Genomic DNA, 288,358 nt, shown 5'->3' with positions numbered 1-288,358 from the left:
ATACATTCTCACAAAATGTGGAGATATGCCATATCCATTCATCAAATAAACATAGTCTTAAGGGCAGCAGTCCTTGTCAAATCACTTTAGGGAAGATCAGAGGAGAATTCCAAAGTTGTGAATACAGACAAGTGAAATAAAAGAGTTTGGTGTTAAGGATACCACTGAGACTAAAAACTGTGAGTTCTTAGTGCCATTGATCCAACCCCTTATATGTCTTTCCCCACCAGACTAAGTAATTTTGCAGTGTTTTGGATCTATAGGGAGAGTTTCCTTGAAAGACAAAGGAAATTTTTGATGAAATCAGTTTAAAAAAAAATTCAAACTGAACATGCAATCCTATAGGGGAAACAAAGGAAGGAGCCCAGTTAGAAGGTTTGTAAAAGGGAATAAAATGACAGAGTGGAGGAATAAGAGTCTTGAGGTCAGAGTCATGGCTATGCACGTTAGAGCAGGTCAACTCTTGACATGAGACGTATTCAGCATGAACAACTAGTCTACAGTTCCTGAGAAGTAAGGGAGACGTGGAGGATATGAGATGAGATATCTCAAATCTCATAGTCCTTAATAGTGATTAAGGAAGAAAATGCTAATGAATGAGACTCGTAGAATTTACATCAAATGTCATTTCTTGCCTTCTCTAGCATATGCAAAATCCCATATTTTTGACGGCCCAATGTTTGTAAAGTTAGCAATGTTATCATTGTATTTCTACACATTGGTTTTCCTTATCACAGCAAAAATACTCTACAAAGCAGAAGCTGAAAAAAATGAGGAAAACAAATCCCAGCTCATTTCTTGTAATGAAAAGAGAAAATCTGAAATAGCAAAGAGCAGAATCATTGTCACAAATGGAACCATACTATAATTTTTGGAGCTTTAGTTTCTCATTTCATGATACATGCCCACACACATGGAAATACAAGTCAATTTCTTCAGTTAGAAAAAAGCTATTTTGACATTTTCCTTTCTTTTTATTCCCCCAAGTACACCACTGAGATAAAAACAGAATTAAAACTATTTCCCACGATCCAGTTTAAGTTTAACATATAGCCAGATATATCCAGGGATAAAACAGTGAGAGCATTTAGTGATAGAGATAGAGTTAGTGATCCCTTAAGAATTTAAATTCCATCTCTTATCAATTGTGATTTAGCTACACAGCTTTGTTTGAAGATCTCCAGTCCAACTGTGAGGTAAGTCACTTGGTTTATAACAGGCCTTTTCAAATGGAACATTTCTTCTGGTTCATCAATACTGCGGCTCTATCACAAGATAGCTAGCCATGTTCTTTCACCTTCTGAAACCTTTAGGGGTTTCAATACTTATTTTTAAGCTGGAGATTTCTTTACCTGAAAACAATGACTCAAAAAAAAACAAAAAGAAAGAAAGAACTGGAGTGCACTCACATGTATCATGGCAAAAAATAAGAAGATACCAATGAAGCAGCTTGCAAATATGAGCCAACAGAAATTATAAACTCAGAAACTCTTAGTAGTAAACCACAAATACTCCTCATTCAGGAAAATACATTTCATTAAATCCAAGAAAAATTTCATCGCATGTTAACTCCAGTGCCTACAAGAGTGCTTGGTTCATAATAGCTGTTTGATAAAGATTGCTGACTGACAAAATGAATTAATGAATGATTGAAAAATAATGCATATAACATTTAATTTGCTGTACTCAAAACATGTGGGGCTATGAGGTGCTAGATGATTATTTGTGATCTTGTCCAAAATAGTAACTTAGTAGAAGAAACAAGGTGAAACTCAAAATACTCAATCATGTTTCAACTTATATGCCTTTTTGAAAAACTTTTTCTTTTGAAATAATTATAGACTCATATGCAATTATAAGGGTGCTTCCCAGGTGGTGCTAGTGGTAAAGAACCCATCTGCCAATGCAGGAGACATAAGAGACATGGGTTCAATCCCTGGGTCAGGAAGATCTCCTGAAAGAGGGCATGGCAACCCACCCGAGTAGTCTTGCCTGGGAAATCCCATGGACTGAAGAACCTGGCAGACTACAGTCCATGGGATCACAGAGTTGTACATAACTGAAGCAACTTAGCACCCATGTATGCACATGCAGTTTTAAGAAAAAATACAGAGATTCTGTGGACTTTTTTCTAGTGTCCTCCAAAGGTAACTATAGCTATACTGGAGCTGTATTGTATAACTATAGCACAATATCATACCCAGGAAAGTTACAGTGATATAATCCTCAATCTTATAAGTAAACGCACTCATAAGATATTAAGATTTGCATATATGTGTGTATTTAGTTCTATGCAATTTGATCATATATGTAGATTCATATGATCCAATTATCTAATTGGATTTCTTATTATTTTTAATTTTATTTCAAGGATTTTCTTCCAGAAAGTAGGTGAAGAGGGCTTAAGAGGAAGAGAAATGACTGACATCGGGGAAGCTAGAACAGAATCTGGGTATGCAAGTAAACATATTCAATAAAAGACAAAGTCTTTTACATTATAAATTGAGAAAGGTACAAACAAGAAGATGAGATCTGCTGGAGTTACATAATAAATTAGTGAAGGACTTGAAGGAATAAGGTAAATGGCAGAATGCAATAGGATAATCCTGCAACCCACTCCAGTACTCTTGCCTGGAAAATCCCATGGACGGAGAAGCCTGGCAGGCTATAGTCCATGGGGTCGCAAAGAGTCGGACATGACTGAGTGACTTCACTTCATTTCACTTCTTCTTCAAAGGAAATCCTAAAGGATCTTCTTCCCTGTAGCTCAGATGGTAAGAATCTGCCTGCAATGGAGGAGACCCGGGTTCAATCCCTGGGTCAAAAGATCCTCTGGAGAAGGCAATGGCAATCCATTCCAGTATTTTTGCCTGGAGAATCCCACGGACAGAGGAGACTAGAGGGCCACAGTCCATGGGGTCACAAAGAGTCAGACACGACTGAGCAACAAACACTATTATTACCACTAAAGGAAACCAACCCCCAATATTCATTGGAAGGACTGACGCTGAAGCTCCAATATTTTGGCCACCTGATACAAGGAGTCAACTCATTGGAAAAGATCTTGAGGCTGAGAAGGATTGAGGGCAGGAGGAAAGGGGGCAACAGAGGATGAGATGGTTGGATGGCATCACCACCTCAGTGGACATGAGTTTGAGCAAACTCTGGGAGATAGTGGAGGACAGGGAAGCCTGGAGTGCTGCAGTCCATGGGGTCACAAAGAGTCAGACACAGCTTAGTGACTGAATGACAACAAGAAGCACTGGAAATCTGCTTACAGGAAAAAGGTAGAGCAGATTGGTCAACATGGGAAAATATCCAATGAAAGAAAGCTATGTATTTTTTTTTCTGTAATATACACATGTAAATTTAAATTTCTATTTTCCAAGGTTATGATCTTCCTTTCACCTAATGGTTCCTACTAATTTCACACCATATTTATTAGTAAAGATCTGGTTAGCAAAACCATTGGATAAATAGTTAAGCATAGCATTTTAGAAACAATGCAAGATATGAGCTATGTTTTTAAGGTTTTTTTCACAGCCACACATCCACAAACTTGGAATGACATCTACTCTTTCAGGTAGAAAAATAAACATGTTATGTCAATGTCCCATTGACAAGTCTTACTAATATTTCTTTCCTTTATTTTCACATGCTTGAGAGATAATAAGACAACTGCTATCACCCATAAAAAGGGTGCAAGAACTGGAAAAGTGGTGTATTTACAGAAAAACACTCTAAAATATACTTGTTCCTCATACTAAATTTTAAACTGAATAGTACTGAAGCCTCTTGAAATCTCAGCAAAAATAAACATTTGTCCTTTTCATTTATATTTTTCTTCTTCATGAAGTTATAGATTTATTTCTAAAGATCTGTTTATATTGTTCATCACTTCAATTAAAGCTCTGAAACCATGCCACTGCTTAGAGTTTTTGCAATCCTCAGGCATTGTAACTTCCTTTTTTAATATTGCTTGCTTGCTGTATAAGAATTTCTGATATCCCTTCCAGGAAATCTACTGAATTTCTGCCTACCTATCATTCTCCATGGTATCTGATATAAAGAATTTATTAACATTTTATCCATTTCTTCATTCTTTTCTTTAACGAATATCTTTCCCTTTTTAAATAGCTCTGTCACATCTGTACTTCTGATCTCCAACCATATTTATAATTAACTATTCACATTCTTGAGGGATTAGGCATACAAATTCTTTGGACTCTAGTAAACAGTACTCTCTTTATATTTCTAACTGGGCTATGAATAAAGAATTCTTATAAAAATAAGATTTAGCCCTGGATTCAGAAGAAACTAAGATAGACAAAAGTCATTTCAAGAGTGGTCCCTCCAGAAAACAGCATATTGGTGTCTTCTTGATAACTTTGACTCTCCTGATTCTACACACAAAGGAGTCCCACCTATGCATGCATTCAGTTCAGTTCAGTTCAGTTCAGTCGCTCAGTCGTGTCTGACTCTTTGCGACCCCATGAATCGCAGCACGCCAGGCCTCCCTGTCCATCACCAGCTCCTGGAGTTCACTCAGACTCACATCCATCGAGTCGGAGATGCTAACAAGCCATCTCATCCTCTGTCTCCCCCTTCTCCTCCTGCCTTCAATCCCTCCCAGCATTGAGTCTTTTCCAATGAGTCAACTCTTCGCATCAGGTGGCCAAAGTACTGGAGTTTCAGCTTTAGCATCATTCCTTCCAAAGAACACCCAGAACCGATCTCCTTCAGAATGGACTGGTTGGATCTCCTTGCAGTCCAAGGGACTCTCAAGAGTCTTCTCCAACACCACAGTTCAAAAGCATCAATTCTTTGGTGCTCAGCCTTCTTCACAGTCCAACTCTCATATCCATACATGACCACTGGAAAAACCATAGCCTTGACTAGACGGACCTTTGTTGGCAAAGTAATGTCTCTGCTTTTGAATATGCTATCTAGGTTGGTCATAACTTTCCTTCCAAGGAGTAAACATCTTTTAATTTCATGGCTGCAATCATATATAAAACCTGTATATGTTAACAGTTTTCAACATAAAGCAGAAAGGGAGGAAAACTGGCACTAAAAGATGCCATTCAGATAATGTAGGAAAATACAAAGTGAATCACAAACAATTTATTTTACAAGTACATTGGACAAGTAACTAATCTGAGGATTCAAGACACTTGAACATAGGATAAAATGACTTATGGCAGAATTATTTCAGTACATTAAACACTAAAACAGTGTGATTGAACATAGGAGGAAGTGACAAAATTTTATACATCCTTTCCCTCCTTTTATTAAACCCATGAAACAAGATTAGAAAAAAACTTTAAATGTTACCCACTAGCCTGGAAAAGTAGTAAGAATGTTTTCTAAAACTCAGAGCAGTAAAGAGGGGAAAAGATTTTAATAAATGGATATCAGGGACGTCCCTGGTGGCACAGTGGCTGAGAATCCACATGACAGTGTAGGAGACCCAACTTCCGCCCCTGGTCTGGGAAGGTTCCACGTGCCTTGGAGCAACTGAGCCCTGCGCCACAACTGCTGGGCCCGCACCCTAGAGCCTGTGAGCGGCAACTGCTGAGCCCACGTGCTGCACCTACTGAAGCGCGTGCACCTGGAGCCTGTGTCTGCAGAGAGAAGCCACTTCAGTGAGAATCCCACACACTGCAGTGAAGAGTAGCTCACCACAAACACAGAAAGCCTGCACAGACAGCCATGAACACCCAGCACAGCCAGAAATAAATAAGTATTGAGTAATTTTTAAATGTTTGCAAAATTAAGAATAAAAGATATCAGAACCTCAGTCGTATTCTTTATGTGTTTAAATCTAATTTACACTAAACAGAAAATTTATTATGAAGCCTGGTCCAAAATCAGAGGAACTCATGGGAATCTAATGTAGGTAAGTTTAAATCTACCCCTTAGAAATGCTTCCCCAGACCCAAGTATACTGCCCACGGAATCAACTGGAGCTGAGGATGTGGCTGACTGTTACATGCCTGCATTCTAGGAAAATGTGGGAGAGCATCAGTAGGCTCGGCAAGAGGGAAATTTTGCATCCAAAGAACAAAAAGTCATTTTTGAAAATCAGAAAGAATCTTCAAATAATTACATTTAAAATACTTTGCAAAATAAAGGAATAGAAACAATGTTTTCTGCATAGAAGAGTACAAAAGACTATTTGAAAATGACTAAAATGGAATATTTGGCAAGAGAAATACAATGACCGTAGAACGAGATGGATTTGAATTCACTTATATGTGAGTTTTTTCAATGATATATGCAGTTGGTTGGATGTGCTGCAGATGCAGAACCCTGGATACAGAGGAACTGGGGATAAGATGGGTTAATTATAAGCTATAATGTGAATTTTCAACTGCTTCAAGGGTCATCCCCTCAAGCCCCACATTGTTTAAGTGTCAACTGTTTATTTTGTGTGTTAGGACTCCTCCAGACCACTCTTAGGTTTGATGTGTCACTTGAAGAACTCATAGAACTCAGAAAAGCTGCTATATTCATAGTTATAGGTTGTTGTTTTTTTTTAATTGCAAAAGGAAACAGATTAAAATCAGTAAGGCACCAAGGGTGAAGTCCAGGAGACACCAGACTCAAGCCTCCAGATGTCCTCTTCCAGCAGAGTCCCACAGATTCACTTAATTATACCAACAGTGACATGAGATGACATACCTGAAGCTCCCCTGAGCCTCGTGTTCAAGATTTTTATTGGGTATCAATCATGTAGGCAATTGCAGGACTTAGCTTCTCAGACTCCAGTTCCACAGAGGAAAAAAAAAAAAACTGAGAATATGATTTACCAAAAATTATATTCATTAGCATAAACTATCAGTTAAATTGGTACTATGTGGCCAAAGACCACAAAAGTGCTCTTATCAGAAAGAATATTCCAAGACTCAAAGAGCTCAACTTCCAGGAGCTGTCCAAGAGCCAGTTCTGAAGTCAGGCCTTTCTTGGGAATGTGGAGGGTTTGAGCAACTCACACCTGAAGAGTTAACCTAAACACATTTATAAATTGAAACAAAAAATATCATTGAGTGAGTGGAGCACAAGAATAGACACAAGGAAAACAGAAGTGAAAAAAAGTCAAAGACTGATCCAAGGACATTTCCCAGAATTCAATATATAGAGACATAAAGGATGGACTGGGACAGTCCAGGGGCCCAGCAGGAAGAGTTAATGAAGGAGGAAAAAGAATTAGAGAAAGGTGCTCATGGTCCAGAGAGATGGAGAAGAATGAATCCCAACTTGAAGAAGTTCACCAAGTCATGAGCAGGATAAGAAAAACAAGTACATACCCAGACCTATCAAAATGCATAAGCAAAATATCAAATAATTAATTTTTAATTTACCAAAGAGGTTCATTATTACAGAAAATAAGATAATTAGATAACATATTTTGCATTAGTGGATGTCAGCAAAGGATAGAATTTTAAAGAAGCAGCTATTTTCCCTCAGTGTATACTATTGTATTATGCTGGCATTCATTGTTGGTAGCTTTTATGAATTTTCCAGTCTGAAAAATGTATTTATCCAATCAGTGGCTCAATCTCCTCATTTATGAAATTGATTAAAAATTATAATGCTTACTTTGTAAAATAAAATCCAGACATTTTCAAATATACATAGATGAAGAGTTTATGATTTGGTAGGCCTTTGTTAAAAAACATACTTAAACAGGTGATTCAACAAGAAATAAGTTGAAACAAGAAAAAAAGAATGGAAGAAATAAAGACATGCTAAAGCTTGTTGGTACATATAAATAAGTATGTGCCATAAAATATGTTCATGATGAAATGGAGAGGCAATATTTTTTAAAAGTTGAAATTAAAATACAAGACAACAATAACACGAGATAAATCACAGTTAAATTTTTCTAAGAACCTTGTACTATATAGGTATTCTATAGGAGAGAGGCATAAAGATACTGAACAACAGCGAAAATCTTTCAGCTGAATATGCAAGTTAAAATTTAAGATAAACCATCATTTTAAAAGTTGAGTAAAATAAGTAGTCTCTCAGAAGACAAAAGAAAGAAATCTTGTCAAAATAGAAAAGCAAGAAAAGGATAAAGTTGGTGTGGGGGGTGGGGGGGCAGGAAAGGAGGAAAGGAATCATTATACAATTGTATACTTCAATAATTATACCTAAAATACAAATTAAGTTATAACAATGATCCAAATATGACAATAATTACAAAAATATAAATGCATTAAATCTTCCCTAAAAGGCAGAATATCATAATTGAATACAAGTAAAATCCAGTTATATTCTGTTTAAAAGTAAGTTTACACATCCCAGTTTGCTCAGAACCATCATGGATTTCACCTAGCTGTCCCAGCTTAATTATTAATAGCATCCTTCCTTTGTGGCTCAGCTGGTACAGAATCCATCTGCAATGCAGAAGACCTGGGTTTGATCCCTGGGTTAGGAAGATCCCCTGGAGAAGGGAAAGGCCACCCACTCCAGTATTCTGGCCTAGAGAATTCCATGGACTATATAGTCCATAGGGTTGCAAAGAGTCAGACAGGACTGAGTGACTTTCACTTTCACATACTCTCAAAAATTCTGGTTTGAATAATATATAACACACTAAAAGCAACATTATACAAGTAAACTGAAAACAAATGGATGAAAATATAGACTGAACAAAATATTTACCAAAAGAATGTTGGTATAGAAATATAAAGAACAAATAAAAGGGAATTTAAGATAAAAGTCATTAATAATGACAGAGTGGAATCTCATAAAACTAGAAGGAATAATCCACTAAGGAGATTGTGTGTGTGTGGGTGCGTGCTCAGTCGTGGGTTGCCACTTCCTACTCCACTAAGGAAATTAATCAATCATTAATTGGTAAGCCTTCCACAATATCGTCCTAAAATATATAAAGCAAAAACAATGACATAAATACCCATGTAACAGTAGACCATAAAGTCTGTGCTCCCCAATTTTACTACCTTGAGGCTGTCTCTTCCAAGTTCCACTTGTCTGTGTCAAGAGCTGAAGAAATCAGTACATTGACATTCCTGTAATCTATTCACGGTTGAGATGCTCTATTAGACAAATCCTGAAGAATTAGTATCGCATTGTTAATGCACCTTGCCCAATATGTAATACATCCTCCTAAAAAATGGATTGAAGAGAAAAACCAAATAAAAACTGTGAAATATTTAAACTGGATAACAATAGAAATGATGTTCTGAGACTTCAGTGATGGAACTAATGTAGTAACTTGAATGTTATTTCCTAGAATGCCTTTCTTGAAAAAGTAAAATTTTAAATAAAGGAATTACACATAAAAAAAAGAAGATAGAAAATGGAAATAAAGAAAGAAGCCAATAATAAAGATGAGAATAGAAACTAAGTATTAAAAAAAAGTAAAGCAAAAAGAAAAGTAATGATTACAAAAAAAAATCTAGTCTTTGAAATAATAATAGATTACAAAAACATGTAAAAGACTAATCTAGAAGTGGGACATACAGATATATACACATATACACACATGCATGCATTTTTTCATATGTACTAAGGGTTGTGTGTGTGTGCGCATGCACGTGCGTGTGTATTAAGGATATTTACCTTTAAAGGTGAAGGCTTGAAAAACTGTGGTAGAGTGGTAGGATGAAATAATACACATAAGCTTGAAAAAATGGACTCAATCTGTAAATATTCTGAGTAAACCTTCGTAACATAGGAGAATGGAAAGAGCAAATTGCAGAATGTTATCTCCAGAATGCTATTAGTTAAGTAAATATAAAAATCACATGAAGCTCTCATGTATGGATGTGAGAGTTGGACTATAAAGAAAGCTGAGCACCAAAGAATTGATGCTTTTGAACTGTGGTGTTGGAGAAGACTTTTGAGAGTCCCTTGGACTGCGAGATCAAACCAGTCAATCCTAAAGGAAATCTGTCCTGAATATTCATTGCAAGGACTGATCCTGAAGTTGAAACTCCAATACTTTGGCCACCTGATGCGAAGAATTGACTCATTGGAAAAGACCCTGATGCTGGGAAACATTGAAGGCAGTAGGCGAAGGGGATGACAGAGAATGAGATGGTTGGATGGCATCATCGACTTGATGGACATGAGTTTGAGCAAGCTCTGGGTGTTGGTGATGGACAGGAAAGCCTGGCATGCTGCAGTCCATGGGGTTGCAAAGAGTCAGACATGACTGAGCGACTGAACTGAACTGATATATGTTATAAAAGTATAACCATACATTTTGACTACACGTCTAATTTATAATAATACTTTTCCCATAGAGAAAGAAGATAAGAGAAAAGAAAAGAGGATTTCAGAGAGAAAAAAAGAGCTTGAACTTATTTGTAATGTTCTGTTTCTTTTGTTTTAAAAATCTGAAGCAACTATGAAAATTTTTGTTTTTTTTTTTCGAGTTATGACTGGTGGCTCAGTTTGTAAAGTATGAATATTCCTCTCTAGATTCAAATGTTTCTTCATCAGCTGTTCTGGCCCAAAGGTTATCATCAGAAATTTGGGATTGAGATATATTCTGAGGTCAATTTGGTGATCCAGAGTATATCCAATGTTCCCTACACTAGCTTTATGGGTTGTCATGAATCTCCTACAACAGTGGTTCTTAATCCTATTATAGCCAACATTCCACCATCTTCTAAACAAATAATTGTAGAATATCTATCCTAAAATAAGATAAATAGTACAGTATGACTTCATCCAGTTTTTAAAAATCATTGTATACCTAACTATAAACTGAAGAAGAAATAAAAATAACTTATTTAAAATAAAACAATATATACTTAAATATGCAAATGCCCAGATACTATTACATTTGAGATTATAATGAAATATTCAGTTACTTAAGCCTATAAAGTTATCAAGTAGATGGACACAAAAGCAGACCAATATATGTGTGTTACATAATACAGCCTAATACCATAAACAGTGCAATTTTCTAAGATAATTAGCATCTCTTGATAATAAGGTATTTGACAATCTTCCCTCAACTTATATAGCAATGGCAACAGAAGACTTGATAAAATAAGGATTTCTTGCTCTCACTCCTGAGTTTTTGATTCAATAGGTCTGGAGTGGGATACAAAAATCTGAATTTAAAACAATTTCTCAGATGATGATGATGGAGGTTGAACTTTGAGAACAATAACTTAGAAAATTTTAAACATGCTTTTTACATACATGAGTGCTTTACAGAATATATGAAGACCTGTGTCACCACTTTTTGTTTGGCATGACTGCCCCATTATTGCAGGAGACATACACTCTCTGGTGGAATGCACTAAATGTCACGGTAGTTCACCTTCTTGCATGGTAACTCAGTTCTAAGCACAAGTGTTTTAAAAGTAGGGCTAAGGTATCATTCTTTTACAACCTGAGTCAGAAACTGGCACTTCCATTGTACTGCTATTCATGGAGTCAAAGACACTCCTCAGATTCAAAAGAAGATATAGACCCCCATCTGACAATGAAAACAGCAAAACATAAATAGTATACATCCTTAATTTATCATGATCTACCTTTTTATTACAAAATTTGCATTTCTCCCACATCCAAAATCAATTCCTACTTCTCTCAAAACTCTCACCCCTCAAGGCCTAAAGATTTTGTCATCTCCTTCAAGCCCAGGTGCAGATAAGTTTCCAGGTACAGTTTCTCAAGTGCCATTCTTCTCTGTGAATATGTGCCCCTCAGACACCCCCATACACTGTTGGGACTGAGATAACTTTAGAGGATATTGCCATTCAAATAGAAGAAATGGGAGGCACACAGCAGGCTTTGGTCTGTAGAAATTCTGAAATCCAGTGGGCATTTGTTGCTACTGAATTGTGCCCCCTCCTATGCCCCATTCATAGGTTGAAGACCTAACTCTTAATGCAATGGAATTTGGAGATGGAGCCTTTGGGAGATAACCCAGCTATAAGGCCAGAGCTCTCATGACGGGATTCGATATAATTGACATTTTCTCTTTCTCTCTCTCTGTGTCATGTGAAATCACAATGGCCCTCTGTCAGTCAAGAAGCACCCTCTCACCAGGAGCTGAATCTGCCCATACCTTGGACTTGACCTTGAACTGTGAGAAAATTCTATTGATTAAGCCACTCAATTTATGATATTCTGTTATGGAAGCCCAAGGAGAGTGAGACACTATTCCTTGATTGGAGTCCGCCCTGCTTCCAGGTAGACTGTCTGCAGCTCTTGGTCCACTTTTTGGGCTCTTTATTCCAGTCACTCTTCCTTTTCCATAAAAAATAACATATGTTTACAGCCAGATAACCTATGTTTCCAGCTAGGTTTGGGGTCTAAAGACCTCTGTCCAGTTTGCATTGTTCTGTTTCTTCAAGTTGATGGTACTTCTTTTAAAACATTATAGGTTTCCATAACTGAAGAAGACACATACCTCAATGCTCATCACAGGACTATTTACAATAGCTAGGACATGGAAGCAACCTAGATGTCCATTGAAAGATGAATAGATAAAGAAGTTGTGATACATAAGGTGGCCCTTGGGGTAAAGAATCTGTCTGCCAATGTGGGAGATTCAGGTTCAATCCCTGGATTAGAAAGAGTCCCCTGAAGGAGGAAATGGCAACGCACTCCAGTATTCTTGCCTGCAAAAGTCCATGGACAGAGGAGCCTGGTGGGATACCATGGGACCTCAGAGAGTTGGACCCAACCAAGTATAGCACATATGATGGAATATTACTCAGCCATAAAAAGGAACATATTTCAGTCAGTTCTAATGAGGTGAATGAATCTATGATACAGAGTGAAGTAAGTCAAAAAGAGAAAAACAAGTATCAGACATTAACACATATATGCAATCTAGAAAGATGGTACTGATGAACCTTTTTGCAGGGCAGTAATGGAGATGCTGGAGAAGGCAATGGCACCCCACTCCAGTACTCTTGCCTGGAAAATCCCATGGATGGAGGAGCCTGGTAGGCTGTAGTCCATGGGGTCGCTAAGAGTCGGACACGACTGAGCGACTTCACTTTCACTTTTCACTTCCATGCATTGGAGAAGGAAATGGCAACCCACTCCAGTGTTCTTGCCTGGAGAATCCCAGGGACAGGAGAGCCTGGTGGGCTTCCGTCTATGGGGTTGCACAGAGTCGGACACGACTGAAGCGACTTAGCAGCAGCAGCAGCAATGGGGATGCAGATATAGAGAACAGACTTGTAGACGAAGGGGAGGTGAGATGACCTTAGAAAGTAACACTGAAACATATCCATTACCATATAAAATAGATAGCCAATGGGAATTTGCTATCTGACACAGGGAGCTCAAACCCGTGCTCTGTGACAACCTAGAGGGGTGGGATGGGGTGGGAAGTGGGAGGGAGGTCCAAGAGAGAGGGGACATATGTATGAGTGATTCATGTTGATGTACGGCAGAAACCAACACAATATTGTAAAGCAATTATCAGTTTATAATCAACTCCATTAAACAAAAGTCACACCCACATTTCTTTCTAAGACAAGCCATTTTTACTTATTTCTATGAAAGCATTGTGGGGAAATGCACTTAATATCCTTAAACATATTGTTGTCTAGTTGAAAAGATATAAGAAGCCACCTACATCCTGGTTTAATCCTTGCCTTAAAGGAATTTCTTTGACTTTTGCTTAAAGGAACTGGAATGAAAAACATCCCCTTACCCAGCAAATCCTGAATTCTTCATATTTTCTCTAAATTTTGCTTAAAACTTACACACTTCTATGTAGCTGAGCCCATCTCTCTTTCCTATTTTAGCATAACCAGCTAAAGTATTCAAGTTGGTGTTTTTCAGATTCCACTTAAAAACTTTATCTGATACACCCATTTATTTGATATGCTTTCTATTTTCCACATGAATGTAGGTAACAGCTTCACTTCCTGCCCCTACATAACAGAATCTTTAGCCTCTAGTAACATTCTTTTTCATTTCTTTCAGACTGCCCCTTCAACAGTCTCCTAAAGGCCCTTCCAGCTTCAACTAATAGCTTCCTTGAGGCCCATGCAGCTTCTAGAGGCATGTGAGTGAGACAGGTGCTACTTCCCCCACATCTTGCAGGAAGCCTTAGCAAGGAGAGCTAGAATGCTGAGCTCATCCAGGCACCTCTTCTTCTTATATTCTGTGTCTTCCCACCTAGTTTCTCATGAAGTTGAAGCAGACTTCTTGTATGTTGGATGAGGGCTTCACATTCTGTGAAATTTATGTTGAGAAAACTTGCAGTTTCAACTTAACTTCAGGAGAGCTGTTATTCCCAAGAACCTGTTCAGTTTCAGTGAAGGAGCCGTTTTCTCTGGGGAAGTGACCACATTCACAAACAGTTTCTTGATCATGCTAGGAACACCTCTGTGGGCTGGGACTTTACAAGACTACCAAGTGCTCTTTTTCTTGGGATTAATTTCAACTGTTTTTGAGGTGTTGCAAGGAAATCAACAAGGGCCCCTATTTTGGCCAAAAAATGGATTTCTGGCTTGTCTCAGGGAATTCCCAAAGTGAGTTTACTATTTACAAATGGGGAGTCTAGACTTACAAATCTTTTAGATTTCTTCTAGAAGAGATAGGAACAGGCTCCTCTGGGCTCCATGTGGGCTGGTCAGCTACAAACTTCTTTATGGAGGCTACACTTAAATATCCTTATCACTGTGCTCAGCTGGAGCTGCCTGGGCAGTGTTAGGACAGAAGAAAATAATTAAAAGGCTCAGGATTCATACAAAAAGGTGCCAAGGACTAAACCTGTGGAGCCAAGCTAATGCTGTGGCCCAAGGCTGGAGGTAAGAGGCCAGCTGTGACCTATGGGTGCAAAACATCTGCAGAGGAAGGACTCTGTGGTATTCTCTGTTCAGTCTTTCAAACCTCCTACTGGCACACAGACTTTCTAAACTACAAAGCATGACCACAGACATTTGTATAAAGCCAGAATCTTCAGAACTGGAGGCCCTCCTTAATACAGTAACCTTTATAAATTGCCTGTGACTAAACCCTTCCTTCCTTAGCAATAGGCTGGAAGGATTTTCTAAGCCTCTTGCCTGTATGTGAGTAAGTTCTTTCAATTCGGGGTTTTCACCTCTCCCATGTTTAGAATTTCTTCGCTCTATTGTTTCCAGTGAGTCATGAATAAATACTGAGGTCAGTTTCAGGGGCTTGGGTCATGAAGTTAAATGCTGTCAACTTCACAATTTCCACTATATGTTAGTGAACAGTAAGCACTACATACATGTTTCTGAGTTGCTTATCCATCTAGGATTCTAAGCTACTTTGTAGATTGATTTCTCCTTTTTGAAACTTACTAACTTCACATTGGGACCCTGGTTAATACATTTCAAACCAGCTCAAACCTATGTAACCTCCCTGTATTCCTGATTTAGGAAAATGAGACACACAGCAATAACCCAAAGTATTGTTAATATGTTGTCCATTTGTGTCAGAGCTTTTTTTACATTGAGAAGAATTCAGCTGAATCACTCATGTGGTCTACAAAAACAAACACAGGAAAACTATTGCTGATTTTAAAGTCGTTAGAAAGACAGAGAAGTTTCTTTTTTCTTTCAACAATGAAAAAACCATTGGTTTCCTTTCATAAATGCTTAATCATGTTCCAAGCAATTCCAAGTATGAGTTTATCACTGATGAATACAAACTACAATGGCTAATTTTCTTAGATTTGTTTGGGTCTTATAAACTAGTCATAGATTCATTGCATGAAAAGTGGAATGTTAACTTATTTCTACTTTTTTTGGGTAAAAGATCACATGAATTTTTTTAGGCCAAACCCCAATGAGGCATTTTCCAGAAAGTCACAAACTATAATTGCAATTTTATAACACATGGGAATTTTATCTGTGCCAATTGGAACTTGGAAAGAAACAGTATAGAATTACTTGTCTCTTTGTGTAGTTCACACTAAATGCTCCTCAAAGACTAAGCCAATGTGCAGTGTGTGTTGTACAGTAACATCTACAGTGAGAATGGGGGAAGAAAAGCTGAGCTGGTCAAATGCAATGTCCTCTTTCGTGAGGTCAGCCAATAGGAATTGTAACAGCTAATATCCTAGACAGTGGGAATGCAGTAAAGGATTTTTTCCCTTCTTTCCCAAGAGAAAAAGTAAATATCAAGGCAGTCATTTTGAAATCCAGAAAAGTCACAGCTGGAAACCCAAAATAAACCATCTTCAACTCTCAGTTTCTATCATTTGATCTATTATCTTCTTGAGAGTCCAGCTAAAGTAGGGATATTAACTTTAAAGGAGTTTCATCCTAATGTCTATTAGGGGATCTCAATTAGAGGTAACTTGCTATTTCGATTAAGGTTTCTGTACACCTTTAAAGTTTAATACCACTTGCCACTATTTAATATAAATGATTCCTATCCTTTTACATTCTCTGTCAGCAACCTGCCTTTTATCATCTTCTTCATCAAGTCACATAAGCCTTTATGAAATCTAACCTGGATACTTTCCTGAATCACAGACAGCACTCCCTTACACATCTTTACATATGTGTCAGTTTCCATCCTTCCAACTTTAAAAGGTTCCATGCCAACTCTCATCCTCTTGCCTTATGAAGTGGGGATGGGGCGTAGGATTCTTCAAAATCATTGCACAACCTACTTCTTTCCACACTGCATCTACTTCCCTTGATGCCTTATTTCTATTTGGAAGCAAAAGGACAGCAAAACAAAACAAAAATGAGGCACCAAAGGATGGCTATGTCCAGCCTTTTATATTACTACTGGCTTCAGAGTAACTGATTGTGCATTTTATCCGTATAGATCTTGGCCATAATCTGTATCCAGTCAGCCTGACCTCACTGTGAAATAGACAAACCAAAGAGCAAATGGCAAAACCAAAGCTTGTCCACCGTCCATCTCACACCTGTTCCCAGCAACATCTGGAAATCCACTCTAGCATATTCTGTAAATTCTGTTAGGTTAACATTTGTTAAAAATCTTTCTCTTCCAAAGTATGGATGAAAGCTTATAAACTCATTTTAATAGAATATTCTCTCCCTAATAATTTGTACACAATTATATGGCACTTTCCATGTAACTTGACACTGTACTAATATCTCAAACACATTTGACCCTCAGTAGATCCCTGTGTGGCCGGTATGATTATCTCCTCATATTATGGTATTGATGGGGAAACAGAGAGACATACAGGCTAAGTAAAGTCCCTGAGGTTACAAAAGCAGTCAACAGCAAGCAGGCCATGGGTCTGAACTCAGAAAGTTGATATCATGGTCTTAACTACTTTGTGCTCCCTATCTGGCCGCCAGAGGTCAGCTTCCTGAAGGAATCAAGATTGACTGAGGTGTGCAGTGCCAAGGGAAGCAGGGAAGACTCCTGGAGATCCCCATCAGGTTTACAGCACGTGGCTTCCACACAAAAGAACACTGGCAACAGAGGTGAGATCTCAAATACTCCTTGACTCAGGAATTTCCTGAAGCATAGTTCTTCTGAGGCTTGTTGAAAGAAACATAAAACATTTCTGGGGGAAAAAAAAAAGGATTTAAAGGCATTACAGGATACTCAGAGTTTAGAAGACTACAGCTGTACATATACTATTTCTCTGCTGCTCAAGTTAATTCCCCCAAACATGTATAAAGCATCTATGATTCATAAGACCCTAGACTAACAGAGCAATGCAAAGATGAATTCTGTTTGTTGGCTGGAATGAATGAACCTAACCCTAACTTAGCTTGTAAAGTAATGGTTCTTGAACTTGTCCACATATTAAAATCACTTGGGAAGTTCCAATTAAAAATCCAATAGGAAAAATTCCCAAGACTCCAGACCAGTAAATTCAGAATCTCTAGGGTGGGATAAAAGCATGAAGTTTTTTTTAAAGCTCCTCAGTTATTCCAGTGTGAAACCAAGGTGGACAATACTGAGGAACCACTGCTTTAGGGTATCCTCTTAGCCTACCTGCCCTTAGCCAAAGGATCTCTCTTGTCATTGCATTTCCTTAAAAGAGAGATAAAAGGCTATAGTTTCCTAATCGCATTTTCTTTAACCTATTTAGTGCCTTTATCTGGAGCACTTATTTGCTTCAAATTCAACAGTGGCATCAGGTGGAGTGGTATGCTGTAGCGGTGGTCACTGCTTCTTGCTTTTCCATTTTGGACTATGGAAGATTCTGTGGGCAGTTAGATGGGAGGCAATGCAATGTCATGAAAAAGGTCTGAGCTCTAAAGATCCTGGCTTACATCTCAGTTCTTCTATTCTGTGTTATGACCTTCAGTGCGTCGCTTAACTCTTAAGTCTTGGTTTCCCTTGTAAAATAATGACAGTAGCATCTGCTTGTGAAAACTAAACCAAATAACTAATGTAAAGTGCCCGCTATAAAGTATGTGCTCAATGAACAGCATCTTCTCCTCTGCTACAATTATCTTCCTAAATAAAATAAACTCTGTCCCTTTCAGATGCCTTCTTTGCTAGATTCTTTCAGAGCTTCCACGCTATGTGATGAAGCCAAGGGGCTATCCTCCCCCATCCAGACATTTCCTTTAGCAGCAATTTCCCACACTAGCCTGCTGAAGTCACATCTTGGCTTCATCCTAACAGTTTTCAATTCTTCAGATTCTTTGTCTCTTTCATTTTTTTTTTTCCCATATCCTCAGACTTCCACTTTAAAAGTGGTCTCTGCTCTCAAGATCTTCCCATATATCCTTCCTGTTAGCTTTCTCCTCCCTGTGATGAATCCCACTTTACCCTCTCCCCATGCTTTTAGATACATAAAATAGACACTAAAACTCTTTTTATTCCAGCTTTTTACCTTGGCTTTTACTTTTAAGATTAAAGCTATAAACCCAATGAATATTTCATGTGGTACATTTCTCAGCCTTCATTTGCTGAGGTAGATGTAATAACCAGCAAAAAAGCTGTAATAAAATAAACTCAATAAAGATCATCAGACAGACTATAGTACAAGACCCAAATTTATGGCTTTTTGATGAGTCAAATGTTCTAGGAGAAAATTTGCAAGTTCTCTTTTTTATCTCACTTTCTTTTAATCTCTTTTCTCAGTGCTGTTTAGCATTATCCTTTGCAACTCACCTCTACCAATTTCCTTTTTAAATCCATGATGAGCACTTTTTATTCCCTGTTGTAAGTACCTTGCTTTCACTTTTATCAACTGTGAAATGGACGGGAAAGCCATGATCTATTAATACTGTTTGCCTGTTGGATATCTCTGAATATCACAACCCTGGTCCCATTTTATGCTCCAGATCTGCTTTCTTCTCGTTTCTCATCTTTCCCACAAGTCTAGTCTAAAGATAGATGGCTGTGTTCTATGCCTGCTTTCAGTACATAGAGCAGAGTCTTCTGCGGGAAGTCCGAGTTAATCTGATGCCTTCCTCTTTCCACCAACCCACTCATTGACTAAGGAGATGCCAAACATGGATGTGTGAAGTGCCATGAGTGACAGACAGCTATGAGCTCATATTGACTATTTTAAAGAAAGCAACATCATCAGCCTTCCTAATTCTAGTTGGTTTATGAATCTTCTCATTTCTAATCTAACCATTTTTTCCTACTTTCCGAATTTTTTAATGTAATTTGCCACCTTCCTCTGACCACATATATATGTCTATACCTTTTATGTACTGTTGTTTCTGCTAAATTAGCTTTTCATCAAGGCTATGGGGTAACATCTTCAATTCTGTTTGTCATAAATAAAATCTTTAAGGGTTTTATTTGGAAATGATTATCTTTAAAGAATCTTTAAGGTCTTACTTATCCATACTCTCACTTAATAACTCAATATCTTCCAAATTTTGCTCGCTGCTTTATGGTCTTTTCCTCTTCCTTTGGAGATTATATATGACCTAAACACAGATTCTCTTTAAGGTAATGCCTATGGCCCACTCAAAGCTGTGAGTCTTTCAAATAGGTACCATCTGTCAATATTTTTTAAGCTATTACAGACTATAAATCCTTAAGCTTTTAAAGACTGTAAAATCCAGAGATTTACTTACCCAAGGTTACTTGTTGTCTCCAAAAGATTTTTTTAAATGCACAGTTCCTAAAATACCTATGACTAAATATATTCTCTATATCTATATGACAACAAAATTGTGGGTTACAGAGAAGAAAAATAAAAGGCCGCCGAATAAAAAATCTCAAAATAGTCAAGGAAAAAATTCCAGTTGGGAAATTATAGCATCAAGTAATTGAATGTAGAAAAAATGCCACCTTTTTAATTTATCCTAAATACTGTATTATCAGCACAGAGCATATACATAATAGAATCTACAAAAATAAGTAGTAACTTGTTGAATTTAGACAATGATATCTTAGCCTACATGGGTATTAGACAAAAAGGCCATAGTCTAATCAGTTAGTCTATGGTATTAATATGAATATAGAGTCATAGAATTGCTTACAAGTAATATTTTTTTAAAATACATTTGAAATCATCAAACTCAGTCACTAAAAGACTTAAATAAACAAGAGATCCCTTTCTCCTAAAGAAATTTTAGGAGATTAAAAAAAAAAATAGTTTCTGGCTTGAAAAATGTAGTCCCACTCTATAGTCCCACTCTAGAGCCCACCCCATCCTCCCCATCCCACAAAGCCTTGTTTGAAAATTTCTTATCTAGGTCAATATGGTTATCTATAATTGAGGACACTAAGACCTAGATAGACTAAATATCTTGCCAAAGAACACCAACCTCATTAGCAATACAGCATAAACAAGAACTGAAGGCTCCCAATTTTACATTTCAAAAAAACAAGCAGAGAAGGCCCATCATGTCCACATATGTCCTGTGTTTTGGGTACTCTTGCATTTATATTTTTTAATTCATCATTAACAAATGGATTATACAACAGCTTATAATGCTAACTCTGATTTTCACGTGGTATATGAGAACCTGTGACTACAGCTATGACAACCAGGACAGAATTATGTAAATACTTGCTATGCTGCCATTCAGCTGTGTTTAAATTTAGGCAAGCTTTAATGAGTTTGAGTAAGAAATATTTTCATATATATTCTATACCGATCACTGACCTACAGTTATGACTCAGCCAGGGACATAAATCAGCCAACAAATAAACAAAGTTCTACAAACTGGATTTTTCTTGGGAGTGAGATGTTAACACAAAGCCTCAGGGAAGAATTAATTGACAAATCATGTTTATAAAAGACTATGAAAACTTTTGCATATTATTTATTCCTAATGATTAAAAGTAATCTAACTAATGAGGCCCACTGAATTCAGAACATATAATTCTTAGAATCAATATGCATTTTCTCAGTCAGCCTGAGCCATAATAAAACACCGTAACAGGGTGGTTTAAATAACAGAAATGTGTTTTCTTACAGTTCTAGAGGCTTATTGTTGTTGTTCAGTCACTCAGTCATGTCTGACTCTTTGTGACCCCATGCACTGCAGCACACCAGGCTTCCCTGTTCATCACCATCTCCCAGAGCTTGCTCAAACTCATGTCCATTGAGTCAGTGATGCCACCCAACCATCTCATCCACTGTCATTCCCTTCTCCTCCTGCCTTCTCTCTTTCCCCAAATCAGGGTCATTTTCAATGAGTTGGCTCTTCATATCAGGTGGCCAAAATATTGGAGCTTCAGCATCAGTTCTTCCAATGAATACTCAGGGTTGCTTTTCTTTAGGATTGACTGGTTTGATCTTCTTGCAGTCCAAGGGACTCTCAAGAGTCTTCTCCAACAACACAGTTCAAAAGCATCAGTTCTTTGGCACTCAGCCTTCCTTATGGTCCACATCCATGATGACTACTGGAAAAACCATAGCTTTGACTATAAGAACCTTTGTTGGCAAAGTAATGTCTTGGCTTTTTAATATGCTGTCTAGGTTTGCAATAGCTTTTCTTCCAAGGAGCAAACATCTTTTAATTTCATGGCTGCAGTCACCATCAGCAGTGATTTTGAGCCCAGGAATACAAAGTCTCACTGTTTCCATTGTTTCTCCATCTGTTTGCCATAAAGTGACTGTGTGGATCACAATAAACTGTGGAAAATTCTGAAAGAGATGGGAATACCAGACCACCTGACCTGCCTCTTGAGAAACCTATATGCAGCTCAGGAAGCAACAGTTAGAACTGGACATGGAACAAAAGACTGGTTCCAAATAGGAAAAGGGGTACATCAAGGCTGTATATTGTCACCCTGCTTATTTAACTTATATGCAGAGTACATCATGAGAAACGCTGGGCTGGAAGAAGCACAAGGTGGAATCAAGATTGCTTGGAGAAATATCAATAACCTCAGATATGCAGCTGACACCACCCTTATGGCAGAAAGTGAAGAGGAACTAAAAAGCCTCTTGATGAAAGTGAAAGAGGAGAGTGAAAAAGTTGACTTAAAGCTCAACATTCAGAAAACGAAGATCATGGCATCTGGTCCCATCACTTCATCAGAAATAGATGGGGAAACAGTGGAAACAGTGTCAGACTTTATTTTTCTGGGCTCCAAAATCACTGCAGATGGTGATTGCAGCCATGAAATTAAAAGACCCTTACTCCTTGGAAGGAAAGTTATGACCAACCTAGATAGCATATTCAAAAGCAGAGACATTACTTGCCAGCAAAGGTCCATCTAGTCAAGATTATGGTTTTTCCAGTAGTCATGTATGGATGTGAGAGTTGGACTGTGAAGAAAGCTGAGCGCTGAAGAATTGATGCTTTTGGACTGTGGTGTTGGAGAAGACTCTTGAGAGTCCCTTGGACTGCAAGGACATCCAACCAGTCCATTCTGAAGGAGATCAGCCCTGGGTGTTCTTTGGAAGGAATGATGCTAAAGCTGAAACTCCAGTACTTTGGCCACCTCATGCGAAGAGCTGACTCATTGGAGAAGACTCTGATGCTGGGAGGGATTAGGGGCAGGAGGAGAAGGGGACGACAGAGGATGAGATGGCTGGATGGCATCACCGACTCGATGGATGTGAGTTTGAGTGGACTCCGGGAGTTGGTGATGGACAGGGAGGCCTGGCGTGCTGCAATTCATGGGGTCTCAGAGTCAGACAGGACTGAGCAACTGAACTGAACTGAACTGAACTGATGGGACTGGATGCCATGATCTTAGTTTTTTGAATGTTGAGTTTTAATCCAACTTTTTCACTTTCCTCTTTCATTTTCATAAAGAGACTCTTCAGTTCCTGTTTACTTTCTGCCATAAAGGTGGTGTCATCTGCATATCTGAGGTTACTGATATTTCTCCCAGCAATCTTGATTCCAGTTTGTGCTTCATCCATCCCAGCATTTCTCATGATGTACTCTGCATAAGTTAAATAGACAGGGTGACAATATATAGCCTTGCTGCTGCTGCTGCTAAATTGCGTCAGTCGTGTCCGACTTTGTGCAACCCCATAGATGGCAGCCCACCAGGCTCCTCTGTCCCTGGGATTCTCCAGGCAAGAATACTGGAGTGAGTTGCCATTTCCTTCTCCAATGCATGAAAGTGAAAAGTGAAAGTGAAGTCACTCAGTCGTGTCTGACTCTTCGCGACCCCATGGACTGTAACCCACCAGGCTCCTCCATCCATAGGATTCTCCAGGCAAGAGTACTGAAGTGGGTTGCCATTGCCTTCTCCATATAGCCTTGACGTACTCCTTTCCCAATTTGGAACCAGTCTGTTGTTCTACATCCAGTTCTAACTGTTGCTTCTTAACCTGCATACAGGTTTCTTAGGAGGCCGGTAAGGTGGTCTGTTATTCCTATCTCTTTAAAAATTTTCCACAATTTGTTGTGATCCACACAGTCAAAAGCTTTAGCATAATCAATGAAGCAGAAGTAGATGTTTTTCTGGAATTCTTTTGCTTTATCTATGATCCATCAGATGTTAGCAATTTGATCTCTGGTTCCTCTGCCTTTTGTAAATCCAGCTTGTACATGTGGAAGTTCTTAGTTCATATACTGTTGAAACCTAGCTTGGAGGATTTTGAGCATGACCTTGCTAACACATGAAATGAATGCAATTGTGCAGTAGCTTAAACATTCTTTGACATTGCCCTTCTTTGAGACTGAAATTAAAACTGACCTTTTCCAGTCCTGTGGCCACACCTAAGTTTTCCAAATTTGCTGGAATATTGAGTGAGGCACTTTAACATCATCATCTTTTAGGATCTGAAGTAACTCATCTGGGATTCCATCACCTCCACAAGCTTTGTTCTAGAGGCTGGAGCCTGGAGATCGAAAATCAGTATGCCAGCAGAGCTGGGTTTAGGTGAAAATTTTCTCCCTGACTTTGCAGACACTGCTTTTCCACTGTGTCCTCACATGGCAGAGACAAAACTCTCTGGTGTCTCTTCTTAAAAGGATGCTCCACCCTTATGACCTCATTTATCCTTAATTCCTTTCACAAAGGAATTATCTCCAAATACAATCACATTGTGTATTATGGCCTCAACATATAAAGTTGAGGGAGACAAAATTTAGCTTCCAGTATGTGTAATTCTTATTTAATATAAAACTTAGAATACATATCATAACATGGGCCTTTGATATTTATAGCATATAAAATATTTTCTGTATTGCACAATTATATTGAAATCCATATTGCCTCTAGGTTTAGACTATGTATAATACAGAGGAAAAACTACTTTTCAAACATCATGTAGTAATAAAATATTTAGTACATATAAATTTTCCAGATAAGTAAAAATTACCATTATAAGCAATGAATCCTTTATTTTACAATAATTTCATGGAATCATTTGCAGCATGTTCACAAGTCTCCCTCTTATAGACAGCTTATTTTAAAAACAATTCAAAAATATTCTCTTGACCATGCAAGGTCATCATTTAGAGGATCAAGCTTAATACTCTAATAGTGAAGAATACAAGATGTGAAAAAATGTTTCCCTCTACCATGAGACCCCAGATTTAACATCTCCATACATGAAAATAAAACAAAGCCAGATAATCTCAAATATCTAAGATAACAGACCTTCTTTTAGACTGTTTTACACTTCTACTTATTGGATAAACTGGCATATTAAATTGCAAAGCTTCTTTTTGCGTTTAATTCTGAATTAATACGGGATGAATGGCACCCCACTCCAATACTCTTGCCTGGAAAATCCCATGGACGGAGGAGCCTGGTGGGCTGCAGTCCATGGGGTTGCTAGGAGTCAGACACAACTGAGCAAATTCACTTTCATGCAGTGGAGAAGGAAATGGCAGCCCACTCCAGTGTTCTTGCCTGGAGAATCCCAGGGATGGGGGAGCCTGGTGGGCTGCCGTCTCTGGGGTCGCACAGAGTCGGACACGACTGAAGCGACTTAGCAGCAGCAGCAGCAGCAAGGGCCTAAAATTTTATCCCTGGGTAAATATCAACTCTGTAACTTTTACATTTGTTGTTACAAGTCTCATTTATGCGTGTGTGCATGTGTGTGTTTGTTTGTCTTAAGGATCAACGTTATCAAAAATCCAGTGATATGTGAAGACTCATTGTTTGAAAGAAAGTTACATTTAATTTAAGTATCCTATGATTCAGGCTTTTCACTAAATGTAGTTATAAGCATAAGTTTGGATTAATTTAGTATTAAATGAATGGGAAATATTATACTGGCATGATGATTGCTCCTGAAATATAATCATGTAAATATTTCTCAGCTCCACTGGGAGTAGCCTAAGTACTATTTTTAATGTATGTACTTCCTTTTCTCATACACTCTCCACATTTAAATAATTTAAACTAAATAAAAACAAATGTTTTTGTATAGTCACAAGAATTTAACACAGATTTTTCATTATAATAATACCATTTTATATATTTTCAATCTTTATTTCATTTCCACTGGCTGACTCATAATTTTGCTAACAATTTTTATAGTTATTTTGATAGGTTTTTATTACTATTAGTGAAACTAAGCCCTAAATTGTATTTTGTACATACAATTTCATTTCTTTAACAGCATTCAAATATATGTTAAACATATAGCATGTCTCTGCACATTTTAGTGTTTTAGAACATATCTGTTCTCTTTCAAAATTCAAAACATACAATTCCAGGGAGACATAAAAGTTATTGGTTATTAATATTAATGAAGAGATCACTTCTAGATGAGAATGTATATTTTTTAAGAGGAGTTTTGCAAATATTCTACATTGAGATATGACTAAAATTTATGATTTATTTTACTTAAATTACACTAGTGATTCATTAAATATTACTCTTGTTGAATAGAATCTGGCCTTAGTTTTCTCTCTGCCAACCTAAACCTGGTAGATCAGGCATTTGCATTTCAAGAAAATCACTAAGTAAGCCATTACATAAACTTCCTAGATAGTAATTTAAATAATAAGATAGTTCTTTTAAGAGCACTTCATTGTCAAAAACAATGTGGTATAGTAGAAAGTTTAAACTTAGTCTCAGATGTTTTGTTGCAAAGGAATTTGTGAATAGGTATCAAGAAACTATTTGTATCTTTAGTACTAATAGTACTAAAAATACTGTTAGTATTTTTCTCTTGGGGACCTATCATTAAATAGGAAAATGTTAATTGATATTGAAACTATGAACAAAGATAGGCATTGGAGCATTATTTGTTACAAACATCTGCAAAAATTCATTTATATGACAGAATATTATGTTTCCTAAAGACGTGGTATGGTGTCTAAAACTAAGACCCCATAATGTATACTGTACTGACAGCTAGTGAAATCTGGAGGGCCTTGAAAAGCCTAGTTCCCCTCCACATTCTGTTCCCATATAAGGTATTCTTAGCCAAGCAACCCTCTCTGTCAAGAGGGACAGGTATAGTTCCTGCTTATCGCTGAGTCATGGGTTTCAGTTCACTGACAGTCCACAGAATTATTCAAATGAGCCAGTCACATCCTCCTGTAGGAACTAGAGGGCACCCCACACTTTTGATACCACAAAGCCTGCCTCCCACAGTTCCTGGTTGCTCTTTCTGTTCTCCAGTGAAACCCTCACCTGGCCCTGCATGTTGCAGTGCCCTCCTCCCTGGGGTTGTGAGGGGTAATGACTAGGAGGAGCTTGTAATGAATAAACTGCTATCATCCTCATTGGTCTAGTGCTGGGTGTCCTGTGTTCAGCCATCCCCTTTGCTTAGGGTAGGAATCCCTTCCTTGCCAATAGTGTAAATAGGAAGTGATTAAAACATTATGTACATAAAGAATTTGTAATTACATGAGAAAAAGAACATGTTATAATAATACATGGGAATGCAAACTAAATATGCACACAAAAGACATACTTCATTTTAAAAAATATTTTTAAATGACTGGAAGGAAACAACAAATATATTTATAGTGATTTCCTTTTCTTTCCATAGTGGAATTCTGTATTTTTCCTTCTTTCCTACTTGCTGTATTTATCAATTATTTAAAGTTTAATATACAAGAACATTTTAAAATAAGAAGCCCTATTTTGCCCTAGCTAAAACACTTGAACAAACTCTCTCCATTCCTCATTTATCCCCCAAAGGGGTATAATAGTACCTTCGGAGTCATTGCTAGACTTGATCCAGAGTATTTTGAGACTATCTTATAAATTCTAATAGGTTGTACAACGGAAGGCATTTTTGTTGTTAGTTATTACAGTAATAAGCCAAATTCCTTCCATTGACACAGAGTTAACTAACTGCACAGAGACAATTTCCTGTCTTCAGGCTCTGCTAGCTCCACAAAAATTCTCACAGTTAATCAGTAAGCTGACTTAAGCATTTCACTTTTCTCCCCACTCCTCAGTATTATACTTTGGAGATCCAGGGCTCCCAGATTGCTCTCAGAGGAACCACGAAGAACCTCATTCCATGATGTGGCTTTGCCATTCTCCATTCCTCTTCCCATCTCTGGTCAAAATAGATTGAATTGTATTCAAAATTCTCTAGTCTCTCCTTTCTGCTTTTCATGATATTCAAAAAACCATCTAAAACATCTCCATAATGGGTTAAAATCTGTCAATGACTTATCTATCTGGGTAAGGTGTTTATATTTCAACAACACCTTCTTATAGTCTTAACCCAAAGAAAGAAGTAACTCAAATGGAAGTCATTTATTTTACTCTAAAATTATCATTATATCCCTGTTTACACAATGAATGATAGAGATTCATGGCACTAAAGTTGATCAACGGGGCAAGTAATTAAAGGTAGGAGGAACCTCCTAACTAGCCTCTGCCCAACATATTGCAAAGTTCCTTAAGAAAAAAATCAGGATGAAAGTGTGAAGAAAATGATGTTTCCAGAATTGGCTCCATAACCTGCCTGAGACACTGTGAAGAAAGGAATTAAAGTGGCCAAACTTCTAAAATGATTACTTTAGTTTCCATTTTCCAAGTAAGTTTAGGAAAACATGCTGGGGAAGCAAGCTTATAAAAAAAGCACTATGTGAATTTAGTCACATACAGAAATGTGTCCTTAGAAATGAATGTCATTTATATTCTCATTTTCACTTTACTTGTTATTCCTTCATCCTGATGGATGTCAATGAAGCTGCAATTGCTTCAGAACTTGAGCATGCCCTGTGATTACATACTCCAGGCTCGACAGCCTAAGCCCTAAACAGCTCTTTCTCGTTCCATCAGCAACACTATTTCTCCCTTTGTGCCTGGAATCCAGGTGCTTGTATTCTCCTATAATTATTACTTGACATTTGGAATGGGCTGAGGGTTTGAGCTATTTTTTTTTTTTAACTACTGATCATCAAAAGGCTGCATCAATGATAATTTTAAACATCTTAGGAGGCCGGTTCCCATCTAAACTGCTTGATCATATGTAATTATAGGTTAATACTCTTACGAAAGGCCTCAGCAGCTACCATTCGAGGCATTCACAGATGTAGCTGATGCATCATACAGGACCGTCAGCGTAGCCCTGGAAAAGCCAGCCTAATGATGATCGATGGTGGTCTGGAACACAGCTTGAGTGATAATAAAGTGCCAAGTGAAAGTAAATGAGCTGAGGAAAAAACAAACAGAAAACTTCTGAGACCTATTTTGAGGTAAGCTTTACCAACTGAGCTATCAGGGAAGCCCTGGTGATGGACTGGGAAGCCTGACATGCTGCAGTCCATGGGGTCGCAAAGCACTGGACATGACTGAGTGACTGAAAAGAACTGAATCATTAAATGAACTCTTCATTCATTTGAAAATACAAAAAATAAAAAGGCATATCAGAACTGAGGGAAATACACACAGGCCATCAGATGTGACCTCTTTCCGATTTTCTCTCATGAACGGATGTTTGCTTTCACCACAGGCTGCAAATTACTTTCCTTTCTGTCTGTCTGTCTTTATAGCTGTGCACTGGGGATAATCTCTTTCCCACAAGAATGCTACCAATTATAACTTATATAGGCAAAGAGGTCAGTGGCTATTTTTAAGGGTAATTTGACTGATTTTCTTTCGTAAAAGATTAAGGAATGTATCTTAAAATGCACAGAAGCAATTCTGGAAGACATGCAAATGTTTAACTCTTTGACTTAAGAAGTCTTCTCAGGGCCCACCTCGAGATGTCCTGCACAAACTGGTTAGCACGGGAGCAGGCAGTCCTCCAAACTCTTCACTGTTTGGTTCAAAGCAGAAAACGTACAAGTTAACCTTCCATGAAAAAGGCTTTCTAGAGTCAAGCATCCCTAATATTAATAACATAAAGCTTCATTTGCAGATGCTTTGGGCAGAATTATAATAGGCACCCTTGAGTAGGACTTTCAATTAAAGATAGAAGCTTAGGATGAAGGAAAGAGTCCCTTGTAAGGAAAAGGACTGGGGGCCAAGGAGGTGAAAGAGATTTACTATATCATTTACTTTGCAGAAGTATCAATATCTTTTGCAAAATTCAGAAATACACATTAAACCACACATACAAAATATACAAAAAAAATACAAAAATATTTTTGACATTAATTCAACAGATAGTTCCTCATCATTAAGATCATTCACTTCAACATTTAATTAGAGACGCATGTTAGAATTCAGCTCTGGGCACAATTTTATTAAGGGAGAAGAACAATTACACTTTCCCAGTCTCAGGAACTGGGACTAATGTTAAAATTTTATCACAGCTAAAAAATCAGGCTACTGACTCATACATTAAACAAACCAACCAATACATCTGAGCAATTCTTTCCTTGTAATTTTCTTAGACTTGCCACAGCAATGAGATTTGGTTTTGCTTCCTTAGCTATGTGTAGGTACATCTAGCTAAAGATTAAATATTCTTATAAAAATCATCAGTACTGCCATATATTTTTGAGACAGACAAGCCTCAGAGAAACTTTAGGTCTCAGTGAACATGAATTTACTAGTCTCCAATAAGTTGAAACCAAAGTCTAGAGGAGGAGTAGCTCTCAGTGGAACTACATGAAAATCTGAGTATTTATGTGTCTTTATGGTATTGGAGAAGACGCTTGAGAGTCCCTTGGAGTGCAAGGAGATCCAACCAGCCAATCCTAAAGGAAATCAGTCCTGAATATTCATTGGAAGGACTGATATTGAAGCTGAAACTCCAATACTTTGGCCACCTAATGGGAAGAACTGACTCATTGGAAAAGACCTTGATGCTGGGAAAGATTGAGGGTGGGAAAAGAAGGGGACAACAGAGGATGACATGGTTGGATGGCATCACTGACTCGATGGGAATGAGTCTGAACAAGCTCCAGGAGTTGGTGATGGACAGGGAAACCTGGCGTACTGCAGTCCATGGGGTTGCAAAGAGTTGGACACAACTGAGCGACTGAATTGAATTGACTGAAAGTCTAGAGGAGGAGAAGCTCTCAGTGGAACTACATGAAAATTTGAGTATTAATAAAAAATCCCAAAGTTCACACAGATTTCAAATCATACGGAAATCCTACATTTTTCTCACACCTCTGTACTTCTGTTTGTCTTTCAGACTGAACATGGAAGTGCTCAAATACCAAAGGCATTACTCTTTTATGCTATTTATGGTCTGATCAGGGCAGGAAGCATCACAAATCTCATGAGGATTCCCTCCCTTGTGATATTTTCAGCATCATGTTTCATGCTTTTAGAGGTCTGCATAGTTTAGAGGGCTTTCTCAGAAGCAAAAGAGCCTGAATCTTTTTCCAATGGAAGTCCATAGTCATCACAGTTGTATTCTCTAGTTGTTGTAAGAGCTAGGAAAAATGTTTCCCAGAAAGATATCTCTTGACCTATAAACTGCATGCAAGTGTGCTTATTCACTCAGTTGCATCCAACTCTTTGTGACCCCATGGACTGCAGCCTGCTAGGCTCCTCACCATGGATTCTCCAGGCAAGAACACTGGAGTGGGTTGCCACGCATCTTCCAGGGAATCTTCCCGGGATGGAACCTGTATCTCTTTTGTCTCCTGCATTGGCAGGTAGGTTCTTTACCATTAGTGCCACCTAAACTAGAATCCATAAAAAGCAAGAGGTTCCTATATGCACACATATATGTGTGTGTGTGTGTGTGTGTGGTGTGGTTTAATCTAAATCTTCCTCAAAATAATCACATGAGCCCAAGGACCCAAGTTAGATATAGAACATACAATGTAGTCATCCCTATTGCTATTTGACTAGTAGCAAGTTTCTTTGATTCCATCAAAAACACCAAATCATAAAGCTTCCCCTAAAAGGAGCCTATGGAAGAGTCAGTCAGTTCAGTTCAGTCGCTCAGTCATGTCCGACTCTTTGTGACCCCATAGACTGCAGCACACCAGGCATCCCCTGTCCATCACCAACTCCCGGAGTTTACTCAAACTCATGTCCATTGAGTCAGTGATGCCATCCAACCATCTCATCCTCTGTGATGGATAAGGAAAAGTAGAACCATGTTTCACCACCAGAAATCACAATGGCACAACAACCACCCAGCAAAAGGATAATAAGTTACAGTAATTCTAACCAAGACCACTGCTACTGTCTATCCCCCTCTGGAGAGGTGTAACTGAAAAGGCACCTCTACCAGAGAAGACACATCACAAAAAGGGTGCCTTTCCTACCAGTAAAGGCAATTGCATCCCTGGGCACATGACATGGGGGCTGCAGCACAGGCTGCAGAATTCTTCCCCCACCTCCCTCTCTGACACAACCTTTGCACCCAAATGCACAAACATGAAGCAGGCTCCATTTTGAATACACAGCCCTGAATACTGTCATGGTTCACAGGCTCAAAGCCTGAAACAAATCAGCAGGTGCTGGATTTAAACACTGCTCTCATTTACGTCTTCCGTTTTATGTTCACTGGGACAACAGGAACTCTAAAGGCATCTCCTATTAGTAAGATCTGCATTCTCATTCTTCTGAGGTAGGAAGCAATAGAAAGGAGAAAAGAGTAGGAAAGGAACAGAAGAACACTTGTGTTTGTGCAGGATGAGTTAAGACTACATGAATTCTGGGGAGCAAATGGTACTTCTTCAGGCAGGTTGAATTTCATAAACTATATACAAGGCTTGACAAGTGTTCAACACCAAAATCTCTTTCACAAAGTGGTCTAGTGCTTGTCAAAAAAAAGACAAAAATACATTTGTTACATATATTATTGATGACGGAATCATACTGAATTATGGAAGAATTTCATATTGCTATAGCCCCGCAAGAGTTATCATGTTTGTTCCGTTCTCTGTTCTAATTCAGGTAGTTGACTGGTAGATAGACAACTACTGAACTGAAAGAAAAGTAAATAATTGTTTCAGTTCAGTTCAGTTCAGTCAGTTTTCGCTCAGTCATGTCTGAATGTTTGCGACCCCATGGACTACAGCACACCAGGCCTCCCTGTCCATCAGCAACTCCGGAGTTTACTCAAACTCATGTCCATTGAGTGGGTGATGCCATCCAGCCATCTCAGCCTCTGTCGTCCCCTTCTCCTCCCACCTTCAATCTTTCCCAGCATTAGGGTCTTTTCAAATAAGTCAGCTCTTTGCATCAGGTGGCCAAAGTACTAGAGTTTCAACTTCAGCATCAGTCCTTCCAATGAATATTCAGGACTGATTTCCTTTAGGATGGACTGGTTGAATCTCCTTGCAGTCCAAGGGACTCTCCAGAGTCCTCTCCAACACCACAGTTCAAAAGCATCAATTCTTTGGCACTCAGCTTTCTTTATAGAAATAATTGTGCCAAACCTCTCCAAAACAGGTTGAAAGACAACGTGGTGCACTAGGTTGGAGAATACATTATTTTGTGACCAGAATGCAAATTTAAAAGTTTCAAGGCAACTCCTCTCATATGATGTTCTTAGTCTGCCCACAGGCTGGGCCACTGCCACTCATGTTTAGAGGGGAAGCACTGCCTAGCACACTCAAGCTACAAGGCTCACTTGGTTTCAAGAGCACCTAATTTATAAATTCAGTGAATAGAATTATGTTTGCACTTCTAGTTCCATTCTTTATTCAATGTATATTTGTATTTGGCCTTGCTATATCCTAGGTACCAGAGTAAATGCTGCTGAGTAAAATGTAGAAGAAGATACATTCCCTATAGAGTTTACTAGTAACTCTGATAATGATGTAATAAATGTTACAGGATGCTTGAGTGGCACAAGAAATGAATCCCAGTCTTGAGGCATTGGGGGAGGTTGCCCAGAGGATGTGACATCTAAAGAAAATCTGAAGAAAGCATGCAGATTGACCAGATAAGACGTGAGAAGAAGGCAAGGTAGGAGGGTTTCAGGAAACTAAACATTTCAAAGTGGTTGAAGTATAAAGAGATGAAGCTGACAGATAAGCACAGCCAGATCAAGACTAATACTACATATTTGATGTTTGGGCTTTATTCTAAGGACAATTGGAACAATTGACAGTATTAATTAAAGAGAAAGAGATAATCTCCCTTTGCACTTTGGCAAGATTATTCTTAAAAAGATAGGAAAAAATTAACAGGGATGCTGGCAGATGAAGAGAAACTTTGTATATTCAAACAGGAAGCAGTGGCATGAAAGCTACTGAACAAAGTCTGTGATCTAGAGCAAAGTGGTGAAAGAGGGGGATGGAGATAAATAGGAGATTTGGGAGATAAATAGGAGATCTGGGAGTGTCACAAAGAGTCTGACACTACTAAGCGACAGAACTGAACCGAAGGAGATACTTAGGAGGTTAGGACATGAATTGATCATTGACTTTGATACAGTGTGTGGGGTCAGAATTCAAGATAATGATACTTTTTGGCTTAGGCAAGTGTGTGGAAAATGGCACAAGGTAATGAGCATAATTTTGGACACATTTTGAAGTCACTGTGAGACAGCAGAGAGGGGCTGTTTGACGGCAGGTTAAATAGGGACTTCCCCTGCTCCTCTTCTCCCCTCAGCCCAAGTCTAAACTGATCACCCTCTGTTAGCGTTTGACTCTAAGTATTTGGCATAAATGAAAAGTGAAAGAAGAGAATGAGCTAATATACTTAACTACAGTGCAATGTATTCAGTTTTTCTCTCACCATCTTTCATGCCTCATCCAGGAAGAGGGCTTAGCTACACAGAACCAGGAAAAAAGAGAGTTAAACACTGGCTCAGGAAAAGCATCTGCTCTAACAGGAGCCCTTTTATTATGCAAGGTGAAAAACTGTGCAAAGAAACATCTTTATTATTTATATGTGAAAGTGATATTGAAATTGTAGGTGGCATATTATACAGCATTCTAGTGGCTGGTTATGGAGTGCTGTTTCACCGCATGTAATTTTCAAAAGTTCTGAGAATTATGTTTCTGGCCATTTCACCGCAGAAAGTTAATTCTGAGCCTTGTGGCTCACTACTTGAGAACTTCTTCTGAATGGGTTGACATTAACCCACTAATGACTTTTTAAAGGGGGAAGAGGTTAAACAGTTATGAATTCCCTCACAATGAAACCAAGCAGTTCACACTTGTACACAAGGATCGCATGATGCATTTTTAAAATAATTCCTCCAAATCAAGAGAGTAGTAATGTCTTCCTCATCTTTGCCTGTCAATAGTGCCTTATCAAATAAAGGAAGTGACATTTAATTTAGCATAACTTAGCTTCTTCTGAAACCATGGGCCTTATCATAATTAACATTTTGTTTTTACAGTGTGTGCAAACCACTGGTTTACTAGTCCTGTCTAGAATTTCGTCTTGGACTATCTAGTTATTCCCTGACTTCCAGAAATCTGTTTTTCCCAATAGAAGATGCTGGTAATTCGGCATCCTTTTCTCTCTCAGGTACCCTCAACTGAGTCAGAAGGCTGGAAACCCCGGGAACTATTTCCCAGAACCACTACCAGCAGCTTCCACTCTAGACATGGCAGGTGAAATTTACAAGGGAAAAAAGGCAAAAGCCTTATTTTTGGTCCTCTGGAGGCTAGCATAGAAGGCCCTGGACTTCAGTAGACATGAAGTTATAGCAGCCGTTGCATATTCCCCTGAAAAGCACCTTTCTTAGTGCCTGAAGAAGCTGTGATTACTGTCAGGCATTCAATTTCCTAACTCCCCAAAAGCAGCAAACCCTAGTTCCCAGAGGTAAGCTTTTCTTCTGCTTTTACAGAAGTCTTATAAGCACCTAATTTCTGTCTCGGGTTTTTTAATGTCTAAAATACACAAAGTGGCTTCTGTTTTCCCAACTGATAAATTTCCCTTGAAGAAGAAAAAGTACTACATGGTACCTAAAAGCACTGGTTTCTCTTTTTTTAGGTTTTTTCCATCAGAAACTTTATTTTGCAGTGATTCAAATAATCTTTATCTCCTGTATTCCTACATTAAGCCTAAGGCTAGAAATACATCTGACATGGAAAAGGCACTTAGTACTGGTCAAGAGTGGATGGGAATAGCTATTTATACAAGAAAGGGGAGGAAATGTCACAAACTAATTTTATTAGCAGTAATGGTGGTGATTCTTAGTCTTTCAAAAGCAAAAAGAAATGCAACATTTCATTTTTCTCAAAGCATGGACATTTTTGACGCAGACATAGATGAACTACTACCAGATTCTTCTTAAAATCCCAAATTCACCCAGAGAATTGTTAGCTGAACATTTCTGTGTCAGTCCAATGAAAGTAACATTCTTCTCTGGAGTATTAGACTTATGTCTTCATTCAGTACATGAAAAAATTAAAATGAGAAGTTACCGGGGAAACAAGGCAGACAAAATGACGATTCTCTGCTCTTTAATTTTACTTTCCATTCTCATATTCCTATTTTAAAAAGCAAAACATAAGGGAGATTTTGTGTTAAAGAGAAACTGCAAAATATGAAGACAAATGTCTAACTAAGATAACAGAGCAAAATCACTTATTAAAAAAAAGACCATGGTATGTTCTGTGGTTTGGGTTAACTGCTGTTAATTTCCTCCCTAACCATCATTTTCTACTGATTTTCTTGCACATTCTGTAAAGAAAATTTTTGTTAAGAAGAGAAAATGAATACTAAGAATCACAGACACTAAGAAGTAAACTTTAATTCTTTCTTGAATTAAATGAAAAATAATCTAGTGTTTAGATTTGCTTACTTATTTTAAAATAAAAGTTGCAGTTGTTGAATTTTATGTTTGTTGGGCTAAGAAGCTTGATATCTTTGTGAGTCCATTATTCCTAAAATAGGCATGTGGAAGAATCTCATGTATTCAACTTAGAACAGATATTTATTGCCTACCTACAAGATTTAAGTTATGGTGATAGTTTCTGGGTTGGATATAATTATGACTAAGCCATGGTTTTTGCCCTCAAAGAGCTCAGAGTTCATCAATCTGCACAACAGATCTTACTATCCCATGGCTCCTATGCCTTTTCTTCAGCAGCAAGGAAGGAAAATAAAGCTTAAGGGTGAGAAATTTTCTGGCCTAAAGTCACATATATGTAAAGAAAGGGAATAAAAAAAGCACTTATCTCTTCAAAGCTTTAGTTTTCTGTGGGAAACCTTCCAGCAGCAAAAATAACTGATGGAGGTAGTTAGCAAAACACTGGACATCCTGTCAGATCTTCCTTGTTGGCAAAGTTCACTACAAACCTCACAAGAATGCATGTTATTTATTCAAGAGATGTCTGGAGTTTCCCCAGGAGTCACTGATGGACTGGTCTGAAATGTCCACTTCCTCCTGCCACACTAGCCAGAAGCAGATGGCCTATTCTTCCCACACTTAGTTCAGCTGCAAGGACACAGAAGCCAAGGACTTTGGCCTTAGGATGGATGAGTAATTCCAGGACGGAACGCTGCATTTATTTCTATTTTCACATTCTAGTTAATCTACTACTGTCATGTCCATTTAAGCTCTGGGAACTGTGGGGTTAAAGTAGCAACTTGTACTGCTCCTAGGGGTTTCTCCAAGGTTCCCAAGCACCTCCATGAAAAGCTGATGGAAAATCCAAATTTATCTAGGTCAAAGGAGGACCCCAACTCCACCTTGCAAATATTGCCTTTCAATGGGAGTTCACCTATGTGTCAATTTAAAGCTGCTTGCCCAACATTTCCTACCCCCTTTCCTGCTATGTTTATAGTATTTACTGTTATGTAACTGACTATAAAATGTCCTTCTTCTTTATTAACTGCTTCTCTCCACTGGCATGTAAGTGGCAATTCTGTGTCTATTTTGCTCATTGCTATATCCCCAACCCTAGACTACTGCCTGGACTATGAGAGTGCTCTATCAATATTTGTTCAATGACTTATAAATAATCTCTACCGCACATCACTGTGGACATATAACGTATGGTCCATGAACCTTGCTTTGTTCTGTCCATACTCAGTCGTGTCTTACTCTTTGCAACACTTTGGACTGTAGCCCACCAGGCTCCTCTGTCCATGGGACTCTTTCGACAAGAATACTGGAGTGGGTTGCTATTTCCTCCTCCAGGGGATCTTCCCAATTTAGGGATCAAACCCACATCTCTACATCTCCTGCAATGCAATACGCATTGTATGCATATTTTTTACCGCTGAGCCATCACAGGAGCCCCATGAACCTGGTAAAGACTAAGTAACACTGTGGACCCGTTTCAGGAGCAAATCTGTTTGAGGTAGTGGTCTGATATAAATAATCACATGACCTATAGACTCCGACTATTGAGTTCAAGTTCCAGCTCTACTACTACTTCCTATGTTATCTTCTACACCTGTATTTTCTTTCTGTGAATGAGGATGATGATGTCATCAGTGACTCTGCTGTAGGGCTGTCATGAAGATTAAATGAAATATACATTGTGTGGGGGGCAGTATTGCTACGATTTCTGCTTATTTCCACTTAATGCAGTCTGAGTGTCTTGCCAGGCTATATTTAGGATAGCTCCTTTCATTCTGTAGCGCAACTATTTTACTAGGGAATCTGTCAATTGTCACAGTGCGTGACAACTGCCAGACTGACACTCACAGTGACCGAGCAGGAGGCTTCTTTCATGATGTCTTTATAACTCCAAAAAAGACTATACTCTTTTTCTACTAATCACCTCTCCTAAGCCATCTCCCCCAGCCCATATGTCCAGAGTTATAGAATCTCATAGACAAAAGAAATTTATTTTAGATTTCATCAAGGTCTCTGTCTCACCTATCACTGTTCTCAGTCCCACCTTCAAACTGGATCCCTTCCAGAATCTTCCTGGCAAAGTGGTCATGCAGTCTCTTCATCCTCTCTTGCTTTACACGGCTCTACAAAGGAGTGCATCTCATATTTTCACACTCTGTGTTATTAGAAAGCCCTTACTCACTCTGAAATTAAATCTAGCTGCTGGCTTAGTTCCAACTTCCAAAGTTACCCGGAGTAAGATAGTCCAGAAGCATCTCTTCCCTGATGACACAGCAATGAAATAGTTCTAGTCTTTGTGATCATTCCTCATATGGCAAAGTTTCTAGATCCTTCTTCATCCTGCCCCCTCCCCTTTAATTTTTTTTTTTACATCAACAATGATCCATTGAATTATGATCCCCATGACTTGCCTCTAAATTTTAAATATAACATGTCTTATACTGGGCCCTGGGATTTGATCATTCGAATCAAAAATCAGGATTTGGAAATTCAACTTCTTTAAAGGCTACAGAGGCTTATACAGACAATTTTAGAAATTATGTCATACTGTTGGCTCGAAGTGAGGTTGTGGTCAAGTAAAATCCCTATGTCTGTTCCATGTGAGTTGCTATCAGGTCAGATTTTCTGGCTTTTTGAAGAAACTTGGGTCAGTGCTCTGTTTTCTACAGATGCTCCAGAGATGTGTGGACTCACAAATGATTTTTTCTCTTAGCAGACTGGCACTAAGCTCCAGCTGCAAGATCCTTCTTAAGAAGCCCAGCCACAGGTTTGATGTCAGGAAGAGACAAAGAACTCATTAATAAGTTCTCATGACCAAAAGGTGATTTGAGGAACCCTTGTAACCCTGTTTATTTAACTTATATGCAGAGTACATCATGAGAAACACTGGACTGGAAGAAACACAAGCTGGAATCAAGATTGCCAGGAGAAATATCAATAACCTCAGATATGCAGATGACACCACCCTTAGGGCAGAAAGTGAAGAGGAACTCAAAAGCCTCTTGATGAAAGTGAAAGAGGAGAGTTAAAAAGTTGGCTTAAAGCTCAACATTCAGAAAATGAAGTTCACGGCATCCGGTCCCACCACTTCATGGGAAATAGATGGGGAAACAGTGGAAACAGTGTCAGACTTTATTTTTCTGGGCTCCAAGGTCACTACTGATGGTGACTGCAGCCATGAAATTAAAAGACACTTACTCCTTGGAAGGAAAGTTATGACCAACCTAGATAGCATATTCAAAAGCAGAGACATTCCTTTGCCAACAAAGGTCTGTCTAGTCAAGGCTATGGTTTTTCCTGTGGTCATGTATGGATGTGAGAGTTGGACTGTGAAGAAGGCTGAGTGCCGAAGAATTGATGCTTTTGAACTGTGGTGTTGGAGAAGACTCTTGAGAGTCCCTTGGACTGCAAGGAGATCCAAGCAGTCCATTCTGAAGGAGATCAGCCCTGGGATTTCTTTGGAAGGAATGATGCTAAAGCTGAAACTCCAGTACATTGGCCACCTCATGCGAAGAATTGATTCATTGGAAAAGACCCTGATGCTGGGAGGGATTGGGGGCAGGAGGAGAAGGGGATGACAGGATGAGATGGCTGGATGGCATCACTGACTCGATGGACGTGAGTCTCAGTGCACTCCAGGAGTTGGTGATGGACAGGGAGGCCTGGCGTGCTGCAATTCATGGGGTCGCAAAGAGTCGGACACGACTGAGCAACTGACCTGATCTGATCTGATCTGATCATATAGAAATCGGAGAAGGCAATGGCACCCCACTCCAGTACTCTTGCCTGGCAAATCCCATGGACAGAAGAGCTTGGAAGGCTGCAGTCCATGGGGTCGCTGAGGGTCAGACACAACTGAGCGACTTCACTTTCACTTTTCACTTTCATGCATTGGAGAAGGAAATGGCAACCCACTCCAGTGTTACTGCCTGGAGAATCCCAGGGACGGGGGAGCTGGTGGGCTGACGTCTATGGGGTCACATAGAGTCGGACATGACTGAAGCGACTTAGCAGCAGCAGCAGCATATAGAAATATGAAGTTCAAAACTGGTTCTGTCTAGCTATGCTTATCCTCAAATCCATGTATGTACTTTAGGAAATCAAGGATCTTCCTCAAAGGCATACAAAATTTAGTGCTAATATGCATTCATGAATTTTTCTAGGGAGAGTATCTATAGGTTTTATGAGTCATATATAGGAGCTCATAACCAAAAAAGAGATTAAGAACCTCTATTAGCCCCATTATTTTAGAAAGGGCATTTTTGAGCCCTGGAGGTATTTACAAAATTACTCAGGGTCACAGAGCTAATCGTTAGTAGAGACTGAACTATAATCAAGATCCTTCAAATCCCAGCCCAAGCAATTTACTACCTTAACAACTGTTGCTCTACAAGAGGGCAAATTTTGTGTGTCTTAGTTTTATTCTCATGCTGGTTTGAGTTTTTAAGTAATATATTAAGTTCCATTGTAAACCTCATGTTTCTATTATCCACTACTGATTTCAACAGTCATCTATCTGCTTAGTATGAGACAAGTACTAAATACAGTTATTCTGATGCCAGTGAAGTCAATATAAGGCTCTTTTATATTATGATTTATCTACACTGAATCTAAAATCTGGAATTTTATGATCATGCATATAATAGGAGGTTCCTCATAGTACAGTTTTCTCAGTGGTCAGATAGATGTATGTTCAACACACTGCTGACCACTCCTAGTTGACAAAACGAGGGCAGTGGAGGAGCCTCTGCATCAGAGATGAGGTGTTATTGGGAGAGAAGCAGCAAGGGCATGAGGACCTGTGGATGGAGCAAATAACCCTCATCAGGCTTAAATCATCCCCCTTTAAATGATGCAAATTTGATTGAAACCGACAGAGTTAAAGGATCTACTCCTAAACAAATCAATCTAAAAATCTTCAGGTAAAGTGCTTAATTTCCTAATGAATATGTTTATTCCAATGTTCAATTAAAATACACATACGCCAAAATGTCTTGAGCATACATTGGTAGTACTATTTTCACTTATTCTGGACAAAAATGAGTCTTAATCTAACAACAAAGGACAAGATGGTTGGATGGCATCACCAACTCAACAGACATGAGTTTGAGCAAGCTCTGTGAGATGGTGAAGGAAAGGGAAGCCTGGCGTGCTGCAGTCTGCTTGGTCCAAACCGTTGGACACCCCTGAGCGATCAACAACAATCTAACACAGGAATCAAAATATCTGAGATTTTAGAGAGTCATCTTTTTAAAGCACTTCCTCTGATAAAGTTTCTATGGCTAATATGTGAAAGCATGTTACATTTGATGCTTAGCTGAACAGGACTCTTCAAGAGTTTTAATAATAATATGGTGACTACTTTCAATAAATTGTTGACCTTGTTTTATTTCTCTTTGTGAGACTTAAGAACAAGGTGTGTTTTTTTTTAATGAAGAATAATAACTTTAGCCTTCCTGGATACTCATCAACAACTCTCCACGCCTCTATATAATATTTTTTTGTTCTCAATGGCAAGGCCCTGGACCCACTAGGCCTTTAATAAATATTTGAAAACATATTTAGAAATGATTAATGTTTCTTTTTTTCCCATATTTTCTCTAGCAAACAGATCCATTAAGTTTTGGCAGATGAACTGGGTGAAATCCAGAGATCAATGTAAAGAACAACTAAGATTATGACTTCTTTTTCACTTAAGATAGAAAAGTAAAACACAGAATTGAAATATTTTCTCTTTCATTCATGGAATGAGTCAGGATTCTGAGGGTCCCAGACACAGCAGTACACTGATGGAGACAAGATGTAGCTGACTGAAAACACCAAAGATTTCAATCCTACCCAATATCAGTCCATACAGACACATGCGTCTTCTGTGGGGGAAAGTCTCTTGTCCCTAAGAAAAATCACTGTAAATCAAAGCCTTAAACTAGGAGGACAGAGGCTGATACTATAGTATGCAGCAGTGAGACAGAAAGGAACAGAATAAAGGTGGGGTGTGTATAACAAATAAATACACAGTCTGAAACATTTTTAGACTTTAATGTAAGTCAGTGGAGCTCATCATCAACCTGCATAATATGAATAGCCAAATATTACAAAAGGGTAAGTAGAAAGTTTTAAAAATTAGTGCTTCTTCAGGGTAGAAGCGTGAACAAAATGTCTTATGGACATGTATGTTTGGGGCAGAGGAGTAGTTTATCAGATGAAAATGGAATGGAAAGGCTAGAGAAAAAAGTATGGGTAGGCAACAGCCATTTTTTAAAAAATATTTCCTTATGCTGTGCTGAGTCTTCACTTCCACAAGGGCTTCTGTCTAGTTGCAGAGAGCAGAGGTCACTCTGTAGTTGTGGTGCGTGGGTTTCTCATTGCAGTGGCTTCTTTTGTTGCAGAGCATGGGCTCTGGGGCTCATGGGCTTCATCAGATGTGGCACGTGGGCTCAGTAGCTGCAGCTCCCAGGTTCTAAAGAGCAGGCTCAGTAACTGTGGCTCACGGGCTTAGTTAGTTGCTCCACAACATGCAGGATCTTCCCTGATCAAAGACTGAACCCATGTCTCTTTCATTGGCAGGTGGATTCTTTACCACTGAGCCACCAGGGCAGCCCGGCAACTGCCATTTAAAGAACTGGCTTAGTGTGACGGTTAATTTTATTTGTCCACCTGTCCACACTGTCCAAATATTTGGTTAAGCATTATTCTAGGTGTGTCTGAAGGTGTTTCTGGATGAGGTTAGCATCTGAATTGGTAGACTGAGCAAAGAGGTTGCCCTCTCCAAGGTGGACGGGCCCAATCCTATCCATTCTAGACCTCAATGCAACAAAAAAGGAGTAAGGAAGAGTTCACTCTCTCTCTGCTTCACTGTCTTTCAGCTGAGACCTCAGTCTTCTCCTGCCCCCGGACTGGAAATTATACCATCAGCTCTTCTGCTTCTCAGCCCTTTGGACTGGGACTGGAATGGCTTGACTGAATTGACTCTCCTGGGTCTGGTCTGCTCTTCTCAGCCTCCATAATGGTGTGAACCACCAACCCCACAATAAATCTATACATCTGTATCTGTATCCATATATACAAATAGAAATGTTTGTATACATATATATACTTATTATAGTTACATAATATACATAAATACATGTATAATTATAATACACTAAAATTTATTTATTAATATATATATTATGTGTTTGGATATGCATGTGTGTGAATATATGTGTGTGTGTGTGTGTTCAGTTCAGTTCAGTTCAGTCCCTCAGTCATGTCCGACTCTTTGCAACCCCATGAATCGCAGCACTCCAGGCCTCCCTGTCCATCACCAACTCCCGGAGTTCACTCAAACTCATGTCCATCGAGTCGGTGATGCCATCCAGCCATCTCATCCTCTGTTGTCCCCTTCTCCTCCTGCCCCCAATCCCTCCCAGCATCAGGGTCTTTTCCAATGAGTCAACTCTTCGCATGAGGTGGCCAAAGTATTGGAGCTTCAACTTCAACATCAGTCCTTCCAATGAACACCCAGGACTGATCTCCTTTAGAATGGACTGGTTGGATCTCCTTGCAGTCCAAGGGACTCCCGAGAGTCTTCTCCAACACCACAGTTCAAAAGCACCAATTCTTTGGCACTCAGCATTCTTCACAGTCCAACTCTCACATCCATACACGACCACTGGAAAAACCATAGCCTTGACTAGACAGACTTTTGTTTGCAAAGTAATGTCTCTGCTTTTGAATATGCTATCTAGGTTGGTCATAACTTTCCTTCCAAGGAGTAAGCGTCTTTTAATATATGTGTGTATGTGTATCTATATATGAATATACTACTTTTCTGGAGAATCCTAAAATGCAAAGGGAGTAAATGGAGAGATAAAGAGGTGATCCAGGATAGATAATATGAAATATAAAGGATGGGGAACACATGTATACCTGTGGTGGATTCATTTTGATATTTGGCAAAACGAATACAATTATGTAAAGTTTAAAAATAAAATAAAATTTAAAAAAAATGAAATATAAGAGATAGGGAACCTGTTAGCATAAAAGCTAGTACCCAAGAACTGGATCACAGACACCTCATCAAACCAATGAGCTGGTACACCTGAACTCACAGGAGTGTAACCCTGCTGCTGCTGCTGCTGCTAAGTCTCTTCAGTCGCATCTGACTCTGTGCGACCCCATAGACGGCAACCCACCAGGCTCCCCCGTACCCAGGATTCTCCAGGCAAGGACACTGGAGTGGGTTGCCATTGCCTTCTCCAATGCATGAAAGTGAAAAGTGAAAGTGAAGTCGCTCAGTCGTGTCCAACTCTTCCTGACCCCATGGACTGCAGCCTACCAGGCTCCTCCGCCCATGGGACTTTCCAAGCAAGAGTACCGGAGTGGGTTGCCATTGCCTTCTCCGGGAGTGTAACCCTACTCAAACCAAAATCCATGTGGTCCAGGCCAAGAGAAATGTCTTTAAAATCATGAGTAAAATGGGAATTCCAATATTTACTTTCAGCTCTCAAAATCATTTAAAGAGATGCTAGTTCACTGCACATTCACAACAGATATTATTAAATGCCTGGTCCTCAACTTTCTTTAGTCCCCAGAGACTCCTAGCTGCTTCACATCCTTCCCAGACAAATTTCAATGTATCTTACTATCTGATTACCAATGAACAGCATCTTCACTCGTAAAATAGTCACCCAGTTTGTTCAACACTAGAGGTTATCTTTCTTAGAAGAATATACTGATTTTTATTTGTTCTTTCTCTCCTCAAGGCCAGTTGGGTATGGAGGAGGGAGGGTGTTATGAGTCTCCTAATCCTTATGAATGTCTCGATTACTGGTTTTGACAAAGGTTGTAGCAGGGGCTTGAAGAAGTTAGGACCTATTCCTTCTGAGAAACCCAAGAAACCCTCATCAATAAGGGTCCATTTAGCTCTAATATTTAAAGTGTGCATAGCAGGTGATGAATTAACTCATCTCCAGTGCATCTGGAATGGTACCAACTACTCTCATCCTTCGGACAATTGAGAAACTGTCACTCAAATCATTTTCTGTACAGCTTAATTCTCTTATGGAACTGGTAGAGAAAGACCACTTTAGAAAGTAGATTAAGGTCAAAAGCAGTAGCTTTCCTACAATATCCATATCGTCAGGAGCTATGATTATCAGATTCTCAGGGTCCTGAGTGCCCAGCACAGTGCAAAGGACTCAGTAAAGATTTACTAAACTGAGGAATGAATGAGTCAGCACCGGTGGATTTATCCAGATAAACCCAAGCCCCGAAAGCCAGGGTTCTGAAATAAAATAGAACAGCAGAGAGCACGTGAAAAGGATTCATTTGTACTTTGAGTCTTGAAGTTTATTAGTGACACTTTGCTTGCATTAAACTGTAGTTATGTTGTACTCCATCATTTCCTCTCCCTGTAGAAAAGTTTAACTGTGCACCTGGAAAGTCTGAGCTGGAACACCATGTATCATATCAGACAAGGGACACTTCCCAGAGAACAAAAGAAAACCCCAAAGCCAGTAGTTTGCTTTTCACATACACTTGCCTTATTTTTGACCTGGACCCCGACATATTGCAGGGGAGCAAGGCTGAGGCTTGGTCTTACGATACTTCTAAACCACTCACTGTTTGCTGTATAAACCCCAGCCACCAACTTCTTCTAGCAAAACTTCCTGTTGATTCATTCATCAGATAAAGTTTGATAAGAGCAAGGTGGGGAGTCAGGGTGGGCCTTGTTCTGCTTAACACCTCTAATAGATAGGGGTCGTTTTCATACAGCAAACAGCATTGTGTAAAACAAACCACAATAGAACTATCAAAGAAGTGGCTGTATGTAAGAACCTTTGTATGTTACAAAATTCTCTCGCCATATTTTTGAGTCAAGGCAACTAATATATCCTTCCTTCTCCCTTTACTACTCTTTTCCAACTAGACTGTGGATTCCTGAACCTTCAAGACAACACTGATCTGCAAGAGGTGGCACACCTGGGTTCTTGATCAGATTCAGCATCAGTAATTACGGAAACAGAACATTAAATACAAGGAAGGGCATAAACAATAGGATTCTGGAAGGCAGCCAGCCCCTCAACCTTGAATTGGTGCTTATCACAGCATCACTCTCATAGCTGGACACGGAGGGAGGACCAAAGGCCCCAGCAGTCCAGCAGGGTCTGCAGGCAGCTGCTATTCTATCCGTTCAAGGAGGGCAATGCGTTCAGACTTTCTGGAAAGTTCCAATTCTGTGTGGGGGGAAAAAAAAAAAAATATATATATATATATATATGCTGCTGCTAAGTCACTTCAGTTATGTCCGACTCTGTTCGACCCCATAAACGGCAGCCCATCAGGCTCCCCCATCCCTGGGATTCTCCAGGCAAGAACACTGGAGTGGGTTGCCATTTCCTTTTCCAATGCATCAAAGTGAAAAGTGAAAGTGAAGTCGCTCAGTCGTGTCCGACCCTCAGCAACCCCATGGACTGCAGCCTACCAGGCTCCTCCGTCCATGGGATTTTCTAGGCAAGAGTACTGGAGTGGGGTGCCATTGCCTTCTCCGAGATATATAGATATAGATATAGATAGATAGATAGATAGATAGATATGTTGGTCTTTTCAAGTAGAATAGACTACAGCAACAAATGAGTCCCAGCTGTTTAAAATTAGACTGCTACAGGGAATTCCATATAAAAATGCTCCATAGGACTGTAGTATTTTCACCAAATTAGGACTTGAATGATTCATTCACTGAAGCTACTGGCCTCTACATATAGACGCCTAAGATAGTTTTAAAAAGTGTTCATACATATGTTGGTTGTAACCATGATATTTCCACCATCTAAAATGGTTACATTACTTACTTTAAAAAAAAAAAATGGAGGTATAGTTGCTCTACAATGTTGTGTTAGTCTCTGTTGTGCAATGAAGTGAATCGGCCATATATATATACATATATCCCCTCCCTCTTGAACTTCCTTCCCCCCATCCCAGCCCTAGGTCACCACTGAGCACCAAGCTGAGCTCCCTGTGCTCTATAGCAGCTTTCCACTGTTTCACACATGGTAGTGTACAGATGTCAATCCTAATCTCCCAATTCATCCCCCCATCCTCTTCACTCTGTGTCTACATGCCCGTTCTCTACATCTGCATCTCTGCTCCTGCCCTAGAAATAGTTTCATCTGTACCATTTTCTAGCTTCCACATATATATTTGCTAATAAATGATATTTGTTTTTCTCTTTCTGACTTAACTTCCCTCCATATATGACAGACTCTAGGTCCATCCACATTTCCACAAATGTTTTTTAAAAACAAAATGCTTCACCACCCACAAGACACTGACCACATACCCTGACTTACAGGAAAGCAAAAGAGTTCAAGCTGAAAGAATTCTGTACCCGCCACAGGAAACCTGGGTGATGATCTTGGTTTTACGACTTGTCAACCACATGAACCTGAGCCACTGTCTTCATCTCGCTTGTCCAACTGTAAAACTGAGATGATGTGTACATTGATGGAACATCATGGTTGCTAGAAGTCCAGCCTAGCTCTCAAATGGATAATTCCATGACTTTTCTGGTATGGATTATATTTTTAATATACATCTTTAAATCAAACATGGGCTTGTAAATCAGTAGGAGTTTTCTCCAGGATGTGCCTTTTACTTCTTCCCAGACCTTCTCCATGCCTCCTTAACATGATAAAGATCCTAACGTGACCAGAGCCTTTCTGGTTTCTCTTTCCCTGATCTTAAGAGTCTCCTCTCATGGCAATACTGGTCCCTTCATTTCATTTCATTATATGAGACAGCAGTTCAGCTTATGATAATTCAAATTAACTCAGAGGATAATTCAAGCAAATTATTTTTGTCGGTTCTAATTATTTGTCAGATATTATATGAAATTATGCAAATTATTTATTAAATACTTGTACTTAGATACTCAGTTCATAAAATCTCCATAAAAAACGTATAATGCATTTGGTCCCTCCTAAGCAGAGAGCGAAAGTGAAAGTAACGGTCACTCAGTCGTGTCTGACTCTTTGTGACCCCATGGACTTTACAGTCTGTGGAATTCTCCAGGCCAGAATACTGGAATGGGTAGGTAGCCTTTCCCTTCTCCAGGGCATCTTCCCAACCCAGGGATCGAACCCAGGTCTCCTGCATTGCAGGCAGATTCTTTATCAGCTAAGCGACAAGGGAAGCCCAAGAATAGTGGAATGGGTAGCCTATTCCTTCTCCAGCGGATCTTCCAGACCCAGGAATCGAACCAGGGTCTCCTGAATTGTAGGCGAATTCTTTACCAACTGAGCTATTAGGGAATCCTGAGAGACTAAAACATATTTCTTCTTCAAAAGATTCCATGTCAAATGACTTGGGACTGCACAACTTTGACACCCAGGATGAATCTAGAAACCACAAATATGTTCTTATAATTCTTTTCACCCTGTTTATCCTTTAAAAAAAAAAAAAAAGCCCTCCATCATCTAAGCATCTTTCTTAAGGAGAAACAAACAGAAAGCATATGGGTACACACTGACCAAAAAGGGTGCTGGGTATTTCAGGCCAAATGGCAAGGCTGATACATCTTCCTAGAACATCTATTTTAAGATTTTTAAAGTATATATGATATTTAAAAATAAAGCAGGAGACCTAAAATAATTTTCAAATTTCCTATTTACCAGTGGAGAATATGCTCCCCAAATCCAACTTCCCTACAGATTGAAGATATTCATCTTACTCCTCTGCCATTTAGGGATACAGCAATGGACACTTCAGATGAATAGTCTTAAGATGATATGAAAGGGTTTCTTCTTTGAAATACAAAAAGAACCTATGGAATAGAAAATATACATATCTATTTTCCTCAACTATATAAATAACTTAACATTCAAGTTTCTGTCTGAGTATATACTTTGAGGTTCTTTGAGATTTCTTTGCCATAAATCTTTTTGCTGCCTACTCACTTGTGCTGTTTCTCACCCTTTGACACCCTCCCCAGTGTACCATCTCAGCGTTTCATATATAGGGGTATCCTGATCCTGGACAGAGCTTAAAAGTTCCTCATCCACTCTTCTCCATCTTTCCCAAATCAGTCATCTTTATCTTGTGGAAAATGCTACCAAAGTTTTGCTCTGCATGATCAGCAACATCAATAAACCCTATTTATAAAATGTACCTTTTACTTTAGGTTTAACGTTTAACTTTGTGAAAATGAAATAGGAGGAAATTTCAAAACTTTTTCTAGTTGTAACAATAGAAAAGAAAATATATCTCTCGCTTTCTCACACACACACATACACACACACTTTCTCATACAAGATAATTCTTAGAACTAACAAAAATAATCCTGAGGTAGATAGTTTCTGAATGTACTGGAGGAAGAAGATAAACATCACACTAGGAATTTGGCCCCTACCTACTGGCTGAAAGTGAAAAGTGAAAGCATTAGTTGTTCAGTCCTGTCCAACTCTTTGCAACCCCATGGACGGTAGCCCGCCAGGCTCCTCTGTCCATGAGATTCTCCAGGCAAGAACACTGGACTGGGTTGCCATTTCCTTCTTCAGGGGATCTTCCCAACCCAGGGATTGAACCCAGGTCTCCCACGTTGCAGGCAGATTCTTTACCACCTGAGCCAGCAGGGAATCCCCACCTCACTGGCTATGTTTCATTATAAAAGAACTAGGTTTCTATAAAAAATGTTTTGATCACAGAATGCTGGAAAAGTTCTGGTTTCCTTTTCACTCATCTGTCTTCCATATCAATAAAGCGTGGGTCATAGACTTTACATGGCCTGTTTTCTGGAAAACAACTCTGGCACACGAAGCTTGGAGAAGAAAACAGGAGACCAGAGAACAGAGCCAGCTTCACTGAGTCAGAGGCTGAAGAAGGGACTGTGGGAAAAAGAGCTGGCCCCCAGGGCCTTTGAATGCAGCCACTCTTCCAAGCCTCTCGTTTATCCTGCAGGAAGGAAGGGGCTGAGCCCTGCTGCCACCAGAGAAGATGAATCAGGATCCCTTTGGGCAGGAACAGCCACATCCCCCGCCTCCGCTTGCCAAAGACAAAGGATAGATTTCAAAGGGTTAGATATGGCAAGTCACCAACCAATCAATCCACATGTTGCTTTTTACAGGGAAAATAATTTAATTTTTTAATAAAAAATAGCACATTTATCATACAAAACTCTGCCACTACATAAAAACACAAGGAAGAAAGAATGAGAAAAATCACCTGAAATAGGCATACAATTTCTTAATAATCTACTGCGTGCCCAGCATTTTGTACAATCCTGCTAAAGGTAGTGAATACACATAAAATACTTTCAAGGAGTTTATAATCTGGTGGAACCCTGGTGTTTGAGGCAGTCTCAAACTGGATGACAAAGGAGACCGCTAGATTTCCATACTTAAGCCCTCAGAGTATTTGTCCAGTCAACAGGGGGTTGGCAGAATGCCGCTGCGGAGAGGGCCCTTGGGGCAGCTCCTCTTACTCCTCTCAAGAGAACAAAGACTTGTAAAGACCACCTTGGGGATAGAGGGCACACGAGGCCCTCTCCCACCTACCTATTTTAAAGACATTAAGACACACTGAGGAAGTACTGACACTGAGTTCAAATAACGACTCTGCCATGCATGGTGGTGGTGGTTTAATCACTCAGTTGTGTCCAACTCTTACGACCCCATGGACTGTAGCCCGCCCAGGCTCCTCTGTCTATGGGATTTCCCAGGCAAGCATACTGGAGTGGGTTGCCATTTCCTTCTCCAGGATTGCCATGCATAGGAGGTGACTTTAAACAAATCTGTGAAAGTGTCTGATTACTTAAAACAAGCCTAATGATGTCCACTTCACAGGATTGTTATACACTAACTCATCCAATCCTCACAAAAACTCTATGAGGTTTATTATCATGATTCTACGTATAAGGAAACCAAGGCACAGAAAAATCTGTGTAACTGACCCAAGGCTACGTACATAGTTAGTGGTGGACCCAGGATCTGAACCCAGGCAGCCAAGTACTTAGTCACTACTGCCTCTGCCTTTTACTGAATTTAGTAAAAAAGTCCAATCACTGCCATTTGAATTAGAGTGTGGTGAAGACAGAGGAATGAATTTTTACAGCCTAGGGACATAGCATCAAAGAACAGGCTTAAAAAAATTTTAAACAGAGTAATAATAACAATGGGCTTCTCAGGTGGCCCTATTGGTAAAGAACCCACCTGCCAATGCAAGAAACGTTAACAGACTCGTGTTCAATCCCTGGGTCAGAAAGATTCCCTGGAGAAGGGCATGGCAACCCACTCCAGTATTCTTTCCTGGAGAATCGCATGGACAGGTGAGCCCCACGGGCGAGCTACAGTCCATACGGTCACAAAGAGTCAGACACGACTGAAGTGACTTAACACATACACAATAATAATAGCACATGTGCTTATCAAGTAAAAAGCAATATAACCAAGGAATTGGGAGGAAGGCACGTGTGTGTGTGTGTGTGTGTGTGTGTGGATAAATGATCTCATTTAATCCTCACCATTTGTCAGTTATGGCATCACTCTACAAATGTGACAACCGGGGCCATGAGGGTTTCAGCAAGTTTCTGAAGTCATAAAGCTAAAATGCCACAACACTCAAGTTAGCACTGAGGTCTATGTGACCAGGCTCTCAGCTCTTGGCATGAATTTGTTGAGTCAAAATGGTGTCAGGTCCTGTGAAAATGAGAATAAATACAGAAAAGAGATGAAAAATCACAGATCATCTCCACTACAGTGGGCAATAATGACTGATAGTGACATGGGATGCCTGGGTGCTGATCCTAAGTCAGCCATTAACGAACCATGTGGTGATGAGCAAATCACTCTGCACCTGTCCTTTGGGTTTTACATCTAGCAAACGACTAGGGTGTAATAGGTTTCTGGTCCTTAATCTCTTGGTGATCATAAACCACCCTCATGAATTCAACAAACTCTCCCTCCGGAAAAAAATGCATACATGAACTTAATACACCAACCTCTACATTCAATTCAGCAGTGACATCATGTATTATGTACTAGTTGCTAGGCTTTCCCGCTGAAATATAATATCCATGAGGGCAAGGGACTTATTAGTCTCTTTCACATATATATCCCCAGTTATCATAACAATACTGGGCATATTATAAGCTCCCCAAAACTATCAATTAAATGAATAACTAGATTAGGGCTACTGATCTCCTTAATGTCAATTCACATTAACTCCAGCTTAAGAAAACATGAGTTAAATTAAATCCAAGGTCCTCTTTCCTTCTGAAAGATCTAAGACTGAATCATATGAAACTGCTTATTCTCTACTTCTTCTGATCCAAAAATGGCAATTTCATGTGCTTCGAGCTAATACATTAATTTACAATTTCCCTGACTTGCCTGATGGTGATGCTGTCCATGTGCCCTTTGATACCTGGTGCTAATCTTCTACTACTAATTATGTTTATCTGTGACGGCTGTTACTCGCCTTGCACTGACCACAGGATGAAACCCAGGCAAGCAGATCAACATAGAGTATTTCCCGCTTCTTGTAAATTGCCCATGAACGCAAACAGAGCATACTTCTGCTTAAAGTACAATTCAGTTGTAGTTTCTCCTTAAATTACATAATTTGAAATTTATCAGCACTTACATAATTCCAAATGCATCTTTAGTGAGGTAACAACTAAGTAGGTTAAAACTGGATTTAATATAAATAAGGCAGACTTCTGGAATAATTAAAACAAGAAAATTGTGTTCAACCATAAGCTAAGTTTTTAAAACGCATGCCAAGTATAAACTCTGGGTTGGTTAAAATGTAATGTAGCTATTCCATTGTGTGACTTCTGTATTTGATCATAAAATACTGTGCTTTGCATTTATTCAGCATTCCAGGTATCCTATAACATCCAGTATCCACTACTGAAGATTGGGCACTATGAAATTTTAAAGGTCTCTAGTGACACTTAGTTGTAGAAGGCTTTTGATATGAAAAATTTAAAAGAAGATTGCTTAAACAAATAGAATACACTTTTATGAGTTAATGTAGTTTACTCTGACAATGTTTCTGAAATAGGCTGCAGAATATGTTGCCTAATTAAGTCTTACCAACTATTTAACACCAATGGCAATCACATTTTATTTTGATTTGTGAAAAAAACAAAATGACAATATATGGTAGTTCTGTGTGTGTTAAGACCACTCATGCCTCTTCTTGACCATAAAGATTTAATGAGCAGTGTTTCAATGAGACCTCAACCAGCTTCTAGCTAAACTGGCTTTTCTCTTCTTTAAAGAATGTTTCCATTCAAATGGGTTGAGGTCAGGTCAGGTAAAATTCAAATTAAAAGAATAAACCAAAGAAATTTCCTGCCAAAAAGGTGAAAGCTAAGAGAAGCTGAGTGTGTGGCAATGCCTGCCAAGTAACAGAAGAGAAATGTGGTAGGGTTATTATAACGTTTAGCATAAATTCCCCTAAAGAATTCCTACTGTCTGTTATATTCATTAAGAAATCCAAAGTGGGGGGGAGTAAAAGGTGTTTTTGTTTTACTTTATTGGCTACATTTTTAAAATATTTGACTTGCCCATTGCTGATTGGAGGTGTCCCAAAAAAAATGATAGAAATGAATAAAAAAATGAATATCTGAATCTTAATGTAATCCAAATTCCAGAATGGGGTGTGTGTGTGTGTGTATGTTTGTACATGTGTGTGTGTGTGTGTGTGTGTGTGTGTGGAGGGGGTACTAAACTAAAAGCAGCAAACACTGTAGGCAGAAAAATAAAAATTAAATATATTTATTCTTCAACTGAAGTAGTAAGTAGCAAACTTATCACTATTATGAAGAGGTACTAATAAAACGAAACAGAAAAACAGAAAGATTAGATTATCTAAGCCAGAATTACCAAACTTTGTATTCTCCCCTATCATTCAGTCATAGGGAAGCAAATAAAGTTATTTTCTAGAAAACACATCTTATCATCATACCACATATCTCTTCAGGTTACTTCTTTCAGAAAGCAAAATTATCACCCAATAGACTGAAGCACTCATGTTCCAGAACTTTTACAGGGAATTACATGTTTGTGGGGGAGATGTAAATCAGATCTACTTATAAACTACACTTGTAAAAAAACAATAGTAGAGAAAACTATTGGATAGAATGAAGTTTGAGAATTCTCTGTTAATTTTAATTTATTAATTCTATATTTACCCCCTTTTGTCACTAATAAGGTAATTACTAAACCCGATAAGAGGAAATGTAAACATTATGTTCAGAGTTTAAAGCTATATTTCCCCCAAAGAAATGCTTTTCCTAGAAGTAAGTAGAGTTCATATTGTAAAATTATTAACCTACTTTTATGGGTATGTGTTACCAAGTGTTTTGAAAACCAGTGGCCCAGAACTACTTTTTAACCTCTTCTCCTACCTTTCTCTGAACTCCTTAAAGTCATTAAAAATTCTGGAAAAATACAATGAAATTATTTTCTTTCTGAGCATACTGATATTAAAATAAGTTTAAAAGTAAAAAGAAGAAATAAGAGGAAAAAGAGAAAACTAAAAGAGAAAAATGTTTGTTTTCCCTTCATGGACAGGGCCGCCAGCACCACGCAAGTTCTGCTTTTGTGAGGTCTTGTGTGAGAAAGGAAAGTGTGAGAGAATCCAGCATTTGCAAAGTCAGAAGCCAGAGCCAGGGCCCATCTGGGACAGTGATGTCCCTTCTCATTATCTTATCTTTCAGTCTGAAAGGAAGCAGAAACAAGGCCAGGGTCCCTGCCTAATCAGTAGCCAGAAAACCAGATGTAAAGGAAAAAGACACATTTACCCTGAAGGAAGATTTTTTTTTTTTAGATATTACATTGAGAAAAAGGTTATTGATCAGAGCACTTACTTACATCTTTTTTTTAAAAAGTTCTCAAAAATATCAAAGAAAACAAGAGAGAGAAAAGAGGATACTAAAACATAAAAAATAATCATCATAAGCAAAAAATTAAAAATTAGGTATGCTTATCTCTCAGTTGAGCAAATGTATAGTGAAATTACAAATAGGTCCTGAATAAAATGGGAAAGAAAACACAGAAATTTTTTAAAAAGCACATTAAGTCTTTTCCTCACAGTCAGATAGGAAAAGCAGGAAACTGTAAAGTCTGAAAACAGCACAACAGCAAAGCAATCTTCCACTTGAAATTGCAAAACTCCATCAGAACTTACACTAGGAGGAGGCCCTCGATAGCTGCCTGCAATTGTTCCAGGCTCAGGTTGCCAGGACTCATGGGATAAGTTTGCTTCTTACCCCCAGATCCTGATAGCCAAGGTAAGCAATACCACACTTTTGCATTTGCCCAAAGAGTGAGCAAAAGAACCACTAATGGGAGCTCTCTGATCTAGAATCTCTCATGGAGCTTGTTAGGAATTCTGATTCCCATAATTCCTCACCAGGGTTTGCTTTCTCATTATCTGAGAATGAGGAAAAGGGATCCACACTTTTATTAATAACTAGTGTCTACAGTGATTCCAAAGCACATGACCCTTGAATCTCACCTTAAGAAGCACTACATTAGAAACTGCTATTAAAAATCCCTCTGCTCACGTGCTATGTAAGTAAGTCATGTTGGTGAACACAAGACATCTTCGTGGCTCCCTCAAAAAACGCCATCAGAACAAATCTAGTTGCTCTCATATTTGGGTATAAGATGAAATCCAAAGTGTTTTCCAGCAACTTGTACAATTATGAGCAGGCCTACTATTAAACCCAGAAATTTTGCTAAATTCGTCAGATTATGTCTTCTTAGATACAAAGGCAGCTGTGCTTTGTAAGCCATTTCTTAAGATTCTTTAAAAAGAATCTATTTACATATTAAAGTATATTTTAGAGGGGAAATATATGCTGCTTGTCCACGTCAACAGATAGGGTTTTAAGTACAATTATTGACTTAATTTGAACAGAAATTTTTACAAATAGGACTCTTTGAAGGTATCACCAAATATTTAAGATCACAAAGAAAAATTGAACACACCTATATTTCATTTCTAGTAATGTTCACCTTTCTAAAATTTCTTACTGCTCTATGACCCCAGACTTGACAAGTAAAACTCCCCTGCAGCACACAATATTGCCAACATGTATTTATATTTACAAAATTATTAGTACATTATCGACTGCAGATCAAATGGAAAATCATCTTGCTTTACTGACTTAAAAGTGGCTTGGAATAGAATATCCCTTTCCAAAAGGGACTTCAGGAGTTACTTTGCTTCCCCAGCAACATTAGGGTATATTATTTTGCCTCAGACTAATCTACCTTTTGAGGCTTCCCTGGTGGCTCAGACAGTAAAGAATCCACCTGCAATGTGGGAGACCTGGGTTCAAACCCTGGGTTGGAAAGATGCCCTGGAGGAGGGCATGGCAACCCACTCCAGAGTTCTTTCCTGGAGAATCCCTATGGACAGAGGAGCCTGGCAGGTTACGGTCCATGGGGTCACAAAGAGTGGGACACGACTGAGTAACTAAGCACAATCTTCCTTTTTAAGCATCAAAATTACTCTATCATTACGCTTCTATGTTTTCTTCAAATGTGGAATGTTACAGGGTTTTGTTGTTGTTGTTGTTGAAGTATAGTTGAGGAACAGTATTATGTTGTTTTTGGGTGTATAACATCATGCTTTAACATTTAAATGCATTAGGAAATGGTCACCCCAGTAATTCTAATCACCACCTGTCCTCATACAAAGTTATTACAGTATTATTGACCATATTCCTTTTTTCCATTGTTTTTTAGTATTCTATGATTCATTGAGAAATCAATGACATATATTTTCTTTAAAATAAGATAGAAAGCATTAACAGCCTTAAAGTCTTTGTTTTTTATGACCACAATGACCTAGTCAAGCATTTCAGTCTTAGTCTAATAGAAGATGTGCTGCATTTTTTTTTTATGTTGTTGTTGGAGCCATGAACTGAGTTAATCCCTTTTGTGGGAGACCGAGGCTTATATTTTTAAGTTATTCTTTATGCTCCATAAAATCATTTTTCCTGTCTTCTTTTTCCAGTCCAGAGTAACTACAGCAACTGTTTGGCCTAAATATTTTGAGACAGTCCTAATATTAAATCTTTTTCCTGTTGTCAGACTCTGTATCATAATGTCAAGCCACCCACGACAAATTTTTCTTTGGAAAATATGATTGCAAAATCAACACATACCTTAAAATACTTGAGCATCTCAGAAGGACCCTCTGCACCCCTTAGCCCCTCTCCTACTCTTGATATCTATTAGGATGGTGGCTAGCTGAGGATGGCATTGATCTTAACCCTCAAGGCCTTGGGATGCTTTTGGTCTATAAATTATATCATCTGTTTCCTGCTCTGGCAGGAAATAGACTGTGCTTTAGTTTCAAAGATCTCTTGGATATGTGCCTACTGCCACTCTCCTGGTAATTTTTCTAACTGCAACCTTATCTTGACCTTTAGTTTTATTTATTCTCTGGCCCTTCTTACTCAGCAACAATCTCCTGCTTTTGATCATGAGTTTCATCTATCCCTAGCACACTGGCTCTGCTGGTCCAACCTTTTAAGTCTTACATACCATACAGCATCCTTATCTATGACAGTCCAACTCTACCATCTGCTTTCAAATTCTGCTCCCAAACCTTCTCATGCCTCTCTTCTCAGCTCCATAATATCCATTCCCTTCCTCATGGCTCTTGTTCTAAACTTTAGTTTTCTTTTCTCAGCCACTTTCCTAGAATTTGCCTGATAAATTTCTGACCACTGAAGCTAGTAACAGAAGCAGAGATCCACTGTACCAATAAAAATACATGTAACCCTGGAAGAATACTGAGATCAAATTTTGAGAGAAGTTAAGAGTTAAGCTTCCAAAAAAAATTAAAGCTATACATATAAACAATTAAATTGAGCTTTTTTGTACACAAACCAGTTTAATTATTCTGATATATTCTTTGGTAAAAATAAATACCAAGTTAGTAAAAAAAAAACTAAAAATAAAATTAGTAAATAACTAAAAGTAAAATTAGTTATTCACCAACTTGAGGGATTTTTAAACCCATGTTTTACAGTTTATTTGATCAGAACAGACACACATGTTTGTACATTTGTCCTAGTCTCAAAAATATGTAGACAGCATAACCACGAGTCTGATACAAGGGTATTTTTAAACTATTAAATGTTAGACAATGAATTACTCAGTCAGTAATAATAAACCAGGTACTTTCCAACTTTTCTAGTTATAAATACATTCCTATATACATATCCTGTTTATTTTATTACTGTTTCATTCCCTAACAATATCTAGCCTGACTTTTAATTCATGCTAAAAACACTAATTTCAACACCCATTACTTTGCATACCAGCGTGGTTTTCTATAAGCTGTCTGCCCAAACACAGAGTGACTGTGGAAGTGAAGATGCCATTTTCAATGAGATAAACACTCATAACAATGAGGAAGCAAATGCACTCAGGAAAAAATGAGGAGATAGAATCAATCACCCTGCCTTACTAGTAGTCTGCTGAATACACTGATCTCATATGAAATACATGTTTCTGGACTTTACCTTTCTCTGGAGAGCTAGAAATATTTTAGGGGGAGTTACCAGGCAATGGCACCCCACTCCAGTACTTTTGCCTGGAAAATCTCATGGATGGAGGAGCCTGGTAGGCTGCAGTCCATGGGGTCGCAAAGAGTCGGACACGACTGAGCGACTTCACTTTCACTTTTTACTTTGATGCATTGAAGAAGGAAATGGCAACCCACTCCAGTGTTCTTGCCTGGAGAATCCCCGAGACAGGGGAGCCTGGTGGGCTGCCGTCTATGGAGTCACACAGAGTCGGACACGACTGAAGTTACTTAGCAGCACCATATAAGTGGTGGTTGAAGGCACGGGGTTTGATAATATTTTAAGAGACACACACATTATGGGGCATTAAAAGACAAATCCATGTTGGATTAGTAGACCATATATATATGTGGAACAGGCAGGGTCTTTAATGTTTTTCACAAAATCACAGCTAACTCTTGAAATCAAAAAGCCTGTCTCTAGTGCGCACGCACACACACACACACACACACAAATTGCACTATCCGCCTAAATTACTTATACACATAAAAAAAAAAAGTATGGCAGACTTCCTAAAGACTACAAGACTATTGAAGAAAGGGGCAAAGTGAAGCCATCATAAATATGGGTGGAGTTAGGAGTAAGCACTTAAAACCACTGTGGTGAAATTTTTGAACAACATAAGAACCAAAAATAAATATTCTTAAATTTTATGGATTTTTTTTTAATGTGCTGTGTGGGTACCACATATACATACACAAGACTATACAACTATGTTCTTAGCTCTACCCAGAAATTTAATGGCCTTAGCCTAAGGTAAAATTGCAATGTGGTTAAAACATGACCCTGGTACTTTAGAAAAATGGAATTTAAACTATTTGGACGTCATTTAATGACTCAATGAACATGAATCTGAGCAAACTCCGGGAGATAGTGAAGGGCAGGGAAGCCTGGCGTGCTACAGTCCATGGCGTGGGTCACAAAGACTCGGACATGACTTGGCAACTGAACAACACAATTAATTTTACAGATGAGGATACTAAGAATCAGTAAGAGGAAAAAATAGCACATCAACTATACCTCAGTTTAAAACAAAAAACCCACACAATACCTCAAGTCTCTCACACAGACAACTGCTTCCTCAATCCGTGTGACACTTTCTTTCTGATGACAGAAAGCAGCAGGCTTTTGAGACTCTCAGCAGGGTGAAGGCCACATCTGTGTGTGATTTGCATATGCTCCTCCAGCCTGGCGTGCTGGCTAATTTTAAAGTCTGGACTTGGTTTTCTAACGACAGAATGCCAAAGACTGACATATTTCTCATAAATGTAGCATCATCTGCCATTTATTGAGGGTTCAATGTGCCAGGCATGGTGCTAGGCACTCCATTCGCATCAGCTCATGTCATCCTTACAGCAGTCCTGCATTGGATAGTGTTACCCCATTTTACAAGTGAGGACAATGAAGCTGAGAAAGTAAATATTATGCCACAGATATTGTACTGAGTGATAATAAAATCAAGACTGAAACCCAGGCCCACCTGATTACCACACCTTTTCTGTGCTTCTTCCATCACTGGGTTCTATTATGGAGCCCAGGTAAAACAGAGGGGAGACAGAAGGCAAAGAAAGTCAGAGTCAGTCACAACCACTGCTCTAAGAGGAAAGCTGTAGGAGTCAGCCTGGCACTGCTACAAGGCTTGTTTTCAGTCAGGAGAATGGCAGGCAATGATGTTCCAGCACTAATAAATGCTCACTTGATGGGAAACAGAGGGAGACATTACCACAAGACATTACAATAATCACCTAGTTCCATCTTACCAGAGTAGACTTCAGGGGCCGTCTCCTTCAACTTGATGGGTGGAACAAGATAGCCTGCTAAAAATTCTAGTGATCTTAAAAAAGAATAAATATCAACTTGGGATATTGCCTTAGCAAAATGATATATCCTAATTTGAGTATTAAATCCAGTCCAACATGGGTAACAAATTCTCAAACCCCACAAGATTAGGAAATGCTATCCACAAGCCAATGGGGACAGCTGGAAAGAAATACTTTGGGCCTGAGCAACTTCTTTGATATGCCCTGATTTCCAGGAGCCTTGAGAAATGGATTCTACCTTAATAAATACCAGGTGTCAATTTAACACGGATTCTGGAAAGTAATTAAGGCCAGGCAGAATCAGATCCAAGGAGTTATTTTAGTTTCAGTAGGAGTTATAAATTTTAGTTTGCCAATATTCAAAAATATACCCTGGAATATGGTCAAGGAAAGAGATGATGTTTGCCCTTCAGCCTTTCCACTAAAGTTCAAGCATGCAAATCCCTATGAAAGCGTCGTGCCAGCTGACATGCTAGGTTCTGTCATTCCCTGACTTAAAACCCTTCAATAGTCACCCATGCATTTAGAATCAAATCCAAACTCTGAATGCAGATTTTACAACTCTCCCTTATTGCCTCCTCTTTATTTTTAGACATCCACTCATTCTACTGTCCAGTTATAGTCAATTTCTTTTCAAATTCTGTCTCTTCTCCAAACCTTGGCTCATGCTACCTCTCCTGCTGGAACATTCCTGGCTGCAATAGTCCCCTCTTGCCATTAGCTATTACCCATACAGCCACTGATGGCTGGCTGAGTCCCACTCATCCTTCACTCCAACATCACTTTCTCCAGGAGCTCTCACTGACTCCCTACTTTCCTCTATACTTATCATAGTTCATCATAATTTCTTGTTATATGGTTTCTTTGCCAGCTGGACTGTAAGTTCCATGATGGAAAAGACATGCTGCCAGCTAGCAAATATTTGTCAAGTGTCCACTCTCTGTGAGACATTGGAGATAGTGTGGTCCTCTAGACATATAAGATCCTATGTCTGTCTCACCCACTGTTACATCCTAACATGAAGCAGAAGCTTTTCCTCTCAGGTAAGATGTATTTATGATATAGGTTGCTTGTAGGTATATCATGGATCTTTTCATTACCTGAATATATATGAGGCAGGGCAATTTCTAGATGATAGAATCTTACTCTCCTGGAGAATGGAATCAGAGTGATCCAGAGGGGAGCCATTAGAGACAGCTCCTGCCTGGACTAAATAAGACAGTGTCAATGGTTGAATACTTTAGGGGATCTTTGGAACACTATTTGACAAGCCCTATTCCACAATCAAGAAAGACACTGTACTCCTAGAGCCAACGTGTCTTGAAATACTCTGAGCATGAATACTGGTCATCTTGATAGTATTTATTTTCCATTAATACTGAAATTATTAGCTGGCAGTGTCACAAAGCTACTTTGCTGTTGGAGAGCTAATTTACTTATAGAACTCCTGATATGTGATATATATGGCAAAAGATCCATAAAATTACAAAAATAAAGCAATCTGGGTATATCATTATTGAAGGCTGCTGGAAGTTCAATAAACTTCCAGAAAGTTTAAATTTTGCTGGAGTCCCAATTTAGATTCCATTTCTCAGTTCTTATAGCATCTGGACTGAGGGCAGCATCTCATTTAATTATTCAAAAGTATTGCTATGTAAACTCAAGCCATTGGTGAGAATGAACTCAGATAATAAATTAATCCTTCAGCATTCTGGACTCTGAAAGTTCTTTTTCTCGCTAGTATAATCTGTTCTGCTTTATCAATTCAGAAACTGTTTCATTTGTCATAGATGTACTGAGGTGAGGGAAGTTATTAGCATGTAGACTACTGATTCTCTAATTTCCTGTTACAGTAAATGCAATTCATGCTTGTAAGAATCTTCACTCATTGAACAGATTATACCATTTTACATTTGCCCCTGAATCTAAGAACCACTTGTAAAATGGAAGAGGTTGGAAGAGAGGAAGAGAAGCTGAAGAAAGAAAATTGTAAAGTATTGTATCACATGCTTGAAATGAGAATGCATGAGCCTACACTGCAGGGTGGGGTGGGGTTCTTGGAGAGACTGCCTCTTGGTCTTGAGTCCACCAGAGAGAAATGAATGATTTATTACGAGAGGAATTGTGGACTTCTGATTATGCATGTTAAGTTTATCTTCTTTTCCAAATCTTTTTTAAAATTACAGTGTAAGAAAAAAGTATTGATGCTTCTAAGTAGATTCAGGCCTGGTTACTGACTGAATAAAGTAGAGGAAATGACAATCTTAGTATCTGCATGTGAAAACCCCTCCCCCATCCAAATGAGTCATTTCACTCAGCGGAACCTTGAAGGGCTCAGGGTTAGGGCCACTGACATCAGGGCAGGCAAAGCTTTGGGGAGATACCACATTGAAAACAGGGGGATTCTTCAAAGTCTACACACTAAACAGAGGGATCTTTCAAAAAGGCAATTATTAATCATAGGTAAAGACAAAAGTTGTCTGAGAAAGGAACTCAGCATAGCAAAGATTATTATTTACATAAACATAATGTTGACATGCCTAAATAACAAAGATGTACCTTAGAACTCTAAGGGGAGGCTGATGAGATGGTATGTTGGAATGTTGGTGATGACAGGCGGTGTGCTGGGAAGGACAAAATTTTAACTATGATATGACAACAGGAACTCAGTAAATCATATCTAAAATGGATATCAAGAAATATCAGAAATATCATTTGTAAATATGGAGGAAGCAGCAGGAGGAAAATTTCTAAGAGTTGAAAGTTGTTGCCTCTGAGGTGTAGATTAAAGAAGAGACAGTTTTTCAACAAGAAAGCTTCTATGATTTCACTTATTATATGCATGTATTACTTGTATAAATTTTTTTTTAACAAGAGAAGGGCCTTTGGGTTGCTGGGATAATAGGAATATTAGCCTGAAAGAAACCTTGATTCAATAATTTTACGTACACAGGGTATCAGGACCTCCTTGGTATGTATATAGTAGATATATAATCATGACTGAATTGGTGCATCATTAACCACTATAATCATTTTACAGTAAAAAGGAGATGGCACAAAAATTTAGGCCACAAAATGTCATACTTTGATTCTTTTGTAAACCTCAATATAGTACCGAAGTTTCCTTCCAAGGATCGTTTGTGTCTTGTGGACTTCTATATTTCCAATACCTAGCTGCGGTCCATGGAGTTGTGAAGAGCTGGACACATCTGAGCAACTGAACTGAACTGAGCACAGTGTCTGGTTAACATGGACCCCTTAGAAGTAGCTGTTGAAGAAAATGTACAGAGGTTTCAGCAGAGGTAGTTAATAATAAACCACTGCTGAATTAACTGAAGGGGGTGGAAGAGAAGAGAGGAAGGCAATTCTAAGGAAGACAACTTGGAAAAGGCCACATACAACTGGGAGCCATGCCAAATTTTCTCCCATTTAAGGAATCAAAATCAGAGTGAGATCAAGGTCAAACCACTAATAAGGGAGATAAGTAAAATAAGTTTAAGGTGGTATACTTGTGAATTTCATTTGCTTGGTAAGCACTTTGTGTATGAAGCAGGTGGAGCTTATGAACAAATAGGGCCATTCCATATCCCATACATGCCATATTGGTTGATATTTTTAAATGTAGAAAAACAGTATTCAACATTCAACTTGGATGGTTAATAAAATGTTAAAAAACCTATGTCACCAGTGTTTTATAGTTTTCTATATATAGGTCTTTAGTTTCTTTAGGTAGATATATTCCTAAGTATTTTATTCTTTCCGTTGCAATGGTGAATGGAATTGTTTCCTTAATTTCTCTTTCTGTTTTCTCATTATTAGTGTATAGGAATGCAAGGGATTTCTGTGTGTTGAAAGACCTATATATAGAAAACTATAAAACACTGGTGAAAGAAATCAAAGAGGACACTAATAGATGGAGAAATATACCGTGTTCATGGATTGGAAGAATCAATATAGTGAAAATGAGTATACTACCCAAAGCAATTTATAGATTCAATGCAATCCCTATCAAGTTACCAATGGTATTCTTCACAGAGCTAGAACAAATAATTTCCCAATTTGTATGGAAATACAAAAAACCTCGAATAGCCAAAGCGATCTTGAGAAAGAAGAATGGAACTGGAGGAATCAACCTACCTGACTTCAGGCTCTACTACAAAGCCACAGTTATCAAGACAGTATGGTACTGGCACAAAGACAGAAATATAGATCAATGGAACAAAATAGAAAGCCCAGAGATAAATCCACACACATATGGACACCTTATCTTTGACAAAGGAGGCAAGAATATACAATGGATTAAAGACAATCTCTTTAACAAGTGGTGCTGGGAAATCTGGTCAACCACTTGTACAAGAATGAAACTAGAACACTTTCTAACACCATACACAAAAATAAACTCAAAACGGATTAAAGATCTCAACGTAAGACCAGAAACTATAAAACTCCTAGAGGAGAACACAGGCAAAACACTCTCTGACATACATCACAGCAGGATCCTCTATGACCCACCTCTCAGAATATTGGAAATAAAAGCAAAAATAAACAAATGGACCTAATTAACCTTAAAAGCTTCTGCACATCAAAGGAAACTATTAGCAAGGTGAAAAGACAGCCTTCAGAATGGGAGAAGATAATAGCAAATGAAGCAACTGACAAACAACTAATCTCAAAAATATACAAGCAACTCCTACAGCTCAACTCCAGAAAAATAAATGACCCAATCAAAAAATAGGCCAAAGAACTAAATAGACATTTCTCCAAAGAAGACATACAGATGGCTAACAAACACATGAAAAGATGCTCAACATCACTCATTATCAGAGAAATGCAAATCAAAACCACTATGAGGTACCATTTCACTCCAGTCAGAATGGCTGCAATCCAAAACTCTACAAGCAATACATGCTGGAGAGGGTGTGGAGAAAAGGGAACCCTCTTACACTGTTGGTGGGAATGCAAACTAGTATAGCCACTATGGAGAACAGTGTGGAGATTCCTTAAAAAACTGAAAATAGAACTGCCTTATGATCCAGCAATCCCACTGCTGGGCATACACACTGAGGAAACCAGAAGGGAAAGAGACACGTGTACCCCAATGTTCATTGCAGCACTGTTTATAATAGCCAGGACATGGAAGCAACCTAGATGTCCATCAGCAGATGAATGGATAAGAAAGCAGTGGTACATATACACAATGGAGTACTACTCAGCCATTAAAAAGAACACATTTGAATCAGTTCTAATGAGATGGGTGAAACTGGAGCCTATTATACAGAGTGAAGTAAGCCAGAAAGAAAAACACCAATACAGTATACTAATGCATATATATGGAATTTAGAAAGATGGTAACAATAACCCTGTATACGAGACAGCAAAAGAGACACTGATGTATAGAACAGTCTTATGGACTCTGTGGGAGAGGGAGAGGGTGGGAAGATTTGGGAGAATGGCATTGAAACATGTGTAACATCATGTATGAAATGAGTTGCCAGTCCAGGTTCGATGCACAATACTGGATGCTTGGGGCTGGTGCACTGGGACGACCCAGAAGGATGGTGTGGGGAGGGAGGAGGGAGGAGGGTTCAAGATGGGGAGCACATGTCTCCCTGTGGCAGATTCGTTTTGATGTTTGGCAAAACTAATACAGTGTTTGAGGTTTAAAAATTAAAAAAAATAAAAAAAAAGCCTATGTCATTTACATGACACAGTCAATCACATTCAAAATATGACTTTGAAAAAAGAGAGGTTATGTAAGTAGAAAAACAACTTTTATGTTTAAGATCATGTATTAGTTTGCTGCTGCTGCTGCTACTTCTGCTAAGTTGCTTCAGTCGTGTCCGATTCTGTGCGACCCCATAGACAGCAGCCCACCAAGCTCCCCCGTCCCTGGGATTCTCCAGGCAAGAACACTGAAGTGGGTTGCCATTTCCTTCTCTAATGCATGAAAGTGAAGTCGCTCAGTCGTGTCCGACTCTTTGAGACCCCCTGGACCGCAGCCCACCAGGCTCCTCCATCCATGGGATTTTCCAGGCAAGAGTACTGGATTGGGGTGCCATTGCCTAGCATTAGTTTGCTAGGGTTGCTATAACAAACTGAAAAACTTGTGGTTTAAAAAACAAAATTTATTGTCCCTGTTTGGAGGCTAGAAGCCTGAGATCAGGGTCTTGGCAGGGCTTGGTTCCTTCTGAGGACAGGAAGGAAGCCTCTTCCAGGCCTCTCCTCTGGCTGTTGGGTGTTCCTTGGTTTGTAGATGCATCATCCTAATCTCTGCATTTACATTTGCATGACATTCTTTCTGTGTGAGTGTATGTGTCCAAATTTACCCTTTTATAAGGATACCAGTCATACTCAGTTGCCTGGTGGCTCAGATGGTAAAGAATCTGACGGTAATGCAGGAGAGCTGGGTTCAATCCCTGGTTCAGGAAGATGCCCTGGAGAAGGGAATGGCAACCCACTCCAGTATTCTTGCCTGGAGAAGCCCATAGACAGAGGAGCCTGGTGGGCTACAGTCCATGGGGTTGCAAAGAGCTGGACATGACTAAACAACGGACACTTTCACTTTCATACTCCAGGATGACTTCACATTAATTATATCTGCAACAGCCCTATCTCCAAATAAGGTCACTTTCTGAGGTACTGGGGTTAGGACTTCAACATATGATTTGAGGGGACACAATCTATAGGCTTCTGTAGTCTAGGTTTTCTAGAATAATAATCTTTTTTCTCCCAAGTACTTTGATTCTAAGTACAGCTTTTGTACATTTCACTATGCCTCCCAAAATCTACCTAACAAACAAGCAGACTATACAGAAGGGTGGGTGGCTGGATAAATGGATGGACCTGACTGTGACTGTTAGGCCAGGGTGAGCCCAGAAGATGATCTGGGTCCTTGAGGACCAAAACTATTAATAATAGACCAAGTGTCTCTTCTTGATGAAAGCACTAAAAACTAGGGCGAAAAGGAGAAATTTAGAATTGTGGATTGGGAACCAACAGCAGAAGATCCAGCTTACACAATCAAAGATCACAAAGCCAAAAAGGAGGGCCAACAACTGGCAGGTGGGACAAAATTAAAAACCCTAAGCACTTAAGAGCCAAAGAGAAGAGAACAGAACACAACAGAATGAGCAGTCAAGTTGAAGAAACACCTTAGAGTCAGGCCATTACCTGTGATTGTTCTTTATGTGCCCTTTGTGACATGAGGAATGGGAACTTAGGTAGATTTGCAAGGCCAGGACCAAAGGCCATAATACTAATAATAATTTTTCTATCTAACAATGAAATTTATGATTTTCATATCAATTTCATATTTATAAAGCTTAATGTAAAACTGTATCTGAACTTCGCCTTCAGTGATTAAAAATAAGGAAGAGAGAACCACAATTTTTATATTCTGTGCCCCAGAAAACTCTTGTATGGCTTCAAGTAGTGGGAATCACTTAAGGTCAGAGAAGCCAGAGCTAAAGGAATCATGACCATTACTACCAATATCTCTTAAATCACACCACAATCTAAACTACATGTAATCCTGGCCCACATGAACACCAGGCTATTACAGAATTATGAAGCAGAAATGAAAAGTTATATCTGTATGAAGGTTGCACTTCAAAGTCACCCCCTGAAGAAACTGTTTTACTTCACAATAGTTTAATATAATTGCAGAGGTCCTAGTTTGGAACTTACATCAGAACCAGTATTCCAGGGGTGAATCTTATTCTAGGAAGTACTCAGGATATGCCAGAAATGTCACTTACTTTATTTTCTTAAATTTAATTAAAGATCACTCACCTAGAGCCAGACATCCTGGAATGTGAAGTCATGCAGGCCTTAGGAAGCATCACTATGAACAAAACTAGTGGAGGTGATGGAATTCCAGTTGAGCTATTTCAAACCCTGAAAGATGATGCTGTGAAAGTGATGCACTCAATATGCCAGCAAATTTGGAAAATTCAGCAGTGGCCACAAGACTGGAAAAGTCAGTTTTCATTCCAATACCAAAGAAAGGCAATGCCAAAGAATACTCAAACTATACACAATTGCACTCATCTCACACGCTAGTGAAGTCATGCTCGAAATTCTCCAAGCCAGGCTTCAGCAATACATGAACTGTGAACTTCCAGATGTTCAAGCTGGTTTTAGAAAAGGCAGGGGAACCAGAGATCAAATTGCCAACATCCAATGGATCATGGAAAAAGCAAGAGAGTTCCAGAAAAACATCTATTTCTGCTTTATTGACTATGCCAAAGCCTTTGACTGTGTGGATCACAATAAACTGTGGAAAAGTCTGAAAGAGATGGGAATCCCAGACCACCTGACCTGCCTCTTGAGAAACCTGTATCCAGGTCAGGAAGCAACAGTTAGAACTGGACATGGAACAACAGACTGGTTCCAAATAGGAAAAGGAGGACATCAAGGCTATATATTGTCACCCTGCTTATTTAACTTATATGCAGAGTACATCATGAGAAATGCTGGGCTGGATGAAGCACAAGCTGGAATCAAGATTGCTTGGAGAAATATCAATAACCTCAGATACGCAGATGACACCACCCTTATGGCAGAAAGTGAAGAAGAACTAAAGAGCCTCTTGATTAAAGTGAAAGAGGACAGTGAAAAAGTTGGCTTAAAGCTCAACATTCAGAAAACGAAGATCATGGCATCAGGTTCCATCACTTCATGGCATATAGATGGGGAAACAGTGGAAACAGTGTCAGACTTTATTTTTGGGGGGCTCCAAAATCACTGCAGATGGTGATTGCAGCCATGAAATTAAAAGATGCTTACTCCTTGGAAGGAAAGTTATGACCAACCTAGACAGCATATTGAGAAGCAGAGACATTACTTTGCCAACAAAGGTCCCTCTAGTCAAGGCCAGTAGTCATGCATGGATGTGAGAGTTGGACTGTGAAGAAAGCTGAGTGCCGAAGAATTGATGCTTTTGAACTGTGGTATTGGAGAAGACTCTTGAGAGTCCCTTGGACTGCATGAAGATCCAACCAGTCCATCCTAAAGGAGATCAGTCCTGGGTGTTCATTGGAAGGACTGATGTTGAAGCTGAAACTCCAATACTTTGGCCACCTGATGCAAAGAGCTGACTCATTTGAAAAGACCCTGATGCTGGGAAAGATTGAGGGCAGGAGGAGAAGGGGACAACAGAGGATGAGATGGTTGGATGGCATCACTGACTCAATGGACATGGGTTTGGGTGGACTCCGGGAGTTGGTGATGGACAGGGAGGCCTGGCATGCTGCGGTTCATGGGGTCGCAAAGAGTCAGACACGACTGAGCGACTGAACTGAACTGAACTCAGAATACCTCAAAAGAGGTTTCTTCCTATACCATTCCCTTGTACCCACCACAGTCATATGCAGAACTTACAAATGCTACATAGTACAAATATTTGTAGGCTTTCTCAGATTTGGGGGACACACAGGTAACCCTAATATTGTCTCAGTCCAAGTCCTCGTTCATGGTTAAACCTCTGTGCTTTCACTGGGCATAGGATCTTGACCAAGGCTGGAACTGTCAATACCCAAGACCCAGTCTCCATGTGAAACTATGCCTTCTGTTATCAAGAAGGACTTGGCAACCATCTGCATCACTTTTAGAAGAATAAATCATGGGTCCCAACCCCCAGAAAAATCTGAATATTTTCATCCATTCTGCAGTCTGGCTTTACTTCTTGCATTGAGTCTCTCTAGTTCTTCCATGTGCCTTTCCATTACCAGTGAAAGTGAAAGTCGCTCAGTTGTGTCCAGCTCTTTGTGACCCCATGGACTACACAGTCCATGGAATTCTCCATGCCAGAATACTGGAGTGGGCAGCCTTTCCCTTCTCCAGGGGATCTTCCAGGGACTGAACCCAGGTCTCCCGCATTGCAGGCAGATTCTTCACCAGCTGAGCCACAAGGGAAACCCATTACATTCCATTACTGCTGCTAAGTTGCTTCAGTCGTGTCTGACTCTGTGTGACCCCAGAGACGGCAGCCCACCTGTCCCTGGGATTCTGCAGGCAAGAACACTGGAGTGGGTTGCCATTTCGTTCTCCAATGCATGAAAGTGAAAAGTGAAAGTGAAGTTGCTCAGTCATGTCCGACTCTTAGTGACCCCATGGACTGCAGCCTACCAGGCTCCTCTGTCCATGTGATTTTCCAGGCATGAGTACTGGAATGGGGTGCCATTGCCTTCTCCAAAATTCCATTACTAGTACTCTTCATTAAGTAGCCCATTCTTCCAAAAGACAAATATGACAAAGTTAGAAAGAGAGTTTCTGTACAGGAAACCCTGTTCAGTGAAAAAACAAAAAGCCTCCCTAAGACAAAAGAACAAAAAGAGCCTATCTACTCTCTAGGAACTGGGAAGGAAAAAATATCCCTAGAATTAAGCACAAGTTAATATCTCAATATATTATCACTATAATTTCCAAATTCCATTTAAAAAGTAACATTTTTATATTATAATTACATTCAATTCTTTTAATAAAGTAGTAAGGATCATCAGAATGCCACCATGAGAGCATTCCTTGAGTGCAAATGCAAAACAAGAGATTCAATAAATTATCTGAACAATAGCAATATTTCTCAAGAATGACTTATCATTGAATATTATCATTGAATTTAATTCTCAAGTTATTTATCATGGATTATCACTGAATTTAATTCTCAAAAGTGATATTTTAAGAGATGCCTGCTGGTTCAATAAAAAGTCAATTTCAAGTAGCTGACATTGTCATTAATTTATTTATTCATTAATTACTTAAGTCATTTCAATCAAAATCATAAGTAGAATTCCTTTCCCTATCTCTTGGTTTTTATCTGAAATTTCCTTTTCCTTTCAGCATTTCACTGCTCAGTCCCTCAATGCCTGTATTTCTTCTATCACTACTTCTAGATGCCAAGACTGATTACTACAAGGAATGAATAATTACTACATTCCCAGAACAAGCAGTAGCAGATTCCAAAGCTGGCCATATGAGCAATGATAGAGGAATTATAGAAAAAGAAACTATGAAACATTGCTTAAAGTGTTCAACAGCCTATATTGAAGACTTTATATTGTTAAGATGGCAATCCTTCCCAAATTTATCTATAAATTCAATACAATCTGTATCAAAATTCCAACTGCTTTTTTTTTTTTTGCATAAGTAAGCAAGCTGATCCTACAATTAATATGAAAATACAAGGGATCCTAAATAGCCAAATCAATCTGGAAAAAAAAAAAAACATAAATAGAGGATTTTTGAGAAATTTTCTGATTTCTAAATTATAGTAATCAAGAGGCAGTATAAAGCTACAGTAATCAAGATAGCATGGTACTGGCATAAGGGGGGTGGGTGGCGTATAGACCAATGGAACAGAATTAAGTGCTCAAAATAAATCCATATATGTATGTTCAATTGACTTTCAATAGGAATGCCAGAGCCATTCAAAGGGAAAAAAATCATCTTTCCAAAAATACAGCTAGGAAATCTGGATATTCACATTTGAACAAATGAAGTTGGAACCCTATTCACATCACATACAAAAATTAATTCAAAATCAATCATAGGCCTAATCATGAGTTAAAACTATAGAACTCTTAGAATAAAACACAGATGTAAATCTACATGACCTCAGATTAGCAGTTTCTTAAATATAACACCAAAAATGCAACAACCAAATTAAAATAGAAAAATCAGCCTTCAACAAAATTATAAATTTTTGTGCTTCAAAAGACACTATCAAGAAAGTAAGAAGACAACTCATAGAATGGGGAAAATAATTGAAAATTATATATAAATGATATGGGTCTAGTATCCAGAATATATAAAGAATTCTTAGAATTCAATAGTAAAATGACCGCCCAATATAAAAAAGGGCAAAAGATTTAAACAGACATTTCTCAGAAGAAGATATTCAAGTGACCAATAAGCACAAGTTGTTCACTATCATTAGTCATTCAGAAAATGCAAATTAAAACCACAGTGAGACACTATTTACATCCACTCAGTTCAGTTCAGTCGCTCAGTCGTGTCTGACTCTTTGCAACCCCATGGACCACAGCACGCCAGGCTTCCCTGTCCATCACCAACTCCCAGAGCTTGTTCAAACTCATGTCCATCGAGTCAGCGATGCCATCCAGCCATCTTATCCTCTGTTGGCCCCTTCTCCTCCTGCCTTCTGCCTCCTCACACCCACTAGGATGGTTATAATCAAAACAGAAAATAAGAGTAATTAACCTCTTCAGGAGTTTATCGAGATCTTAAGGTGTCCAAGTTAACACAGAGTCAGAGAATAACAAATGGTTGCAGGATCCCTGGATCACCCTTAGGCATGAAGAAAATGCTGGGACATCTTGAGGTCAGGACTTTATGCCCAGACATGTAAATGCAGATCATGCATTCTGTTAGCCTGTCTGCGGTTGCTACAGGTCCCAGAAGTGGGTTCTAAAGAAACATTCAATACCAGATCACTAGGATGGAAGCATGAGTCAAAACCCAAAGTACAACTTTTTTTTCTTAATTTATTGGAATATAGCTGCTTTACAACTTTGTTAGTTTCTGCTGTACAGTAAAGTGAATCAGCTACAAGTTCTATCTTTAACCTAGTTTAGAAAAGGGGGAGGGGAGTGGATTTGGACTGTATAGAAACAGTCTTGGCTCTGTATGGACCAGGCTCAATGTACTTAATATCTGGACTGTGCTCAATGTACTTAATGTCAGTGTGAAGAAGTAGATTAATATCAATGTAGAATCCATTCTAGAATCAGTTTTATGTGCTACAATATTTTAAAATATATAGGATCAGAAAATCATAGAAGGTTTATTTAACATTTCCTTATCATTCTCTTGTTTATTCCAGAAATGTCTGATATAGTTGCTTGGCTATTTTTGCTCTCATTACAATATTTATTTCATCAATTAGATGTTCATTACTTTCCATTCTCTGAAAGGCACTAGTGTAGCGTGTGCTCTTATGCTCTGACCTTTGAAATAATTCATAATTAGACTAGTGAATGCTGTTCCCTCATTCTCCAACCTCAAAGCTAGCAAGTAGCTGCAAGAATAGTCTGTGACCTATAAGAAAGAATGCTAAAAAGCTTATAATTATTAGAGAACGGTACTGTTTTCTGCAGAGCAACTAAACACTGGATGTCTTGTTCTTGAGAAAGTAAATAATTGAAATAAAAAATGATTTCTCTATAATTTTCACTACAACTCGTATTAGAGTTATTCTTTAATTCAATCAGAAAAATAGTTCATCATTTTTCTTATTTAATATATCCCTACTATCTGCCAGACAATCTGACTAAGAGAGATTCAGAAATGAGTAAGCATTTCACATCTTAGGGCTGAAGACAGTTGTTGCTGTTCAGTAGCTCAGTCATGTCCTACTCTTCGCGACCCCATGGACTGCAGCATGCCAGGCTTCCCTGTCATTCACTCTCTCTCTGATTTTGCTCAAACTCATGTCCACTGAGTCAGTGATGTCATGCAACCATCTCATCTTCTGTTGCCTTCTTCTGCTCTTGCCCTCAATCTTCCCCAGCATCTGGGTTTTTTCCCAAAGAAGACAGACATATGAACAAATTGAAATCCACTGTGATGACTGTAACAGAACCATGCATACAATACCAGAGAAAGGGGTGTTTAATTCTGTAGAAATAGCAAGAAAATCTCTTCCTCTACATCAATTTTCTTAATTACAGGCTTGAATAGTACCACGATTTTGACGGAAATTCTATCACAAATGCAATTTTCCATTTATCCCATGAGCATCTGATCAATGCCTATCTCCTCCATTAATATTTGGACACGGAGCATGTCTGTTCTTGCCCACTTTAAAGTCTCAACATACAGAATAACATCTGTAAAAATCTATACTATCTATTAGTATCTCTTAAATACTGTTGAATATACATAGGGAAATATTCATAAAGAAATACATTAGGATACCTTACTTAGCTCTTGATAGAAGGTTAGGAGTTTGCCAGGGGAACTAGGCAAAAACAGGAGGGTATAGCAGACAAAGGACATAGCCCAGAGTGCAAAGAGGTGAAGGCACTTGTGCTTGATACTGGGGTAAAAAATCTGAGATGGGGTTTGGAAGAGCGTGTGATAGAGGGCAAAAAAATAAGGAGTGTGCAGAACATGAACATGTCAGGCTAAACAATTTTAGCTTTTATCTCACAGGTATGAGACTGATCATCAAAGCATTTAGGCAAGTGAGAAAGTGAGAAACATGACTGGATTTTCCTTTACATCTTAAAAGGCCGATTTATACAATTCTATGTTTATTAGGATTTTTAGGTTGCAAAGTTCCCTTGGGTTACACTGAGTTTATTATAAGAATAAGCAGGAAAGCAGAGGAACGTTCTGCCAACAACTAAACAGATAATACGGAAAAATACTGGATGTCTTCTTTGACTTTGGGAAGAGCAATTTCATCAGTGCTGTGTATGCAGATACCTGATTCCAAGTGGAGGACTTAACTGGTGAGGAAGAAATAGAGAAGCTAAAAATGGACTAGTTTTTCAAGAAGTTTGGAAAGAGAAGGAGGCTTCCAGGCTAACATGATGCTGAGAATTTATGCTTCAAAAAAACTTTCTTTCCAACAAATAGCAATGAAGGATAAAACATTAAACACAAAACACAACTGGGCTCCTATGTAAGATAACTATCTATGCGGATGTGAAGTAGAACAGAAACATACAGTGGTGAGTGGAAGCTGAAGTCAATTTTCTGTGTTTTGTAGTTGTGACAAATAAAGTAGCAATGCTGGGCCAGAGCGCATTAAAAGTAGTCCTCTGATCATGGAGGAGGACTTCAGTTTCACTTTCTACTTAGAACCATGGATTTGGTGAACCTCCTCCACTTGCAAAAAGAAGTAAGAGGAAATCTAAGATCTGTCAGTTTGCTGGTGAAAGCTAAGAATATGTAGACATTGTGGGTTCAAGAAGGCATTGTGGGGAAAAAAAAAAACAGTTTCATTTTCTAGAAGCTGTAACTTCAAAGTGTGTTTGTAAAATCTAGCCCTATATTGAAGACACAAAAGGAACAGAGGGAACTACAAAACCTAGAACAAGAGGGATAACCATGTGTGTGTGCATGGGCCAGGGTGGGAGAGCACATGTATGTGTATGAGAGGGATGAGTGTGTGTGTGACAAAGATGGGATGGGAGAGACAAGAGACAGAGAGAGAAATAAACTAGTATACAAAAATTTCAAAATATACAAAGAAAATCTGATACTAAAAATGATCAGTAATTAAAACATGATCTTATACTAAAAAACAAAATCAATAACTCATTAGTAGAGCTCTTCTACATGATATTTATAAAACAGCCTGATAAAGACACTCTTAAAGTATCAAGGATGTCAAAGAAATAACTGAAGAAATAATTTCAATTTAAATAGAACAGAAAAATAATTGAACAAAAACAAACATAACAGAAAAATCAGAGGTAGATAGATAGATAGAAATACCAACTATAAATCTTGGAAATAACCGACTGAGTCACACACATACACACTTGAAAACATACTTGTGCTCACACTTACACATTAATCATATAGTTCTTATTCAAAACATATTTTAGCTGACAGACAAGTGAATCTGGAAGAAGGGCAAAAAATATTTAAAAACTGATATGAAATGTGTTAATCAAATTAATTCACAAAATCACTGCAGATGGTGACTGCAGCCATGAAATTAAAAGACGTTTACTCCTTGGAAGGAAAGTTATGACCAACCTAGACAGCATATTCAAAAGCAGAGACATTACTTTGCCAACAAAAGTTCATCTAGTCAAGGCTATGGTTTTTCCTGTGGTCATGTATGGATGTGAGAGTTGGACTGTGAAGAAGGCTGAGCACCGAAGAATTGATGCTTTTGAACTGTGGTGTTGGAGAAGACTCTTGAGAGTCCCTTGGACTGCAAGGAGATCCAACCAGTCCATTCTGAAGGAGATCAGCCCTGGAATTTCTTTGGAAGGAATGATGCTGAAGCTGAAACTCCAGTACTTTGGCCACCTCATGCGAAGAGTTGACTCATTGGAAAAGACTCTGATGCTGGGAGGGATTGGGGGCAGGAGGAGAAGGGGACGACAGAGGATGAGATGGCTGGATGGCATCACTGACTCGATGGATGTGAGTCTGAGTGAACTCCGGGAGTTGGTGATTGACAGGGAGGCCTGGCATGCTGTGATTCATGGGGTCGCAAAGAGTCGGACACGACTAAGCAACTGATCTGATCTGATCTGATCTGATTGTCTAAGAAAAAAATGTTTAATATTTTTTAAAAAGCATAAAATTCCAAGCAAAAATAATGAGGTGGAGGAATGTTTAATGAATCAATAAAACTTGTGAGAAAGTTTATCATGATTGAGAGAGGATGTAAATATCACACAGCAATAAAGTTCATGTGTTTTTTTATATTTAAATAAGCATCCTTAAATTGTAAGTGTAAGTACTAAAAGAAAAAAAAAATGGATATTCAATCTTGAGCCAGAAGAGATTAGCTAAGATGGACCATTACCACCCATCAGCAAGGTTTCTCAAGGTCAAAGTGGTGGTTGGATCATCTTAAACAAAACACTGGACTTCCCAGGTGGCACTAGTGATAAAGAACGCACCTGCCAATGCAGGAGACGTAAGAGATGCAGGTTCAGCCCCTGGGTCAGGAAGATCCCCTGGAGGAGGGCATGGCAACACATTCCAGTATTCTTGCCTGCAGAATCCCATGGACAGAGGAGCCTGGCAGGCTACAGTCTTTAGGGTCAAAAAAGTTGGCCATGACTGAAGCAACTTAGCACACATGCATACATGGGTTACCCAAAAGGTGATTTGAGTAAATGCTTTTGTCCAAATATAACCAAGCTTCAAGGCAGTGAATTTCCATCTTCACTAGTGAATATATCCCTGGAACTTGACTGTTACTGTAAGTGCTAGAGTAGAATCTTTTTACAGAGCTTTTTGAAGGAGATAGGGATTCCCCTCCAGCCCCAAACTTCACAGCTCCTTGGGATGAGCTCTTCAGTTTTCTTTTAAAGCCATCTATCGGTGTCCATGACAGCCCATAGAACACTAGATCAGATGGGACAACATCTGCCACTGCACTAAGAACAACTGTTTCCTCCTATTCACCTGAAAGTCCATTTTCTCAGTGGAGTCAGGTCAAAATGGGTCTTTCCACAACCTTCCTATCCCCAGACCGTCACATACACTTTCGCTTTTTCCCCTTACTGAAGTCAACCCCATGATTCCAGAGTGACTTTCTGTGCCTGCCTGTGCTGTGGAGGAGGGTCATTCTGAGTGCTGCAGAGGAGAGAGGAGCATAGGAGGCCCATAGCCAGGCTCAGGGAACATCTCCCCGATGGCACTGCTGGGCCCCACCGGTCCCAGGCACTGTCAGGAGACTTAGAACATGGTGACAAAGGCGTGGGCTCCCTAAGGCACAGGGCCCTGTTTTCCCAGGTCTAAGGCATGCAGTGAAGACCCTGCTACAAGAATCATATTTAGGAATGAATTTGATCCAAGTTCTGGATTCCAGTTGGATTGAGGCCTCAGGTTGCCATGGCAAGAGTAGATCTGTTCTTCCCTGAGCCTCAGAAGATTAGAGATGATAAACAAAGCTGAAGGTTGGTTATCAAAAAAGAAAGAGGACATTTCTCCATCAAACTCATTGTTCTTATTTTGCATCATCAAAGATGCTGAGCATTTCAGTATTCATGTCCAAGACTCTACTCCACATAAAATAAGTATTACCACCTCAATTGCTGCTATTTGGCTAACTTGCCTTCAAGAATTTACAGGAAGATTTAATTAAGAAGGCTTGACAAGGCAATGTATTTCTGAGAAGTTGTAGCATTCTACAAATGCTGACATGAAGTCAAATGCCAATGGTTTTATCCTCAAATGAACTGTAATAACTTCCCTGAAATGTACTCTTTGGAATTTGCAATTGTTATAAAATGGAATTTATAATTAAAGGAAGAAACTAACACAGTGTACTAGACTAGAATGGAAGTCTGGAAACTCCAACTTATTTTTAAGTATAAATAAACACAAAGAAGGGAATAGAAAAGAACTAACATTATCCTAAAGTCTGCTGAGAACTTTTATAGATCAGATAGTGTATTAGACAATTATACTTTCAGGATTTAAGTTAGAACTCACAATGGCATAATGAATATTCATTAAGCAGGTAGGAGATTTCAGTATAAAAGGTATAGCAGCACTGTTCACCAGTGAATGGATTTATTCAAAGGGGAAATAGGGATAAGTAACAGCTTCCCAGGTGGCTCAGTGGTAAAGAATCCGCCTGCAATGCAGGTGACTTGGGTTCGATCCCTGGGTCAGGAAGATCCCCTGGAGAAGGAAATGGCAACCCACTTCAGTATTCTTGCCTGGGAAATCCCATGGACAGAGGAATCTAGTGGCCTACAGTCCACTGGGTCACAAAGAGTCAGACACAACTTAGTGACTAAACAACAAAACAATAACAGCAACAAGTTCTTTCAACAGCCTATGGCCAGACATTGGAAGACATATCCAGCTATTTATTTATAATCACACCCCAGAGACAACTACAGCAAGTCCCGTATATACAAACCTTCAGGTTGAGAAATTTCATAACTGGGAACATGCATTCACATATCCAGTCATATAAGTTAGTTCATGTGTTTGGCATACATTGTATATGCATGCACCCCAAGTGGTTGCGGTTTTGTGTACTTTACTGTATAGTGCTGTATAGAGTACAGTAGTACAGTACCTTTATTTTAAGCCCAGAATGTCTGGAAGCAAGCTTAAAAGCAGTGGTACAGAGCTGATTGTGTTAATTGGAAGCGTAGGCTAACTTTGTTGGACTTACAAACAAATCAGACTTACAAACACCCTCTCAGAACAGAACTCATTCATACATAGGGGACTTGGTGCATAACTCTTCCAGATACCCTGTCAGATTGTCCACTTTTGCAGTAGCTTCTATTTGCTCTTCTACTATGATGATTCAAATACACATTTCCCATTTCTATGCCTCCTTTATTATAATCTAAATAACATTTATATATGGGTTTTAAATTGAAAATCGAGGGGAAAAATTAGAGAAATTATAATGTATTAAAAAAGAAATGGCATCAAAATCAGAAAATTCCATGTGATTCTGCTTCTAGGCATTATTTCTGATAAATCAAGCTTCAGTTTGGGCTTCCCCGGTGGTGCAGTGGTAAAGAATCCATCTGCTAATGCAGGAGATGCAAGAGACATGGGTTCAATCCCTGGGTCAGGAAGATGCCCTGAAGTAGGAAATGGCAACCCACTCTAGTATTCCTGCCTGGACTATTCCAAGGACAGAGGAGCCTGGTGGGCTACAGTCCATGGGGTGGCAAAGAGTCAGACATGACTGAGCCACTGAGCACGCACACACGCTTCATTTTACAAAACTAAAAAATGAGTATATTACTCTTTACCATGAAGAGCTGTTATATATGTTAGGCACAACTTTGTTTAATTTTTGCAGTGTACTTGGTATAAGGCAAGATCACAGTGTACGGTATCACTTATTTTGGGGGGATCTTGTATTCTTGGCCAAACATCATCTAATACAAGGGCTGAAAGTACATGCCTCTATTACTTGCCAACTTTTGGGCCTGTGTCGGCCCATCAATGGTAGCCAGAATAGTACAGTCCTGAGATACACTGCAATAACAATGACTATCTAGCTGCACTACTCAACAAAGTTCCAGAAGGTTTCAGATGTTATCCTAAAGTGAGTTGGCACGAGCTTGTAGTTTTGCCAGTTCACTGTAGCATCTTCAAAAGGACAACTGGTGGCCGGCTTGGCAGGCTACGGTTATTCCTTTGTAAAGAGTCTCGAAAGTATATATGGCCCATAGTTAGCATAATATAATTCACAATTAAATGTTTTACTGTAAATCTTCCAACACTGTCCTTTCTCTTTTGAAAAGAATACATTAGTGGACTAAGTCCCATGAATGAAGAATACCCCTTGCCAAGTTTGACGCCCACTCCAAACTGGCAAATCTGAGCTTTGAATGCTAACTATATGTGGGATTTTGTTATCATTTACCCGTGACCAAACCTAACTTCCTATTTTGAAGGGGAAATTAATATTAACCCTCATTTGAAAGTCCCCAAAGATTTTTCAGACACCACAAGTCATCCTCAAATCAAAAGTTGGAAGAACAAGTATAAATAAACCAAAACATGTGGGATTAATTTCCTTTAAAGAGTACATTAATTTTTTTAAGTTCAGGCAAAAGTCATTTGAAAAATTCTAACAGTTGTACCAAGCCAAAGACATGTGTCCTCATGGGACTATGGTGAGAGGGTCTTGATTTCTAGTATGCACACACTTACACAATATTGTAATTGTACTTATTGCCTTTAAAAGATGCATTAAGGAATGAAGGTAATTGGAAAGCCCTTAGAAATCTAGTGTATACAGTCATCAATACAAGAAAAAATATTTCCAAGTCGGTTAGGAAGGGGGATTCGCCTAGGGTGAAACCGAGGTTATCTGAATGCGATAGTGACTTCCAACTTCTCACTTCCTCTCGTCTGTAATCAGTAATAAGATAAGAGATATTTTCTAGAGCTATAGCCTGCAATAGAGCCACCTGCAATAATGTACATGTTCCCCATTCTGTGATCTTCAATATAGTAGTCACTTGTCAGTCAATTCAGTCACTCAGTCGTGTCGGACTCTTTGCGACCTCAAGGTAGCACACCAGCCTTCCCTGCCCATCATCAACTTCCGGAGCTTACTCAAACTCGTATCCATCAAGTCAGTGATGTCATCCAACCATCTCATCCTCTGTCATCCCCTTCTCCTCCTACCTTCAATCTTTCCCAGCATCAGGGTCTTTTCAAATGAGTCAGTTCTTCCCATCAGGTGGCCAAAGTATTGGAGCTTCAGCTTCGGCATCAGTCCTTCCAATGAATAGGCAAGACTGATTTCCTTTAGGATGGACTGGTTGGATCTCCTTGCAGTCCAAGGGACTCTCAAGAGTCTTCTCCAACACCACAGTTCAAAAGCATCAATTCTTCAGTGCTAAGCCTTCTTCACAGTCCAACTCTCACATCCATATGTCACTACTGGAAAAACCATAGCTTTGACTAGATGGACCTTTGCTGACAAAGTAATGTCTCTGCTTTTAATATGCTGTCTAGGTTGATCCTAGCTTTTCTTCCAAAGAGCAAGTGTCTTTTAATTTCATGGCTGCAAGCACCATCTGCAGTGATTTTTGGTGCCCAAGAAAATAAAGTCTGCCACTGTTTCCATTGTTTCCCCATCTATTTGCCATGAAGGGATGGGACCAGATGCCATGATCTTCGTTTTCTGAATGTTGAGTTTTAAGCCAACTTTTTCATTCTCCTCTTTCACTTTCATTAAGATGCTCTTTAGTTCTTCTTCACTTTATACCATCCAAGGATGGCGTCATCTGCATATATGAGGTTATTGATATTTCTCCCAGCAATCTTGATTCCAGCTTGTGCTTCTTCAAGCCCAGCGTTTCTCATGATGGACTGTGCATAGAAGTTAAATAAGCGGGGTGACAATATACAGCCTTGATGTACTCCTTTTCCTATTTGGAACCAGTCTGTTGTTCCATGTCCAGTTCTAACTGTTGCTTCCTGACCTGCATATAGATTTCTCAAGAGGCAGGTCAGGTGGTCTGGTATTCCCATCTCTTGAAGAATTTTCCACAGTTTATTGTGATCCACACGGTCAAAGGCTTTGGCATAGTCAATAAAGCAGAAATAGATGTTTTTCTGGAACTCTCTTCCTTTTTCAATGGTCCAGCATATGTTGCTCATTAATGTAACTTTATTATGATGAGAACTTTCTTCTGTTTTGTTCATTTTGTTCATTGTATCCCTGGAACACAGAGATTTCCTAATAGAGTAGCCACTGGAATAAATTAATAAAATGAATTAATGAAGCTTTCCAGATGAAGATTTGATTAAACAGAGATTTGATAAACCATTAAAGTTTACTGCTGAGGAAAAAACATGTTCATGCATTTAAACTGTTTCACTTGTCCTCAAAAGTCTGTTTTTCCCATTTCAATTAACAGAAAGTGGCCCACAGCTATATTTCATTTTTAAGAGAATTTCTCTCCAACTGAATGTGCATGGATCTGGCTTGGCCACACTTGAAAAGTAGTGATGCATGGAATGTTATAGCTGGAGGAAGCCTTAGGGAACCTATTCCAGTGGTCCTAAACTATGTTCCCATAGTTTAGGGACCATAGTTAGGGACCAAGCTTTTCCACCATAAAGATGAATAATATAGTATTTTTTCCAATTTGCAGAAGTATTAGTCACTTAGCTGTGTCCAAGTCTTTGCAACCCCATGGGCTGTGACCCATCAGGCTCTTCCATCTGTGGAATTCTCCAGGCAAGAATACTGGAGTAGGTAGTCATTCCCTTCTCCAGGATGTCTTCCCAAGCCAAGGATGGAACCTGGGTCTCCTTCATTGCATGCAGATTCTTTACCATCTGAACCACCAAAGAAGGCCTTAGGGAACCTAAGCTATGTCCTAAACTATGTTCCCATAATGGGTAGGCCAAGCTTTCCCATCATAAAATTGAATAATGAAGTATTTTTTTCCAATTTGCAGAAACAAAAAATTAACAGAAATATTTTCTCAATTAATTTTTATCTCATAAATTTCTTTTTAAGATACTTTCACTGCAGTCACTTATCACCTAACAAACTAAGAGACATTCAAAATCAATAATCTAGAAGCAGATGAACACAGAAAAACTCAGACATACTCATTGCAACAACTTGATTTATCATGTACACATGGAAATGGCTTTGATTATATTTGGCCTCTATTTAATCATATTTTCTACAATTTTTCCTAGTTTGTCTGAAAATTAAAGATCACATATACATGGTACTCAACTAAAAATGTGTATCTGGAAAACGGAACTCCAACTGCAAGTTTGAATGTCAAACAAGTTTGAAAACTTCTGACCTGATCAGCCCCTTAATTCCACAGATTCAGTAACTTACATCCAAGATAAATGACTTGTCCAAAGTCACATAAAAGGACTCCCTTAATTGTGTCTGACTCTTTGCGACCCCATGAACTATACAGTCCATGGAATTCTCCAGGCCACAATACTGGAGTACTCTGGGTATACTGGGTAGCCTTTTCCTTCTCCAGGGGATCATCCCAAATCAGGGATCAAACCCAGGTCTCCCACAGTAGGTAGATTTTTTACCAACTGAGCCACAAAGGAAGCCCAAAGTCACATAGTTACTAGCAAAAATAGATACTTGAAAATCTTTTCTATTTTCCTCCTTTTCCCTTATTTCCCTTATTTCAATTCGAAAGATTCAGTCCATTCTAAAAGTTCTCAACACTTATTTCATTATGTGGGAAACATTTACTCAAAAATCTGTCTGTTGAGTAGGGTGGAGCTTTCCTTGTATTCAACTCCCTTTCCAAACAATCCCATTTTTCTAATCATTACATAATAAAAATTTTCTTTAAAAGATAGAAAGCTACAAAACTACTCAAAAAGTATTTTTTGCTTAGTCACTAAGTTGTACCTGACTTTTTTGACCCCATAGACTGTAGCCCCCTAGGCTCCTTTGTCCATGGGATTTTCCAAGTAAGAGTACAGGAGAGGGTCAACATTTCCTTCTCCAGGGGATCTTCTGACCCAGGGATCGAACCTTCATCTTCACTGCAGGCAGCCTTTACTGCTGAGCCACCAGGTATTCCTGATGGTTCAAATAGATATTCCTTGAAGCCCCCAAAAAGCCGCCAAATAGGTATTCCTTGAAGCCCCCAAAAAGCCGCCAAATAAGTATTCCTTGAAGAATTTCCATTGAAGAATTGAAAGAGAGGGGGGAAAATGCCAATGTATAAGAATGAGATTATTTCTAATTTTTAAACTTCCTAAATTTCTGCCCTCATTTAAAGCTCCAGAAGACATCACTTCATTAAGCTGATATTCTTGAGTGACAATTATCAGGATCTAAGAATTGATGCTTTTGAACTGTGGTGTTGGAGAAGACTCTTGAGAGTCACTTGGACTGCAAGGAGATCCAACCAGTCCATTCTGAAGGAGATCAGCCCTGGGATTTCTTTGGAGGGAATGATACTGAAGCTGAAACTCCAGTACTTTGGCCACCTCATGCAAAGAGCTGACTCATTGGAAAAGACCCTGATGCTGGGAGGGATTGGGGGCAGGAGGAGAAGGGGACGACAGAGGATGAGATGGCTGGATGGCATCACTGACTCGATGGGCGTGAGTCTGAATGAACTCCGGGAGTTGGTGAGGGACAGGGAGGCCTGGCGTGCTGCGATTCATGGGGTCGCAAAGAGTCGGACATGACTGAGCGACTGAAATGAACTGAACTGAACTGAACTGAAGTAGTTACTAATCACTTTATACAAGGCCTAGAGCCCCCTGTTCACCCCAATTCCCTCCTTTTTCACACCAAGTGTCAGTTCTGTATTATTCAATTTGATCTGCATTTTTATTATTTCTCTGTCCTCATGTCACCATCAAAATTGAGGGGAAAAAATAAACTGAGATGGTAATGAAACCAAGAAAAAAATAACACTCACGTTTATTTTGTGGAAATGAAGAACACTCCTATCTGTTTCGATATGCAAATGATGTGTCTCTCTATGAAAACAACTTAAGATGGATTTTTTTCATACTCCGTGGCATGGCCTTATTTGTGTTTGTGATTTCTGTCTTACAGTCATGGTTACTAACTCACTTGACAGATAGTAATTAAAAGCCACTAGCTTCCTGTTTGCTTTTTCTTCTGAAGAATATTTATTATTGTGACTGCTACCCCATAGTAGACATGTGTGTCATGCCTAATGTCTCAAAAACTTCCTTGTTCACCATCTACTCACCTCACAAACACACAAACACCCATAAACTACATGCTCTGTGAAATAGCTCCAAGCTGTCCACTGCAGAAGAGTAATCATTCTTCGTGACATTCCTGGGTACTTAACCCAAGGCACTGCAGCTTAGATTAGCCTGTGAGCCATTAAATGGCCTGGTTTTCACTAAAGCAACCAGACTTTCTTCCTTTTGAATTTTTGGTTTTATAAGATTTTCATTTATAAAATTTTAATTTTTAGTTTTATGAGATTGTCTGGATAATAAGAACAAAAGAGACAGCCCAGAGAGAAGCAGAGAAGCAGGATGAGACCGTGTCAGCTGTAAAAAAAAAAGGGATTAGTGATCCTTAATGCTGCCTCTGTGGCCAAGTTATTGTTCCCTTTCAAAAGATATTCAATTACATTGCTATAATTTTAAAAAAAGGCTTTTTTTACTTATTTTCCATTTTAGGAATATATAAGGGAACGGTCTTATGCTGAGAAGCTCCTTGGGTCAATGGCCCCTAATTCCATATGTTTTTCTATTGTAGGTTTTTGTTGTTGTTTAGTGCTAAGTTGTGTCCAACTCTTTGCAACCACATGGACTATAGCCTGTCAGAGCCCTCTGTCCATGGGATTTCCCAGGGAAGAATGTGCCCAGAAATCCCCAAGTGTGCACTGCATGAATCTTTTATTGATAACATTGGTAAAATATAACCCAATAAATAGGCAAAGATGCCAAAGTAATCCAAACATAGTTTAATCAATTTATTATATATATATATATATATATATATATATATATATATTTTTTTAATACCAACTGCTACTAACTGATCAATTTTGGTTAAGTAACGAGAATGAAGTGTTGGCATTTAAGAAAAGCCCAAAGAACATTTTTCAGGGTCATCCTAATTCTTAATTTGGGTTAACAACATCAATGGTGATTTTCAGATATATTTTGGTAGTTTATGCTAGATGTTAGCCCAGTTTGGTCACAGAGCTGAAGATTTCATTAGTTTTAAGATTTATATACACATCTCCAGAATTCTAGTGTTCATGGGTTAACTTGCTGAGAAAAATTGACTTACAGTTTCATTGGTTTATTTGTATATTGAGGAATGCAGGTATATCAGATTTGTGATTATCTAGAAAAATCTTGAGGTTTATCTTCCAAGGATTTCTGCCAAATCTTAAATTGTGTTTCATATTTCTTGTAACTTGAGAATTTCCTCTGAAATTGGGCCTTCATTTATACCAACATGTTTGTAAATATGGGCAATCTGACTCTTACAAGCTCAGGGCAGATCAGAAAAAGGAAATGAATCTCCAGTTACTTAATTCACAAGTCTGGTTTGAATCAGAATATTTCACTTCTTTAAAGAAAGAAGAGCTGTCCAAACCTAGTTTGGCTTTTCCTTAAATCATATTCAGTCTGTGGTGTTATCTCCTAATATCAGTAAGGAAACACCATACCATGATCCCTCTGACAAAGTTGATTCTTGTAGATCTCCCTAACTCCAAACATTCCTTGATAGCGACATGCAGTTTTCATTCTCTCCAACATGCTTTCACCTTCCATTCAGCTGACAGCACAAAAATTAGCAAATTTACCATATTTTGCTGGCAATTTCTGCATACATTAGAAAGGTCTTGTCATGAATATAAAAACAATTTAAAGTGTTGATAACTTTGTCATCTCATGAAACGAACCCAACTTGGAATACTTGCCTGATGAATTTGGATAGTGAGCAGGCACTTTTCACATTCCTTTGGAACATGAATAAACTGTTGAAAGCTTTTCTGGTCCTTTTCATCACAGTGCTCCATCCAAAGGAAGTACAAATAATTTTCCAAAGTTTGATCAAACCTCTCACCCATTTTTTTCTGGCAAAAATTTATTTCATTATCATGTTCTTAAAATATTGTGAAAAATTTCAAGGCAGTCTGCACTGGGAGTCGGGTGGTCACAGTTGATCTGCCCAGGACTATTTCTTTCCAGCCTATTATCTCTCCTCAGCTCCTGTGGAATAGTTTCTTGCAGGCTGCCATTCTTATGTACCACAATATAGTGTCATCAACCTATCTCACCCAAAATAGAAGCAACAGACAAAAGTGATACCTGATATGCAAATAATTTCCTATAATCTACACAAAGCCAGTTCCTAAAATTCTAGACAACATAAACAAATATTTATTAGTACTTGTCCCATAATCTCTATTTGACTTATGACTGAAGTGAGAGTTGGCAGAAACATTATTTTAAAATCAGCTCAGCTGGTTTGTTGCTTTTTGTATTTTCTCTGAATTGTCAATAGGACATGGGTCCTATCCAAAACTATATTATAATGTGGAAATTTATTTCCTATGTTGGATCCTAACTTAATCTCTCTTTTTTTCTGTCTCTAGCTTAAGTCATAATATTTAATTCTTATTTTGTGAGTTTCTTTACTATTTTATCTTATGGTCCTCACTGTTCTTGGGTTCTCCTAACAACCAGGCTCAAGTCAAGGTGGTATAGTTTTTAATTCCTAGAACTCATGGTCATTTCTAGAGACTCTATTGAGATGACAGTGCTGGAAATGGATCCTAAGGATGGTTAAGATTCTAATGGCCTAAGATGGAGTGAATGTTGGTTGAATTTTCTGTTTTTTCAAGATCTCCCAAGTCTGAAGTGTTCCTGGGTTGCCAGGAAATGACCTTATCACCTGTAAGGTGTACTTTGTAAACTATAGAGCAGACATCTGACCAGTTTCCTGGTAGGGATTTGTAGGCATTAATTCTACATATGAAGTGTAATCTTTATTCATTAATGATAGGCTTATTATACCTGATTAAATGAGACTATGCACTCATTTCAGTTCAGTTCAGTCACTCAGTCATGTCTGACTCTTTGAGACCCCATGAATCACAGCACGCCAGACCTCCCTGTCCATCACCAACTCCCGGAGTTCACCCACACTCATGTGCATTGAGTTGGTGATGCCATCCAGCCATCTCATCCTCTGTCGTCCCCTTCTCCTCCTGCCCCCAGTCCCTCCCAGCATCAGGGTCTTTTCCAGTGAGTCAACTCTTCGCATGACGTGGCCAAAGTACTGGAGTTTCAGCTTCAGTATCAGTCCTTCCAGTGAACACCCAGGACTGGTCTCCTTTACGATGGACTGGTTGGATCTCCTTGCAGTCCAAGGGACTCTCAAGAGTCTTCTCCAACACCACAGTTCAAAAGCATCAATTCTTCGGTGCTCAGCTTTCTTCACAGTCCAACTCTCACATCCATACATGACCACAGGAAAAACCATAGCCTTGACTAGACGGACCTTTGTTGGCAAAGTAATGTCTCTGCTTTTCAATATGCTATCTAGGTTGGTCATAACTTTCCTTCCAAGGAGTAAGCATCTTTTAATCTCATGGCTGCAATCACCATCTGCAGTGATTTTGGAGCCCCAAAAAATAAAGTCTGACACTGTTTCCACCGTTTCCCCATGTATTTCCCATGAAGTGATGGGACCAGATGCCATGATCTTCATTTTCTGAATGTTGAGTTTTAAGCCAACGTTTTCACTCTCCTCTTTCACTTTCATCAAGAGGCTTTTTAGTTCCTCTTCACTTTCTGCCATAAGGGTGGTGTCATCTGTATATCTGAGGTTATTGATATTTCTCCCAGCAATCTTGATTCCAGCTTGTGCTTCTTCAAGCCCAGCGTTTCTCATGATGGACTGTGCATAGAAGTTAAATAAGCAGGGTGACAATATACAGCCTTGATGTACTCCTTTTCCTATTTGGAACCAGTCTGTTGTTCCATGTCCAGTTCTAACTGTTGCTTCCTGACCTGCATATAGATTTCTCAAGAGGCAGGTCAGGTGGTCTGGTATTCCCATCTCTTGAAGAATTTTCCACAGTTTATTGTGATCCACACGGTCAAAGGCTTTGGCATACAAGCTAATACAAAAATAGCAATACAAACAATTTGGTCGTATAATATTTATTCAATTATATCCTGAAAGAAAGGAGAATTATTATACCTATACATTGTTACTAATGTAACACGCTTCCCTGGTGGCTCAGATGGTAAAGAATCTGCCTGCAATGTGGGAGACCCAAGTGTGATTCCTGAGTCAGGAAGATTCCCTGGAGAAGGAAATGGCAACTCGCTCCAATATTCTTGCCTGGGAAATCCAATGGAAAGAGGAGCCTGGCGGGCTACAGTCCATGGGTCAAAACGGACAGGACTGAGTGACTAACACTTTCACACATTGTTACTAACATGGCAGAAAAATAGAAAAAAGAGTAGAAGTCTTTATTTCTGATTCTGAAGGTCAGAGAGAAGAAGAAAGCATTGAAAGAATGTTCTACTAAGTTAATGATTAAAGAAAGATTAAGTATAAAGAAAAAGGATGTTAAACTCTGGTCTTATCTTTCCTCAACGTTTACAGATCGGCTTCTCAGGTCTCAGCTTTTATGTGTCAGCTTAGAGTTATAAGCTTCTGAGAAACTTTCACCCACCTGGACTGGATAAACGTCCACCACATGTGCTTTTATTGCAGTTTACCTCTGATTAGGTCTATTAAAATATTGTTTTTAACAACAAAAATTGGCAGTTATTTAAGTGACCAACAGAAGCCGACATAGTAAATCTATAATATGTAATAAAATATAATAAAAATGATGATGTCAATGTATAATCAATGGCATAAAATATATTCATAATAAATATATTCACCATATATTTACATGGTGAAATTACATAATGCAAAAATTGATTATAAAAACATAGCATGCATAGAGTAATCGCATTTAATAAATATCCTTGTATTCATATATGTATCAAAATAAGTTCTAAAAGCCCTAAATGTTACTAATGAGTTATCACTTGATAGCAAGACTATGTATTTTTTACTTATTGTCTAATTTGTATTTGTATAGCCTTCTTTTTCATGAGGGGAGCAATGAAGATCATTAAAGTACACATTTCCTGAGCAAAGAATTGGTAATTTAAAAAACAAAACATTACTTACTCAACAAAAGCACACAAACATGCTTTACTATCCATCACTCTAGATGTAGCACAGAGTTCTAGAATGGAATATTACAAGATTTTTTTTTCTGCTTAAGATAACAAAAAGTCTTTCCCTTTCCTTTCTTCTGGAGTAAGCTACCTTAAAGACAATTCTCATAAACAGACATTTTAAATTGAACCCAGGAGACCTGGTTTTTATTCCTGAATCGGGAAGATCCCATGCAGAAGGGAATGGCTACCCACTCCAGTATTCTTGCCTGGAGAATTCCACGGACAGAGGAACCTGCAGGGTTACAGTCCATGGATTGGCAAAGAATCAGACACGACTGAGCAACTAACACTTTCAAAATGAACCCACAAGTTCTGAAAATATTAATAACTCTGAACTCCATTTCTAAAGGCCAGACTTATTTTTCTGAATACTTCACATTAGTGTTCTGGATTCTGTCTGGAGGTGCTAAATTCAACTTTACTTGCTTGATTTTTCTGTAACCTCAGTTTATGTATCTCAAACAAGAAATCAGAAACCAGTTGACTCATAGATTTTCTTGTGTATGTGTATGCTCACTACACCACAGACTGTAGCCTGCCAAGCTCTTGCATCATCTTATGCATTGGCAGGCAGGTTCTTTACCACTGTGCCACCTGGGAAGCCCCATAGATTTTCTTACTTGAGTCTTATGCATTCCATTCAATGACCAAGTTTGTTTATGTGATTTTATTTTGTCTAATTATAAGGAGCCAGTTAGACACAACTCTGAGATGGAAAATGTATCCTAATAAGCCTTGGGGCTCACACTGAGATTTATCCGAAAGATAAAGAAATCACAAGATGGAAGAGAAACTGGTATTTTTACAACTGTAAGCTAACATTCTTCCAAAATAATCAATTGTGAAAGGAAGGACTCAGAATGTATACAACTAGATTGTCACCCATTCCTGTGGTTTAAATATTTAATTTTTAGACACACATACCTATTTTGATTTTTTTTATGTTACTTTCTATAATGTAGAATATAGTGCTAAATTCTGAATAAAATGATGCTACTACACCAACAAATAGCCCACGCTACTTGTCCAAACTGGGATTTCCAGGGGGCTCAATGATAGAGAATCCACCTGCCAATGCAGGATATCCCTGGGTCAGGAAGATCCCTGGAGGAGGAAGTGGTAACCCATTCCAGTATTCTTGCCTAGGACATCCCAGTGACAGAGGCACCCAGTGGGTTACAGTCCCATGGGGTCAAAAAGAGTCAGATGCAACTGAGCATACATGCACTTGGCCAAAATAACCTTTTGTTAATCATCTGCATCTTCATGCCCAGTGAGTGGAGACATGAGAAATAAAGGGGAATTGCTGTTTAATTTTCCTATTCTTCTCATGTTCTTCTTCTTTTTACAACTTCAATGTATACATGTCATGGTTCACTCTTACTTTACATTGATCTCTGCAACAGCTCACCTGCAATGCAGCTTGCTCCTGGATTTATTTTTCCAATGTCACTTTCATTCCATATTTACACACATTCATCAGTCTTCTTGGCCAAAGGTGAACACATTGAATTTAAAGTTTACTTTTGTTTCTTCATACAAATCTAGGTTTGCTGCTGCTGCTGCTAAGTCGCTTCAGTCGTGTCCAACTCTGTGCGACCCCATAGATGGCAGCCCACCAGGCCCCGCCGTCCCTGGGATTCTCCAGGCAAGAACACTGGAGTGGGTTGCCGTTTCCTCCTTCAATGCATGAAAGTGAAAAGTGAAAGTGAAGTCGCTCAGTCGTGTCTGACTCCTAGTGACCCCATGGACTGCAGCCCACCAGGCTCCTCCATCCATGGGATTTTCCAGGCAAGAGTACTGGAGTGGGGTGCCATTGCATCACGTGAATTTCACATAGCTGGCTTCTTGTCATTCAAAAGACAGATCAAATATCATTGCCTCAGACAGGTCTTTTCTGACTATTCAAATGAAGTAGTCATCAGTCATTCTAATTATCTGTGTAATATTTACTCCTATGTGACACACACTTGCTCATTTATTCACTTACTGTTTATTGTTTATATCCTCCCAACAAATGATATGCTTCATGAGGGCAGGGGCCATGTCTACCCTATTTTCTACCTGAGAATGGCTTGGGGTTTCATAGGTGTTCAATGAGTTCTAAAGATAAAATGAATAAGCAAATAAATGAATATGTGTACAAACCCTCTTACCTAAGAGCAACAGTCACTTAACTAAAGAAAAATAGTCCTCAATGAATATAGCACATAAAATTGAATAATCTTAAGTTTGTATCCAATCTTGTCCCTCAGTTACTGACTCGATCAAGGCCAATAAGAAAACAGATATAATTAATCACTCTTATTAACTCATGGTTCAAAAAACAAAACTCCATTGTAACACACATGTAATACAGAAGATAAAATTATGAATAGCATTATTTTATTTATCCAAAAATAAAATTAAATAAATTATTGATAACAATATAAAGTAACTTAAGGAAGCTATTAGATTAAAATCTATCATTGCACTCCCACAAAGTCATCAACATTCTAAAGAAGTTCCTCTATTAAATGACAACTCATTCTAGCAAAAATTATGTTAGGAGGCAATGTTTAAGTGAGGCATCATGGATCTTAATTGTGAATTATAGAAAGTGATTAAATATGCACCTAAACTATGAACACAGACTTTTAAGAATAAAGCTATTCTTGGCGTGTATGAAATATTAATCTCTATGATTGAATAGTTTCACAACAAAACCTTACATTGCTCTTCTTATTTGACATCAGTACATTCTATCTAGTGAAGGTCATTTGATTTCCTGTAAATGGAGCTCTGTAGAGTAATCCAAATAATAAGCCGCGCATTCAGTGACTGCCAGTTAGTCAGTGTCACACTGCATTTCAACAAAAGCCATTACATCCTGTGTGACAGGAAAATGGGTGGAGGACCTTGTATATCCAACTTCCAGAAACCCTTGTTTACAAGGCTGATTTTTTTTCTGTTGGCTGTCCAAAACTTTTTCAGCAGGTCATGGCTTTTTTTCTAGGAAAGTTATCTTTATAAAACACATTGATGATTCTTTCCTTTTGTATATAACAAAATACCTAAAACATACACACACATACAGGCATGAAGACTCATTCAATTAAAAGTTATGAACTAGAGAAAAAACTGATACTAAGTAATACATATAGTGGCTTATAATATTTGGCATATAGTAGACATTACTTTGCCAACAAAGGTCCGTCTAGTCAAGGCTATGGTTTTTCCAGTGGTCATGTATGGATGTGAGAGTTGGACTGTGAAGAAGGCTGAGCGCCGAAGAATTGATGCTTTTGAACTGTGGTGTTGGAGAAGACTCTTGAGAGTCCCTTGGACTGCAAGGACATCCAACCAGTCCATTCTAAAGGAGATCAGTCCTGAGTGTTCTTTGGAAGGAATGATGCTAAAGCTGAAACTCCAGTACTTTGTCTACCTCATACGAAGAGTTGACTCACTGGAAAAGACTCTGATGCTGGGAGGGATTGGGGGCAGGAGGAGAAGGGGACGACAGAGGATGAGATGGCTGGATGGCATCACTGACTCGATGGACGTGAGTTTAGGTGAACTCCGGGAGTTGGTGATGGACAGGGAGGCCTGGCGTGCTGCAATTCATGGGGTCGCAAAGAGTCGGACACGACTGAGCGACTGAACTGAAGGCACTTCGTGGAGTACTATTAAACCACTGAATCAAGAAATAAAAGCACAGACTTCCCATATACTCTCTGCTGTTTAAATTCTAAAGACTTCTTGTACATTCTTGAATAACAAGTATCTTTTTAACAGAAGTGCTTACTGATAGCCATATTTAAAGAATAGATATATGTGTGTGTATGTATGTGTGTGTGAGTATAAATATATGAGTAAATTATATATATATATATATATATATACATATAAAAGCAAAGAAGCCCTTCTACCCCTAGCTGTTCTCTGACCCTCTGACCTATTCTGTGTTCCTCCCCTAGTAGTTCAGCTCTTTATCAACTTCATCCAAATGAAATGACAGCACTAATTTGTCTTCTCAATGCCCTCTAGATTTTTCAAAATTGAAACAAAAGCTCCAGATTCCTACTCTTGCATGGGAACATTTCATAACCCACCTTGTTCGATTACTTAGAAAACATACTTATTGTTCCTTACTTGTGCTCTCACAGCGAGCTGTGGGACATTTAGGCAGCACTGATCTCCATCGACCTCCTTGATCTGTCTTCTCACCAACCAGACCTCCCCTTGCTGCTGCTGCTGCTGCATCGCTTCAGTCGTGTCCGACTCTGTGTGACCCCATAGACGGCAGCCCACCAGACTCCCCCGTCCCTGGGATTCTCCAGGCAAGAACACTGGAGTGGGTTGCCATTTCCTTCTCCAATGCAGGAAAGTGAAAAGTGAAAGTGAAGTCGCTCAGTCATGTCCGACTTTTAGCGACCCCATGGACTGCAGCCTACCAGGCTCCTCCGTCCATGGGATTTTCCAGGCAAGAGTACTGGAGTGAGGTGCCATTGCCTTCTCCACCCCTTACTGCAAATGTCCCCATTCCTACCCCTACTCCAGCACTTAAAAGAGGGCCTCATAGTATGTGATGATAAATGAACCAATAACAATTTGGATTTAAACAAGAGGGTTTCAGGTGATATTTTCTGATCCTCTCCTATACAAATCTTGACAGACAAGATAATTAGGGGTACACTGAGCCATCAAGTGTACCAAAATCTCAAGGGAAGATCATTAAACAGCAGAACAATCCACTATCCTTATTTTATTTGTAGGTTTCAATTTTTCTCTTTAAGCATTCTCTTACTGTATTTTTTCAACTTTAACACTATATTTTTTTGACATAAGAGGAAAACCATAGAGGGACACACTATAGTATTAATAATAGCAATCACAGTACCAGTCATAATTTTCTCTATATTTTGAAAGTATTTAATTCCTAGAAAAAGTGAATCTCACTGGACTAATAGTGTCACTCAGTCAGATGTAGCAGTTAATTCCCATGCCTTGGCCATGATTTTCTCCCTGACGTCCTAGAGACATGAATTTAAGTAAACTTTAAACATGAGCAAATAAGATTCATTAATAATGTTCAATAATATTTAATTATCTTCATATTGGGTTTCCCTTGTAGCTCAGTTGGTAAGAAATCTGCCTGCAGTGCAGGAGACCCGGGTTCGATTCCTGGGTCGGGAAGATCCCCTGGAGAAGGAAATGGCAACCCACTCCAGTATTCTTGCCTGGAGAATCCCATGGATAGAGGAACCTGGCAGGCTACGGTCCATGGTGTTGCAAAGAGTCAGACATGACTGAGTAACTAAACCACCACCAGCACCATCTTCATATTAGTCCATGTTTACATGATACCAAACAGATGCATTTTAAGGGCCATTCCAGTGGTTTTTGGCGAGAGTTTTCTTTCCTAAAATGAGAACCAGTTGTTGTTGTCATTGTTGTTGCTGTTTAGTCACTAAGTCGTGTCCAACTCTTGTGACCTCATGGACTGCAACCAGCCAGGCTCCTCAGGCAGATTCTTTATCACTGAGCTACCAGGGAAGCCCAAAAATGAGAACCAGAGCTATATGCAGAGGTAACACAGGACACTTATTTCAAATATACTTTTTCACCATACTGGAGATTGTATATGCTCTGAAGCTCTAGTGTTAATTAAGGTTGAACAATAAATTTGGTTTCAAAAGATTTACACTTTCTATAAAACATAACATGTCAGAGTTTTAGACAAGGGCCCTCCTGGGCTGGTGAACTTTTGTCTGACTGGAATATGCATGCCAGCACTTTGAGCACAGCCAGAGTCCCTGGGGACTGCTATCAGTCTCAAGGTTTGAGCCAATATGATCATCAAAGTCCTGATCTAATTAAGGTCAGCTGACAGAGATGTAGCCAGCCAGAGCACATCAATATCCAGCTCCATACAAGAACCCTCAGGAACTCTCCTCCAAGATTATGACCCAAGTTTGATTCGTCCTCATAAATTAACTCAGGACATGGAGAGCCTAAAATCAGAAAGACTTGTTAGAAAACTCTCATCACCCCAATTACCATCACCAATGATATGGAGTCTAGGGGTTGAGAGCAGGGACAGAGGGAGGTCTTGTTTGCTTAAGTCGGGTGGTCCCACGGAGAGAGCAGCATCCTTGCCTTTGGGGAAGGAATGTTCAGTTATGTGAGTACTCTCAAAGCACTGAGAGTTCAATTCACCTGGCAGTTTGGGCAGTCAGACTAAGAAAATGAAACACTGGAGATGAAGACTGGTTATTTACCATTTGCTCCCATCATTTCCCAGATACATTCTCTGCTGTTTCCTTCTCTGCTCTGTTTTCCAGGGACACTGACCCCTATAGATGGCATCTCCAAGGTCCCCTTGCCCTCTGAGGATTAGACAATAGGAGCCTTTGGCAGGATACTGGAGGGGAGAAAAATGAAGATGCTTCTTTGTGCCCATCCTGGCTCCTTCTCACCCTGTTTTATCTCCATCTCCACCCCACTCCAGGCTGCCTCCTTCTATTCTCACTGGTAATGCCATCTCCTTTATTTATACCTAGGAGTGGGAATAATTTGTAATCAGACATGCTTTGCTGGTTTTCCTCAGCCCTAACTACATATTTCTGCAAACGTTATTGAATTCTGCCTATTTATTGAATTCTATTTGAACTCCTAGCCGGTTGTAGCTTCCGTTATCTGATATATACACACATATGTTTATTTCTGTGACCAGAAAGACCTCATTCCCAGTGAAGGATCTTTGATTTCTACAGAAAAGAACCACAAATTGCAGAAAACTTTCCTTTAAGGAAATGAGAAAGGGAAGGAAGGGATAGAAAAGGAAAGAAAGGAAATTTCTTCATCTTAGTAACTTTCTTTTTACTTCTTAATGTTCGATAAGTAATAAATAGATTAGGTAAGTAACAAATAAGGCAGACATGCTTTCGCATCAAAGGAATTCTAATTCTCAAATTCTTCCTTTAGATTTTTTAAGATAAAAAAACTCTTTCTTAATTTAGCAAATTAATATCAAAGGACAAACTTCAATAGATTTTCTTCCAAATCAAAAGTTAGGAACCTGCCCAAATATAAGGTTATTTAAAAGCTGTGCACCTGTTTAGGTGAAACATGTGTTAAGGTACTTCAACCACCTGGATTACCCAAAAGATGGAGTAATATATTTTGCACACATGCAGGCATCAGTTTTTAACAATATCATAAAATTAAAAAACAACCCGGACAAGTACTTAAGAAATGTTAATATTAAAAAAAAAAAAATCACCAAGGTCTTTGTTGAAACTCTTCTTTATTGCCATTGGAAACCATACAATGTCAAGATTTATTTCCTAACTGAATATATTCTAAGATTTGCTTTATTTTATAAAAGCTTTTGAAAAAAATAATCACTTCCCACATTACCAGTGAGAGCTGAAAACATCATCACTGCTGCTATTGTCATTTCTTGAGGCTTTCAAATGCCACTTTTCATTCCAAAAGCTTATAATCTGATGTGCACAATGAACAGGAAACAGATGTGTCCTAGAGATTCACTCTAAATTTTGTGTGTATTTACTACAGACAAAAATTAAAACACCAATTTAACATAAAATAAATTTTCTAAAAAATTCTCTTTAAAATGTTCCCAAATTGTGAGTACACAGAATTTAAAAAAAAAAAAAAAAAAAAAAAAAAAAACCACACATCAGAGTTAGTGGTGTTAGTTCAGTCTTCGCATGTCCACTTATTGCGTGGCTCCAAATTTCTGAAAACTAAATTAGATACCCAGCCAGTCTTCCTAATGGGGAAATTGTGAAACTCAAGTATAAGGCTAAAAGGGAAAAAAAAATATAACAATAAATGGAACAATTCTCACTAATTATAAAACCGTACAAATAATAATTATTAAGATTTCCTTCTGTGAATGTTTATGAAGTGTCATAACTCCTCTTAAATTTCAAAGGAAACTAAATCTTTGCAAACAGTGATGAAAGACAGTATCACTTAGAAGTCTGTGAAGCTGAAATGTAAAGGCAATAAAGAAGCAAAAGCATAAAACATAGTGAAGAGCCGCATATATGTTTAAGTAAGTGAGCATTCTTAACCTTAGCTTGGGTTTCCGCAGTATCATATTTTGGATGATGTACTGGGGTGTGTGTTTGTATCTGTGTGTGTGTTTACACACATGTGCATGGTTATATGTGTGTTTTACATGTTAGGACACAATCATTCTTACTTAATTTACTGATTATTAGTTTTTGACTGGAGAATAGTCAAGCATTCTTTTAAACGGTAAGAAAATCTTGAGATCTTCCCCTAGATACAGTCATTTCAAGTCTATTTCATTTTATCAACTTTGAATTCTATTTAATTGCTTTTAAATAAGGGTTGAAAATTTCTTTTTGGGGGGGGGTTTTGTTTTTTGTTTTTTATTTTATTTTTAAACTTTACATAACTGTATTAGTTTTGCCAAATATCAAAATGAATCCGCCACAGGTATACATGTGTTCCCCATCCTGAACCCTCCTCCCTCCTCCCTCCCCATTCCATCCCTCTGGGTCGTCCCAGTACACCAGCCCCAGTTTCTTAAAATAAGCAACTGGAGTCATTTATAGACCACTAGAAGTGAAAGCTGAGTGCCAAAGAATTGATGCTTTTGAACTGTGGTGTTGGAGAAGACTCTTGAAAGTCCCTTGGACTGCAAGGAGATAAAACCAGTCCATCCTAAAGGAAATCAGTCCTGAATATTCATTGGAAGGACTGATGCTGAAGCTGAAACTGCAATACTCTGGCCACCTCATGCAAAGAACTGACTCATTTGAAAGGACCCTGATGCTGGGAAAGATTGAAGGCAGGATGAGAAGGGGATGACAGAGGATGAGATGGTTGGATAGCATCATCGACTTGATGGACATGAGTTTGAGCAAGCTCTGGGTGTTGGTGATGGACAGGGAAGCCTGGCATGCTGCAGCTCATGGGGTCGCAAAGAGTCGGACACAACTGAGCAACTGAACTGAGAAGTTGCTTATTTGTTGGAATTTTATTTCCAGTATTTCTTCCTATTTTCAAGTTTAGGACAACTTACTTCATTGAGATAGTTATAAACACAGATTCAGTGGCAGGGCTGAGAGTAAATGGACAGCATTTGCCTGTAATGTCCACTTGGCCCATGGTTTCATTTGATATCAAGAGCATTTTTCACTGAATACACCCTATACATTTTGTTTTCTAATTCATGCAAGTACCTTAATATTCTGTGGTCAACAGAGATGTTCTGAATGAGTTTTATATTGCCTCTCACTTGGTTCTAATTATTACTATTGAATCAGTGACTCACCCAAATAAGAAACCAATCACTGTCATTTAAACAAACATCATTTATTTCGAAGAAGTCTGGTGGTTTGCTTTTTCTGTTTTGCAGTCATTGCTAGTATAGTACTTCACGTGGTTCTCTAGAATTCTTACATGTATCAGGTTGAGTACTGAAAAAGAACATATTTTTCACTTGTTCTGCATCTATATGTATAGCAGCCACATCACTACAGAATATTTTGGACTACAGTTTACAATCAAGTTTTCAGCTCTAAAATCTCTGCTGCTGCTAAGTCGCTTCAGTCTTGTCCAACTCTGTGCGACCCCATAGACAGCAGCCCACCAGACTCCCCCGTCCCTGGGATTCTCCAGGAAGAACAATGGAGTGGGTTGCCATTTCCTTCTCTAGTGCGTGAAAGTGAAAAGTGAAAGTGAAGTCGCTCAGTTGTGTCCAACTCTTCGCGACCCCATGGACTGCAGCCTACCAGGCTCCTCCATCCATGGGATTTTCCAGGCAAGAACACTGGAGTGGGGGTGCCATTGCCTTCTCCCTAAAATCTCTACACTTTACCAAAAATCGTAATGGGCAGCAACTGTGAATCACTGATTATCCCTAATACCTCAGTGTAGACATTTGGCCTAATTAGTTTTATCAAACCATGTTTCATTAATCCTACCACTATGAGTGTAGACTAGGCCTCTGGGTATCTACTCATCCACTGTGATAATTGGCAAGGTATTATTTTTTAACAGCTTTTTTGAGATAACATAAAATGAACCCGTCTTAAGTGTTCAATTCCAATGGTTCCTAATATATTCCGAGTTGTGCAACCATCCCTACTACCTAGTTTTAGAATATTTTTATCATCTTAAAAAAAGAATTCCCTTAGTTATTAGCAGTCATTCCTGATGCCTTTCATCCTCCAGTCCCTGGAAATCACTTTGTTTCTTTATGGATTTGTCTACTCTGGACAATTCATATAAATGGAATCACATAGTACATGGCCTTTCATGTCTGGCTTCTTTCACTGAGCATGTTTTCAAGGTTCTTTCATGTTGAAGCATATACTAGTATTTTATTCCTTTTATGACTTAGCAATGTCACAGTATATGGATATACCACATTTTATTTATCCGTTTATCAGCTAATAGACATTTGGGTTATTACCACTGTTTGGTTATTCTGAATAATACTATTATGAACACTTGTGTTTTAAGTTTTTGTGGGGATATGTTTTCAATTATCTTGGATATTTCTAAACTGTACCATTGTGCAATCTATGAGTGCTAATTTTTCCACATTTTTGCCAGCCCCATTACTATCATAGCCATCCTAGTGGGTGTGAAGTACTCTTTAATTGTAGTTTTGATGTGAATTTGCCAATAACAAATGATATTTAGCATCTTTTCATGTACTAATTGGTTATGTTTATCTCTTCTTTATAGAAATTTGTATTTATAGCTTTTGTCCATTTTTAAATTGGGTTATTTGCTGTTGTTTTATTAATTTTTGAGTTGTAAGAGTTTCTTTTTTTTTTTTTTTTTTCAGAGGGATGGTACAGGGAGGGAGGTGGGAGGGGGGTTCAGGATGGGGAACACATGTACACCCATGGCGGATTCATGTTGATGTATGGTAAAACCAATACAATATTGTAAAGTAATTAGTCTCCAATTAAAATAAATAAATTTAAATTTAAAAAAATAAATAAATAAAAACTGATTTAAAAAAAAGAGTTTCTTATGTATTCTGGGTGGTGGTGGTGGTGGTTTTAGTTGCTAATTCATGTCCCACTCTTGCAACGCTATGGACTATGGCCCGCCAGGCTCCTCTGTCCATGCGGTTTCCCAGGCAAGAATACTGGAGTGGGTTGCCATTTCTTCCTCCAGGGCATCTTCCCAACCCAGGGATCAAATTCACATCTCCTGCATTGCAGGCCAACTCTTCACCACTGATCCACCAGAGAAGCATGTGTTCCAGGTATTAGACCCTTTTCAGATTTCTGATTTTCAAATATTTTTTCTTTTTACATTCTTGATGGTGTCATTTGAAATACTAAAGTTTTACATTTTAATGAAGTCCAATTTATGTTTTTTTCTTTTATTACTTGTACTATTGGTACAATATCCAAGAAACCTTTGCCTAATTCAAGGTCATTAAGATTTGCTACTACATTTCTATGAAGTATTTTACAGTTTTATCTTTTACATTTAGGTTTCTGACCCATTTTGAGTTAATTTTGTGTATGGTATAAAGAAACTTCCTTTATTCCCCTATTACTGTCTCCTGTTTTGTTAAATAGCTATTTTTATTGTATACCATAGTAATTCCCCTGTTATTTCTTATATATATTTTTAGTTGTTTTCTTCATGTTATTTTGGGGATTAATTTCAATTAGCATCCTAACTTAAAACAATCTGCTACTGCTAAGTCACTTCAGTCATGTCCCATAGACGGCAGCCCACCAGGCTCCCCCGTCCCTGGAATTCTCCAGGCAAGAACACTGGAGTGGGTTGCCATTTCCTTCTCCAACGCGTGAAAGAGAAAAGTGAAAGGGAAGTCGCTCAGTCGTGTCTGACTCTTCACGACCCCGTGGACTGCAGCCCACCAGGCTCCTCCATCCATGGGATTCTCCAAGCAAGAGTACTGGAGTGGGTTGCCATTGCCTTCTCCAAACAATCTAGTTCGGGTTAATTTCAATAGTATACAAAAACTTTATCCCAATATAGCTCCATTCCCTCCCCTTTTGTACTACTATTATTATACAAATTATGTCTTATTAATTATAAGCTCACCAACACAGTTTTTATAATTATTATTCTACAGAGTTACTTTTAAATATAATAAAAGATAAGAAACCAAATACATTTGTATTCTCTCTCACAGTTACAAAGATAATCACCTTTACAGGTGTTCTTTATTCCTTCATGTGAATTTGAATTACTGTCTACTGTCTTCATGTAAAATGAAGGACTCCTTTAGTATTTCTCATCAGGCAGGTCTGCTAGCAATCACATATCTCAGTATTTCTATACTGGGGAATATCTAAATTTCTTTCTCTTTTTTGAGGATAGTTTTGCTGGACATGGCTAATAGTCTTTCAGAAATTTGAAAATGTCACCCTACTCTATTCTGGCCTTTATGATTTCTGAAGAGAAGTTAGTAATCTTATTAAGAATCCCTTGTATATTATGAGTGGGGCTTCACTGGTAGTACAGTGGTAAGGAATCCACCTGCCAGAGCTAGAGATGCGGGTTTTATCCCTGGGTCAGGAAGACCCCCTAGAGAAGGAAATGGCAACCCACTCCAGTATTCTTATACGATGAGTACTTTTATCTTACTGCTTTCATTATTCTCTTTTTCTTTGGCATTGAACACTTTGACTAATGAATCCAGGTGTAGATCTCCTTAGATGTTTTTTTCCTTCTTTGACTCATTAAACTCTCTGAATGTAAATATTAATATTTTTCACCAAATACAGAAAGTTTTCAGGTATTATTTCTTCAAATATGCTTTCTGGCCTCTTCTTGCTCTTTTCTAAGACTTCTATCATGAGACGCTGGCACACTTGACAGAGTCTCACAAGTTTCTGAGACACTATTTGTTTTTCTTTATTTTGTATTCGTGGTTGTTCTGTCCCTCCAACTGGATAATCTCTTTAACGTCACTCACTCTTTCTTCTGCCAGTTCAAATCTGCTATTAAGCACTTTCAGTGACTTCTATTTCAGCTATTATACTTATCACCTTCATAATTCTTAATTTTTAATAATATCTATCCTCTATTGATTACCTATATTGAATGAGAAATCATTCTCATACTTTCACTTAATTCTTTAGATATAGTTCATTTGATTCTTTCAGTACATTTTATAGCTGATTTGAAGTTTTTTTTTCCTAGTAAGTCCAACATTTAGGATTCCTAAGGGATGGCTTCTATTGCTGGGGTTTTTTTTTTATTTCCTGTATTTATGTGTCTTTTTTGGTTGAAATCAGACATTTAAAATATTATAATACAGTGATTCTGAAAACTGGGTGACTTTCTAGGGTATGTTACTGTTGCTGCTGCTTCTGCGTGTGTTTGTTGAGTTACTTTCCCAGACTAACTCTGTAAAGTTTGTTTTTTATGGCTACTGAAGTCTTTGCTTGGTTAGCTTAAAGTCACTTGCTTTAAATTTAATGATTACATGGAGATTTCTGTTTAATACCTTGAAACATCCAGTCTCCTACCTTTGCTGAAGGGCTCTCTCTGCGTGTTAGGGTGAGTCTTCAGAACTCTACCATGCAGTCCACGATTCAGCCTTAGCCTTAACTTCCTGACCACACAGATGCAAAGTCAGCCAGAGATGGAGAGAGGAGTCTTCTCAGGTCTTTCCAGAGCATGTACATTCTCAGAAGTATGTAGAACTTTTTCAGACTTCCCTATGAACATCTTATTCTCTGGTTTTTTCTTTTGCGTTTTCATCAGCCTCTTGTTAGCCTAACTGGTGTTACTGCTTCAGACCTCTGTAGTGTAAAATGATGGCCAATGAAATTTTTTTTAAAAATGCCCCTGGAATAGGGTTACTTTCACAGATCTAGCTCTGAATCAGGCCAAATAAAGACAAATTTTGAAAATGAAACTTCTCAGGAAACTGCCATTCAGGTCAAATAGTAATGATTCTCTTAAGTTAGGAATTCTGGGGAGGTCCAAACCTATTTTGCCACATACAGTGACTCCTAGATTGCCAATTTTCAGTTACTCTAGCTGTGAGGCCATTTGTTTTCAGGGTACCACAGAGACGGGAGGAAGGGGATGGAAATAGGGAAAATTAACACACCACAGAGTGGTGTGGTGTTTTTTGAAGGTTCTGTTGTTTTTTGAAGTCTGCTGTTTTTTGAAGGTTCTGTTGTTTTTCTTAATTTTTTTTTTAAATTTACAACTCTTTAACTGCAGAATGCTGAATAAGTTTATTTTTACAATTTTTACCAGTGTTCTCATGACCTTTATGGAGGAGCAGAATTTTGGAGATACTCTATAACTCCAGAAATACTTCCCCCCCCTTGTTTGTTTTAATGTTGCACACATACACACTTCACATGAAATGAATTTTTCATTAAGACATTTTCATGGAATAAAAATATGACTTTTACTCAGAAGAATTAACTTTGATCAACACAAAGTAGAAAATTCTGATTCACTTTCCCTAACTTCTAGTAAAATAAAATAATCTCAAAACTAAGTATTATAGAAACGATAAGGAAAATCTAAATACTGTTACTTTAGGTAGACTGAATTTATATCAAAAGATTTTATTCTTCTGTATTCCTAGCAGAGTGGTTATTGTAAAAATAAATTATAAGATCATAAGAGATTAACATTCTTTGTAGTTATTCTAGGCCTAGTTCTCCCACTTCAGGAGTCACCAATTTTCTGCATTCTTATATCCTTTATAACTCTTTTCTCATCCAAGGAGTTGAACAACCTTCTGTAGTTCTTCTGCAAAGGAAAGCCCATTCTGTTGGTCATATATTCTCCTATTTCTCTCTTCCCCTCTGCAAGCATTAAATTTTAAAAAATCTTAAAAAGTCATTCCCAGGGAAAAAACAAAAGAAGAAAACATTGAATTACTTCTCTGTATTTGAGGGCTTGAGAGAGAAATTTAGTCTCATAAAAATAATCTCCTTTTTTATACACCTTTTTCTGTGACTATGAAATTCTTTCCTGCAATATACAGATATAATTGTTTTAGTAACATTATCATTTCTTTACTACCTTTACTAATACACTTAATATTAGTTACTTGTCCTATTACATTTTATGGCTCAGATATACTTAGCCATAACTCCATAGTAGGTACTTTAAACTCTTCGCCTGTGCCTTTGTAGCACATTTGGGCACACATGAAAGAAAAGCCAGGGCAGATCCTGGTACTTATGGCCTTTGTTTTAAATTTTCTTAGCCATCCGGTTCCAAACTTGCTCCACAATGAGGCTGTCTTCATTGCCTGCTCACACTTGGCTGTTCCTTCTTGCTTTACACTGGCAACTTCAGTGGCTTTTAACTCCCAATCTCAGGCTCCATCCTCTTGGCTTCACAGTTTCCTTTCCTGGAGAGCAATCAGCTGCTCATGGCTATCTTTCATGAAAAGTCCCACATCTCCTCTTGCAGTGCAGGCCTTTAAAAGCAGTCCTCACCCCGAGAACAAAATCTTGAATGATTAGGAGTTCATGGCTGCCTTCATTCCATCCGTCTACATTGGGACCAAAATAAAATGGCCAATACTGGTATTATATCTTTCCTAATGCTTAAATTCCTAATATATGGTGCCAATTGGAGTGTTTAAAACCTCTTTTAGGCGTCATGATAAGTAGCTTCATTTTTCATCAACTTCAAACTTTAAAATAAATACCAAACATTCTTGGCTTTCCATGTTTTGTTCAACCAATGTCCAATCTTCCACCTTTATCCTAGGAGTGCATGTAACTGTATTTATTGATAATATATAAAAATAAATTTCCTTAAAGAAGACATTGCATAAAAATTCTGGGGAAAAATTTCCACAGTGTGCTTCATGGCTTTAATATATTTCATCTGCTCTAATATATTTCAAAATTAGATCACATCAAGCCACCTTAGAAAACGCATAAGAGAAGAAAACAAAAACAGTAAAAACCATGTTTGAATGGTCACTCAGAACCATGAAAATATTCTCTGCTTACAAGAAATCCAAATTCCTTGGCCTCCTTCCAAGATTCTTTCACATCTGGTCACAACTTCACTTGCCTTTCCTAACTTCTATTTCATTGTATTCATCCATTTCATGTTGCCTGTGTCTAGAATGCCCATCTCCTTTTCTCCATCTATGAAACTTCTGCCCACTTCCTGCAAGGCTAAATTCCAGTGCCACCATCTCTTAGAAACTCTTTTTCTTCCTGTTGAAAATACCTTCCATTCGAGGGTTCATCAGATGCAATAGAAATATCACTCTATGCATATATTTAGACAACTTGTGAATTTTCTTGAGGACAGGGCCAGGCACTTCAACATCTCTGAATCTGCAGGACTTAAAAGACTTGCTGCTGCACAGAAGTAATTTCATAAATGTTTGAATGAATGAATTACATGGGGGCAGATGTCTGCAGGTAATAAAAATGACTATCTTGATAATAGATTATGGTCTAGTAAAAAATGAGAAATAGCCACATAATTTGTAAAATAATCTACTGGTTATTATTTTAGAGCAAAATAATAGACTTTCTTTCTCTTAATGTATTTACATAGATACAGATATATGGGGCTTCCCAGGTGGCACAGTGGTAAAGAATCTGCTTGCCAGTGCAAGAGATGCAAGAGACACAGGTTTGATCCCTGGGTCAGGAAGATACCCTGGAGAAGGGAATGGTTACCCACTCCAGTATTCTTGCCTGGAAAATTCCATGGACAGAGGAGCCTGGCGGGCTATAGTCCATGGAGTATCCAAGAGTTGGACACAACTGACCATACACACTTCAGCATAGATATAGATATCTACTGACCAGTCCTATTATAAGAAATACCTATGTTCTTAGTTTGGCTACTAACTAATAATTTATTTGCTACAATCCTGGGATTTTAGAGCCCATTTACTTGATTTAACTTTTTAGAAATTGGTTAAAGGAAAATAATTAAATCAAGTTGTTCAAATAATTCTAGAATTGCCTAATACCTTAAAATATAATCAACTCACATTTCAAATTCAGGGATCCAGCAACATAGCTAAAATGTTACTGCTCATGAGTGGTGGTTATACTGAGTCAGAGAGTGCCACAAATTAAATATTCTTGCCAGGGCACCACCCTGGTCCTCACTCCCTCCACTGTAGTCTTACTGTCTCTCTCATGTTGAACTCTGCCAAGTTTTAGAGAAGTTTACTCAGTGTTAAGAACTGTCCCTACCAGGATTCTAAAGTCAGATCTTTTTTCATAAGTACCCATTGCCCAAATGTCTTTGGACCAGGTTTCTGGCACAGACTTATCCAGGAAATAGAGCGGGAGGAACACCTTTTTTTATTTTAAGTGAAAAAACATTCACACAAGAACATTACACAATAACAAGACCAAAAAAGGTTGGCTGGTGGTGAAGTTCAAGTCCCACATCATTGTCATCATAAACATGACTTTATTTTGGTCATGGAAGAAGTATCATGGGTTCTTAAGTCAAGGTAGCAACAATGAATATGATAATTTCACAAAACTGCTTAATTTAACAAGCTTAAAATGAAACATACCAATGTTAGAATTGAGGACAAAACTGCTTATTTTCTGTTCCTAGTTACAAGTGAAAGAAGTTAATGGACAGCAGATTTTCAATAGAAAAACAACTGTTCTACCCATTTTTGCCTCAGCAGAACATAACTCTGGAGTCTGATACATAGCAGGAACTCAAAATTTATTGAACTAGATTAAGCTGCCTATATGGGTTAGCCCCGTCAATTAGTATCTCTGTTTTGGACTGCATTATTCTAAACACATACATAGTAAAATTTTTAAATCTGAATCATCATGAAATCTTTATAAAAACAAACACCTACCCCTAAATCCTCAAAGAGGGAGAATGAAAGCATGTTTGAAGCTACTTTAAAATGTATTTGAAACCTCTAACTTTTCGAAACACATTATTTTGTAATTTTCCTATAAAAATGTTACTTTAACATGTAATACTTTAAAAGTTATTTATTATTGAGTAAAATCGACACTACCCTCATACCCAGAGGGGGATAACTTTTTTATGTTGTGGCCTTGAGAATCCATGATCTTACTACCAAAGAACCCTGGCATACACCAGGAGCAGAACTCTAGATTCGCTTTTATTCCTAACCCCTTAGTGAAATTTTTCTTCTCTTGTTAAAAATTTTTTTGACAGCTAGCTAATTTGAAAAGCAAATCCTTGCTAATGCCATAAAGGGCTCTGATGTCTTAATGTATGCCCATTTTACAGGTTTTACAATTTTTATATTTTCAAGATAATTTCCTCATCCAAAAGTAAATGTTCTAAAGGTGAAGATTTTAGAAACAATAATAGGAGTTGATGGTAATGTTTTAGCCAAACACTAAAGTTCCCTTCTGATGCCCATCTAATGACATCACTTCCTATAGGGCCCACCACACAGAGGCCCTGACCTATGTTTCCAATGTCTATCTAATACTAATTCTTGTATCACTGAGAAGAATGATTTATTTCTATTACACATTTACTTTAAAACTAGGCATTGTGCTAAATGCTTTGTAGGCATGTCTCATTTAATCTTCACAACAGTCTTCAAGGATAAGCAATATTTTCATCCCCATTTTCCTTCTGAGAAAACTGAGCCTTAGAGAAATCAAATAATTCTTCCTGTGTCATACAGCTCCCAGATGGTAATTCCAGGACTTGAATCCATGCAGTCTTAACTCCAGAACCTACAGTATTCTTACCCATATGTTAGATAAGCTCCAAGGAGAATACTTTGAAATGAAGTATCTTTCTTTTTTTGAGAGTATTAGTTGGCAACCCCAATTACTTTTGCTTCATTTCACAGACTCTACTTTCCAAATTCTTAATCAGTTCAGCCTCTAACTTTGTAGTGTATTTTTAATTTTCACCAATATTTTCAAACTCTAAGAGATCTGATCAGATTGTCTCACTTAAAATAGAAAAGTATACAACATAAAGTATAGAGTTTAACATTGAGAAAAGTGAAAGTGTTAGTCACTCAGTGTGTCTAATTCTTTGTGACCCCATGAATTTGTAGTCTGCCAGGCTCCTCTTTACATGAAATTCTCTAGGCAAGAATACTAGAGTGGGTAGCCATTCCCTTCTCCAGAGAATCTTCCTGACCCAGAGATCAAACCCAGGTCTCCTGCATTGTAGGCAGATTCTTTACCTTCTGAGTCCCCAGGGAAGAGTTTATTTAACATTAGCCATCAAGTAACCTCATATAATTACTAGTTTGTGACCACTACTTTTATCTTCTCTAAGCCTCAGTTCACTCAGTGGCATGTCTTTCTATTAGGATAAAACTGGTTAAGAAAGTAGCTTTTCTGACATCGATTTTTGTTTAGAAGTATTGAAATTTAGAAAATAATACTTATTCTAAATTAACGTCTCCAGCAATAGCTGTTTTCTCACTCTCTGCATCTGCATTAACCTGACATGAAGAAGACTGATAAACACAGCTACAAGGTTCATAACACATATGAAAATTAACTTCAAAAACCACAGCACTGGTAGTGCTGTTTATCTCCATTATTCTGTAAATCCTAGAGGAGATTTTTTAAATATTTACATTCAAAGTATTTATTAACAACCCTCCCCCCAAAAGAAAGGTAAAGGTCTCAGTAACTATAGGCTCAGTTATAATTTTAGAATTTCTCTTTTCATTTTTTTTATAATTGAATATATTGCAATTTTCTACAATTCCATACACGTACATGCATGTGTATATATGTGTTTGTATACCTATATGCACACATACACACAAATATTTTGTTGCTGTTCAATCACTAAATCATGCCTGACTCTTTGAAACCTCTTGGACTGTAGCACGCTAGGCTCCTCTATCCTCCACTATCTCTCATAGTTTGCTCAAATTCACATCCATTGAGTCGGTGATAAAATCTAACCATCCCATCCTCTGCTGCCCCCTTCTCCTTTTGTCTTAAATCTTTCCCAGCATCAGGGTCTTTTCCAATGAGTCAGCTCTTTGCATCAGGTGGCCAAAGTATTGGAGCTTCAGTTTCAGCAACAGTCCTTCCAATAAATATTCAGAGTTGATTTCCTTTAGGATTGACTGGTTTGATCTTCTTGCAGTCCAGGGGGCTCTCAAGAATCTTCTCCAGCCCCACACTTTGAAAGCATCAATTCTATGGAGCGCAGCCTTCTTTATGATCCAACTCTCACATCTGTACATGACGACTGGAAAAATCATAGCTTTGATTATATGGACCACATATACTATTATCTGTTTTTGAAAACTGAGCAATTATGAAAAATATTTTTGGGAAAATATTCATTATGATTTTTTAACATCTAAGTGAAACTGAAAGTGTCAGTCGCTTAGTCATCTCCAATGGTTTGCGGCCCTATGAACTGTAGCCCACCAGGCTCCTCTGTCCATGGAATTCTCCAGGCAAGAATACTGGAATGGGCTGCGATTCCCTTCTCCAGGGATCTTCCCAACCCAGGGATCAAACCTGGGTCTCCCACATTGCAGGCAGATTCTTTACTGTCTGAGCCACAGGGAAGCCTTAAAGTCTAAGCAGAAATCAATTAACTAGAATTTACCGATTATAGTGCAAATCCCTTTGGGTCATGATGAGAAGCATAAGATGCAGGTGAAACTACAGAGAGGTGAGATATACACAGGAAAGGCATTCTGTGGCAGAACTTTTCCAGAAAGAGGAAGGAAGTAGGTTGATAATATCAAGTTAACAAAAATGAGAGATTGGAAAGTCAAAGTGTGATATTGAGAGCATTGAATGCAGGCAAAGTAGCTTCCCAGGTGGTGCTAGTGGTAAGGACCCGCCTACCAATGCAGGAGACTTAAGAGAGTTGAGTTTGATCCCTGGGTCTGGAAGATCCCCGGGTCTGGAAGATCCCCTGGAAAACGCATGACAACCCACTCCAGCATTCTTGCCTGGAGAATCCCACAGACAGAGAAGTCTGGCAGGCTATAGTCCATAGGGTTGCAAAGAATTGGACATGACTGAAGCTACTTAGCAGGCTTGCATGCAAAGGAGCCCAAGCACTGCCTAGTAGGTTTAACTATGGCCCAACAAAATGTAATTTTTTACAGACTTACAGGATTTTTAAACATACTAAGGAGTGAATCACTTCACATTCATAAATTAGAAAAGGAATCCTTTGGCTGATAGGTCCCTTTCTGAGATGTGATGGACATCAACATCTCACCTCTACCCACCCAATTTTTTATCTTCATTAAACTTCTTAAATCTCATCTTCTCCAACATTTACCCTAGCGATCTTCTATTTGGCAGTCTATTGGATCATCCTTGTGGCTTTCTCCCTGCCCTTCCTTGGATTCTCTGTACTGTGTCACCTGTACTGTATTCCAGGCAATGAGTCCTCCTTTGGGTGGCACTCTTGTCCTGCCTAACTCCAGTCCTGCTAGACAGAAATATTCAATTAGTAGTTAAATTGAATCCAGTCCAGTAGAGTTGCATATAATTGAGTCCCTCTACAAAGGTCCGTCCGGAGAAGGCAATGGCAACCCTCTCCAGTACTCTTGCCTGGAAAATCCCATGGACGGAGGGGCCTGGTGGGCTGCAGTCCATGGAGTCGCTAGGAATTGGACATGACTGAGCGACTTCACTTTATTTTTTCACTTTTATGCATTGGAGAAGGAAATGGCAACCCACTCCAGTGTTCTTGCATGGAGAATCCCAGGGACGAGGAAGCCTGGTGGGCTGCCGTCTATGGGGTCGCACAGAGTTGGACATGGAGACACGACTGAAGAGACTTAGCAGCAGCAGCAGCAACAAAGGTCCATCTAGTCAAGGCTATGGTTTTTCCTGTGGTCATGTATGGATGTGAGAGTTGGACTGTGAAGAAGGCTGAGCACCGAAGAATTGATGCTTTTGAACTGTGGTGTTGGAGAAGACTCTTGAGAGTCCCTTGGACTGCAAGGAGATCCAACCAGTCCATCCTGAAGATCAGCCCTGGGATTTCTTTGGAAGGAATGATGCTAAAGCTGAAACTCCAGTACTTTGGCCACCTCATGCGAAGAGTTGACTCATTGGAAAAGACTCTGATGCTGGGAAGGATTGTAGGCAGGAGGAGAAGGGGACGACAGAGGATGAGACGTCTGGATGGCATCACTGACTCGATGGACGTGAGTCTGAGTGAACCCCGGGAGTTGGTGATGGACAGGGAGGCCTGGCATGCTGTGATTCATGGGGTTGCAAAGAGTCGGACATGACTGAGCAACTGAACTGAACTGAACTGAACCACCTGTAAGGGGCTTCCCAGGTAGGTCAGTGGTAAAGAATCCACCTGCCAATGCAGGAGATGGGAGTTTGATCCCTGGGTCAAGAAGATCCTCTGGAGGAGGAAATGGCAATGTACTTCAGTATTCTTGCCTGGAAAATTCCATGAACAGAAGAACTTGTCGGGTTACAGTCCTTGGGGTCACAGAGTCAGAAACGACTGAGCCACTGAGAGTGTGTGCGCGCACACACACACACACACTACACCTGTAAATACAAGTCTACTCATCCATTACTTCCCCTTCTTTGAAATTCCCAAAACCATTAAAACATAGCTGATTTAAATACAGCAAGTATTTGGTGAAGTTACCATGTAGATGTGGCTCTTGACTTAAAGGATGTAACACTCGACAAGAGAAGCACTGCAAACTCCTAAGTGGAGTAAATAACAGGCACCCAAATTAATTCATTCTTATTTATTAAAGTCTGTAGCAACAAGAAATAAAACAGTGCCCTAAATTCTTTCTTAGGTTCAATTTTCAGTGTACAAACATCCTAATTGAGATTAAATAGCCCACACACATTCCATTGCTAACGAGACTGTTTTCCTCCCTTCCTTCCCCTCTAGATTCCCTCTTGCATTTTCTCTTTCCCTTTTTCTCCCAGTCTTAGCTCTCCTTTCCTCTAGCTATCACAATTTGCCCAAAGAAAAGCCTTCCTGTGACCACGAATCAACAGAAAGGAAGCAAACCCTGATTATGGAAAGCCAAGCCCTCAGAGGGGCGTGTCGGGGTAGACGCCCCCACCCACTTTGAGTGCAAAAGGGCTGGACAGCGAAGTTCAAGTGCCCACAGGAAAGGCGCGCGGCAACCAAATTCGCTCACTTTCACAGACCGACTGATCTCTTCTGCGCAATCGGACCTCAGGAAAGCCGCCCCCCTCCCCTTACTGGCCGAGGAGCGCCGGCACTTGGAAAGCGCCTGGGTGCCCAGACCCCGGGAGAAGCGAGGGGTGCGAAGGCGGAGCCACTGGGCTAACGACACCCCCTCAAGGTCCGGCCCTCGCCCGCGTTCCTACCACCTTAGGGAGTTGGCGCCGGGAGCGGGATCACCCTCTCAATGAAAGGCAGATGTCCCTTTAAGGTTTGCTTCGCAGCTCGTGGACTTTAGCCTAAACAAGGACCCGCGAAGCTGGCTTTATTTGTCCATGTCTCAGACAGAGCCTGGGAGGCTGCCAGTGGGATTTCAGAGCACGAAGAGGGGGGGCGATGTGGCAATTCTGCGAGGCGAGTAGCGTGAACCGAACTTAGAGGCACTGGTGGAAAACACAGGAAATCGCCCCGCGGCTCCCCGGGCGCCGGGGCCGACCGGTCAGCGACTGAGACCCCCGGCGGCGAGCAACGCGGGTCCTGCGCGCGGTTCCGCCGAGTCCTCGCCTCCGATCCCGCGCGTCCCCTGGGCACTGCGCCCACTCCAGTCATGGACCCCCGGCGCCGCGCCAGCCCAGGGGTCGCTGTCGCCTACTGCTGGCTCCTCTCCGGTGAGTGACCCTGCTTTTCTCCGAGCATCTCCTGAGCGCGGGACTCCGGGAGGGAGGCGCGCAGAGCTTCGGCCCGGAGTGGAGAAGGGAGCGCGGATCCACTTTCGGGCGCTCCAGATAGTCCGGGCAGGTTGGAGCTCTGAAAGCAGTTTTCTGCGTTGGGTTTTCGGTGTGAATTACTTTTGAAGTTGTTCCAAAACCCTCCGCCTCAATGATGGGGGGAGAGGTGCTGAAAACTTTACAAGGTGGAAGTGACTTTTCAAATTAAAGTTGTTTTTGACAATATGCATGGTATTTTAGGACTTTGCTTATGGCTTCTACTTTCCTTTTTCGTGTCTGTGTGTAGAGTTTCTACTTTCAGGTTGCTCAAGAGTGGACATTATTCATTTTCTTGCTGTTATGTACTCAAGATAGTTTCTGCTACAGAGGAGGAAAGATAAGAATGCAAGGCAAAGTTGTCTCTTGTGCTGAAATGATGTTTCTGTGTTAGCACCCAGGAAAAGGAACATATTGAAATTGAGGAAGTAGTGAACATTTACTTTGAGAATTAGTAGAATAATTTTTAAAATACAAAGTAAAGTATTGTTACTCGTGCATAAATAGGTATCTTTTGGGAGAGACTTAAGCACAGTGGAGATGAAAGCTTGTGCTCAATTTGGGGGGGGGGGAGGTTGAATCAAAGCATTTTCTAAGATTTTCCAAATCATTAACCAATAGTTAGATCTTTTCTACCAGTTACTGACTGAGCAGGAAAAGTTGCAAGGGTGAAAGAAAGAGAAGGCAGATGGCTGAAGCTTTGTGTGAAAAGGGCCAATAATCCAAATAGTGTCAATTTCTGAACAGCTTTACAGTCAGTGAATAGCTGACTGTGTAAGCCACCGTCACTATCCTTTACACGTGTTTGAGCTATGTGTGCATGCATGTTAAATCATGTCCAATTCTAGCCAACGCTATGGACTGTAGCCTGCCAGGCTCCTCTGTCCATGGGATTTTCCAAGAATACTGGAGTGGGTTACCATACTCTCCTCCAGGGGATCTTCCCGACCCAGGGATCCATCCCAAGTCTCACTGTCTCCTGCATTGGTGGGTGGGTTCTTTACCACTAGCGCCACCAGGGAAGCCCATTTGACCTATGATTCCTCTCCAACTCAATTTTTTTGGAGGCTATTTGCATCTTGTTGTTGTTGTTGTGCAAAATTTGAATGTTTTACTAAGTATTCAGGTTGTACCTTTCTCATTTTACTGAATAAGCAGTCACTAATTTAGAAATGGGTTTCCCTGGTAGCTCATTTGGTAAAGAATCTGCCTGCAACGCAGGAGACCCCTGTTCAATTCCTGGGTCTGAAAGTTCCCCTGGAGAAGGGATAGGGTACCCACTCCAGTATTCCTGGATTTCCCTGGTGGCTCAGACAATAAAGAATCCATCTGCAATGGGGGAGACCTGGGTTCAATCTGGAGAATTCCATGGACAGAGGACCCTGGCAAGTACAGTCCCTGGGGTCACAAAGAGATAGACACAACTGAGCGACTTTCAATGTAGAAATAATCAAACGAGGTTTGCAAATCCTCTGAAAAGAATGAAATGCAAAAAAAAATTGAAGTAAACAAATTACAATTTCATATATGTGTGTGTGTGTGTATATATATATATTCAACTACTTTATTTCCTTATGCATAAAACAGCCGTAAGTTGTATACTGTTAGTTTTTTGCAACTGTTGGAGATAATGCATGCATATGTGCTAAGTCACTTCAGTAGCATCCAACTCTTTGTGACCCTACGGACTGTAAGCCCACCAGGCTCCTCTGCCCATGGAATTGCCCAGGCAGGAACACTAGAGTGGGTTGCCATTTCCTTCAGGGGATCTTCTGACCCAGTGACAGAACCTGGGTCTCCTGCATTGGCAGGCAGATTGTTCACCACTGAGCCAACTGGGAAGCCTTCTTATGTGTTATATTTATGCCCATGTCACAGCATAACAGAAGGATCTAAAATTTGATGTCTTCTTTTCCTTTGTTGGTTATCCTGTCAGTCATCATGTCGTCAGCTTCCTTACAAACTTCTCATCAATCCATGGAGTCCATAATCTGGGGTCTTATCACCATACCCACCCATGCACAGCACTGTAGAACTCCTCCTCTTGTCTTCAGTCCGAACTTAACCTCTAATTAATCTTCCTAATACATAGTTTTTTATCATACCTTAGTCTTTAGCCAAAAACCTTTGGTGGCTCTATGTTATCCATAAGATAAAATCCACGATTCTCCACCAACCTTTCGGGGCTGCCCTAATCCAGTACCCTCTGTCGCCTACTGTGCCTCTTAGCAGTTTCTTATTGCTGTCATGACAAATTGCCCCAGATTTACTGGCTTAAAACAAAACAAATTTACCACTCATAGCTCTATGGGTCAGAAGTCTCACTGGGCTAAAATCAAGATGTTGGCAGGGCTGCCTTTTTTCTGGAGGTTTTAGGGGAGAATCCATTTCCTTGCCTTTTCCAGATTATAAAGGCAATCTGCATTCCTTGGCTTGTAGCTTCATCCTCCATCTTCAAAGCCAGTAAAGTAGCATCTTCAGATCTTTCCTGTGACTGCTTCTTCATCACATCTCCATCTCTGATGCTGACCCTATTTCCTTCCTCATATAAAAAATGCTAATTATGCTGGGCTCCCCTGAATAATCCAGGATAATCTCCCCAGCTCAAGATTCTTAATTTAATCATACATACCAAATCCTTTTTGCCATATATAGTGATACATTTGCAAGTTCCAGGGATTAGGAAATGAAGATATATGAAAGACCATTATCTGCCTACCAAAACCTCTGAAGATAAACTGTCAGTCATGACAGCGAGTCACATTTCCTTATTTCCCCCATTAGTCCTCATGCTTATTTTGCTACCGTGCATATGATACTACTTTATGCATCTAGAAAAGCATTCCACCCTTCTTTCTTACTACCCACTGCCCTCTAAACAAACTCTCCAGTCTTCAAAGCTGGGTTTACATGACAACAACCATCTCTCTAATAAACCATCTCAGTAAACTTCCCATTATATTTAGGACTATCTTGTATTAACTTTTCTCAACATTTAAACATGATTCATCAGGAAAGATGCCCTTCTCTATGTCTACAGTCTTTATCGTTACTTTAAATATGTCCAAGTCCCAGCAAAAGAACTAGTGGCACATATAAAGGATTTAGCTGAAGAAAACTGACTTAAGTCAAGGGACTGTTTGCAGAAACATAGAAAGGAATTGACAAAAGTTGATGGAGCACGTAGAACAAGCAGGAACAAGTAGGAAGAAAGCACCTGAAGCAACATGAGATGAAAAGCCACTGCAGTTCCTAGGCCTGACGGGGTAGCAACGTCAGCTGTGAACTCTGGCTATGGGAGGGGGACCACTGGACAGGAGCTGTGGCCGTAAGAAGCAGAATGCAGCTAGTGCCAAAGCTGAAGCCTAGCAGGGAGAAAACAGGGGAAACGAACACCCTGCCTTTTCCTCCTACCCCCTAATGGCTTGCCCAGCTCTCCCACTGGTCATGTGCAAATGGCAAAATTCAAACTCCCAGGGGACAAAGATCAAGACAATAACAGAGAAGAACTAGCACAACTTATTGCTGAAAGGCACATATTTTTTGAGAATGTATTAGATATGAGGCCCTGTGCCAAGAATTTTGCACATATTACATTTTAGTCTCAAAAAGGGGAAATTCTGGAACTATTATTCATATTTTACAGATGAAGAAACTGAGAGACTAATTTGACTAAAGTCACACAGTTAATAAATGGCAAACCCTATACTCTATTCAGATCTCTCATGTTCTCGAAATAATGTACCATTTTGGAAATAGACCATGATGCTGGGAAATAATGAAGGCAAAAGGAGAAGGGGGGACAGAGGATGAGATGGTTAGATAGCATCACCAACTCAGTGCCCATGAATCCGAGCAAACTCGAGGAGATAGGGAACGACAGGGGAGCCTGGCGTGCTGCAGTCCATGGAGTCACAGAGTCGGACATGACTTTGGGACTGAATAACAACAACAATTGTCTGTCTAAATATAAATCCATTTCCCTCTTGCTCAACCCTCTAAATGTTAAATCCAAGTCTAATTGTCTAAAAGACTTTGATAAGGATCTGATTAATGATGAAATGGGTCTGTTTTCTATGACTTTTAGGTATATAGTGAAATTAGATGATGTCCCTTACTACATTAATTATAACTCAAATAAGACTCATTATAACTCAAAATAACTCAAATTATAACTCAAAAAATTATAATCTCCGGTTATTAAAAAATACAAATACAGAATTATCCCTAATTGAGTTGTGTATCTCTCCTCCCTAGAAACATTTCAGCTAGACTACAAGCAGAAGTCTTCTTTTATGACTTTTTTCACAGGCAAGATTTCCTATTTTAAAAGAAGTCCAGTGAGCTCATGGCTGGATATGGAAGGAAGTCAGCCACTTACTTATAACAAAGAAATGACCTCCAATGACATACAGTGGATTGTCAGGAGCTGCTGAAAACAGCAAAAATATTTAAGTCATTATGAAGCCTGTAAAGTCAGCAATAAATTCAGAGGACTTTTGTTCATTTGTTTAATAAATGGGCAGTAATGGTAGCAATAAAATATACATGCCAAACTAGTTTGCCTACTTTTCTTCCCTGCTCTCATGCTGTTATTTTGATGCATGAGCTCGAGGGCCACAACGTGTAACTGTTGATCTTACTTCCTTAGATGGAGGCTCCTCTGCCTGGGTTCCAACACCTCAACCTAACAAACATCCCATTAGATGTAAAACTTGCTGAATTTTAATATGCCCCTTAACTAATTTATAAAATAAAGGAGCTCATGTTTTAAATATATTCAGAAAACTAGGCATCAAAATGCTATTCTTTACCTACACTGCTCTTCTGTTATATGAAATACAATATAGTGTATTTGAATTTTTGTTAAGAAATTGAGATGAAACATATTTGGAATCGTTGTCACAATGCTAAAGTCAGAATACACTGCCAATTCCAAGTGGTCCCTGACTGGAGAACTGTATTTGCTCTCAAAGCAAGTACAGTAGAGTATCACAGATGTAAATGAGCTGAATATATTCCTGTCTTTATGATTATTGAGCTTCTTTCAGCTCCTCCATTGTGCCAGTTCCTCTGAAATCTCCAGGTCTTTGCATAAGCTGTTACAGTGCTGCTGCTGCTAAGTCACTTCAGTCGTGTCCGACTCTGTGTGACCCTATAGACGGCAACCCACCAGGCTCTGCCGTCCCTGGGATTCTCCAGGCAAGAGTACTGGAGTTGGGTGCCACTGCCTTCTCCGTTACAGTGCTACAGATCCTCAAGTCCCCATGTGAATGTCATTTATGGAAATGAAGCCACTGGAGTAGACTGAACCCCCCTCCCCCAGATACGTGTATGACTCTAGCACCTTTGCTTCTATAATACACAGCATATTAAAATTAAACATCAAGTTGTCTGTTTTCCCAGATTAGTGTATGTTCTGTTGAGAATAGGGTCTTTGTTTATTATCTCTACCATCTATGAATAATAGGTACTTGAAAATTTGCTATTGAATGAGTCACAAAAGAACAGACTACAAACAAACTCATAAAATAATAAAGGAGTCAAGTTATCTCTTTTAGTTATATCAGGAATAGTCTATCTATTTCTATCTATCCATATTTATATCTAGTTGAATGGAAATCACCATTAAGTGACTGATGCACCAGTATGTTAGGTACTGTTAAGAAAGAAAAGTACTGCCAATCCAATTATAATTGCTGAACCTACAGATGCCTCCTAGTTTCAGGTCAGTTCAGTTCAGTTCAGTCGCTCAGTCGTGTCCAACTCTTTGCGACCCCATGAATCGAAGCACGCCAGGCCTCCCTGTCCATCACCAACTCCCGGAGTTCACCCACACTCACGTCCATCAAGTCAGTGATGCCATCCAGCCATCTCATCCTCTGTCGTCCCCTTCGCCTCCTGCCCCCAATCCCTCCCAGCATCAGAGTCTTTTCCAATGAGTCAACTCTTCGCATGAGGTGGCCAAAGTACTGGAGTTTCAGCTTTAGCATCATTCCTTCCAAAGAAATCCCAGGGCTGATCTCCTTCAGAATGGACTGGTTGGATCTCCTTGCAGTCCAAGGGACTCTCAAGAGTCTTCTCCAACACCACAGTTCAAAAGCATCGATTCTCCTAGTTTCAAGTGATGTTAAAATGCTGAAATATATACATCTGAAAATTATAATAACATGCAGTATATCTACATGCAATTTTCTATCACATTTTTAAAAACTGCATCATAAGATTCCAAACACACGCCTAGATACAAAGATATGAACATTGTCCTCCTTTTAGTTCTCTTCCAGGGCCAAGTTTGATTCAAAGAATAATCGCTCCTCTGACACCAGCAACCTCACCAGATCCCAATAACAGAGCTTCCTCTGAATACTCTACCTTTAAGAGGAAGCTTAGGGAGAAAAGTGACAATGAAATAATTCAAAAATGTTCCAGGTCACAGGATCGATAACTCTAGTTTTGGCAGGCTTTAATATCTCTAATATTCTTTCATATCAGTGGTTAGTACCAGGACCAAGTATATTTGACGGGACCTAATTTTTTATCAAATGTCTTTTCTAACTTAAAAGGAAAATTAAAAAGTCAACTAAATCTTAAAAGGCAATTAAAATATATGCACTGGTTGGAATTAAGAATTCACTTTATGTGCAAAAACATTAATATTGCTTTATAAAAATAGTAGAGCTCTATAAACAAAATAAGTGAGAAATCTTTGAAAAATCATTATAATTCAGATAGTAAAAGCAGTGAAGACTTATTTTTTGGTATGAACTATCTGAGATCTGCTGAAATAAATGAAAATTCTTAAATTTGAATAGGATACCTAAATCAATCATATTAGAATCTCAAATGATTAAGATGAATGGTCTGCATATTTTATTATAAATCCTATACTCTTAGTACAACTTACAAATATGCTTTTCAAAATTTTCTTTTTAACTATATACTTTTAGTTTGCCAAGTACTACAGTTTGAAAATTCAAAGGTATTGACCAGTTCCTAAAATTACATATTTTATTGTAATATTTTAATAAAATAATCCTATATTATATAGAGATTCATACAAATAGGAATATACCCTCCCACACACTTTTGTTGATAAGATTATTTATTTAGTAGGAGGCTTTATATTGTTTTGTGACAATTGCAAGTATTTTTAATCACAGGAAATTTAGATAGTGAGTACAGCAAGTTCCTTAAAGCAAAACAAAACACTTTCCCCTTTTCACTTTTACCATTTTACTTGAATTAGCTGAATAATCCTCCCAGTCAACCACTAACTTTGCTTATGGACGTCACATAGACATCTTTGTACAATCTAAGCTTAGCACATTCTCTCTTAAATAACTGTTGCAATCATCACTAGAAATTTATAATAAGAGTGCTGGTTGTTTATTCTGTAAAGATCATTTTCCAAACCAAGTGCAATAACACCAATTGTCATCATACAATATTTTAAAACATTTTAAGACCTTTATCTCACTAAGATACATTTAAAATTAATCATTTTCTTATCCATGCATAGATAGCTTAAAAAAATGAAATAGGTTTACAAAAATTTATCTTAAGAGAAATCTTCCTTTCAAATTATTAGTAACATTATAAAACAGAATGTGATTTCATAATTTTAAGATGTCAATGATAGACAAGTTAAAAACTCTGAATTAAAGTAGCGCTAATAACCACTCATTCTTTCATATAATTATGATAATGTACCAGTTGTGCTGGGTTCCAGGGACACATGAAAAGCGATACAAAGGAACACAATAAAAAGTAGTGTCTTCCCTTAAGAAGCTCAGAGTTTGAAAGAAGTAATAGACAAGCAAAAAAGTAATAATGGGAAAAGCCCCCAAAGCAGAAAAAGGAAAATATTAGTTTTGTGTTGTTGGAAAGTAAGCTTTGCAAAAAATCTAAGATGGATACAAGAAAATGTATACAGCCTCTACTATTTAAAGGTCACTGTATTAGGTACACCCACTCCAGTGTTCTTGCCTGGAGAATCCCAGGGACGGCGGAGCCTGGTGGGCTGCCGTCTATGGGGTCGCACAGAGTCGGACACGGCTGAAGCCACTTAGCAGCAGCAGCAGCAGTGCTAAGTACAGGATCTTCAAACAAGGCAGCCCATTAGCCCTGCTGCTATCACACAAATCATTTCTAATGTTATTATTATAATAGGAAGGATTGTAATCAGTTCATCATGAGGTACATGAGCCAGCTCATGCAGTAGGAGTAACCTAAGGTCTCCCTGGAAAGGAGGTAGTAAGTAGTATACATAAATGCACCCAACAGATCATCTATCATTCAACTCTACTGAACCTGTTATTTTTCAAGGCTGAATAATTGTGATCATGTTAAAGTGAGCCCCTGCTCCTTGCTTTGTCTGATCCAAATCTCTAATTTCAAGCCAGGTATTCTTAGAGATTTACAACAATACCTTACATGTCTATGAAAGTGAAAGTGAAGTCACTCAGTCGTGTCCAACTCTTTGCCACCCCGTGGACTGTAGCCCACCAGGCTCCTCCGTCCATGGGATTCTCCAGGCAAGAATACTGGAGTGGGTTGCCATCTCTTTCTCCAGGGGATCTTCCTGACCCAGGGATCGAACCCAGGTCTCCTGCATTGCAGGCAGACGCTTTACCCTCTGAGCCACCAGGGAAGCCAGTTTCACAATTTTCAAAGTATCATAATCTCATTAAAACCTTCTAAGGGATAGTGAATGAAAGAGGCAGACAATCTTATTTATAATTTACAGTGAAAAATTTTAGGTTTATAGAGGTTGGGAACTTAACTAAAGTTGCTAAAATTGAGCTAGAAAAGACCATAACTCAGGTCTGCTAAGTCTTGACATGTAAACATTCAAATTAGTATTGGTCTTTTACCACTAAAATCGGCCTTAGAAGAATCAGATTCAAAACTGAAAATAAATGTGTCAAGGTGAGATTATGGGTAGTGTTTTAATTTTTTAAAAATACCATTGCAGAATAGGTTTTACAATTAAAACAATTTTGATTACTGAATTCAATTTCCTCAATTCCTAAGTAAAAGAACTTCAGTTTCAAAGAGATTAAGTGGTGCCAGAAATTATAGTAAAAACAATTGACAGTGTAAGAATTACAATCCAGGATATTTGACTTCTAGCCCAACTGAGACACTGGAAGTATATCAAAAACAACAAATTGAAAGCTTTTGGAAGCAACAACACTGACTTCTCTTTTTTCTGGAGAGATTAATATAAATAAAAGTTTACAGGAAAATAGATATAATTAAAGTTACTGATACAAAGATTTCTATCTTCAAAGAGCCAATAAATAAGTATAAAATTAGGATTTAAAGCAACAGTTAAATTTTGGTTTTTTCCCTCATGATTTTGCTTATTTAAAGACTGAAAATACTCTATACTGCTATATGTTATATAACTACTGTAACCGTAGAAGTCTGAAAATAAAGGGAATTACTTTGCAAACCAGGTGAGCTATAGTTAATAACATCAATGTCTTAAGAAGTATCTGTAATAATGTTAAATATAGTTGCTACATTTTTTATCTGATCCACTCAGCTCATCATCCATATATGAGTGCCTACTAGGTGCAAGGGGACTTTTCATGGGACAGTGGAGGGATGCAAGGATGAACCCATCCAGATTTCAGTAAGAAAGAAATGTACCCAACTAATAGCATGCATGGTTTCAACTTGAAGGTAACATTTAAGCTCAATGATAAGTAAGCGTAAATGGATTTATGGAAGTAGGGGTGAGAGAAAGTGACATTTTAAAAAGATAAGAGCTAAGGCAGCAAAGTAGAAAGTTGCCAGGATGTACAGGGAACAAAGACTGCTCCCACTGAGGAATTTAGGGGGCTGAAGGGGATACAGGGAAATAAAATTTGTAAAGTCATGTCTTGGAAGCCTTGAATTTCATGGAATTTGGATTTTAACAGAGAATGAGAACCCCCAAATAACTCAGAACTGTGATGACTGACCTAGAAAGACTAAGTTAAAACACAAAATCTGGGAGAAAAACATCTGACCATTGAACAACAAGCTCAAATTACTAAAAAAATAATTCTGTTATGGACATTTCAGATCAAAAAACATTTCTGTGAAAGTTTTGTAGTATGTTCAATCTCTGAAGCACATTTATATTTTAAAAGACAACCCAAAGCAGTGTGTCTCATAATTTAAAAAAAAAAGAAGAATCACAGAATCAACAGTCAACAGAGGTTTACCATTAATTTGCAATGTAGAAATACATATTTATTTTTCTAAGGTAGGATATTTGATCTTTCTCAAGAATTACAATGGTGACCAAGGCCGAGCAGAAGGAAAATTATGTTGAAAAGAATATAAGGACTTTTTTGTTTTAGTAATAAAAGAGCAAGGAAGGAATCTTCCTTTCAATGCCCCAGGTTGACTTCTAAGCTGTGAGTCTTAGTTTAACTGATAAAGGTGAGAATTAAGAGGAAATAACAGGAGAGGATGAGATGGTTAGATAGCATCAGTGACTTAATGAACATAAATTTGAGCAAACTCCAGGAGATAGTGGATGAGAGGGAAGCCTGGTGTGCTGCAGTCCATGGGGTCCCAAAGAGTCGGACATGACTGAGCGACTAAACAACTACACATAACCTTCGGAGTTTAAGGGATGATTTCAAGTGTCCATAAATTTAGATTTGTGTTGGTGGAATGAGTGTGGAATTAAGCAGGCTTGGATTTGAATACTGGTTATGTGACCTTGAATACATCCCTTAACCTCTCTAATTCATTTTCTTCATTTATGTATGAGAATAACAAATATTTACCTTATAGGTAAGAACTGGAAAAAGCATAGGAAGTACCTGGTGAATATTCAAGAAGTGATAGCTCTTCACTAAAAACCTAACATGTATTAAGGACCCTGTGTACCTATCACTGTGGTTTTTGATCCTTGGCAGATTTTCAAGAGGGGGAATGATTATACTTAAAAAGGTGACCAAGGAGCATATCAAAGCATCTCTTCCTCCTTCTTTACCCACCACCTCTCTCTCTCTCTCTCTCTCACACACACACACACACACACACACACACACTACTAGTTAAGAATTCTTCAAGCTTAACAAGCACCTTTTAAAAAGATCCATGTCTGTTGGAGACAAAAGCCATACTCACTTTAGTGTAATCAGTTCTTTGTTCAATGTAAAGTTCTTGAGTTCTGGAAGAAGAAGGCAGTCTCAGGAACTTTGGGAGGGCACTCAGTATGATAGAAGGTGGCAAAAGAAGGAGGTACAGAAAGGGCAAGGGAGAGGAGATGCCACCAAAAAAAAAAAAAAACTGTTCTAATTTGCACTAGAGTTTTGGAGGGGACCTTTGTGTTCCCCCCAGACAACCTTTGAAGAAGTTAATTGAGATTTGGGTATCAAGATCTGTGCCAAAGTCATATTACACCCCTTCATCCCAGTCTTACATTTTAGGGTGGTTAAGTTTCCCTTCCAATGCCCTACCCAATAACATAGGAAGGCCAATGGGGAAGATTTGTGCCCTCTGCCCTCCAAGCCATCTTAACTCTCAAAACTTTGGTGGGTTTTTTTCGATTCACTGGTCCTTTTAAGAGGCAGTTCCCACCTTTCAAATTCTCCCCGCCTCTCCTTCATCCCAAAATGTTAAGTGACTTAAGGATTTTTTTTCAAATGAATTCTGCAGCTGTTCAGTCAGGGTAAATCAGTCCTTCCTCCACTTCCCCAGTCCTGGGGTCTCAGCTCAGCTCTGACAATGAAGATCCGGTCCTAAACTGTTGAGACCCAACCCCTACCGTAAACATTTCACAGGCTGCTGAGCAGCGGAAAGCTGAGACTGCCAACCTTGGCTTCTGGGGTTCTCAGGACATCAGATCAAAGCAACTGAGAGGTCCATCCAGGGGTAAATTCCACAGATGGTTTCTTCTCTCTCTGGGATCAGTGTTTTAACATCTGGGTTAATCAGATCGTGCACACTTGGTCAACTGAGAGCAGAAAGCAGCTGGGCACGTTACTCAGTGCAGATGCCCCGTGACCAGACGTTCTTAAGAAACAGCTTCTGGACTGAGCAGCTCCAAAAAGCGTGCACCGTCTGACTGGGGATGAGGCAGGAGCAAGGCGGGGCGTAGTTTGGCCCTTGGTGCCAAGTCTGCACTTTTCAGAGCCCTTTTACTTTTCCATAAGTTATTACTTTTCCGTAACTAGAATTATCCATAGGGAGAAGGTGTAGCACACAGCTTTATATATATATATATATATTTGCACTCACAACTCCCCAGATTCTTCACAAACAGGGGTGGAAGAAAAAACTTAGGAAGTCCAAGTTCAGCACTAATACCAAAGACTCGCCACCAAAGACTCCGTGTGCTTTCCTTAGGTGGTTTATTCTTCGGAAAACACCTCCGGGCTTAACGCGTTTGCGCACGCGCAAGCTGCGGCCCCGCCTCCTCCTTGGGGACGTAAGCCGTGCGCCGGGAGGCAGGACGCGGGCTGCGCATGCGCCCTCGTTGCATCAGCCTTGGTCTGTACAGCAGCAGGAACCGCGGAGAGAAAGGTGCTCGCAGCGGTGTCTCTCGAGCCGATTTTGCGCGGCGCGCCTCGAGACTACGAAAAGGAAGGGCTAGAGTAAGTGCCCCACCCCACGGCCGCTAGAGTCGGATATAACGTGTTTCCTTCTCGCGAGGCAGGTGCCGGTAGGAACCGGGCCCCGCCCCCTTCCCGGCCTAGAATTTCTTTCTCTTCCCGACTCCTTTTTCCGTGGGGACCCCCTCGGTTCCTCTTGTTTTGGCAGTGAGCCCCCGCCAGGGTCATGAAGCTCGTGAGGAAGGACATTGAGAAAGACAATGCGGGCCAGGTGACCCTGGTTCCCGAGGAACCCGAGGACATGTGGCACACCTACAATCTAGTGCAGGTGGGCGACAGTTTGCGCGCTTCCACCATCCGCAAGGTGCAGACCGAGTCCTCCACCGGCAGCGTGGGAAGCAACCGGGTCCGCACGACCCTCACTCTCTGCGTGGAGGCCATCGACTTCGACTCCCAAGCCTGCCAGCTGCGGGTCAAGGGGACCAACATCCAGGAGAATGAGTATGTCAAGATGGGGGCTTACCACACCATCGAGCTGGAGCCCAACCGCCAGTTCACCCTGGCCAAAAAACAGTGGGACAGTGTGGTTCTGGAGCGCATCGAGCAAGCCTGTGACCCAGCCTGGAGCGCCGATGTGGCGGCTGTGGTTATGCAGGAAGGCCTCGCCCACATCTGCTTAGTCACTCCCAGCATGACCCTCACTCGGGCCAAGGTGGAAGTGAACATCCCTCGGAAACGGAAAGGCAACTGCTCGCAGCACGACCGGGCCTTGGAGCGGTTCTATGAACAGGTGGTCCAGGCCATCCAGCGCCACATACACTTCGATGTTGTAAAGTGCGTCCTAGTGGCCAGCCCAGGATTTGTGAGGGAGCAGTTCTGCGACTACATGTTTCAACAGGCAGTGAAGACCGACAACAAAGTGCTCCTGGAAAACCGGTCCAAATTCCTTCAGGTAAAACAGTCTTACCCAGGGATAATTAAACATGGGCAGAGGGGTTTGCTTAAACTACTCCTAAAGTTTTAGAACTCAGAATAGTACAAGAGGAAAAAAGGTTTAACTTGGCTGGGATTGTGAATTGGATAACGCGGTGAAAAGAAACCTGTTAAACAGCTAGAGATTTTATGTAATAAACTTGGTTTAAATTCTTAAACATATAAAACCTTAGTAGTGTTTTTGGCTTGAGGTCATTGTGGGCAGTTTAACGGATATCCTAAGAGATTCTTTTGTCTAACTTTTATAATTGTGATTCTAGGTACATGCCTCCTCTGGACACAAGTACTCCCTGAAAGAGGCTCTTTGTGACCCTACAGTAGCTAGCCGCCTTTCAGACACGAAAGCCGCTGGGGAAGTAAAGGCCTTGGATGATTTCTATAAAATGTTGCAACACGAACCGGACCGAGCATTTTATGGACTCAAGCAGGTGGAGAAGGCCAATGAGGCCATGGCAATTGACACATTGCTCATCAGCGATGAGCTCTTCAGGCACCAGGATGTAGCCACACGCAGCCGGTATGTGCGGCTGGTGGACAGCGTGAAAGAGAACGCAGGCACCGTTAGGATATTCTCTAGCCTTCACGTGTCTGGGGAACAGCTCAGCCAGTTGACTGGAATAGCTGCCATCCTCCGCTTCCCTGTCCCTGAACTCTCTGACCAAGAGAATGATTCCAGTTCTGAAGAAGATGAATGATTGCAACTAACAATTGAGACAACCTGTTTCTCACTCCTTCACTGTTACATTTTCTCAGCATCCTGTGAAGAAAGCTGCAAAAATGGCACTTTGTGGTTCTCACAGGGGTTTTTCATGTATTTGGTCACTCTAGGTGATTTGTGGTTGGCAGGACATGTTTTCAAGCTGAACAATAAAAGGAAATAATCTCCATATATTATTAATTGGGATAATTTTATTTTGGAATTATGAGTTATTCACAGCTCTTAGAAACAATTTGTATATTTAAAAAGAATGCCTATATATTCTTTGGGATGGAACATAAAAATCCCATACAGCATGCTTTGAAGTAGTTTTCCTTAGGAAAAGCTTTTTAATATCTCATTATCTTCAGTTTACATTGTTTAATTTGGCACGGTGTATTCTTACACTTTGTTATATGATCCTTTTTCTTGCCGTTTCCTGCATATTCCAATTTTTCTTAATTTTTAAATTTATTTGCTATTTTAAATGATTGCTTAGTAATTAGAAGACTTCCCTGAGGCTAAAGTTAAAATCTGTTTTTCTTAAGAAACTTGTTAAACCAACCTTGTTAAAAGTAATAAGCTGCGTTTTTCTTGCTAGTTTAAAATAAACCATATTTACTTTAGAGGAGCACCTAATTAGTTACTTTTAGGTTGTAGAGCTTTGATCTAAAGATTCTCAGGATAGTCTACTCATGGTGCTTTTATTTTTAAAATGAGGCTAAGTATGGGATTTGCTTATTAAGAGCTAATTAGTGGCAAACCTAGATATAGTGCACAGTCTGTACTTAAGTTTTTGCTCTCCCACACTATTTATGTATTTGGGAGGTTATCATAGTTACAGTTAATGCTACCATGAATTTGTATGTGCATTTACATTGTTAATGGAGGGGTGAGAAAGCCTGTTCAGAAAGTTTGTCACATCATTGTGCTTAGTTGCTCAGTCGTGTCCAACTCTGCAACCTCATGGACTATAGCCCACCAGGCTCCTCTGTCCATGGGGATTCTCCAGGCCAGAATACTGGAGTGGGTTGCCATGCCCCCCTCCAGGGATCCTCCCAACCCAGGGATCAAACCCAGGTCTCCCACATTGCAGGCGGATTCTTTACTGTCTGAGCCACCAGGGAAGCCCGTCACATCATTAGTAAATGGTAGTTGATTTGTACTCCAGCTCTTTACTGTAATTAGGGACTTTATGCATTTGCATAAACCTGAGAGTTTAAAATATTTTCCATTATTTTTTGTGTGCAATTTAAGAATTAAGGAGGGGTCCTTGAAATATAATCACATCTTAACATTTTTCACATCTCAATTTAGTAATATAATAGGAAAGGCCTACGAACAAAGAGTGGTAAGTCAGTCAGTCTGTAACTCCGGGGTCAGTGGTGCCTGCTTCAAATAAGGACACTAAGTTAAATTTATTTGTCCTTTCTGCCTTTTGAGCCTTTCTGCTGGTGTGCCAAGTTTGTATACTGTTTATAAAAAACTTCCTAACTAATCTGAACCTTTTTACCTATAGTTAGCGGTGATTGTTGTTCAGTTGCTAAGTGGTGTCCAACTCTTGTGACCCCATAGACTGTAGCCCACCAGGCTCCTCTGTCCATGGAATTTCCAAGGGAAAAATACTAGAGTGGGTTGCGTTTTCCTTTTCCAGGAGATCCTCTCAACCCAGGGATCAAACTCAGGTCTCCTGCGTTGGCAGGTGGATTCTTTACCACTGAGCCACCATAGAAGCCTGTAGTTTGGGATAGACACCTCCATATACTTTAAAATCACATTTTAAAATATCTACTTCCTAATCAAAGTGATTTAAATTGTCATTTCATTATAATTTTATGGATATTTATGTTATTAATAATTTGGTAGGAGTGTAAATATGAAGTCACTAAGATTCTTAATATTAGAACTTTATTGATAATGCATTGTTTTTTCAGTCAGAAATTGGAGATTTGGGGCCTCTTGCTCAATGGCACCCCACTCCAGTACTCTTGCCTGGAAAAATCCCATGAGCAGAGGAACCCGGTAGGCTGCAGTCCATGGGGTCACTAAGAGTCGGACACGACTGAGCAACTTCACTTGCACTTTTCACTTTCATGCATTGAAGAAGGAAATGGCAACCCACTCCAGTGTTCTTGCCTGGAGAATCCCAGGGACGGGGGAGCCTGGTGGGCTGCCGTCTATGGGGTCGCACAGAGTCGGACACGACTAAAGTGACTTGGCAGCAGCAGAAGCAACTTAGCAGCAGCAGCTCATTATCTATCTAGTACAGGTTAGTCCTAGCTGTTAACCATGGTGATAGAAACCAGGGGAAAGAAAACCTAACAGTAAATCTAACCAATACGTTTTAGAATGTTAAATTCTCAAATTTAGCTTCATCTTAGCTTAAGTAAGTGAGTGAAGTCATTCAGTTGTTTCCTACTCTTTCTGACCCCATGGGTGTAGTCTGCCAGGCTCCTCCATCTGTGGGATTCTCCAGGCAAGAATACTAAAGTGGGTTGCCATTTCCTTTTCCAGAGGATCTTCCTGACCAGGGATCTTTGCAGGCAGACTCTTTACAATGTGAGCCACCAGGGAAGCCCAGGTGGGCTTGGGAACTCATCTTAGCTTGGAAACTGTAAAAACTCAATACCCAGACTGGACCCCAGACTAAATAACTTTGCAGTCCTAGAAATGATAGAGTATTTTTTTAATCATTGTTAAAGCTCCCAGGTGATTTCCAATAGATAACAAGGCTGAGACCCTGGATTCAGGCTTTGCTGTTCAAAAGTGTGGTTTCCATGAACCAGCAGCATCTTCTGAGAGCTTGTTAGAAACTAGAATCCAGGACTCTGCCCTAGACCTGTTGAATTGCAGCCTGTATATTAGCATCTCCAGTTGATTGTCATGTGTAATAAAAACTGATAAAACATTTAGGCAGTGGCTTATTGTCCTTGTGCCAGTTAATCTCTGCCTAGGGTTGCCAGCCATAGAGAAAAAGATTTGAGTTTTAAGATCTTATGGGAAAACTAACTACCAATATTCAATTAAATTATCTATAAAACTAAATGAAAGCCTGTTTCTATGTCTAATTAAAGTATCTTTAAGAATTTGTATTTTTTAAAGTTAAATGTTTTACCATTATCAAGTATATATCTTCCTAGATACATAGGTGTAAATATCAAAATAGTGATAAGAACATAATAAATTGGTTCAAATATTTTTTACTGTTCTCTAAAAAACAAAATGAACCATAGGTTTTTGGAAAGCATATACAGTAGTTTAATTCCAATTGCTATTCATTAATAAGGAATGACTGTGGTAACAAATGAAAACACTGTCAATAATATACCTCAAATTAATACAGCGTTGTACTATAAGGCTCCGTTTATCCCCAGGTGCTTGTTGTAAATAGATTGCTACCCTTGCTAGGCTCAATAAATGAGAAGTTTGCAGTTTGTTTTCTTTCGTTGCAGATAATGATGCAAAGCAAATTATACTTTGCTATTCCTGATCTCCTGTTTATGTTAAATATTTTGTTAATTTTCTGTCTGTATTTCACTTTCGTTACTCCCTTATATTCAAGTTGAATTATTTTTCTCCCAGGTGCCACTAGAATAGCTTTGTGAGGCTAATTTTCTGTTATGTCTGCTTATTTTCAGTCACTAATTGATGACACTTTTTAATCCTTTTGACCAGATCTCTCAGCCTCACATATTCTTTAAGAGAAGTGATTCATAATTTCTGCAATTCCTATATACTTGAACTGAAATTCTCTGTGTTGCTAAAAAAAAAAAGTCCACAGATGAAATGGTGTATATGATAATTCCCCTGGAGTAAAAGCTCTTCTTTGGGAAAGTATTATTTCACTTTCAAATCGGATGGTTTTCCAAGCAAATAATACTGGCAACTTGTGTTCAGTATCAAAATATGTTGAATTACATGTTGAAAACAGGTTTCTAAGGTGTTTCTTAGGATTCGAGGAGAGAGAAATCCTTTTGCTTGTGCCTAGAGCTGAGATATGGGGCAACCATACTTACATTACACTACTTTTTAAAGGCAGTACATTTAATTTTATCCGTTTTTTTAGTGCCTGTGTGGATCAAGTACTGAGCTGCATTTAGGAAAGAAACAAATCACTGTTATAAAAGTAACTTGTAGAATGTTTAAGAGACACACTGTTGTAAGAGGTGGCTTCTAGGAGGAACTTTACAGAGCCAGCATATTTGCTTAAAATAATAAACCTGGAAAGATCAGGAAGAGGAGGCAGGCAGGGCAAATGTAATAGTCACCTTTGACACCCCTCTCCCCATACCATGATAAAGGGTAGGTTTGACGGTTAGAAACCACTGAAAAGTTTAAACAGGATGGCGTGACAAAACTTTGCATTTCACAAATATCACTGATGACATCAAGCATGGGTTGGAGGTGGCAAGATTGGAGGCAAGGGGACAGGTTAAGAGAACACTTACTAGAAAAATTTAACAGGAAAATGATGGCTAAACAAGGCAGTACAATGACTAGAAGTCATGAGGAGATACTAAGAGCATCAATGGGACGTGAAGATTGTTCAGAGTTATGGAAGGAGTCGAGTCTAGGTGTAAATCTCAGGTGTTTTTTTTTTTTCTTTTTTGAATGGTGGAAGAAATGATGGCATAATTCAAACACAGGAAAACCAGGAAGAGAAGCAGTAAGTTCAGTTTGGAATCTGGTTTGAAGTGCCTATGGGACTCTTGGAATGCTTTTCTACCACATCGCTCTGTGCTTGCTTACTCACTCGCTTCAGGTTTTTGTACAAATGTCACCTTAGTGACAAAAAAGAAAAAGTAGCCTACCTTCTCAAAGTTTCCCTTATCCTTCCTTGCCTTAAGTTTTCTCTGTAATGCTTGAATTCACTTAGTTGCTTTGCTTATCATCTATCTAGGATATAAGCTCTAGGAGGACAGAGATTATTGTCTGTTAGGTTCATTGCTATATCCCCAATGCTGAGAACAAACCCTGACAAAGTAGATGCTCAAAAAAAAAAATTGAATGACTGAGTGAGTCAATCTCCAGAAGAAGGTTTCTTAGGCGATTGTGCATACAACTCTGAAGTTCAGGATAAAGTATTTGACTGTGGATAATAATACAAAAAATGTCAGCGTATAAGCAGACCTGAAATCATGGACCAAAAAAAGAAAACTAACCTAGGAAGTTTTAGTGAAACTAGAAATAAAAAAGGACCAAGCATCCAAGCATAGGGAAAGAGCAATATTTAATCTCTTTAAATGCTACCTGACTCTGTTATCTATATTATAATAAAGCACAGGTATTTATAGATTTCAACAATTAATATGCAAGGACATTATTTTTTCTTTTACACATCTCTCTAGTGTACTAGAGATATACATGTAGAATAGCTAAAGTGTTGATTTCATAGAAAGCTGAATTTTTCTAAGTTTTTAAGAAAAATTTCTAAGTTGGAGAGCAAAAGCCAAATTAATTTTACATATGTATTTTTTATTGGAGTATAATTGCTTAACAATGTTGTGTTAGTTTCTGCTGTACAACAAACTGAATCAACTGTGTGTATACATATATTCCCTCCTCCTTAGACCTCCCTCCCACCCCACCCATCTGTGTGTGTGTTAGTCGCTCAGTTGTGCCAAACTCTTTGTGACCCCATGGACTGCAGCCCACCAGGCTCCTCTGTCCATGGGATTTTCCAGGCAAAGATACTGGAGTGGTTTGCCATGTCCTTCTCCAGGGGATCTTCCCAACCCAGGGATCAAACCTGGGTCTCCTGCACTGCAGGCAGATTCTTCACCAACTGAGCTACCGGGGAAGCCCCACCCATCTAGCTCATCAAATTAGTGTATGAAAAGTTTGTTTTTAAAAAAGAAATGTTAGAAGGTGATGATTGAATTTATTAAGGGATTTTTTATTTTTTTTTTTTTCTGGATTCCCAGAGTACAGGAATTATGAGCAAGCTCTGTTTCCTTCAGGCCGAAAGGTTGCTGCTACAGGGCCCTTGTTGTTTAGTCACTAAGTGGTGTCTGACTCTTTGCAACCCTTTGGACTGCAGCACACCAGGCTTCCCTGCCCTTCACCATCGTCTGGAGTTTGCGTATCTTTGATTTCCCTCACCACTTCCTCTTTATTCCCTGAAGAACCACAAGTGTCAGAATTGGGGCATAAATTTTGCAAAGTTTTTTTTATATCTGTTTTAAAAGTTGATCGGCCCATAATTTTGTTGATACACATTTTTCAGTAAATGAGCTCCAAATTAGTGAAAAGAATTTAAAATGGGATGTAAAAAGCAATTAAAAAAAAATAAATTTCAGATAAGGTTTTTAAAGCCCTAAATAGTTTTCTTTAAATTAATGTCAGCATATTTAAACTTCGTGCTATAATTCAGTTTATATAATTTAAGAGATTTAGTTGTTTAGAAAAGTGCTATTCAAGATTTTCTTAATGTGTTATGTGTTTTACTGATGAATATTCAGTGTAGAAGTTCAGTATAAAAGTATTACAGAAAAGTCAAAATGATTTCTGATGGAGTTGAGATACAAATATAATATTTTTGTGTATCAAGGATGCCTTACTTAGAAAAAATTCAAAGTCAGCAATGCATCTCATTAAGACATTGGAGAACAGAATCTCTAGTAATGGTCTAGATCAACTGGAGTTACTTAACGTTACCAAGTAGCAGGTAAACTTAACTAGAAATAAAAAAGAAATTGGCTAAGTTCAGGAAGGAGATAGTTAAATTAGAAAGACTATGAAAAAGTATTGGCAAAAGATATTTGTTAAGCTGAAGTGGAAAAGATAAAATCTCATTCATCGTATTTCTTTATATGGCAAGAATTCTTCCTTTTTAGGGAATATGTGTTCTTTGTAGATTTCCCAATTATACTAATTGAAAGATAGCCCATTTATTTTGCAGTATTTAATTTCTCTATCTTAAGAAACATGTTAGTATATTCTGTTGTAGTAAATAACACTGACAATGAAACTGGAATATGGTGACTTCATTTAAATTTAGGAGAAGAGAATGTGTTTCCTCAAGGAGAATCCACTTTTGTTTGCAACTCTTTAGTTGCATACAAATTTGACACTAACACTTTTACTTCTGACAGGGACTATTTTAATTCTATCACAATTGACGTCAATGTAGGAATTTTCTAGATGCCAGTTGCTTAAGATCATGACATTTATGATAAATTGTAGGGATTTGGATTCCCTGTCTTCTTTCAAGTTTCCTTTCCTTCACCCCTTAACATTTCCCACATTTTTTAGAATGCCTATTTTTTCTATAACGTAGGAGCTATAGAGGACTAAGAGCTCATTTCAATTTAGGCTGCCACATTTGGTTTGAAAACACCCAGTACTGAGGCAAGGCAGTGTCTACCAGACAGCAAATACAGGAGAACAATGTCTTTGCGGCCACATTGCCTGACCATGCACGGGGTTGGTGGCATTGTTGCAACTCCAAGAATGGACAACCTGTTAAAAGTCACCATGTGCTTATTAAAGCCCAGACCTATGGGAAGTGCTTTAATAGGAATTATTTAGATCTTTGAAGATAACTGGGAGAAAGGCTTTGTCATTACTATTTTCAAATAAGAAAACTGAAGTTGTTGTTCAGTCACTAAGTTGTGTCTGACTCTGCAACCCCATGGACTGCAGCACGCCAGGCCTCCCTCTTCTTCATTATCTCCCAGAGTTTACTCAAATTTATTTCCCTTGAGTCGGTGATACCATCCAACCATCTCATCCTCTGTTGCCCTGAAGTTAAAAGAGGTTAAATAATTTGTCCAAAATCACATAGCCAGCAGCTGTGGTAAGGTGCCCAGTAAAGCAACTCCCTAAAAAAATATAAGAATGGTAGTCCATTCCTCAGTTTTCTGTTTGAAGTAGGTCAAATGTACCTAGAAATACAAAGAAAGAAAAATAATAGCACTAAATTTTATAATTGGTCAGAGTTTGTACAATCATTTTGTATGTTTTTTATTTACCACTTATTTTTCATCTCGTGAAAAGTCAGAACTCAATCATATGGCATTCTAATCTGGAATATAATTGAGGATTAGAAAGTATACAGAAACTGTTGCAAGTTTACATGTTAAACCAAGCCTCACAAACTCAGCATCTGTGTATTATTTCACACTTAGTTGTAGCAAGCTTCTTTTTTAAACAGTGTTAAGCATACTATGTTAATATGTATGCATTATTCTAACATAGTAGCACCTTAAGTAGCCGAAATTATGCTACTCTTGCATATGTAAAGATGAATTAAGAAATGTGTCCATGCCTTTAATCAGCAAGTTAGATATCAAGGAAAAATGACCACAAGTGGCCAAACTGACAGGGAGGTGACTGCGGTGAGAAATGACAGTTCAGGTGGATTCCGGATTGCCATCAAAAGAAAAAATCCAGGGCTTAGAGGTTTTCACAGGGGCCTGAGGACATTACTGTGTTATAATAATTATTGTACATATTGAGGAAAGGATTAAATTCTATTCAGTGCATTACATCCAGAAGTCAAGGAAATATAATGTCTTTCAAAATTGTTGTCCTCCAAAATCATTAAAAGATAGTCAAAAAAATCTTCATCCATCTGCCATACTTAGATCACATTTCCAGATAGCCAGAGTTTTACCATAATAGTCTTAATGAGAAAACTTAAATAATTGTTGAAAGATGAATACTTGTTAAGGAAAAAAATTCCAATAGGTTTTAGTTGTAAAATTTATTCAGAGGTAGGAAGTTCTCTGAGTTCAAGTCTAAGTTCCAGAAGTTTTATGTCTGGAATTTTTCATCAAGTCCTAGTGTAAACATCAAGTAGAACTTTTTGTTTGAAACCAGTGTGAAAAATTGCTCTGTGGATATAAAACATTTTAATCTGGTGCTTCAACTGATTGATCCCATGACCATAATTAAGATTTTTTTCTTCTTCTCCAAGTATATTGTTGACAACTGTAGAAGCACTTTGTTTTTGTTTTTTTTTTGGGGGGGGGTGGGGGGTGGGGGGGATGAAATAGAGAAGAGGAAGATTGAAAATACATTGCAGTGCATGACTCTGAATCATTTTGAATCATAAAAGGTTAATCAATGCTGTATGGAAACTTTTATATCATCTGATCTACCTCATTTCATGATAGTGATGTAAACTGAGACAGCTGAGGCCTAAAGAGGGTTAGTAACTTGCTCAAATTCCCACAGACAAGAGTTTTTCATAGAGTCTACATTCCTGTTTGATCCATCCTGTTCCAATCTCTTACTCATTTTCTTGTCATCAGTGTATATTGGGAGGAAGTTGGGCTAAGTGAACAAAGAACAATATGGGATTCTAAAATGCCTTAAACCCTCCTTTATCAGAATTCTTCATCTTGAGGCAAGACAGTTTCTCAGCAGCATCACTGAGACTCAAAGCCAGCTTTGAAGTCAGTTAGTCCGTTCTTTGAATGTTCATCTTCTGCTAGAGAAAGACTCAGCCTCGTGCCTTGATTCTTCTGAGAACCAGTTCATGCAGAAGAATGGGCTCTTCCGATTGGTTGTCAGTTCATTCTTCTGACAGCCACTTGCTAAGTATTAACACCTACTGTGTGCCAGCCCCTAAGGTCATGAGGTGAATAGAGAGGATCATAGTTCCTTCCTTTCTGGGGACAACCCAGTCCAGGATTGGGACAGACTGAAAGAAACTAGAACCTTTTGTTTGAAACCAATGAGAAAAATTGCTCTGTGGATATAAAACATTTTAATCTTGTTTCAACTCGTTGATCCTATGAGCATAATTTAGAGGAGTTTTTTTGTTTTTGTTTTTGTTTTGCTAGCACTGCAATAGGTACAGGAATCAGAACTGTGCGGGAATCTGGGAACTCAGTGCTGTTAATTCAGCCTGTCTTCACTGAGGAGGTGCTCTCGGAGCTTAAATTGCTAGATTCCAGAAGCTCACAGTGATCTTGCATTAGTCTCTAGAGAAATGAGGCAAAGAGAACTGAACGCATTCCTCTCACATTTACTTGGTAAAATGTTTTTCTTCTAAATAGTGGTCCTCTGTAATCTCTAAGCTCTCTAGATGTTAAATATTTACAGTAAAGAGTCAACAAACCTGACAAGAGACATCATGGAGCAAAAAGGTTATGTTGCCTCCTGCTCTTGAAGCAAAAAAGGCATCAGTAGAATCAGAAACAGACAGGACCATGACTGAAAAGAACAGAAAGATTCCAGAACCTTTGTATTGTCCATATTTTTGTTATCTCCTCTTTCTCTCTCATCACTTAATAGTTAAACCAAAAAAGAGAGTTCGCTGCTTTTTGCAGGACAGCAAGGAAGTGGACAGTGAGCGGAGGGAGCAGGACATGATGTCCTACTCCATAGCCATTCTTGGAAAAGAGGATGTCCAGGGTAGAGTGGGTGGTGGTGACCACCTCAGGGAAAGGGAAACAGGCTTCTGGGCCTGCGGTCAAGTGGGAAGCAATAGAGAGCTGACTTGGGCCTGAAGAAAGCCCTGAGGCTGAACAGCAGGAAGACCTGGGGTCTTTCCTATCTCTGTATTCACCATTTTATCCTTGACAAAAAATTCAGGAAAATAACTTTCATAAATAATAACAACTTCTCTCTGAAGGAGTACATTTTACTAAATGGTCATCGTGGATCGGGTTGTGATGGAAGGAAATTTTCTGCAGAAAGGAGAAAAGAACAAAATATATTTTATGAGGAGGAATGAACTCCAGGAATAGTCCTCTGACCCTTTGTGTCTCAGCGATATTCTCAGCCTGGGTGAGAGGAAATGGAACAGAGTGCGGAATGTGGGGAAGTGGGAAGAGCTGAGACACAATTCATTCTCTGCCTCATTAAATCGAGTCATGTATCTTTAAGAAATGAGTCTGTTATCACTATAGGAAATGTCTCACTCTGGGCCTAACTCCTTGCCTAGAACTTAATAAGTGTTAGAATTTTTCCTGCCTTTCTGGGAATCATTTTCACCCTTATCTCGGACTCTCTCTGGGTCACAGTAAAATATAGTGGGGAATGGTATGAGTTCACAGGAAATGTGGAGAAAGATCTGGCCTTTTTATAATAATTTGTTGTAGATGTTAAAGCTCTTGGATTTGCATTTGATGCATGGGTTCACATATATCCTTCTAAATGAATTAGAAACTTTAATTGTCAGAATCAAGAAAGTCAGACAACCAGATTTTATACTTGAGAGTATAAAAAGGATTTTGCTCACCAAAAAGGGCAACATAATTGTCACACTATTTGCTTTAGTTGTATATCAGCATTTGCAAAAACACTGCCTTTCTGAATAACTGTGAATCACAGAAGAAGGCATCTATGCTGTTCTCAGAGGACTCTCGCTGTGGTGGGGCAGACATGAGAACTGGCCTGTGAATCAGATCGGAATGTACCCAGGCCCAACCAGTTGGTTGTGTGACTTGAAATCATTTCATCCTTTTGAACCTCCGTATCTTCATCAGTAGATTGAACAAAGATGTGTGGCACTTGATTTCCTAACCCCCTTTGTAGATCCCTGACTTTACTTGGTGCAGTAGCAGTAATTGTTATTTTTAAAAGTCGTATCTTTCTAGCAAAATAAATCTTCAGTGACTCTCAGGTTTAAAAAGAATCTATTTTGCACCATATTCCACAAGCTGCCAAATTTGGGGTTTGGCTGACTGCTAAAGAGAGCAGCCTGCTAGAAGGAGCAAATTCCAGAGCAGAGGGTCATTTTTTAGAATGCTTTGCCAAATACTCCCATATTTTCAAAGTTGTTGGGGGCCTTAAAACTCGAGCATTAGGAGAGAAACAATTGTTTAAAACACTCGGTGGATAGGTACACAAAAATGTTGAACTTTACAAATATTTTTGAATAGTTCACTACATTCCAATGACATGCCAAGTTGCACAGTCCCGCCACTTCCCTCCTTGTTATTTTTCCTCCCCTATCTACTTTGCTTGCTGTCCCAAAGAACTAGGTAATGAGAAAACACAGGCAGGTCTTTATTTTTCCTGGAATGTTTTTTCAGTTTGGCAAGTGGTTCTCAAACCAAGCAGCACAATAAAATCAACTAGGGAGTTTTCAAATCACATGATGACTGGGCCCAGGTAATTAAGTCAGAATATTTGAGGAAAGGAATCCAAGCATCTGTACATTTCAAAAAAAGCTCCCCAGGTCTTTCTTACGTGCAACCAGGTTGTCTTGGCCCTATACTAGGCCAGCTGGCCTTAAAGTGTTCTATGGCCGCAGTACCAGTCAGCATCTGGCCAGAAAAAGAGATGGAGCTTAAGAAATTGCAAAATTGTAGATCACCACTACTGAAAAGACAACTTTAAAAAGTTGATGAGGGGAGTATATTTCTTTACTGCCTCATTGTGGGGTTTGACTATTCCTTTAGGTATAATATTTTGACTTGCTATAATAAATTCACCATTAGGACTGAAGGCGAATAATTTGTGAATATGAATATGTACACATATTGCTCGATATAGTGAAGGGGGTTAAAAAAAAAAAAAAAAGCTCCTTAGAGGATGGAGCTTATAAATCTTGGGATTCAAGAATTATGTACGACAGAACAAGACAGCGAAATCATATATTGTACAGAGAGTGAAAACTAAAATCATTGGCAACAGGAAGATAGCACAACTGTTTATAACCTGAAAAAATGGTATGTGAGTCTGGGTCATCTTCTGAATGTCTTTCACTCAGTCAACAGGCAGCAGTGAACATTAGCTCTTAGCTAGAAAATCTTAGCTCTACCATAGATGGACTCTGTGACCTTGGGCAAATCATGTTACCTTTATAATCCTCAAATTCAGATTTATGAGCTTTAATCTGTTAAAGTGGAAAAAATGCTAAAATGTTCCTCATAGAGTTGCAAAGAATAAATAACATGATTTAAGCAAAATGCCTGGAAATTAATACGAGCTCTATTTAACTGAATTCTATTCTTCCTTCTTATTGCATCTTCTGGCCATATATACCACTAGGGCACCAGATCAGCCATGGGAATATGAGGCAAAAGAAATGCCTGAAGCTTCTTCGTACCATAAATCTCTACCATCTGTCAAAGATGGTGCTATCACCAGAAAAAGTAGACCCACTCTGTTCAGTTACCCTCAGCAAGAGACAGGCTAGCCAGATCATTCTCAGTCTTTATAATATTTTTATTTATTTTATATTAGGATACATAATGCATGTCTCACATCACTGCACAGAGGATAGAGGTGAGAACTGTACTTTTGTAACTGATACAATAAGAGGAACATAGAAAAGCGCTTTTCAGCATGTGCCAGGAAGAGCAACCCCTTCAAGGATACCACTGTGTGCACACACAGAACCGTAACCACCCATCTAAGGGGTCCTCACTCTGTGTACTGAGCCACAAAAACTCCTGCAGCCCTGCAGTGCTGAGATTGGATTTATATCAGCCATGACCCACCATTAAACTTCGAATCAAGTAAGTGAAATGAAAGTCACTCAGTTGTGTCTGACTCTTTGTGACCCCATCAACTATATAGTCCATGGAATTCTCCAGGCCAGAATACTAGAGTGGGTAGCCTTTCTCTTCTCCAGGCGATCTTCCCAACCCAGGGATTGAACCCAGGTCTCCTGCATTGCAAGTGGATTCTTTACCAACTGAGCTATCAGGGAAGCCTAGCCAATCAAGTAAAATTAATGTTAATTCTTAGGTTGAACGGTAGGTGTTGTCTTTCCTTCCATTTAGTCACCTTAATTCCTGTGGTACCTGTTAATGATTATTTGAATATCATTATTCCACTGCTCAGCTTTCTTTGGCTGGCTGTTTCAGCTGAATGTAAGTCATAAACAAACTGCAATTCTCTTGCTATTTCTATGTCATTTGCAAACAACAGAAAGCAACTCTGGTAATATAAGCAACAAAGAAATATTTTAAAAGATGAGGTCTCAGATAGGAAGAAAAAGAGGAAGACATAGTCAAATCACTATAGTCAAATACAGAAATATCTGTGTAGGGCAAAGCAGTTGATGGAATTGCCACCCCCAGACAGCCACCACCAATCCACTGAATGTAAAACTCAATCAGATATACATATGGCTGATTCATGTTGCTGTACAGCAGAAACTAATATAACATTGTAAATCAATTATACTCCAATTTTTAGAAAACAACTCAAACAGAGCTTCTGAGAATACTCTTTATGTGCAGGAACATCAGATTAGCCATCCAGAGCTCATAGGTTCACCTTCTGTGGATGAGGAGGCAAAATGAAGTACTAGTCCATGCTCCTATCTTCGTCTCCCCTGTATCCTGAAATTCCACACCTTCCCCAAGAAGGAAGTGTGGATGCTGGAGAGTAAAAACAAAAGAAAATAGCCACTAAACATTCTAGAACAGTAGGAATATGAGAATTAACATTTACTAAGTCCCAGGCAAGGCAGCCTCTACACCGTGTTAGGGGCACGGGCCTGCAGCCAGACTGTCATTGTTCAGACCCCAACTCAGCCACCTGCTGGAAGGAGCTGGGGTGGTGCTGAGCCTGGAACCTTTGTCAGTCTGACTGTAGGGCCTGTTGTCCCAACACTGGTTCATCCAATCCAGTATGTTTTGACTCTTACATTCTTCATCACAGCAGAGATGCTAATTAGTTAGGGAAACCTTTAGGAAGCCTGCATCCCTTTCAGGCTTCATATCTTCTTAGGGAAAAATAAATTACCTAACCATAGTCCATTCTGAAGGAGATCAGCCCTGGGATTTCTTTGGAAGGAATGATACTAAAGCTGAAACTCCAGTACTTTGGCCACCTCATGCAAAGAGTTGACTCATTGGAGAAGACTCTGATGCTGGGAGGGATTGGGGGCAAGAGGAGAAGGGGATGACAGAGGATGAGATGGCTGGATGGCATCACTGACTCGATGGACGTGAGTCTGAGTGAACTCCGGGAGTTGGTCATGGACAGGGAGGCCTGGCGTGCTGCGATTCATGGGGTCGCAAAGAGTCGGACACGACTGAGCGACTGATCTGATCTGATCTGATCTGAACCATAGTTATGGTACATATATATAATGGACTATCCAGTTCAGTTCAGTTTAGTTGCTCAGTTGTGTCCGACTCTTTGTGACCCCATGAATCACAGCATGTCAGGCCTCCCTGTCCATCACCAACTCCCGGAGTTCACTCAGACGCACGTCCATCGAGTCAGTGATGCCATCCAGCCTTCTCATCCTCTGTTGTCCCCTTCTCCTCCTGCCCCCAATCCCTCCCAGCATCAGAGTCTTTTCCAATGTATACACAGCCATAAAAAGGAGTGAATTTGAGTCGGTTCTAGTGAGGTAGATGAACCTAGAGCCTATTATACAAAGTAAAGTAACTCAGAAAAAGAAAAATAAATATTGTATATTAACACATATATATGAAATCTAGAAAAATGGTGCTGATGAACCTATTTGCAGGGCAGGAATAGAGACACAGTCATAGAGAGCAGCCTTGTAGACACAGCGGGGATGGAGAGGGTGGGACAAATTGAGAGAGTAGCTTTGAAACATGCATTACCATATGTGAAATAGATAGCTAGTGGGAAGTTGCTAAATAGCAGAGGAGGCTCAGTTTGGTGCTCTGTGACAACCTAGAGGGGTGGGGGGGGGTGGCAGTGGTAGGAGGGAGGTTCAAGGGTGAGGAGATATAAGTATACTTACGGCTAATGTACGTTGTTGTATGGCAGAAACCAACACAACACTGTAAAGCAATTATCCTCCTATTAAAAATAAATTTAAAATTCTTTTTTTTAAACTAGTTGAATACTTGGCACATTTTTTTTCTTTTATGTAACTACTTCCATTAAATCTTGACTTCTGTTTGCTCTTGGGCTCCTGATTTGGGGATGGGATGTCTCATTCACCTAAGAACTTAAGAACCAGTTCTATTGTTAGATTTTAAATGGTGGCTTGTTGAAGTAGTCCAGGGATCACTAAATTTTTAGACTGGGAAATTCTGAGCAGGAGATTCAGCATTGGTCCTGAAGAACAATGGGAGTTCAGGAGACTCAGGGAGCACCTGGCTTCTACAGTCACAATCTTCTTGAGGTCACCCTGGGCCTCTTGAGTCTCTTATCGCTGCCTCTCTCCAGCTGACATTTGGCCGTGGAAGGAAATGGAAGTCAGGAGAGAGGAAGATGATGCTGTACCTCCTTACTCCAAACACACACTTGTCCTTATTTCAACACTGTTTTCCGATCCAGCTGTCAAACTTCAAGCATGAAAAAGGAGGAACTAGCAAACATAACCGGATTTCCTCTTGGACACCAAATGCTAGGGGCTTACCGCGTTGGGCAGTGGTAGAGAATCTGCCTGCCAATACAGGAGATGCAGGTTAAATCCCTGGGTCAGGAAGATCCCCCAGAAGAGGATATGGTAACCCACTGTAGTATTCTTGCCTGGGACATATCATCAATAGAGGAGCCTAGAGGACTACAGTCCATGGGGTCACAAAGAATTGGCTATGACTGAGCAATTGAGCATGTGCCAAATGCAAAGCAGAGGAGGTTACAAAAATTCTAAAGAACAAAACTCACCAGAGTTTTTACTCTCCTGTGGTTAAACCTCAATTTAGAGGTGTGCATGCATGCATGCTCAGTTGATAAGTCAAGTCCAATTCTTTTTAACCCCATGGACTGTAGCCTACTAGGCTCCCCTGTCCATGGGATTTTTCAGGCAAGAATAATGGAATGGGTTGCCATTTCCTCCTCCAGGGGATCTTCCTGACCCAGGGACTTAACCTGCATCTCCTGCATTGGCAGGAGGATTCTTTACCACTGAGCTACCTGGTGAGCCAATGTTAAAATATAAAACATATAGCAAGTGCTTTTCTTCCTAACGTTGTCAGATTTAGGGGCTGGGAGGAATAGTGAACATGACAGACTTATTCTAAATGACTATTCATGGCTTACCTGAAATTCAAATTTAACTGCCTGTCTAGCAACCCTTTTCTCCTTCTTCCCTCAATCTTTCCCAGCATCAGAGTTTTTTTCCGATGAGTTGGCTGTTTACATCAGGTGACCAAAATACTATAAGAGGTGTCCAAAGATTCAGACAACTAGCAACCCCACACCCCCATGTTCATCTCTTCAGTACCACTGGCCGTGATTGGCTTCGGTCAGAGAGATCTTTGCTGAGTGGAGATTGGGAGGAGCACGGGTGGGTGTATTGCTGTCCAGGTCTGGGTTTGGCTCTAGTTTTAGAGCCTTTGTTGGAAGAATGGAGAAGGGCTGATCTCGTCTGTGTTTGAAAAACGTTGACCTAAACCTTTCAATAATAGCACTGAATGTAAATAAATGTCTACTTAACTATCATCTCTTCCAGATGATTCTCATATCCTAAAATAATAAGGGCATCACCTTTCTCAATTCTCAAGTCACCTGAGACTGTTACTCCAGGGAGGTACCTAATTACAAGATGTCTTTACAGTAGTGGTAGTTATGTTTATGATGCAATTTGATACTGTGAGGTTTTCTTACAAAATTCAATTGGTCATTACAAGTAGGTTTATAATCTTGATAAATTAAGATTAATTTAAAATGTATCACCAAAAGTAAGTCACAAAAACTCCATAAAGGCAGGAACAACATACAACAGGAAGACAGTGTTAGGTGATAGTTAAGGATAAAAGCAATGGAATTGTACCTCCTGGGTTTAGTGTCTCCAAAAGAACATTTCAGTGATGACTTCCATTTCCTCACTGATAAACTAAATGCCAACCCAATAGGATTTTTTTTTAATTGAGATTTTGACACTTTTTATAATTCTTGATCCAGAATAAATGCTCAAGACATTTTACCTGCTTTAGATTCTATTGAAAATGCTTATCCTTGGGACTCCAAAAATATCCATGAACAATGAGCACATTTTCAGTTCTGAAAAGAAACCCATGTGCCCACAAAAGCAAAAACAAGTCCTTGTTTTCAAATGAAGACGATTTATTTATAGGAAAGATGATTAGTAAGGATGGCTTATCGACTGAGCGACTTCACTTTCACTTTTCACTTTCATACATTGGAGAAGGAAATGGCACCTCACTCCAGTACTCTTGCCTGGAAAATCCCAGAGACGGAGGAGCCTGGTGGGCTGCAGTTCATGGGGTAGCTAAAAGTCGGGCACGACTGAGCGACTTCACTTTCACTTTTCACTTTCATACATTGGAGAAGGAAATGGCAACCCACTCCAGTATTCTTGCCTGGAGAATCCCAGGGATGGAGGAGCCTGGTGGGCTGCCGTCTATGGGGTCACACAGAGTCGGACACGACTGAAGCGACTTAGCAGCAGCAGCAGCAGCATAGACAGTTGAACATATTTGCTATTCATAGCAGGATCTTAAACCATGAAGTTAGTGTTTATTTCTATTAATATAAAAGAATCATTCCTAAGTCATGGCATAAAGTTTTCATCTCCAGCCCACCCCATAAACACACTGGAAACTGCCATTCCTTGGGAGGGATAGAGAAACTGGGGGCTGTTGAAGGCACTGTTTTGTGAATTAGATGGGCAGGGCTCACTTGTAGGCTGAAATAAGAGTTGACCTTTCCCTGGTGGCTCAGATGGTAAAGAATCCACCTGCAATGCAGGAGTTGTTGTTCAGTCACTCAGTCATGTCCAACTCTTTGCGACCCCATGGACTACAGCATTTCCAGGCTTCTCTGTCCTTCACCATCTCCTGGAGCTTGCTCAAATTCTTGTCCATTATGCAATGCAAGAGACCTGGGTTCTATCCCTGTGTCAGGAAGATCCCCTGGAGAAGGGAATGGCAACTCACTCCAGTATTCTTGCCTGGGAAATCCTATGGACAGAGGAGCCTGGCAGACTATAGTCTATGGGCTTGCAAAGAGTTGGACACGACTGAGTGACTAAGCACATTGCACACCATCACCTGCCCGGCCATCTGTCTGACACCAGGGTCCACCTTGCAGAGGAAGGACTCTGAAGCCAGTCCCAGGAGGACTCTGAAGCCACTCCCAGAGAACTGGCCAAGCTTTTTCCAGTCTCCTCATTTCTGGAAAGTGGTGTGTTTATTCCCTCCCAGGCCTTTTCACTTTTATTCTGAATTACAGGAAAAATAATAATAGTAAAAATCTGTCTGTATTATGACTGGCTAAACAGATGGGGATTTTCTTCGAAGTAATATTTTCAAGGAGTGTCACCTAGCAGCTGGATTCCTTTGCCTGGACAGAACTTGCTCCCTAAAAGCAAAAAGAAATGGAAGCACTTGGGGTGGTAAACTTGTGTCAGTTTGGAATCAGTTTGGAACAGTTTCAGTTCAGTTCAGTTTAAAACCTCTCAAATCCAGCACATTCTAAAGCTTTAAATGCTATCCACTAAGAAATTATATCTGAGGAATTTTTCCATTAAACATTTAGTCTGGTTCAAACCTAATAAGATGCTAATCTTTTCAAAACTTGTTTTCCCTTATTTGGCTTTCTTGTTTTTTGTAAAAAGTCAGTAAGAGTTTAATATACCAGAACTGTTGAATACACGGGGTGGAGTAGAACGTACCCTAGGCTTGGTTTCCGGAGAACTAGGTCCAAACCTGGATTCCATAACTAAGTAATTTTACAAACTTGGGCATCACTAAGCCATTGTGAACCTCTCTATAAAGTGAAGATAATGCCACCTGGAAATGTGCTATGTGCTTAGTCGCTCAGTCATGTCCAACTCTTTGCAGCCCCATGGACAGAGGAGCCTGACAGGCTACAGTCCATGGAGATCGTGTACTAAATTATGGAGCTTTTATGTAAGTACTCAGCTCATGTAGTAGGTGTTCAATAAATATTAACATCTGTGGCCACAGAGGGGATCTGGTCACAAGCTTCATTAGAGCTTCTTCTTGCATTAAATGTGAAATGAATTTTACTCATAGAAACTAAAATAGCTTGAGAAGACAGACATCATTCTAGGGTAAGCAGCAGAAATACAGAACTGTAGAATTGTGCTTTAATTCACTGAAGATTAAAAACGATGCAAAATCAGAATAGCATTTATTTCATCTGCCAGAATCTTACCCTATTTCTTTCCTTTTATTTGTTTAAGCATAGGAGATTAGGATGGTACAGACATTTGAAGATCTAAACTATTTGTAAATATGTGTCTTTGCATATGCACATTATAACATATATATTTTTAAAAGTTGTTCCAACTGTATTTGTGGCAGAGGTCAGCAACTTTTTTTTTCTGTAAGGAGACAGAGATAGTACAGTTTTATTCTTTGCAGTCCTCACAGTCTCCTGAGTGAGAGACTAATTCTTTTTTTAAATTTAATTTATTTTTTAATTGAAGGATAATTGCTTTACAGAATTTTGTTGTTTTCTGTCAGAGTAAGGGACTGATTCTTAATCAGAATTACTTAATTCTGCCACTTTAGTGCAATTTTAGCCATAGAAAATAGTAAACTAAAGAACATGACTGAGTTCCAATAAAACTTTATTTACAAAAACTAACGGTGGGGGAAATTTGGCCCGTAGGACAATTTGCTGATATTTGGCCTGGAGCATGATATAAAGTCCATTTACAAATTAGGCATAATTAAGATAACTTATCCAAGGAGAAAATGTGTATGACTATATATATATATATATATTCATATTAATATGTTATTAATTCACTAGTTATATAACATTAACCTTAGTATATTTATTTTGCTAAATTTATTCCTTTAAAAGAGCATCATGGCTGGCTGAGTTTTAAGAAATAGTGTGGTTCTTAAAGTAGATTCAGTTGAGAAACTGGTATGTTATCACATTGGAATCAGTTTGCATTTCACCATTGCTTTCTGAAGTGCTAACTGGAGCCATGTTGCACAATAGGCTTTACTATTTTCCTGTGGTAGACACATTTCAAAGTTGGACTCAAACCCATTACACAAATGTCCAGGACAGGATTTCCTTCTCCTGCACAAGAATATCTTGTGAATTTCCTGAGTAGTATATTCAAGCATAGCTTACCTGACAGCATCAGAGCCATTGTGTTCTAAGGAATTTCCTGCCGAGATTAAACTGGTTAGGCTGAGATCTGTGTTTTATAACTATATCCCATATTAACCTTTAACAATACCTTTCAAGAATGTTTGTGCGTGATTCCTTTATCCAGGAAAAGATTGAAAGTAAGGAAATACCTAGACCATCAGAGAACTTTGAGAATTAGAGAAGGCTATCACATTATCCCCTTTGGGCCATAATAATGAGAAGCCAATTCAATCTTCAGGGCCTTAACGATCATCCAGGACTAACATGCACATCGGAAAAGGAGCCAATCTCTCACCATTTAGAGATTCTAATTTTATAAATTCTAATTCTTTTGTATTTTGAGACTATGAATCAGAAGCTTTATCTAAAAGTAACAAGGTAAATACAGTTAGCTGTCAAAAGACCCCAAAATATCAGTGTCTTAACACTGATTTTCTTGCACATTTCTCAGTCCAGTGTGGGTGCAGTGACCCCACCGCACCTTGTACTGTGCCCTGGGGAGTACATCCCTCTAAGATCACGGCAGAAAGAAAGACAAAGGTGTTGCTAGGAAACAGCACACCTGCTCTTCACTGCCTTGGCTGGAAGTAACACATTATCACGTCTTATTATCATTGACCAGAACCAGCCCACATGACTTCCACCTCACTGCAAGGAGCACTAGGAAACAGGGAGATGCACATGGATATTTGGTGATAAATAGTGAGGCTTGACACAGAATAACATTTTTAAAATTTGGCTCTTGTGCTGAGTTGAAAAATCAGTCAGATAAGGACTAATAAGAAACTTTATTATCTCACATTTACTTAGTTGGTTTTGACAAGGCATAAGCTGATAGAATGTTTGCTACATTCTCTGCTTGCTTTTCTACTTTTAAATAGTCTGTGGTGTTTACAATTCTCTACCCCTTAACTTAGTGGACAAATAAAACCCTTGTCTAATTATGTGATCCTTAATATCTGTGTTATTAAATTGATACTTATCTATTTCTTTGTAGTGATAGCCTACCTTCTAAGTCTGTGTGTGTGTGTGTGTGTGTGTATCTTACTTCTCCAGTTATAATCAGTACAGGAACACAGTATCAATGTGTACTCAATAAATGTTGGTTTATTAATATATTAAGGTAATTTTGCATACACCAGTGAATATGGAGACATATTCAGTACACTTTGGTATCATCAAGAGCATGAAGATTAAGAGTGACTGCCTGTAGTTTTCATTTCTAGACAGCTTAGGGAGTTTTGTTTCTCAAAGTATATCCACTGAACAGGAAAGTCTATTGTGGAGTCCAAGAGTCTATAGTAGTTAAAAAATGCTTTTAGGCTGCTTTCCCCCTCATTCTCAGTGAAAATGGTCCTTTTGAAATGCATTAGAAAGATTATTCTATTTGGGTGCTTGTTGCTGTAAGCAAATTAGCTTATACATAATTGATAAATGAAGCAATGATGTCATTCAAACATGTCACTCTAACGCAGTTTTCCCCAGCACCTTAATGGTTATGCCACCAAGTACCAGCACCTGAATGCCAGTTACACTAAGAGCTGGACACAGCGCACATGGGCTAACACAATATGGACACAGTGCTCGTTCTCCTCACATGCTTTCTCTTGGCTTAGTTTTACCATATGTATGATTTCTTGGAAAAATTTATTACCTGGCTCGCCCCACACTAAGTTCATTTTCCCTTTGTTGCCATAACTCTGCAGCTTCAACATTTTCTTACTCCCCTCCATGAAAGACCTATATGTAGCGTAGTATTTATTTGTTAGGAATTTAGCATGTCTTTAGAATTTTGTGCTATAATTTTTATTTGAGTTGCTATCGGTTTTGTTTGTGCTTTGGCCAAAAAATCATGTAGGTTTTGAGTAAGCTATCCAAAATCTATTTTTACTGCAAGCTGTCTTATTTTTACATTTGACTTTGTAGAACACATGACGTTGCTGTAGGAATGACTATGTTACATTATAGTAGAACACAGGCCTGTGTTCTTACAACTTCAACTGCATATATTTTGTAGAATAAACTATGTCAATAACAAAATTGGCACTGAACCTATTTGAGAATTTTCCCTTGGAGACAGTTTTCTGACCTTTTATCCTTTATGTATGAAACTGCTCTAGCATTCCCAAATGGAGTTCATGCAGAGAATCTCACTTCAATCTCAGAGCAATACCACTGGATCACTGTGAATGTTTCTACCTGAAGTCTTGGAAATTGAGGCTGAGAGATGTTCTACCTAAGGGAGATTAGTGATATAGTTCTCATTATAATTAGATGTTCTACTCAAGTAACTATATTTTGAGCATCTATTTTATGCAAGGCCCTGGAGATAGAGATAAATAAGATGAAACCCAGCCCTCCTCTAGCCCACTTCCTCCCATTGATGTGGGCACCCTTTTCAGCTTGGGCTGGGTGGGGACCAGAGAACTGCCTCTATCCAAGAGAGGCAATGGCTTTGCTACTTTCTTAGCAGAGCTGACAACTGAGTACCCTGTCAGCTCTGTGCAAGGCGTAGGACACTTGCGTGGCTCCCGGCTAAGGGGCCTTCGCCTGTTGCCAACTGGAAGCCTGTCGCTTGACTCTATTTCCTCACCAGTCCCTGTTCTAGCCTCTACCCTTGACTTTAACCTATCCGGTGGAAACAACTCCAAGACTGCAGAAGTCCTGTTCCCTCTTATCTTTCTGCCTTGTATGACCAATAACTTCATCCACAGGTGCATAGTGAAGATGGATAATCATTGCTTCATGTTCCTCATCTGAGGCAGTTGACAGGGAATTCAACTAAGGGCAGGAAATTGTTTACTCCTCTGGGTCCCATCAGTAAACTAGCCATGGTTTCCTAATCAAGGGATTTAAACTGCTTGGGCCTCAGTATCTTCATCATTTAAGGATACTTTCTAATGACATAGCCTACATGAGGCCTTTTCCAACTGTAGCCTTCTGAGACTCCTCAAGGACACATTTGGGTATTTTCAGTGTGTGCTCAGAGGAGGGCTCCAAGGAACCAGGTACACAGAGCTTTATGGAGAGAGAGGACTTGCTGGTGCCCTGACTTTCCTGAGATGGTTCTGTATCTTAGACAAGCCTCAGAGCTATTTATAGAGTGAATGATCACCATGGTGGCACCTGATATGTACGGAATATTTAAACATTTTAAGTGATTTTCCTGGTGACTTAGACAGCAAAGAATCTGCCTGCAATCCAGAAGACCAGGGTCCGTTCCCTGGGTTGGGAAGATTCCCTGGAGAAGGAAATGGTTACCCACTCCATTATTCTTGCCTGAAGAATTCCATGGGCAGAGGAGCCTGGCAGGCTACAGTCCATGGGATCACAAAGAATTGGACACAACTGAGCAACTAATACTCTCAAATAATCATGGATTTTTAAAAACCCATTATAGAAAGAATGGAGCTGTTTAAGATACAGAGACAGTAATAAAGAAGATAACTATGTTTGAAGGCAATTCAAATTATTTTTAATGAATAAAATATTGGAGAAGATAATCATTTTCAAAATTAATGAAAAAGGCTCTACAATATTCATATTACTATCAGTTTCATTACTTGATTTGTTGTGTTGTTTAGTCACTAAGTTTTGTCTGAATTTTTTGTGATCCCATGGACTGTAGCCTGCCAGGCTCCTCTGTCCATGGAGTTCTCCAGGCAAGAATACTGGAGTGAGTTGCCATGACCTTCTCCAAGGGATCTTCCCAACCCAGGGATCGAACTCAGGTCTCCTGCATTGGCAGGCAGATTCTTTACTACTGAGCCACCAGGGAAGCTCCTCATTACCTGATTACAGATATATAAATCCTAAATGCATGTGTTTAGAGTGAGTGACATTTAAGGTAATCTTATTCTCTCTGACACCCCAGTCTTTTTCTGCTTTAGGAAAATGGAGGTCACCTACGTTCTGAGATCTCTTCTAGTTGTAGTTTTGATTCCATCATCCTACTTAGGCAAAAGCCACAACACATTTAATGTTTATTTACTTGGTCAATGTTTAGCCTGTGGCTGGGCATTTAAATATCCCAATGAAGACTGAAAAAGCAGGGCAGAGAACGGTGAAACACAGACAAAGGAAGAGAAATAATTGGAAACCAGGGGAAAACAAGGGGAAAGACTGAACAGTGCTTTTACCATTTCTTTTTCATTTCTCCCACATGCTTAGAAAATAGAATAGGTTTTTGTATGCTAGTAGTAGTCTTATAAATGAATTAAACATATCATCAGCACTTGCCAATTTATTTCACAAGTATACAAAGTCAGGTAAATGTGTTCTACACTCCCCACATAGATGGTATGTCGTATGTTTGAGAAATTGTAGCTTGAAGTAAATGTACCCTATCTTAAGAGTGCTGTATTTGTTTTATATTCTCATACTTAATGATCTGTGACATAATTTCTTTCAGCCCTAACCATGCTTATTCTATGGGTTTAAAAGAAGAAAGAAAAACTCTATATATACACAATTATACATCACTCATCAGAGAAATTAAATATGGAAATACATTTAAATATGTACGTGGTTCATCCGAATTTTAGTATCTATCCTTCATCATGTTTCCTTTTGTCTCCCATTAAAGACAAAATAGCTGGGAATGTTGTTTCTCTTAATGGGCTGATAAGTAACCAAGTAAAACATATTGTACTTTTACCTGGTGCTAGTGGCAGGAAGCCCAATGTGCAGAATTCCCAATTACACAATCCTATATTAGCGACCAAAGAGAAAGTTTTTTTAAAAATGTTTAAATAGAAAAAACAAGGACCTAATATTCTTTAAAAAGCAAATCTGACAAAGGGTACAGGGGCTCAGAGGGTAAAGAATCTGTCTGCAATGCAGGAGACACAGGAGACAAAGGTCCAATCCCTGGAAGGAAATGACAACCCACTCCAGTATCCTAGCCTGAAAAATCCCATGGGCAGAGGAGCCTGTCAGGCTACGCAGTCCAAAGGTCACGAAGAGTTGACCATGACTGGGCGCCTAAGCGCACGCGTGTGCACGCACACGCATACACACAGGAACTCTATTATTTGTTCTAAACGCATAAGAATCTACAATTACCTCAAAACATAAAATTGAATTTGAAAAAGACATTGTTTATGGTTCTGGTGGTGTGGACTAAAAAAAGTCAGCTGCTCTATCAGTAAACAAAGGACGTTGAGGCCATCAAGCCATCAGCCACTGCCACTGCCCCCAGCAGCGTACCTTGAGGGGATCCAGGAAGGGGAAAAAAACAGGATACTGGCCCTAGACGGTGCCTATCAAAGGAGAGATTTCAGTGAGCTCAGACTCTTGTATCTTTCCATACCTAAAAAAGTACTAAATTCATTACCTTGAGATGTCTGGTTTGCTTTAATTAACAGTAATCTTTTGATGTTTGGACTACCTTGTTTTGTTGTAAAAACTCCTGTGTATCCTAGCCCCTCCCTTACCTCTTCAGAGCAGTTCCTTGGAGTTCAGAGGCTGTCTCCTGTGCTTAAGTCCTCAGAAAGCATAATTCTCAACTTTTAGGTTGTGTATTTTGTTTCCTTTGACAGTGGCTAATTGAGCCGCTTTGACTTTTTAATTTATGGTGCGTGCTTAGTCACTCAGTCTTATCTGACTCTTTGTGACCCTTTGAACTGTAGCCCGCCAGGCTCCTCTCTCCACTGGATTTTTCAGGCAAGAATGATGGAATGGGTTGCCATTTCCTTCTCCAGGGGATCTTCCCAACCCAGAGATCAAACCTGAGTCTCATGTGTCTCCTGTATTGCAGGCAGATTCTTAACCTACTGAGCCATCAGGGAAGCCCTTATTTATGCTAAAATATATATATAATAAAATTTACCATTTAACCATTTTAAAGTTACAATTCAGTGACATCAGGTACATTTATAATGTTGTGAAACAATAACAATAAAGTTCCAGCACTTTCCACCAACCCAGAGAGAAATTCCATATCCCTGGAGCAATCACTCCCCTCCCTCCTTCCCCTCAGGCTCTGGAAACCACAAATCTGCTGTTTCTATGAATAGTCCAATTCTTTGTATTTCCTATAGATGGATGTGAGCTTTGGTGTCTAATTTCTTTCATTGAGAATGTTTCCAAGGTTTATTCATGATATAGCATGTATCAGTACTTTCAGAATACTTTCCCTCTTTTTATAACTGAATAATATTCCACTATATGGATAAATCATATTTTATTACATTAGTTGATGTAACATTAAAGTTGTTTCCATCCTTTGGCTCTCGTGAATAGTGTTTCTCTGAACAACTGCATAGAAGCATTTGTGTGAACATGTTTTCACATTTTTGAGTATTATACCTGGGATTGGAATTATTGGGTCATATGGTAGCTCTGTTTAACTTTTTTAAGGAACCACCAAACTTTTCCTTATCAACTATACCATTTTACATTCCCATCAGCAATATATGAGTGTTCCAATTACTCCAAATGCTTTCCAAAACTCATTTTTCTGGTTTGTTTGTGTTTTTTCAATGACCATCCTAATGGATAAGAAGTGGTATCTCATTGTGGTTTTGATGTACTTTCCTTACTAATTAATGACATTGAGCATCTTTTCACATGCTTATTGGCAGTTTATATAGCTTATTTGGAGAAATGTCCTTTAAAATCCCTTTGTCAATTTTCTGATGAGGTTGTCTTCCTCCTTGCTATTGAGTTGCTTATTTTAAAAAGGAAATGAAGATTTCGGTTGTGCAGGAAATGTTTTTCTCTAGACTTAAGTGGTAGTTACATGGATGAATTCACTTTGTGATCATTTATGCCCTTATGTACATTTGTCAAAAATGAGGATATGTGCCATTTTCTGAATATATCAGTTTCCTAGGGCTGCCGTAACAAATTCCTCCAAACAACAGAAAAGATTCTCTCACAGTTCTGGAGGATCAAAGTCCAAAATCAAGATGGTGGCAGAGCGAGTTTCTCTCTGAAGACTAGGGGAGAATCCTTCCTAACCTTTTATAATTTCTGGTGGCTCCTGGAACTCCTTGGAATACCATGGCTTGTAGACACATATCTGTAGTCTCTACCTCTGTCTTCACATGGTCTTCTCCTTGTTTCTGGTTCTAAGTGTCTCAAATCTCCCTCTCCCTTCTCTTATAAGGATACCAGTCATTAAATTTTCAAGAAAGAAAGTTGTGCGGGCTCTGAAAACCACAAATCTGTTTCTATAATAAGCCAATTCTTTATATTTTATATAAATGGAATCACACAATACGTGGCCTTTGATGTCTAATTTCTTTCATTTAGAATGTTTCCAAGCTTTATTCATGATCAGCATGTATCAGTACTTTTATAGTACTTTTCCCCTTTTTATAGCTGAAAAATATTCCACTGTATGGATAAATCATATTTTATCAGTTCATTAGTTGATATAATATTAAGACTGTTTCCATCCTTTGGCTCTCATGAATAGTGTTGCTCTGTGCAATTACATACAAGCATTTGTGTGTACATGTTTTCAGCTCTTTGAGTATTTGAGTCACTCAGTCATGTCCTACTCTTTGAGACCCCAAGTACTGTAGCCCATCAGGCTCCTCTGTCCATGGGATTCTCCAGGCAAGATTACTGGAGTGGGTAGCTATTCCCTTCTCTGGGGGATCTTCCCAGCCCAGGGATTAAACCTGGGTCTCCTGCATTGTAGGCTTTACCATCTGAGCCACCAGGGAAGTCCCATTAAATTTTGTATCCACTCTAAATACAGGATGTTCTCATCTGGAGACCCTGAATTACATTTGCAAAAGTCCCATTTCCAAATAAAGTTGCATTCACAGATAGCAGCGGTTCAGGCTTGGGCTTATTTTGGGGGAGGTACTTCAACCCATTACACCTAATATATGTCATGCTTCAATTTTTTAAAAACAGAATTTAAAGAAAAGATATGGTAAATAATTGTAGGAAAATGTGGCAATCTGAGTTCCTGTGTCAACAGATCTGTAGGTTTAGTGAAACAGGAGAATTCATGCAAACTTGCCACCCTATAAAGGAAAACTTCTTAATCAGTTTTTGAAAATGTTTTTGCTAAATACAATTCTGAAAATAACATGTTCAAACAGTTTTCAAAGGACATTGATGTATTTTTTTTTCCTTTATTTAAGAGGAAGCTCATGAAAACAGTGACATCTTCACATATAGAGAGAAGATATTTCTTTAAATATATTTTTAAGATACTAAAGAGTTTGGGGGGTTTTGTGTTGTCAAATCCAGTCGTCCATTAAAATGTCCAGAAAGAATATTTATGTGTTCACACTGTTACCCAGTATGTACTCATTTTTTCCTTTTGTCCTTTAACCATCAATAATGTTGAGATGTGGGCCTTTTGACCACTGCGATACTCAACTTTGGTCTGGTTTGACAGTTTGGCTGAGATTCATGTCATAAAAGGAATATGATACCTGCCACTTAACCCCAGGATATTTATATTTTAGTCTAACATGTAGTTGGACATAACCAGCTTTTGTCAAGGCCTCAGTTCATGTCCAGTTAAATAAATATGTAAATGAAGCAATCCTTTCTTCTCAAAAATGACATTTTATGCAATATATTAAAAGTTATTTGAGTTCCTAAATATGAAAAGCCAATAGAGTATAGTAGTTCTGTGAAAAGCTGCTTTACTATGAGAACATACAACTGTAAGAGTTCAGACAATGGCCTTATTCAGAAGACTAAAAGCTAAGAAGCCCATTTTCTGGACCCCAGTGCATTTTTGCAATCTTTTTTTTTTTTTTTTTTTCTTTTTGGGTAGTGCTATCTGGTAAGAAATAAATGACAAGGCTTTGATCCACCACATTTGCAAATTGTCCTCTCTGTAAAATATGTCTTCAAAGAGAAATTTTGGAAGCTTTCATATGTAAGATTGCATGAAGTTTTTGAATAAGTCCTAATTACTTCACCAGGGAGTGAAAAGTTGTCTTTACTTTACTTGACTGGTGTTTTTTTAACTAACCTAACAGTCATTTTAAGTTGATTGGAGTTCATCCAGAAAATCACTACGTGTTGGTAAAAGGTTAAAACTTAAATTTTAAAAATTGGATTTCTTTTTCACAAAGCTCTTTTTATACTTTTAGAGGTTTAAAAGGCAAGTACTTTATAGAAAGTGTCAACACAAATTATATTACTGATCTTTCATCATAATATGAAATAATAGTTGCACTCAAGACATGAAGGAAGAATATGCTTCAGGATTTGGTTGTGAAATAACTGACATACAGCAGAATCACTCACTCTAGTTTTTCACTCTAGACGCCAGGCAGGGGTGTCAGTTCGTGGATCATTTAGCTTTGCCCTCCTAATAAGACCAGCCTGACACAAAGCGGCAATTATTCCGTGGTGACATCATCACCATTCTGCCCTTTCACTTGTATTTAAATGAATTGTTCTTGGGTTGCCTAATGGAAGATTTCAACTTTAAATCTGACCTAGCAATGGAAGTCGGCATGAGCTCTGTGTCATGTCTTCATTCTGTTTTATTTCTACCTTCTGGCAGTGCTTCTAACACAGACATAACATTCTGAAAGCAGTTTCCAACTTGAAATGTAGAGTCCTCTCAGGAGATTTTTGTATATTTAATCACCCATCTAAATGAGGTGTCATCCTTTTTCATAATACATAGAGATTACCCCTAAGTATGTCCCAATGTATGTTTATTACCAAATCTCTTTTAGATAGCATATAACTTCCGAATGATTAGCTAGGAAAGAAAAAAGCTAAGATTGTTAGGCTTTATAAAACTGGCATTAAAATTACAAGAATCACAGTTACAGCAATCACTTAAGGCCCTGGAAGTTTTTTTTTTCCCCCGTTTTTAACCTCCTAATTGTCTTATTTGATTATGCCTTATGTCTCACAAGTGACTAAACGTCTTTGGAGGCAGGGCTAATTTATTTTGCCTTTTAATCACTGATAGCTCTTTCACATTACCTTGCGCAGGGTAGACCTTTATTAATGTTTGCTGAATGAATACCACATATTCATAATGTAGTCACATATCCAGATTTATTTACATACTTGTGGCAGAGCAGGCCTAGTACTTTTTCTCTCTTACTCTCAGTCTTTTTTTTTTTTTAATAGCTCTAGGAGAGGCTGGAGAAACAAGAGGGAAACATTAGTTGAACTAAGCCATTATATCTTTTCTTTAGCTACCCTGCCCTCTGCTTTTTTAAAATTTTTTGTTTTTTGCTTTTGTTTTGTTTTGGGGGGCCACCCCACATGGCATGCGGAATCTCTGTTCCCCAACCAGGGATCTAACCTGCACCCCCAGCATTGAAAGTACAGTCTTAACCACTGGACTTCCAGGGAAGTCCCCTGCCTCCTTCTTCTTCCCCATCCCTCCCCCAATCACAGGGCAGCAATAAAGCTGACAGGGAAACCAATTATTGGACTAAAGTGTTAGTCGCTCAGTCATGTCCAACTCTTGTGACTCCATGAACTGTAGCCCACAAGGCTCCTCTGTCCATGGAATTCTCCAGGCAAGAATACTGGAGTGGGTAGCCATTTCTTTATCCAGAGGATCTTCCTGATCCAGGGATCAAACCCAGGTCTCCTGCATTGCAGCCAGATTATTTACCATATGAGCCACTGGGGAAGCCCTTATTGGACTAGACAATCTCTCAACTCCCTTCTGTATTTTAGAACTTCCTCCTTCATCTCGATTTCACTGCTTCACACTATGAAACTGCTTTCTGGCAGAAATCAACCTCATGTCTATTCCTGAGCCTCCTGTTCCATGACCTTCTGCATCAGATCAGAGAGTTGAGTACTCTGACTGAGTTGAGTACTCCCCCACCCCTGGAATTTATCCACTTGATGGCTCATTTTAGATTTGATGCTCATTCTTGGACCAGTCAGCTGTGGCCTGGGAGGCAAGATCACTTAATAACATGGCAGCACCTTCTGGAACACCTGATGGGAGTAAGTTAGGTGCCAAAAGTAGATAGTAGCTGGCCTCTGGTAAAATGGGAAGGCCAAATTAAACAATACCTAAGCATCTCATTCCTTCCAATTACAAAGTTCTATGATAACTTTAGCAGTCAAATATTAGGAAGGTATAATTCTTAATATTTTATGTTCTCCATGTACCTTCTCCTAAATTCAGTAGATTGACCTGAAAAAATAAAGTGAAAGTAACTCAGTTGTATCCAACTCTTTGCAACCCCATGGATTATCAGTCCATGGAATTCTCCAGGCCAGAATACTGGAGTTGTTAGCTATTCCATTCTCCAGGGCGTCTTCCCAACCCAGGAATTAAACCCAGGTCTCCTGGATTGTAGGCAGATTCTTTACCAGCTGAGCTATAAGGGAAGCCCAAGAATACTGGAGTGGGTAGCCTATCCCTTCTCCAGTAGATCTTCCTGACCCAGGAATCAAACTGGGATCTCCTGCATTGCAGGTGGATTCTTTACCAGCTGAGCTACCTGACTTAGGATCAGTCACATGAATTTCTCTTGGAGGAATTACAGTGTATAACAACATATTACCAACACTATTTTAGAATAGAGAATAAAATTATGACTAGAAGGAAATGGCAACCCACTCCAGTATTCTTGCCTGGAGAATCCCAGGGACAGAGGAGCCTGGTGAGCTGCCGTCTATGGGGTCACACAGAGTCAGACATGACTTAAGCAACTTAGCAGCAGCAGCAGCAGAAATCTAGAAGCATATTAAATCCTGAAAAATATTCTAGGTATTGAGAAAACTCTTTTTATTCTAACAGAATATGTATGTATGTTATTGTTGTTCAGTCGCTAACTCGTGTCCAACTCTTTGGACTTGAATGTAGCCTGCCAGCCTCCTCTGTCCATAGGATTTCGCAGGCAAGAAAACTGGAGTGGATTTCCATTTCCTTCTCCAGGGGATCTAGCTGACTCAGGGATTGAACTTCTGGCTCCTGAATTAGCAGATGGATTCTTTACTGCTGAGCCACTAGGGAAAACCAATATATATGTATACATACACATATATTTTTTCCCAATGCCATTGCTCAAAAGAGTTTAATTTGGTTGTTTTCTCTTAAAAATTTTTGTTTGGCCTTGGTAAGCTGTCAAAGGCTTTAAAATTGGAGTGTTTGTGTTGTAGCACCAGACAGAAAAGGAAACCTTTGAAGAGACAGTAAAATGGCCCTTCACTCAAATAAGCTACTTTATAGAACCTTCAGGATCCTGACTACTGCCTCATAAAAGGGTGCATCCAGTCTAATACCACTTGATTATCCATACATTTTTATAAGATTCACTCTGCAAGTCTCTACAAGATGCACTCTACAGACTCTGCAAGTCTTTAAATAAGCCCTTTATAACATTATATATTATGGGCTCCATAATATGGCAATATTTCTGGGAAAATGTTTCCTAGTAAAGGTGTATATCCCAGACATTTTACCTTTCTCTTAAGTTATTCTATCTAACTTTACTACCATGATCTTGGCTGGAGTTAAGAGTTTTCTGAAAACTTATTCAGTATAAACTAATACTTCTTTTGGGGGGCTATTGTTGTAGGTACTGCAATTTCTTTTTTATGTGATCATGAAGTTATAGTTTAGAGCAAGGTATTTTGTTGCAAAAATTTCTTTAAGAGTGGTATTTTTAAAGTAAGTTGAAGTTGTTAAGATAAATATATGATAAGATATAACTTTAATCTGTGCTCTGATCATTGACAGTTTAGTTGAATTGTACCAATGAAGACCAAAAGATAAATACATAAAAAGAAAGAAAAACAATGGTTGGGTAAAGTGGCATAAAATTTCAGATTTACATGAGATGATAATTAGACTTCATAAAAAACTTTTTTAAAAGAATATTATTTATATCATATAGTCATTCAGTCAACAGGTTTTATGGAACAATTATTATGTACCAATGAATTCGTTATTAGGTTGCCCTGTAACTAACAGAACTGTGACTTTAAGTGATTTAAGTAATATAGAACACTGCAGAATAACATATAACATAAAGAAGTCCATATGAGGGCAGTTCAGTGCCAGTGTGGGTTCCACACTAGTTCATCACGTCATTTCCGTTCAAGTTGAAGTCATAGTCTCACATGGCAATTGGAGCTTATGTTAGTCTGTTCAGGTTACCATGACAGAAAACCACAGACCGGATGGCTTAAACAACAGAAATTTCTTTTCTCATAGTTCTGGAGGCTAGAATCCCAAGATCAAGGTGCCTTCAGGGTTGGTTTCTGATGATACCTCTCTTCTTGGCTTATAGATAGTTGCCTTCTGGTTTTGTCCTCACATGACCTTTCCTAAATGCGTATATAGAGAGAGAATCTCTGGTGTCTCTTTCTCTTCTTATCAGGACACCAGTCCTATTGGATCAGGGCCTCACCCTTATGACTTCATTTAACCTTGCTGCTGCTACTAAGTCGCTTCAGTTGTGTCCGACTCTGTGCGACCCCATAGACGGCTGCCCACCAGACTTCCCTGTCCCTGGGATTCTCCAGCAAGAATACTGGAGTGGGTTGCCACATTTAACCTTAGTCACCTCCTTAAAGTCCCTATCCCTGGGCTTCCCTGGTAGCTCAGTTAGGTAAAGAATCCGCCTGCCAATGCAGGGGAAATGGGTTCTATCCATAATCCTGGAAGATGCTACATGCCACAGAGCAACCTAGCCCAGGTGCCACAACTATTGAGCCTGTGCTCTCGAGCCTGGGAGCCACAACTCCTGAGCCCACATGCCTCAAGCCCATGCTCCACAAGAGAAGTTGCTGCAATGAGCAGCCCTTTCACGACAACTAAAGAGTAGCCCCCGCTCGCCACAACTAGCGAAGAGCCCATAAACAAACGAAGACCCAGCACAGCCAAAAATAAATAAGTAATTAAAAAAAAATTTTTAAGTCCCTACCTCCAAATAGAGGCACACTAGTGTTAGGGCTCCAACATACAAATTGGGAAGGGGACAATTCAGTCCATAACAGAGCTCTACCTATTGTGCAGGAATTTATAATTGAGGAAAGGAGACAGGAGAGGGACAAAAAGAGGAAAAAATAGAAGGGTAAAAAAGGGTAAATCTTTTAGATAAGTTAATTCTGCTCGAGGAGCTACTTAGATGTTTCCTGCAACACTTCCACTTCCTGTTCATTGGCCAGCAGTTGGTCACAGAACTGTACACAGCTACAAATTGTATTTTAGCCATGTGGACTGCTATGCCGAGTAAAGATCTGATTACCAAGAAAAAGGAAGAAATGGATATTAGGATTCAACAAGCCATCCTTGTCATGTCTAGAAATTGTGCTCAGTATTGAGGATGAGAATATGAATTCCTAACTTCAAGTAGTTTATAGTTCACCAGGGAAATTGAGCATATAAACTGGTATCAGTTCAGTTCAGTCACTCAGTCGTGTCCGACTCTTCGTGACCCCATGAATCGCAGCACGCCAGGCCTCCCTGTCCATCACCAACTCCCGGAGTTCACTCAAACTCACGTCCATCAAGTCGGTGATGCCATCCAGCCATCTCATCCTCTGCCGTCCCCTTCTCCTCCTGCCCCCAATCCCTCCCAGCATCAGAGTCTTTTCCAATGAGTCAACTCTTCGAATGAGGTGGCCAAAGTACTGGAGTTTCAGCTTTAGCATCATTCCTTCCAAAGAAATCCCAGGGCTGATCTCCTTCAGAATGGACTGGTTGGATCTCCTTGCAGTCCAAGGGACTCTCAAAAGTCTTCTCAAAAGTCTTCCTTGAACATCACAGTTCAAAAGCATCAATTCTTCAGCGGTCAGCTTTACTGTAATATAAATTAATATGTCCTATGGGATAAGTTTGTAAAGGTTCTATGAGAACATAGGGAAAGAATGAATATCAGTGGGGGCAGTGACCTTGAGATAGACTTTGAAAGATGGATAGAAGTGCCCAGGCTAAGAAGTGATTCAGAAGAGACAAGATGTTTCGGGGAACTGCAGATATTAAGAAGTAACCATAACTTGAAGTTCCTAGCTGAAAGTGGTAATAAGACTGGAAAGGTAGAATGAGGCCTATTTTCAATGGCTCTGTAATGCTATGTAGGGAGTGGGACAACATTTACCAGGCTCTGAGAACCAACCAAGGCTTGCTGCTGCTGCTGCTAAGTCACTTCAGTCATGTCCGACTCTGTGCGACCCCATAGACGGCAGCCCACCAGGCTCCCCCATCCCTGGGATTCTCCAGACAAGAACACTGGAGTGGGTTGCCATTTCCTTCTCCGATGCATGACAGTGAAAAGTGAAAGTGAAGTCATTCAGTCGTGTCTGACTCTTCACGACCCCATGGACTGAGGCCCATTAGGCTCCTTTGTCCACAGGATTTTCCAGGCAAGAGTACTGGAGTGGGGTGCCATTGCCTTCAGGTTTAGACAATATTATAACCAAATACATGTTTTTAAAAATACACTTCCAGCAACAGAAAGAATGATAAACTGATAAATTTTGAGACAAGCATGTGTGTATGTATGTCTTATTATAAGAAACTCTTCTGAGGAAATAGATTCCATTGATATCATAGGTCAAGGCACAGTCTTTGTTAATGTTACTGATTCAGTTGAACTAATTTCTGCCTCTTTCAAGATTCAAATAATAATTTAAGACCAGAAAGTGGAAAGAATACATGTAATGGTGAGAAATGATGAGGTCAGCAAGCTTTCTAATGTGGCAATACTTGAGGAAAACTATCAAATAAGCATTCACATTCATCTTCCACTAATATTTCTATATTCTGTTTAACTTTACTGATAATTGGAAAACTCCTTGGCACTTTTTCCTTTCATCTTTATATGCTTATGTTTTCATAAGTAGCTATTCAATCCATCTCTAGCATGCTGAAGAGTTCTCAACTGAGTGATGACCTCTTTCTTTTACATCTTCCCTGATAGACTAGTGTTTGTGAAGTAGATGGGCAGTGGAAAGTCAGGATGTGTTTCTTGACTTACTTCCATACTTCTTAGTTAAAATTCTCCCCGACAGAGTAAGGAATTATGAGTTCTTGGAGCAGCACATGTGTCTCTTTCTTCATGTAACTCACAGTTCCGTGGTGAGAATTATCTGCAGTTCTCCAAAGAGGCACTAATCCATCCATATAAATAGCACAGCCCTAGGATAAGAAATAAGAAACTAGACTGTGAACAATTATTGAGAAAATTCTGGAAAGAAACTAGTGAAAATTCTAGCAGTCAATACCTTTCCAGGCCAGTATAATTGTTTAAGCAAACAGTGAATGTTGGTTAAGCCTAGTGTTAATTTCATTTCCCAAATCTGGCTTCTTCATCCTTCCAAGTTGACCCCAGTGATGTTCACCAGACTGTGAGTATGATATGGCACTTCTCACAGCAAACGTTTGACCAATCTTCACCACACTTTGAACTTGTCTGCCTCTGAAGTTATCTTATTTCCCCCTTATCCTAAGCATGACTCCTGTATCTTCTTCTACTGCCTCTTACCTCTGACTCTGAATATAAGTCATAAGAATGTATCAAGCAGGAAATGAGTAAATATAATTAAGCCCATGCATTCAAGTTCTTTTGTTTTTGCCTTCTTGTAGCTCCAAGAAATGAGAATGGCTTTGTGTTTGTTCTAATTTCTTTGTTAAGAACTATGAAACTAGAAAAAGAAAATTAATGAAATTACAAAGAATTAGAGTTGTTGTATCTGTTAGAACATCTTCAAACGTATAATTATACAGAGAAAATCCATAAGCTCTTTTAAATCATGAAATATTGCAAGCCAAAAAGGAAATTAGAGGAATAACATAGCAAATACAAATGTACCCAATACCCAGCATTGTGAAATACAAACATTTTCCCAGTATGTTTATTTTTCTTAAGAAATAAGCACCACTGGGATTTATGAGAAATCTCAATGATGGGCAAATCTTTTTATCACTTGAGGTCAGAACCTACTGGGAAATGACAGAGAGTCAGAATGGAGCAGAGCTGGTAAAGGAAATTCCCACCGTTGATCCCTGGATGAAGCCAACTTATACTTCAGAAACCAGCTCAGAGCCTGAGACTGGAGGAGTAGATCAGAGTATTTTGGAGGTTGTTTTACTTGTTTTTATGTGGGCAGGCTCACTTCTAAGAGATACCCAGATAGTTTCTCCTTCCAAACTTACCAATCGGTTAAGTGTGAAAGGTGGAGCAGGTATAGAAATAGAAAATAGTGCAGCTTGTGAAGTTCCCTTCACGTGAAAAGAAACATCAGGAATGAGAAATAAGCATTTTCCTCTAAAACACAGCTAAAGCCACATTTTAAAATCTTTTTTTGGATCCTATTCTCTTCCTTACCTTTCCTCCAGTCCAGAAGTAACCTCTACTTAAATTCTAAGATCCTTGTGTGTAACAAGTACTTAGTACAAGTACTAGTTTTGATTCTAAGTAATAGAATGCTTCCATGTAAGGAAAATATTGGCTGACAGTTCTTCAGAATATTGACTATAACATCTGTATATACTTTCATTTCAAGATACCCTAATAGTCAAATGGAAAGGATATACAAGATAATGATACTAGATAGGAATAGAGTTTGAATCCAAGGATGTTAGTGCTCAACTATTATGTTCTAAGTGCTGAAAGTTAGAACAACATAGCTAAGAAAACAAAGTTTAGTGCTATCTCAGTACAAAAAAGAAAGCATCAAAAAATTATCTCTTTTCACTGAAAAGAAAATGGGCATTCTGCTGACACTTGCCTTCTGAAATATTTCAACATTCCAGGCTACTGAGATTTTTTTCAACTCTTATAAACAAACCCCAATGTTCATTAAAATATTTTCTGATTAATTTTCCAGATTTTTTCAGGTGAATAGCAAGTTGTATTTGTTTAGCTTCCATTATTTCCTCTTGATAAACTAGACACATTTTAAATTGAACAGAGGTACCAAGAGGCTACTGAATGAAGAGAATGTTTGGTAGTGAATGATATAATGGAAAATTGCTATAATAAGTAGCTAGGAAGGGACATAGTTATACAGAAACATTTTAGTTTAAGTGGTAGCATATTATTAGGGGCAGAGCTGAGCTGTCCAGAAAAATTGGCCTGTTAAATGAAATAGGAGAATCAGTAACATCTTCTCTTAGTATCTGGAATTTAAAATTGCCAGTTAAAGGTACTAGGTAATGGAGAACAGTGTGGAGATTCCTTAAAAAATTGGAAATAGAACTGCCTTATGACCCAGCAATCCCACTGCTGGGAATACACACTGAGGAAACCAGAAGGGAAAGAGACACGTGTACCCCAATGGTCATTGCAGAACTGTTTATAATAGCCAGGACGTGGAAGCAACCTAGATATCCATCAGCAGATGAATGGCTAAGAAAGCTGTGGTACATATACACAATGGAGTATTACTCAGCCGTTAAAAAGAATGCATTTGAATCAGTTCTAATGAGGTGGATGAAACTGGAGCCTATTATACAAAGTGAAGTAAGCCAGAAAGAAAAACACCAATACAGTATACTAACGCATATATATGGAATTTAGAAAGATGGTAACAATAACCCTGTGTACGAGACAGCAAAAGAGACACTGATGTATAGAACAGTCTTCTGGACTCTGTGGGAGAGGGAAAGGGTGGGATGATTTGGGAAAATGGCATTTAAACATGTATAATATCATATATGAAACGAGTTGCCAGTCCAGGTTCGATGCACCATACTGGATGCTTGGGGCTGGTGCACTGGGACAACCCAGAGGGATGGTATGGGGAGGGAGGAGGGAGGAGGGTTCAGGATGGGGAAGACGTGTATACCTGTGGCAGATTCATGTTGATATATGGCAAAACCAATACAATATTGTAAAGTTAAAAAAAAAAAAAGCTACTAGGTAACTCTGGTTTCTTCTCAGTGAAATATATGAGCCAGTAACACTGCTAGTTCCTAAGGTTATTTTTGCTAGTATTCACAGCAGATAGTTTGATGGGTCAGGAAAGCATAGAAGTAGTATATGCATAAAGTAATATATGAATGATTTTCAAGGGTAGTATAATTGTTTTCTTACAGATTTGGGTTTTGGTTGCAATATACTGTTGAAGTTTGCATAGTGTTTTATTATATATATTATATACCATACTTTGTTGGTTAGCTTCGTGAAGCCCTTAATTTATTAATGTTAATAATTGACCACTTGTGTGTCAAAACCAGAAAGCATTTAGATAATTGTATTCCAAAAAGAATATTATAAATATTCTTAAATTCTTAATTTTTTATTGTATTTTTTTTCTTAATTTTTTATAAGTATATATGTATACACACACACATACACTTTGCCTGCTGCTTCTGAGCAATATGACAAGGTTTTTTTTTTTTTTAATGAGAGGTTAAGACAAGCTACATTTAATAGCCATTCATGATCCACAGCAAACTAAAATGTAGTTAGACTTCATTTCATCTGTTGATTGTGTTCTTAAGAACTTGCATAAAGAACCACAACATTTTTAAAAGCCTAGGCATTCTTCCTCTTTGAAAGAATATTATAGCTGACTCATAATGCCAGTGATTACTTTCCAATCTAAATAATGACAGCCTAATTTAATTGACTTTTTTCACGTTGGAATTTCACTAAGTGAAGGATGTCTGTTAGATTATAAACAATCATATTTTTAAAAAGCATTAAACTTTCTATCTTTACATTTTAATAATCTAAATAAATGATTTCAAGATATATTTGAAATTTTTATGATTATTCTTTTACGTTTATTCCTGTTATTTTTTGTTACACAGAGGTGTGTTTTAACAATTTTAGTTCTAAACTCTAAATTGTACAATTAAGAAAAGAGGATGCCTTTTCACTCTTTTTATATTATCTGATTCAGTTTCAGTCTTACCCAGCTACCATTTGCATTCTGTCCATTTGATGCCTTAGAAGAAGGAACCTGAATAATAGGTTGTACTTTTTCTTAACGGATCCTTTTCAATGAATTTTGTTAACTCACGTATAATTTCTTCTTAGTGAAATATATGAGCCAGTAAAGCACTGCTAGTCCTAAGTTATTTTTGCTAGTATGCAGAACAGATAGTTTGATGAGTCAGGAAAGCAAAGAAGTAGTATATGCATGAAGTAGTACAGGAATGATTTTCAAGTGCCTAATTTTCATTGGAGTAATTAAGCATGTGTGTGTTCGTGCTATCGCTTCAGTCATGTTCACCTCTTTGCGATCCTATATTTTCACTTTAACTTTTCACTTCCATGCATTGGAGAAGGAAATGGCAACCCACTCCAGTGTTCTTGCCTGGAGAGTCCCAAGGGACGGGGGAGCCTGGTGGGCTGCCATCTATGGGGTTGCAGAGTCGGACACGACTGAAGTGAACTTAGCAGCAGCATACCATAACCCGCCAGGCTTCTCTGTCCATGGGATTCTCCAGGCAAGAATACTGGAGCGGGTTGCTGTGCCCTCTTCCAGGGGATCTTTCCAACCCAGGGGTCAAACCCAAGTCTCTTATGTCTCCTGAATTGGCAGGCCTGGTTCTTTACCACTAGTGCCACTCAAAAAGCCCATTATTAGATGCATCAACAACCAAATAAGCATAAAAAAATTGGGATAAACTCACTGTCCCGAGAGAAACAATGGAAGTATCTGAAATAGTAACCATGCTTCACACACTTGGACATGTGTATGGCTTTCAAAAACCAACAACAAAGCCATCCAGAAAAATTGTCCCATTAAATGATACAAAAGAATCAATATGGAATCTCTCGGTGCCTGGAATTGAAAATTGCCAGTTAAAGCTACTAGGTAAACTGAAAACCATTTATTTTATAGTGTATACTACCTCTTTGTTTTTCTGGCCCTGAAAAGTACTTGTTGTACATACTAACAAAAATAACTTGAAAACTGGCAATGACTTACTGTTTCACTGAGAAGAAATTATTTATAAGTTAATAAAATTCATTGAAAGGATTTCATTAACAAAAACACAACATTCCCTCCGATTCTCACATGTCCAAAGACTTCATCTGTCATATATCCGGGTGAACACTTAAATAGGGTCCAACCCTCCTCTGTTTGCAACTGCAATATGCCTTTCCATATGCAGCTCTCCCGTGCTGTGTAGCCACAAAAAGTAATGAGTTCAGCTCTCAGGATGCCAGCAGCTGGAAAGCAGAGTTCTGTGCTCATGTTGCTTGCACAAACATACAAGTTGTGTTTCCCACAGTGAGATCCAGGGACCCCTAAGGTTCTACAGCTTTTTTATCCCATAAAACACAGAGCCAAAAGATGATGCTGATAGGATGGCAGCATTGAGTTCTGAGACTGTTTAAGATTTTCAGGAGAAGGCGGAGTCTGAGAGGAGCTGGCAAAGCGGGCAATTATTTGTGGTGGGAGGATATGGAGAGACAAAAGCAGATGTCTGTAGATACTACAAAGGAAAATAAACACTGTGGAAGAACAAACTTATGTAGAAAAATTTATAAGAGGGATTTTTAACAAAGGATGTTTGGGAAACACTCCACTGGAGTTTAATATTCTGGGTAGCACTTCTGAAAGGGGACAAGTTCTTACAGCCAGAGTGACCTTTATACTAAAAATCTTCATTTCTCTGTTTATTCCATCCTGTCCCATTTAACAAACTTGTATTAAACACCTACTGTGTGCCAAGAATTAGACCTCCTTGCCTCTTTCCTACCAGTCATATACAGATACACACTATACACATAACTCACTTTGAAGTTCAAATACCATTTGTAGTCACTGGAGGCCCACGGGACATTAGTACTGGAAGTCAAAACAATTTGCTCACTATAGCAAGCCGAAGTTAAAAAGCGGCTTCCCAGGATGAAACTTGGAAAATGCCTGAACGTCAAGATGTTTATTTGGATTGGCTTTTTCTGGACTTGCTGATGGAGGTTGATATCTTGCTGACATATTACATCATTTCTGTTGAAAGGACTTTGAATGGTGAGATTGACTGAGCCAGGTTTTCTTTTTACATAATGTATAAGCAAGTTCCACTTGTTTGAAGGAGACTCTGAGTTGGGTAGTGTTTTTTCCCAGAAAATGTAGATTTTCCGTATTTGAAAATATGATGACATTTCCAAACACATGTTGATCTTATACTTTCTGCTCAAGGTTTTAATATTGTCTTATTTTCATTCTGTTTTTACTTCCCACCTCTTGACCACTGGAGTTCTTTGGCTTCTCCTTCTCAAGATTGCAATGCTATAACAATAATTATCTCAGATTTCAACTAGAATTATATAGTGCTATCACTTTTGTGGACAGATTCACTTAAACTCTTGATCAAATTTTACCTTTTAAAGGAACTTGTATGCAAAATCCACTCCAGTATTCTTGCCTGGAGAAATCCATGGACAGAGGAGCCTGGCTGGCTGCAGTCATAGGGTCGCACAGAGTCAGACACGACTGAAGTGACTTAGCAAAGCAAATATCATGTTTGAAGTCGATTAGAGGGAAGTAGATTGCCATTGGCATGAGAGAAGCTTCAAGTTGCTGTTGACTCAGAGCCTGGGTGACATCAGCAATATGCATCACCTTCTGGGAGACTGAGCTGAGAATCCAAGAGAGCTAACTGAGAGGCAGGATCACCTGTGCTCCTCCTCCTCGGCTGGCCCTTCCATTTGGAAGGCCTGACACCCTCATCTTAGATTTTCTTTACAGATGTCATTGCAGCTGGGTTTAAAAAACAGGAAATTTGCTATTGAAATGAGTCAATGAACCCACTGTCCTGCCCCCATTGATATAACACATCTGTATCGCTTTTCAAGATACAAATGGTCATCAGAATGGAGGGAAATCCACTTCTAAAAGAAAACTCAAATGCCAGATGGTAAATTGACTCTTTGGATTCTACCTCTGAAAGCAGTAGAGTATTGAGCATTCTCTATTGCTACGTGAATACTTTGTATATCTCACAGCAGCCAACACATGGAAGGTATTTATAACTTTATTTGAAATATGATAAACTGGGGCTCATTTGCCATTTTTTTTCCCAGGTAGGCTCTAAGATCTGTGAAAACAGGAGCACTGTCTTTTTATAACTATCTCCAGGGCTTAGCATATATCCAACCCAAAATAAAGACTCGATTAATATTTTGGAGTAGTTTAATAAATATGAATAACTGAATAAATAATATAAGATAAAGGGCTAGGTGTAAGCCCAGGCTCATATATCTCTAAAGATCACCGTCTTTCTATAGTATCAAGGAATTTGCTCTAAAAGTCATTAATTAACTATAATATAGTAACACTAGTATTATTTTCTATCTCAATACTGTATCATTTCACTCTTTAAAAATAATAAAGTAATGTTAATTGCATGATTTCTGTTATTTCTAGATTGGATAAACTTGTAGGAAGTTGCTGAAAGAAAGCAAGATCATTTGGATACACAGTCCTAGTCAGCATTTATTTGATACCCTCTTGCCTTGGGCTTAGAGTTTAAAATATTCAGAATCCCTCTGGCTATTAAATACTCTAATCTAGATATTACTAGATCAAAATTTCTGGATCACCCTGTGAAAGACAAACTTTTTTTCATTAGAAGCAAACAATAAAACAGGCTGCAGTAACTTTTTTGAGAACTCAGAGGATGTGTGCAGGAGGGGGACCTTCCTTCCACCGGGGAGTCAATGCCCGCTAGAGATGCCCAGAATTTGCCCCCTTTATTTCCTGCCTGTTATCCTCAAATGCTTCAAAGCTACAAGGTGATTAAGAGCTCTCATGGGCCCATATGAGGGTTTTGCTGAGATAGGTTGTTACTTTTTATTTTTATTAACCTGACTCAATCACACTGTAGTCACAGAAAGTCTATGATTTGACCTCAGAAGACCAATGTTGATGTCTTATCTCTGCCACTAATACAGCCTGACCATGGACAAATCACTTAACCCCTGTGAGCTCGTTTCCAACACACAAAAAGAAAGTATTGACTGCTCTCCTCCTAATCTTAGTTTACTGACTAGCTCAATACCTTTATTTATATGGAAATGTTTGTAAGCAGAAGACATTATACAACTGAAGGTTTCTTGTCCCTCTCTTTCTCTCATTTGTTGTCTTTCTCTCATTTGTTGTCATCATACTCCATCCTGGAGTAAAGAAATTGCACAAACTGATCTTTTATAAGAGCTATCTTTCAGTACCAACTATCTCAGCATCCTCTTCAGTTATTGGCTCTTAGATGTATAAGTCACATCACCATATTTGAAGAGGAGCAAGCCTTTCTACTTCTTTTCTGCTGCTGCTGCAACCTAAACCTATATGTTTCAGCTTAAGTCCCTTTTGCAGTTTTATCTAGCTCTGTAGCCATGACTTCTCTCTATTACAATCTTTCCCTCCCTCCCTCAGAACGTGCGCCCAGCCCTGGCCACTGTGAAAGAGCCTCCCCCTCAAATTGCTCCTCAGAAGATGGAATTACATGGACTCATAGTAGCCTCTCTTCTAAACCCATCTCTATGTTACCTTCTATTAACTCATCCCAGTTTTAGTGCTAAGTGATTAGTGAAGTGAAGTGAAGTCGCTCAGTCATGTCCGACTCTTTGCGGTCCCGTGGACTGTAGCCCACCAGGCTCCTCCATCCATGGGATTATCCAGGCAAGAATACTGGAGTGGGTTGCCATTTCCTTCTCCAGGGAATCTTCCCGACCCAGGGATTGAACCCAGGTCTCCCACATTGCAAAAAAGTGATTAATATAAATGATTTGGGAGTCCTGAAGAAATGTAGGCAAATTTCTCTATCATCCTAAGCCTCCTTCTCCTCTTCTGTCCAATGGTAATAATAGTGGTATTTGATTGTAGGCTTGTTAGCAAATTAAATGAGATGGAGCTTGTGAGGTGTAACACACAATAAGTATACTATGTAGCTGTTAATAATATTAAAGGAAAAATTCTCTCTTGTTGGTACTTGAGAAATCAGAATTTCTTTTGACCTCTGATTATTGTGTGTATTTTTCCCATCATTTTCTCCCCATGTTGCTCCTGAAGCCACCCCAATCTGTTTGCTGTGTTTTTTTTAAACTTTGGTTAAAAATAAGTGTGATTTTGCTTTACTTCTAGTACATGAAGTTCCAAGATAACTGAATATAGCAACGTGAACACTGTACTAAAATTTACGAGAAGCTACTTTTATTGTTTATGCGCTCCTTTAAATCAAAAGAACAAGATGTAAACTATTTTTTTTAATGTCATCTCCTGTGCTTCAGGCTCCTTGGTGTCTTAGAAAACATGAAAGAAACTGATTTACAATCATTTTGGGCAAATTGCCTGTGGAATTCTGAGGACAGGAAATGAAAAAAAAAAGTTCAGCACACACCCCCGGACATTCCACACAACGTGCAGAATAAACAAACAGGTCCCCAGAAGGAAACCAAAACTTTTGTTCTTATATTGAGAAGCACTGTGAATAGCCTTTGGGAAGCATACCGACGATGGGGCTGCCCAGGTGACATTAGTGGTAAAGAACCCGCCTACCAATGCAGGAGGCATGAGACACAAGTTCGATTCCTGGGTCAGGAAGATCCCCTGGAGGACAGTGTGGCAACCCACTCCAGTATTCTTTCCTGGAGATCAGGTGGACAGAGGAGCCTACAGTCCATGGGGTCGCAAAGAACCAGACCCCACTGATGTGACTTAGCACTCATGCACACATACACTGAAGATGATGAACTTCAGGGAAAATCTTTCAAGAGGGGTTGACCTCTTAATTTCTTTAATTAGGTTGACCTTAATTAAAGGAAATCCTTTTCCCTTTGTATTCTTAAAGGATGATGAGTAGTTTTAATTTAGGTAAATTCTGTTACTGCATCAACATTATGAAAGAGGGGTACCGTGCTATAGACCTGTACTTCTCAGACCTTAACAGAAGTCTGTTTTTCTGGGGAATTTGTTGGGATGTAGATTCTGATTCAGGAAATCTGGAGAGGGCCTGAGATTCTAGATCCCTCACAAGCTCCCACGTGATGCAGTAGCTGCTGGTCGGCAGACTACAATTGGTTTTCCAGGCACCTTCTTTGATAAAATCGTTGGTAGTGGCTTTCTACTCCTTATCTATAGTACAGTGATTTTGCACATGTGTCTGGAGACATTTTTGATCTTCACGACTCAGGGCGGACTACTAACATTGTACGGCCAGGGACCAGGGATGCTGTCAAACACCCTATCCTGCACAGGCAGGCCCTCGTAACCAAGTATTTTCTGAGCCAGAATGTCAATAGTGTCAAAGCTGAGAAATCCTGCTGTTTAGAGAACTATTTTTTGTGTCTCTCATATCAAAAATAATCTGTTGAAAGTGTTCAAAAAAACTGTGAGAAAAGAGTCGGAACATGTACTATTTAGTTTGGAGCAGAGTGAACAGTGTTTGAAACTGTCTTCAAATACATGAAAAGCCATTATGCAGAAGATGGTAACCAGCTGTTCGCCATCATCCTTGAAGAATGAACAGGAAATGTACATAAATGGACCTGTGCTACCCATCCATTCTTTTCCTGCATCTTCCACACCAGCCAGGCAAATCTCCCTCTGTGATCTTGTAACCATATTTGTCCCATCCTGTATCTTATTTCTTGCAGAGACTCTCTCAAATCCTTGGGACACATTTTCATCTCACTGCCAAGCTGTATCTCTCCCTATCCTTAAAAATCTAACTTGAAAATTTCCATCTCCATTAAGTCTTCCTTAACTAAGATAAAATAGTTCCAGTCCACGTCTATTGACAACTGGCACATTTTCTCCTTCAATATGTTATCTTTCATTCTATGAATATGTTATTGCCCATTTGTGTACAAGAAGCCTTGTGTACAAGGTTAAGAAAGATGAAAAAGAGTCCCTGCCTTTAAGTACTTTAAAAAAAAATCTCACTACATTGTACTTACAATGTAGGTAGTATTTAATAATTATTTCTATGAGGGATTTTTTTTTAAATAAGAGGGCTTAATAGTTAAGCCCTTAATATAGTGAAGTGGGGAGATCTTCTAGGTCAGGAGATCAAAAGAAGACTTTATAAATAAGTATACAGAATATCTTTTTATGAAGAATAATTTTCTCTAAGTTATGTACAATTTTCTGCATCAAATAAGCTTTTAATATTGTTACCAAAATTTGAAAGTTATAAATTAGAGCCTGGAATGAATTAGAGTCTGAATTTATGTTATATTTATGGAAGAGTATACAGTGAATAAGAAAGAAAATTTTTTCTGTTTACATGTAGCTGTAAAACACAAAAGAGTGAATTTAATCATCTCAATACACCTTATGATGCTGTGTGATTTTATAACAGCATATTCTTCGGGAAGAATTTTTAGTTACATCTAGGAGGGGAATACTTTGGAACTTTACAAGTATGCTTTAAAAACCAGTACCAAAGATGGAATTTGACACCATCCATTTGAGAGAATTTGGCACCACCCAGAAACCTGGCCTGCTGCAGTCCATGGGGTCGCAAAGAGTCGGGCGGGACTCAGCAACAGAACTGAAGAACCCTTTTAGGGCTTCCCAGGTGGTGCTAGTGGTAAAGAAATTGCCTACCAATGCAGGAGACATAGAGATGTGTGTTTGATCCCTGGGTCGAGAAGATCCCCTGGAGGAGGGCACTCCAGTATTCTTGCCTGGAAAATCCCACGGACAGAGGAGCCTGATGGGCTACATTCCATGGAGTCTCACAGGTCGGACACGTCTGGAGCGACTTTGCAATAGCAGTAGTAGAACCTTTTTAGAAAAGAACCTCACCAATAAAGGATTTCCATTATCTGAGCAAACAAACAAACAAAAAAAAAATTGAAGAGGTTTAACCTTCATTGACCCCACTCCAGTACCCTTGCCTGGAAAATCCAATGGACGGAGGAGCCTGGTAGGCTGCAGTCTATGGGGCCGCTAAGAGTCGGACACGACTGAGTGACTTCCCTTTCGCTTTTCACTTTCATGCATTGGAGAAGGAAATGGCAACTCACTTCAGTGTTCTTGCCTGGAGAATCCCAGGGACGGGGGAGCCTGGTGGGCTGCCGTCTATGGGGTCACACAGAGTTGGACACGACTGAAGTGACTTAGCAGCAGCAGCAGCAATCTTCATTGAATATGTAGTATGTACCAGGCATTGAGTAAACTCTTTAGATGAATCATCTAATTTAATCTCAACGTATTTAGCCTCTCCACCTGTGAGGCTATCACCACCAACATAATAAGGAGACCTCAGTGTACAAGCTTCCCCACCCTGCTTGATTCAGAAATGGAAGCAGAGCAAACCTCAAGCCTGCATAGGAGGCCATCTCTGGGTGGAAGCAGTCAGCTTGCCTTCCTTTTTGAAGCAGCAATGAAAAAGCTCCCTCTTTCGAGGCTTTAAATGGTGATGCTTATATCCTCTTTAGTCAAAAACGTGAAAATGAAGCTGTTTACATTTCATTAGTGGCCATGGTTTGATCTAGGGATAACTACTGGAAAACTATCTGTGACTGTGTTAGTCATATGAGTTTCTGCCAGCTCCTTCCCACACATTTTGAAATCTTTGGTTCTGGGAATGGTATAGATACTAAATTACTATGGAATGTGTTTGAATGTTAATACTTTAGGTTGATTTCCAGTCAGTAATACAGACCTTTGCAGACCTTTCTGGTTGTTCCCATTCTTTGAGCGTCATTGCTCTTTGTAATAAGCGCCAGCTTTGAATGGTAACCTCAAGAATGCCTTAATAATTCAAAACATAATGGAATCGTAGTTAACTCTATGTAACTGGATGTTTTTTTCCTCTCTTAAAGTTGTTCTACACTTCTGTGTGTCATTCAATGTTGATGTGAAAAACTCAATGACTTTCAGCGGCCCAGTGGAGGACATGTTTGGATATACTGTCCAACAATATGAAAACGAAGAAGGAAAATGGTAAGTCAATGGGTTTTCTTGTTGTTTAGTTTTCTTACAAGGTAATGGAAAATATGATTTGGTTACAGTTCGTTTTATGAATGAGACTTAGAATGAATCATTTATGGTAGGAAATGTAGTCTAATCATTTGGTAATAGAAATTGAAAAAGGAAAAAATTCTTGGCAATATTAAGAGCTGTGGTTAGTGATTCTGTTGAAACCTGGGTTGACTTCAAGGAAGGGCCTTATTCAAAATAGTCATTGTTTTGTTATTATGTTATTCTGGCAAGAGTTCTTTGTCCGCATTTTAGTCTAGCTGAAATGCAACAGGAGGTATATGGAAGCATGTGAGATGCTGTCTTGAGAGGATTAGTATCGCTTCCATAATATAACATGAGGCTTATATTTTTAGTTACTTACCTATTGAATTTAGTCTATTATTTATAATGAACCTCACTGAATTTTGTACACTTTTAAGCCACTTAATACTGGTTAAGTTCACTTTAGTATGATTTTTAAAAGCATATTTATCTTTTGAAAACTATACAAAATTAATATTAGAGCTCTTTTGCTTTGTAGTTAATATAATTTCACAATTTGTATGGAAACACAAAAAACTTCGAATAGCCAAAGCTATCTTGAGAAAGAAGAATGGAACTTTAGTGAGTTTTTTTAAGTGGAGCTTGTATAAAAGGGCTTACCTGCTGGTGCAGTTGGTAAAGAATTTGCCTGCAATGCAGGAGACCTGGATTAGATCCCTGGATTAGGAAGATACCCTGGAGAAGGGAATGGCAACCCACTCCAGTACTCTTGCCTGGATAACTCCATGGACAGAGGAGCCTTGTAGGCGACGGTCCATGGGGTCACGAAAGTCAGACACAACTGAGTGACTTCACTTCTTCACTTCACCCAGTTCTGGGTAAATATTCAAAGGAATGAAAATCAAGATCTTGAAGAGATATCTGCATTCCCATATTCATTGCAGCATTATTCACAAAAAGCACAACTTGAAAGCAATTTAAATGTCCATTGACAGATGAATAGATTTTTTTAAATGTTTTGCATATATAGTAGAGTATTATTCTGCCTTAAATAAGAAGAAAATCTTTCTATTTAAGAAAATATGGATGAACCTGGAGAACATTTTACTAAGTGAAATAAGCCAGATGAAGGACAAATATGGCATGATCCCACTTACATGAGGAACCTAAAATAATCAACCTCATAAAAGCAGAGGACAGAATGGTGGTTACCAGGTGTTTGAACAAGGGCAAAACAGGAAAGCATTAATCAAAGGGTATAAGCTTCAGTTAAGCAAAATGAATAAGTCCTGGAGATTCACTATACAGCATAGCACCTATCGTTAACAGTCTGTGTTAGCTCCTCAGTCATGTCTGATTCTTTGCAACCTCATGCACTGTAGCCCACCAGGCACCTCACCTCTGTTCATGGGATTTTACAGGCAAGAATACTGGAATGGGTTGCCATTTCCTTCTCCAGATAGTTAACAATACTGTATTTTATACTTAAAATTTTGCTTAGAATGTAGATTTTTTTGTTAGGTGTTCTTATCACAAAATAATAGTAATAATAACTATTACTAGTAAAGAGGGCATGAGTAAACTTTTGGAAGTAACGGATATGTTTATGGTATAGATTGTGGTGATAGATTTACGGGTATATACTTATCCCCAAACCCATCAATTCGTTTACATTAAAGTGGTCATTTCATACTTCAACAAAGTTTGTTTTTAAAGTAACTCCCCTAGGGAAATATAGCTATTTGGGGAAAAATAGAACTCAAGTCTCCACTCACTATCTAGGGCTGTTACTCTTATTAGAGCTCTATTACAAAAGTAAAGGTTGATAATAACTATCTCCGTAGTTTTAGACTTTACATTTTAATGTGAATGAAAGCTCATGAGCATTTGAGCATATATATGGATATCAGATACTTTAATTCCATTCTGACATTCCATGCTTACAATGATTTTATGGAAAAGGTGTAAAAATCAGGGAAACAAACAGTGTGGCCAATTGAATTTAAAATTAAATGAACTACAAATATCTAAGCTTACTCCTTGGAAGAACAGTTATGACCAACCTAGACAGCATATTAAAAAGCAGAGACATTACTTTGCCAACAAAGGTCCATCTAGTCAAGGCTATAGTTTTTCCAGTAGTCATATATGGATGTGAGAGTTGGACTATAAAGAAAACTGAGCACCGAAGAATTCATGCTTTTGAACTGTGGTGTTGGAGAAGACTCTTGAGAGTCCCTTGGACTGCAAGGAGATCCAGCCAGTCCATCCTAAAGGAAATCAGTCCTGAATATTCATTGGAAGGGCTGATGCTGAAGCTGAAACTCCAGTCCTTTGGCCACCTGATGCGAAGAACTGACTCACTGGAAAAGACCCTGATGCTGGGAAAGATCGAAGGCCGGAGGAGAAAGGGACGACAGAGGATGAGATGGTTGGATGGCATCACCAACTCAATGGACATGAGTTTGAGTAAACTCTGGGAGTTGGTGATGGACAGGGAGGTCTGGTGTGCTGCAGTCCATGGGGTCACAAAGAGTTGAACATGACTGAACAACTGAACTAAATTCAACCGAAAAAATATCTAAATATTCAAATCTTTAAGGATGACATGATAGCAACATACCATTCTAAAAATATCCAGGCACTGGTCATGCAAAATAAATTTTAGTAATATGTTTGGATATTCTTAAGTGTTTATAAAATCAGATAGGATGCAGACATTTTAAGAAATGAACTATAAAATAACTGACATATTTGGGAGAACACGGATTTTGTTATTTTTTCCAGAGGTGGGCACCGGCATAAATCATATCTACTGGTCATGTTTGGAAACTTTGCAACCTCAGATTTTTTTAAAAAAATCATCCTGATCCATCTTACATCAAGTATGCCTAAGTTAGTTGTTGGTCCATAACACGTGCAGTCTGTATATTTGAAAAGCATTACTTTATATCTTTGGAAAGCATGAAAAACTAACAGAAAAGGCAGCCTATCTCCCTTCACCTTTCAGAAATTTCCTGTGGAGTGTAACCTTTATATTTTTGGCTCAGAAACCACATGTTTTCTCAGTAGCAGAACACATTATACCTCTGATTAAATCCAGCCATTGTTTATTATGATTAGCCTGAGCTGGAGCATCCAAATAGTTGCACTGTGGTTTAGAAAATGTCACAAAAAATACAATTGGTTTAATAGTTTTGCTTTGAAGAGAAGAAAAGCCAATGTGCTCAGCATTGCAGAAGCCTTCCAGAGTTAGTGGTAATCACTAGTATGGCAAGGTCTCAGACAGATGGGAAAAAATGAGATGTTGATATGGATTTTCCATTCTCAGTTGCTCTTTGCTTCCTTCCTTCCAGCATGTGCTCCCACTCCTTCGAGTGCTATCTAAACCAGGGGTCCCCAACCTTCTGGTAGGAACTGGGTCGCACAGCAGGAGATGATCAGTGGGTGAGCCGTGAGCCAGCAAAACTTCATCTGTATTTGTAGTCCCCCACGTTCCAGTTACTACCTGAGCTCCACCTCCTGTCAGATCAGCGTCATTAGATTCTCATAGGAGTGTGAACCCTGCTGTGAACTGTGGATCCAAGGGTTCTAGGTGGCAGCTCCTTATGAGAATCATACTGAAACCATCCCCTTACCACCACCCTGGTCTATGGAAAAATTGTCTCCCTTGAAACTGGTCCCTGGTGCCAAAAAGGTTGAAGACTGCTAAACTTCAGTTGGCCTGTCTTTTCAAAGTAGATTCTCATGATGAAAATACTTCCCTAGCCAATCCCCAACCCAATATATATGAAAATGTATTGGCTGCCTGCCTTTTTCCTAAAGGACCCTGCTTCGTGCCAGCTAAGGTTTACTAGTGGGCTCAGGTGACTGATTCTCTGTTTCCAAGCCTATTCAAGCTTGTGGTAAAAAGACGAACAGTTCTATAAAATTTTCTCTTATGGATTTTAATATAATATTTATTTTTAAGTCTTAATAATATCTTTTGAAGTTAAAATTTCCTCTTTGCCAAACTTGTCATTTCTTTGGTTCACCTCATTTCTACCCACTACCTTTCATGACCGAAAACACAGCAGCTCATGGGCCCACTGTATAACTTCATTCTCTAAGATGACCGAACACTTACTCTATTGTTGATTTTTTTTTTAATGGCTGGCAGGAGGTACTTGGTGCTCTGATAAAGACTTTGGCTTGGAGATCAAGAAAGAGTTAGATGAAAAGAAATAATGTAAATGTGAAACAATCTCCAGGAAACTATCTTTTAAAGAAGAAAAATATATACATATGAAACAGCAGTCCGAGGACAGCTACCTTTCAAATAAATATGAGAACAGTCATAATGACAAGAATGACTATTATGAATAGCAAACATTTCTCAGTTTATTAAATTTTATTATATTTGGAGCTTCTTCGTGGAGAAGAGGTGTTTCTCTCAATTTGATGATCTTTGAGTTTATCAGGTGTTTCTCTGACATGAGATCGAGAACATTCTTTAATCCTCTTAATCTTCAGACAAATCATTGCCATAATGTCATATAAAAAGCAGAAATTTAATATAAATTAAATTTAATGAGTTAAAGCCAACTTGCATTAAAATTTAAAGTTACAATGTCCATAGTTCATGAAACTGTGCTTTGGGTCTTCATACTGACCCTGTGTGTTTGAGTGAATATGACTGTTAACATCTTCATTTTCTAGACAGGAAACTGGGACTCAGAGAATGAATTGCCAAAGGTTTAACACAAGTGTGACAGGGCCAGGATGTGGAACCCAGCATTCTTCCTTAAGCCAGTTCTCTTCTGTAACAACACGGATTCTCTGGAACCTTGACCCATGGAAATGCTTCCTGTGACACCTAAAGGCCTAGGTGGCATTCTGCTTAAGCAAAATATCCAGCCTCTAAAAAATTTTTAAAAAATCTTCACAATTAGGACCTTTTAGTTGGCCATATGAGTGACCAGGTCTTCCTTATTCACATTCTTACAGCATTTGATGCAGTCATAATGTATTCATTTAATACATATTTATTGAATGCCTATTTTCTACCTGGCACTGTTTCAGTCACTCAAGATATATGAGTGAATGAATAGATGAAAATTCCTGCTATTGTGGAGCTTACATTCTGCTGGGGAGGGACAAACAAAACATAAATAATAAACTAATAAGCAGGTAGATTGAATGTCAGAATGTGCTAAGTGCTATGAGAAAAAAATAGAGCAAGATAATGGGGCTTGAGAATGCTGAAGATTCCTGAAATTCCGTAAACTCTAGGCTGGTATTTTTCTAGGCTCTTGTCATTTATATGCAGCCTGGGAAAAGTGAGGCTTTCTTAGGATTAAGTGGTGAGATCTATGTTCTTTCCAGAGTTGCATGCTTGGTGTCAGAACAAATAGCTCCTAGAAAAATACACAAAATTGTTTTATGTCCTGTGTCCTGCTTACCCGTTCTGTATCACTGATCCTGACTCTCAAATTCCTTGTCTCAGTCCTGACCTATTGCTACACTCTACCACTTGCTGAGTTCTCACACTCTAGTCTTGTCTTATCCAGAATACACAATAGGCCATGGCTCCAGTTGTTATATCAGGTTATTTCCACTTACCATCATACTCTAGGGGCTTTCTACTGCCCTAGAGTTCAAATATAAACTCCAGAACCTTCCCTTCAAAGTCCAGTTTCCTGCTGCAGGTTATGAGGAAGCTCTGGGCTGTGTTCCAGTCACCCCTACTTCCTCATCACCTTCCGCGTTCAGGCCTCATGCTCCTGTTTCCACACATTTGCCTGAGCTATCCATGACCACGCTTCCCTCCTGCCTTTGTTATTAACATGCTGATGGTTTAACTCCCCTACTGGAGTTTTTCTGTCTGCTCAAGCATCACTTTTCCTCCACATGGCCTCTCATCCTCCATTAGGCTAAACAAGGCTTCTTCGTGGCATGGTGGTCTCAGATTTCCAAAAAATGGTGAAATAGAGTCTGCAATATCTCCTAAGGCCTATCCTCTGAAGTCACAGTGTCATATCTGCTGCATTCTTTTTATCAAGCAAATCTCAATTTCAACAGGAGGAAAAATAGATTCTGCCTTAATGAAGGACAAAGAGAGACAAAATCGCATCCCAAGGTACACAAAATTCCAAACCATATACCACACTTACAAACCCTTGGATACTGTTATTGTACCATATCCAGGTTTCCTCCAGAATGAATTTAAACTCCCCTCAAACCCTGAATGGTTTGCTTGAGAAAAGAAGCCCAAGTTTATTAATATGGCCCTTCTCCTTCATTTTTAGCCAAGTTACTTAAAATGAAGTCTGCTCGACACTTACGGCTCCCATTCTTGATAGTCTTGCCTTCCCTGGTTTCTGTGATGTCACTGTTTTCGGGTTCTCTCTTTCTCTCTCTGATTGCTCCTACCGATTTTCTTCCTCTGTTTCTTAAAATCCTGTGTTACTTCCCCCTATATGTTAGCCTTCAGTGTCTTCTTGCCCCTCTAGTGAGTTGGTAGCATTTACTCTCAGGACCTCAGCCATGTTCCTGGCATGCTCATATATGTTCCATGTGGTTTCTGAGATGTTCCTCACAAGATTGGGCCCAGATACCACAGAAGTAACCCTTATCAGTACACAATATTCTATGGAATGACCCTACATCTGTAAATTTGCTCCTCTGCTAAGTTTTAAGCCACCTAAAAAATGACGTTTTATCCATTTTGTATTCTGAGAGCCTGGCATTAATGTTAATGCTGAGCATGTAGAATGTTCTTTATAAACATTAATTAATCTATCTAGTTTCAACTTAAATACTTTCATAACACATCTACTACTTCTCTCCAAACTATTTTTAACTATAAAACTAGTTTAATAAATCACATTACAAAAGTTTTTGCAAATATTGGGGGGGAAATTCCCTAAAATCTAATCATAACTTCCTTAATATAATTTGTTTTTTGGTGTACTCCCTTTGAATCTGTGTTCTACATAGATAATGTTATTCCATCATCTGAAAATATATATAGTGATAATAAAAAACCCAACACTTAGCACATGCTATGAGCCACATACTGTTTTAAACATTTTATATATAGTAAATCATTTCATGCTCTTGATGATTGTGTTAGGTAGCTACTCTTACTATTTCCATTTTACAGATGAAGGAACTAAGGCATAGAGAATAAAACTGGCTTGTCTATGTATGTATGGTTTACATACAGCTAAGTAAAGGGTAAAACCATGATTTGAACTCAGAAAGTCTAGCACCAAAGTTCATGCTATATTTTCTGGAGATTAAACTACTTAAGACATAGAGAGCACTTAGTTCAGTTAGTTAGTTCAGTCGCTCAGTCGTGTCCGACTCTTTGCGACCCCATGAATCGCAGCACACCAGGCCTCCCTGTCCATCACCAACTCCCGGAGTTCACCCAGACTCACGTCCGTTGAGTCAGTGATGCCATCCAGCCATCTCATCCTCTGTCATCCCCTTCTCCTCCTGCCCTTAATCCCTCCCAGCATCAGAGTCTTTTCCAATGAGTCAACTCTTTGCATGAGGTGGCCAAAGGACTGGAGTTTCAGCTTTAGCATCATTCCCTCCAAAGAAATCCCAGGGCTGATCTCCTTCAGAATGGACTGGTTGGATCTCCTCGCAGTCCAAGGGACTCTCAAGAGTCTTCTCCAACACCACAGTTCAAAGGCATCAATTCTTCGGCCCTCAGCCTTCTTCACAGTCCAACTCTCACATCCATACATGACCACTGGAAAAACCATAGCCTTGACTAGATGGACCTCTGTTGGCAAAGTAATGTCTCTGCTTTTGAATATGCTATCTAGGTTGGACATAACTTTCCTTCCAAGGAGTAAGCATCTTTTAATTTCATGCCTGCAGTCAACATCTGCAGTGATTTTGGAGCCCAAAAAAATAAAGTCTGACACTGTTTCAACTGGTTCCCCATCTATTTCCCATGAAATGATGGGACCGGATGTCATGATCTTCGTTTTCTGAATGTTGAGCTTTAAGCCAACTTTTTCACTCTCCACTTTCACTTTCATCAAGAGGCTTTTTAGTTCCTCTTCACTTTCTGCCATAAGGGTGGTGTCATCTGCATATCTGAGGTGATTGATATTTCTCCTGGCAATCTTGATTCCAGCTTGTGCTTCTTCCAGTCCAGCGTTTCTCATGATGTACTCTGCATATAAGTTAAATAAGCAGGGTGACAATATACAGCCTTGACTGACTCCTTTTCCTATTTGGAACCAGTTTGCACTTAGAATGGTGTAAATTCAATAAATCCAGACTATTATTACCATTGCTTTTATAAGTACTTTGAATATAATTTGGTATCTTTTGCTTTAAGTTGTCATAAGTTTTCAATAAATTAGGTAGGTTTTTATTTTAAATTAGATTATAATTTTTATCCTACCATGCAGTCTTATTAACTATTGTTCTTTTCATGACTGCACAATATTCTATGGAATGGCCCTACAGTAATTAATTAATCTTGCTGTTGATCACATTTCTTTTAATCTTTCATGGTTATATATACCCTATAAGCATTATCTTATGTATCAAGCTTGTTTCCCCTAATTTAGGTCATTTTTTAGGATAGATTCCCAGAAGTAAAAATTATGTATTAAAGGGTTTGAACATTTTTATGGTTATTTATGTATATCAGAAATGGCTTTGCAAAGGCATTATATCACAACCATGTTTTAGGGATTCTGTTCAACAATTCAATATTTACAATTGTTGTAAAACTCATTTCCATTAAAAATCCCTTCCCTTTTATATATGGCAAACTTTCAAATTTTGAAAAATTTAAAAAGGCATGCCCAATCCGCCTACAGCCCTTTACAACCTTTCAATTCTCCTTCAGATATTTTTTTCTCCACACTAAACCTCTCCAACTTTCCCTTGAGCATCTCTGGTCTGACAAAATTACCAGGCTCTGAACTGTCTAAGTCATAGCCTCCTAAATACATTCCATTGTGCCTATGTCTCTCTTAATTTGGAGATTCCAGACATGTCCCGACAGTGCAGAGCACAGAGGGGCTATCACTTTCCTTGACCAGGGCATCTGTTTCTAGCACTGCAGCCTAAGGTCACGTTAGCCTTGTTGGCTCTAAAATACACTATTGGCTCCTGTTTTCTCGCTGTCAACTAAATCTTCCATGACTTTTTCACATGAAGTTCTATTAAATCAGGTTTCTCACATTCTGTTCTGATGTAGATAATAGTACACAAGATAAGTGAAGTTATTTACATAGGTTCTTATTAAATTTTACTAGTTTAAATTTCTTGTTCCAGAATGTTAGGACACTTCTGAATGCCCACATAGGTATACTGATTTACTTGAAGAATACTTTTATGCTTTTTGTGTCTTCACTTCAGTCATTAACAAAGATATAGACTAAGTCAACCCCAAGTGCAGTCTCAGGGTACATAATTAGAGTCCTTTGGTTGCTGCTAATCAGTGTCTTGGATGTAGCTGTTTAGCCAGCAATGAATGAGCAGCTGTGGATCCCAACAAGTATTTTAACATTCAACTACATTCATCCATTGTATTACTGAAGATATTATAGGGGACCTTGTTAAATGGCCTTCACTAGCACTAAAATAAATCATGATTATACTTTTCCATTAATTATTGTTAGAATGTTTTCATATTTCTGTCTAAAAAAATAAGTTATTTTAACCTGTCTCATAACTATCTTTATTTTCTAAGTACTTACAAACTAAGCATATACTAACATTAAATCTGATGATCTAATGTTTATTTTTCCTGATTTCTCTGTGAAATTATCAGTTCCCCTTGAGAAAAAGTCATTTATACTTCCATGTGTGTTTTATAAACTAACACAGCAGCAGGCTTAACCAATAATTATGCTTTCATCCCCCAAATAAAAAATATATTAAAGTAACATGATACAAGAAAATAAAATATTCTCAAGTCTCTCTCCTATGTATTTGATTGTTTTTTTTTTTTTTATTAAATCAATCTGCAATTTGGAGAAGACACTCTGCTTATTTTAAATAACATTAAATTACTGAGGATGACTATTCTAATTATGTCTATGGAGCTACTGTCAGTCATCTTAGAACTAATCATACAGTAACAAAAATAAATGTTTCTCATTAGTCAAAAATGTTAATTGACTCTTTTAACTTCCAGGGTGCTTATTGGGTCTCCTTTAGTTGGCCAACCCAAGAACAGAACTGGAGATGTCTATAAGTGTCCAGTTGGGCGAAGTGAATCATTACCTTGCATAAAGTTGGATCTCCCAGGTACGTAAAGTCAAAATATTAAAGTCTAATCCTAAACTATGCCCAGCATTCACACTGAAAGTACATTTCAACCAACTCAAGAAAATACCAGAAGTCATCTATAAAAATTCTTCAGTTTTTATCATTCACATATTTTTATTCCTTCTGCCTTCATTTGCTTCAGAAATTCATCATAGAATAGCCATAGACTGAGAAGGTCTTACTAGTTCTGTAACTTTTAACTGCCTCCATTGTCCAGAATCCTTTGTAAACTCAGCAGTAACACAAAAGAAATTTTCTAAATAAACCTATTCATCACATTTACTCCACAAAATTTAACTTAGTATTTTTTTAAAGAAAATAGCACACAAGGAAATTGTAATAGAGAAATTTAATTTTTTAAAAAAGAGAGTAGCACAAGGTAAATTTGTATTGAAATATACGTATTTGATAGAAATATCATAGTTAGAACATGACTAGAAAATTCCTGCTAGAGCTGTGTAGGAATTAGAACCCTGTCTGTTCTGTACAGTATTAAGTGTCTTGGAAATGACTCAACCTCTGCAGGTTTTCTTAAGATACTGTATTTTTCAGTTTTTTTCAAATTCCTGCTTGTTCGTTATGAACTTTTTTTTTAATATTCAAGACCATAGCTTTAATAGCTGCTTTAATATCCTCACTTGATAATTCCAACATCTGGAATATCTCAATGTCACTTTCCATTTATTACCTTTCTCTTGGAGTTAGGTTACGTTTTCCTGTTTCTTCTTATGTTTAGTGACTTTGGATTGTATCCTGGATTAAACTTTTGAATTATAAGTGTGGAGATTCTAGATCTTGTTATGTGTCTTTGGAAAGTCTTAACTTTTTGTTTTAGCAGGCAGTTTACTTGGCTGAAGTCAATTTCCGAACAGCAGTGGGAAGCCCTTAAAATCTCTACTCAATTCTTCTAATTTTTTAGCTGGGCTGTGTGACGTTTACTCTGCACATGTACAATTCAGGTCATTTAGGTATTTGGAAAATGTATCTGTGTATATTGAAACTCTCCTTTTGTGGCTTCCTTTCCAAAATACTTCCCCTTCACTTGACATTACTGTCACTGCCCCATTCTCCATCCTCTGTTCCTTTTAGACAGGAAGACTGTGTGTCCTATTTGAGGTTTAGCCACTGGCTCAGGCCTTCCCTTGGGGAAAACAAACAAACACAAAAACAGGAAACTCATCTAGTGCTAATCTCCTCTTACGGGTATAGACTCTTCCAGTTTCTGCCTGGTTTGCATTGTTTTCCAATGCCTTCGGATGATTGTTCCTTTTTTTTTTTTTTCCTTTTCCTAAAGTTTATAGTTGTTGTTTACAAAAGGGTTGTTCTGATAGAAGCTACTTCTCTGTTATTGGAAACTGAAATAGAGTTTCAACAGTAACATGAAGACTGGCTACGTTAAGAACAATAGGAAAGTTTCTGCTATAGTTCCTAACATCCCAGGAATGCTTGACCCCTAGTATTAAAACCTCTAATCCAGATTATTCAAAACCAGTTCCAGGTGCTTTCAAAGCAAACCAGACTGGATTCCTAGACAAAGGCAGTGTTCAGACTAGGAGGTCACTGTGACCATTCAGGAATCAATCTCTGCCTCCATTTCCCATGTAAACTTACAGTAAGAAAAAATTATAGGCATGAACAGTGAGACGAGTCTTTCTCGAACTTGAGTTTTGCCACTTTTAAATATTCTAACACTCTGCTAAACTGGGTTTAGAAGTTTTTGCCTTTCCTATCTAATCTTTTTTTTTTTTTCCTTTTTTAATGTGAGCGGAACATCTTTTTGCCCAGGTTTGCATGCTTTAGGGCCCAATGTTCTTATTTGTAATGTCAAATGGAGTTGCTTCAGTGTGTCTTATCCAAACATCCTGACCACTGCTCTAATCTTGCTTTGGTTTTCTTTGTAACCCTGTTAATGTCCCTGTGATGATGAATATAATGGTTAAAATCTTGTGTTTGAGTTTTCTTTTCTGGTCTTCTACCCATTTTCCTTCTTCTTGCCAGAAATCGTTTTGTCATTGGTCATTTTTAACATGTAGATATAACATATAAGATGAGTGTGTAAATTTACTTTGTGTCTACATTATGAGACTAAATATTTTATTTTAATTAGCAAAAAATATGTGAAAGGCTGTCCCGTGTTCTGATTGCCCTGATAGTCGTGCATACTTTTACAGTTCAGCAAAAGTATTTGAGACAGTGATCCAGACAAAGCTTCTGAGACAAAAGCCAGTTTTCTGCCTTCGCTTGTTTATTATACTCCTTAATAATACTTCGAAGATTATTTAGTTGAACCAAAAGAAGAATGTCCTATGATATGAACAAAGCAAACAGAAGGTTTTTATGAGAAGACACTTAGTTTTATTTTGTTTTCCATTCTCATAAAAGTTTCTTCTATTTTTAGTTAATACATCAATTCCCAATGTCACGGAAGTAAAGGAGAACATGACATTTGGATCAACTTTAGTCACCAACCCAAAAGGAGGGTTTCTGGTAAGAAAAGGAAGAGTAATGATGGTTAATGAACTAGGAATTCTGTGATCATAAATCTTCATAAAAATCTGTTATGTAATTTTTAATCTAATGGTTTTAATTTTTTAAATTTTTTAAAAGGCATGTGGGCCCTTGTATGCCTATCGATGTGGACATTTGCATTACACAACTGGAATCTGTTCTGATGTCAGCCCCACATTTCAAGTCGTGAACTCCATTGCCCCTGTACAAGGTACAGATTTTATGCAGTGTTTTTGCAATGTTTAAAAAGCGTAAGCAATGGATGAGATACATGTATACACAGGAGCATACCAAAAAGCTTGAAGTATTTTCTTGGCTACCAGCATTACCAATTTAGGTAAATGTTTGCTTTGCCAATATATAACCAAACCTCACTGCTATTTTTGGAACTGATATTAGTGTAAGTAACCTTTACAGAGTCATATTTAATCATCAGAGCTAAAGCTGTCACATTATTTTTATTTAAAGGGTGAATTTCTTTGAGGAAGATAAACTCATTTGAAATACACATGGAATGAGAACTGTATACAGAATTAATATTGAAAAAATTTCCAAAGATAACTCATACAGTGTTAATTAAAATTAAGTAGAGATGTATTTTACTTGATGTGAATCCCAAACCAATTGTTACTGAATGCAGTGAATATTTATCACCTTTACTTTTTATTTAAAAGACTCTTTTTTTTCTGGTTTTAAGAGTAATGTGTCCATTTTGTAGAACATCATCTTTTTTAAAAAAGATTTATTTATGTGTTTATTTATTCATTTTTGGCTGTGTTGGGTCTTCATTGCTGCATGTGGGCTTTCTCTAGCTGTGGCGCATGGGATGACTCCCTAGTTGTGGTGGGTGGGCTCTAGGCGGGCAAGCTTCTAGTAGCTGCAGCATGTGGGCTCAGTAGTTTTGGCTCATTGGCTTAGCTGCTCTGTGGCGTGTGGGATCTTCCCGACCAGGGATCGAACCTGTCCCCTGCATTGCAAGGCAGATTCTTAACCCCTGGACCACCAGGGAAGCCCTGAAGAACATCATCTTTTAAAATGAGCTTCTTTCAACCATGAAACCATTTCATATTCCTCTAAAGATAGATGCCAAATTTGCATGATTGACTCTTTTTCTTGCAGAATGTAGCACTCAGCTAGACATAGTCATCGTGCTGGATGGTTCTAACAGCATTTACCCCTGGGAAAGTGTTACAGCTTTTTTAAATGATCTTCTTAAAAGAATGGATATTGGTCCTAAACAGACACAGGTATGTGACTTCATGTTTTGATTTCTGTTGTCCTCAAGATACATATGCAGAGATTTTTAATAAGATTATATTCAGAATACAAAGTCATCAATAAAGCTAAAATTCAGGATTTTTTATTCCATATAAAATTGCCTGCTCTGACATACCTGAATTTGAACTGCTGATCACAGCTCTCCCCTCTCTTACCACATTCCCAACAATGAGCTTTCTCCCTTCCACTTGTTTTATCCATCCTGTTTTATCTTCTTACCCATCGTTTCTTTCCAAAAACTAATGACAGTCTTGGAGTATTTTTGTGTTAGTCGCTAAGTTGTGTCTGACTCTTTTGTGACCCTATGGACTGTAACCTGCCAGCCTCCTCTGTCCATGGAGTTCTCCTGGCAAGAATATTGGAGAGGGTAGCCATTTCCTTCTCCAGGGGATTTTCCTGACCCAGGGATTCAACCTAGGTCTTTTGCATTGCAGGCAGATTCTTTACCCCCTCTGAGCCACCAGGGGCCCTTGGGGAAAAAATGGAGTATTTTTAAAATCTGTAGTATTTTGGGGTCATCTGAATATTTAATTTTACTTTTACATTTATCTATTACACTGTAAAAATTTTATTTCTTTGTAGCTATTTGTGGAAATTAGTGCAGCTGTGACGTGTTTGAAGTTGCTCCACAACTTTAGGAAGAAAACCTACAAGGCTGTTTTAGAGGAATAATCACTGCTTCAGTGAGGATTGGTGTCTGCAACTCAGTTTTGTAAACAGCTAACAATCAATTGCTTATATGCTCAAGGAACTCTGCTGCAGTTCTGATGTTTCCATCTATGAGAGCTATAATTAATTTTACATTTCAGTAGTAAGAGTCCCAATAGAAGAGCTGTTCTGTCCAGCACCATTTGAATTCCAGCCTGCCAGTGTGGCCTTCGTGGAGTTATATGTCTCTCTGGGAGGGAACAGTGGCTCCATTCAGAGGAATGAGGCTGAACCCTGGGGTCCAGATGCTACCAGTGAATGGAAGGGACAGAAACTTGCTGAGAAGAGTCAGGTCACATATCCTTGGTTCCAGGACCGCAGTCCACAAAGAGAAAGGTTTCAGAATGCAGCCCTGTGCACTGAGTCATTTGTAGCACCTTCAGATTTCACTCAGGGGAACCTGCTTCCTACTGAGGGAGGAGCTACTTAGGTTGCTGAGTTTTTATGTCATGTTTTGCTTGCATCGTTCATGGTGGAGTTTAGCCAGACTCATTCATTCCTTTGTTTGGCGGTTTCTCCTGAGGGTTTACTATGTACCAGGCTCTGTGTGAGGGCTTGGATAATCATGGAAAAATAGACAGACATGGCCACTGCCTTCGTGGAGCTTCTGTATAACAATGTTTCTCCAAGTGTGGCTCATGGAATTCCCACTTCTGAATCCGAGAGGTACTTGGATTGTACCCCCAGACTTTAAGAATCAGAATGTCTGAGAGTGAGGCTACAGAGCCTACAGTTTAAGTAAGCAACCCACATAATTTTTAACAGGTTAAAGTTGAGAAACCATGGACTAATGAATTATTGTGTTGATATGTGAGGTGTGTGTGTCTGTGCTTACTGCATGCTCCAGATTACAGGGACCTCAAGACTGAAGCCTTTATATCTCTTTTTATCCTTGTCAGTGGTCAGCCCAGTGCTTTGCTGGGCTTTTTTAGTGGCCCTTTACTGAGCACCTGTTGAATAAGTGTGTGTATCATACTGAATGCATTTTTGCATTTTTCTGTGATAGATGAACATTTAATGAGACTTTTTCATTAGCTGGCATTTTAATAGTCTTCTAAGTATATTATTTATATGTTGGGTTTTTGTGTTTATACTTCAGTGATTTCTAATCTTTATCTATGTTGGCTTAAGCTGTATTAATGACTAGTTTCGTAAGTAATTCTCTAAACAAAAGGGTTTGAGAAGGACATTCACTAAGCCATCACTTTTGCCAAAATCTATTTAATAGGGTTTTAAGTACAACATTGGAGAAGGCAATGGCACCCCACTCCAGTACTCTTGCCTGGAAAATCCTATGGACGGTGGAGCCTGGTAGGCTGCAGTCCATGGGGTCGCTAAGATTCGGACACGACTGAGTGACTTCACTTTCACTTTAAGTACAACATATTTAAATGTTCTTTAAAGTTTGATCTTCCTTTAGTGCAGTCAGATAAGAAATTCATTCATAGTGATTTAAAAAGATACTTTCATTTCAAAGAAATGTATACTAAAAAGTATGCTTTTCTTTCATGTGGTCTTACAGTAATTCTCTCTAAAAACATTAACAATTTACTTTAACAATCATTTTTTTCTCCTGGTTGGTTGCTAACATAATTTAAATAGATTTTTTTTTTACTTTAGTTTTTTTTTTCCTTTTCATTTGAAGCACCCAATCCTGCCCTAAGATTCACAGAATTAGCTTCTGAAATTTTCCTTCGCCCTTACTTAGCCTCCCTATCTCTCCATTCCTGAAAGGGGCAGCTGCAAAAATGAAATTTGAGAGGTATTACCCAGAAGAAGTTGCAAAACTGAAAAGTTAAGAGCTAGATACGGGACTCAGACTCCTCATCCATATCAAGGGTATAAAGGCACTAAGAATAGAGTTGGCCAAATTTGTGAAGAGGGTTTCTCTATAGAAAGAGCCTGGTGAGAAAGGTTTTGGTGGGATCATACAGTGAGCTTGGGGAAGCCGGGACACAATTGCTGCGTGCCTGACTCCTACACTAAAGGGCGAGACAGCTGTCTGGCTGCTGACAAGCAAGTCACGATGCTAGGATTGGCCTCACACCTAAAGTTGTCAGTACAAAGAACGTATGTTTCTCATAGCTTGTCATGGAGTCCTGTTTGCTCCTGTCCATAGAATCGTCTGGAAGTGAGTGGAAGCCTCTGCACAGAACGGCTGACACTATCCCCAATCCCTAGGGATTACGGTAGTGAGATGCGTTCACTCAGGCGAGGATGCAGGTGAAGGGAGATCTCCAAAGAGCCCACTAAAAAGGTAATACCTGTTATTAGAACCTGGTCCACCTTGGATCGGCACCAGTAGAATTTTGGTGCCCTTTATTTATTTATCTTCCCTCCCTCTGTCCATGAATTTACAGTTAGCAATCTAAGGGGCAGGAGCAGAGAAACAAAGAAACAGCCAGTCATGCCCCTTCCTCAACTACATGCGTCTCTCCTCCCTTAAAAGGAGGAGGAGAGAAGATTTAATTGAGTACAGCTGATTAACAACGTTGTGACAGTTTCAGGTACACGGCAAAAGGACCCAGTCATACATATACACGTATCCATTCTCCTCAGGCCATTTGATCATTTTTTACTTACAAATACAGCAATTTCATGTTGTACAGCCTAAATTAAAATATAGAGCTTTTTTAAAAAAACAGATATTTTAAAACTAAAAATAAGAAAAGACATAAGACATTTATCTTTCCATCCAGTGAGAGTAGAAGAATTTAACCCTAAATAAGTTTTACAGGGATCATGGGCCCCCCAAAATTTACATTCTAATTATACCCTGTGAGTTCCTGTTTGTTATATTAATTACAGTTATTCACTTGATCAAGGTCAAGTATTATGGCCTACTTTCTGCAGTCATAGATTTTTCATGTAGCAATTGCAGTTATTGGAATGTAGTCTCAAAGATATGAACCATTTCTGGAAGTAATTTTCTCCTCCACAAAAAAAAAGGAAGGAAGGAAGGAAGGAAGGAAGGGAGGGAGGAAAATAAATTTTAAAACTTGTGTTAAAGTTTCCATATGACAATTAGTATACATTAGGAAAATACAATGCAAATGACAAAAACATCAACCCTAAATACTTACTCAAAATTTCTCCCGTGTCTCTGTGTGGTCCCATTAAGACTTTTGCAAACATAGTCAAGGAACTTTTGCAAACCAAATTTTTATCCAAGACAGAGTAAAGGCTATAAAATCACCTTTTAAAAAACCACCTATAAAAACAAACCTGAAGCACTCACTCTGAGCTTGCAATAAAAGATATGATGGTATAAACATTATGGAGGTCTTATTGATCCTCAATACCTAAACATAACATGGCTTTTAATAATAAATGAGAATGATATAAATATGCCATATACAAGTGCATTACCCTAAATAAAACCAGTAAATTGTGAGGCTTGATATAAAAGTGAAATATACTAATGGAACAATGTCTAGATTGTTCCCATCAAGAGTGTAGCATGACATTAAACCAGGCAAAATGAAAGGGGGAAATTAATTAAATTTTAGGAATATTATTTATCTTTCTTTTTACTACACATTTTATGGCCATTTCCTAGGAGCCTTAAATCTGAGGGCTGATGCATTGTTTTGAGGTCTGAGAAGGCTGTCTGAGGCGTGCAGCCAAACCCTGGTCTATCAGGTTGTGTGGTGAATGAGGTGAATCTCCTTCTCTAGCCTCCTTGTCTCTGTTGTCCCCTATCTCCATCCATCACTCATCTGAATTACTCTTCCCATGTAAAGTTCAGATCATGACATTTCCCTGGATAAAAATCTCCTATCTCTGTCTGCTGAATAATACTCAAGCTCTCCAGTGAATTATAAATCACCTGTCACCTATTGCTGTGCACTGCCTCCTTCTCTTCTTGCCCTGCAGTCACTCCTGCCTTGGCCTTCCCTAAACACATTGCTCTGTGTTCACAGGATTCTCTCTGCCTGGAAAGCCCTTCTCCACCCCAGTCCCCACGTGCTAGGCGAACTTCTGAGACTCAATTCAAATATGACTTTCCCGATGGCTATTCCCCCAAAAAGTCCCTTCCCCTACACATCCCCACAGCATTTGCGCACCATTAATCAACTGCTCTCATCACTCAGAAGCATTGCTTTTTGTTTCATGATTCCATCTCTCCTGGTGGAATGTGAATTCCACAATGACAGTGTTGTGCGTTAATCCTTCTATTTATAGAATACAGTTCAGAGTTTGTGTGTTGCCTAGCAAATAGGAGGCAAGTCATTTATGTTGGAAAAATGTAATTTCTGGAATTTTTAAATTTCTCTTTGTGTTAAAAATCATTATTGTAGTGACCACCATTTCTCACTCTCCCACTCAGCTTCATGAAGTCATCGAGCTAGAAGAAACTTGATTGTGGGGACTCTCCCCTGCCAAGACACTTCTCTATATTATGTTTTTGTTGTTGTTCAGATGCTCAGTCATGTCCAACTTTTTGTGACCCCATGGACTGCAGCACGCCAGGCTACCCTGTCTTCACCATCTCCCAGAGCTTGCTCAAACTCATGTTCATTGAGTCGGTGATGCCATCCAACCATCTCATCCTCTGTCATCCCCTTCTCCTCCTGCCTTCAACCTTTCCCAGCATCAGGGTCTTTTCTATGAGTCACTCTTTGCATTAGGTGGCCAAAGTATTGGAACTTCAGCTTCAGCATCAGTCCTTCCAATGAATATTTAGGACTGATTTCCTTTAGGATTGACTGGTATGATCTCCTTGCTGTCCAAGGAACTCTCAAGAGTCTTCTCCAATACCACAGTTCAAAAGCATCAGTTCTTCGGCACTCAACTTTCTTCATGGTCCAACTCTCACATTCATACATGACTACTGGGAAAACCATAGCTTTGACTAGATGGGCCTTTGTTGGCAAAGTAATGTCTCTCTTTTTTAATATGCTGTCTAGGTTGGTCATAGCTTTTCTTCCAAGGAGCAAGCGTCTTTTAATTTCATGGCTGCAGTTGCCATCTGCAGTGATTTTTGAGCCCAAGAAAATAAAGTCTGTCAGTGTTTCCATTGTTTTCCCATCTATTTGCCATGAAGTGATGGGACCAGATGCCATGATCTTTGTTTTTTGAATATTCAGTTTTAAGCCAGCTTTTTATCTCTCCTTTTTCACTTTCATCAAGAGGCTCTTTAGTTCTTCTTCACTTTCTGCTATAAGGGTGGTGTTATCTGCATATCTGAGGTTATTGATATTTCTCCCTGCAGTCTTGATTCCAGCTTTGCTTCATCCAGCCCAGTATTTTGCATGATGTACTCTGCATATAAGTTAAATAAACAGAGTGACAATATACAGCCTTGACATACTCCTTTCCCAATTTGGAACCAGTCTATTGGTGTTCCATGTCTGATTCTAACTGTTGCTTTTTGTCCTGCATACAGGTTTCTCAGGAAGTAGGTAAGGTGGTCTGGTATTCCCATCTCTTTAAGAATTTTCCAAAGTTTGTTGTGATCCACACAGTATAAGGCTTTTGCATAGTCAATGAAGCAGATGTTTTTCTGGAATTCTCTTGCTTTTTCAATGATCCAGTGAATGTTGGCAATTTGATCTCTGGTTCCTCTGCCTTTTCTAAATCCAGCTTGAATATCTAGGAGTTCTTGGTTCACATACTGTTGAAGCCTGGCTTGGAGAATTTTGAGCATTACTTTGCTATCATGTGAAATGAGTACAATTGTGTGATAGTTTGAATATTCTTTGAACATTGTATTTTAGGCTTTTCTTTTCAGGTGTTCAACACATGTAGCCCCATTCACTTCTGGTCTCAATTTCTCCCATAGTCTTCCCCCTCTTAACACCTTCCAGCCTCATATTTTTGAGTATGAGTCAATTTCATTGCATCACCTTCCGTCAAGCAAGAGACCAACTAAAGACCTATCGTATACCAACTTTATTGTGTTTCTGAGAATACATTTCATTTACCTGTGAGCCAGTCCTGTTCATATGCCTCTCCGTAGAGACAAAGGTTAAGCCCAGTTTCAGTTAACATGGTCTCAGAATGGTTTGTGTTGACAGTTAACTTGAATTCATACTCTAATTAATTACAGTAGAAGCATGTTGTAAGGAGAAGGCAATGGCACCCCACTCCAGTACTCTTGCCTGGAAAATCCCATGGACGGAGGAGCCTGGTAGGCTGCAGTCCATGGGGTCGCTAAGAGTCGGACATGACTGAGCGACTTCACTTTCACTTTTCACTTTCATGCACTGGAGAAGGAAATGGCAACCCACTCCAGTGCTCTTGCCTGGAGAATCCCAGAGATGGTGGAGCCTGGTGGGCTGCCGTCTATGGGGTCGCACAGAGTCGGACACAACTGAAGTGACTTAGCAGCAGCAGCAGCGTGTTGTAAGGCAGGGCTTTTGCACTGTAGTTCGGTAAAAAAAACATAAAATGACCAGACCCAAAGACTGAGGACTTATTATGTAAAGCAGTTGTACATCCTACAAACACACAGAAAACTTTATGGTGCTTCCCTGTCATTATTCCCCTAAAGAGGCCATTGATTGGATAGTATTAACTGTTGAATGAAAGCCCAGAAACTAAACTCATGCTGGGCATTACAATTTAGGCACTGGTGTTACAACTCTAACTTAACAATACAAAGTCATGGTAGAATTCTAAAGAAGGCGATAATTCCATTCCTTCATAACTCCTTGAAGCAGTATATATAATAACTACTTTAAACATGTCTCTTTCTTAAACTCTCTTGTCATTCTTTTGTGACCTTTTATGAGGAAAAAAAAATAGTAATTTTTGTGATTTCTAACAGCATCATTCCTTCCATATTCCTCACATTCACTTCCCTCCTTGCTTTACTCTTAAAAAGAAAGGAAGCCATTTGGATAATTCATTTTAATTCAGCAGATATTTACAAAGTATCTTATTGATCAAGTATTATGCTAGGTGTATAGCAATATAAATAACAGACTCTAAAACTTTGTCCCTAATCCTGAAAAACTTCCAACTTAAAGTCAAGGCCTATATTTGGAAAACTGCAATGCATGACTGTTTGCCAAGTCACTTCAGTCGTGTCCAACTCTTTGTGACCCCATGGACTGTGGCCCACCAAGCTCCTCTGCCCATGGAATTTCCCAGGCAAGAATACTGGAGTGGGTTGCCATCTCCTTCTCCAGGGGATCTTCCCAACCCAGGGATTGAACCTGCATCTCTTATGTCTACCTGCATTGGCAGGTGAGTTCCTTACTGCTAGCACCACCGGGGAAGCAATCCATGACAGTGTGACATAAATATAACAGGCATGAATGAAGCAGAACAATGAATTGATCTTTATAAGCAGGTAACTCACAATTTGAATAAAATCATATTTTCCAAGCTATGCTGTTTGAGGTGTGGAACATGTTCCACATAAAAAATAAATTCCCTTAATTAATAATAAAATACATCAGGTCTTCCAATTTGTGATTCACAATGCCTATTTTCATATTAAAGACTCTGAGAGCACTTTCAGAGTAATCCACTTTTGAGTCAGTGCAGAGCAATTCAGGAGTAAGGGAAAGCCTTGCTCTTTTGTATTATTTGAAATGTGTGGCCTTTTTTACTTACAACAGAGGGAGGCAGACAGACAGAAAAACTGTTAAACTTTGTTTTAATGATTGCTTTCTGAAAGTGTGTGATTATGGACTTTAAAAAAAATTATACCTAGCAACTTAGAAAGTTAGTATTCCCTGGAAAAGGAGGGTAAGGAGACATCAGTTTGGGGTTTATCTGAAACATGAATGTAAAATTTATGCTGAAGTGGGAGGTCCTAAGTGTTCCTCTTCCTCATGTAGCAGGATTCTCAGCCAGTTGTGTGCCTAGTTTATGCTATAATGAATCAGCTTGCAATTATAACTACTTAATCAAAAAGTTCAAACTATATTTCCCCAGGAGCTAAATGTGTCCCTGACAGTTGTCTCTGAACAGTAACTGTTCCTCTATTGTTACTCATCTCTCACTATTTTTGGGGCTTCCCTGGCAGTCCAGTGGTTAAAACTTCACCTTCCAATGCAGGGGGTGTGGGTTTGATCCCTTAGTGGGGACCTAAGATCCGCCATACCTAGCAGCCAAAAAAGAACCTCACAGAAAACAGGGCAATGTTGTAACAGATTCAATAAAGACTTTAAAAATGGTCCATATCAAAAATCTTTTTTAAAAAGAGTCTAATTTTACTATCTTCACCCACTTATCTTATACTGATGCCATAAGCTACTCTTCCCATTCTCCCTTAAAGAAGGCCCACAGCTAACCCAGTTGTGCCTTTTAGCTGCTATCTCTGCCTACATTTTTTCGTTTAGTAAGAATGCCTAGAATCATTCTCTCTTTACTACTCCTCTCCAGTTCTCTGCTTAGCTCCACCCTCTGGGTCTTTGTACCATTCCAATACAATTGGCTGCTTCAAGTCAAATATGATGACTATTGGTTTTTTTTATCTTTTTCTCAATTTCTGAAATGATTTAAATGTCTTTAATGATCATCCTTGACAGATTTTCCAGGCTCAAGACTGCTTTGCTTTCTCCCATTCTACTTTTATAACTAGCTGTCTGTTCTTGACCTGGGCAACTTGTTTAGGAAGCTGGATCCTCCTTCCTCCCTGAGGGCTGACCTGTGAGACAATAAATGTGCTTGTGATTCTCTCTTCTATTCATTCCCTCACCATGTGTGTTCATCACTTTTTCTCTCATTATTTAATTCTCATATTTATTTGACTTGGTTATATATGCACATCTACCCATTATGCTAGCACAGATCTGTTTCACCTGCATTAAATTTATAAACTAAGCTGGGACTTAAATTGCTCCTATTAAAGTGAGTCTCACACAAAGCATTACGTACGTTTAGTGATGTGACTATTTTCCTGTGATGAAAATTAATAAATGGCACCCTTTTCTGAGGAAAACACAGCAGAAACCTTATTCTGTCTGATTCCTAAGAAAATAAGAACCCCTGTGTCAGCCAGGGACCTACACTGAATGTCATTCTCCTGAGATGTGAGTTCCCACTGCCCACTCTTCTAATTTCCCACGCTTCTTCATATCTCTCTTTTTCTGCTTATCATTATTTCCCTCCTATCTCAGTTTTCTACTTGCCTGTGTGAAGTGGTACACTCATCTAGTAAGAATGCATGAGGGTCAACTGTAAGCAAAGCAAAATAGTGGTCCAGGATAAGCGAATACCAACAGCTATGATGCAGTCCTGCTCTTTACCCCCGCCTGCCCCTTCCGAACTTATAATGTCGTTGAGAGATAAAGCATGTGTACAAAAGCTGAGAAGAATGCAGTGCTCACAGGAGCAGCACAGACAAGTTTGCTTCGGAGTTTGGAGAAAGGGAAGATCACTATGGACTCTATTGGCAACTTGGTGGACAAAGTTGCATAGAAAGTGAAACTTGAATCTTACCAAATGGGTAGGACTTAGCTTAGTTGCAGGGATAAGAAAGGGCATTTGGTCTGGGTAGAGTCCTGAAGATGAGGATGATGAGAGAAGGTAAGGCCAGATGGTTGGGTGGCTGAAACTCAGGGGGTGGAAAACTGAATTTTAACCTATAGGCCTAGTATTTCAAGAAACAGCTTGAAGTTGTATCTATTTTCTATTTTAATTAGAATTACAGTTCTCTTTTAAAGTATATTTCAAAGTCATTGATGTAGGCAATGAAGAGTTATTGGAGTTTTTTAATAAGGAAAGCATGTGATAGAAGCAGACTCTTAATACAGTTTATCTACTATCACTATGTAGAAGGATTCGAAGACAGTGGAAATGGAGGGAAGGAGATCAGCAGTGCAGAGATCATGATTGCCATGGTCCAGGTTCAAGACAGTCAGTGATGTCTGGCCAGGGCTGAAGAAAGAATGCAGAAGTGTAGATAATAACTGCCTTAGATCCAATCGCCCAGACGCAAACTCTGCGAGCAGGAGTCAAGTGATAGCAGTTTACAAAGGAAGTGCTTCCAAAAGAAAATAGGAGGTGATTTGGGGGAGCAAAACAGAGCAGCCGTGGAGGGCAAGCAAGCATGTGGCTTCAGGTGAAGCTGAGGCCTCAGCTGGGTCTGGAAGGGGCTCCAGGTTAAGTCAAGGGGCCGATCCTGCATTGGCTGCACTCAGGCCTTGCCTGTGGAGCAGGGCAAGGGATGAGGAGGGAGAAAAGTCCAGACACTGCTGACTCTTGGAACCTTTGGGGCAAAGCAGCTCTAGCATTCCAAGGACAGTCATCTGATGAAAGCCTCGGGTACAGCTGTGAGAAGCAAAGTGTACTCAAAGGGTGAGGGAATGAGCCTTTACGAGTTCTCTTATATCCCAACATTTACAAAAGAATGAGCTTATAAAAGTGAGATATATGTTAAGTAGACAGAGATCGATAGATAGATATGATAGATATAAGACATAAAACATTGATATCTGACTTACCAAGATGTTATATTTTCCCAATTCTCCCTAATAATCCAACAGTTTATAGTATGTTCTCTAAGATATGAAAAGTGTGTTGTAAATGTAAAATGTTACATCATAAAGCAGCCTTATTATTTGGTATGATTTCCTTCTCTTCTCACGTGAACTCCTCCCCATGTGTAAAGGAGATGCCGTCTTTTTCCTGAGGAGTTAGCATCTTATCACCAGAATTTGACTGAAGGGAGCACACTCACTATTAAAAAGTACTAGGATTGTTGGGCAGTGCTGTGTGCAACCTCATTTGGGATTCATGAGCAAAACTTTAAAGTGAAACCAGTCTGCGAGGTATGTGGTTTTTGCCTAACAGCATTCAGTGTCATAGGATCACTCACAGAGGAGATATTTGGACTTAACCACAGTTGGAAGTTAGCCAAATTAGTTAATGCAGGGGAAAAGAGGTTAAAGGAGATAAATGTTTGCAAGTAAATGATTATGGTGATGGATCATGGAATCTAGGTTGGATACAAAAAAAAGAAAAGTAACATATGAATTAATTGGAAGTCTTAATGTGGTCAAGGAATTGATGAATTAGATATACCAGGTAAATAAGCCAAAGTTAATGGTCAGAGAGAAGAACACTTGACATTGAGATTGAGGTGCTGCAATTTTTCCAGATGACAAGGTCAAGGCGAAGACCTTGGAAGCAGATGACATAGGTGAGCTAGAGGAAAAGATTACTAAAGCCAAGGAAGTCAAATAAATAAGAGACTAGGGTGTTTGATAGAGTCATCCAAGTAGTAAAATATCTAAGAATAATAACAGGAGTGACAGTTTTCAAAGTTCTTTAGTCTCCTGCTTAATCAAATCTAAACAAAGAGAAGTAAAAACAAAAGCAGCTCTGTAAGACGCCCTGAATGGATGAGCCATTAACTTCTATAGCAACACAGCACTGCCCAACTAAATCCTGGTACTTTTCAATACCTTCTGTTCACCATGGGGCCATAAATTAGGCACAATGATTATATCTAAATAACAAAATAACTTTACTTTTATTTACACTGAGCATTTATACACACAAAGACAATGGCAAACCTACATGGTTTTCCTTAGTAATTATTCAGTATTTCCCTGGATTCCTGGTTAAAAGCTGTTAGGGTCATTGGGAAAGTAATTTAAAATCTATTCAAAGGCTGGTGGCTCAGTGGTAAAGAACCCACCCGCCAATATAGAAGAGGTGGGTTCCATCCCTGATCCAGGATGATTCCACATACAGCAGAGCAACGAGACTCATGTTCCACATCCATTGAGCCTGTGCTCTGGAGCCTGGGAGCTGCAGCTACTGAAGCCCACACACCCTAGAGCCTGTGCTCCTCAACAGGAGAAGCCACCATTATAAGCCCGCACACCTCAATGAAGAGTAACCCGCGCCTATCACAACTAGAGAAAAGCCCTTGCAGCAATGAAGACCCAGCACAGTCAAAAATTAAAAAAAAAAAAATTATTTTCAGGAAAAGACAGTCCTTTGGGTAAAGAATTCTCTGAGTCCATAATTTGGGGGTAGGAAGGTTAAACAAAGAGTAACTTCAGGCACAGTTCTTGATATAGGTTAGTTTATTTGGTTCACACCAACCTTCAAAGGAGGGTGCAGAAAAAGGATTAAGAAAATGGGCAAGGGGAAGTGAATCAGTTGCGCTTAACCTTCAGTCTTTTTACTTCATGCTGGCTTTGCAGTTAGCTGCTTGCACTACCCACCTGTGGGAAAGAAGGAATGAAAGGAGTATGGCAGTAAGAGAGAGAGAAGACAGGGAACAAGAAAGGGAAGGGCTAGTTTAGGAGCCATGAAGCTATAGCTGAGCTACTTGAAACAGGAAGCACACACGTGTCCTTGCCAAAAACATCCCTGATCATTCGTCCAACTTCATCTTGCTCCCCTCTTTCCTCCCAGCTTGGTCCAGACTCATTGGCTTTATTTCTGTTCTCAGAGCATCTACCTCTTTGCCATCTCAGTTTCTTCACAGGCGCAGTTCCTTTAGTGTGGACCCCATCCACCCTCACACTTGCCATCCAGGATGGGCCTCCACCCTCCTAGCACATATCTTTTAAGCCTCAAAAATCACTTCTGAAAGGGCTTCCCTGAGCCCCCATTTTAAATTACGCTTCTAGGTTATACTTGCCAGTAATAGCTTTTCTGTTAGTACAGCCTTTTTCACAGTTTGCAGTTGAACCTGTTTTTGAATAATTCTTGTGTTTAATCTCTCTCTCTCCCTATAGTTTAGAAGCTCCATGAAGGCAGAGACCATGTCAGTTTCATGTTCAATCCCAAAGCCTGCCAGAGTCGTTCAGTAAACACTGTTGAAGAGAGAAACCAATCATTTGACAGGTTTATTAAAGCACTCTCATTTGTGTCCTTTGGGATATGAATATTCACAAATAGCAATGATTACTGCTGTCAAAGTAGAAGGATTTGTGTATTGGTAGAGTTTTAAACCCTTTGGAAAGACTAACTTGTATTATTACATTTGATCCATGTGTTTAAACTGAAGACAATTAAAATGAAAGTCAGCTAGATGGATAACACAGTGACTTGGTATTTCAGGTTGGAATTGTACAGTATGGAGAAAATGTAACTCATGAGTTCAACCTCAATAAGTACTCATCAACAGAAGAGGTGCTTGTTGCAGCGAAAAAAATAGTCCAGAGAGGTGGCCGGCAGACCATGACAGCCCTTGGAATAGACACAGCAAGGTATGTGTGTTCAGACACTCAGTTGTGTCCAACTATTTGCTGACTGTAGCCTGCCAGGCTCCTCTGTCTGTGGGATTCTCCAGGCAAGAATACTGGAGTGGGGTGCCATTTCCTTCAGGGGATCTTCCCAACCAGATCTCAGGGATTGAACCCTACTCTCAGGTCTCCTGCATTGCAGGCGGATTCTTTACCACTAGCACCACCTGGAAAGCCCACAGCAAGGTATATAGATTAAAAAATAATAATAATAAGCCAAAGTAAAAGACTGTGCAAAAATAACTGCTTACAGTCTAGTGCTTTGGAGTATTAATGGAACAATTATTAATACCTTAGTAATATTTAAAGCCACCTTGTTGAAATCAGATTCAACTGATTAGCTAATAATTATAGGATCAAATTTTCTATTTTACAATCTCACCATTCTTCTTATATTTCCTTTTACTCCAAGACTTTGATTGATGCAGAACCAGTCCAAAAAATCACGTGGTCTACAGCATCACATTCTTGGGGACCAAGATGTAATATTAGATAATATCTTTTCCCTTTATTCTCTGTTTTCAGCTTCTAGTAATCTCGGTATAAAAAATGGATTAAATTAATCCACTTCTATTCAGTATATGTATATACCATAATACATCTATAATTTTACAGCATTTCACAGATTTAAATTTACAGATGTAGGGTTGTTGAAGTTCTCAAATAAGTGTTTTTAAGAAGGCAAATTAAACGTCTTATTTGAAACATTTTCAGTGAAAAGGTTGAAAAGGGGAAAGGATTTCATCATTGGTACCCTCTCTTTTTCTTCCTCACTTTCCCCAAATTCCCTCTAATTGACATTCCTCCTTTCCTCCCTTCTGCAGTCTCCTCCATGGAGTGCACATAATCCATTCTGGCTGAGCTGCATTCTACAAGGATCTACAGAACTGTCCTTTCCTTACAGAGTAGAGCATCCTCTTTTCTGTATTTTTCCTGATCCCACTCAGCTCTTTTGCTTATTTCTCCCTCTTAATCACCATGAAAGCTTCTGAACAAAAACTAAACAGTACCAAAAGCACAGGAAATCTAATGAGCACTATGACTAATGTTAAGGATCCTTCTCTTAAGAGCCTTCAGCTTCTGGACTCTCACCCGCCTCTGAAAAGCCCGTCCTCTCATTCCACCTGCCAGTTAAGATCCATGTTCTAAGAGGGCTAAAATGGTTAATATGGATACTCCAAAGACTGGATTGGATCTTCAAAAATTTTAACTTTCATGTTCCGCTTCAGACTTATAAATGTTAGAAAAGCATGTGGTTATAGTTAATATGGGGCCCTTGAGAAAAATAAGCACAAACAGATGGGGTAATTTTACATTTACCTGTCCATAGGACGCCAGTTTGCATGCACAGAAGTGCACATGTTTAGGTGTGCTGAATGCACATTCTTAAATAATTGACTAAATGTGGCTGTACATTCAAAGTAAATCAAAGTGTTCTTTGAAACTCTGAGCCTGTAGGGAGCTGTGTCCTCCAAAGGCAACCACTTAAGAATGAATATTCATCTTTGAAAACTCACTGATGAAATATTCTGACTGCATTTGCTCTTGCATAAATACCACTGTGAATACCATGTCCCTATATGGCTTTTGCCTCTGTGTTTTCACAGAGGGTCTAGCTGTGGGACATAGAGTTTATTGAGTTTTGTATATAAATAAAACTCCATCATGATATTGCTAAGTACTCTTCTTATACAATAGTTTTGCATGTTTAATTGTTCTTTATTCCTTTCAGGCAGGATCAGTTCAAACAGTATTTCTAAATATTTAGAATCCTTACTTTCATTTTCAGTGTTTCCTAGTTAAACATATTTTTGTGTCCCCTTATCCCTACCCCAAATTGTCTTTCTTTTCGTTGCTTCACATTATTTACTCATAAAACCTGGATTCTCCTGTCCCAAAGAAAGGGATTCTCCTGGGGTATATTAATGTATAAAGCCATGCAGACTGGTCAGTGCTTATTTTAAAGAGAGAAAATGGATGGTGGTAAATGGGGATCAAACACAATTTGCAGGAGATATTTGAAACATAAAGGGTACACACATGAGCTCTGCCAGTGCTACCCATAGAAAGCCAGTCCTGGTTTCACAGCTACCCGATTTTCTTTAAGGAACGTCTTTTAATCATCGCCTTCAGCTGATGTTCATTCAATTATGGCCTTGATCTTCAAGAGAGTCAGGAGATTTTGGCAATCTTCTAAGATAATGGTCCCCAACCTTTTCAGCACCAGGGACTGGTTTTGTGGAAAACAATTTTTCCACAGACTGGGCAGGAGGAGGATGGTTTCAGGATCCCTCAAGTGCATTACATTTATCGTACACCTGATTTCTGTTATTATATTAGCTCCACCTCGTATCATCAGGCATTTGATCCTCGAGGCTGGGGACACTGGCTGAAAGGAATCAGAATTGTAAAAAGGATTGCTATCTCATCATATCCATGTCCAGATTTCATTTAAAGACTAGACTTTAACATCTATTTTCACCTTTGTACATAGAAAGAAGTAAAAAATCTGTTTGTCTGGTATAGAGGGCAGAGATACACAATTCCCCAGTGGTCAGTACTAAAAAAAAAAAAAAATAGCTTCTTTTTCTCTTTTGAAAATTGTAGGAAAAATTGAAAATTAAAAAAAATAGTACAACAAAATCCTATGTACACGTCAAACAAAATCACCAGTTCTTAACATCTTGTCATATTTGCTGTAAGTCCTTTTAAAGGGAAAACAAGCACAGATGAAATTGTTTTGCTCACATCACCAGAATCCTCTCTCCCTCCTCACAAGATACCCGCTACCGTGCATTTACTGTATATCTACAGTAGAACTAATGTTTACCGTGGCAAACCATTGGGAGGTTAAAACAAGAGGTGTTTCTTTGGTGTATTCCAAACTGCAGCTGTTTGTCCTCATGACCAAAGTAAAATATTTATCTTTCTGTTGTTTTCTTATTTTCTTTTGACCAAAGTAAAATATTTAAATAGACTATTCAGTACAATGATTGGTACATTTTATACCAAAATCTAAAAAAAAATATTATATGAAATCCATTCATTGTTTTAATCCTAAGTAAAGTGTACTCTTCTTGTGCAAGACTCTGGAGGGGAACGTGAAGTGAGTAAAAGAAATTAATAAAGGGAAAAATGTGCCTCTGTGTGTGTGTGTGTGTGTGTGCACGCAGAAGATACAAAACAAACAAAAATTGTCAGTTTCCCCTATCTTCCATCCCTTTCCATAAATACTTGTTGAATTAAATCAAAATTCCTTTTTTGAAGTTAGTGCAATGTTTCCTTTCTCTCCATACCACCTCCTCCTACCTCATCCCCAGCAGCCTTTGTCCTCAAACTTAATTCAGACCAAACCTTTCATAGCTAGCCAAACCCTTCTTGCTCCATGAACCCGACTCTGTCACTGACTCAGACCACAGCCATCTGCAGTCTAATTCCTATGTCTAAATTTTACCCCATATCCAAGCGCACTCTCAAGCACTCACAGCCATGTAGATACTCCGTTTTCTTCCACACCCACTCAGTAGCTCAGAAGATGGCTACACTCTTCCATTAATGTCAGACTAGGTGTGGGAAGTGAGAGCTAAAGCAAAAGCTTCTGCCAAAAGCAGACAGAAAGAGGACTGTCAAGTGAGACAAGGTGTGTTTACAGAGAAAGGTGGGTCTGGGAGAATATTTAAAATCTGACCTTCTCTAAACCTTCTGTATGCTCCAGTCAATACCTTCCCTTTGAAATTTCCAAAGAATGAAAGACTGCTGCCTTTTGGATAAACAAAATATCCCACAAGGGATAAATGGTGATTAGCAAAATGGTAACCTCTCCATCATCTGGAATAAATCTTAACCTATTACAAACAATGAGCATCATGGCTCCTGGCTTGAACAATGGGAGTCAATGTTAATGGGCTCCCTGGAGCTGGCAATGTTTTCATTTTGTTGATCACTTTGCCTAAACTTGGGCTGATGTTTGAATTGCTCCTCTTTTGTCTGTGATTATTTCAGGAAAGAGGCTTTCACTGAAGCCCGGGGTGCCCGAAGAGGGGTTAAAAAAGTCATGGTAATTGTGACGGATGGAGAATCCCATGACAACCACCGGCTGAATGAGGTCATCCAGGACTGTAAGAATGAAAGCATTCAGCGGTTTTCCATAGCTGTAAGTACGGGGCTAGAGATGCCTTTCGGGCTCTGGTGTGTGCATATCATGATTATTTTATGAGAGTTATGCAAGCAAGGTTGGAAAACAGAAATGTCTCCATTTGGAAGTAAACTCTGTGGAGGCAGGATTAGGTCTTGCCCCTTTTGTGTCTTCAACATAGTGTCAGGCAACTGGAGCCTCAGCAAACACTCACTACAAGAAAGAAGGGAGAAAATGAGGAAAGGCTGAGGAGGGAGAAGGGAGAAAATGCATAAGAAGAAGCGAGTGAGGGAGGGAGAGAGAAAGAAAGGGACAGAAACAGGGAGGGGAAAAGTGGAAGAGAAAGGGAAAAGATGGAGGGATGGAGGGAGAAGAACATATGCCTTCAGCCTTGGGGGAGGGGGGTTTCTTATATTGATTTTTTTTTTTAATAGAGAATGAAAGATTTCAGAACTCTAAAAGTTCAACCAAAATTGCTTTTCAACAAAATCCTTTTTATTTATAGTTCAGTTCATTCAGTTCAGTGTCTCAGTCGTGTCCAACTCTTTGTGACCCCATGGACAGCAGCATGCCAGGCTTTCCTGCCCATCACCAACTCCCAGTAACAACAGCTATTACCCACAATTTGGTTTTCAGCATTTAGTCAGTGCTATTTCCCTTTTTCCTTTCAAAAGTGTGAACAGTGAAAGATACCCCATCCAATTGTAGGTAGGGAAGAAAAAGAGATTCATCCTTGATGAAGTCCCAGAACACACAATTGAGTCACTGCTTCCCTGAGGCAAGGTGCCTATTTCTTATTTTATAACCAAGGTGATAGGTTATAAATAGTTGCAACATTTTCTTTTTCATTTGGGGTATAAGATTTTTAAAAAATTAAAACAGTCCATTATTTCTCATTCCCTTTGTTGTTACTTCTTTAAGTTATCATTTGCTAATTATTCTTCACTCCGTCATTACCTCTCCTGCTACCACTGTTGTAGCCACGCGTTCTGGGAAACAAACTCACTCAGAAGGACAGTGCAGATAGTGGAGTGCAGTTTATTACACCGGCGGGCCCAAGGCAGAGTCTCCTCTTAGCCAAGGACCCCAACCAGTTTTTGTGAAAACCTTATATACCCTAAGTGTACGTGCCCAAACCCACCTCCCCAAATTCCCTGAAACTAGTCTGAACAAAGGAAGAGAAAGATACAATCAAAGTTAACCCGTGATTCATATGCCTTAAGCCTAGGTACTTAACAGTGGACGATCATCAATAGGCCTGTGGTCATACCCCAATAAGCATAATAGAATTTATGATTCTATTTGGTTACACAGATAATTAGGGTATTCTTTTAGGCAATGGAAAGTCTAGGTATGAGCCCTGGGGTTCTTCCATCTGGGGGGTCTGGTTTTCCAGTTGGTATGTTGTTTCCATGGATCCTGAGCATATAGCTCAAAGTCCACAGTCCGGCCCAAGATGCAGTCCTGCTTTCGAAATGGAACCTGTTCTGTCTGTTTCCTCCTACATTCCCCCCTCTTGATGCTCTTATCTCATAGTGTGAGCATCACTCATAGGGACATATTGCACCCTGGCTCTCTGACTGCCAATTTGGGAGAATGACACCAACCTCTGGGTTACAAAGTTCATAATACTTTGTAAAATGCAGGATCCACAAAGCAGAACTATCAAGACAACTATAACAATGGTAAATATAGTTTTCTACCAATCACCCTTCACTCAAGATAGGACCGAAGTCCAAAAAGAAAGATCATCATCAGACATAGCTTTTACCTGACCTTTCATGTCATCTAGGGTGGCTGATATATTGCCAGATAAAGCAGGAATATATACACAACATTCAACATTATTTATAGCACAGGTCCCTCCTTGTGCTGAAACTATGGTTAGTCTCAAGATGATACCAGCAAGTCCTTGTAGCACCAGTTAATTGTGGAGCTTCACCTCTTTTTCTTAAGATGGTCTTGGTTTCACGGAGATCAGTGGGGTCCTTTTGTATAGTCCACTCGGCGTCCTCCAGGTCTGTGCTGTATGCTCTCTTCACCCTCCTGTGGAGGATCCAGGGAGTGACATCTGCAACTTTAACTGCCGTAGGAGTGGTTAGAACAACAGTATATGGACCCTTTCAATGTGGGGCCAAGGAGTCGTGTTTCCAGTCCTTGACCCACACCTGATCCCCGGGCACAAATTCGTGAATCTGTTCCCCATACAAACTTAATTACCCGATTTATTACCTTACCCAGTTCCATCTGCTGTGAAATCCCATCTCCCCTTACCTGAGGCAAATTTGTTGACATCTGCTTTATTATGGAAATTATGTATTCTCCATACACAATTTCATATGGAGAATAGCCTTAGGACAGTGGGGTCATCCTGAGTCTGAGCAGAGCCATGGGAAGCAAGTCCACCCAGGAGCAGTCAGTCTCTATGGTACGCTTGGAGAGTCTCTTTAAGTGTCCGGTTGGTTCATTCGACCGTCTCAGAACTCAGCCTATATGCAGTGTGCAGTTTCTATTTGATGTTTAAAGTTTTGCTTACTTGTTGTACTAAATCATCTATGAAAGCCAGGCCATTGTCTGGTCCAATGCTTGTAGGAAATCCAAATCTAGAAACTATTTCCCTAAGCAGGCACCAGGCTACCTCTGATGCTCTTTCAGTCCAGGTAGGAAAAGCTTCTACCCATCCCAAGAACGTACATAACATGACCAGCAGGAAATGGTGTTGTTGGTAAGGTTTCATTTCAGTGAAGTCCAGTACCAGGTGTTCAAAGGGCAGCGTGCCTTTCAGCTGAATCTCCAGAGGTTTTTGTCTGTGCCGAGAGGCAGCATTAACCTGTGAGCAGGCAGCATGGCCTAGGTGGGTCGCTTGGTAGGTTTGGCTTATCAGAGTGTGTGCCAGCTCCTCTAGTACCAATAATTCCGCTTTGGCTAACCTGACAGCCGTTGTCTTTGTTTTATCAGGCTAGTGCCATCAGTATATAGGACCCAATTAGGGTCTGGAACCTGTGTCCTTCTTTAAAACAAACCCCAGATACCTTACCTCCTCCTTGCAGATCTGTGCCTTCTTCTTCAACACCCGGTAACCTGCTTCCATCAGCAGCTGGAGCAGTGTTTTTGTCCCTTCCCAGCATTTTTTCTTGGTCTCGGCAGCCAGCAGCAGGTCACTCATGTATTGTAGGAGCCAACATCTGTACTCTTCTGGGTGGAATGAGTCCAGGTCAGAAGCCAAGGCTTCCCCAAAGATGGTTGGGAAATTCTTAAACCCTTGTGGGGGAGTCCAGGTGAGCTGTTGTTTGGTGCCCCCGACTGGATTTTCCCATTCAAAGGCAAAGATGGGATGTGTCGCTGGGGCAAGGCATATGCAGAAGAAGGCATCCTTGAGATCTAGGAAAGTATAAACTTTAGTCCTCGGCAGGAGGAGACTAAGTAAGGTATAGGGGTTTGGAACAGTGGGGTGTAAAGTCACAGTAGTCTGGTTGACTAGCCTGAGATCCTATACAGGTCTATAGTCCTGTCCTCCTTCCTTTTTGGCTGGCAGTATTGGCATATTCCAAGCCGATTGGCACTCTACCAGAATGCCCACTTGTTTCAATCTATTGATGTGGGGTAGTATGCCAGCCCAGGCCTCTATTTAGCCAGCCTGGTTGGGGGGGTGGGGTGTCTTCAGCCCAGACCTCAGGGAATAATTGAGTTAGCTCTCTCTCATGCTCTTCCTGCCCACCTGGTTCTTCTTTCGGAGGCTCATGCAACCTCCACTCATCTTGGCGGGGGGTATTGAGAGAGAGAGCAAATAAGTCATAGTGTCCATCCAGAAGGTGGGCCTGTCCTTTGGGGAGAAAGTCACTTGTGCTCCTAGTATGGAGAGCAAGTCTCTTCCAAACAGGGGTACTGGGCACTCAAGAATGTTTGGTCCCCCACTTTTAAGGTTACCATGGATTCTTGGGGACCTAATATCTCTGAGCCCAGGCTACTGCTGCTAAGTCACTTTAGTTATGTCCAACTCTGTGTGACCCCATAGATGGCAGCCCACCAGGCTCCCCCATCCCTGGGATTCTCCAGGCAAGAACACTGGAGTGGGTTGCCATTTCCTTCTCCAATGCATGAAAGTGAAGGGTGAAAGTAAAGTCACTCAGTCATGTCTGATTCTTAGCTACCCCACGGACTGCAGCCTACCAGGATTCTTGGGGACCTAATATCTCTGAGCCCAGGCTACTGCTGCTAAGTCACTTTAGTTATGTCCGACTCTGTGTGACCCCATAGACGGCAGCCCACCAGGCTCCCCCATCCCTGGGATTCTCCAGGCAAGAGTACTGGAGTGGGGTGCCATTGCCTTCTCCACTGAGCCCCGGCAGCCCTATTTAATTTCCAAGCCAGCAACCCCCACAACTGCGGGAGCTTCCTTCTCCTTCCTTGCCTTAGAGTATTCATTCTTCCAGTGGCCAAAACCTCAGCACCGGGCACACTGGTTTGGCTGTAATGGGGTCCAGGGCTTCCGTTGGGACCGGTTGAAGGATGTTCTATCCCTGGGGCAGAGGAGGTTTTCTGGAGGGCCCAAGATAGACTTTCCCAGAGCAGTAGCTAGCATTGTAAATCTCTTGTCTGTTCGCTTTCGTTCTCTCTGGCTCTCTGGCAGAGCACAGATCAAATCAGATCAGTCGCTCAGTCGTGTCGACTATTTGTGACCCCATGAATCACAGCACACCAGGCCTCCCTGTCCATCACCAACTCCCAGAGTTCACTCAGACTCACATCCATCTAGTCAGTGATGCCATCCAGCCATCTCATCCTCTGTCGTCCCCTTCTCCTCCTGCCCCCAATCCCTCCCAGCATCAGAGTCTTTTCCAATGAGTCAACTCTTCGCATGAGGTGGCCAAAGTACTGGAGCTTCAGCTTTAGCATCATTCCTTCCAAAGAAATCCCAGGGCTGATCTCCTTCAGGATGGACTGGTTGGATCTCCTTGCAGTCCAAGGGACTCTCAAGTGTCTTCTCCAACACCACAGTTTAAAAGCATCAATTCTTCGGCGCTCAGCCTTCTTCACAGTCCAACTCTCACATCCATACATGACCACAGGAAAAACCATAGCCTTGACTAGATGAACCTTTGTTGGCAAAGTAATGTCTCTGCTTTTGAATATGCTATCTAGATTGGTCATAACTTTCCTTCCAAGGAGTAAGCATCTTTTAATTTCATGGCTGCAGTCACCATCTGCAGTGATTTTGGAGCCCAGAAAAATAAAGTCCGACACTGTTTCCACTGTTTCCCCATCTATTTCCCATGAAGTGGTGGGACAGGATGCCATGATCTTCGTTTTCTGAATGTTGAGCTTTAAGCCAACTTTTTCACTCTCCACTTTCACTTTCATCAAGAGGCTTTTTTAGTTCCTCTTCACTTTCTGCCATAAGGGTGGTGTCATCTGCATGTCTGAGGTTACTGATATTTCTCCTGGCAATCTTGATTCCAGCTTGTGTCTCTGCTTAATTCCAACATCTCCCTTCCCTTCTTATCAGTAACTCACCAGGAGAGGCAGGTATAGCTTGAGCGGTTCAGCTGGAGCTGGATCCTGGAAGTGTTGGCTAGAGGCTTATGTCACCGGGATCAGAGCCCTCCGAGGTGGCAGCTCTATGACCTCGACCTTGGGAAGAGCTAGCGGAGGAGCAGCGGCTGCTGCAGGACTTCACCTGGCCCTGGATTGGGCATTAAGGCAGCCTCCGGTCCTCGTGGAGCACTGGGCAGCGGGCGCGTCATTATCCAGAATGGGGGAGGGGGAAGGTCATCCCCGTCCAAATCCTGTAGAATTTCCTTTTTTATCATCAGTCAATTTTTGTACCATTAATATTTTTCCCTTTCCCTTCTGGATACAGAACCTTGTCCAAGTAGGAGGGTCTTGAGCTAACCCTAGCCATGAGTCAATATATGGATATTGATCCAGGTGTCCTGGCTCTCCTGTGACTACTGTATAGACTGCTTCCACTATTTTTGAGTTCATGGTGTCCTCTGGTGGCCATCCTACTCCCATAGGGGGCTTCGACCTCACAGAGTCTGTGGAGGTGGTTAGGCTTCATCTTCACCCCACAGTCTCCTCCAAATCCCTTCTTTAAATTTTTAATCATGCATTCCAATACAGTTGCCATAGATTCACTTCCCCCCATCTTGCTTACCTTCTCTGACCTTCTTCTATTTTTCCTTTTCATTCTGTCTATGAAGTTCTCAGTACCCTATGTACTTCTGATATTTCTACTCAATGAAACATTTATATTGCCATTCTGCCTCCTTCCTAATTGGGGTGAGAAGAGCCTTACCTGCCAGATCCCAGAGGGAGAAGAGGGATTGGCATGTCTTCACCTGCCAGTTGGCATGGCCGAACCAGAACACCACGTGGTCCAAGACTGTTTCTCCTTTAACTTTTAAAGTCCATTTTGCCTTGGTGGGTTTGATCAGGTGTGGATGAAAACACAGATGGATTAAATATCCCACATCTCAGGCCATCTTCAGAAAAGCCAGTTCGTATTCACTTATGAATCCCCCACCTTCTAGCCTGACAATTTCGAGGGGGTCAAGAGTTTCACAGCAGATGGGACACCTCCTTGGGGAGGGCAGAATATGCGCACACAAAGACCAAGTTTCTTCTCCTAACAATCCCCTGGTGATTGCTTGGTAATTTTCCCTAAGACGGCATGGACACCACCTCCTAAATGACATTCACAAATTTCCTTCCTAAGCCCTAACATGCTTGTCAACCTGTGTACCAAGCAATTGCCGCCTGTCTATTCCAGGCTTCTGTGGGTCCCCGCTCCTTCTAGTCCCTCCCAGGGGGGTGATCAGGCCCCCTCTTCCACCCTGACATGTGGGTTCCTCCTCACCTGAGAGCTCAGTTCCCTTGCTGCCGTTCACTGCCTGCCAAAGCGAAGAAACCGGGCGTTGAAAGGCTGAATTCTTCCAGAGGGGCGAGGCGCCTTCCCCCCTCTAGGAGATTCAAGCCACAAAGCCTCGGGGTGGCCTCAAATGAGACCTGTCTCCTCAAAGTGAGGAGTTGCCCAGCCCATGCACCAAATGTTGTAGCCACGTGTTCTGGGAAACAAACTCACTCAGAAGGACAATGCAGATAGTGAAGTGCAGTTTATTATACTGGCGGGCCCAAGGCAGAGTCTCCTCTTAGCCAAGGACCCCAACCAGTTTTTGTGAAAACTTTATATACCCTAAGTGAAGTGAAGTCGCTCAGTCGTGTCCGACTCTTTGCGACCCCATGGACTGTAGCCTACCAGGCTTCGCAGTCCATGGGATTTTCCAGGCATGAGTACTGGAATGGGTTGCCATTTTCTTCTCCAGGGGATCTTCCTGACCCAGGGATCAAACCCGGTCTCCCACATTGTAGGTAGACGCTTTACCCTCTGAGCCATCAGGGAAGCCTATGTACTCTAAGTATACGTGCCCAAACCCACGTCCCCAAATTCCCTGAAACTAGTCTGAACAAAGGAAGGGAAAGATACAATCAAAGTTAACCCGTGATTCATATGCCTTAAGCCTAGGTACTTAACAGTGGACGATTATCAATAGGCTTGTGGTCATACCCCAATAAGCATAATAGAATTTATGATTCTATTTGGTTACACAGATAATTAGGGTATTCTTTTAGGCAACGGAGAGTCTAGGTATGAGCCCTGGGGTTCTTCCATCCGGGACGTCTGGTTTTCCAGTTGGTATGTCGTTACCATAGATCCTGAGCATATAGCTCAAAGTCCACAGTCCAGCCCAAGATGGAGTCCTGCTTTCAAGATGGAGCCTGTTCTGTCTGTTTCCTCCTACACTACAGCTATTTTGATCTTTTCCAGGGTTGAGGATAATTCCTCATGGCCCAGTCTTTACTCAGAGATACTGTCCACAAGCAGAGACTGTGCCTGGCCTCTTTAGTATGCAAAGCCCGCACATGCCTAGTTTGTCCCACACAACCGGGTACCAGAGATGCCATCATTTGTTCAGTTTCCTCCCAGAGGATATAGTCTGGCATTGCAGGTACCATAGATGCAGGCTATGAGCTGAATTAATCAGCAGCGGCATTAACATTAGGAAAACTTCAGTGGAATTAAAGTATCTATCATTTCTTTGTTTCTTAATTTTAAGTGAATTTTATATCACTCTTGCATTATACCTGACTGCATATTCATATTTCTTGCCCTTAAATCTGTTTCCCTTTGTTGGATCCTTGGTTGATAATTCACATTTTGCCTCTTATCTGGTCAAAAAGAGGTCTCATGGTTGCATTAACCTTGCTGGAGAACCATAAAATCATGAGTCTCTTCCCCATGTTAATCAATGAATTAGTATCAAATTGCTCTTTGAAATGGTATAAACAAAAAGTATAGGAAAATTTCAGTTTAGCAACAATTATTTGTTATTTTCCCAATTCATATATTTTCCAAGTGAACCTATTATGTGTTTTTTAACTTATACCAAACTAGGAAATAAGACAGTTATTTTACTTCTTCTCCTTGTGTATTCACATGGAAAGGTTTCAGGAATTTCTCCACACCTCTTCACGATAAGATCAAATATTCTTGGGGGTCTAGCCCTGTTATGGCCTGGACTCTTTCTCCTTCTCCATCTTTTTTCCCTCACCATTTGATCCTGAACACCTCAGAGATGTGTTTTGGGGGCGGACAACCACTCCAAAAAGATTGACTACTGAAAAGATAAGCACTCTGGTAAAACTGCAAACACTCCCTGGGAAACACTCAGATTTGGTGAGGGCGCTGAGCTGGTTTGAGGACCGTTCTGCATGGTCTCTATTCTGTCACTTGAGAATATATTAGACATTGCTAGGAGGAGCCTGCTTTATATTCAGATTCTAACCTTAAATGGTGATGGCGGGGATTGTAATGGCTGTAAAATTGGATCACCTGCAGCATTCAAATGAAAATAAGGAAGTTAGAAAATATCTTAGAATTTCTTTCATTGGCACACAAAAGGCACTGTGCTACATGTAAAGGAGCTTTATACTTTACATTTGACACATCTGCCTCAAGGGAGCTTCAATTCCAACTGTCTATTCCAGGTAAATATTAGCAGAATACCAAATGCCTGGGCTTGACATATTAAGTGAACAGGAGTAATTTATAAGTATTATTTTGTATCTCTTCTGATTCATAGAAAAGAATGTTTTTACCAGCTACCAGATCCTTGGGTAAAGGACCAAAATACATCTCTCTCTGTTTTCATTTTTATTCTGTGATGCAAAATAGTTCAAACTAGCTGCAAGTCACAGTAATTCCTGTGAATTCTGTGAGAATTCTTTTATCTTATAATTTCTGTGGGAATTCTGTTCTTATATTTTCTTCTAAATATATACTGCCATTCTGCATTTATACATTTTATTCTTATTCTTGTTACCTGGGCATCTTCCCCATTGAACTTTACCCACTTGTCTCTGTCCTGTGACATAAAGCGCTAAATGTCTGATAACATTTACATTTCAACTAAGAGCCTCAACTATGTATAGTTCAAGACAATGTTTTATGTGTATCTTTAACTACATCGGTTTATAAGTGAAATGGAAGCTAACATGTCAATTCAATAGTAAATCTAAAATATGTTAAATAGGAACCAAGGAGGTAAGATAATAACTTACAGAAAAAATTAGGTAAATCAGTGGGGACTTGGAGGGCTTCACACGATACAGTTTTTATAAATATAAAAGAAATTCATGCATAGCAAAACTGCTAACAAAAGAGAGGTCTACCAGTGTGCCCAGAGAAGACCAAGTGGAGAATGAGGTGTTGAGCAAGGGCCAGAGATCCTGAAAGCCACACCTTGTATGTAGTAAATACTCTGGACCTCAGAGACTCTGCCTTTTCCATCTTACCTGGGGCATGTACGCCCAGCTGTGGTGAGACACCCACCTGCAGGAAGAGCATTTGACCAACTCTCTACTACTGTTTCCATTTCATTCTCTTACCCGTCAAGCACCCCAAAATGGGAAAAGCACTAGTGGTCTCTGTTAAAATGTAGACCACTTCTGATGTTTGGCATGTGCTCTTCAGCCAAATAAACAGGAGCTAAGTTTTTGTGTTCCGGTGCGATTTGAAAGCTCCTCTGTAAATCTGGACATAGTAGTCAAGAATAATTTCAAAAGTCAAAAAAGCTGCACACGTAGTGTGCCCATTTACCTTAGAGCTAGCTCTGGTTTTCCTAAATAGTGTGCTTTCTTCAAAGCAGCTCAGAGTTAGTCACAGACAGTAAGGCATTTTGCCTCCAAGGACATTTTACAGGTGTAGGAGGTGGTAACTGACAAGAGAGCTGGAGAAATGCCCTGGTGGTCCTGGAGCGCAGGAAGCCCTCCAGGTACAGATGTGTAGTACTCCCTCTGGGCCCCTCCAGCATGGGCCCCTGCCCCCACTAGAAGCAGCAATAAAGCCCCCACCCACTTCTCACTAGGAAGGAAAATTTGAGATGATGCACTGCCTGCCTGCCTACTTGGTACTCAACTCCTTTTCTCACATTAACATTTAGGGTGCAGTGGCACCCAACTCCAGTGCTCTTGCCTGGAAAATCCCATGGACGGAGGAGCCTGGTAGGCTGCAGTCCATGGGGTCGTGAAGAGTCAGACATGGCTGAGCGACTTCACTTTCACTTTTCACTTTCATGCACTGGAGAAGGAAATGGCAACCCACTCCAGTGTTCTTGCCTGGAGAATCCCAGGGGCGGGGGAGCCTGGTGGGCTTCCGTCTATGGGGTCGCACAGAGTCAGACACGACTGAAGCGACTTAGCAGCAGCAGAGTGATTCAGTTGTTGATCTAAACAGTTATTTATGATACAAATAAACAAGTATGTCAAAGATCATAAACAACAACACTTAAAACAATCATTGTAGTTATTTTCCTTCTACGAGTGAAAAGCCATCTTAATCAAAGTCAGTTTTTAAATCTAACAGTCTAAACCTAACAGTAAGGAAATACATGTGGAAGCTGAGAGCAGGTGGCTGAGGAGAAGTGGGGGAGCCATGTGTTCAGAGGAGGGGAGGCAGGGGCCGGGCAGCCAGCACGGATGCCTCCACCTGTGCCCACCTGCCTACATGTCCAAGATTCACCCAGTCCTCGATGCCAAACTGTAGTTGGAGACTCAACTCTTCTCTGCAACAGGACTTTGGAGGCACCATGGAGGTCTCTGTTGTTAATGATGCCAGACAAATGCATGTCTACTGTTTAAAGATAAAGTGAAGCTAGAAAATTTTGGTAACTTCCTGGTCATTAAGGTCATAATTCTTCTTCTCCCCAAGGAGTCAGATATTCTCAAAAAAAAAAAAAAACAAATCAAGCAAGTTAGATATTCTAAAAAAAAAATAATAATCAAGCAATAGCATGGAGCTCATGAGTGTTACCTTTGCATTTTGGATTTCAGGAGCACAGAACTGAATGAATCATGAACTTTGGTTCAGGAGACATTCTCATCATTGTCAAAGCATGGCCCACTTTCTTTGTTTCTGTGTCTATAATTGTACCTGCATACTTATTTTAATAATGTTGTAATAACCATGAATTACTACCCAAACCAAGAGCTAGTTTGGTCCTCTGACAACTTACCACCTGCATTATCACATTCATCACCTGCCTTCCTCCACCTGGTAACCATCAACCCAAATCCTATACTGACTATCTCTTGATCTTTTTTTTCTAAATAATCTTTGGTAACTGTGCATATCTGGAAAAAAATTAATTTTAAAAAGGTTTTCTTGTTTTTAACTTTATAAAAGCTAAAACATACAATATTTCAAAACTTTTAAACCTGAATATTAAATTGTAAAGATTCATCCATATTATTGCCAGTATATGACAGTATAGATCATTACAATTTTCAAACTGATAAGGCACATACAATGCAAAACTTCAGTGTGAATACTGTGCACAAACTAAACAATCTGATGAGTTCTGACAGTTGGATTCATCCACATATTGTTGTTGAGTTGCTAAGTCCTGTCTGATGCTCTTGGCGACTCCATGGACAGTAGCACTCCAGGCTCCTCTGTCCATGGGATTTGCCAGTCAAGAATATTGGAGTGGGTTGCCATTTCCTTCTCCAGGGGATCTTCCCAACCAAGGGATCGAGCCAGCGTTGCCTGCAGTAGGAGGCAGATTCTTTACTACTGAGCCATCAAGGAAGCCCCTACACACCAATAGGATTGCTAAAACTGGAAGAAAGGAAAACAACTTGGTAATACCAAGAATTGTCATGGATGCAAAGCAACTGAGTCTCTCACACGTTATTGATGGGAAAGGTGAAATGGAAAAATGGAACAGTTGTTCTGGTAAATATTTTGGCAGTTTCATATAAAGTTAAATATACTTTTATCGTAGAACACAGAGCCTTCATCCCTAGGTCTTTACTCAAGAAAAAAGAAAATAGATAGTGTTTCTAAGCACAAATACTTAGAGCAGCTTTATTCATAACCACTTGAAACGGAAAACAACCCAGATGTCCTCAACAAATGACTTGTATATCTAGACAGTAGAGTCCTACTCAACAATCAGAAGGACTGAATTATGATACATGTGATTACATGCATGACTCTCGAAAGCTTTATGCAAAATGAAAGGACCCAGACACAAAAGGCAACATACTATTTGATTCCTTACCATTAACATTCTAGAAAAACCAAAGCTGTAAGGACAGAAAATTAATCAGTGTTTGCACAGAGTTAGAAAGAAGAGGAGACTGACTACACAGGGGCAAGAGGCAACTGGAGTGATGGAAATAGTCTAATCTCAGTGTGGTAGGAACACAAATGTTTAGGTTTGTCAAAATTCATAGAACTGTACATAAAAAGAGGTTGATTTTTATTGTATATAAACTATATCTCAATAAACCTTACTTTAAAAAATTTAAAACTAAACGTTTGAGAAAACCTGATAGAAAATCTAAATAATTACAGTTAACTAGAGGAACCAGAGATCAAATTGCCAACATCCGCTGGATCATGGAAAAAAGCAAGAGAGTTCCAGAAAAACATCTATTTCTGCTTTATTGACTATGCCAAAGCCTTTCACTGTGTGGATCACAAGAAACTGTGGAAAATTCTGAAAGAGATGGGAATACCAGACCACCTGACCTGCCTCTTGAGAAACCTATATGCAGGTCAGGAAGCAACAGTTAGAACTGGACATGGAACAACAGACTGGTTCCAAATAGGAAAAGGAGTATGTCAAGGCTGTATATTGTCACCCTGCTTATTTAACTTCTATGCAGAGGACATCATGAGAAACACTGGGCTGAAAGAAGCACAAGCTGGAATCAAGATTGCCGGAAGAAATATCAATAACCTCAGATATGCAGATGACACCACCCTTATGGGCAGAAAGTGAAGAGGAACTAAAAAGCCTCTTGATGAAAGTCAAAGAGGAGAATGAATAATTTGGCTTAAAGCTCAACATGCAGAAAACTAAGATCATGGTATCTGGTCCCATCACTTCATGGGAAATAGATGGGGAATCAGTGGAAACAGTGTCAGACTTTATTTTGGGGGGCTCCAAAATCACTGCAGATGGTAACTGCAGCCATGAAATTAAAGGACGCTTACTCCTTGGAAGGAAAGTTATGACCAGCCTAGATAGCATATTCAAAAGCAGAGACATTCCTTTGCCAACAAAGGTCAGTCTAGTCAAGGCTATGGTTTTTCCAATAGTCATGTATGGATGTGAGAGTTAGACTGTGAAGAAAGCTGAGCGCTGAAGAACTGATGCTTTTGAACTGTGGTGTTGGAGAAGACTCTTGAGAGTCCCTTGGACTGCGAGGAGATCCAACCAGTCCATTCTAAAGGAGATCAGTCCTGGGTGTTCTTTGGAAGGAATGATGCTAAAGCTGAAACTCCAGTACTTTGGCCACCTCATGCGAAGAGTTGACTCATTGGAAAAGACTCTGATGCTGGGAGGGATTGAGGGCAAGAGAAGAAGGGGATGACAGAGGATGAGATGGCTGGATGGCATCACCGACTCGATGGACGTGAGTTTGAGTAGACTCCGGGAGGGAGGCCTGGTGTGCTGCGATTCATGGGGTTGCAAAGAGTTGGACACGACTGAGCAACTGAACTGAACTGATAGCAGATAATTCCTGCCTCTGTCTCTTCTCTGTTAAAAAGAATGTTTCTGTCTTAAGTGTTTTGTTTCAAGCAGGAATGTCCCAACTGTTTGTTTTCTAGATTGCCAAGTTAGATTACTACTTAGTCCAACATCTGTTTTAAAAATATACATGTCTGACTTCCCCTTGGTAAGAGTTTCAGGAAGTACTGCCTGTTTGAGATCAAGCAATTCACTGGCTGTTAGCTTTTGCCAGCAAATGGTGATGTCACTGACTGGAATAATATCAGAGATACTCAGAAACTGTAACATTGCTTTTAAAGATATAGCTGTTAATAAAGAGGAACACAGGAATGGCAGAGAAGAAACTTTGGTAAGCATACAGGATTACCCTTTATATTTTTCTACAGCAATTACAGTATATATTAGAGAATTAATATAAAACAGTTAATATTAAAGAATCTACAGATTCTGAAAATTACCCTTCTAGGAATGTGGAAGTACATAAAAATTGCATTATGCCACAGTACTACATGAGCTTCCCTGGTGGATCAACAGTAAAGAGTCCCTGGGTCAGGAAGATCCCCTGAAGAAGGGAATGGCAACCCACTCCAGTTTTCTTGCCTGGAAAACCCCAAGGACAGAGGAACCTGGAGTGCTACCATCCATGGGGTCACAAAAGATTTAGACACAACTTAGCTACTAAACAACAAGGAATGATATGCTAACATATACTTCCTTGCTCATTGACAAAATGCTTGAGATTCTTGTTTAACATCTAGAATTTAAAAGATATTCTTGCTGTTTTTGATGACTTAGATTCTTGGCAGCTATAACCGAGGAAATTTGAGCACTGAAAAATTTGTGGAGGAAATAAAATCAATAGCAAGTGAACCCACTGAAAAGCATTTCTTCAATGTCTCTGATGAATTGGCACTAGTCACTATTGTTGAAGCTCTGGGAGAAAGAATCTTTGCCCTGGAAGGTATGACTTTTTCTCATAAGCCTGAATGTTCTGTCTGCAATTCAAACTCAATGGGTTTTTGTGTTTGTTTTTACCACATGGCTGATGTGTTTTTACTGTGTACAGTAGCCACCATGGAACAAGGCCCTTCTTCTATAAATCTGTCCTGTAGCACTTGGTCTGCCGGCAGCTCTCTTTGTAAGGACACGGCAGTACTGATGTGAGGGCCAGATGAAGGCAATAGTCCAACAGATATGCAAAAACAAAAATGTGCCCATGTGTTTTATTCCTTTCCTGTGACACAAGTTTAGAAAATGGAGACACTAGCTCAAGTTTTGTTTTTATTTCTCATTTTGGGCTTCTGTGGGACAGTTCTTATACAACATCTCCTTCGTTCATTTATTTTCTCAGTTTTGCTCCTTGCCCTTTTGAAAGGTCTTCATGGAGCTCTGCCTCAAGACCCATGGCAGCAAAATATTGGTTCACTATATTTGTCTGAGTCATGCTACTTCTTCATAAATTTTTTCTTTGATTTTTCAATGGCAACTGGCTATTGGGAATAACAAGTCATGGCATTCTTTCCTCTGCCTGAGGTAGAGACGTCAAGGAACAAATGACTTTGGAACTAGATCTTCCCTAAGGAAAAAAAAAAAGTCTTCAGAATTGTTATGCCAGGCACACTGAAAAAGTCTCTTGTTCACATTCTCTGATGATCTGGAGAGTCAGAGAACGTGTCTTTGTTTCTCAACCTAGGATGAGAAACCTCCAAACCGTTCTTTTGTTCTGCTCTGTCTGAAACCTATTGACTCTGTCCTTGTGAAGACAGGCCACGCTGAGGACTGTTGTTTCTCACCTTAAACACAGAAACTTACAAGCACCTTCTCCATCTCCCTGATATGACCTGATAATGGGAAATAGAAAGACAAAATGAGAAAGAGACATCACTGAGAAATTGTAGACGGTTTTAACTGAACATTAAGTGGCTGGGGAAAGTGACGGACAGAGAATATTTAAAAGTAGTGAAAGGAAAGAAGATGATTTAGGGTAACGGCTTTCAAAGTTTTTTTGATAGTGACTCATGAAAATCAATACATTTTGCTTTGTGACCCAGTGCACACATATGTATACATATAAAAAAAATTCCCCCCAAAACCCTTATTATATGTGATGCACTCTGATAGTTTCATCACTTCCATTCTACCCTGTTATCTTTCAATTAAAAAAAAATGTGATTATGACTCACCCTGTTGATTTCATGACTGGACTGCAACCAATAAAGAGGAAGTTTGTTTCAGAGATGATGGGGATCTACAGCCCACCCAGATTGAATTTTTCTGGTTTCCTTCTGCCCTGGCTTCTTTACCCTGTGCCTTTAGAAACAGAACACTCACCTTATTAGTCTAAAGTCACAGCTGCTTCTAATGAACTTGGCTCTCCTGTGTTTTGTGTACAAGTCACTTTTAAGTGGCCTTGGTGTCACAACAGCTAGCCAAGTGTCATTTACTAAAATATGCTGGATTATGACTTTGGCTGGCCTTAAGGAACTATATTGGGTTTTCCAAAGTCCTTGTGCATGTTCAGTTTTTAATAACATGGACCAGGTATGATAAAAACAATCTGCAAGGATCATTTAAAAGAAAAATTACTTAGTTGAGCATAATACAGTCTAAATACATAATACAGTTATAATACATTCCTAAATCTTATCTTAAGTAAGTAAATATAACCTAAGATGTGTAGGAATGAAGCCTATATGAAGTATTGGATGGAAGAGGGATTCATCTGCTTTAAATGACATTTTCAGGTACTTTCTAACCTAACCACACCATGACATAAAGATTATACATTGGAGCAGCTATGTACTCCAAGAAGTATCTCCATATTTAAAAAAGAAATCATCTTATAAGGAACTCCTCAGGTTAAAAAATGTCTCCCATAGCTTTATCATTATACTTTCAGGGCTAACCAAAAGCAGTGTTTTTACTAGCTTATTTCTGATTTTTTTTCATAATGAGATCCGAAAGGGCTACCTTTCCTTGTTACTTGGGAAATCTCCATTTCCTATCAACATTTATCTTTAGATGGCAAATAGCAGCAAGTGTGAAAATCATGCCCAAAGGACAGTGCCTCCTAGTAGGTGAACACACCAGCTTTTGCCCAATAAAATGGGTAAACTAATGTCCCCTTTTCCCATCAAGCCCTTGGAAAAAATGCACAACCACGCCCATGAGCAAGTCCAGGGAGAAGTTGACAACAAGAAGTTCAAGGATGCATGATGTGCTTCACCAGGATGAAGACTGAGCAGGCAGAATTTCACACAACTTCCTTCTGTCTGTTCTCAGTTGTAAACAGAGCAGCAGCAGGGGAAGGTGCTGGAAATATGTCGGTCCCCACTACTTCATTCTTTGATCTTGCAGAGATAAATCGTAAAGCACCTTACCCCATTGTGAAACCAAAATAAAGTTTCAAATTAAAGTTAAAATGCATTTTAGTCATTTAAATTAGAGGACAATTTGTATGAGTAAAATGACATAGTTGAATTCTTGATTGATTTCTCCGTTTAGTCCTTTAAAAGGCAATTACTGATGTATCTGTTAACAACTTTATACAGGTAAAATAACTAGTAAGTTTGAGTTCACAAATTGGATTGCTCTCATACCTCAGTGAAAGAGTAGATCGACTTTTAAAGAATTATGTGCTATTTTTAACTTATCAGCAAGGCCAAATAAATCAGTAATTCCCTCCTGAAAGCAAATAAATCAGCATTCCCTTAATCCCCTTAGGAGGGTGTGGCTTTGGCTTGGTGAATATTTTAAGAGCAGCGCACTCCGAAAGAATGCTCCGGATTGTTTCTGTGTTTCGGTAATGACCTTCAAAATGGGTACAGGATCTTTAAAAAAATGTGTGGTCGAATGGCATATGGCCTGGAATCCTGTCAGAAAGACTCCTCCTGATCTGTGAGTGACACCCACAGTCAGACATCAGGACAAATACAAACCAGAGTCCCTAAACCCCTTATCAAACAGTGGAATTCTGAGAGGATATACCACAGGAAATACAATGAGGCTGGTAGAATCAAGAAACCTCTTTAAATATGTGAATCAAATGTTATTGGCCCTCTGACATTTTAGTAAGTTTAACCTAATCGCAGGAGGATACCCAGGGCATGAGGGTGTGATACAGAGCTTTCAACCTTGTTGATCCCAAGCTCCATAGGCTCCAACATAGACAGAGTACAAGAACAGAAGCATGACTAGAGACCTCTTAGCTCCTCCAACAAGGGTGGGGAAACTAACAGTCAGGAATGTGAGACACAGCCCTTATGCTAACCCTCTCGGTCCTCTACCCAGCCCTGCCTAGGAATTTTGGGGTTGAGAAATCTTTGCGCTGAACATGCTCTAAAGATGCTAGAAGTTCTGGTTGGTCAAAACCACAGATGGTACTAGGTCTCTGTCTTCTGCAAATGAGTAGTAGTGTGCTAAAAGCAACTCTCTTCCTCTGTTACAGCTACAGTGGACCAATCGGCAGCATCTTTTGAGATGGAAATGTCTCAGACCGGCTTCAGTGCTCATTATTCACAGGTACATTGATCACTTGGTAGAAAACATCTTTTTTTTTTAGGTTTCCTTTCTCAAAGTCAACACTGAGACATCAGCATTACAGATGCAAATTGCAGTTCATGACATGAGCAGTTATTCAGACCATGTAGTTTATAATCCAAATAGGAAAGAGGGGACTTCCCTGGTGGGCCAATGGTTAAGACTTTGCCTTCCAGTGCAGGAAGTATGGATTTGATCCCTGGTCAAGAAGATCTCACATGCCTCACATCCAAAAAACCAAAACATAAAACAGAAGCAACCACATAACAAATTCAATGAAGACTTTAAAAATGGACATGGAAAAGAAAACTCTTAATAGGAAAAAAATAATGTTATTAGTTGTCATAATTTTTTTAAAAAAAGGAAACAGCATTTCACAGGCTTATTAGGAAAACATGTTATCACACGCACAGCTCACTACACTGTACTGATCATCATGAATCAGCTTGAGGTCTTCCTTCTGTAATTATACATCTAACTAAATAAAATATTTAATTTAACATATTTGCTAAATATATGTATCTTTTTCTCAGTGTCAAAGTATTCAAGGTCTTACTAGAAGTCCATGTTCAAGACCCAGAATTCTTAACAGCCATAAAGCAAAAAGACAAGATTAGAAAATACATTCTTTATAGTAGATGGAAGAAAAGGTGCTAATACCATGGTCCCTGCACAGGAATATTGACATTTCAGGGTGCAATTGTAGTGGATAACCTAGGGAAATTTCCTTATTCTGCCTCAGTTTCCTCTTCTGTAAAATGGGGGTGGTAATAATGGAATCTAGCCCAGTGGGCTTTGGGGACAATTTTATGGTTTAATATACGTAAAGCTGTTTGAACAGTACTTATCATACTGTTAATGCCATGTACGTGTTTACACTACTATTTTTGTTAAAGATCATTGTTTTCTCTGTTTGGGTATCAGGACTGGATCATGCTTGGAGCAGTAGGAGCCTATGATTGGAATGGAACAGTTGTCATGCAGAAGGCTGATCAAAGCGTAATTCCCCAGAACACAACCTTTAATGTTGAGTCCACAAAGAAGAATGAACCTCTTGCTTCTTATTTAGGTAAAGTTTGGATGTAATTGATAGAAAGTTATTTTTTTAGAAAAGTTTTGTGTTTTTTTCATTTTTAGCATTATTTGCTTATACTTAGATAGGCAGACTTCGTAAAAGAGATCACTTCTACAAGTTAGATATTTTATAGGACCCATGAAAGTTTCCAGGCCTCTGAGTAACCTTAGTAAAAATAATAGAATATGAGGGGCCTTTCTCAGAAGGACTGTCTACACAGGGAGGGATTTGGACTGAAATTCATGCTTTTTGAGGTCTCTCTGTGTCTGGTATTCTCGTTAATGTCACCAAATGCTTCAGACCCAGTGAACAGGAAGCAAAGGTAGAAAAAGAAAACTTGACTCAGGCTACCCTGAAGCCCAGACTCCCATATTCTCTTAAATATTTTTTATCATTAGTTTCTCTCTATGGGTCCTAATTTTGGAAGGTAAACATTTTACTTGTTATGTCATATGACTTCTTCTTTAATACCTTTGCTGACAATCAGATACATATTGAACTGAAGCCCGGTAATGTAATGATTTCCCAAAGACTTGCCTAGAATGAGGAGGTACATGTCTGGTGTTACTTTATTCTGAATTTGTGCCAGGCTGGGAGCTGTCTGGGGGATACCAGGGGACTCTTCCATCACTGGTCCATCTCAGTAGGCAGTTGGGAGGGCCTAGGATGGAAGGGCTTCCCTGGTGGCTCAGATGGTACAGAATCTGCCTGCAGTGCAGGCAATCTCCTGACCCAGATTTGATCCCTGGGTTGGGAAGATCCCCTGGAGAAGGCAATGGCTACCCACTCCAATATACTTGCCTGGAGAATTCATGGACAAAGGAGCTTGGTGGGCTACAGTCCATGGGGGTCCCAAAGAATCGGACATGACTGAGTGACTAACACACACACACATGATGGATAGGACCCTCAGGATATGATTTCCCAGCTCTATCTATTCACTCAACAAATATCTGGGGAGCATTTCTCTTCTCTCTTTACTGGCACATCTGTACATCTTTTTATTCGAGGGCATGTATTAAAGCTATAGAGGCAACAGAATTTAAGGGGAATAAAGAGTCTGAGGAGTTTTGGTAATTAAAAATATATATAACATTTAGCAGCAGGTATAATGTGAGTGCTAAATCCCCTTAAGACACGTTGTTGAACTGCACTAACAGAAGTCTAGTCTATTTCTCATAAATGTCCTATTTCATTCTGCCTTAGTCAGAGAGCAGCTAGAATACTCTAAGCCTTGTCCTAAGCATCACACATTATAAAAGAAAATGCCGAACTAGAATCACCAGTAAAAAATTATCTAAAGACTATAAATCTGAAAACAATCCCCATCTACCCATCCCTCTCCCCACCAAACCTGAAAAAAATGGTGCTTAGAAAACAGCGTACCCTGCATGTCTTTTAAATACTTGAAGGACTGTGATGTAAAATAAAGGGGTTGGTATTAAAATTCATATTCAGTTTTAGCATTAAAAGAGATCTTAGAAAGCAATTGGTACACATCTAATTTGCCAAGTTAAGAAACCGAATACTAGAAATATTATATCACAGTTAACTATGGCAAATCTGAAACTGGAATCTAGGTTTTTAAATTTTTATTCCAGTGTTCATTTCACCACACCAAAATGCTGATTCTGGGCTGATCAAGAAAACACTTACAAATAATAAGTGCCTGCAGTGTGTCAAATATTCAGCTGTAAATTAAGGGTAACAAGGTAAATAAGGGAAATTTATTCCTGCATTGATGAAGCTTATCGTTTTGGATAAGAGACAATACAGAACCACCCAGTCACTCGTGGTGTAATAGGAGCTATGAGACAGAATACCTAAAAAGAGGACAGGAGGTTAGGTTAGATAGTTTCTAAAGGCTCTTCGTGTCCTATGAATCTTTGAGACTGTTTTATTAATATGTAAAATACCCTGAAATCTAGAACCAGTTTAACATGAGGTTTCTTTCCATCCTAGATAGAAGAATTGGAGAACATTTGTTCTCATAAAAATGTTTACACCATAATGACTTAGAAATTTCACTTTTGAGGATCTAGCCTAAAGGGAAAATCAGTTATTTAAGAATGTCAAGGGAATGGTTGTTTTCACTGTATTGTTACTTATAATATTGAGGAAAATGACATATCCTAAATGTTCAAAAATATGAGAATAGTGAAGTAAATGGTAAATCCACTTGATGGAACATCATGCACATGAAAATAAAAATTACAAAGCTGCTGATCCCATCATACTTGAAGTGACTTGAAGTGATTGTGGCCCTAGGTATGCAGTCAGACAGTACAGAGGTACTCTGAGGTCATAGGAGTCTTGACTTTGTTTTCTGACTCTGCCCCTGGTTATCACTTTAGGCAAATTACTTTATTCCTCAAAGCCTTGATTTTCTTATTTATAATAAATAATTTACATACACAGGTATACAACATTTGCATTGTTATGAATATGAGCATAAATAATCCCTGTAAGGTGCTTAGTGTTGTGGCAGAGAGTTGCCCCTCAGTAGGTGTTGTCTACTGTTGTATTATTATTCCTCTTCTTAGTATTATGATAGGCAGAATATAGACCCCAAAGATGTCCATGTCCTAATCTCCAGACTTAGATCTTATTGACAAAAGGGACTTTGCAGATGTGATTAAGTTAAGGATCTTGACATGAGAGATTAGCCTGGGATACCTGGTTGGCCCCAATCTCATCACATGAGATTTTAAAATCAGAGAAGCTTTCCTGGATGTGGAGAGGCAGAACCATAGAAAAATGGTCAGAGAGATTCATGTTATTGGCTTTAAAAATGGAAAATGGGTGCCAAAAGCCAAGGAATGTGAGTGGTCTCTAGAAGCCACAGTGGGCAAGAAAATGGATTCTTCTCTGTAGCATCTGAAGGAACCCTGCCCTACCAACACCATGATTTTAGCCCAGGGAGACCTAGGGGCTGATTTCTGACTGTATAAGATAATAAAATCATGATGTACTAAGCCATCAAGTTTGTGGTAATTTGTTACAGCAGCAATAGAAAACTAATACAAGTATATTATATAGCTACTAAGAGTAGCTGATAGTAATACTACTACTAATTAGTAGTGAACAGTTACAACATTAAAGATATTGTGCACAAAGATATTGACATCCTCAAAGATGTGAATGACATGGTCACTACTCTAAGGAAGTTCACACATTAACACCACATTTAATAATATATTAATAATAACTTTATTTGATAAATAAAACTATAGTATTTTTAGTATTCTGAGTGATTATATGATTAAATTCTTTAAAAATAAAAAAACCTTAAAGAACTCTAAATCTATTATTCTCAAAAACCTTGGGTTAATGATTTGCTTAAAGCAGACGTAGAGAATTCAAGACTGAAAGGTACTGCTGCAAGCAAAAAAAATTGAGAACCTTCACTCCTGACCACATATTTATAATATATGACTCCTCTCTGCCCAGAAAAGGAAATTTGGGGGTATATTGTTGACAGTGTGATAAGATTATTTTTTTGTTTGTTTCGAAGATTTTTTTTTAATCTTTTTATTAGCTTAGTCACAGGTTAGTGCTTTAGATATTTTGCTGATATAAAGTCTAATTTATGTAAGATTTCTTTCAAAATGGAAAAGCACTCAGAAAGAGATCAAGGGAGAAAAGTGGCTTTTCCCCCAAATATTATTCCAAATCTAAAATTAAGGTTTCAAAATGTTTCTTTGTGTGGGTTACACATTAAGAAGAGTTTGAATGTGTTCTTCCAATCTGTGTGGATTGAAAGTTGTTAGACTATGAAAATTCTGAAGGAAGGTAAGAGGTAGACAGTCTATTAAAAAATCTTATAGTAACCAATAATGATCAGAAAGCAGCGGGAACCAGCCATGGAACCTCCCTCAGGACAGTTATGCACCCATCTTTCTGTAACCCAGCTTTCTGTGGCCCTGCTGGTGAGAATACAGGCAAGATCCTGTTCCCTGCCTCCCCGACCCAGTTTGCTGATTTCTAATCACACCAGACTGATTCAAGAGGAAAGGTAAAGACGTGAGGCAAACACATGCAATCAAGACAGATCCTGTGTTTCCCATTACCTCACCTGATTCTAGCACTTTTCCCAAGAAGTGAATCATGAGAGCTGACAGGATGTACTCTTCATAAATCCACACACAGAGCTATGTCATCAATTTTCCTTTCTCTTCAGTTCTGTGCCTTTCTTTTTCAGAAAGTAGTATAAACTTTTAAATCTTTATCATGATTTTCCTTGCATTAAAATTAGACTTCACTGAGTCCTCCTTCTTGCTCTCTTGTTGTTTTTAGATGCCCAAGCTTCAGCCAGGATACCTGCCTGGGTTGTTACTGGCCCTGTGAAGGGTTTCAGCTAACAGTTTAGTTATCAAGTATGCATCATCAAAGTCAACTAGACAATAAAAAACTCCAGCCTCAAACATAATTTTCAACTTATTTTTTAAAGGTTATTTTACCAGTTTGCATTCATAGCTCTGAAATTGCAAAAAAAAAAAATCCATGTGTACTAACACTCTCGCCCCACTCCCTTCTTAATATTTCTAAGAGAGCTGCAAGAAATAAAATAACCTTTGTTTTGTACATTCTTCTTTTCCATTTTATTTTTATATAAACATTACCCTAAAGTTTTTATTTTCTAAGCAATATTGTGGTTAGTAACAAAAATATAACACGCTACATGTCTGGAAAAGAATACAGTCTATTATGTATAGTAATTTTTTTAAAAAAAAGCTCTAAGATGAAGCAATGAAATTGTAAGAAAAGTATTTACAAAAGAAAATGTGGCTGAGGAATTGTGTTCCCCTAGCATTTGTAAAAATAAATATATTTGAGTACAAAACCTCTGTTTCTCTCTTAAAGTTTTGGAAGAAAGTGAAACTATTATCTTATGGTAAAATACTTGGTAAGTAAATTATCAATATAATCTTTTTCTCCGTAAGGAATGCTATTCTGTGGCATTTGGAAAAATAATCTGCCTTCTACTCTAGTGGTGGCCAGCACTGGTTATTAGAACATTTCTTCCTTCGGTAGAGTTGAAATCTGCACATGGTAATTTTTATCTATTTGTTTAGCTCTGTTCTCTAGACATACAAACAATAAATCTAATTCTTCATTCAAAATTAATAATAATCAGTCTTAAAGACTTTAAAATTTTAAACGGCATGAAAGCTCAATTAAAAAGAAGAATGATTAAACATGAGAGATAGTTATTCAAGCTCACTTTTAATCAAACAAATGAAAATTAAAATCATGGCAAGGTATATTGTTTAACATTTATTAGAGCACCCACAATTTTAAATAATTATATACCTAATGTTTGTGAAATTTTGGTGAAACTACCCTCTCCAATGGCTGTTCATGGAATGAATTAGTACAAATATTCTGGAAACAATTTGTCAGATGTTATAAGAACCATTAAAAATTTGATCTGGTAATCTATTCCTTGAAATTTGTCATCAAAAAAGTCCAAAAGAAAGAAAAAAAGTAAGTGCTCAAAGATGTCTTTGCAGACTTAAGTGTTATGCCAAAAAAGTAAAAACCACGTAAATTCCACCATTTCATCAGGAAATGGTCCTGAGTTATAAACACAAGGCATTTACACTTTAATTCAGATAAATAAGCTTCAGCCACTTAAAATTACAGTTAAAAACCTAGACAATGATACAGAAAAGGTTTACATTAACTATGATTCCAACTGTATAAAATTATCAATTTCTATAGCATAAGCACATGCATCCAAATGAAATACAGCTGGTTTATTACCGAAGAGTAAATTGAGATTACTAGAGTTGTGTATATGTGTGTATGTATGTGTGTTTTTCTGTCATTGTTATATCATTTGTGCCTTTTAACAGTAAAATCTAAGGTTTGGAGGGAAATAAATTTCAGAATGAACCAACTGTGGTAGATAATCAAGGAACCAACTAAAAGTTCTAACCAACACACATTTACCTGCATTAAAGAAAACATTTATTTTCAAAAAAAAGAGACGTCCATGTAAACATATAAAAATGATTCTCCCGGCCATTTAAAATAGATCTTGATTTATTCCATGCAGACTCTAAGGGGCCAGCAAGTATATCTGGCGTCTCTCTTTTGTTAGGTTACACAGTAAGCTCTGCCACTACTCCTGGAGATGTGCTCTACATTGCTGGACAGCCGAGGTACAATCACACAGGCCAGGTTGTCATCTACAGGATGGAGGGCAGAGACATCAGGATTCTCCAGACACTCAATGGAGAACAGGTAAGCTTCAAACTTGTTGTTTTAAATTAATCCATTCATATTCTTCCTGTATAAATTGAATTATCTATTGTCCTAAATTTTTTAAAAACGGCACACCCATATTCAACATCCACGGTATATAGGGTCTCGTGTTAGGTTTCTTGGAGGTACGTAAACTTATCTGCATCTTTGGTATCAGGAAAATTTCAGCTGGATGGAGATACAGGTAAGAAAAATAGATACTGATGTAGATACAGACGTATAAATAAATGCAAAAGGAATCTCAGACAGTAAGAAGTATGGAAGTGCCAGTGCCACAGATAGTAAATTCAGAAGATGGAAAGAGCCATAAGCTAGGATTGGTACAGAAAGTCTTCCTAGGAGATAAAATCTGGGCTAGTCTAGAGGAAAGACAATGTAGATAGGCAGAAAGAGCCAGTTAAAAAAAGTAGGTCCCAATTCTGTGAGGTTTTTTAGTGTTGGAGTAAAGAATTCAGATTTTCTCCTGGAGGTGATGGGAAATAATTTGTAACATGTAAAATCAGAGAATTCTCTTTTGATAATATCGAATATTAAAAGTAATTTAAGAAAAACTATATATATAATATGCAAACATAGCTATATATAAATATTTTTTAAATTGAAAGAAACATCTATGCTATTATTGGTTATTATTGAATTGAGATAATTTAAGTAATTTTTATTCCTTTTTTCATAGTTTTCTGCATTTTCCAAGTATTCTAGAATGAGATTGTATTAGTTTTACTCTACATTCCTCATGGGATGGAGGCATTCTTGGGCTTCACTAAATATTCCAACTAGTTTACCTGCCCACACACACACACACACGAAATATTCAGAAGGGCAGGGCAGTGCCAGCCTCCCTCTCCTGCAGGAACCCTGACAGGCACCCAGCATATGGCTCACCTGAGCTGCCAAGAGACAGATGCTTCAAGCAGGTGCAGTTGCTGCCCTGGCTTTAAAGCCCTACAGGAGGCAAGATCTTTTCTAGTAGCACCATAGACATAGCTTCCCTGGGTCTTGTTAAAAGCATGAAGTTTCAAGAGTCAGTGCTTTCTAGGAAGCCCAAAATATATTATTTCCATCAAGTATCTATCATTCCCCCCAGCCTAAATGCAACGTCCCAATCAGAGGTTTTGTCACCACACTCAATGTTGCTAAGTGTTGTAGTTGAAATCCTTTCTCATCATATTACACAGTTAGAGTAAGCCAAAGGTCAGATTCTCATTTAGCAGGTGAGAGGGTGTTGTTAGCCCTTTGCTCATAATCAGAAAATGCATCAACAATAAAAACAAGGCTCTTGTTGGAGGTCAAGGATGAGGTGAAAAGAACCTGAAATGATAGATCGACAATAAAAGTGGAAAAGGAAGGGATGTGGCAGACATAAATAAGGAAGAATTGACAAGATGGTAAAATAAATCATTTGGATGACATCTTAGGTCTGTTGTATACTTGCATGCTCAGTTGCTCAGTCGTGTGCAACTCTTTGTGATCCCGTGGACTATAGGCAGTCACTCTCCTCTGTCCATGGGATTTCCCAGGCAAAAATACTGGAGTGCATTATTTCCTTCTCCAGGGAATATTCCTGACCCAGTGATCAAACCCACATCTCCTGCATCTCTTGCATTGCAGGCAGATTCTTTACCACTAAGCCGCCAGGGAAGCCCCTTAGATCTGTTATCACTGTATTAGTTGTCTAAAAACCAGGAAATGTAAAATTTGTAAAAAAAAAAAAAAAAAAAAAAAAAAACTTATGAGCATTTGAGGAGAGTATCACAAATGATATAAATCATGAAAAATTTGAGTTGCAAGTCTGGGAGAAAGAAGGCACCATGATTAAAACGTCAGCAACTCAAGCCATTTAAAAAAATTTTTTTTTAGTGGTATTTAGTTTTAGACATGTTTTCTATAACAGTGAGCGCAAATTCAAATGGTTGCAAGTGGCAGGGAGGTAGAGCCAATTAAAAAGCTGCTGGGCAGAAGACAACAGGAAGTGGGAGCCAAGGCCTGGGCAGCTTGTGGCTTAGCCCCGGCTCAACTCTGGATGGCTATTGCCATGTAAGAATGAAGGGCCAATATTGTCAGATCTTAAAAAAATTTTAGTTATATTTGTAATTAATTCAATCTAAAAAGCAAAGACTTTTTAAACCCTTCATAAGCCTGTGAGAAAAGGACATCCAAAAAACCAGTGTCTAGCAACTGTCTAAATGTCTAGCAATGTGTAAAAATGTAGAACTGGGGGTCTTGCAGAGGATGGAGTGAAATTTGCCAGTTAAGATAGTGGGGATTAAAAAAAAGAAAAAAAGATAGTGGGGATTGTTAGGGAAGGATTAATTATCTAAGGGAATAGAATAGTTGCAGGTCTGAACTTAGGGGAGGTCACAATCTAGGGGATGGAAGGAAAGAAAGGAGTCGTAAATATGAAAGGCTGATCTACATCTATAATATAGTGGTAGAACCAGGAGAGCAAAAGTAACATCATAGAGGCCAAGACAGGAAGTTTCAAAGAGAAAATTATGAGCATCAAATTTCAAACACAAGTCAATATTTGGGAAAGTTATTGCACTTAGTGAAGCACAAGTACCCTGGATTTCCCTAAAACTCATTCCTGTTATTAAAGAGAACATATAATCCTGCTAGACCATGGTTCCCAGCAATCCTTTTATATTCCTCTATCTCCCATGGCCGCTGGGACAAGACTTAGTCATTCTGTCAAGCAGAGTCTTCTAAGATTCTTAGGTAAAATATGCTGCCCCCCTGTTCCAAGGCAATTCAATTCCTTGTGGTGTATTTCAGTTTATATTTTCATTTTACTGTATTCAAGCATATACTGAAGCCACTGGGAAATGCCCTGTATTGTTCATTTCATTTAAAAAATTGTTGTATTCTCACTGGTCTTTTCTAATTCACTCAGAAGAGAAGTTAGGGTAAAAATCCAAAGAAAATCCTTACTCTTATTCTCAAGCTACAGACTCTAATATGACAGCTGCTCATCCTCCTGGATGGAACTGACTAATATTCATTAACTTTATGCAGAACCAATAAAATGCTCTCAGGTAGCATCAATTTCTATATTTCATTTCCTTTGGCATCTGAATACCAGATGCTCTTCTCGATTGGTATAAGAGAAATGCAGGTTTTTAGTTTCCTTGAGAGGTTCTGATGTTTATCAGACTCTTTTGTTCTGTTTTGTCTTGTGTCCTAGATTGGTTCCTACTTTGGAAGTGTTTTAACAACAATTGACATTGATAAAGATTCTAATACTGACATTCTTCTAGTCGGGGCTCCCATGTTCATGGGAAGAGAGAAGGAGGAACAAGGAAAAGTGTATGTCTACGCTCTGAATCAGGTAATGGTTACTTTGGTAGAAATTCAGGAAAATCTCTTTGTTTCTTAAAATTTCAGTTAATAATGTTCTAATTTTTCACTCACTCTGGCAAAAGGAACAAAGAAGCTTTCGGGGCCAATCTACCTCACTAACCCCTCAGCCTCTAAATGAACATTTAGAATTGTAGCAAAATAACTCAAACAGTTAGATATTTTCTGCTTATAAATGTGAACTTGATTAAGAGTATATAGAATAAAGATAAATACATTTCACTAAATTGTTAAATTCGCAGGGCAACCATTTGTGAGCTCTGGTCTAGGAGTGGGTCACATTAACAGTTCAAGCTCTGTGTGAGTGTGTATGGGCACACACGTGTGTAAAGGGAGGAGTGAGGAAAGACTGCAGAGAAGTAGTGAACGTTATGGCAGGCACACCAAACACTGAGCAAACTGCTATGGGCTTTGGAATACTTCACTCAGCTGCAGTGAGATGTTTGTTTTTCTGATCCTAGCCTCAGACATCATTTGCTAAGTGAAATAATTCTTGACTTCTTCATTAGAAGAATTTTTGCTGTTTACAGCAGAGTTGGGATGTATCTATTTAGCGTGTTAAATTTTTAGTCTTTCCCATTTACTTATTTAAATCATAAATTATGTGTCTTTCTCCCTATCATCTTTTTGATTCCTCCTGTCAACATTTTTTGGTTCTGTACCGTTTTTCCCTTTTTCCCAAGAAACTGTGTTCCTGTTCATCATTTCTGTCCTTTATAGGGAAGCATATAGAGAGACTTTTCCGAAAACACAATAATAGGTAAAGAAAGGATAGTGACACCAAATGAGAATTTAAAAATTCAGCTCTTCAGCTTTAAAAAGTTGCTGTTGAATTATATACTCATTCAATCACATTAAAAAGAGACTCCATTAAAATCCTCAGTACATCCTTGCCTACACTCCTATAATCTGTTTGTGGAAATTTCTCACTTTGCTCTCAGATAGACACAAGTCTTAAGAAATTTTGCAAACTTTACCCTTCAGGTACAAATGGTTTTTAATAGCACTGATTTAGTACATACTTTAAAACTTTGCTCTGCTGTAGTTATGACAGAAATCCATAAGGATTCTGTTTATCTTTCTTCCAGACAAGGTTTGAATATCAAATGAGCCTGGAACCCATTAAGCAGACTTGTTGTTCATCTCTGAAGCACAACTCATGCGCAAAGGAAAACAAAAACGAGCCATGTGGGGCTCGTTTTGGAACAGCTATTGCTGCTGTGAAAGATCTCAACCTTGATGGATTTAATGACATCGTGATTGGAGCGCCCCTGGAAGATGATCACGGAGGAGCTGTGTACATTTATCACGGAAGTGGCAAGACTATACGGGAGGAGTATGCACAAGTAAGAAGTGAAGCCTACAGATTCCTTCATTTATTTATTATCTTAGTGTAACAGGTGTGGATGTTACCAAAATACAGTAATGGTATATAGTCATACAGTCAGTAGCAATGTATGGGGTTTTTAAAATTTTATCAGTCATTGAGAAAGCATCAGTTTATTATATTATTCGTGTATTTCTAATCCTGTGATTCTTGCCCTTAATTGATAAGTGGGTTCAATACCAGGCATCACCTGTCTTGCTTCACAAACTATTTAATTTTTTCTTCTGACTCTTGGGAAACTAGATTTCCAAGTTTTCTTCATAGTAGAATTACTTGTCTTGAATATTTTATTGTTTTGTCTAGTTTTTCTTTTCTGTTGTCATATGCCTTGTCTTCATGACTTAATCTTTTTTTTTAATTGAAGGATAATTGCTTTACAATTGACTTGATCTTTTGAAATGGCAAAAACACAAAACAAAAGAGCACTTTTTAACGATGCTGTTTACCAACTACAGTGTGTCTGATCCTAAACAGAGGGTACCGCTTTCTGAGTAAGAGAATAGTGATTATATGATTTAGCCAATAAAGGAGAAGAAATTGTTTTTATATTCAGTACCCATGTTTTTATAATAAAATCACATTAATTTTATATTTATGAATTAAATTGGTGTATTTTCATAAAAATAAATTTGGACTTCTGAAGGTTTATAATTTTCTACCAAGTAATCCCTCTTGGAAAAAACTCTGAATAATTAAGTTTAACCTGCAGGGGATTTCTATTGTTCTTGATTTAAATTTATTGTCAGCTAATGACTCTATAAATTAGAGCCCAATATATAAATTAGAACTTTTTCCTACATGAGAAAAATGTCCATTTACAGAAGTGTTTTATGTTTGACAAAAGTAAAAGAATTTAAAGGGATTCTTCTAATGTAATTGTCTGTTTTTAAGTAACCATAGTTAATTGGACATTGAACAACTACTTATGAATAAAATAGAATTCACTACTTTTCTAACTTATGAAAAGAAAAACAGAACAACAGTTATTTCTATTTATTTTGTAAATGTTCTTTGGCTCCATAGTCAACAGAATTCTCAAAATCTATTCATGTCTTGTGAAGTTGTCCTTAATTTTTCATTGTCATAATGACGTTAATAGTGAAAAACAAAATAAAGGGCATATTTCAGTAATATATTTTCACTAACAAGACTCCGATCTGTTTAATAAGTGATTTGCTTCTTTTAAAAATCTTCATGGTACTTCATAACTGGAAACAGGCAATATTAACTATTGGAGTGTGATGGAATCAGGTACTGGAAGAAGGAGTTTCTTTCTTGTGTTCTTCACATTATTCATTCCGGTTCAATACCTCAAACTTAATGGAGTAGCATTTGCAATATAAAAATAAGGATTTTAAAATCATTAATAAGTAGACTAGATTCTCTTCAGCAATTGTTTTGTAAAATGATGATAAATCAAGATTTATCATCATTTGCAAGCTTTAAGCAAAAAAAACAATAAAGAATGTTAGAGTTGAGTTTGTTTAATTATTGGCAGAATGCTTTCCCAAGAATAGGTGAGAAATGTGCTCATTCATTGCTATGGTAACTAGAGGTGCTGCCTGTGTATGGAATGATCCAGAATCAAACTGAATCAAGCCCTCCAGAAGCAGTGGGGTCAATAACTCCTGATTTCTCTGCTGAAAAATATAAGGAAACAATTTCCAGTGAACCACAAACCTTTAGGCTTGAAAGATGTTTTCATTTGCTTTGCCTTATTTGGCTTCTTAAATTTTATGACATTTAAGTGGAAGATAGGATAAGGAGACTCCAAGTTTAGGGAGAGTTTGTCAGTCAGGACTCCCTGCCATTAGGTTCTGTTAAAATGCTATCAGCTTGAACCTGAGCTAAGTTAGGAAGTACAGATGCCAAACATATTATGTATGGTAATGTGCATGAGAACTCCCTATTCATTTGTGCTTCCCAACACTGTGGATACATGTGAATGAAATAGAATCTATTATGCTCTTGACTTTTAGTCCCATTTTTGACAGACAGTAAAGATGACATATTGAAAAATGTATTTGATGGAATGTATTATTTATACCCAGCCTCAAAGTTCAGTGAACCCCAAATTGACTCTAGGATAATTTTCCACTCCCCCTCTTGCTTGTATGATGTGTTTCCAGTACCTTTATATATCTCTGTGTAATGGAATTGAACAGAAACTAGAAAGCAGAGCCAATTACTCATAATGTTTTCCTTGAGGATTAGACAAGATGACGTTATATAATGTTTTTCCCTCTCTCTGGTGTCAATAACCCTGGAATGACTTTGTCTGCACTATAAAAAGAATATCCTTTGGGAACATCTGAGTAATTCTTCTTGTCCCCACATGAGGGGCCTCTTGGGCAGGTTTCCAAAAGATCTCTCATTTTAATTTTTTGTCAACCAATCCAAGTTCTCAGATTTATTTGAAACGGTTTTTCAAGAGACTCTTCTGACATTAAAAACTCTCTGTTGGTATTTTCACAGCGTATTCCGTCAGGGGGAGATGGCGAGACACTGAAATTTTTTGGCCAGTCTATTCACGGAGAAATGGATTTAAATGGTGATGGTCTGACTGATGTCACTATTGGGGGCCTTGGTGGTGCTGCCCTCTTCTGGTATGTATTTTAATAACATCCAATTAATCTGATCCACAACATCTGCAAATTAACATGACACATTACTGAGTCCTTGCCTGAGTGCCTGTGTGCTAAGTCGCTCCAGTCGTGTCTTTGCAACTTCAGACTCTGCGACACTATGGACTGTAACCCGCCAGGCTCCTCTGTCCATGGGATTCCCCAGGCAAGAATACTGGAGAGGATTGCCATGCCCTCTTCCAAGGGATATTCCTAACCCAGGGATTGAACCCCAGTCTCTTATGTCTCTTACATTGGCAGGCATGTATTTTAATAACATCCAGTTAATCTGATAATATTTTACAGATAGGTCAGGAAGATGCCCTGGAGAAGGAAATAGCAACTCCAGTAATCTTGCCTGGAAAATCCCATGGACAGAGGAGCCTGGCAGCCTACAGTCCATAGAGTCACAAGAGTGGGACATGACTTAGTGACTAAATAACCAGAGCTCAGAGTATGATCAGAGTTTGTATACAAAATGCCCATTTCTTTTTTTTGCTCCCATATTCAGAAAAAAATTATGCAGTTTGGGAATCTGAGAAACTGATAAATCTTAAAAATAAAGCACCTGTATTAAAAGAACAAGTAGAATCAACTCTTAATGTGGGTTATCTATTATGTGATTGTCATTCTGCTTAGAGGAGGGGATAGGGGAAAAGAGGGCCTCATACAGGTTGTATATAAACAAGAAACTTTCCCTAAATTTAAGTTACTTACAAGCTTTTAGGGATAACTGACTCTTCATTCATTTACACAGTGCATAGAACTAGACGTTTGTGCATCACTGACTGATTATATTGTTGGTCAAGCATCTACAATAGTGACTTCTCTCAGTCTTTAAAATGCCTGCATCCCCAAATTAATTTCAGTTAATTGTAACATCCTCATCAATAGTCAGATATGTTCACTAATGCCAATTAATCAATTAATTAGCTTATTAATAAAATAATAAGTTATTAATTAATGGCATTAATAACTAGCTTTAACTAGTTAAAAGACAATTTCAAAAGTGTTCTATTTTTTTAATGTGATTATTTCAAATAAAAATGTAAATAAAATCAATAAAATATCAATAACCTCATGAGAAATTTGTGTGACAATTTTGAAAAATGTCACAAACTTTGTTAAAACATATAAAAGGATTTAATAAATTAAAAAATATTTTCACCTATGCCTTGATGGAAAGTCCATATGTTGATTCTTTCAAATTAATCATTAGTTTAGTGCAATTCAGATGGTCTTTTTTCAAACTTTATATAGAAAGATAGTAAAGAAAATTATGAAAGAGGTGAAGATAGAGACTTGAAAAATATGACTTTGTCATAATTTAAGATAATCCTTAAGAACTAAAGGTCAAATAAAAGTTGTACACTAAACTACACAGAGAGGAACTATTATGCTTTTTTAAAACTTTTAACCATGCAGCAGAAGGAAAGGAGAATGCCTAGAAAAGGAGAATGCTAGGCAGCATGATCTGTGACTTTTGGGGAAGACCACTGAAAACCAAGGCTCCAAACCAGAAGTCACCAGTTTCGGGAACAACAAATACATTTAGTTTTTGTTTGAACTGCTAATTCTGGGTTAATTCATTAGGATAATCTTTACCCACAAATATTTATTGTATCCTCCTCCTTGTATTAAAAAATATACACATGTTTTAAGGGCAACTTTTATTCTCCAATTTGTGTCAAGGGCTACTTTCAAAGCCCTGAAAACTTGTTTCTGGCCTCTCCTGCCCCCAGTCAAGGCTTTATCATTGATGAGCCAGAATAACAGAGTTAGGTTCCTGACATCGCATAGCAAAATGGACCAAACCAGCACAATAAAACACGAAGACCAAGACTGGCAGTGCTGAAGAGGGAACTCAGAGTGGATACAGCTGGCAGGCGAAAAACAGAGGCCCACTCAGCAGTCAGGGATGTCCAGGAGAGTCCAATCCTGTGGGCTAGACTGAGCTGTAGATTCTATAAAGATCTGTGTGGAGCAGAGAGGAGGTGTGGGGTAGGGAAAGGTCAAGGCAAACTTATGCCTGAAGAATCCAAACTATACACTCTCATTCACTCATTCATTGCTGGTGAAAGGGTAAACTAGTTAAAACCCATTAGCAGGCCTTTGTCATTAAAGTGTTAAAAAGCCTTAAAATGTTCTTTTTTAAAAATTTTACCCCATTATTGCAAAATTCAGACTTAAATTGAAGAAAGTAGGGAAAACCACGAGACCATTCAGGTATGACCTAAATCAAATCCCTTACAATTATAGAGTGGAAGTGACAGGGATTAGATCTGATAGGCAGAGTGCCTAAAGAACTATGGACAGAGGTTCCTGACATTGTACAGGAGGCAGTGATCAAGACCATCCCCAAGAAAAAGAAATGCAAAAAGGCAAAATGGTTGTCTGAGGAGGCCTTATAAGTAGCTGAGTAAAAGAAGAGAAGCTAAAGGTAAAGGAGAAAAAAGATATACCCATTTGAATGCAGAGTTCCAAAGAATAGCAAGGAGAGATAAGAAAGCCTTCTTCAGTGATCAGTGCAAAGATATAGAAGACAATAATAGAATGGGAAAGACTAGAGATCTCTTCAAGAAAATTAGAGATACCAAGGGAACATTTCATGCAAAGATGGGCACTATAAAAGATAGAAATGCTATGGACCTAACAGAAGCAGAAGATATTAAGAAGAGGTGGCAAGAATACACAGAAGAACCGTACAAAAATGATCTTCATGACCCAGATAACCACGATGGTGTGATCGCTCACCTAGAGTCAGACATCCTGGAATGCGAAGCCAAGTGGGCCTTAGGAAGCATCACTATGAACAAAGCGAGTGGAGGTGATGAAATTCCAGCTGAGCCATTTAAAATCCTAAAAGATGATGCTCTGAAAGTGCTGCACTCAATATGCCAGCAAATTTGGAACACTCAGCAGTAGCCACAGGACTGGAAAAGGTCAGTTTTCATTCCAATCCCAAAGAAAGGCAATGCCAAAGAATATTCAAACTACCGCACAATTGCACTCATCTCACAGGCTAGCAAAGTAATGCTCAAAATTCTCTAAGCCAGGCTTCAAAAAGTATGTGAACCATGAACTTCCAGATGTTCAAGCTGGATTTAGAAAAGGCGGAGGAACCAGAGATCAAATTACCAACATCCGTTGGATCATGAAAAAGCAAGAGAGTTCCAGAAAAACATCTACTGCTTTATTGACTTCGCCAAAGCCTTTGACTGTGTGGATCACAACAAACAGTTGTGTTTCCACAACTGTGTGGAAAATTCTGAAAGAGATGGGAATACGAGACCACCTGACCTGCCTCCTGAGATATCTGTATACAGGTCAAGAAGCAACAGTTAGAACTGGACGTGGAAAAACAGACTCGTTCCAAGCAGGAAAAGGAGTACGTCAAGGCTGTATATTGTCACCCTGCTTATTTAACTTATATGTAGAGTACCTCTACATATATGTATGAGAAACACTGGGCTGGAAGAAGCACAAGCTGGAATCAAGATTGCAGGGAGAAATATCAATAACCTCAGATATGCAGATGACACCACCCTTACGGCAGAAAGTGAAGAAGAACTAAAGAGCCTCTTGATGAAGGTGAAAGAAGAGAGTAAAAAGTTGGCTTAAAACTCAACATTCAGAAAACTAAGATCATGGCATCTGGTCCCATCACTTCATGGCAAAATAGACGGGGAAACAATGAAAACAGTGAGAGACTTTATTTTGGGGGGTTCCAAAATCACTGCAGATGGTGACTGCAACCATGAAATTAAAAGACGCTTGCTCCTTGGAAGAAAATCTATGACTAACCTAGACAGCATATTAAAAAAGCAGAGACATTACTTTGCCAACAAAGGTCCATCTAGTCAAAGCTATGGTTTTTCCAACAGTCATGTATGGATGTGAGAGTTGGACTATAAAGAAAGCTGAGCGCCGAAGAATTGATGCTTTTGTACTGTGGTGTTGGAGAAGACTCTTGAGAGTCCCTTAGATTGCAAGGAGATCAAAGCAGTCTATCCTAAAGGAAATCAGTCCTGAATATTCATTGGAAGGACTGATGCCAAAGCTGAAACTCCGATACTTTGGCCACCTGATGGGAAGAAGTGACTCATTGGAAAAGACCCTGATGCTGAGAAAGATTGAAGGTGGGAGGAGAAGGGGACGACAGAGGATGAGGTAGGTGGTTGGATGGCATCACCGACTCGAAGGACATGAGTTTGAGCAAGCTCCAGGAGTTGGTGATGTATAGGGAGGCCTAGCATGCTGCAGTCCATGGGGTTGCAGAGAATCAGACATGGCTGAGCAACTGAGCTGAATTGAAATTTTTTTAAAGATAAAATCTATGATTTGAGATGTATGATCTTTAGAATAATCATAATGCTGTAGGTTTTAGATTTTTTTTAAGGAGTTAAGATACATATCCAATAAGAGAAGTTTGAATAAATAGATGTAATAAATAGATGTTCATGTATTTGTTGGAACAGTATGCTGCTGCTGCTAAGTCACATCAGTCATATCTGACTGTGTGTGACCCCATGGACAGCAGCCCACCAGGCTCCTCTGTCCCTGGGACTGTCATAATGTTCTAATAAAAACAAAAATATTGGAAAGTTGCTTGTAATTTTTTTAAGTAGGTATGCTTATATATGTATTTGGGCCAGTGTTTATATATGCATATGTGTGTGTATGTGTGTGTGTGTGTGTGTCTCTCTCTCTTCTCTCTCTATCTCTCTCTCTCTATATATATATGTATTTATATGAATAGTGATTAGTGCTGGGTGATAGAATTACAACTGTTTTGTAGTTTTTTGTTTCTTTTATTATATTTTCATATTTTCTATGGGTAAATTGTTTTAAGATAAAAAATATATAATTTTTTAAATGCAAAAACATAAACAGAGTCTTATGTATTCACAAGATCGTTGTTGCTGTTCAGTCGCTAAGTCATGTCTGACTTTTTTGCAACCCATGGACTGTAGCTCACCAGGTTGTTCTGTCCAAGGGGATTCACCTGCCAAGAATACTGGAGTGGGTTGCCATTCCCTTCTCCAGGGCATCTTACCGACCAGGGACTGAACCCACATCTCCTGCATTGGCAGGCGGATTCTAACAGCCAGTCTGATTGCAAAGCAAAAGCCAGATAAAGGTATTTAACAATTATACTGGCTTCATTCTAAGGCATTGACCTCAGGCTCCATATACTCTCTTGCCTAATTTTGGATTACTGTGCTCTCACTTTGGATTAGTGGAAATCACCAGACATTGGAATTAGAAAGACTGGGTTTAAATCCTAGTTTAAATCCCTGGACAGCTTCTGACAAAATAATCTCTCAAAGTCTTGGTTATATGTAAAACAGAGAAAATAATATGTCTTGTCATGAAAGTTAATTTAAAATGTAAGTGAATAATAAATAGAATGTGTATAAGAATAAATAGCACAGTGCTTCTCGTGCTATTCTGCTTCTCTTTCCTGGAAACAGGAGCAGGGCTGACCCTACAAGAAGAACAGACAAGTATTAGAGTGCACCAAAGTTGTCCAGGGGTCCTCTGGACTCTTCCCAGGTTGGGAACAAACTTGAAGGTGCTGAAAATATGGTTTTGGTTCTGAGGTTGCACCTGGCTACTTGATTTCATCTCTTTTCTATCATAGGCAATTACAGTTCCTTGGCCTATCAATTGTAGGGAATGAAGATTAATTTGCCTTGTAACTTTTGGATTTCCTAGCTGAGACTTCTGTAATAAAAGACGATTAGCAGAACAAACTAAAACAAACAAAACCCAGAAAATACCCAGAAGTTTATTAGAACATATATACCTCATGTATACATGGGAGATAATGAATAACTCTCTGAGGTAGCTTAGAATTCACACTTAAAAATTATCTTAATAGGGAAAGGAAAGGGAGATGTAGGCCTCCTAGGGAAAATGGATGATTTTTAGGAAAGATGAAGAGGCCCTTAAAAGAACAGATGGGAGGTAAAACAGTTTGTAACAAAGTTTTTCCGGGTGTGGTGTCCACTGCAGCCTCCTCTCCTGTGACAAGTCGATCTTCTCTGGTTGATGACACTCCTGTGGAAGGATTTATGACAACTGAGTTCTCTTTAGAGGATGCATCTTTAGGCAGTTAATTGGAGTTCTGAGAAAGCTTTTCAGCATTTGTTGTATTTTAAGTGCCCGCAGTTCAAATGATCAGTATACCAAAGTGGCATGCTTTGCGGAGGCGTGTCCTGAACTCCTATAGTCGTATTTTAGGGTGACATATTCTGCCACCCTTCAGAACCCAAAGCCTAACATGGCTCCAGAATAACCAGGTGTCTTCAGAACGTCAGGTACAATCTCTTCTGTATCAAAGCTTCACGAGTGAAAGGCATCCTGAGAATCCACACTGCGCACAAAGAAGAATCATCTCGGATCACTCACTTGGCACTCCCGAAAGGATGGCATGCATTAAAAGTAAAAATAGTGATCCCCCGTGGCTTATGCATTTGCAGGTCTCGAGATGTGGCTGTCGTTAAAGTGACCATGAATTTTGAACCCAATAAAGTGAATATTCAAAAGAAAAACTGCCGTGTGGAGGGAAAGGAAACGGTGTGTATAAATGCCACGGTGTGTTTCAATGTGAAATTGAAGTCCAAAGAAAACATGGTTTATGAAGCTGGTAAGTGTCATACATACAGAAGTACTTTGGAGCAGGAGGACAGTGTATTCTATTTGCTCCCACAGGATGAATCCCGTAAGATGGTGTATTTCCCTCGATGATAGGAATCTTACATCACATTGCCTCTGTGAACATACTGAACCTTGAAAAAAATTCTAACATAGAAGGAATGGGTTATGGAACCTGTAAATTCTGGAGCAGAAACTACATAGTTATATTTGGTTGCCTTCCGTAGTTGGATTCCGTATTTCTCCTCTGGCTCTCCTATTTACCTTGAACAATCAAGTGCCAGAGAAAGAGAGAGAAAGAGACACCAATCCTAAGGCAGAGTTGAAGACTGGGCTCTCTCCAGTAAGACTGGTATTACAAAGGACCTGAATGCCCCCACCTTCCTGAGATCTCTGCCCCAGTCAGAAGGTGACCCTTGTTTTTTGGGGTCACACAGATCCCATGTGTGTTCTCAGGCCATTACATCAGCCTGGGTATCCCCTTTTTGCCTATATTCCACAATTCCTAAAGCAGTTTTTAATGATACTGAAACAAGTTGGAGCCAAAACTGTGAAGCATTGGCTGCCCAATAGTAGTTTAGACTGCAAACCAAATATAAGTAGAATGAGAAAAATGATTAATCTTTAAAATCTATTTTCCTTAGCTTGTACTACATGTGCCTATTTATGATCTGCAATAGACCTCTGACTGGAAGATAAATGAGCTATAGGAATGTAAAATAATGACTTACGTTATCATATACAACATTATTTGTCTTATTTTTATGTAGTAATTAAGCAAGGAAATAAGATTGCTGCCTTCATGTAAGGTATAAGGCCTAACTTGTTTTCCTTATCATGGTATGCTTATTTTTTTTTAACTTTTATTTATTTAGCTTATAATGTGGTCCACTGGAGAAGGGAATGGCAAACCTCTTCAGTATTCTTGCCCTGAGAACCCCATGAACAGTATGAAAAGGCAAACTGCGATTCATGGGGTCGCAAAGAGTCGGACACAACTGAGCGACTGATCTGATCTGATCTGATCTGATTATATCCTTTGAATAGTTGAAAATGACATCTTTTATAAGTTAAAAATATCATTAATGTATATTTTTGCCTCTGTTGAAATACAAACATAGTCAATATTCTAAACAGGGTCTAACATTTCTAAATTAAAAAAAAAAAAAAAAACTAAGTGAAAACCCAGTAAACATACCCACATGATCAAGAAATTACGTGGTATGTAGGTAGGTGTGTGTAAACATACATATACATTTTTAAATAAGTATAATTAAACATTAAAAGCCTTGCAGACTTGGAGAGTTCTTTAGAGTTCCTCAAGATTATCTTCATGACTGCAAATACCATTGAACTACAGTAGTGTGAATATGCTGAATAACTTGAGTGGTTGCTCTAGAGATTTTCCTATAATATTAATGAGCTGGATCATATGATAATAACCCCAAATAAACATGTCTGCCAATTATTCTTTTTTTATTTTTATAGATATGCAGTACCGTGTCACATTAGATTCTCTAAGACAGATATCACGGAGTTTTTTCTCTGGAACTCAAGAGAGGAAGATTCAAAGAAACATCACAGTTCGAGAGTCAGAATGCACTAAGCATTCCTTCTACATGTTGGCAAGTAAATCATATATAATAGCTGACTTATTCCAGCTCAAAATAAAATAGAGATGCCTTATTTCAAGTCAGTCAATCTTAACGTTTATGTCAAAGTACAAATCATGAGTTAAACTTTGTTCACTTTTCTTAGAAAATCACAGATCTGATTTTCTAATTTCCAAATGTATATCATAAAGCTATCTTTCATATTCCTTCTGTATGTTGTCAGACATTCATATATTATGGAACAGTAAAAGGCACGGTGCACCAGCTGATAGAGATCTTGTATTTCATTCATTTATTCATTTCATTCATTCAGTCTTTCAACTTGAAAGCATCACTGAACTTTTGCAGGCCTTGTCTGTCAATTGCGGCTCAGTGGTTACCTGCCCTGAGGGGGAACTGTTGGGCCTTATGCTTTCTGGGGTCTGTTTTTGTCCATGGAACTACGTGTTTCACTCTTTGACTTTAGGCTGAAGGGAGAATATCTGTCATTTTCCATCATCTGTAAGCTTTATGCTACCTGTTTCTATTTTAGTGGATGAGGGAGCCTTGGAAAGCAAATTATTAACGTCTAGAGATGGCTGCTAAGCCAGTTTGAACCATTTGAAATGCATTTTATTGGATCACTGTGCACGTGGAGCAAGAGTCTCTTAAAATGTATATGACACTAACGAAAAAGAAAAGCAGAACAGATGTACTGAGAAAACACTGATTTTAGTAATGGAGATTGAAACTTAGAGACTTGAACATGATCTTGGAATTTTACATGAAATAAGCCTATTTGCCCCCACTTCTGACTTATTTCATTATTCCTGTTGAATATTTCATATTTTAAAAATATTGTGGCCAGGGGCAGGAAAGTGACAGAAGATATGCAAGCTGGTGTGCCACGTTTATTCTTTCTCAGTGATTTTCAAGTCAATATTCCTCACGACATATATCAAGATAAGCTTTTTTGGTCAACATTGAATTCAGTCTATGGTGAGAAAAATAAAAATGGAGTTAATTTTCTCTTTGCTTCATCAGAATTGAAACTTTGGGAGTTAGGACTTAGATAAAATTTGAAAAGGTGTGAAACCAGATTTGGCAGTGCCTCCAACCTACTCACTGTTGTATATATTTCTCCAAAAATTTAGCATCTAGCTATATCTAAGCACTGGTATTGAAAGGAATGAACTAGTTTCCAAATTTCCAAAATACTTCTGGATTTTGATGGATACTTTAACGTTTGTTATGGAGTCAGCCAGGAGAGAATTTGTAGCCCAGCTTACCTACATTCTGAGTAATTTTGACAAAGTGGTTTAGTTGCTTAGTTTTATTTATCTGTAAAATAAAGTTTTATTTTATTTATCTATTTATTTATTTATCTGTAAAATAAAGATTGTAATTATTATGTGTCTTGGAAGATTGTTGAAATAGTTCTCAATGTGTATAAAGCTTATAATTCTGGCCATGCCATAAATGATGGCTGTCACTGATGGTAATAAAAACAATATTGATCACATCCATATTATTTTCATATCCTTTCACATTATAAAATTCTTACAACTCAAGGTATATATCACATTAAAGAAATGCAATTCAGTTTAAAGAAGGGTTTCTCTCTTGAAGTTGAGAGATGTTCCTAGAAGTATTACATAGTGTTTTTTAGCTCAAAGTCTCAAGAGAAACAATATTGTTATGCAAGTAGCTTGGAGCTGTACATCCTGACATGGCCAAGTACAACCTATCCATCATTCCAACAGGCCCATCTGAGAAGCTGGACGTGAGTCATATGGTTACAGTTGGAAGCCTCTGTGTTCCGGAAGTGTCTCTTGTCAAGGCAGAAGGGCAGTCTCTCTCTAGTGAAGCAAAAGCCTGATCAGGTCATATGTCAGATCAGGAGCACAATAAGTCTGACAATAAGCCTGATCCATGGGGCAGGAGAAGAAAGCCATCACAGGGCCCAAGAAATATGATGCCAATGACATGTTCTGTGTTTTGACCTCTAGGACAAGCATGACTTTCGGGACTCTGTGAGAATAACTTTGGATTTTAATCTTACCGATCCAGAAAATGGGCCTGTTCTTGATGATTCTCTACCAAATTCAGTACATGAATATGTAAGTCAGATTTTTAAAATTTAGAATGCCTATTTGTGAATATATTGGGGGAAAAACCTGAAACATATAAACAGATGCACACACACAAGCCTAAAGCAATTATTTTAATTTTTTTAAAAAAGGAATTAGATTTTTCTAGACTTTTCTCAATTCTACTAACTTCCTTTTGCTGGAGTTTAAGGGAACTTACAAATGACACCTATTTTTATCTTTTCTGAATTTAGGAGCACTTGAAAGAAAGACATGAGTTGGCCAATTGGAACTCCCCTTTATTACTAATGAACACTGGGTTCCAGGGCATGGTTTGAGTATAATGGGGGTCCTCCTACAGAGCCAGGCTTAGGCCACAGGTAACTAAATAGGTCATTAGCAGTGCTCACTAACCTCTGGCCTTCTGGGGGACCCACTTTGTAAAACTTGCAGAATGGAAATGTGATGTATGCTTCCCCGTGGGCTCACCACTGCCCCAACAGCAGAAGACACAGGAAGGCACTAAACTGTGCTCACCTCATTTATGCTTCCAAGTTCAGTCTACTGTCTGATCGCTGCGGAAGAGTGAGATTGTGAGTGTGGCACTGATGGAATTTGTTACTCATTCAGTCGTGTCTGATTCTTTGTGACCACATGGACTGTAGCCCACCAGGCTACTCTGCCCATGGGGTTTTCCAGACAAGAATACTGGGCTGGGTTGCCATTCCCTTCTCCAACTAATGGAGTTGGGAAGGGAAATTCATTTTCCCCTGCACATATCTTCTGCTTTCCCTTCCTTCCTTACAAGCATATTTACTGTGTGTCTTTCATGTTCCAGGCATCAGAACTTGCAGTTCTAACCTAGGAAACAAGTATTAGGTAGTCATTACAGGACATGCCCTGGAGGAGAACTTCAGAGCTCAAAGGGAACTTCTGCTACACTGAGGTATCAAGGATTAGAAAGTGAAAAGTGAAAGTTAGTCGTGTCCAACTCTTTGTGACCCCATGGACTATATAGTCCATGGAATTCTCCAGGTCAGAATACTGGAGTGGGTAGCCGTTCCCTTCTCCAGGGGATCTTCCCAAGCCTCCCTGGAACTTAGGCCACTGCAGTTGAGACCTGAAGCACAGGAAGGTTTTTCCATCCTATTAGAGGAGTGGAGAGGGCAGTGTTCCAGGAAGAGGTTCCATGCCAAGGTTCAGAGACATAAAAGAAACTCAATTAGCTCACCAGTCCTGCTGAAGCTGAAGAGCAAGGGCAGAAGGTGATGTGAGATGAGACAGGAGGCACAGGCAGGAGCCAGATCACCAGGACTTTGTGCCACTGCACAGACTTTAATTGTTCCTGAAGAGCCGAGGAATGCTCTTGATGGCTTTAGTTGGTTTGGTGATAGCACTGGATTTTGGGGGGTTCTTTTAAGAATTACTTCAGCTGCAAGGTGGAAAATGTTTGGAGGGAATCAAGAGTGGGTATGGAAGACCAGTCAGGGAGTTGTTGCTTTAGTTCAGGGAGCAAGTAAGAAGAGCTGGCTAGAGATAGAGGTGGAAATGCAGAGGCAAGGAGGTGTGGAAGATATTTAGAACAGAGGTAGAGTGGATGGTTCTTGGTGATGGGTTGGATAAGGGGGAGGGGCTGAATGAAGAAGAGGAGTCAAGGAAAGTGCCCAGTTAGGTGGTTTGATCTTTTTCTACCCGCTTGACCGAAGCTATTATGATCTTGAGTACTTGATTCTTTTAAACAGAAAATCTCATGATCAGAGTTGAGTGTTACAGTGTTCTCTCATAACTCTGGATCATGGAGTACTTGACTTATTTCTTTGAAACTGTTCAGTTCTGGCAGATGAAAGCCAGTGAAAAACATCTGTGAAAACTGTGCATTCCTTAAAAGACTGGAAAAATTTATAGCCAAAAGTAAAAATTACGATTTTCCCCTATAAATTATAGGAACAACTATAAAAATTCCTTATGATTTCTGCAGTTAAAGCTGTTCTCTTTATGATCTGCTTATTTTGGAAATATGTCATTTCTTTTATGCAAGTTCATAGGTAATTTTCAATAATGCCTAGCTAAATTTTGAAAAAATGCTTTTCTGTGACCATTTCAGATTCCCTTTGCCAAAGATTGTGGAAACAAGGAAAAATGTGTCTCAGACCTTGCCTTGGATGTATCCACCACAGAAAAGGGCCTGCTTATTGTCAAGTCCCACAATGATAAGTTCAATGTTAGCCTCACGGTCAAAAATAAAAAGGACAGTGCCTATAACACCAGAACCATAGTGAATTATTCTCCAAATCTAATTTTTTCAGGAATTGAGGTAAACCTTCAGTTTTATATTTGTTTATTCTTGTAATAATCATTCATTTAATGTACTTTTCATACCACTGGGGTAACTTTTATTACATTGATTTTAGAAGACTAGAAAGCATTTTGTACAGAACTAGCACTTACTAATGATGAAAGGACCAAATTTTTTTTAAGTTTTTGTTTTGATGTATTTCTTTAGAGGTGTATGACTTTTCTTGGATTCAGTATCCAGAAAGGATCGCTGATGTACCAAAACTGTAGGCTTCACAGAAGACTTCCATCACTGAAATTGAGACTAAGTCAAGAAAAAATAAAATCAAAAGAGTTTAACAGAAGGGCAGAGAAGGAGCAGTACATTTGCTGAACAATAATAAAACATTTATGTGCATAAAAATCAAGATACCATTCCCCACTTTCTATGCATGATCCTTACATTGGCAAGGGAGTTGTATTAAATGACTTTGTCTCATTGTCATGACATAAGGGTTTTTTTTATTATTATTTTGGCAGTAACATATAGCTGCAAAGATGCTCTATCAGGATTAATTAATACTTCCAAATTTGAACTTTGCATTTAATTATGATCTCTGAATTAACTCCCCTGAATTAAAATTCTGTATATATTTATATGAATTAGTACTATATATGATTGATATTAAAACCAAGTATGCTTAATATATAGAATATTAAAACTTTAATTGTCCAAGTTCTGTAAATTCAGATTTTCACTGATATGTGTGTGTGTGTGTGTGTGTGTGTGTTAGTCACTCAGTCATGTCCGACTCTGCGACCCCCATGGACTGTAGCCCACCAGGCTCCTCTGTCCAAGGGATTCTCCAGCCGAGTACTGGAGTAGGTTGCCATTTCCTTCTCCAATTTATTAGGACATCACTCAGGAACATGATACTAAGATCGGCTTAAAAAATGTCCTATATTACTGCCACATAGTTTAGATTCAGTGAAGAATGTTAAGTAAAAATCTCAAAGAGCAAAGCAATGCCAGGAAAATAGTACCCCTGAATTTTTCTGAGAAAAGAGACCTGTATTGAAAGTCACTCTCTGTGTCTTCTTCAGCTGACTTCATGGTGTTGGCAGAGAGACAGAGAAATCAACGAGGCCTCTCTCTAAATACTTCTATTTACCATAACAATCCTAATAATAATAGTTTTTTCTTGAGTCGTATTATGTGTCAGATACTGTTCTATAAGCTTTATTTAATTCTCATTAATTCCTTTGCAAGTAAGGTGTTACAGTACTGCAGAGATTCTAAGATAAACCCTCTTTTTACACTTTAATGCTTCTGTAACTGCATTTTACAATTGATATGCTTATTTTATGGGTGGCATTATTGTTTCCTTTTTGTTGTATATAAAATACTGGTGAGTCTCACATTCAAAGGTAGTTTCAATTTGATGAGATAGAGTTTGACTAACCCCCAGTAGATGGAAAATCAGACCCAGAGAAGAGAGGAGTCCTGATGAGAATAAAGCTAACAGTGCAGGGCTCAGAGTTTAAATCCTGGTGGTCCCAGGTCCAAGCTCAAGCTCTTACCCACTTCTCCAGTGACGACCATTCACTGTGGACTTCCACATGGTCATCCTGCCGGTATGGATGATTTCCTACAAACACCTGCTGACCCTGAGGCAGATGGTGTTAGTCCTCCCGGTTTTCAGTAGAAGATCCAAACAGGCTGGTGTGACATGCTTCGTTCCTACCCCCGTCCTTACTGAGGTGCTGTAAGCACCTCACATTTTCTTGAGCTGTGGGACAAGTGATCTTAGAATGCTGTTCAGTTCAGTTCAGTTCAGTCACTCAGTCATGTCTGACTCTTTGCGACCCCATGAATTGCAGCACGCCAGGCCTCCCTGTCCATCACCAACTCCCGGAGTTTACTCAAACACGTCCATTGAGTCAGTGATGCCATCCAGCCATCTCATCCTCTGTCGTCCCCTTCTCCTACTGCCCCCAATCCCTCTGAGGATCAGGGTCTTTTCCAATGAGTCAACTCTTCACATGAGGTGGCCAAAGTATTGGAGTTTCAGCTTCAGCATCAGTCCTTCCAATGAACACCCAGGACCCATCTCCTTTAGGATGGACTGGTTGGATCTCCTTGCAGTCCAAGGGACTCTCAAGAGTCTTCTCCAACACCACAGTTCAAAAGCATCAATTCTTCGGCACTCAGCTTTCTTCACAGTCCAACTCTCACATCCATACATGACTACTAGAAAAACCGTAGCCTTGACTAGGCAGACTTGTTGGCAAAGCAATGTCTTTGCTTTTTAATATGCTATCTAGGTTGGTCATAACTTTCCTTCCAAGGAGTAAGTGTCTTTTAATTTCATGGCTGCAGTCACCATCTACAGTGATTTTGGAGCCCAAAAAAATAAAGTCTGACACTGTTTCCACTGTTTCCCCATCTATTTCCCATGAAGTGATGGGACCAGATGCCATGATCTTCGTTTTCTGAATGTTGAGCTTTAAGCCAACTTTTTCACTCTCCTCTTTCACTTTCATCAAGAGGCTTTTTAGTTCCTCTTCACTTTCTGCCATAAGGGTGGTATCATCTGCATATCTGAGGTTATTGATATTTCTCCCGGCAATCCTGATTCCAGCTTGTGCTTCTTCCAGCCCAGCGTTTCTCATGATGTACTCCACATAGAAGTTAAATAAGCAGGGTGACAATATACAGCCTTGATGTACTCCTTTTCCTATTTGGAACCAGTCTGTTGTTCCATGTCCAGTTTTAACTGTTGCTTCCTGACCTGCATATAGGTTTGTCAAGAGGCAGGTCAGGTGGTCTGGTATTCCCATCTCTTGAAGAATTTCCCACAGTTTATTGTGATCCACACAGTCAAAGGCTTTGGCATAGTCAATAAAGCAGAAATAGATGTTTTTCTGGAACTCTTGCTTTTTCGATGATCCAGCAGATGTTGGCAATTTGATCTCTGAGACTTTCCCAAAAACTATACTGTGAAATCTAAGCAAGGCAGCTTCTAAGGCACAGCTGGGGAAATCTGAGCTCAAGTATTTCAATATATTCAAGTATTTCAGTCAAGTTCAAGTATTTCACCTGCATATCTGATCTAATTCTGTTTACTTTCTCTTCCTAGGCTATCCAAAAAGACAGTTGTGAATCCAATCATAATATCACATGTAAAGTTGGCTATCCTTTCCTAAGAAAAGGAGAGATGGTAAGCAGATTATAGAAAATACATGTGGCAATTGGATACAAAAAATAATATGCTCAAAGCCAAAAATATAAATGTTTCTAATGGATGTGTTTAGATGGTTGCTGGTACTTGAAGTTTCTGTTTTAAAGAGACTTTAGTAATGACCATTTCATAATTACAATGTTTATGATTGTGATCTGGTAGACAGTGGTAATACGAAAAAATAACAATGGGTGGGATATAATAATGTGATAGTGTTGGATCTGTATGTAACATCTCTGGTGTGTTAAGATGTTTTCACATATATCTTCTCCTTTACTCATGAAATTTGCATTATTAATTAATAAATGAGCAATTTTATTTTAAAAAGAAAAATATTTATATTATTTAACACTTTAATGCAAAAATTCTACTTTAGTTTCTTATCTGTTACTAAAGATATTTTTATTTTATAGGTAACATTCAAAATATTATTTCAGTTTAACACATCTTATCTCATGGAAAATGTGATCCTTCATTTAAGTGCAACAAGGTTGGTTCCTGTGTGTACATGAGTGTATGTAGATGCCTGCAAATAATTTCTTTCATATATTTAAAATGTTCTATAGACTGACTGGAACTTCTTACAGCTTTTATGTGATCAGTAGAAGTAGAAGGCAGTGAACCCCTTTGCTTCACAAAATCATCCTTATGAATAATTAGCAAAATAGAGAAATTTTCATTTAATAGAAATAATAAACCTAATTGGGTTAAACCACTGGTTCTATGAGCCATAAAACATGTTGTAATCACACATCACTTATATCTGGCAAATTGCATTTAAATCCATTAAAAATTTTATAGGCTTTGCTAATTTAAAAACTTTTACAGACTGCCCATCAAAATCAACTGAATCATTAAAGAGACTTAAAATTTTATGATACCCTTTTGTAGTTTAATAAATTTTATTCAAATCAGTCAAAGCTTCTGAAAGATGGTATAGACAATACACAAACGAAAAATAGCAAAAGTCTAATAAGGAAATTGAAATAGTACTTACCTTTTTTCTAAGAGTAACTGTACGCTAGACCATAAGCAACTTGAGGTAAACTTTTATCATTTGTTGTTTTATTCCCAGTTTAAAAAAAAAATCTAATAATTGAATAATTACAAATAAATGTAAAGTGAGTGAGTGAGAAAATGAATTAAATGGATGAGTTAATTCTGTATACTCAATTCAGTTCAATTTAGCAAATACTTATTTGAACTCTACTATGGACAAAATAGGCCTTCCCTGGTAGTTCAGCTGGTAAAGAATTCACCTGAAATGCAGCAGACCCTGGTTCAATTCCTGGGTCAGGGAGATCCCCTGCAAGAGGGAGAGACTATTTATTCCAGTATTCTTGGGCTTCCCTGGTGGCTCAGATGGTGAAGAATCTGCCTGCGATGTTGGAGACCTGGATTCGATCCCTTGGTTGGGAAAAATTCCCTGGAGGAGGGCATGACAACCCACTCCAGTATTCTTGCCTGGAGAGAGTCCCATGGACAGAGGAGCCTGGTGGGCTATCCATGGGGTCACAAAAAGTCAGACGGGAAAGAGTTGGACAGGACTGAACGACTAAGCACAGCACACACAGCACATGGACAAAATACTGACTTTGTCCCTTAAATAAGGGGATGAAGCTCCTCATGAAGGGAATATTACAGTAGGGGACTGAGACTAGTATTTAAATTATTATCAGACAGGATAGAATAGGGAAAATTTATTAAAGAACTAGAAGCCATGTGTGGAGACTTAATGGAGGGTGAAATTATATCTACTTGGCAATGAAAACCCAAGAAAGATTTATTAAGGAGGTTATAAGTAAGAAGGACCTTAAAGAATGGGTAGCAATTCAGAGAGGTTGGTGGGTTAGTTAGATAGAATGTTTCAAGTAAAAAATGTACAGCTTGAGCAAAAACACAAAGGGAGACCACTAGATCTATTTGGGAATGTTGGGTGATCAATTTTAGTGCAAATATAGGAGAATACATAAAAGAATAATGGAAGATAAAGATAAAAGAATAATGGAAGATAGTGCAAATATAGGAGAATACATAAAAGAATAATGTACATCTTACCATGGATGGTGAGTACTGAATTGCGAAATGAGGCATCTTTTCTTAGTTGAACAGGCCATGAAATGTTTTTGAGGGGTGAAGTCATATGTACAGAGCTGTTTCTTTCAAAGGTTAACTGGGCTGCAGTGTGGAATGGGTTAGAGGCAGGGGCCATTTACAGCAAAAGCCCAATCACACATATATCTATAACCCAAGACAGGGAGCTGCCTTCACTGCCTCATCACTCATATCATACTGCTAATATACTTGGGAATAAACAGAGCCATTAAAGGGTACCCGTTGCCCATTTTGTGAGACAAAATGCTAGGTGCTTGGTCACTTGGTAGAGGGGCATATGTGATAATAATAATAAAAATTAATACTTACTGAGTATTCCCTATGTCCTTGGCACAATGTTAAGCATTTTACACTTGTTGCTCACTTATTATTTATTAAGAATTTAATCATAAAATTCCCATTTTATAGATGAAGAAACTGAGGCCTGAGGTACAGAGAGACTAAACAACTGTCCCAAAGTAGGTCAATGTCCAAGAACAATCTCAGACCCTCTGGCCCCAGAGCCAGTGTTGGTACCTGTTATAGCACTTGTCCATGCTTTTTTACTTAATACAGGAGAGTATGAGATATGTGTATGTACATATAAATGTATAAATATCTAGGCATGCATTTAAATAATATATAATTGAAATGATAACTAAAATCAGGGAGGAAAGTAGGTGCTCAACAAATAAGCACCAAGTACAAGGCATGTGCTGTGCTGTGCTTAGTCACTCAGTCATGTCTGACTCTCTGTGACCCCATGGACTGTAGCCCACCAGGCTCCTCTGTCCAAGGGGATTCTCCAGGCTAGAATACTGGAGTGGGTTGCCATGCTCTTCTCCAGGGGATCTTCCCAACCCAGGGATTGAACCCAGGTCTCCTTCATTGCAAGAGGATTCTTTACTGTCTGAGCCACTAGGGAAGCCCAAGTACAAGGCATGGAAAGACTATTAAGTGAGAAGACAAAGGTTTTAGATTTATTCTCAGCTATGTACTCCTGAGCACGTCTTTTCACAATGGCCTCATCTGTGATGAATAAGAATCACCTGTGTGATTTATATAAAAAAACACAATTTCATGAATCCTACTTTGGGCCTACTAAATCCATATTGTTCTAGGAGAAAAGCCCAGTAATCTGTGTATTTAACCATTGACCCAAGAATACTTATTATTCACACAGAAGTTTGCAAAACCTTGTAGTAAATCAGTGTTATTTTCAACTCTCGCTGCACTTGAGAATCACCTTAGGGTCTTTTAACAATATCCATCTCTGATCTCCCTCTCCACACTGAATTTTTTTTAAATCAATAATTCTATTTTGTGTGTGTGTCTTTATTTAGTTACCAAAATAAACTTTTCATTCGAATGCTTAGAAAAGTCTCTAAATAGCCAACGGTTTAATGATTTGTCTGACTGCTGTGTTTTCCAGTGACAGTGAAGAGCCGCCTGAAACCCTTTTTGATAATGAAGTGAACATTTCTATCCCTGTAAAGTATGAAGTTGGACTACAGTTTTTCAGGTAAGGAGAACCCCACACTTCAACTTGTTGCCTTCCTGTTAACTCAGTGGATCTCAGCTTGTGGTCCCTGAACGTGGGTATCAGAATCACCCGGAGCTTCTTAGAGTGGCAGATTCTCTAACCTTACCCCAGACGTACTGAATAAGAAATTCTGGGGAGGGGGCTCAGAAATCTGTGTTAAACCCTCTGGGTGATTCTCATGCACTCTAAAAATTGAGAACCAGCATCCTAAATAATCTGAAATGTGAGGTGCTACTAATACCAAATTGCATTAGCAGTTCAGTCTTAAGTCCTAAATGCAAGCTGAAGACCCAGAAATCCTCCATGAAGGGCAGTGTCTGTAGAAGTCCAACATATTTCTTGGCTCTTATTCTCATTGTGTGGGATCTGATTATTCTGCCCATCCTGGACATTCAAGGTTAAATCATTGTTTACTGACAAGAGGTATTTATTTCCTTCAGGGGCTTCCCTGGTGGCTCAATAATAAAGAATCCATCTGTGATGCAAGAAATGCTGGTTAAATCCCTGGGTCATAAAGATTCCCTGGAGGAGGAAATGGCAATCCATTCCAGTACTCTTGCCTGGGAAATCCCATGGACAGAAGAGCTTGGTGGGCTATCGTCCATGGGGTTGCAGAAGAGTCAGACATAACTTATCAACTTGTTGTTCAGTCGCTCAGTCATATTCGACTCTTTGCGACACCTTGAACTGCAGCACGGCAGGCTTCCCTGTCCTTCACCAGCTCCCAGGGTTTACTCAGACTCACGTCCACTGAGTCGGCGATGCCATCCCACCATCTCATCCTCTGTCATCCCCTTCTCCTTCTGCCTTCAATCTTTCCCACCATCAGGGTCTTTTCCAATGAGTCAGCTCTTCACATCAGGTGGTCAAACTTAAAGACTAAACAGCAACAAAATGTATTTCCTCCATTATTCGTAAACCATCCTTTTTTGTAAGAATTTCTAAGCTATCCAAACACCAGTTATGTTAGTAAATTTGCATGAGCAGGACTCCAGGCTTTTGCTAAATAAATATGAGCCGTGTACAAAAAGTACAAAAATCTGTGTCATTTATTCTGACTCTTGTCTGTTATTAATTTATTTTCTATGGCACTTTCGTTTTACTAATAAAAGACCACAAAAATGAAAGGATTGTAGGATATACATGTAGATTTTGCATATATATCTTAACCTTTAATTCTATTCCCTGTTTTCTATATTTTTACTTTCATTTCTCTTGGTACACTGACTTATCCCAAGAATTTTTCACTTATTTAAAATCAAATTTTGGCAAACATGTATTTTTTGTCTTCTCTAAACCGAAGTATTGCTTTTAAATATGTTTATGTTATATTTCCATCTACCAAGTTCATCCAAAGAACATGGAGTTTTATGAAAAAGATTGAAAGTTTTATGAAACTTTTATGAAAAATATTTTAACAGTAAATACATGACTTTAAATTGTGAAAAGGTAACAAATTGTTAAAATCTACTTAAAATTCAGCACTATTAAAAATACTAGGTTTAGCCTGATTATTCACTAAATGTAGATGATATTAATAAATTCATGAAAACGCTTCATGTATCAATCAAACTTTTACTTTCAAAATTATACATATTTTAGTATTTTAAGCATTGGTAACTATTGAATTAAACTGTAATCTTTCTCACCCTCCTCAAAGATTTAACTTTAGATTTCAGGGTAAAAGAATTTGCATTTGATTTGAAATCTCTTGAAGTACTTATTGTGGGGTTCCTAGTATATAGAAAGAAAAAGTGAGGTCAAGTAAAAGTTACGCTTTGTTTTATTTTACTTTTTGTCTTCCAATTAATTCTCTTAAGCTCTGCAAGTGAATACCATATTTCAATTGCGGCCAATGAGACTGTCCCTGAAGTCATTAATTCTACTGAGGACCTTGGAAATGAAATTGATATCTTCTACTTGGTAATAAATTACTTCTAAATTAGTGTTGTGAAAGAGGTATTTGTAAGTTTAGAAGTTAAAGTATTAACACACATACAAATATGTTGGTTCAACAGTTAATCTTTATATTTCAGCATATTTCCCTTTATAATTTCTTTAAATTAAATTTATATAATTTATTTAAATTAAAATAAATCTATAATTTAAAATAGTTTTATTTAATTTTTTATTTAGGGCCTCCCTGGTGGCTCAGATGATAAAGAATCTGCCTGCAATGCAGGGGACCCGGGTTCAATCCATGGATAGGGAAGATTCCCCTGGAGAAGGGAATGGCAACCCACTCCAGTATTCTTGCCTGGAGAATCCCATGGACGGAGGAGCCTGGTGGGCTACAGTCCATGGGATCTTAATTTTGTCTGGGCTGGGTCTTCGTGGCTGCACCGGCTTTCCTCTAGTTGTGGAGAGTGGGGGCTACTCTCCAGTTGCAGTGTGGGGCCTTCTCATTGCCCTGGGTTCTCTCTTGCTGTGGAGCACGTGGGCTCAGTAGTTGCGATTCTCGGGCTCTAGAGCACAGGCTCTGTAGTTGCGGCACACAGGCTTAGTTGCTCCACTGCATGTGGGATTTTCCCAGACCAGGGATCAAACCTGTATCCCCTGCATTGGCAGGCAGATTCTTTACCAGTTAGTCACCAGGGAAGCTGTAAAATAATTTCATTTAAATTGGTGATAATTATACTTTCAAGCCACTTAAAAGACCCAGAGCTCTAATTCCCTCAGAAGACACAAATTAGTTAGAATGACTTCCTAGGAAAAAATAAGGAACCAAGTAGACTCTACCTATAACCACATAGACTTTATTTGCATTTTTTAGTATAACTAGAAAAACACTTTTAAAAAAATAACATGACTATTTCAAAAATTGTCTTGATAATTTCCTTTACTGAACAAATAAATTGGTAACTCATCCTGCTTCTTGCTACATTTTATGTGTTATACCATAACTCACAGTGTTCCTACTAATGTCTCCATAAATAAAGTTTTATGTTACAACCTTTATTTTTATTTTTGAACCCTTCATCACAAGCTTTTCCTAACCATTATAGTAAATAATTATGGATTTGAGCCAGGCTGTCATTTTAGATCATGCCTTACAGATACAGACTCAAGTTATTGTTACTCAAGTAAAAAGCATCCAACTCAAATGACGGGTTTAAGTCTGTATTCAAAAGAATGAAATAACACAGCATTGTTAGAAGATGGTCTCAGTGTCTTTGGGAATTGGCTATGATGAAAAAGGAAATTCTCTTACAAAGTGGAAATAAATGTATACTATCAAGAATATTTCATTGTTTTTATTTGTGCCTTTTGCTGAAATGCCTCAGAAAGTTAGTATAACTGCCAGTCACTCTACTACTGGAATAAAGTTTTGAAATGTAGGCTACCAGTTTTTTCTAGGCCCATTTACTTTTCCTAGATTAGAGAATTCAGCAAACAAGGAAGAAAGGAAAGAAGAAAGGAAGGAGGGAAGGCCAATTCTCTGTCTACTACTGGAATAAAGTTTTGAAATGTAGGCTACCAGTTTTTTCTAGGCCCATTTACTTTTCCTAGATTAGAGAATTCAGCAAACAAGGAAGAAAGGAAAGAAGAAAGGAAGGAGGGAAGGCCAATTCTCTGTCCAGTGCCATAAAATCCTCTACATTCATTTTTGGATTCAAAATATTATACAACTTAATTAATCAATTAAGAAGCAAAATCTTATGTAAGATGGAAAACTTGCTGTTGAAAGAAGAAAAGGCTATGTTTCTTTTTCTCTTTTTCCCTGTAGATTAGAAAAAGTGGGCATTTTCCAATGCCAGAACTTAAACTGTCAATTTCATTTCCCAATGTGACATCAGATGGTTTTCCTGTACTGTACCCAAGTGGATGGTCATCTTCCGAGGTAAGTCGTGTGTGCCTCAGAGTTATGCTTCTTCTCTACTGCACACTTACCAAGAGGGATCATTCATGTTTGGCAACGTCTATCATTCACAGATCCTTCACATTATTTTTCAAGTCATTTTTCCCTCTGACATCTCATCTGATAAAAGACATGTTTTTATTTCATAGAACGTCAACTGCATACCCAGTAATCTTCAGGATCCTTTTGGTATCAACACTGGGAAGAAAATGATGATATCTAAATCTGAAGATATCAAACGAGGCACCATTCTGGTAAATTCAAATTAGCAAGACAAGTGCTCATTTTACCTCATGCTTTCCAAGTGAATAAATTCAATATCAACCTAAAAATAACTATGATGTAGACTATTTGTAATATACTATCTCTCATCGAATGGCATGAATGCTAATTTATACCTCTGGGCATTTCAACAGGACTGCAGTGCGTGTGAATTGGCCACCATCACGTGTAACCTGATTCCGTCTGACATGAGCCAAGTGAATGTTTCACTTATCTTATGGAAACCAACTTTTATAAAAGTAAGTGATTGTATAGTTCTCTGCAATAATTGAATAATATGAACAAATATTCATCACTTAATAAAACAAAGCAGAGTGCTTCTTTAGAAAGAACATAAGACTGGAAGCCTAAACAAATGTGATCCAAGCCTTAGCTCTACTAAATCAACTCTTTGGATGTCATTTTCCTTGTCTGTTGGGCTTCCCTTGCAGCTCAGCTGGTAAAGAATCTGCTTGCAATGCGGGAGACCTGGGTTCAATCCCTGGATTGGGAAGATTCCCTGGAGAAGGGAAAGGCTACCCACTCCAGTATTCTGGCCTGGAGAATTCTGTGGATGGTATAGTCCATGGGGTCGTAAATAAGTCAGACACAACTGAGCGACTTTCACTCACTCATTTCCTTGTCTGTTAGTAACTAAGTTATTTCCAAGGTCCCCTTTCATATATATGCTTTTTTTAAGTTTCTCTTATTCTTTCCTTTGCACTTTCCTTAATACCTTAGAACTCAGTTAAGAAACAAAGAATCGGGGAAGGCGAGGGTGGGATGATTTGAGAGAGTAGCATTGAAACATGTATATTACCATATGTGAAATAGATCACCAGTCTAAGTTTGATGCATGAAACAGGGCACTCAAAGATGGTGCATTGGGACAGCCCTGAAGGATGGAATGGGGAGGGAGATGGAATGGGGGGTTCAGGATAGGGGACACATGTACACCCATGGCTGATTCATGTCAATGTATGGCAAAAAACCACTATAATATTGTAAAGTAATTAGCCTCTAATTAAAATAAATAATTTTTTTAAAAAAGAAACAGAGTCATAGACAATCCTTGACAGCATTAACAAAGATTAGAGCTAATGTATATTATAAATTTATTGCATTATGCTATCTATCTATTTTGGAGGACATTTTGACACCTAATAAAGTCAAATCCACCTGACAATTGGCTACTTTAACACTTAATCCATTGTATTTTACATTATTTGTTTCTCTGTTAGAAGTATTTTGTTAATTATATGAAATTTCTATTTTTTAGATTTGATCATATTAAGTTGCTATCTTTAATAAATCATCAATTGTTGAATATTGGTAATTTCAATTTAATTCTAAACACATTTCTACATAAACCTCATTACCAGAGACTAGCTATGCCATACCTAACTACATGAAAAGAGGGCAGGGTTTGGAGTTCATTTTGCAAAGGAAAAATTTTAATAGAAACTATGTTATTCAGAAAAATTCTTCATTCTATAATAAGGATCTAAGTGAGAATCTGAGTGCAGAGAGGAAAGGTGGATACACAGTCATCATTTCCTACCATGAATGCCATCTGCATGTTAAATGTTTCAATCTCAGAAAAATTTTAGTTTGAAAAACTGCTCTAAAACATGGCTAGCTCTCATTGTGACTAGCTCCTTATATTGAAAATAAATTGTTTGCTTTGCAGGCACATTTTTCCAGCTTAAATCTTACTGTAAGGGCAGAACTTCAGAGTGAAAATGCATCACTAGTTTTAAGTGCTGGCAATCAAAAAAGAGAGGTAAGTGCGACTCCAAGTTTTGAAAACATTATACATTTCACTCCATTTGTGACATAACGTTTTATATTTGCTTATAGTCCCTAAAGCAGTGACTAGCGCTGCTCTCAATAAGTGACATGTTCTGCTTCAAATTACACTTGATTAGCTTCAAGTGTGATTTCAGTCTCCTTTTTTGTGAGAAACTGGGAAAAAACATGATATTTACAATTAACATGCCATGTTTGACTTTATTACTTATAACCATCACAGGAAATTGATGTTTTTATTCTTACGTTGATAACATATGATGCATTTGTAATTTTCATCCTTAAAAACTAACATTACAAAATGCAGTTGACATCTGAAGAGCAGACTTGAAAAACAATTTCTTTCCAGAAAATGCCTTTACACTGAATAGGAATACTTGTAAATTTATTTTTAAATTTTCTTCATTTAGCCATTGGGAAATAACAAACAAAAAATGAAGTAATATTCCCTGACACAAATTCATGCTGGAGTTCTTCTTAAAAATAAAATGGTTTGTTTTTTTCTCTTTTGTCCTATTGTAAAATAAGGTCAAAACACCTCTTAAACATGTGGGCGGTTGAGCATAATTTCCCTATTTATCATGAGAGTTTAAATATTTCATATGGACATCATGAGTCATAAAATTATATTTGAAACTACCAAACATTGAGAATTTTTCATTTTTTATTTCAAATTAGTGTGTGTTAGTCACTCAGTCATGTTTGACTCTTTCTGACACCTTGGAATGTAGCCCACCAGGCTCCTCTGTCCATGGAATTCTCCAGGCAAGAATACTGGAGTGGGTTGCCATTTCCTTCTCCATCAAATTAGTATCTATTTAAAATAATTACAGTGTCAGTGACTTCTGATAAGCATTTACCTTTAAAGAATATATGCATCATATATCTGGATATAATGTTTACTTACTTTATAAACAGCACTTCACTTGATATATGAAAAGTTGTTCCACATGTAGAGAAACTAAAATTTTAACAGTAAGCACCAAAAAAAAGTATATATTGTATTGGAAAGGATTTGGAAAAGAGTATGTTTGATTACTAAATACATTTTGTTTAAATTTTATAATTAGCTTTATTTTCCCTAAATGTTACTTAAATTTTCCCAAAGAGCTGTTTTTGCTACATTTTATTCTAAAGAAAAATTACACTTAAACTGTTACAATTACTAAAAATTATCATTTCATAGTTGTATGATCTTGGAGAAATCACAGATTGCATCCAGACTTCCATTTCTGTACCTCTGAGTTCAGGGAATTATTTTAGATGTGTTTAAAGTCTGTCTTCAAAGGTCTGATTCCATGTATGTCTATATTCTTACCAGCTCTGTCTTCTAGATGCATGAGCAGTGACCTACTCGGAGTCAAGTGAGGGATCTGGATCAGTATCCACTCTATGCAAATATCTTCCCTGTTAGTTTTCTTTCTTTTTTTTTTTTAATTTTATTTTATTTTTAAACTTTACATAATTGTATTAGTTTTGCCAAATATCAAAATGAATCCGCCACAGGTATACTTGTGTTCCCCATCCTGAACCCTCCTCCCTCCTCCCTCCCCATTCCATCCCTCTGGGTCGTCCCAGTGCACCAGCCCCAAGTTTTCTTTTTTATCTCTAATCTTCCCCTCTAGGTTAAGGAATGGAGATGTTCCCCATTAAAGGGAGATACAGAACCTTGAGTTGTTGTTGGTCATTGATAGCTACCCTAAATTAGTTTCCCACCCCCACCCCTCTCAGAAACATAAGGGATAGGACACAGAGCAGAAAAGCTTTATTGAGGGTTAGGTGCCACACTGAGAGAGTTTGAGTAGCTGAAACACTGAAAGCTGTCTCCTTCAAGTTTACTTCAGTTAAGATATGCAGATGACACCATCCTTATGGCAGAAAGTGAAGAAGAATTAAAGAGCTTCTTGATGAAGTGAAAGAGGAGAGTGAAAATGTTGGCTTAAAGCTCAACATTCAGAAAACTAAGATCATGGCATCTGGTCCCATCACTTCATGGCAAATAGATGGGGAAACAGTGAAAACAGTGGCTGACTTTATTTTTGGAGGGCTCCAAAATCACTGCAGATGGTGATGGCAGCCATGAAATTAAAAGATGTTTACTCCTTGGAAGGAAAGTTATGATCAACCTAGATGGCATATTCAAAAGCAGAGACATTACTTTGCCAACAAAGATTCATCTAGTCAAGGCTATGGTTGTTCCAGTGGTCATGTATGGATGTGAGAGTTGGACTATAAAGAAAGCTGAGCACTGAAGAATTGATGCTTTTGAACTGTGGTATTGGAGAAGACTCTTGAGAGTCCCTTGGACTGCAAGAAGATCCAACCAGTCCATCCTAAAGGAGATCAGTCCTGGGTATTCATTGGAAGAACTGATGTTGAAGCTGAAACTCCAATACTTTGGCCACCTGATGTGAAGAGCTGACTCATTGGAAAAGACCCTGATGCTGGGAAAGATTGAGGGCAGGAGGAGAAGGGGATGACAGAGGATGAGATGGTTGGATGGCATCACCGACTCAGTGGCTTAGGTGGACTCCAGGAGTTGGTGGTGGACAGGGAGGCCTGGCGTGCTGCGGTTCATGGGGTCGCAAAGAGTCAGACATGACTGAGCAACTGAACTGAACTGAACTGAAGATCCAATATATAGATGCTCAGAGAATGTCAACTGGAATAGACAATGTGGTATAATAAAAAATGCATTAAGGAAATGCATGCACAAATTTGTTCATCTGTACTCTTGAGATTTGTGCATCTTACTGTATGAAAATTATATCTCAATTTGTTAGCAAAAAATAAAGCACATTAGAATTAGAATTAAAGTTAGAATTAGAAGACTCCTTCAGGTTTATATGTCAACAACCTGTGACATCCTTCCAGTCCAAACTTAGGCTATTATGATAATGCACTGAAGGCTATGAATAAACCTTTAAAACATACAATACTGCTCATTCTCCCTGAGTGAAATTCACCTCTACCCTTGAGAATTTTGATTCATATGTAGTTTACTCGTTATGTATGAATTTCTGGAGGATAATATTGCAAAATTGTTTTGGTAATAATGAATATGACATGATTAGAGATTTAGAATAGATGAAGGGCCTTTTAAAATGTGAAGTCATTATTTTCTCTGTATGTAGTAATGAGATTGAGTACACTCTTTGGTAGAAAATTATAGCCTGCAAGAACTCAGTGTACTGGAAGTTCTAAGAGGTGTTTATCAATGTTAACAATCTTGTTTAATCATTTTCAGCTTGCTATCCAAATATCCAAAGATGGGCTACCAGGCAGAGTGCCACTATGGGTTATCCTGCTGAGTGCTTTTGCTGGATTATTGCTATTAACGTTGCTCATATTAGCACTGTGGAAGGTAAGAATCAGAGTTCCTTAGACTTTTCTACTTCAATTGTCAACAGCATATTGGTGAAACAAATTATGATTTATCCATGCTTTGTAATATAGTATTGTGTAGCCATTAAAAACACTGAAATGATAACCAAGACAAAATTAAAAAGAAAAATATATATCTCAAATGCTGTACACAACTTGAAACCACTTTTGTACAAGAAAAAAATAGACATATCCCAAAATTATGGAAGATCTCTCTAGAGATTGGGATTATAGGGGACTTTCATTTGTCTATAACACTGGAAATTATAAATTAAGTGTGCATTATTTTTATAAGCAGAGAAGAATGAAAACTCCCTTTTATAGAAAAAAGAAAAGAATGCATTCCTATGTCAGTTTAAGAACATAGAAGCAACAGAATTATGGTTAAGATAAAGCCCTATCCTAATCACATATCTTTATGTATCTTAAAAATTAAATGCTCTTTAATATATAAAAATACTATATTTTACACAATAGTTGCATGCCTGAGTGAGAAATGAGATATTTGTTCAATTAGTTGATGACACAGAAATCTTATACTTTTACACACTCCTGTTTCAAATCCTCCTGTAAAACTAACCTATTTTTTGTCTAGTCAATCTATATTTACATATCAACAGATGTTTATTTCCATATCTGTAGATGTTTTGCTTAAATTAAGATATGCAAAATGTTTCAATCTTTGTATCTTTTTCAAATTAAGCAGAAATGAAATGATACCTTTTAGGATAAATTTAATAGAGAATAAAATCTCATAGAAAAGTTGAATTTAATGTTTTTCTAATGAAATATCAAATTGGCATTTATTCTAGCATTTATCACCCTATATTTTATTGTTTTGTTCAAAAGCAAAATTATCAATATGTTAAAAATAGAGATTGTGGCTACATATTCATTTTTGTGATAGCTGAGCAACAGAATTATCTTTTAATCAAATAGTTTAAATAGCAAATTTCTCTCCCATCAAATTACCAACTGCTCCTACCCATTCTGACTTATCATAACTATCTCTTTTCGGGAGGTTATTCTCAGAGAAGATGAACACAGCTGTGTTAAAGATGTATGTCAGGAGCATTTAGTTTAGTAAATAGAATCCATAGCTTTTCTCCAGCAAAGTCTCCAGGACAGAATTCTCCACCATCTCAGACCTGCAGCTCTTCCTTCTGCTTTGCAGGGTATCCACGCTCTGTCTGTAATACCTGGCTTTGCCACACTGTGGTACCCAAGGCCTGGCTTAGCAGTGTCAAGGGTGCGCTTGGAACGTAGAAAATGGTTTCTTTGTAAGCACCTGTAATAGGACATTTTACTGTTGATTTCTTTCAGTATGGTCTTCTAAGCACAGCACTTGCTCATACAGTTTTAGGATACTGCTGCCAAGAGAAGAGGGAAGCCAGAGCTGATATCTGAGTAGTCTCTCTAGCTGCATACCTCTCCTTAAAGCTAACAAATAATTTTCAGCCCTGGTTCTTGGCCATCAGTCTGAAAAAAGCTGGAGAAGGAAATGGCAACCCACTTTAGTATTCTTGCCTGGAGAACTCCATGGACAGAGGCGTCTGGTGGGCTATATAGTCCAGGGGGTCACAAAGGGTTGGACACAACTGAGCGACTAACAGTGAAAAAAGCTTAAGTGTAAAAGCAAACACATTCTTCCATCCAGGATGTGACTTGATGATATGTTCTGATGGCTTCTTAGATCTTCTTTTTAAGCCCAAAGGTTTAGCAACCTTTGGACAGTCCTGACCTGTAGGTTCAGTTAACTTAGTCACATCAGTGGGAATGCCAGTAATCAGAATGGTATTTCCACAGTAGAGGGGAGGCAAACTAGCACTTATTGAGTGTTTACTGTGTGCCAGGAACCGTTTTCAGCTTTTCCACTTTAGATATTAACATCAACCCTATGAGAAAGGCACTATTATGGACCTCATTTTGTAAGCAAAGAAGCTGAGGCATAGAAAAGTTAAATATGTTTCCCAAAGTCACATGGATTGTCAGTTTCAGAGTAGAGAATCACCTGGGCCATTTCACTTTTGTGTCAGCGCTATTAACCCCCTCACTCTATGGTCTCCCTTGCTTCTAGTTACTCTGTTTTCTTTACAGTCTTTTCAACTAAGTCTTTTAACTATATTTTATACTTGGGGACACTGAAGCAAACGGAAGTTAACCCCTCTAAGAGTTCTCATCTAGTAAGGGACTGGGTTGAAGCAATGCCTTTATCCAGTATAGTCCTCTGCTGCACTCTATGGGGCAAGCTCTTTGCTCTGGAGCTCCAGGCATTGGTTTTGCTCAAGAAGGTCATGAACTCCCTGAAATATATAAAAATATTTGGTATTGGAGTGATAGTCCCTGGTTGGGTTCAACCTTTCAGCAGCTCTGTTATACTGGAAAGATTACTTGCCCTCCTCCTGCCTGAACCTCCCTGAAGCATTTGGTCTGCAGCAAGCTCAGAAAAGCTACCCTCATCCCCACACACCTTTTTAGACTAATTTTAGACTAGTGGAGCAGAAACCTCAGGACTAGTCTTTCTTCATTCTTCTTCCAAACCCCAACTGTGTGAGAGTTCATCAAAACTCTCAGTTTGAGACTTTGTGCAGGAAGCAGGTGAAAGATTCCTCCTGGAACTAGAATTCCATGTCAAAAGGCACAGTCTCTGTAGCTTTATCTTCATAGCATGCATAGAAGAGATTAAGACTTGACAAAATCTTAGTAGGTGCTTACTATACTTAATCTTGATGGGAGAAGGCTTTAGAGGACACAGGTTTAAATAGATTGGGAAATATGTCCTGAAATCTGGTAACACCTGCGAAGGGAGAAGCTCAGTCATCATAACCAAAAGGATAGAATGAGATGGTCCACAAAGGAACCCTGAGAAATCAGATTGTTCCTGTCTTAACTTGATCTTACACTGATGTCTAAAGATCCACCCTTAATGATTTACTAATCCTATAGCTTTGTTCCCTCATCCAATATGCACATTGTGAGGGGAGTGTGAGTGGGGGATAGTACTGCTATCCAGTAGCCTTTTATATGTTAATATAAATGTTTTGATGATGGACAGGGAAGCCTGGAGTGCTGCAGTCCATGGGGTTGCGAAGAGTTGGACAGGACTGAGCGACTGAACTGATAAATGTTTTCATTCAACCCTTATTCCATATTACAACCGTTGAGCACGTATTTCTGCCAGGGACTGTTTAATCAGACTTTTGCCACAGGGTTTTTAATTAGGGGGGAATACAAATAGATCATTAAGTAAATACAAAAAGAAAAAGAAAGTGAAAACTATAAGGTAAGTTTGGGTACTGGAGACAAACTTAACTTGTTGCGAATGTTAACTAGAATTGGCCCTGTCCAATTTGAAGCTATGAACATATATTTTCCTAGTTTTCACTCTAATCACCCAACTTGCACTGAAAAACCAATGTTAATAGAATCAGTTGGTAGAAAACCTTTGTTAACAGGAGTTAAGTTTTAAAACTAAGCTTTTAATGTATGAAAGCAAAGGAAGGTTGAAAAGAAGCAAAAAAAAAAACAACAAAAAAAAAAACTTGAGAGGGAAGAAGAAAAGATCAGGAACTGGGCAGGGCAGGAAAGAGAAAAGTCATGATTCACCACCTGCTTTTGTGAGAGCTTTGTCTGATTTATTTTCGACTCAGGACATGCAGGTACAAGTTCAAAGGCTTAATGGTTTGTGAATCCAGAATGTGTATATTTGGCTCAGAGAAAAAGGCCTGATACATGTAGGAGAATTTGTATTCTAGGGAAGACACATATATTGTTTCTTCATGTTCATTTGTTCTATTGTCACCTCTTTTGTGATGTCTCAGTTCAGTTCAGTTCAGTTCAGTCGCTCAGTCGTGTCCGACTCTTTGCAACCCCATGAATTGCAGCACGCCAGGCCTCCCTGTCCATCACCAACTCCTGGAGTTCACTCAGACTCATGTCCATCAAGTCGGTGATGCCATCCAGCCATCTCATCCTCTGTCGTCCCCTTCTCCTCCTGCCCCCAATCCCTCCCAGCATCAGAGTCTTTTCCAGTGAGTCAGCTCTTCGCATGAGGTGGCCAAAGTATTGGAGTTTCAGCTTTAGCATCATTCCTTCCAAAGAAATCCCAGGGCTGATCTCCTTCAGAATGGACTGGTTGGATCTCCTTGCAGTCCAAGGGACTCATGATGTCTACCACCAACTAAATTCTGGAGTGGAGGAAGACATAAAGCCCTGAGTAAAACTTCTCTAATTTAAAATTGCATACTTTTCACCATTTATGCCCTTAGAAGTCTCAATTGTTTTATAATAATTAAGAAAAAATAGGATTCCCTTGCATAATTTACCACAACTTTATGATTAAAAGGGACCTTCCCTGGTAGCTCAGTTGGTAAAAAAATCTGCCTGCTGTACAGGAGACCCAGGTTTGATCCCTGGGTCAGGAAGATTCCCTGGAGAAGAAAATGGCAACCCATTCCAGTATCCTTGCCTGGAAAATCCCCTGGACAGAGGAGCCTGGCAGGCTGCAGTCCATGGGGGTCACAGAGAGTCCAGCACGATTGAGCGACTAACACTTTCACTTTCTTTCATGATTAAAATGACATGAAGGTGCCACATAAAGAATTAACTCACGGTCTTTGCCTGAACTATTATAATCCACTCTCAAATTTTTTAAAAGAATACAGATTTAAAAGAATATTTCTCTAGGACATTTTTTTTAAAAAAAATTTTTAATACCCATGTTAGATTAGAATATTGCAAAGGTTCCTTCCAGCTCCTATCCTTTTTTTTAACATAACAACATAATGGGCACAGTCATGTCTGACGCTTTGCAACCCCATGGACTGTAGCCTGCCAGGCTCCTCTGTCCATGGGATTTTCCAGGCAAGAATATTGGAGCGGGTTGCCATTTCCTTCTCCAGGAAATCTTCCCAATCTAAGGATCCAACCCTCATCTCTAACATCTTCTGCATTGGCAGGCATATTCTTTATCCTTTTTTAAAAATTATTATTCTATGTAATTGGAAATAATAAAGCACTTGTAATTTTTATCACAATGCATCATGAAGAGTGACCCACCTTCATCACTATGTGGAATTTTTCATATGTTCAATTACTTCATTTTCATATCCAAATGATACAGGGTGTTTTCAAGAGTCTTTTTATGTCAAGCCTACATAGATGGATGTGCTAATACATTTAAAGTTAATCCAGGGCTTCCTTTATGGCTCAGTGGTAAAAAGTCTGCCTGCCAGTGCAGGAGACATGGGTTCGATCCCTGGTCCAGGAAGAACTCACATGCTGTGGAGCAACTGAGTCCATGTGCCACAAATATTAAGCCGGTGCTACCCAGGAACCACAGCTGCTGAGCCCATGTGCAGCAACTCCCAGAGCCCACTCCACAACAGGAGAAGGCACCACAAGGAGAAGCGGAAGCATCACAACGAAGAGTAGCCCCCGCTCACCGCAACTAGAGAAAAGCCCGCGCAGCAAAGAAGACCCAGCAAAGCAGAGCCAAAAATAAAATATACCTTATTAAAGTTAACCCAGACAACTCAGAAATCTCCCCAACCTCCTAGCCATAGTGTACCTACCAGATTCACCATCATCTCTAATGACCTCAATTTATGACCATTGATTATTCGATGGAAATTTCTCTGACACGTGCTTGAAAAAGAAAGATGATGGCAAAGTCAAGACAGGGCTGGATAACGACAGTTTACGCGTCTCCCAAAATATTTTTCCAGAGCCCTTTAAGTTTGCTACATATATTAGTTTCTTTTTTTTTTTTAATCTGTTCTTCTGTATCATCTAATCTACTGGGGGGGGGGGTGTTGTTTGTGGGGTTTTTTTTTTCAATTTTATTTATTTATTTTGGGTGCACTGGGTCTTCGTTGCAATGCACAAGCTTCTCGCTCTGGTGGCTCCCCTGTTGCAGAGCACAGGCTCTAGGCATGCAGGCTTCATTAGCTGCGTCAGTCAAGCCCAGTAGTTGTGGCACAGGGGCTTAGTCTCACTGAGGCGTGTGGAATCCTCCCAGACCAGGGATCGAACTCAACTCCCCTGCGTTGGCAGGCGGATTCTCAACCACTGGACCACCAGGGAAGTCCAATAACTGTCATTTCTTGACATTCAATATTATCTAATAGGTCAGTTGAAAAGAATACCTCTCGATTATTTTATTTGTATTCCCACAGTTGCTAACATTTTACTAAGCTAAATTTTATCTGAGATTAATATTTATTACCTAAATTCAAATAACTAATTGTGTTATGTTTCATATTTTCTCTAAGATTGGATTCTTCAAAAGACCACTAAAGAAGAAAATGGAGAAATGAAATATTTGGAAGAGAAGAAATAATTATTCAATAATCCTCAGGTTTGCCTCAAATATGTGACAAGAAATTAATAAACACAATCAAAGACATAGTCACATAACTTTATGTAATCCATCAGGGATTAGTCACTTAGAAAATAACAGATCAAGCAAGATCCAAAAACAGTACCGTAAAGATATATTTTATAAAATGTTGAAAAATATTTTAAAATAATTACTCATTTTTGTTGAGTAAGCAAAATTACAAAGTGTTTTGAAGATGAAAAATAACCTGTACAAATATGTTTATATATTAAATTACCAAAGTATTTAAGGAATACAGAAAAAGATTTTTATGATCATTGAAATATTTACTTTCAAAATAGTATAAATTAAGCTTTTTCCATTGATTCCTGATGGATATCCACATTCAGCATGATAGTCAACATATGTAAATGCAAAGAAAGGAATTTTACCTGAAAAAGATCACTTCCCCACATTTAAATGAGAAAAATTTTCCTATATACAGTATAGACTGAAAATAGAATCAAATCACAGAGAATACAGTCAGCATCTTTATGTTGGGTTCTGTACTTGGAAAATTTTCTTTCCAAAGTGTTTGTAAAATAGTACAATTGAGCTGAAATTTTATCTAGGAGAGAAAATCAAGAAACACTTGTTGAAAAGCAAGTGCACTGAATGGATTAATTTAAGCTTTTATAGAACACAGTTTTGATATTGAACTCTGAAACTCAAAACCCTTTTATACTAAAAATAACAGCAGTTTTATGTGACATAGCACTGATTTGCCATGAAAACTCATGTGTGCAGTATATGCAAAAATGATTTATGATAATGTTGATGGATGCTGCAGAAATGCTGGTCATCTTTGCTGGGCAGCTTTTGAACATGAAGGGTCCCAGGATGTAACCCAAAGTAAGAGTTGATTCAACTCTTTGGTACATGGTTCATTCAAACCCTCAAGCTGTGAGAGTATGTTTATTTTTAATCTTTGTAAAGGTATTTAATTTTCCAAACACAATGCTTTTTATGAAAAGACAGTATTTCATTTCAGTATTGCATTTTACCAACAAGCCACTGCTTTTTGAGTGTGGCATATCAATATTTAAATATATCTCCAGAAATGCATTTTAAAGACTTTCAAGTTTGAAACCTCACACCAACAGAAAGACATCACACTTTTGTATGAGCTTCTTTGTTCTTGAAGTAATCATTATGGTGCATCGGACTCTACTGTAGCATAAGTTCCTAGGTTGCTCCATTTCTTGAAAAAAACAACAAAAACAACAACAAATGAATGAATGTATGTGTGAACTACTGCTGTAAAATTGGCTGCTACTTCTGCAGCAACTCCATCTCTCTACCTGATTAACTGTCACAAGATCAGAATCCATACTCATCTAGAAAATCCTGGGCTCTACTTTTCTCATAAAGCAGCAAATCAATGGAAAATAATCAAATGCCACGGATTTCTTTTTTAAAAACTAATTTCCAGGGAATTATCTGTGGACTCAGAGGCAGCCGACCCCATGGCTCTCTACATCTGCATCTAAAATCCTGATGGTCAAAGACAAGCACCTGGGGAGTGCTGAGGACATCAGTGGCTAAAAGAAAGGCTGTCTCTCCAGAGATTTCGTATCCTCTTGCTGGCCTGTCATTTGTTCAGAAATGTCCTGTATTAGAATTTTCTTCATTCCCACCATCTGTCTCCAAGTTCGAAAATCATTCTTTCCACCTGTCTTTTGTCTGCTCAACAAAGCATCTCTCATATTTGGAGTCATCACGGTGCACACCTCCAGTGCCCAGCCTGCTTAGCAGCTCTGTTCCAAGCTCAGCACATTCTTAGAAATAAATCTGATAGATAAAATTTTTTTTAATTCACACTTGTTCTCTGACTCCTAGATAAGGCATTCACTGAACCAGGAGTATGCAGATTTCAACTAAATATATTGTTAACCCAAAGGGGAAAAATAGAAAAGATGACATTTTTAACATATTAGAAAAGAGGGGAAGAGGTATTTGGCCAGATTAAAGCGCTACTTATAAGCTCTACACAGTTTTCAGCATAAGTCATTCATGGTTTTTAAGTAAACGGTTAAATGAGCCAGATATCCTGTTTCCCTAATATTGTAATCTTTTGAGGCTTATGTGTGTATGTGTCTATGCATCTGTGCACGTAGGTGTATAAACACACATGCACGCGCACACACACACACACACACACACACACACACGCATGCATGCATGCCCAGACACAGGTTGAAGAAAAAATACCTCAACACCAAGTGACAGTTTACAAGAAATAAACACACAAAAGCTACACCACAAGAAAAGTTTGATTCACCCACTTTGCATATTCTTTTCACTTGCTTTAATATTTAACTTTAGCATATAGTTATGTAATATCTAGATATCATGAATGTAGAAGCTTTGGCTAAAATAATGTCAGCAGTTATCCCAAATTAGCTTTGTACAGATGTCCTAAAACATAATCAATGATTAGGAAATATATAAAACTCTATTATTTTAAAACATTTAATAAGAAAAGTGATACAATTATGAACTTTTATTGGTTAAATTAAATTGCAAAAAAAATTTCTTTTTTTAACTTTGATATGTTTAAAAATTAATTGTTGCTTTTGCTATAGACTGAACTATGTAAGAAGTCCCTTCCAATACCAAACCTATAATGGTATACTGGTAAATTATTTAACAGCTGACTTTCCTGGAGGGAAAAAAAAAGAAAAATCCCTGATTTGTGTCATTAGCCAGTTTTCATGATCTAAATTGTTTTGTCATGGCCATTTTCAAGCTACTAACATAACCCTAACCAGCTTGTAGAACTCCTGAAAATATATTTGTCAGTTCTCCTGTATCAGTATAAGCTGGCTTCAGCACACCATTGAGATAGACTGCGCGTGTGCTAAGTCACTTAGTCGTGTCCGACTCTTTGCAACCCTCTGGATTGTAGCCTGCCAGGCTCCTCTGTCCGTGGGCTTCTCCAGGCAAGAATACTGGAGTGGGTTGCCATTTGCTTCTCCAGGGGATCTTCCCAACCCAGATTAGATGATAATGATATAAATAGATGATAGATGAATATGATAGATAAATAAAAATATAGCATGTATATATATACATACACAAACATGCACAATATAATCAGATTTCAGATTATTCTTAAAATGCTACCCTCAAGCCCAGTAGACAAAGTGCTCACAGTTTCCCATTTTTCCATCTTAATTTCTAACATTGTAATATTCCTTTAATATTAATAAAATGATACAAACTTGCTGGAAAAGGAAGGAGTTGAAAGTAAAAATGTATATAATTTTGAAGAAATGAAATGAAAATCAGACCTACACAGCCGCAAAGAAGCTGTTTCACTTTCTCTAGGAATCCAGAGCCCTGGAGCCATACCATGAAAGGTCATTCTCTGTAAATATTTGTAATTTCTATGATTCAGTTTGAACCTCAGCGATCCAATTTATTCAGTTATTTTCTCCAAGCCCTAGATTCTCGGGCAATTTAATCTTTGAATATTTTCTGTGTCATAACTGTGTTTGAAATGAGGCTTGTGGGAGGACATACTTTTATAAAATTTGATGTTTATTCAACCATAGTAATTTATAATTTTACCTTTTATAAAACCAATACCTAAGCTTAATTGGGGGAGAAGGCAATGGCAACCCACTCCAGTACTCTTGCCTGGGAAATCCCTTGGACAGAGGAGCCTGGTAGGCTGCAGTCCATGGGGTTGCGAAGGTTGGACATGACTGAGTGACTTCCCTTTCACTTTTCACTTTCATGCATTGGAGAAGGAAATGGCAACCCACTCCAGTGTTCTTGCCTGGAGAATCCCAGGGATGGCAGAGCCTGGTGGGCTGCCATCTATGGGGTCGCATGGAGTCGGACACGACTGAAGCGACTTAGCAGCAGCAGCAGCAAGCTTAATTGGGAAACAAATATTTGCACCAAAGCAAGAGGTGGTTGCAGAATGCTTGAGTAAAGTTGGGTGGGAGTAGAGGCTGAGAGAAGAGCTGGTGTGTTCTCTGCAGGCGGCCCCAGAAGGATCACAATTTTCAGTGTGTGCCCCCTGGCATCTGTACACTGCGCTTTCCTACCGGATATCCTCTCAGTCAAACATGTTGTAATCTGCTCCTTGTGAATGAGCTGTCTTTTCTTTGCACAACACTGAGAAAACTAGGGAAGACTCAGACTCAGAGCATGGTTCCTGTGTCCAGGACAGTCACAGTATTGTTCAAATAAAGAGGCTTCCGGGCAAATCAGTCTCTTAGAACTAGTATCCTATGTATCCTTCGTTGATTTTCAACTCTTCTGAAGTCTCCCTCTTCTAGTCTTCTCCCCAAGGGACACTTTTAAGAAGCTCCTGGAGAAAAATCTGTTTAAAATGTGCGCTCTGTTTGCTGTGAATTCCAGCTGCTGTGACTTGATCACTTACACAGGATGTCAGTTCTCCCTTCTTCTGTAGCAATCTAAAGTGTTGGTACAGTAAGTGGAATAAGGGGCAAGATGAAAGGCACTTCAGAGATGGAGCATCTTTAAGGAATTTACAAACCATTATTGCGACACTATCAGCAGTGTGGGGCTGGCAGGATTTAGCCCTTCCATGGGTCTCCATCAGCACCCCTTAGTCCCCATCTTCATCCATGGAAATTACAATATAATCTAAAATCAAAAAGAGGAGCTTTAAAATCCTCAAAATGATGCTACTACTTTTTAATTAAAATATACAAGTTAACTGTAAACTGCAGGCATTTTCATGCGAACACAACTTTAAGGTGAATCAACTGGGCAACAGGATTCTAATCAGTTTGCTGTCCCTGATCACTTCCTACCCAGAAATTCTGAAACCACCACTGGAAATGAACTCTGCATTGTATTCCAGAAGGCTGAAGGCTGCCATTTCTGAATGGGAGCACTGTTGTGCAACATCTTAAGTACAACAGTAAAAAAAAAGTTAAAATCTAACATTGTAATCTGGTGAAAGAGTCAGTATTTTTGATCCTCAATTTAAAATTTAACCTTGAATTTAGCAATTCCAAGCAACAGCCTTTGGCCATCAACCTTGAGGAAAAGTAAAGGTGTGTGTGGAGGCTCTTCAGCCCCCAGCGCATTGTCCCCACAACATGTGGTCCCCGGGACATCCAGTTCTTAAACCTGAGCTCCCAAACCCACTACATCCCAGGATCAACCCTCCCACAACAAATACACGCTTAGCACATGCTGAAGTTTTACCATTCCAAAAATATATTAATACAAGGATGAGTTATCACTTCTAATGTTGGGCTCTTTGCTTTGAGATCAGCTTTTTCTTTCCTTTCAAAATACATTCAAGCCTTTCTCCCATATCTATTAAGTTCAGAACATTACACAGGACTTCCTTGCATTTCCTCCCATCGCAGGGTAGAGCATTTCAATATCATGCTGACTGGGCAGTAGGACCCAGGGGCCATTTGCAGGATCTCTCTGCTTTCTGCCCTCCAGTAGGCTTCTTCTCTTCTTATCTGTACAGTGAGGATGTTTGGTTTTAATCTGGGTCTTCTTGGCAAGGCCATCTGAAGCCTGGTGCCCCTTGCAAGGCCTTGAGGGTTGGATGTTCCTTCTTGGTGAGTTGAGTCTTGGAAATCCTTTAATTATCTGACACCATGGAAATCATGGCAATACTGGGCGGATACCAGGGACACTCATAACTATGATTGTGTTTGATGTTACCATATTTCAAATTACATCTTGATGAAAAAAGAGTAAGTCTGGAATTTCAGGAGCTTTTGTGCAAGAGACTGAGACTCCGCATTTAATCTTTTATTTCAGTTTGATCTATGCAGAGACTGGGAACCAAACTTTTTAAAGAAATATTCCAAATGAAGGATGAAAGCCAGAATTCAACAGTCCCCTACTGACAGTCCCTGTCCCCAGCTCTGTATTTCAGGAGATGGAAAGAGGATGGGATGGGGAAGAGGGAGTGGTATAATTGTTTCTTTCTGCTACAGAGTAGCCAAGCAGTAGGGAGTCACCACACAGACACTGATGGTGACTTTCTGAGAGGTCTTAGCATCACTGGCCCAACGACAGGTGACAATCTTCCTGCCATGTCCCTGAGACATCTTGCATTTTGAGAGACAGAAAAAAAAAATGTGGGGGAGGGGCTGAAGCTATTTATCTTTTATGTACACACCATTACTCCTCAAAATACTGTAAGCATTTTTAGCCCACATCATATCTGGCCACAATACTAACACATGTACTTCACACAAGTAAATTGTTGATTAAATAAGAGTAAAAGTGTATTCTTACCTGTCTGTTAACTAGGGTTAATTTCCTGAAGTTTAACATGCTTTGGCTCGAGTAAAAACAATCATTTGAAGCAACAGCTCAGATCTTCTTCATTCTAGAACCATTTCACACAGTACATCCCGATACTTGGTGTTTAATTGAGAGACACCCCTGCCTTTATTCAATACGTAACAGCCACCCTCTGTGTTCCTTAGGAGGAACACTGGCCTGAAGGGAGAATGGTGTACTGCATGTTGCTAGTGTCCGGTTGTAAAATTGTTAACAGATAGTGTAAAAAAAAGTGTCCATTTTATTAAAAAGAAAAACCTTGTATATAATAACTATTGCCCTGAAACATGTATCATATTCACTCTAATAAACTTTTCTGCATGGTCTAACATAAAGTATATTCACTGCTTGTCTATTTACCTCAGAATAAACTCATTAAAATGAACAGCTCAAGGGTGCGTGCATTTCTACATGGCTTTTATTGGACCGACTTGTTAGAAGAAAATATTTTGATTGCATTCAAGAACAAAGAAGCACTAACTCTCTTGATTCTAGTCATTTATTAAGTGCCTGATTTCAACACATGTTAAAAAAGAAATTGGTTATCAGGTAACAATGATTTAAGATGACATAATTAGAAATAGCTGAGAAAGCAAAAAACTATTTTGAATATCCTATATATGGTGCATCCTGTACACCGATTTGAAGTCAGAAGTTTGGTATTTTTGTATAATTCTATCTTATCTTGTGCATCAGCTGTGTATTTTACGTCAAGGTAAATGAGCATCCTGTCTTATATGTTAATAAAAAAAAATGACTCTTTCAAAGAAAACTGTGACTGCTGTGATTTTAAGTACACGAATTTTGTCTAAGATTAGTATTTCTTCCAGAGCACCAACCTTTTTTTTTTTAGCTCCTTGGTAGGTTTCCACTTTAATGCTTCTAAACGGAAAAAAACAAAGAGCAAATGCAGTCTGTCTGTGGTGTTTCCTGTACACAATATAGCAATGAGATTAGTCTTTTGCAAACTTGAGACAAAAACCTCAGAATCCATTATTACTACATATCGTCTCCTAATAAGATGTTTTAATAATAAATTATCTGCTGTATAATAATAGATTGGACCACATAGTATAAAACAAACCAAAAAAAAAAAAACTAAGTGAAAAAAGTTATTTTCTCTATGCCTATAGGTTAAAGAAATAATTTCATATATAAGGGCTAGAAGTAAATGCTGGAAGAAGTTTAATAACATGTGTTTATCTTACAAAAGATTATATCCTCAAACTACGCAGTAGAGTAAGTGAAGGAGAGATTTTTATGGAAGAAAAAGACTGACTTATGAAGAGGTTATCTGTAAGGTCCTGGACCAAATTTGTGTCAGTACATGGTCCCAATGCACTGTCTTTTCTCTCTGACTGTGAGCTCAATAATTCTTTTCCCATTTCACCCTTCACCCAGGAGCAAAGTGCAGTGGAAGTAGTAGAGAGAATCGGGAAATATTCTCTGTAAAAATAAGTGGCAGACATAGAAACGTTATTTTTAAGTCTAGAGCATAGACACAACATTTGCTTTTCTTATCCTTTGTGGTGTCTGATAATAAAATTAATGTGATAATCATAAGCAGATTTTAGTAACAATGTTCACCAAATAGAAGTGATCATTAAAGGGACTGCAGATAATTTCTGTTTTCTTCTTTAGAGTAGCTATTTGAATTGTTTTTTAAAAATGAGTGACAATTTTTAGATTAGGAAAAAATCTTTTAGGGTAAAAGGAAACATATTCACATTGTAAAACAATTTGAAATTCAGAAAAAAATAATTTTAAAACAATCATTTCACCAGCACCAGAAATTACTAACATTACGTTATCTTGTTTCTGAGCATACCTATTTATTTTTTTCCATATTTCTATTTTGACATACTTCAAATCACAAAGAAATGGTATACTGTAGGTTTTTTAAGTTTTTTAATTTTTCTTTCATAGTAAAAGAATGATAGCCATCAAATTCTTTCCCTCATCCTAGAATTGGCAACAGGAAGGAAAATTACTCCCATATTCTCTCAAGTTAATAACCATTATACACATATACACATGCCATACTAGTCCAAGTGTCAAATAATTATTTCTTTAACTACTTCTTGAAGCAGCAGTGGGGCAGGGCAAAGAGCAAGGAGTAAACAGGGAAAGATGGGAAAGGTACTCTCACTAAAAATAATAGCAACTTTGGCCTCATTTATCACACAAAACAAATTTGTTTAGTCGCTCAGTCATGTCTGACTCATGACCCCATGGACTGCACCGTGCTAGGCTTCCCTGTCCTTCACTGTCTCACATAGTTTGCTCAAACTCATGTCCATTGAGTCAATGATGCCATCTAACTATCTCTGTTAGATGCCATCTAATCTCATCCTCTGTTGTCCCCTTCTCCGGCCTCTTCAATCTTTCCCAACATGAGAGTATTTTCCAATGAGTCAGCTCTTCGCATCAGGTGGCCAAAGTATTGAAGTTTCAATTTCAGAAAATGAATGGTAATATGACAAATGTGATTCTGACCATATCAGTAATAACGTTAAAGGTAAATGGTCTGAACAGTCAAATCAAAAGTCAGAGATTGCCAAACTGATAAAAGAATAGGTCCATCTATATGTCCTCTAAAAGAGATTCCAAGGCACAAATAAACTGAACAGAAAATTATGGGGGAAAGATACCACGCAAACAGTGACCATAAAAGAGTTGGAGGCAGCTATATTAATATCAAACAAAATGAACTTAAAGATGAGTGCAATTCCATCAGTCAGTTCAGTTCAGTTCAGTCGCTCAGTCGTAGCCGACTCTTTGTGACCCCATGAATCACAGCACACCAGGCCTCCCTGTCCATCAC

The 288,358-nt window shown here is 38.9% G+C and overlaps 2 protein-coding genes and 1 long non-coding RNA gene across 3 annotated transcripts; 2 read left to right on the top strand and 1 right to left on the bottom strand.

Annotated features, from left to right (window-relative positions):
* The first annotated feature begins 113,790 nt into the window (after positions 1 to 113,790).
* On the top strand, positions 113,791 to 281,048 carry ITGA1 (integrin subunit alpha 1). The gene is made up of 29 exons (XM_025270534.2): positions 113,791 to 114,513; positions 178,482 to 178,602; positions 188,783 to 188,895; positions 191,315 to 191,403; positions 191,524 to 191,635; positions 192,544 to 192,671; positions 206,392 to 206,540; positions 210,579 to 210,729; positions 225,591 to 225,756; positions 229,243 to 229,316; positions 230,259 to 230,403; positions 236,516 to 236,658; positions 239,864 to 240,007; positions 241,125 to 241,382; positions 243,899 to 244,029; positions 250,533 to 250,699; positions 252,196 to 252,332; positions 254,309 to 254,419; positions 256,494 to 256,703; positions 259,804 to 259,884; positions 260,319 to 260,395; positions 263,432 to 263,521; positions 265,363 to 265,465; positions 267,270 to 267,383; positions 267,551 to 267,655; positions 267,818 to 267,922; positions 269,353 to 269,445; positions 272,719 to 272,835; positions 279,128 to 281,048. The coding sequence occupies exons 1-29, from the start codon at positions 114,453 to 114,455 to the stop codon at positions 279,170 to 279,172; spliced, it is 3,540 nt and encodes a 1,179-aa protein (XP_025126319.2). The 5' UTR covers positions 113,791 to 114,452; the 3' UTR covers positions 279,173 to 281,048.
* On the bottom strand, positions 124,832 to 127,838 carry LOC123330656. Its single transcript, XR_006546721.2, has 2 exons — positions 127,699 to 127,838; positions 124,832 to 127,196 (listed from the first exon to the last, which is right to left on the bottom strand). It is a non-coding gene; the product is annotated as an uncharacterized LOC123330656 (long non-coding RNA).
* PELO (pelota mRNA surveillance and ribosome rescue factor) lies at positions 127,191 to 129,062 on the top strand. The gene is made up of 2 exons (XM_006061108.3): positions 127,191 to 128,127; positions 128,429 to 129,062. The coding sequence occupies exons 1-2, from the start codon at positions 127,402 to 127,404 to the stop codon at positions 128,861 to 128,863; spliced, it is 1,161 nt and encodes a 386-aa protein (XP_006061170.1). The 5' UTR covers positions 127,191 to 127,401; the 3' UTR covers positions 128,864 to 129,062.
* Positions 281,049 to 288,358: the final 7,310 nt, after the last annotated feature.

Source organism: Bubalus bubalis, chromosome 19 (assembly GCF_019923935.1).
Source record: "Bubalus bubalis isolate 160015118507 breed Murrah chromosome 19, NDDB_SH_1, whole genome shotgun sequence".
Classification (NCBI taxonomy): Eukaryota; Metazoa; Chordata; class Mammalia; order Artiodactyla; family Bovidae; genus Bubalus; species Bubalus bubalis.
This window is presented reverse-complemented; position numbering and strand designations above follow the sequence as displayed.

Coding starts and splice junctions, on each gene's coding strand:
- PELO (XM_006061108.3), top strand. CDS start 127,402: ATGAAGCTCGTGAGGAAGGACATTGAGAAAGACAATGCGGGCCAGGTG. Junction 128,128..128,428: donor ACCGGTCCAAATTCCTTCAG/GTAAAACAGTCT, acceptor TTGTGATTCTAG/GTACATGCCTCCTCTGGACA.
- ITGA1 (XM_025270534.2), top strand. CDS start 114,453: ATGGACCCCCGGCGCCGCGCCAGCCCAGGGGTCGCTGTCGCCTACTGC. Junction 240,008..241,124: donor ATGTCTACGCTCTGAATCAG/GTAATGGTTACT, acceptor TCTTTCTTCCAG/ACAAGGTTTGAATATCAAAT. Junction 256,704..259,803: donor TAATTTTTTCAGGAATTGAG/GTAAACCTTCAG, acceptor TTCTCTTCCTAG/GCTATCCAAAAAGACAGTTG.